This window comes from Paramisgurnus dabryanus, chromosome 4, assembly GCF_030506205.2.
Source record: "Paramisgurnus dabryanus chromosome 4, PD_genome_1.1, whole genome shotgun sequence".
In the NCBI taxonomy this organism is placed as follows: domain Eukaryota; kingdom Metazoa; phylum Chordata; class Actinopteri; order Cypriniformes; family Cobitidae; genus Paramisgurnus; species Paramisgurnus dabryanus.
The window spans coordinates 3,065,304-3,353,661 of record NC_133340.1 but is presented as its reverse complement, the minus strand read 5'-3'; the positions used below and the strand labels follow the sequence as shown (position 1 = coordinate 3,353,661).

Here is a 288,358-nt window from a genome sequence, read left to right as displayed (position 1 = left end):
TTCATTTTATAGCTCAAAATTTTTGATTTTGATTTATGCCAAAAAGCATTAGGATATTAATCCAGGACTAGGCATTTTTATTTTTCTCATTCTTACATTTACTTAAATTTCTTGAAATCTAGGGCTGGGCCGATACAACTTTTTCCATGTCTGATACCGATGTCGATACCATAACCTTGAGTATTTGTTGATACCTAAACCTAACCAGTTACAAACGTTAGAAAAATGTTCTTAAAACGTTAATATAATGACAAATTGAAGGTTTCAAGAACGGTTTTAAAAAAGTCCTTAGAACATTAATATCATGGTGAATGGAATGTTTTAATAACGTTTTGAAACACGTTTTTAGAACATTAATATAACAACAAACCGAACCATTCTAGAAACGTTTTTAAAAACGTTCTTGTAACCAAACAATAACAATAATACGTCTAAAAACAGGACGCTTTTACTGTCTAAGAACATAATGTTTTTATAACCTGTTACGAACGTTAGAAAAACGTTCTGAGAACATGAATGTAATGGTGAATGGAACGTTTTAATAACGTTTTTAAAAATGTTCTTAGAACATTAATATAACAACAGACTGAACCTTTCTAAAACGTTTTGAATAACGTTCTTATAACCAAACAGTAACGTTAATACTACGTCTAAAAAACTGGACGCTTGTAACGTTCTAAGAACGTTTAAAACATAATGTTTTTATAACCTGTCACAAACGTTAGAAAAACGTTTTGAGAACATTAATATAATGGTGAATAGAATGTTTTAAGAACGTTCTTAAAACGACCTTAGAACATTAATATCATGGTGAATGGAATGTTTTAATAACGTTTTTAAACTTGTTCCTAGAACATTAATATAACAACAAACCCAACCATTCTAGAAACGTTTTTAAAAACGTTCTTGTAACCAAACAATAACGTTAATACTACGTCTAAAAAACTGGACGCTTTTAACGTTCCTAGAACGTTTCAACCGAATGTTTTTGTAACCAGTTACAAACGTTAGAAAAACGTTCCTAGAACATTACTATAATGGCAAATGAGACGTTTCAAGAACAGTTTTAAAAACGTCCTTAGAACAGTAATATCATGGTGATTGGAATGTTTTAATAACGTTTTGAAACACGTTCTTAGAACATTAACATAACAACAAACCAAACCATTCTAGAAACGTTTTTAAAAACGTTCTTGAAACCAAACAATGACGTTAATACTACGTCTAAAAAACTGGACATTTGTACTGTGTAAGAACGTTTAAACAATGTTTTTATAACCTGTTACGAACGTTAGAAAAACGATCTGAGAACATGAATATAATGGTGAATGGAACGTTTCAATAACGTTTTTAAAAACGTTATTAGATTATTAATATAACAACAGACTGAACCTTTCTAAAAACGTTTTTAATAACGTTCTTATAACCACACATTAACGTTAATACCACGTCTAAAAAACTGGACGCTTTTAACGTTGTAAGAACGTAAAAAAAAACCTTTTCCAAACTTTCGTAAGACGTTCCGGGAACGTTTTTATAACGTAAAATTGTTAGCTGGGGTACTCCCTTCTACAATATTCGATCTGGCCATTTTTGGCAATATCGGACTAATATCGATACTGCATATCGGATCGGCTCACCCCAATTTAAATCCCCAGAAGATACATTTTTATGCTAACATTTTTAGAATATTCCACTATGCAATGGTAATGTTGTAATGCTTACAATACAAATATAACGTTTTCAATGCTACCATTGTAAGAAAGTTACATTGCATACACAATGGTAACGTTTTCAATGCTACAGTTTTAAAAACTTAACATTACATACACAACAGTAACGTTCCCTTTCAGTCGGTCACTACGACGTCACATCGTGACCGACGAATTGGGAACTCGCTTAGAGAGACCAATCTGCTTCGTATACTACTAAAACGCCAATGAACTTGGCATTGAGATATTTGCATAATGCTGGCGCCGCCCCGCCAGGTGCCTTTATAAGCAGCAGGTGCAAATAGGGAAATTAGCTTTTTCGCTTCGAAAGCCGGCTTTATCTGCTACTGAGAAGCTACTTTACTCTGTTGGGATTTGATTGCTGAAGTTGGTTGAACTAGCAGTATCACAGCGGACGCTTCACTTATTCCACGGCTCTACATCTGTTTATTGTTTTGAGTTTAGTGTGTGCGTTGCCTTCCTGTGCGCTCATCAACTAAGCATCTGAGTGAATTTCCCTAAAAGAGTGATACGAGAGAGCTTTGTGCCTTGTTAAAGGCAGCCATTCTCTCGTATATGCGGAGATCAGCGTCCTTTTCAGGATAGCTTTTCGCCCGTGCGATCTTGGATGCGAGAAGTATAAGGGTTCCAGTGACGGTCACGAGCGCTGTCTTCGTGCTCAGGCATCGAGCACTCCGGGGCTGCGTTCGTGGAGAGTTTCTGTTCTCTCTGTGAGAGCATAACCCTCTTGGATTGCGGAGACCACTGTCGTTTCTACGGGAACGCTGTCCGCGCCTTTGCAGTGCTGACGCCGCCATGGTGCGGCTGTCAAGCGCTCGCAGGGCGCCCTTCGCGTCACTACGCTGAGTAGGACGGAGGATGCGTCCTCCACCTACCGGCCTTCTCATCCTCAGCCGGTTGAGGCTCCGGTGGAGACTGCAGAGTCGTGTTCTACGATGTCTGCCGAATCCATTGGACCTCCTTCTGGTCCCGTCACTTCTGCAGCATCAGAGGGGTGTCCATTTTTCCTCCGAGGCAGAGTCGTTCCGGAGATGGCGGCCGTGCCCGCTCGAGCGGCGGAGACAGTAGAGTTGGAAAGGTTAACCCCTCTCCGCCCGAACCGTCCCGCCCACAGGATTGGTACTTCGGAGCTGCTCGGGCCTCTCGGTCCTCTCCTCCTGTGCCTTTCTTTCCCGACGGCACGAAGAGCTGACGTGATTTGTGGCCATCCGGCCGTTCAGCTTTCACCCCTCACCTCCCTCACCAACGGAGCCGCTAAAGGCGGGGACCCCTTCAGTGGAGCGGGATGTGTTCCTGGAGGGACCACCCAACCCTTCCCTCCCGTGTTTGTAGACAGTCGTCCGGTTACGGACGCTGCCCATCAGGCATGCCGGAGAGGCGGCTTCGGCCCTGCACGCAATAACGTTGCTGCAGGCTCACCAAGGATTTACGAGGGAGGCCGCGACCTTCAGTCGTGCAATGTCCACCACAGTGGTTCAAGATCGCCACCTTTGGCTGTGTCTGGCTGACATGACGGACGCAGACGAGAACAACTTGAATGCTCCTGTCTCACAGACCGGCCTCTTCGGCGAGCCAGGGGAGTCGTACAGCTCCGCTGCGCAGACTGAGGCGATCTCCTAGGTCATGCCCCAGCGGAAGAGAGCTGCCCTTGGTCCACCACGCCGGCCCCTCAGTCTGCCTCTCGCCGTCGGCGTCCTGCGGCGACCACCTCCGTTCCCCTCCTCGGACCCCATCTCGACAGCGCAGGGGAACCGGTCGTCAGCAGCTCGCCCCGCCCGCTTAGCCGCTTCCCGTGAAATTCGGGAGTTTAAGTGGCCAGTGAAGGGCGACCCGGATTGGCAGAGGATCACTCTTCAGGAGATGGAGCTCCTTCCCCCGATAGAGGGTCGGGTGGAAAATCCTTGGTTTGCATATGTTCCACCGGCTGTTCGGCCGGTACCCACTTAACCACACATAAGAGTGCATTCCTCTTCCCTCTCTAGGTCTCCGGAGGATCGAAAGAGCCGTGAGCGGGTACACACCAGCTCCCCTACCTCTCCTCTATCGCCAGCGGGTGACCTGAGGAGTCCGAGCTCTCCGCTGAGGAGACCGGACCACCAGCACCCTCATCGGAGTCTGCGCTCTCCGTAGAGGAGACCAGACGACCGTTACCCTCAGCGGGCTCAGGTCAGTGTCACACACACATACTGTAGATGTTTATGCTGTCACAGCAGACGCACCGGCAGTCCCACCTGTCTCGCTTCGCTGCCCCACCGCGGGTACTTCGGTAGTGTCGTTATTTCTCCTCGTACGGTGCCTGGGTGCTTGGCTTCAGTTCCCAGCCCGTTTCGTTGGGTTTTACGCACGATCCGCCTCGGTTACGAATCCGGCACTCCCCAAAATTCGGGCTTTCGTTTCACTGTGGTGAAAGCGTCCGATGCACATGTACTGCGTGCAAAAGTCGATATCCTGCTGGCGAAGGATGTTCGAGCCGGTCCCTCTTACCTAGATGATGATGATAGGGTTTTTCCAGCCTTTATCTCATAGTACCCAAAATACGCGGCGGGTTACGATCGATTTGATTTACGCACCGGCTCTACGAAGGTGTTCTTTTTGGATGATAACGCAGAGGCTCGTATTTCAATATTCAGATCAGTTTGCAGCCTTAGACCTGTAAGACGTGTACTTTATGTGTCCATCTCCCCTCGCTTTAGACCGTTTTTTCGCTCTGCGTCGTGGGGTGGGCATATTAATAACTGAGTACACCATTCGAGCTGTCTCTCTCTCTCTCCGTGTCTCCATGTGCTAGTCACGGCATTAAAATATCAGAGAGATAGCGTTGTTCGCATTCTGCTTTTATGTACGTCGACTTATAATAGCCCGTTCTTAGCAGACGTGCGCGAACACAGAGAGTTAATGCTTCGGCATCTCGCTCGTTTAAGTCTTCAGGTCGACTGGGAAAGAGCAACTTTGCCCCGGGCAGAGGATCCTTTTTCTCAGTATGGAAATAAGACTCGATCGACTAATTGGCGTGTTTAACAAGAGCGCGCAACCAGTCAGTTCTGACTTGCCTCGGTTTAATTCGAGGGAAGTACGCGGTCCCTCTGCAACAATTTCAGAAGCTCCTGGACATATGACAGCATGCTGCGGCTGTGACGCCGCCCGAGCTGCTTCATATGAGACCGCTTCAGCATTGGCTTACGATCGAGTCTCGAGGAGAGCGTGGCACACCGACATACACCGTGTAAACATTGCACCTGCGTGTCATTTAAATTTTTCTCTGTGGTAGACCCGGCATTTCCGATAGAAGATATGCCCCTGAGGGGTCTCCTGGCATTCTGTATATTGCAATGCCCTCAGCACGGGATGATCAGCCACGTATGACGGGCTTGCAGTCTCAGGGGTGTGCATAGCACCCCAACTGCCGCGAGCGGTGCGCTGTATATCTGGGACTTGTACGCTCCGCTATGGAGATGCGAGGGAAGGATGTATTAGCCGACACCAATAACATTGCGACTGTTGCGTTATTACCGTTAAGGCGGTTTTGCGCTCTCGTCACCTGTCGCATCTCGCTCGTCATCTCCTCCTTTGGAGTCAGAAGCATCTGAGGTCCCTTCGTGCCATTTACATCCCGGGTTCGCTCAATACAGCGGCAGACGCGCTCCCGAGCTGCGCCCCCGGCGAATGGCGACTCCACCTCCAGACGGTCCAGCTAATTTGGAAGAAGTTCGGTTGTGCGTAGATAGATCTGTTTGCGTCGCCGGACGATACCCACTGTCGCCTATTTTATTCACTAACCGAGGGCAGCCTCGGCGTGGATGCGTTGGCACACAGCTGGCCGCGGGGGGTGCATAAATACGCATTCCTTCCAGTGAGCTTTATTGCGCAGACACTGTGCAAAGTCAGGCAGGACGAGGAGAGCCTTTTATTAGTCGCCCAGTACTGGACTACCAGGAATTGGGTTTCAGAGTTAATGCTTCTCGCGACAGCCCCTCCCTGACGATTTCCCCTGAGGAAAGACTTTCTTTCTCAAGGAAGGGGCACATTATGGCACCCGCGCCCCGACCTGTGGGATTTCCATGTATGGTCGTTGAGCGCGCGCAAGGTTTAGGTGATTTATCGCAAGCGGTATCTAACACCATCGACGCGGTTCGAGCACCGTCCACAAGACGGGCTCACGCGCTTAAAGAAACCTTTTTCGTCACCCGGTGCTCTTCGCAACGCGAGGACCCCAGAGAATGCCCATTAACATTGTGCTTTTATATCTTTAACATAGGTTAGATGGTAGGCTGTCCCTCCGCCATTAAAGTTGATATCGCCGCTATTTCTGCTCATCACTCTCTTATCAACGGCAGATCAGTTGGCCAGCATGATTTAATTATTACATTTTAAGAGGCGCTCGCAGGCTAAACCCCTCGCGCCCTCCCTCTTTCCTCCTGAGACCTGTCCATGGTGCTGAAGCCTTCAGGTTTCCCTTTTGAGCCTTTGCAGTCTACGAGTCTGATGTTTTTATCAATGAAAACTCTGACCCTGATAGCATTGGCCTCCATGAAGAGAGTAGGGGATTTACATGCATTCTCTGTTGACGATTCGTGCTTTTAGTTTGGTCCTGCTGTCTCACTGAGACCCAGACCAGGCTACGTGCCCAAAGTTCCCACCACTCCCTTCAGAGATAAGGTGGTGAGCTTGCAAGCGCTGCCCCCGGAGGACGCAGACCCAACCATGGCTTTGTTGTGCCCCGTACGCGCACTGCGACTCTACGTGGATCGCACGCAAAGCCTCAGGACCTCAGACCAGCTCTTTGTTTGTTATGGTGGCCAGCAGAAAGGGAAAGCTGTCACTAAGCAGAGGATGTCTCATTGGATAGTTGATACTATCGCCCTGGCTTATAATCTTCAGGGTATTCCTTGCCCCTTTAATTTGAGAGCGCACTCCACACGGAGTGATGCCTCATCTTGGGCTTTAGCTCGTGGTTCCTCGCTAACAGACATCTGTAGAGCTGCTGGTTGGGCGACACCTAATACGTTCACTAGATTTTACAGTGTTCGTATCGAGCCTGTATCCTCTCGTGTTCTTTCCTCACCAGGGGGAGCACGGAGAGCAGTCTCGCAGGTCGGCTTGCAGCCTCCAACTGATGCTTCATAACTGTGTCAGTATGGAAGGCCTTCAGAACAAAAATGCGTAATGGTTTGAATTGTTCTTCCTCCGCTGCCTTGGCAGCCTTTGTTGCGGAGCATTGGCTGTCAGCCTTTCACTAGCTGTATCCTCGCGAACCTACGTGTCTGGCTCGGGCTCCACATTGTGTCCCACCGGGTTCCTTTGTGAGCATTTTTCCGTGGGGTTAATCCTACCAGCCCACGTTTCCCTTAGCAGAGCACTGCTTTGCTTACACAGCCACGGCTGTCTTTATTCCTCAACTACGGTTGACTTCGCCCACCATTAGCCCTTAAGACGGGCGGTGGCTTCCGCAGCGTTCCTATCCCGCTCAGGTAGGGCGCTTTCCAGTCGCTGGCACTTCTGTGGGGTTAAAGGAACATCTAGTGCCCGGCCTTCTGCCTTAAAACCTATCTCCTCCTCCTTAAGTGGAACCGGAGGGCTTTACGCAGACACTGGAAGAGGTCAGCCCCTAGTGGCGTTTTGGTAGGGATTCCCAATTCGTCGGTCACGACGTGACGTCGTAGTGACCGACTGAAAGGGAACGTCTCGGTTACGGATGTAACCCTCGTTCCCTGAAGGAGGGAACGGAGACGTCACGTCCCGTCGCCACAGGGCTGCTCCCTGCTGTTTATCGACCGGTCACTTTCTCCCGGCTTTCTCAGCGAAAAGAAGCTAATTTCCCTATTTGCACCTGCTGCTTATAAAGGCACCTGGCGGGGCGGCGCCAGCATTATGCAAATATCTCAATGCCAAGTTCATTGGCGTTTTAGTAGTATACGAAGCAGATTGGTCTCTCTAAGCGAGTTCCCAATTCGTCGGTCACGACGTGACGTCTCCGTTCCCTCCTTCAGGGAACGAGGGTTACATCCGTAACCGAGACGTTTTCAATGCTAGGGTATGAAGAACGTTCTGCTCACTATGCAATTAAAACGTTGTCAATGCTACCCTTTTAAGAATGTTACATTACATACACAATGGTAACGTTTTCAATGCTACAGTTTTAAGAACGTTACATTACATACACAATGGTAACGTTTTCAATGCTAGGGTGTGTAGAACGTTCTGCTAACAATGCAATTATAACGTTTTCAATGCTACAGTTTTAAGAACGTTACATTACATACACAATGGTAACGTTTTTAATGCTAGGGTGTGCAGAATGTTCTGATAACAAAGCAAATATAACGTTTGCAATGCTACCGTTTTAAGAATGTTACATTACATACACAATGGTAACGTTTTCAATCTTACTGTTTTAAGAACGTTACATTACATACACAATGGTAACGTTTTTAATGCTAGGGTGTGCAGAATGTTATGATAACAAAGCAAATATAACGTTTGCAATGCTACCGTTTTAAGAATGTTACATTACATACAAAATGGTAACGTTTTCAATGCTACCGTTTTAAGAACGTTACATTACATACACAATGGTAACGTTTTTAATGCTTAGGGTGTGCAGAATGTTCTGATAACAAAGCAAATATAAAGTTTGCAATGCTACCGTTTTAAGAATGTTACATTACATACAAAATGGTAACGTTTTCAATGTTACAGTTTTAAGAACGTTACATTACATATACAATGGTAACGTTTTTAAGGCTAGGGTGTGCAGAATGTTCTGCTAACAAAGCAATTTTAACGTTTGCAATGCTACCGTTTTAAGAACGTTACATTACATACACAATGGTAACGTTTTTAATGCTAGGGTGTGCAGAATGTTCTGATAACAAAGCAAATATAACGTTTGCAATGCTACCGTTTTAAGAATGTTACATTACATACACAATGGTAACGTTTTCAATCTTACTGTTTTAAGAACGTTACATTACATACACAATGGTAACGTTTTTAATGCTAGGGTGTGCAGAATGTTCTGATAACAAAGCAAATATAACGTTTGCAATGCTACCGTTTTAAGAATGTTACATTACATACACAATGGTAACGTTTTCAATCTTACAGTTTTAAGAACGTTACATTACATACACAATGGTACCGTTTTTAGTGCTAGGGTGTGCAGAATGTTCTGATAACAAAGCAAATATAACGTTTGCAATGCTACAGTTTTAAGAACGTTACATTACATACACAATGGTAACGTTTTGTAATGCTAGGGTGTGCAGAATGTTCTGATAACAAAGCAAATATAACGTTTGCAATGCTACCGTTTTAAGAATGTTACATTACATACACAATGGTAACGTTTTCAATCTTACTGTTTTAAGAATGTTACATTACATACACAATGTTAACGTTTTTAAGGCTAGGGTGTGCAGAATGTTGTGCTAACAAAGCAGTTTTAACGTTTGCAATGCTACCGTTTTAAGAACGTTACATTACATACACAATGGTAACGTTTTTAATGCTAGGGTATGTAAAACGTTCTGCTAACAATGCATTTATAACATTTGCAATGCTACCGTTTTAAGAACGTTATATTACATACAAAATGGTAATGTTTTCAATGTTGCCGTTTTAAGGACGTTAGATTACATACACAATGGTAACGTTTCCAATGCTAGGGTATGTAGAAGTTCCGCTAACAATGCAATTATAGCGTTTGCAATCCTACCGTTTTAAGAACGTTACATTACATACACAATGGTAACATTTGCAATGCTTGGGTGTGTAGAACGTTCCACTAACAATACAATAAAAACGTTTCTAATGCTAACGTTTTAAGGACGTTAATTAATTGCAGATAACGTTAGGGAAACGTTCTACTAATGTTATTGCAAGAACGTTTTTGGATAACTTTGGGAGAACCTTTACAGAACGTTAGCCAAAGTTATAAGAACGTTCCCTGTTAGCTGGGTAACCGCTCTGAAGCCAGTGAACAGAATGAACACGGCACACATTCTAAAGCACCGAGTGTTTGTAGTCACGCTTCAGAAACATCAACAGAATTGAGACATAGCAAAGAACATAAAAAGATGGAAGGGATGAAAAGAGAAGTTAAACAACTAAAGAAAATAGTGTTAGAGCATGACCGTAATAAGCACAGCCTAATACATTCAAAAGAACCCCTGAGAGTCTCAATGCAAGGTGAAATGTTCCTTGAGAGGTCAGGCACCAGATCAGGCATGAACTACCACCCACTTTCTGATCACGAGTCACAGGGCCAACTAAATGCAGAGAGACCAGACACAGGAAGCGAGCGGAAGCATCAAGTTTATCAGTGGGTAGCATCTCAATCACTGAAGAGCAAGTTATTAAACACAGAGCCCGCACCACTTCCAAAGGCCACCTCACAACTTTTCGGAGAACCAGACCAAGATAATGGAATGGCTGAGCCCCTCATGGACATAGTGGTAAACGATACACCACTAAAAGCTCTAGTGGATACTGGAGCTACATACTCCACTGTAATAAGAGGCACCATACAGTCAAAAGATCTGAGTAATAAAACAGTGAGTGTGATGGGTTTCTCTGGTGAAATTGAAAAATGGCCATTAACTAAACATTTACCAACAACAATTGCTAATCAATCTGTCTCGCATTCATTTCTGTACTCCTCCAATGCACCCATTCCTTTACTGGGCAGAGACTTGCTAATTAAATTAGGGGCCAGTATACTGTGTTCACCTGATGGTGTCATAGTTGGATTTCTGGATGGAAATACTACAAATTGTTCATTGGGGTCAAAAGAGACAGGTAAGTAATGGATGTTGGTGGGGGGAAGTATAAGGAGTTAGTTGACATTTATTGGGCAGAACTGGAGACAGATTGGGAAGATGAGATGTCCAGTAACAGGGTAGTGACCCTTTACAACACATATAAGCCATGGATACACGACATAGCCCTATTTCTACCACCTATAGATCCATTGCATTGTACTATGTTTTATGACAGATTTGATAACACAACCTATGAGGAACTTTTTCAGACCATTGAGGGAACCAAGTGGAGGTTGGTGGGTGATGGCATATTTGTGGGCCAACAGGGTGTGGCAGCCCCAATTGTCTTATCAGAAGAACAAAAATAATGGTACAGAATGTCTGATACAGCTGCACCTCACATTTCACTGGCATTACATCCTAATCATGAAGCTAGAGAGTTAGGCAGCATGGTTAAAAGACTACTCACTGTAACCGATTGGCAGAAAACAAATATAACTGGGGTGTTGCATTCACACAGTCATGATGTGTATTGGATCAAACAACAGACTGAGGATGTAGCCATCCTAAAACATGAGCAACTAGCCAGAAGTCATGGTAGGGAAAACACAGACGGTGAGGGAACGGAAAAAATGATTGAAAGCATGCCACATGACCTATGGTCTCAGGGCCCAACTGATGTAGGCTTTTGTAACATCACTCCAGTTTCATTTAAATTGTCTACCACAGAACCAGTGTGGGTACCCCAATACAGAAATAAACCAGACGCAGAGGAGGGAGTGAGGCCAACAGTAGAGGGTTTATTGAGCAAACAAGTTTTAACTCCAACCTATTCTGAATGGAACACACCAATTTTCCCTGTACCAAAACCCGGCTCAAACAAATATAGGTTAGTACATGATCTCAGAGCTATAAACACTTTGGTGGAGACAGGAACACTGAATGTACCAAACCCATATGTGGCCCTGTCCAATTTGTCGCCTGCACATCAATGGTTCACATGCATTGACTTGGCTAATGCCTTTTTCTGCATACCCATTGCTGATGAATGTAAACCATGTTTTGCTTTCACCTACAGGGGGCGCCAATACACCTATAACCGTTTACCTATGGGGTTCATTTTGTCACCAGGCATTTTCAATCAGGTGTTGCAACAAGAATTGACCAAATGTGAGCTACCTGAAGGATGTGTATTGATTATGTATGTTGATGACCTGCTATTGGCAACCACGTCCATGGAAACGTGCATGGAAGCTACCAAATTGGTTTTGAAACAGCTATACATATCGGGTTTCAAGGTGAGCAGGGACAAGCTGCAAGTTTGCAGACCATGTGTAACCTTTATGGGCAGAATGGTAACAGCGCAGGGTTCAACATTAACACTCTGGGGTCGGCTGCGGCGCGGGCGCCGCAAACTCTTTATTTTTCGATCACTCCCCAAAGAGACTTAGATAACTCTGCTGATTTTTGACATACAGATATGATTTATACATCATTTAAAACGTAAAATTGTCTAGTTTTTTTCTGTCCACTCCCAATAAAAACAGCATGTTGTGCTTTTCGCAAAATTAAGAAAATAAACATGATGCGCGTTTTGTTCTCTCTCCCTCAGTGAAGTCCTTTCAGAAACACGTCAGAAAAATGAACTGTAACTTAACGAATATTTGTCATATAAACAAAAGATAAATGTCTACATAATGCTTGGAATGTCTGCTTTTGGAAGATGTAAGTGAAATCGAAAACAAATATTGTAATTCGTTGTTAACTGTATTAGAAGAGCGAGATGTACCGTCTTTCTTCTGTTGCTTCATTATCTATAATGAGCCCCGCCCCGCTCCATTGAAGAAAAGAGCAGAGATCATCCATATTCATTAGTCAACCCCACAGTCAATGGACATTCCATTCCGTCTCTGCAGCCAGCCATTCACTGCTGTGTTGAGTTTTAATCCGAGTGCTGGAAACATGACATCTACTTGTTTACTCGTGACTGTAACTAAAGTTATCTCCAGACGCGAGTGTGACTCGATCGACGTCCAAACGCACACACAAACACACAATGCCTCATATTTGAAGCGCTTTGTGGTATCATTATAAAAGATGCGATTGCATACATCACATACTTGTTTACTCGCGCCTAAATCTCCAGACAGACGCGAGTGTGTGTGCTTCGTCAGTGTGACGGGATCGATGTCCGACATATAAATCCTTATTTACTTGCGGATGTGTGTCAGTTTCTCCAGACGCGAGTGTTTTCTTTGTCTTCCGTCAAACAGCTGAGGCGACGGGAACGCACATACACAAACACGCGAGTCAGGAAACTCGACGCGCTTTTTGGTATTCTTATAAAATACGCGATTGCAAACAGTACAATCCTTATTTATTTGCGTCATATCTCCGCACAGCAAGTTTATTAAACACAGGATCACTCGCATGTGCACACATTCACTGCTTTCATGATCAACACGTGAGGTAATGGCGGCGGCTGTAAACAAACATTGATAAGTTTATCACGCGTGTCCCTGGTTGTGTTTCTACTATAATGATTACAAAAACACAAATAGGAGTCCAGACAACGATAGGCAGTTGTTCTTTTGAGCTTTTTACTGCACAAAAGTAAACCTCTCGCTGGCCAACCAAACACTAACCCTGTGTTGAAGTGTGTTCATTTTACGATGGCCAAACAGTATCTTTACCAGGATTAGGCTACCATGGATTTTAAAAGGTAACTTATACTTGTGAAATGAATAGAAAATATTTCAATAGAAATATATATATATATATATATATATATATATATATATATATATATACATTATATATATACATTATATATATATATATATAATGTGTGTGTGTATTTACATTATATTGAAAAGTAAACCTTATCATGGTTTTACTACAGAGGTAGTTACATTCCTGTTGAACATCCCCACAAGGCTCATTATTCAACTCTTTTGTCTCTCAGCTGTCAATCACTGATTATTCAGGAGCTTTCCCGCCTCCACGCATACAGCCTCTCTCAAGCAAAAGTGTCTTAGAAATTGTAAATCAATATCTTGCTTTATGTGATTGAGTAGGCCATATGATTTTCACATCATTTTGAAGAAAAAACTCTAGACTACTAGATCCAGTTTGGAAAGTCTTGGGAAACATGTTAAGAATGAGTTTTGTGGAGTTATATCAGTGACTTAAAAATTTTGCTTTTTCAAAAACCACGCATAAACATTTTTCTCTCAAAAATACAAACATGTACATACATGTTGATTATATGATATTGTAGCCCAGTTTGTGATGAACACAGTGTTATGAGACTTTTGCCATTAATATGTTTTTAAGCAACTGAAAAAAGCACAAATGTCAGTGCATGTCAAAACTTCCCAAGGGCCCTAAAAACCCCTTAGACCCCAGAGGGTTAACCCCACAACAGAGACAGAGCATCATTTCTCACCCAAGGCCAGAAACTGTTAAAGATATGTTATCATTTCTAGGCCTCAACAGTTTCAGCAGACAGTATATACCAACGTATGTGTCAGCTACTGCACCTTTAAGGGAGTTAGTGAGAGAGCAGGGCATGAAAAACCGGAAAGCAGAGTTACTGTGGACCCCAGAGGCAGAGCTGGCCTTCATTTCATTGAAAGCACAACTGTCACAGGCAGCCCATCTGAATTGTGCAGACTACGCCAAGCCGTTCATCTTAGATGTATCTGAAACACAAAACAGTGCACATGTTGACGGACTGAATGGCTCTCAGGGATGAGCGGAGAACAGTTTGTTTTTTCTTTGTCTGTGTGTGTCTATCTTTGCCTGCAGGCTGAAACTGGGTGTGGTGAGGGAGTCAGATTCACGAGGAAAAGCAGCCTTTGTGGGTGGAGACTCTAAGAAGAAGAACGACGTCATATACTCTATAAATAAATGTTTTCCCAAATGCTGTGCATTCGTTGCTTGCCGATTGTGGCCTTGAAACGATCCAGCGCGCTGTAAAACGTTTTCATATCTGATCAATAAATATTTGAACTTAGATATTTGTATCTCGTACCTTTTCTCTAAATTATGAACATGCAATGGACGCCTTAAAGTCCAACACTCTTTAGAGCCACAGGAGAAAGACACACTCACTACTCACTCAGCCCCCACCTTTCCTCATCTCAGACTTGCTCTCACAGACTCATGCTAGCACAGACACATTGCATTCTCACACAAATAAAATAAAACAACTCTATCTAGACTACCTGGCCAAGTTCATCTTTCCATTACACTTCAGTCGACATGGAAAAGATTCACTTACACAATTTACCAATCCGACATGACAAATAAAACAAAAACAATATCTCTCATCAGCCCGGGCGTTTTAAAACAACAAGACAAATAACACATAGACCGTACCTACAGGACTTAATAACTCTTCTCTCCAAACCCCAACGTGTCTGCCCCGACACGGTAACACTCAGGTTCTTCACTGCTCTTTCCCGAAACTTCTTAGGCGTCTTCTCAACTTAACATTAAATCTTCATCAAAGCCACTCAATGACAAAACAAAAACTCATTCACACAATAAACCATCATCTGTCCTAGCACACATTCCTTTTGAAAATGAAACCCTTTATTCTTATCATTTAATCTAGTAATCTTTAATTTCCTTTTTATTCTTAAATTTGGAAGAGTATTTGTGATCTGACCACCACGAGCCATCTCAGGTGAACAATACAATCTTTAAACAAGCAAAATTGCTCATCTCTTAATAGGTGGCCACCTGATTGCATTGCCCATCGAGAAAGCCAGCTGTAGTCTCTGGTTCTGTGCTCTTTTTGATGTCCCATCTGGTGTCAATTGCCCAAACCTTAAATTTCAAATGTATGCTTGATAACCTATAAAACCAAATTGTTAACCAAGCCATTTTTCAGTAATATCCAATTAGCATTTATTTCAAACCCTTTATTTTTTTAGGGCTCATTATTCCACACTCTAACCCAGTAGTCATTCACCCTACACTCACAGGACACTAATTACACCCCCCTTAACAGCCTGCAGAGACTGCCCAAGGGAAAGTCTCTCCCTGCTTACCAGATGCAAGTTCATATTTCTCTCACTCACTCACACACTGCAGCTGCATACATACACACTCAAACACAAACATTAAATAATTGAACAATCGTTAATCCACTTCCCCGACATAACGACTTTTGCGTGTCCTTTTTTACATTAACCAATTAAACAATCATTACTGCACTTCCCCGACATATCGATTTAAACTTTTAACTTCAAATTAAACCAAATTAAACCTCTACGTTATTCACTTCGCCGACAAACGTAGACATATGCAACCTTGCATACAAACTCTTGCGCATTCTCTTAACTTAAAATCTGTTTCAATTCACCATGATCATCAAAGCCAAAGTAACTTAATACAGATTCATGCATGCATGCCTTAGTTAGATTGTACCCTTGAAATCAAAACCCAGTTCACATATATGGTTCTTAAATTTAGAAGAGCTGAAATTTCTCACCACCTGGAGCAAATTCTGGCAAACAACACAAACCTAATAAATAAGCAAAAAAGTGTTTACCTTAGTATATGGCCATACGTTGTTTGTGTTGTTCGTCAGGTTCGCCCAGGTGGTTCGTCTGTCCAGCTCTTTTCTATCCCGGGTTTCGGCACCAAATGTTGTGGTTTTCCTTTTCCTCAAATGAAACAATCTTCAGTCTTAGGTTTTGATTTCAAGAGATAGACTTTTATTTTCCGGACAAAATAAGAAGCCAAGGCCGCCCTGGTGAATCCTCCCAGAACCAGTCTGCAGTCCTGGGAGGATCCCCCAAATCAGACTGACCCTCTGAGCCCTGGCTTGGTAATATATAGGTTTTGGTTCCCTCCCCTCCTCCATGCTTAAAACAATATGTTTCTGTTCAGGCAGGAACCACATGACATTCCTCAGACCAGTGTCTTCTTCCCGTGACATATTTGACCCTGGGCTATTCATTAGACTAGGCCCACCTCAGGCTACTCATATTAAGACCTCAAACTATGCAGTAGGCTTACACAATGTATGCCAAACTTTCCCACACATGATTGCAATAAATATATATAATGAAAAATTAATTGATACAGATAATATATAATGGTAAAATGATTGATACACATAATATATAATGGTAAATTATTATTCATGTAGATTGGGATTAAAATAAACTTCTTCACCCTCTCCTCTCGTTCACTTCAACTCCCGAGAACTGGACAGGGGCGCACCTTTGTAGAGGCTCTGTGACAGGTGGTATCGATCTATGCCACCCTATACACAACAGTGCAACGTACACACAGCGTACTCCTTAAATGGTTACTTTACTCACAGTAGTCGGGCATCCCAAGATGTTTCACCACCGTTCCACCGAATCGACCACGTCCAAGGATAGCAGAGTCCGCTGAAGCTCCAACACAAGAGTCACACACACAGCATATACAGCAAGTAGATTTCCAGCCTCCACGGCCTCTCGTTGTCTCACGACGAGTTCAGTAAAGGGGGCTACTGAAAACACCACACAGCATCACTGCAATAATTTAAAGTGTATTCTCACAACAAAGTCTCAGACTCACCCACAGCACTTTTTACTCTTCTACGTGAATCAATAAAGTCGCAGCCCCACTTCACCCGACCGTCTTCGGGCTGATGGAAAAATGATGTTGCAGGCTGGCGGTATAAACGTTGCTGCTGTGGCCCTTTAATCCTCTCCAAATCGTCACGCCCCGGCTCGCCCACCGCCTTGCTCCGTGGTGGGGCCGTAGTCTCACTCACTAAAGGCTCACAATGCACGTTGAAACAGCATTCCACAATATCACACTGAATCCAATACTGAGTACTCACAAAGTTGACAATCCTTTCCTTTGTTTACCTCCGTAGGCCAGACAGTTTCCTCTTCGCCCCGATGTAAATCCACATCTGCCGCTTCCCTCAATACTCTCACGGTGGGTCGGCTGCTAACAACACACACACATCAATAACGTACACAAAGCAGCTCGTTTCCCAAAGAGCCTTCAATGTATCATATACTCAGCCTGTGTCTTTCTCTCCTTCTCATCCGTAATTCCAGTAACTGTAGAATCCTTCCGTTACCAGCGTGACTCAGCCCAAATCTTCACTCGATGACACCAGAATGAGCCAACAACGAACTCTCAGCCACTACCAAACACACAGCGAACTCCTGCGCTGACCGGACTGCAAAGCAGAGCAACAACAACAACGGACAACGGTCCACTGAACAACACTCTCTTTGTGTTTAAAGCTCCTTTATATGTACCTCTTCTTCTGTGTATCCTCCAATCACTGATCGCTACGTTCATTGCGCACACCTGTGTTAGATCATGCTTGATTTCGCCTCGCGACGCTAACCGGAAGTTCCGGTGTCTCCGCTTCACCATCCGGGTGGGAAACCTTCCGGGCGGAACTAATCTTCCCTATCATTAGTTCCGCCCCTCGAAATCGTCACCGTGTGACAAGTATATGGTGGACGGCCCATGTGAGTCAACCACAACGAAGCCCATTTGGTTGATCTATTCCCATTGGTCCAAAGGGTCTTTTTATTATTAATGTTGAGCTCAAAGTGGTTTTAGTAACTAATTGATAAATAAATTTGTAGTCTGTGATTTTTGTCTCTGCTAGTCCTTTTCAATTGGTTGAAAGCCTGGTATTGGGGAGGCTTGTAAATTTGGGGGGCCTGGAGTACGGGCCTTATTAGTATAAGTTGATTGTTAAACAGTCACATCAGGAAAAGCAATGTCTGGCAATATGCCAATGTTCACAGACTACTGGTTGTTTGGCAAGTTATTAGGGTCACCATTAAGGCCAACTAAATTCAATTTAAGCTGATAATCAGGGGTGTCGCTAGACCTCTTTTACTGAGGCACATGAAATTGAACGCTTTCTGGTTCTGCTGAGCGGCTAGAAATTATGCTCCACTTTTAATGTGACCATCACAGAGCCGTGGTTCGCTCTCTGTGTGAGAACGAGTACCTCTCCATTGGCTGTTTTCAATGCATTATTGTGTTTCTTTTTGTTTATTTTCCCTTATTGGTGTTGAACAACCCCTGTGTCTGTGAACCTGTCAACATTCGCTTATATGACCCAATGATGCTAGTATTTGGTATTGTTCCTTATAGCTGGTTCCTGAGAGCTGTGCTCTGCCTATAATTGTGACTGACTCCTTGTTAATTGTATACGTTTTATATACTGGCTTAATGTTTACATGTGGTTTGGACAGGTAGATTATTCTTTCTTTTATTGTCTGTGGTGGTCATCAGCCTTGTGAAATAACAAATTTCAAAATTGTGTGAACAAATTATTTATATCGTTTTGGTTTGTTGCAGGAGCTGGGGTCCCACGGGTGATGGAGCTTTCCGGTGGTGGTGCTTCCTCCTCAGTGCGTGCTGTGTAACACTTGAAGTGTGTGGTTGTGTAATCCAGGGGCATCAGTTTGTGTTGAAAAGTGGTGGGGACAAAAGATCAGATTAAAAACATTACAGCAGGAAGGGAAAAATATTGAATAACGGCGCATCAACATGGGCATAGCGTAGGCCAGTCAACAACACAAAAATACTCCGCATAAAACCCTTAACAATGTCGACTGCACACGTAACTGCAACACCAGCTTAACTGAACAGTGCCAAAGCACCATACTGTAGAAAACGGCAGCACATTAAGTCAATGATTACAATGAAATTCATTACATATGTAAAAGAAAACACACCATAAGCACACAACGCAACATACACTCTTAGTATTTTTTTCTTGTTTTCAGTAGAAATATCTAAAAATTCTTAAATTTAAGATGATTTGTCTTGATGAGCAAAATGACCTAAGAGAATAAGTCTAGTTTTTAGACCAAAAATATCAAATATAAGTGATTTTGTGCATTAAACAAACAAAAAAATCTGCCAATGAGGTAAGCAAAAAATCCTGAATTGTAATGTTTGTTTTATGCTCAAAATCACTTAAATTGGATATTTTTGGTCTAAAAACTAAACTTAATGTATCTTAATTTAAGAGTTTTTAGATATTAACAAAATACTAAGTATTTTTTTTCTTGAAAATCTGTACACTGCAAAAAAACTTTTGCAGTGACTTTCTTACTAATTATTTTTGTCTTGTTTTCAGTAGAAATATCTAAAAATTCTTAAATCAAGATGTATTTTCTTGATGAGCAAAATGACATAAGAAAATAAGTCTAGTTAAAACAAGCAAAATTATCTGCCAATGGGGTGTGACATTTTTGCTTAAATTAAGTGTTTAAGAAAAAAAAATCTTATTTTAAGATTTTTTTCTCACCCAGTTGGCAGATTTTTTTGCTTGTTTTAATCACAAATTCACTTAAATTGTATTTTTTTTTTTTTGTCTAAAAACTAGACTTATTTTCTTAGGTCATTTTGCTCATCAAAAAAAGCATCTTGATTTAAGAATTTTTTAGATATTTCTACTGAAAACAAGACAAAAATACTAAGTAAGACAGTCATTTTTGAAGTGTAAGTCGCACAGGTATTGCTTGATTTTCAGAACATTTTAACCAAATGCTTTCAAGAAGTGGTGGGGACAAAATCAGCCATTTCAAAAAGTGGTGGGGACATGTCCCCAGTGTAAATGACACCTTTGTTTGTATCTAAATAAAACTTGAATCTGTTTTTCTGTCTTTAATTTTGCAGTGTTACTGTGATACATGTATGAATTATCATGTTAGGCTTGGCTTGTAATGTAATAGCTGCATCTACTGGTATGTTAAACATCAGCACCCATCACTGGCTCTGTTGGTACAATTTACCACGCAACAACTCCTTGGCATTTTGGCTTACAGACACCGCTACTAGCCTACAACACAAGGCACGTCTCTTCTTTCTGCCTCTAGGTTGGGTGCGCAAGCAGTGATGATGTCGCCGAGAAATCCATGTATAGATCTTGCACATGCGCGGTCAACACAAAATGAACTAATCACTCTCCGAGATGACTTGTTACCCCGGAGTCATACTAAAGATTTGTTCAAAATGAATGGGATGTCTATTTGCATCTCTTATTTTACCTGACACTTTAAAACAACATTAGAAAGACATTAATACATTACTAACGTGATTAGCCTGCTGGACGAATCGTACAAAAACAGTACATTGTAAGCTCTGCTAGTACAGGCTAGCTGAACATATATGATTACAGAAATAAGATGACACATAAAACTTGCAACCTTTCTCGAGTTTGTACATCTGGACAATTCTTCACACATCACAGGTTGTAAATTCTGGTAAATCCAGCAAACAACTAGTACATTTTAGCGATTCTGCCATCATTTTGCTTTAAATCTCGGCCATTTACAGTTCCATGTTGCAGTCATGCACAGCCTGTTTGATAACCCGCACTGGCAGTGATTAACAAAACACCAGAACCGTTGTGACATCAGCATCAATTTTATTCCATACCCGGCCTGTTTCGCAAAAGACCATGACCTGGCCGCACCACAAAACGCGCAACCTTTAACAATCTTCAGACAGAGTGTGAACACAAATAAGCACAGGGCCATTTAAAAACTGCTGCCTATCAGAATCAAGTCAAAATGGTCTTGGATGTTATACCCGCAGTCCACTCTTGCCTATTGATTCCTGACCCGCATTTGCACTTCAAATGACACGTTCATATTATTATTCCACCAATTACATCAAATATTATGCGGTTCACCTGCTGGTTACCTGCGTGCAGGACTCGACCCTTCTGTTCCGTCTGAAAACAGATGAAACACAGTCTCACCGACCGTCTACCTCAAGTTTAATATTACCAACGTCCTTCTCTTCCCATAGGAATAATGTAGGTTTCCTCCCAAACATATTAATATAGACTATTAATGTATTGCAGTACCGTGTAAGTAGTATTCAGTATTTTGAATACCAAAATTACCTTTTGGTTTTGGACAAATATCTTATCATTTATTGTAAAACTTTGTGAGTGTCTATCTGAGGCGCAGCAGATTGACAGCTGAGTGGTCAACAGTGCGTTGCGCTTCTATTTAGCCTATAGAATAACTAATGGCATGATAACTTGATGAAATGACTATAAGTGATTACAAAAGAATGTCCAAAAACTCCAATAATATGTTATAATATGTTAAATAAAAAGTTTAAAGTCTTTCTCGGCCCTCTGCACTGCGCCCGTGTATACACGCCGGTGAACAGCATACGCGTGATGAGCTTGCACCTTAAACAGATCAAAGTAACATACAAAACTGTAAATGGTGTACTTTTATTTGTGTACTCTCACAATAAGGGGAAAACGTTGTATTTCTTTAAAAAAACATTTAAAAAAGCTTTCTGCTGCATCAGTTTTGGAGCACGTCACAAAAAGAACAGAAACTCACTAGGCTACTTTTTAATTGGTTTTGTCAATCTGCTTATCATTTAAGTGCAACATATTTCGTGCAGGCTTATTTTATTCTTTTTTTTCCAAACAGAGATGTATTATGCGGCTGAATGCATGTAGTGGAAAAAGGTTTATTTAGTTTTGTTTTACTGGTACATTAAAGGTCAAAGAGAGCTAAGAGGAAGTAAGAAAGACCACAAACAGAGTTGAAAATTTGCTCAATGTATGTCTGCAATAAACCACACTTTACCACATAAGAAAAGACTTTGCAAGTAGATGCAAAATTACCAAACATTCAGGTTAAAAATATTTTATAGATTAATCTATAAAATTCACAAAACAACATTACTTTACTGCTCAGTCACAAGCAGAATCAAATTAATCTGAAATTTGAAAACATATTTATATGATGGTATCCACATGTTAAAATGACTAATGTCAAAGGTGCGGATTGATGTTGATGACTTAACTGTATGGGAACTATTTTGAAAGCTTACTTGTACATTAATATTGAAAATATTCAGTGTGTTGTTTATAACATACAAGAACCTCTTTCTTCTAAAAAAATTGCCTGTGTTACGTATGGTCACATGGTTTTCTCACAGATGTTTAAGCACATTTTGGTTTCACTTGAAGCAGAAGCTTGAGGAAGTCTTAGAGACCTTGTGTGATTAGAGATAAGTGACTAAATTAGAGTAGTCAACTCATCATCACCATCAAAACATCACAGTAATAACAGAAAGAAAATGTATTCCAGACGTAAGTACATTTATAATCTACAGTGTACAGTGTGATGTAGAAACTACAAACAAATACATTTAGTTCAACATTTTTTTGTCTTCTTACAGTCCGTCTGATTCCAAATGAAGATCCAACTGGTAAGATCTATTTGTTATTTCACATGTGAACTATAAATACAATATAACATCACTATTACATATTTTGAGCAGTGTTTGCAGTTACATTTTTCTATTGAGAAAAAATTCCATTATTGTGGAATTAACTGAAATAAATTCACAATACTGACACTAAAAGGTTTTAAAAGACAATTGGTATCCAGTTTGTTAATAGCTCAGTAAAAGGAAATAGTGTCTTGTTTGTGTGATGGCATGAAACTGATGGATTTTTAAAACCACATTAAGTATACAAGTATGAGCAAGCAACAATTGAATCAGTGAAGATGCATCATTGTTAATTGTATTTAAATAACATATAAGTTACACTTGCAATTTTTTTTGGAAATTTAATCATAAATCAATGATAATGGCATTTATGTTATGATGTTATATGATGTTGCCGTCTCAGAAAAAGAAACATAACAAATGCGCAGCTGCAAAATGAGATATTGATAGTAGCCGTATTGCTCTCAGTACGCATTTCATGTTCTTCAAATAAATTTGCTTCAAATGCACTTAATTTTTCTCTGAAAGAAACATAATAACAATCAACAAAGAATTTTTTAATACTAAATTTTTCGTAACAGCAAGTTTGTTAATGCACTTAATCTCAGATTTAAACAATTTAGCTAGGATTAAGCAGATTTGAAGCCAAGGTATTAAATGAACATATAATATGTGTCAAGAGCGTTCGGTTAATATCATTATCTAATTTTTGATGGAGTTCGTGTTAAGTGGCCTTTGCATCTATGCTCTTTAATTTTTCTCTGAAAGAAACATAATAACGATCAACAAAGAATTTTTTAATACAAAATTTTTCGTGACAGCAAGTTTGTTCAACCTGCCAAAATGAACTAAAATAAGTAAAACCATTAAAACTAGAAACATAATTTTTGTTCAAATATCTTAGAAATAACAAAGAGATCACAGCATCAAGAACTCAAAAATTGCAGCCCAACATAAACACTAGGGACACTCCAACAAGAATTTTTGCAGCCAATACGGAGTACCGATTTCTTGTCGTCATGATCGGCCAATACCAATGCCTGATACTGATTCTTTAACTGATATCCAAGCTCTTTGATGACTATAACTATTAACCTTTTTTCTAGATAAAGTAATACCACAGATGTTGCCTTTGTTATATTACTTGAAGTAATTAGGAGCTCATATTATTGTTTTAATAGAAAATCAAATAAGCATAAGAAATAATTATTCTAAAAAAAAACATAAAAAAACTTGTTAAAAGTAATGAAAATAAAACACTTAACAGTATTCACTCTATGAATTAAATATACACTGATTTTCAGTGCTGGGCAGTAGCTTCACTACAAGTAGCGAAGCTAGCATTTTTCAGTAGCTTGGCGGTAGCTTAGCTGCTTTCTAAATCAAATAGCTTTTCAGTAGCTAAGCTCTTTTTTTGACCAAGTACTGAGGTAGCTTACACACAAGCTACAATTTTCCAAACATTTCTGAAGTCGTCCTGAATTTGAGAATAAGCGCGTCATTTGAATCGACACATGACGTCGTTTGTTCCGTATTTTCGAGTTATGCAGCCTTCATTCATACAAAGCATTACCACTCGCATTCTGTGAAGACTCGTGCTCTACCTCTGACTGGGTTATGTCATCAAGCCAAGCTAATATAAAAACATGTAATAAATATTACAATTGAAACTATTAATAGAATGTGCTTTGGCGGGCACCTCACAGACTCTGTGCAGGCTACCTGCTGCCTGCGGGCCCACGTTGGAGACCTTTGTGTTAAGATATGTCAGGGGCAGGTGTTTTTGAATAAAGGCAACTCAAACATGCATTTTATTCTGGGAGTAGGATAAGTCCAGCAAACAGCCCCAAAATGTTAAGTACCTAGGCCTACATTATGCTTGTATTGCCTATAATGACCAAAATGATAAATTGAAACTGAATAAATAATTACATAATACAACTGGTTAAAAATAAAAAAGTAGCTTGGATGTAGCAAGCTACTATTGACGTAGCTTAGCATGCTACATTTCCTAGCTAGCCTAGGGGGGTAGCTTCAGTGTAGTGAAGCTTCATTTAATGTGAAGGAACTGGTAGCTTAACTCACTACATTTTCCAAGTAGCTTGCCCAGCACTGCTGATTTTTATAAAGTACAACAATTCTTCTGTCTATAGCAGAGAGTGATTTTCTCTTATGTTATTGAGAAATGAATTAGGTAACTGTAGCTTTAAGAGCCGAGAGCGATGTTTGCTTTATGCCTGGTGCACACTGTGAGATTTCAGCCACCAATCATGCTATTTTACTCAATACTCATCGGGTGTATGCGGACAAGAGCAGCTGCAAGTAAAATGAAAGTTTAAAATGTCAAAGAAGATACCCATGCCATCTAATAAAGAAGTATTTACACTACACCACTGTATATTTGTATATTTGTCGTATACGCTGTTTGATGGGGATGTGAAGACGCTACATGCAAACTGAAGTGCCCCCTATACATATCTCTGTAAAGGCAGAGAGAGAAATCCAAATTTGGTTGCAGATGAACAACGGTTTTGTCTGATGTGTCTTTTTACTTTGAACCTGACAGGAAAACCACACTACAGAAAGTAAAAGTAGCACTAAGGCAGAAGATTAAACAACTCCACAAACAGCGTTACCAGTTTAACACATTACTACCAGGGGTGCGTTTTTCCAAAAGCATTGTTTCCAAACTATGGTCGCAAGTTTCATTGAACTCCATTAGCAACAAGAGAACTTGTGACAATAGTGGGCTCTGAGAAACGCACCCCCAGTTTGGCTCTAATTCTATCAAACGTCTACAGAAGCAGTGAGAAATAAAATATTTGTATGTTGATGTGTTATTAAAAATGTTTGGTTACAATTATAGTGTACAGTGTTTACTTTGTTTGGGATACAGACAAAGGGGTGTTTATAATAGACATTTGCTGTAGCAACAAAGAAAACAACAAAGAAAGCCAAGAAACAAACCTCATGTGGGGTGATTATTAATTGTGACTTACTCATCACATCAAGAGCCCAACAAAACACTGTTCCCGATAATGTAACTTCAAATTGATTCATTATTTTCAAAACATTGAACATGAAAACTTTACATAACACTCGATGTTAACTAGACATATGACAGAAATAAAGTCAAACTTAGTAATAAATGAAACTAGGTTTCTTACATCACAGTTTGCATTTACCAGAAAGTAGGAGAGTACCACAGTGCCTTCCATATTACATTGTTTACAGTATGACAATGTATGACATTAATATAGAAGAATACTGCTAGAATTTAAATCAGTTTTAGGGTGTACTTTTTTCCTTGTTGCTCATAGCCCAATTTACTTAATTTAAACATGTTAATTCAACCAGATTTTAAAAAAAGTTGACAGTTCGTGCTTTGCATGACACTTAATTTGGAGAGTACATTTTATGATATTTATTTTGATATTTTGTGTATTTTTCGGCAAAGAGAAACACTTGTTAGTGTTTCATGTTCATGTTGGAGTTATGATAGAAGTGTTTTAATATTTTTAAGTTTTGAGTGTCACCATTGTGCAGAAGTGTGATGCTTGTGCTTAGGCTTTAGTATGTTAGCACCATATTGCAAAAATATATTTACAAATATAATTTAAATATATTTTAAAATATTAAAAAATAGCTGAAAATATATTGTTAAAAAATGTTAAAATGTTTACAAAAGTCTATTCTTTTGTTTTTGAGGGTCACTCAAAAAAGATATATCTTTTGGCATTTTTTTTTGTTTCGTTTTAAGTAGGCTATATTTTAAAAACAAATATATTTTAGAGTGTTTATATTCATGTTGCATTAGAAGAAAAACCTGTTATAAGTTTATAAACAAAACAGATTTGACAAGGTTAAAATTAAATATATTTTCAACTGCAAATAAATATACATTCAAAAATGTTATATTTTAAGTATATTTTAACCAATAAACTTTTATATTTTTGCAAGGAAAAATATATTCTCAATTGACCATCCCATGTAGTCTCAACAATGCCTCAGGTAAGTATTAAGGGATATGAACAATTGACCGGTGTTGCTGGGTAATTGCGGCAGATAGTTTGCCACCGTTTGCCACTGAACCTGCATTAACGACGACAGTGGGGCATTTGGCCTTAGTCAAACAGGTTGGCGCGCAAGGTCGGGTTACAGTGAGATTTTGGCATTTTTTTGTGGTCTTGTGTATTGCAATAAATACACTAGTATACATTTGAGGTGGATCAAAACCTTTCCTAAAAGTTGTCTTAAAACCAATACCCTATACCCGTTCTTGTCTTAGGACAACTTTGATGAAGGTTTTTGATCCACTTAAAATCTTGACTAGTATACCATACAGACCGTTTGCCACTAAACCTGCATTACTGATGACAGTGGGGCTTCTGGCCTTAGTCAAACAGATTAGTGTGTATGGTTGAGTTGTGGTGAGATTGTGGCGTTAGAGATTGAGGTTAGGTCATTTCAAGGGTTTATGCATTGAGTTATGCGAAAGGTGTAACCTCAGTAGATGGAAGGACGGAGGAGAAGTGAAGGGGGTCACTCAATTGACAATCCCACGGAGTCTCATTGGTGCCTCAAGTATGTGGCGGGATCCAGCACAAGAGGTGTATGGGTCCCACCCACACATAGCTACGAAAAGTCCTAAGAAGAAAACACTCCCTGAGCCAGCGAGAGCGGAGGCTGAAGATGGCTCATTGGCCGATAACCCGATAATGAACACAGGAATGGAACAGACTACGAAATTGATGATCAGCATACCTGAGGCTCCGACAGCTACAGCAGAATGTAATCTCCAGAACTACGTTTGTGGTTGGACAAAGGTTACTTCCACCCAAGGCCTAAAAATCATAAAACATCATTCCACTTATCAGCCAATCAAAAAAAAAGAAAGAGGCTACACAATAGCCAATCAGAAAATAGCACTGTTTTATCTGGGTAAGATTTAATGCAACAACCAATAAAAAACCTTATCCTCGTTCACCCACAGAGGAATGGAGCTCTGAAGGCATCACTTTGAGCGCAGAGTAGAGTAAGTCTGATCTCCTGTTTTAATGTTACAACAAAATTATGTTTTATAAACAAGGTTTGGGAGGAGCTGATCAGTCAATGAACACGGCTGGCTCTCGATCATTAATCAATGAACACGGCTGGCTCTCAATCACTAATCAATGAACACGGATGGCTCTCAATCACTAATCAATGAACACGGCTGGCTCTCGATCATTGAGCGATGAACACGGCTGGTTATCAATCACTAATCAACACAACAACTTAGTACCAGCTCTATAAATAATCAAGACTCCTTACCCTCATTCTCCGGAATTATCGCAAGATGTCCAGACAAGAAAACTCCTCCAAGGAAATGCACCGTACACAGCAGAATCCTCCCGGTTCTCCAAAAGGCAGCAGTGATACTTCACTCGAGCATGAGGCCTCCACACAGGCCAGGCGATCTTCTCGCACCATGTCTAGAACCCCGAGGAGAAAAAGATCTTCTTCCCACATTCCGCAGAGGCGCTCCCCACCATCACCGACTTCCTCGTATGCTATGATTTTTCCAGGGATCCTCGACATCAAAAAATGGACCGTCCAAGGCCTAATATTAGCCCTCGAGTCAGCAGATGTTCCTTTTTCCAGGAGGTTAACGAAAGCGGAACTGTTCGGCCTCCTCTGCGCTAGCCAGACGGCGAGTTCAGACTCCTTATCCCCGCAAGCTCGTAAAACCCCGTATTCCAGAAAGACTCCGGCAAACACTCGGAGGTCTCAAAGACGTTGCAACAAACCATCGGCTAGTCTAGGGCGCCCAACGGTTTCTCAAGAGGTTAGTCCACAAACAAGGCAGCTAGCAAGCCAGCCAGACAGCATGAGCAAGCCTCCGCTCTCGGCAACGGCTTCGCTCCTCCCACCACTGCTTTCTTCTCCCGGCCAATGGCCTGCTGCCCCTCTGTCTCTCTATCATACGGAGTTGCGTTCAGCAGCAGCGCCGGTCCCACTCACATCTCTTCCTCACTTTTCTCCCTCTTTTGGCGCAGGAGCCGACACAAGCGTGAGAATGCCTCCGCCTTCGGGTCAGGCCCTGGCAACCTATACGACTTTTCCTCCTCAACTTTTCGCCCAAGGATCGACCCAAAGCATGAGGCTGCCTCCGCAAGTGGCTCCAGTGGCTTCTAGTTTACAAGAACCCTAGACGCCATGTTCGTGTTAGCTCCGCTGTTCAGAATTCACAGCTTCCGCCACCTTTGACCCAAACCTACACCCAGCCATCTCCGATCTAGCCATAATAGATGACGAAACCATCTCATTTTTTATCAAACACAGCAAGACGGATCAAATGAGAAAAGGACACCACATATACATTTTCAAAACTCAAACTCCCATCCAACCATACCAAGTTCTCAAAGCCTACACTTCCTACCGTTGCCACAAGATCAAATCCTCTTCCGACTTTTTGGGGACGAATTCAACCGCCCAGTAACCCGCTTTTGGTTTCAGAAGCACCTAAAACAAGTTCTGCAAACATCCGGTTTCCCCCTCCCCATGAATTTTCAAGTCATTCCTTCCGCATTGGAGCAGCCACAACAGCTGCCCAAAACGGACTCCCAGACTCCCAGATACAAACCCTAGGCCGCTGGTCTTCGGAAGCTTTCAAAAATTACATCAGGGCAGACCTTTCTTCCATCAAAAAAGCCCACCAAACACTCACAGCCCAGCGAACGGACACAAGATCACACCATTACACATAAACCCATCATCACCCTCAATCCACTTCCCTGTCTCCGCAGAAGCCAGTACCCCCACCAAATCTTACACAGCCCTACCGCAACAGATTCCTTCTCAATTACAACTACTGTCGCAGCGCGACCGCTCTTTCAGAAGCCCAAGCTTTTATTTCACTCTCTGCCACAGCAGATGCCTTTTTTCAAGCCAGTATCGCAGCCGCGACCGTCCCCGCAGGGCCCGTGCTTCTTTCACATGCTCTGCCAATAAAAACCTTCCCTTTCCAACTCAGGCCAGTATCGCAGCAGCGACGCCCCCGCAGGGGCCCGTGCCTTTTCCTCGATCTGCCGCAGCAGACTTCTTTCAACCTCGAAGCCCGTATCACAGCGCAACCGCCCCCGCAGGGGCCAGTGCTTCCTTCACATTTTCTGCCCAGCAGAATTTATGCATCTATCGCTGCCTAAGCAGTACTGCTCCCTCTGGAGTTTCTTCTTCCCCAACTACCTCATGTCTGGCTCCTCTAGAGCTCAGCCCCATCTCAGGGCACAAACTGCTTCCTTCGCTCCCCTGGAGTCCTACCTTGCTCCTTACAGCACTACCTCACCTACTACCTTAAAAACTCCCCGCTCTTCTTCAGAGCACAAATTTTCTCCTATCCCTAAATATTGGCAGCAGCAGAACTTGCTCCCCCGGAGCCCCCTATATTCTTCAAACTACAGCATTTGAGTCTAGGCTTCTGCCCCACCTCATACTGTCCTTCTCAACCTATCTCTTCACAGCACTTCTCACCAGTTCCCGCTCACCAGAGCTGCCTTTTCAATTCTACCCACTTCAGCATTTTCCCCAGTGAGGGCCAGCACCTTGCCTTCTCAAGCCAGCCTTCTTTGAGGAATTGTTGTTCAGGCGGCTGCCCTGCACCACCTTCTATTTTTTGGGATGACCCGGGTCAGGGCAGGCCCCAGGCCCGGGGCTCCTTCCCCGGTCAAGGGACGAACGTTCCAAACTCGGGGGGTATTTCCCAAGCTCGGAACCTTCGCCCCGGGACAGCACGCCACACATGCATATTAGCAGTCCAACTTTATTGTCAGTAAGGCGAACTTGTAAATCCACAACTTGTTTGACACAATGACAACTTGACTGCTGTTAGAGAATGTTTCCCAGATAATCAGCATCAGTTTTTCATGAGTGTCTGTAACTTAGCAAACCATTTTACAGCCTGTTCACTGATAACACCTGCTTAGAACATGTAGTCTAGGCCTTGTTATATTTTCGTTATCACACGATGACTAACATTTTGTCACATTAAACATCTCTCTCTCCAAAAAGGCTTAATAATTTTATAAGCAACTGCTTTGAAACCAAATTAAGGTGTTATTTACTGTTATTAAATGTTAACTGTTGTTGGCTGGGCAGAGTTTGGGACTGGAAGCTGTTGGCAGACTTGAACAAGAAACTCTGCTTCCCAGCTGAAATTGCAGCCACCAACCTGTGACCAGACCTTGTTTTGTGGTCAGCCTCGCTCAAGCTTGTCTACATCATTTAGCTCACCGTGCCCTGTTAAGGTGCAGTGGAGGAGGCCTATGAAGGAAAAAGGCTGAGGTAAGCTGAACTTGCAACCGATGTGCAACAACAAGGATGGAATGTGAAGGTACATCCAGTGGAAGTAGGTTGCAGAGGGTTTGTAGCCACCTCAACATCTAGGCTACTCAGGGAGATGGGAGTGTGAGGAAGGCCCACCAGCAGGCAGTCAAAGACCTCTCCGCGGCGGCAGAAAAGGGAAGCCAGTGGCTGTGGGTGAAGAGAAAATACTCCGCCTGGGTCTTCAAGTGAGTTGATTGATGGCACCTAGGGAATGAACCTGGGACACTGGGATTCACTGCTGAACCCTCTGGAGGTGTCGTGGGCCTATCAGTGAAACACCCAGGAAGGAGAGCACCCACTTGACAACCCGAAGGGTGCCATCACTTAATTGACCATCCCACGGAGTCTCAACGATCCCTCAGGTAAGTATTAAGGGATATCAACAATTGACCGGTGTTGCTGGGTAATTGTGGCAGATAGTTTGCCACTGTTTGCCACTGAACCTGCATTAACGACGACAGTGGGGCATCTGGCCTTAGTCAAACGGGTTGGCACACATGGTCGGGTTGCGGTGAGATTTTGGTGGCGTTTTTTGTGGTCTTGTGTATTGCGATAAATGGTATGCCATACAGAACCGTTTGGCATTGAATCTGCATTAACGATGACAGTGGGGCATCTGGTCTTAGTCAAACGAGTTGGCGCACATGGTCGTGTTGCGGTGAGATTTTGGCGTTTTTTGTGGTCTTGTGTATTGCGGTAAATAATATGCCATACAGAACCGTTTGCCACTGAATCTGCATTAACGACGACAGTGGGGCATCTGGCCTTAGTCAAACGGGTTGGCGCACATGGTCGTGTTGCGGTGAGATTTTGGCGTTTTTTTGTGGTCTTGTGTATTGCGGTAAATATTATGCATTACAGAACCATTTGCCACTGAACCTGCATTAACGACGACAGTGGGGCATCTGGCCTTAGTCAAACGGGTTGGCACACATGGTCGGGTTGCGGTGAGATTTTGGAATTTTTTTTTTGGTCCTGTGAATTGCGGTAAAATGTATGCCATGCATGTATGGTTGGGTTGTGGTGAGATTGTGGCGTTAGATTTACGCGAATGGAGCAACCTCAGTAGATGGAAGAGCTAAGGAGTAGTGTGGCAGAGGCAGGGGCGCCGCTAGCAATTTTGGGCCCCATGAAAAAATAGGGGGTCAGGCCCCCCCATACCCATTTCGTACCAAACAGACAATCCAACCTACTGTAGCTATTCAAAATCTTTGTCTGTAATTTAATAATACAGAACTATTTATTTTGCTATTGTTTTGACCACAGTTATCAGTATTTATAGATACCTTAAATGTCTGCAGCTAAGATAATTTATTGTGCAATGCAAATTTAATTGAAAAATACAGTACATTAAATCAAATATTCAGAGAAAATGCAACATTCTTAAAGATTAAAGATAAATGTGATCATGCCTGTGAAAACACAGCTGAAGTATTTCTTTGTGATTTACTGTTTTCCACATAAAATCATCCTATATAATCTAAAGAACATTTGTGAAAATATAAACTTGATATCTTTAATATTGACATGAGTAATGTCATGTCAGCGATTGAAATCATAGTGAAATTATTGCTTGAAATTAAACTGTGATGCTTTTTATCTCACAATAAGATTTGAGGCTTTAGTCTGATTTTCAGAGACAGTCTTAGTGACATACTGTATACTTGAGCTGTTACACACACGACATTGTAACATTTAAAAATGGCGAACAACAACAATGCATCTTTTCTATGTACATTCTGCCTGAAATAAGACTGGGTCAACAATGCTTGACCAAAGCGGCGTGGTGAGCTTGAACCTGCTTACATCACGAGGCATTTTTTGGACCCAACATTCAATGGGAAAATTCAACTGTAGTAGCCACCGTTCAACCTGAAGAGGGCAGCACTCAGACGTTTTTACACCATATATTGTAGTATTGAAACACTTTATATCCAAATGTCAAAAAACTTACTAAAATCAATGAACAGCACTAATAAAACCCCATTCTTACAGATCATTAACTAAAAAAAGTTGGTTTAGGGTTGAGTTACTCTTTAAGAAAACAGCTATACTGTTATTAAATGAATCTTCAGACTGTTTTTGTCACAGTGTCAAACTATGTTCTGTGTATGTAATTATGTATTTGTGTTGTTCCCCGAGTAGCCACCAGATGTCTCTTGTCCTCACTGTCACATGTGCCATTGAACTGCATCTCCCATAATCCTGTCTGTCATCATTAATCATTGTACTCAGCTGTTCCCACTCACCTTGTTAGTGTTTGTGTATTTAAGCCCTGTCTGTTCAGTCATTGTTGTGGATTCCTTGTTTTATGTCACATCGCCTTCTGTGTTGGAGATTATTGTGTTGGAGATTATTGTGTTGGAGATTATTGTGTTGGAGATTATTGTGTTGGAGATTATTGTGTTGGAGATTATTGTGTTGGAGATTATTGTGTTGGAGATTATTGTGTTGGAGATTATTGTGTTGGAGATTATTGTGTTGGAGATTATTGTGTTGGAGATTATTGTGTTGGACTGTGTTTATGGATATTGACCTTTTGCTTGTACGGATTATGATTTTGGATCACCCCTATTAAACTGCTTTTGGATCTTACTATTTGTGTGTGCGAGTCGTGACAGAAGGAATCCACCATGAAAAGATCCAGCGGATTGGGGATCCTGATCAGTCCACCCGCTACTGCTAGGGAGAGGGTCGAGCGGATAAGCAACGTAAGGGCCCTACGCCAGCAGGGTCAACCGGTGGGTTGTCTGGCCCAAAGGTTTTGGACCTTGTCTCGGGGCCTGGACTATAATGATGCAGCACTGAAGGACCTGTTTAATTCCTGCCTGGATGACCCTTTACCTAGGTGGGAGATGAATGGACTGGAAATTTTGGATTTCTGGGGGTTCACCCGTTACTTAGAGCATCGCAGCCAGTGGGATAGTCCAGCCACACCCGCGATGCCAGACAAGATGGCCGCCACCAAGCCAGCAGCGGTTCATAAGATGGCAGTCTACAGGGATGCACCTGTTTTGGAGACTGCCACTACTATACCCGCACCTGTTCATCAGAGGGTCACGGTGGTAGAGGGGACTGTTTTCAACAGGGCTGTGTCCATGCCGGCACCCGTTCTCAAGATGGCCGCCACTAAGCCAGCAGCTGTTCCCAAGATGGCCGTCACAATGCCTACACCTACGTTTGAGACCGCCACGGTTATACCGGCCTTTACTTTCCAGATGGCCACGGCCTCACAGTCACCTGCTCTCAGGAGAGCCATCATCACACCTGCACCGGTGCTCAAAGAGGCACCAGAGGTATGTGCTTTTAACTCAGTGCTTCCCGTGTTGGCCATGGCTCTGTGGTGTGGTGCGGGTGGTCGCTCTTTTGCTCTTTTGTTCAGCACGACGTGAGGCCGAGTGAGTCATCTGAGCCGAGTGAGTCATCTGAGCCGAGTGAGTCATCTGAGCCGAGTGAGTCATCTGAGCCGAGTGAGTCATCTGAGCCGAGTGCTGAACTCTCGGCCTGGCTCAAGATGGCGGTCCCCAAGCTCCCTGCCCTCACTGCCTGGTCCAAGAAGGCCAGGTTTGAACTCTCGGTCCTATTTAACCTGGTCCAGAGGGCATCTTTCTATTGTCTCCCTCTACCCAGGTTCCTGACACCACCAGCACCACCCTGGGTTCCTGCCCCGCCCTGGCCTCCAGCCCTGCCGGCCCCGCCCTGGCCTCCAGCCCTGCCGTTGTGCCATTGAACTGCATCTCCCATAATCCTGTCTGTCATCATTAATCATTGTACTCAGCTGTTCCCACTCACCTTGTTAGTGTTTGTGTATTTAAGCCCTGTCTGTTCAGTCATTGTTGTGGATTCCTTGTTTTATGTCACATCGCCTTCTGTGTTTTTGATTATTGTGTTGGACTGTGTTTATGGATATTGACCTTTTGCTTGTACGGATTATGATTTTGGATCACCCCTATTAAACTGCTTTTGGATCGTACTATTTGTGTGTGCGAGTCGTGACAGTTAGTCGTGACTATAGTGCAACTGAACGGTAGTGCAAATCAACATTTAGAAATAAGACATTTTCAAATCTATTTCTAAAATGTATAAACACTTAAAATATATAAGTAAAATGGTATATAATAAACATCAATTTGTGTGAACAAGAACTGGCAGAGCTGTAGAGCAAAAAAGTCACAATGATAGAAGTCTAAGTGAACTGTAGTGCAAATAAACATATGTATGAAATGTACATGTTCAACTGTATTTCTTGAATGGATAAACATAAAAGAAAAAACTAAATAAAATGATATATAATAAACATCTATAGGTGTGACCAAAAACTGGCAGAGTGCTCCTTCTGTGCTCCTCTTTCTTCTGTGCACTGCTTTCAATTTTTTCCCTTTAGCATCTTTTAATAAGAGGTACCTCTCCAGAGGTTTGTCTCGGACTGTTTTCTTTTGTTTAGATTGGACCTTGTCACGGCTGGTGCTGGATGATCCTGAAGACGTGCTTGCTGGGGCCTCCTCACTTTTGCTCACATCATTTTTAGCAGAAATATTGCTGTGAACACTGTAAAGATAAATGTAGTTTTCATCAGAATCAATCTTTCACACTGAGGGCCATGCCACGATATCCATGAGGTCAATATTTGATTACAAATGTAATTTAGATTCATGGTATTTCATCTGACTAAACAAACTAGGTTAGCTATACACAAAACACAAATTAACCTCCTAAAACCCCAGCTTAAGTTTGGCTTGCATTTTAGATATCTTCCAGCTATTTTGGGGTTAGGAAGAAGCAATGAATATAATAACCAAATATTTTTCTTTGAACATGAAGCAGTGTAATTGTCCACGTTTGTGTACAACAGGTTCCAGTTACACACAAAGTATTATGGTGCAAACAACAAAACGTGATATCACACGGTGTACAGGCAGGGGCGGACTGGCCATCTGGCAAACAGGGCAGTTCCCTTTCAGTCGGTCACTACGACGTCACGTCGTGACCGACGAATTGGGAACTCGCTTAGAGAGACCAATCTGCTTCGAATACTACTAAAACGCCAATGAACTTGGCATTGAGATATTTGCATAATGCTGGCGCCGCCCCGCCAGGTGCGTATATAAGCAGCAGGTGCAAATAAGGAAATTAGCTTTTTATCGCTTCGAAAGCCGGCAGTATCTGCTACTGAGAAGCTACTCTACTCTGGTGGGATTCGATTGCTGAAGTTGGTTGGACTAGCAGTACCACAGCGGACGCTTCGCTTAATTCCACGACTCTACATCTTTATTTTGTTTTGAGTTTAGTGTGTGCGTTGCCTTTCCCTGTGCGCATCATCAACTGAGCATCTGAGTGAATTTCCCTAAAAGAGTGATACGAGAGAGCTTTGTGCCTTGTTAAAGGCAGCCACTCTCTCGTATATCCGGACATCAGCGTCCTTTTCAGGATGGCTTTTCGTCCGTGCGATCTTGGGTGCGGCAAATACATGGGTCCGAAGGACGGTCACGAGCGTTGTCTTTCGTGTTTGGGCATCGAGCACGCAGAGGCAGCGTTCGCTGGGGGTAAGTGTTCTCACTGCGAGAACATGTCCCTTGTGGATTTGCGCAGACGGTTGTCTTTCCTCAGGGAAAAACGCAACCCTCGTCATGCGAGTGCTGAACGCCGCCACGGTGCGGCTGTGAAGCTCTCTAAAGACGACCTGCGCATCACTGTGCTGAGCCGAGCGGGGGATTCGTCCTCAGGCTCTCAGCCTCCTCATCCACAGCCGGTTGATGTGCCGATGGAGACTTCAGCGTCGTGTTCTACGATGTCTCTAGAATCCATCGTGCCGCCCTCCGGGTCCACCGACGCCGCAGCATCCGAGGGTGGGCCTCCTCCCCCTGACGTGGACCCCGACGCCCTTCCTCCCTCTGGTCGGGTTGGGACGCCGGAGTTCGATCCAGAGATGGTGGCCGTGCTCGCTCGAGCGGCGGAGACCGTAGGGTTAGAGTGGGTTCCCCCCCCTCAGCCCGAACCGTCCCGCCTGGATGATTGGTTCTTTGGAGCTGCCCGGGTTTCACAACCCTCTCCACCGGTGCCTTTCTTCCCCGAGGTGCACGAGGAGCTGACTAGAACCTGGAAGTCGCCGTTTTCCATGAGATTACGGCCGTTTCAGCCCTCCCCCCTCACCTCCCTCACCAGCGGAGCCGCTAAGGGTTATACGGGGATCCCTCCCGTGGAGCGTGCTGTCGCGATGCAGCTGTGTCCGGCACACGCTCCCTCTTGGAAGGACCGCCCAACCCTCCCCTCTCGTGCCTGCAGACAGTCCTCCGGTTTAACGGGCGCTGCCCACCAGGCATGTGGAGAGGCGGCCTCAGCCCTGCACGCAATGGCGTTGCTGCAGGTTCACCAAGCCAAAGCCTTGAGGGATCTGCACGAGGGAGGACACGACTCGCCTGTCCTTTCGGAGCTCCGGGCTGCCACTGACCTGGCTCTTCGCGCTACGAAGGTGACAGCGCAGGCGATTGGTCGTGCCATGTCCACGATGGTGGTCCAGGAACGCCACTTATGGCTATGTCTGGCTGACATGTCGGATGCGGAGAAGAACAAGTTCTTGGACGCTCCAGTGTCGCAGGCTGGCCTCTTCGGTGAGTCGGTGGAGTCTTTTGCCCAGCAGTTCTCCGCCGCCCAGAAGCAGACAGAGGCGATCGCCCAGATCATGCCCCGGCGCAAGCGACCTGCATCTCGCCCTCCAGCGCCGGCGGGCCCGTCTGCTCCTCGCCGAGGGCGCCCTGCGGCGGCTGCCTCCGCCCCCCCCACTAGAACATCTTCCAGGCCACGGAGGGGGAACAGCCGTCGGCAGCCCGCCCCGCCCGCCCCACCCGCTTCCCGTGGTAAACGGAAATCGAAGCGGCCCTGAGACGGGCGACCTGGAATCGGATGGGATCACTCTTCGGGAGACGGTGATGGCACCGCTCCCTCCACCGGTAGAGGGCCGGATGGAGAATCCTTGGTTTCGTTTTGTTTCTGTTCCGCCGGCTTCTCAGCCGGCACCCACAAAACCACAAAAAGAGTGCATTCCTATTCCTTCTCCAGGTCTTCAGAGGATCGAGAGAGATGTGAGCGGGCATTCACATGCTCTTCCTCCCTCTCCTCTATCGCCAGCGGGTGTTCTGAGGAGTTCCAGCTCTCCGCTGAGGAGACGGGACCACCAGCACCCTCTTCGGAGTCTGTGCTCTCCGCTGAGGAGACCAGACGACCGTCACCCTCAGCGGGCTCAGGTCAGTGTCACACACACACATACTGTAGATACTTATGCTGTCCCAGCAGACGTACCGGCAGTACCACCTGTCCCGCTCCGCCGCCCCCCCGCGGGTACCCCGGTAGTGCCGTTAATTCCCCTCGTACGGTCCCTGGGGGCTTGGCTTCAGCTTCCCAGCCCGTCTCGTTGGGTTTTACGCACTGTCCGCCTCGGTTACGAAATACAATTCAACCGGCACACACCCAAATTCTCGGGCATTCGTTTCACCACGGTGAAAGCGTCCGATGCACATGTACTGCGTGCAGAGGTCGAAGTCCTGCTGGCGAAGGACGCGATCGAGCCGGTCCCTCCAACCGAGATGAGATCGGGCTTCTACAGCCCGTATTTTATAGTACCCAAAAAGGGCGGGGGGTTACGACCGATCTTGGATTTGCGCGTTCTGAACAAATCTCTGCAGAGGAGGTCTTTCAGGATGATAACACCGAAGCAAATATTCAATTCAATTCGCCCCCAAGATTGGTTTGCGGCTATAGACCTGAAAGACGCGTACTTTCATGTGTCCATTCTCCCTCGTCACAGACCGTTTCTCCGGTTTGCATTCGAGGGACGGGCATACCAGTACAAAGTTTTACCGTTCGGGCTATCCCTCTCTCCCCGTGTGTTCACGAAAGTAGTGGAGGCGGCGTTAAAACCCCTCAGAGAGAGCGGCGTTCGCATATTGGCTTACCTCGACGATTGGCTTATAATAGCGCATTCTCGACGGACGCTTTGCGAACACAGAGATTTAACGCTTCGGCATCTCGCCCGTTTGGGTCTTCGGGTCAACTGGGAAAAGAGCAAACTCTGCCCCACGCAGAGGATCTCTTTTCTCGGGATGGAACTGGACTCGATCGATTTATCGGCGCGTTTGACAGAAGAGCGCGTCCAGTCAATTCTGACTTGCCTCGGTTCATTCCGAGGGAAGAATGCGGTCCCGCTGAAACAATTTCAAAAGCTCCTGGGGCATATGGCAGCAGCAGCGGCCGTGACACCGCTCGGGCTGCTCCATATGAGACCGCTTCAGCGTTGGCTTCACGATCGAGTCCCGAGGAGAGCGTGGCGCGCCGGCATCCATCGTGTAACCATTACACCTGCGTGTCGCCTAACATTCCCCCCGTGGTCGGACCCCGCGTTTCTCAGGTCCGGTGTGTCCATGAGACAGATCGCTCGGCATGCTGTTGTACACACAGATGCGTCCGACACGGGCTGGGGTGCCACGTACGACGAGCTTACAGCTTCAGGGGTGTGGACAGCACCCCAGTTGCACTGGCATATCAATTGCCGAGAGTTGTGGGCAGTATATCTGGGACTTGTACGCTTCGCTACGGAGCTGCGAGGGAAGGATGTACTAGTACGCACCGACAACACTGCGACCGTTGCGTATATCAACTGTCAAGGCGGTTTGCGCTCCCGTCACCTGTCGCATCTCGCTCGTCATCTCCTCCTTTGGAGTCAGAAGCATCTGAGGTCCCTTCGTGCCATTCACATTCCGGGCTCGCTCAATACAGCAGCGGACGCGCTTTCTCGAGCTGCGCGCCCCGGCGAATGGCGACTCCACCCCCAGACGGTCCAGCTAATTTGGAAGAAGTTCGGTCGTGCGCAGATAGATCTGTTTGCGTCGCCGGACGATACCCACTGTCGCCTATTTTATTCACTAACCGAGGGCAGCCTCGGCGTGGACGCATTGGCACACAGCTGGCCTCGGGGGATGCGCAAATACGCATTCCCCCCAGTGAGCTTAATCGCACAGACACTGTGCAAGGTCAGGCAGGACGAGGAGAACCTTTTACTGATCGCCCCATATTGGACGAGCAAGAATTGGTTTCCAGAGTTAATGCTCCTCGCGACAGCCCCTCCCTGGCGGATTCCCCTGAGGAAGGACCTTCTTTCTCAAGGAGGGGGCACATTATGGCACCCGCGCCCCGACCTGTGGGATCTCCATGTGTGGTCGTTGAGCGCGCGCAAGGTTTAGGTGATTTACCGCAAGCGGTATCTAACACAATCAACGCGGCACGAGCTCCGTCTACGAGACGGGCTTACGCGTTTAAATGGAACCTTTTCGTCACCTGGTGCTCTTCGCAACGCGAGGACCCCAGAGAATGCCCTATTAACACCGTGCTTTTATATCTTCAACATAGGTTAGACGGTAGGCTGTCACCCTCCACCATTAAAGTTGATATCGCTGCTATTTCTGCTCATCACTCACTTATTAACGGCAGAACAGTTGGCCAGCATGATTTGGTTGTTAGATTTCTAAGAGGCGCTCGCAGGCTAAACCCCTCGCGCCCTCCTTCTATTCCTCCCTGGGACCTGTCCATGGTGCTGAAAGCCCTTCAGGCCCCCCCGTTCGAGCCTTTGCAGTCTGTGAGTCTGAAGCTTTTATCAATGAAAGCTCTGACCCTGCTAGCATTGGCCTCAGTGAAGAGAGTAGGGGATTTACATGCATTCTCTGTTGACGACTCGTGCCTTCAGTTTGGTCCTGCTGCCTCAAGCGTAACATTGAGGCCCAGACCAGGCTACGTGCCCAAAGTTCCCACGACTCCTTTCAGAGACCAAGTGGTGAGCTTGCAAGCGCTGCCTCCGGAGGACGCAGACCCAACCGTGGCTTTGTTGTGCCCCGTACGCGCACTGCGACTCTACGTGGATCGCACGCAAAGCCTCAGGACCTCAGACCAGCTCTTTGTTTGTTATGGTGGCCAGCAGAAAGGGAAAGCTGTCACTAAGCAGAGGATGTCTCATTGGATAGTTGATACTATCGCCCTGGCTTATAATCTTCAGGGTATTCCTTGCCCCTTTAATTTGAGAGCGCACTCCACACGGAGTGTTGCCTCATCTTGGGCTCTAGCTCGTGGTTCCTCGCTAACAGGCATCTGTAGAGCTGCTGGTTGGGCGACACCTAATACGTTCATTAGATTTTACAGTGTTCGTATTGAGCCTGTATCCTCTCGTGTTCTTTCCTCACCAGGGGGAGCACGGAGAACAGTCTCACAGGTCGGCTTGCAGCCTCCAACTGATGCTTCATAACTGTGTCAGTATGGAAGGCCTTCAGAACAAAAATGCGTAATGGTTTGAATTGTTCTTCCTCCGCTGCCTTGGCAGCCTTTGTTGCGGAGCATTGGCTGTCAGCCTTTCACTAGCTGTATCCTCGCGAACCTACGTGTCTGGCTCGGGCTCCACATTGTGTCCCACCGGGTTCCTTTGTGAGTATTTTTCCGTGGGGTTAATCCTACCAGCCCACGTTTCCCTTAGCAGAGCACTGCTTTGCTTACACAGCCACGGCTGTCTTTATTCTCAACTACGGTTGACTTTCGCCCACCATTAACCCTTAAGACGGGTGGTGGCTTCCGCAGCGTTCCTATCCCGCTCAGGTAGGGCGCTTCCCAGTCGCTGGCACTTCTGTGGGGTTAAAGGAACATCTAGTGCCCGGCCTTCTGCCTTAAAACCTACCTCCTCCTCCTTAAGTGGAACCGGAGGGCTTTTACGCAGTCACTGGAAGAGGTCAGCCCCTAGTGGCGTTTTGATAGGGATTCCCAATTCGTCGGTCACGACGTGACGTCGTAGTGACCGACTGAAAGGGAACGTCTCGGTTACGGATGTAACCCTCGTTCCCTGAAGGAGGGAACGGAGACGTCACGTCCCGTCGCCACAGGTGCTGCCACCTGCTGTTACGGCCGGTCACACTTTCCGGCTTTCTCAGCGAAAAAGAAGCTAATTTCCTTATTTGCACCTGCTGCTTATATACGCACCTGGCGGGGCGGCGCCAGCATTATGCAAATATCTCAATGCCAAGTTCATTGGCGTTTTAGTAGTATTCGAAGCAGATTGGTCTCTCTAAGCGAGTTCCCAATTCGTCGGTCACGACGTGACGTCTCCGTTCCCTCCTTCAGGGAACGAGGGTTACATCCGTAACCGAGACGTTTCCCGGTGGGCCGACGCACTTTTTGGGCCGATACATCTCATACTATATTTGTCTGAGCAGACCAGTTAGCGTCTTTTTTTTCTAGACAGGCCGGCCCACTGACATTTAAGCAGCAGCCCATTGGTTATTTTTTTAACGACATTAAGCTGGCCCAATGACTGACCAGCACAGTCATCATCCTTTCTTTTCCTAGATAGACCGGCCCACTCACATTTAAGCAGAAGCCCATTGGTTATTTTTTTTGAATGACATTAAGCTGGCCCAATCCCCGCCCTCTGTGCAAGCGAGCGTGCATCGTCGGTCAGTTCACGTGTCAAAACAGAGAGAGAGAGAGAGAGAGAGAGAGAGAGAGAGAGAGAGAGAGAGAGAGAGAGAGAAAAACGCAAGGAAGGCGCAGAAAAACTGCGCGACAAAAAGAAGCAGGCTCTTCAGGCAGACGCTGCAAAATGTGTTAAAAAACACAAATGTTTTCTGCGGCAGCAAGACCTTCAACTCGCGTCGCTGGTGATGATGATGATGGTGGCGGCGGTGGCACTGTCAGCACCAGCACGCAAAGGGTCAGTGAGGAGAGGGAGAGAGACGAGGGAGAAGTGAGTGTATAGTGCCTGAGGTAAGCAGAACTGCTTTCAAAACACAAGTTTAGATGGATACCCCTTGATAAAGCTGACTCAAAAACACAAAATATGGTGATAAAGCTGCAATAAAATAATGCACTCTTTGCTCTGTCACTACGAGAGTGTATCTGATTCGTAGATTTTTCGTTGATTGTCTGTTTCAAAACGTATTATTTCTCTTCAAGCAAAATCAAACAATCGAGGAGATCTGCTTACAGAAAAATATTTTGTATATTTATTGTATAACAACACACTTGACAGATAATGTTAAAAATCTCTATTACTGTAATCACACTAGTTTAGTTCAGTGAATGTAGTGAATACTTTCCTGTAAGTACTGGAAGTAATAATCAGTTTTCAATATTACTGTAAGCAGCACTTGTATTTTGTAATAAGTCAGCAATCCAATGGCAAATTTTGCCAATTGCATGAAGCTTGTTTTAGGATTCATAAGTGTGGATTATACAGTTTTATTGCATTAATAAATAACACGTTCTAGCAGTGTTTGTTGTGTCAACTCTCACTCTTTTCTACCTGCTATTAATTGGGTTTAGTGCTTTTGTGGAATTGGAGTTGCTATACATATTTAAAGGCGTGCAAAGATGGGTGGTATTTGTAATTATACACTGCAAAATTATTTTCAAGAAAAAAAAATCTTAGTATTTTTGTCTTGTTTTCAGTAAAAATATCTAAACATTCTTAAAATAAGATGGTTTTTCTTGATTAGCAAAATGACCCAAGAAAATAAGTCTAGTTTTTAGACCAAAATTTTTAAATTTAAGTGATTTTGTGCATAAAACAAGCAAAAAAATCTGCCAATGGGGTAAGCTAATTTTTCTTGCATTTAGTGTTTAAGAAAAATGTTCAAGAAACTTTTGCTTACCCCATTGGCAGATTTTTTTGCTTGTTTTATGCACAAAATCACTTAAATTTGATATTTTTGGTCTAAAAACTAGACTTATTTTCTTGGGTCATTTTGTTCATCAAGAAAAAGCATCTTAATTTGGGAATTTTTTGATATTTTTACTGAAAACAAGACAAAAATACTAAGAAAATTTTTTCTTAAATCATTTTTTGCAGTGTATGTAGTGTGGGCCGGTTTGGGCCAAAATGCCAGGGCCGAATTTTTGTCCCAGTCCAGCCCTGTGTACAGGGAACATGCATGGTATGAAGTTAATCACTGTTCAATGTCAGTGCATTACATATCGTAATGTAATGCACCAATAATCTTTTTTTATTACTTGCACAGTTATAATGTAGATTTGCACTACTGGTCCGTTCAATACACTACTGGACTGTCTATTTCATACTCCCTGTTCATTTGCACTGCTGGACTACTTGAATTGCATCGTTTGCCCCCCTGTACTATGCACTGTAAAAAATAAATTGTTGGCTCAATGAATTATTTTTTAGTAACTAGTTCCACAGAAATTTTACATTCACTCAATTTCTGACTCCAAAGTGTTACCTGGATTGATGTTTTTTAGTTGGCCCAATTTTGACTCAAATAAAAAAAAGTATGTTTGCTCAACTAGCTTTATAGTTCATTCAACTAAAATGTTTTAATCAGTTGAATCTTTAAAAACTTACAGCAAAGACTCTGTCAATTAAATTTTAAGTATTTACTCAATGTTTTATGTGTTACTTCAATTAATATTTATTATTTGAGAATACTTAATAAACTTTTTAAAATTATTTATCAAATAATTTATGCTGGTGTTGTTAACAAATAATTAACTTCAGTCACATAAAAACAAAAGCTTTATTCACTTATCATACAGACTGAACATACAGAATTAAGTCTTCTCTTAATAGAAGGCATAAAACAGTCCAAAAGCACTCCAAAATCAGTCAGAACATCTCCAGGGCCATTTAGGAGAACTTCTTTCGCCATGTATCCCTCTCTGCCTCTCTCCACATCATCACCGCTCTGGTTTGATAAACAGAGGAATATAAATACATACATAAAAACATGTTTAATATAATAAAGCTTGACGGTGAAAGACTTTATACCCTAAAATTGCCAAATTTCCCTCAGACATCACACGTAATTGAATTAAACACTATTGGGCGGTTTTCTCGAACAGGACTTATCACTGACTAAAATACTGACATCTCTTAACATATGAGTGCTATTCTTTTGTCTCAAAATGCACGCCGGTGTTGTATTTTATAAGGTTTGTTTGTAAAAATGTCCCAATTATAATTAAGATGGAGTAATAAACCCTGTCCGGTAATCTTAACTAAAATAGCTCCACTTTAACTCGGACACATAACATAACACACCTTTATATAACTTATATCTTTACAAAAATGTCGAGTATTTGCGTCTTTGCCAATTAATATAGTCTAAAATTAACATTTATTTACAAACACTTACCTGACGTGAACTTGAGGAAACGGCTGATGACTTGTGTCATGTGAATCAGTAAGTGATTCCGGCTGTTAGGTGCGGATTGATCTCAGATGAAATGACCTGTGTTCCAGTCCAGATCCTTCCGAGTTAAGACATTTTAAATTAAAAACTCACGCACATACTGTACATACATACACACGCGCACGCGAGCGGGTCGCGCGTACGCGCGCGCACACACGGGTACACACACGGGTATATTTAGAAGTTTTATTTAAGATTGTTATGATATTGGGACTATTTCTCCACCCGCTCCTTCAGCTCTGAAGTTCAAATTCGCATGCAGTCCGGTTATAACGAATGTAAAAGATATGAAACATTACTCAACAGCCATATCAATTAAGTGCAATCCTAAAATATGATTTAAAACACAACCCTTTCATTGTTAAGTATGAGAAATTAAAATGAATTAAATCACGTTTAAACGCCACAGAGATATCAGAGCCAGCAGTCGATTTCTGATGCGCTTGCCGAGGCGAGGCTGCGCTGGGCGGGGTGTGAGCGCTTAAGCGTCGGTGATTTTCTGGAGCTCATATGGAGCTCCGTCCGAAAGTGTCCGAGCACATTTTTAAATAGACGCTATCTTTATTAACCGACCGCATATTTAAACTTTAAGCACATACATTCACGCCTGAACAACTCTTACAATTACATTTTGTGACCAAATAACAGTAATATTAGGAGCATTTTGTTGTCAGGAAACAAAGCTGTCATAAGTCCACATATTTACCTGATTTGTCTTAATTAGTTCAGTCAACACTAGCCATTCTGAATGTTGACTGGATTTGAAAATAACCATTCACTTAATGTTTTAAACACAGATTTATCTAGACTTAAAATAATATGTCTTCTCAACTAGCTCAAACAAAAAAATTGGTTTAACTTATATATTTTTGCCCGTCCAACATTTCATTAATTGGATTTTTTACAGTGTGTACTGAATATTAGAATAACTATTCACTGCAAAATAACTTATGCCATTGCACTCTTAACTGACTAGTTACAATCCAAATTCATTCATGCACTATTTACATATTAATTTCACTCCTGTTCTGTATAGTTTAATTTATTATGTACATATCCATTTGTAAATGTCTGTATATTATGTTCATAGTACCACCCGTAAATGTTTCCATCGTATTACATAATCCTGCACCTACGCAAATACTGATATCCTGCACTTTTTATAATGCTTTTGCACTTCTGACCTAAACTGCATTTCGTTGCCTTGTACTTGTGTAATGACAATAAAGTTGAATCTAATCTTATCATATAGCCCACACAGCTATGTATTGTTATGTTCTTATATATATCACGTTACCTTCGAAATTCAGTCAATGTTGTGAGGAACTCCAAAACCTTCATAAACCTCCACAGCCTCGATGCTTCTTTGTGTGTTTACCTGTTCCACGTGATCCGCAAGACCATTTTGTGCTTGAGCGCCACCAAGTCATGTTTTACTGGAACTTCAGCAGCGCCAGGCACGTGAACAAAAGCGCCAATCTCATTGGTCGGCCAACTTTTAACGCGCCGCGTCAAACCAAAAAAACGTGTCCCAGGCGTTTTTCAGAAAATGACGCATTTGCGCCTCGCGTTTTACGCGTGGGTGTGCGCACTCACATTGGCACTCGTTCTTGAGTCACGAGACGTTAAACGTCGACGATAAACGCGCACGAAAAACGTCTCGGTGTGTAAAGACCTTAACACCACTGTAACATTTTGAGAGCTGAGTATTGCCACTGCAAGCACCACTCACATTTCCTACAGTGTTCTGGTTGTCAGTGCTCCTCGAGAAGAGAAGGAGAGACTTCACTGAATGAGAACACAGCTTTTTTTGCTGATAACTGTTATAATATTTTGTCTGAAATCAAGAGATTTTCCTAGGTTCTTTAAACTGTTCATCCGAACTCAACTTTTTCTTCTGTGCCCTTTTTGGCTTGACCCCAGTAATTGCTGCTTGCAGCTATATTTTTAAATGTATATGAAGGTTATAACCAAATATATTTTTAAATTCAAAAACATATTTAATGAAGCTTTACTTTCTAAAAAATTTATTTAGCATATATTTAAACATATTTTTGGCCAGAGAAATGCATGGGGTTACAGTACATGGTGTGTTTTAAAATAAATGAATTATTAATTGTGTGAATGACAGTTTAAATATTAAATGTGCTCAGTTTATAACTTTGTAAATACACATGCAAGTTGGAAGTCTTGGGTGAGTTTTGCATATGTACCCAACAACATGCAGTATAACATGAATTGATTATCAACATTGTTGAGATTTATATTCTGATTCTTAATGTCTTTGTGTTTACATTTGTTCATTCATTTGAAACTCAAGTACATTTAGTTAATCATCTAAGAATATGTTAACATTAATTGTGGATGGAAAAGTAATGTTGATTCAATGCAATTAACATTGATGCTGCAGGATGCTGCAATTGTTCCTTGCTGTGTTTAATTAGTTTACTGAGATCTTAACAGGTTTAAAGTGTTCATCTGTTATTTATAGTTGGTTTTAGGCTGTGTGGTTGTAGTTGTTGTGTTTTATTTTCTGACAAAGCAAACATCAAAGGATCATCACATTAACACATTCAGTGCCTTTACTGTTGATGATTGATAAAAAAAATGTTTTCAGCATCAATTTCGGGGGCAAAAGGGATGCTGATTCAGTGCCATTACCATTAAGGCATCAACATTTTTTATGCTTAATTCAATGGTTGCTTGCAATCTGGATATACAAAGACCTATAGAGTAAAATCACTTAACCTAACCTCCTATCTAAAATCTGATTGATTTACAGATTCTGATCTGAGGATTATTCTGGTGGGTAAGACAGGAACAGGGAAGAGTGCAACAGGAAACACAATCCTGGGAGAAGAAGTGTTTAATTCAGAGCTCTCACCCAATGAAGTTACAACAAACTGCAGCAGACATTCTGTGGTACGCGAAGGAAAAAAAATGTCTGTTATTGACATGCCAGGATTTTGTTGCATTTCAACAACTGCCGATCAAGACATGAAGAGACACTTACAGAAATGTGTTGAATTGAGTATTCCTGGTCCTCATGTGTTTCTGTTGGTGATCAGTCTGAGTGAGAGATTCACAGCAGAGGATGTGACTACAATAAAACTGATCCAGAAAAACTTTGGTGAAGATGCTGTAAAATACACAATTGTTCTTTTTACTCATGCAGAACAGCTGGAAAATAAAAGTTTGCAAGGTTATGTAGGACAAAGCAAACATCTAAAAACACTTACTGACAAATGTGGAGGCAGATATCATGCATTTAACAATAAAAACTTGGCTGATCGGTCTCAGGTAGAGGATCTTCTGAAGATGATTGATAAAATGATAGAGGAGAATGGAGGAGGACATTACTCAAATGAAACATTTAAAGAAGCACAGAGAAAGGTTAAAAGAGAAGAGACGTTTAATCAGGGAGTAGATGTCGTATTAGGAGTTGCATCAGTAGTGGGAACAGGTGCAGCTGTAGCAGGAGGGGTTGTGCTGGGTGTTACTGAGGCTGTGGCTGTTGGTGGAATTTTAGTAGCAGGGGGAGCCGTTGCTGGAGTAGGGTTTGGTGTCAATCTTGCTGTGAAAAAGATCAAAGAGAAGAGAAAAAGAGAGAGAGTGGGAATAAACAATTAAGCTAAAAATGCTTAGATCTAGCTCCCATATTTCAGCTGGTATTATTAAACATGCTTGTTTTTGTTGTTTGAATTGTTTCAGTATATCTCATCTAATCTAGTGGAGTATTGAAAGCACAGAGGCTGTGGGTTTGACTCTCAGAAAATACAGGTTAATAAAATGTACTTTTACTGATGCTTTGAATAATGGCTCAGCAAATCTTTTAAATCAATAAATGCTATTTTATGTGCTTATCTGCTTTATTGATCATTGTAACTTCATTGTAAACATATAAAATAAATTGTATATACACAGATGTAGTGTGTATAAATTAAAGCTTGATATAGAAACTGGACTATTTTACAGACATATACCAGATCAGACAGATGCTGATACTGCACCAAGAGTATTCACTGTCCCCATATACTTAATAAATCAATAAATATTGAAATGTTGTAGTGTTTTACTCAAATGATATATTGAAAAGGGTATGAAAATGCTATATTGTGTTTGTTATTTCAAAACAGCTAGCATGCACAAAACCTGCAAATTTGTTATTGTAAGAGTTACATGCGTACAAATATTTTCACGATGATTTGCTAAGCAAATGTTTAGTTTCTGTTAAATGAGTAACTGATTTAGGGGCGGTTCACATTTTGCATATTGTACATGCAAAGACAGCATTTTAAATGTCGACATGCGGAAATCAAGTTCAAATATAGTGTGTTTTTTCAGGCACATCGGCACCACAGTCAGTTGAAAATAGGGTTGAGTTTTCCACGCAGTTTTTAGATGTGAAATGTGAACGGCCCCTTATGCTGCATTTGGGCAATGGAAAACACTGCGGGCCCTATTATACTGTACATTCAGTGCAATGTGAAACCAGGCGTGACGCAATGGTTTTGCAGTTATCATTTTGAAGTCCGGCGCCACGTTGTTAAAATACCAAAGCACGATTTATGTGAAAGGCTTTTCAAATTCAGCAGATTTAAAGATATCATTTTCTGTACTTGTGCAACTTGTTTTTGTAGAACATGTGTTCTGATTAGAGGTAGCCGATTAATCAGATTATATGTAAAGCGAGTAATCTGCGGAAGATCACTTTTTTTCAGATAAATCAGAAAATCGACCTGCAGATTAATCGGTTTTGTTAAATCTTAAATGCATTAAATTCAACAAAGCAGTTAGTGAAAAAATAATTTTTTTTATGTCTATAAAAGTTTTACATGGGAAAAAGAATTGTGTGTGCTTTTACTGGGACAATTTTTTTTTAATTGATCTTTGAATGCTTTGATCTATTGGTGGTGTTGAGCACTGAAAATGATAATTTTACATGTAATTAATAATCAGGTAACTGATAGTCCTTCGATCCAATGGCATATAGGCATCAGATTGACAATAGGCTACTCCAGCCTAATGGTGGATCACGTTTTAGGGTGGCTGTGCCCAGGTTGTACCCGTTGTACCAGGGGTAGGCAACTATTTTTGACTCAAGGGCCACATCAGATTATGAAATACATTTGAAGAATGTTGTGAATGGCAAATTTAGCTTTATTTATAAATATATATATATATATATATATATATATATATATGAATAGTTATAGCCTACATGGACATTAATCTTTACTTTTAGAACACAATTTCATATTTTGGGAAAAAAACGACTGCTCTTAAATATCAGTGGAGAATAGTATTATTCAATGTGTTCCTATTCCAAAACCTGGTTTATTGTTATTTCTTTTCTTTTGAGTGTTTGAATAATATGTCTGGATACTGACTATTGAGTTGCATTAAGATTTATAATTTAATTAATTTTCTCTCTGTTCACATTTAATGATTCACAGATATAAATTCAGTCAAATTAACACTATAAGGGAAAATTTAACAATGCATTGGTTCAAGATGTGGATTTTGTTTTAAATAAAGTTGGAACTAATCTGAATTCAGAGCTTGCAGAAAAAAAGACAGAGCTCTCGCGAGAGAGATGAGGAACAGGAAGGTGCTGCAACAAAAAGTGAATATGTTCGCTGGTTATTCTAAAAAAGACTTTTTAAGATAACCAGCGAACGTTTACATTTCGTTGCAGCAGCATCTTGTTCCTCATCTCTCTCGCGAGAGCTCTGTCTTTTTTCCCGCCTGTTTTTATTAAACTTTTTTGTTTGCTTTTATACACAAACAAAAACAGCATTTAACACATTTTAGGAAAGATTTGAAAGACTTAAGGAGCATCATCAACGTTTGATTATTACTGATTTCACATTGATGTTCATCTTTGACATGACCTTACTCAGCCAGCATTAAATATATCAAAGATGTTCTTTGCATTATGTAGAATGATTTTATATATATATATATATATATATATATATATATAAAAACAGTGAATTACAAAAAATAGCTGTGTCTGGGTTAACAAAGGCAGAGTCATAATTTTTAAAGTTCACTATAACTTTTCATCAATAGCTTGTGCTTGTGTACTTCAGGGGTTAAAAACTTGGACATGCTCTTTAACCATTGTAACAACTGGCCAATCACAGAGTTAATGATCAATGTTTCTACTATTGATTCCCTTTTCATGCAGGATCACGGATAATTCAGGCCAGAGATCTAAACATCTTAGATTTGTCATTTGGTCTCGGATGTACGAAGAACGGGCCCAAAATTAAAGTAGTCATGGCCAGAGCTCTAACACTAATCACCAATGGTGACTTTATATGAAATCTAAAACTGTTCATTCTCAACAAGAGCTTAATGGTAATGATGTTTGTGAGTTGTTTAACCCCATCTCCTGACATTTTGAAAGATTTAATCTGTTTTATTTGCACCTGATGTACATATAAGGTTGTGTGACTGTAAGTCAAATCTTCTATAATTGTGTTTTTGCTGGTCTTGGCTTTTTTGTTGCTCTTATTTATCTTTTCTTTGGTGATCCTGTTTGTTAAGAGCAGGTATCATCATTAAAGAGCACCTATTTCATTGCTAAAAACAGCGTTATTTTGTGTATTTGGTATAATACGCGTGGTTTATAGTTAAAAAAAAAACATACCCTACATTTTTGTATCTCCATATACAGTATCCCTGCCTTTCTCAAATGCTCGGATTTTGTACAAAGCTCATTAATCTGAAAAGCGCTGTGTCCCTGATTGGCCAGCTTACCAGTACAGTGTTTTCGCTCCTTACCATCTTTAGAAGATCAGCTCCCAATGCAATACTAACAGGAGTTAATATTGTATTTACTACCTTATCAAGAGGCTCTCCTGATTTTGCCAAGTGGTTGATGTCCTCAGGGCAACATTATGTTGACCCTGGGACAACATTTTAATCAACCAATCAGATTTCAGAAATATGTTTACAGTTTGTTTTAAGTTTAAGCTTATAACCAAGATTAGCTGTTTCTAGACCATTGTTTTCACTTATCATGTCCCTCTGATTTTAGGGTTTGGTTAGGGTTAGGGTTGGGATTATCAAGACGAGGTGAATCTGATCCAGAAAATGCAGATGACCAAGCTGATCGATCAACTTTGCTAGTACGTAACAGATTGGTAAGGTAAGGATACTAAAACATCAAAACCATGTCTGAATTTGTGATCGTAGAAACGACAAACAACAAGCGCTACTCTGCAAAGCACAAAACTTGTGTTTGAATCATGGTTTAGTCAGTAGTAAATTCTTTAAATATGAAAACATAGACTTCATACAGGCTGTGAGTCAAAAGCGGCAGGAATAATGATAATGTCTGTCTTGTCCACATCAACCGCCCCGGAAGTAAACTGTTGCCTACCATTCGTGTGTTTGTTGTAGTCCAAGAAAAGAGATTTACGTTGGAGACGATAACTCGCGTCATTGTTTACTTTGGGGTTTGTACCTTTTGCGTAGGGTTAATTGTAACACGGACTGTTTACATTTTTGCACAAGGTTGAGCGTTTTGGTTTTAGGTATTTTTTTCACCCTGCCAAAAGACAATGTCCCGCAAATTATTGGAAATGTATAATGTTTTTCCAGAGAGTTATTGATGAACATGTGTTTTGGTGGCATGTAAGTAAATTTTTTCATCATATGTTTTTTCAGGTTTCTAACCCAGTCAACACGTGAGATCACACGAGATCACAATGAATTCAAACCATTCTCATAACGTGATAATTCACAGTGTGAGCTATATGTGAGCTCATTGTGATTTCAAAATGTTGAGCAGGTTAAAAGGAAACAATACAACACAAGTAGGGCATTCTCCTTCCTATATCTCACTAGGAAAAGTTGGATACTGGAGGATCACAGCGACGTCACACCGTTCTCATACTTTGATAATCACAGTGTGAGCTATATTTGAGCTCATTGTGAATTCAGAATGTTCAGTTCATGGTATGAGTTCACAATGAGTGTGCCATGACTTCACATAGTGACCATGATATGAGCGGCGAGTGAGTGAGGTGTGACCTCACATTGTGACCACCGCTAAAACAGCCAGCCATTTTGTTGAATGTTTTTCTACTCAAAGTAAACCAGTAGCAGTAGCCATATGTCAGGTATGTAAAATGTATGGATAAAAAATACATAAAATACACATAAATTAATACTCTTATTCTGTGTAATTGTCACATAGCGACGATTGCACGGGGCAGAACCAAAAGTACGGAAGATTGGTTCCGCCCGGATGAGTTCCTACCCGAGAGGCAAATCAAGCCAGATTAGACACAGGTGAGGAAGATAAACGCGGCGATTGGGGATTGGACAATCCTAGGAGAGAAAGGAGTATAAAGAGGAGTCCAAAAACACAAGTGGAAGAGTTAGAAAGCGGCAGCTGTTGTTGTTGGCACACATCGACTCACTGTTTCGCTGCACAGAGGAACGCCTGGATAAAGTCACGTTTGGAAACGACAGAGGTTGTGCCTGTTGGATGAAGAGGGAGAGAGAAATAAATCGCTGGGCTGAGTATATTGATTGAGGTGATGTTCAAATGACGAAATCTACATGCACTCTTGATGTGTTTAAGCTACTGTGAGAGAACGGCCTACCGGAAGTGTGGGTGAAGGCGTCTTCTAGTCACGGATTGTAGACGAGCAGCGGTGCCATCATCGTCTGAGGAGGACAAAGGAGATATAACAATGGATCAGTATTGTTGTGAGTACATTGAAGATTATATTGAGCGATTTTGTGGAGGATATCTTGTCTAAACGTAGCTGTGAGTCGTCATTTCTAGGATAGCGGCCCTATCACGGAGCAGAGTGGTAGGCGAGCCGGGAAATACAGGGGGGACACAAGTGGTCGCAACAGCGACATTTTACTTTCTGGCCTTCTACTGTTGACAACGCCCAACGAGCCCGAGACAGGTCTAGGAGAGCGGGGTTCTGACCCTATCTTTTTCACGTGAAGTGTGAGGCGTGCTGTGGGTGAGTCTGTGTCTTGCTGTGAGTTTGCACTTTGAGTCATTGCTGTGAGATGCTGTGTTTAAACCGTCAGTAGCTGTGCCCTACTATAACAGTCAAAGGGAACGCAAAGGCCGTGGAAGAGCCGAAGGACTTATATTCAACTGTTGTTCGGAGACGCTTGGATGGAGACCCGGGTGTAGTACCTGTAGTAAACCCCCAGGAGTTGGTTTGGCTCGGTGGAGGCGGTGGTGAAGTACAGTGGTGAAAACAGACCAACCGTGAGTAGAACCAAATAAGTGCTGTATTCTACACGTAGAAATTGTGTTACTGTGTAGCGTGACCTACCTGTCGCGGAGCCTCTTCAAAAGGGCGCCCCTGTCTATATCTCTACGGCTGTGATCAGAGGAGAGAGAAGGGCAGCGTTCGGCTCGGCGCGACGATAGTGAGTCCCGAAGCACTGGAGTTAAACATCTTGCCACACGAAAGTCTGTGAGTACTAAAATTCAGTTCAGTTGAGTAAACGTTGTTGTAGTCCACCGCCCCGAGCAGTAGCAAATGGGAATGGCCCGTAGTCGGGTGAAGATCATGCCAAGTGTTTAGAATGCTGTTTGAAGCTGCTTACCTGTATATACTCACCTCTGTCCACTGCCACAGGCATCCGAGTGACTGGGGAGAGACACCAGTGCCTGTATCGTTAATCCTCTGTGTTACAGCTAAAGCCTGCAGAATGAGAGAAACCGAGCCCAGTTATCTGTGGAACACTTACCTTGTTCACCAGCTCAAGTGAGAGAAACATTAGAGCCTGTACGTTAATCCTCTGTGTTACAGCTAAAGCCTGCAGACGGAGAGAAACCGAGTTTAGTTACCTGTGGAACACTTACCTTGTTCGCCAGCTCAAGTGAGAGAAACATTAGTGTCTGTACGTAAATCCTCTGTGTTACAGCTAAAGCCTGCAGAAGGAGAGAAACCGAGTTCAGTTACCTGTGTGTACTTACCTTGTCCGTCGTCCGAGACACCCGAGGAAAGAAACACCAGTCCCTTGTGGGGTACCAACCTCGCCACCAGCCACCTAGGTGAGAGAAAGGGATTTTGGCCCCCGCATTGTAACACTTTGATTGCAAACATACGATCGTAGAAGGAGGAAGAGACGCTTGGAAACGCTGGAGATACTCACCCGGGTGCAGCATCTAGGACGGGAAGGTCCGCGACACCCTGCAAAGAGACAAACCAAGCATTGAACACTCAGAACAGAACACCCAACAGAATTTCAGCACAGGTAGCTGCCTTACCCAAACCTATACCTAACAGTGTCCTTTCTTTTAACTTGCCTTTCCCCTTCCCCCCTGGAATAGTCCACCTGTAGGACAAGACGAGTCATTTTTAACCCCCCTTTTTTCCCTTCCGCAAAAACCCAGTTTTAAATAATTTAAATAAAGTTTCATTTTTAATTATACTTTTGTGTGTCTGGTCATTGGGGTGGCTTTGGGACCTCCTCGAGGTGGAAACTAGGAAGGGGCGGGACTTGTTACACTTGTGGTCCGCCCCGACCTGTGACAAAATTGGAAAGTTTTGTCAGTGAGCCTTCATTAAAACATCCATTATGATGAGCCTTGTGTTCTACAAAGGTGGGATGGTTTAAGTGTTAGGCAAGTCAAATGTAACTGAGCGTTTAACATCGGTTTAAATTCAATCAACTCCAACTTACTGGTTAAGTCTGTTACACAAACATATATGTCAGTGTAGTGGGATTGCCCCTTTAATAATAGTCGGCATAGCCCTTTAAAAGACCTAATCCTAACCCTAATTGTGGGTGATTGGGGTTTTTTGTTTGGTTTGAGCAGGGCCGGCCCTGGGCATAGGCGGAATAGGCAAATGCTAAGGGCGCCGCCGACCCCTTGGGGCGTCCGTGCGCCAAAATTATATATTTTTTTAATATATGTATATAAACATTTAACTATAAATGTTTAATTTTGCACAAGAAAACAGCAGTAATTAATGAATTATTAGTAGCATAGTATCTCGGAAGATCATGCTGTTAAATAGCTCTGTGGCTATACTGCACTGAAGCGGCAGTTTAAAATATAAACCCAGAAATCAGCCAACGTCAAGAACAAGAAAACGGAAACAACAATCAGACAGAGACGCGGAATTTACATAATGTTACACAGACCATGTTTAAATTTCAATGTTTCTGCAAAGAAATACCAACTTGTTTACTTTGTTTGGTATTAATAGGCTGCGCATTGGAGTGCTGGCCGCGGTGCTGAAGACGCGCTCGGACGGAGTACTGGTGGCAGCACAGATATTTACGTGCAACCTATTGGAAACTATTATTCGTTATTATATAATTATTATTCGTTATTTTACTTTATTACTTCCACTTTAGAAGAGTTCAGCACTTTTTTATTTTAATATTTCTCTTTATATAAATACTATTTTGTACTTAAATCTATAATTTCATTATTTTACTAACCCAACTAACTCATCTGCGCTTTCCGATAGGTTGCACGTAAGGGGAAAAGTATAGCTTTCTTCCCATTGAGAAGAGTTCTGCACTTTTAAACTTTAAAAAAATATCTCTTTACAAAAAAACTTTTTTCTTCTATTTAAAAGCTGTAATTTCGTTATTTTACTAACCCAATTAATGACTCCTCCGCTTTCCAATAGATTGCACGTAAATATCTGTGTATATGTGCCATCACGCGTCTTCAGCACTGCGGGGAGCAGCCAGCACTCCAATGTGCAGCTTATTAATACCAGACAAAGTTGGTATTTTTGTCCAGAAACATTGAAATTTAAACCATGGTCCGTGTAACGTAATTTAAATCCCGCGTCTCGGCCTTATTGTTTTTTTTTTTTGTTCTTGACGTTGGCTGAATTCTGGGTTTATATTTTAAACTGCCGCTTCAATGCAGTATAGCCACAAAGCTATTTATCAATGAGCACAATCTCCCGCGACACTACAACATGCTACTAATAATTCATTTATAAGAGCTGTTTTCTTGTACAAACATTAAATATTTTAAGTTAAATGTACAGTGTAAAAAAGACAAGATTTTAACAATGTCAAGATCAAATGCCTGAGTAACAGGGTATTGTGTGTATGTGTGCATGTGTGTGTTTACAGAATATTTATTTAAGTTTATGAACAAAATTATTGGAACACAATTATGATTCTGTGATTCTAAAGGGCACCAGGTGAAATCTTGCCTAGGGCAGCAAATTGGCCAGGGCCGGCCCTGGGTTTGAGGTTTTTTGATGTGTTTATTATTTGAGCAGTAAAATGTTTTACGCAATCGGAGAAAAAAAAACAACTTGATTAGATAATTTTTTAGTTTACTTATTTTTTTGTATCTTTCTGTTTTTTGTGTGTGTTGGTCAGTGTATGGTGGACGGCCCATGTGAGTCAACCACAATGAAGCCCATTTGGTTGATCTATTCCCATTGGTCCAAAGGGTCTTTTTATTATTAATGTTGAGCTCATGTGCCCTCGTGTAAATCTTTTGTGCCCCGGTGTAAATCTCAAGTTTAAATTTTAGCAGTAAACTTGTATATTCCTTTACAAAGATAATAGCGGCAAAACAGATCTATATGCAATGTAGTTACCCAATTTACGCTTTTAAAAGCGTGGCAGCAGCACTGACGCGTACACACACATCCATGTCCGCGCGTGTCTTCGCGTTCATCCGCGCACAACCGCTTTCAAAAGTCCAGGTGACACCACGCGATTAGTTTCGTCATGTTTTCATAAGCTAACTCAAAGTAAGTTTCTAAATAATAATGCTAATCTTATTTTGATCCGATCATTATTGGCTTCTGTAGATGGACATCAGAAATGTTTTGTACAAAGCAGGGAAAGGGAAGCAGAAAGGAGAGATGAGTTTAAGGGAGGTAAGACAAACTACATTAAGTAACAGTAAGCAGAAACTATGACTGAGGTGTTTTTAGTATAGCAGTCATAAAATGACTGGTTTCTTATAATATTGTAAAAATATTCTTGTAAAAATAAGCTATTAATCATTGCTATCATTGTATAATGTAGAAAATAAATAGGGGGCCTGTGCCCCAGTAGAGCTTTATGTCTAGCAACGCCCCTGCTGATAATAGAGGGTATGCATGAGATGTCACCTTCGGCAAAAGTGACTGCTGTTACGCTCATTGAGTGGCAAAAGACAGAGCAGCAGAATTTGTGTACTGTGTGAAATCAGGGAAAACACGGAGAAAACACTTCTAAATGGGAAAAAGCTGTTGTGGGATAGATTGTACTAACAGATTAACAAGAATTCGGAGCTATCGTTTTACAGACTACTAATAAACACTAAAGGAAGTAAATGGATCGTCCATGCCAAGTCCACTGACCACAGGTGGGTTGACAAGTTGCTGGAGTCACTATCAAGTGCAACTAAATTAAATTTTTGCAGATAATTGTCAGTTATACTGACATTTTTTGCTGCCGCTAGAACAGCCAGCCATTTTGTTGAATGTTTTGCCACTCAAAGGAGAAGTAAATCAGTAGCAGTAGCCATGTCAGGTATGTAGTAGTAGTAGTTAAAGTTTATTTCGGTCAATAAAAAAGAGAAAAAATAAAAAGACAATTTACAAGCAAACATAAAGACAAACATTAAATTAAAGCTGCAAGCAGCGATGGAAGACAATTTATCATTGTGAATTTTAAACGTGAGTCAGAACAACTTCCTGTTTCATTGCGAAACAAAGAAATTTGGCAGGCTGCCAAGTACACACCCTCCATCGAAAGATCTCCGCAATTTAGCACCGCAAAGGCCTTTAGATGACACAGACCAAATGATGATGATGATCTGATTAAATTTCTAGGAGGAGTTTGTTAAAGTACGAAGCCCAGAAATGGTAAAATTTGCACTCAAATTACAGAGAAAATTAAAACTTCCTGTGGGCTTCCTGTGGGCTTTAGAGCTTGGTTCTAAGAGACTTTTTTGCAGGTCTTGGGGTGCAACATGATCCTACAACATTTCGTATCTGTATGTTTAACGTAGAGGGGGGCTGCTTATTGAAATTTTTGAAGGTGGCGCTGTAGAGGCATTTTTACAACCCCAGATCTGAAGCCTATATCAAATGAAAATTTAAGCCACATTTGACATGTGTGCAACGTCACACCCTTTAACAAAAAGTCAAGATCTTCACAATTTATCATTGCAAAGGGCTTAAGATCAGTCTGACCAAATATTATAAAGATCTGATTAAATCTCTACGAGCAGTAAATCCCAGCATAAAACATGGCATTTCCTGCTGCCACTAGGTGGCTCTATGACTATAATTGAGAATTGTCATGTTGATTTGTTCAGGCCAGGACTCTTATCAAACATGTGAAGCGTGGGTCAGATTGGATATTGTAAGCCTGAATTAGAACAATTTCCTGTTTCATTGTGAAAACGCTTACATTTTTCAGGCCGCTACGGACACACCCTCCAACGAAAAGTCAAGATCTCCAAAATGTAACATTGCAAAGGCCTTTAGATGAGACTGACCAAATATGATATTGATCTGATGAAATCTCTAGGATGAGTTTGTTAAAGTACGAAACCTGGAAATGCTAAAATTTGCACAGAAATCATAGCGAAAATTCAAAATAGCCAACTTCCTGTGGGGCTTAGAGCTCAGTTTCAAGGGACTTTTTGTAGGTCTTGGGGTGATAGATGATCCTACCAAATTTCATATCTGTACGTTTTTCATAGCTGGAGGGCTGTTCTCTTGAAATTTTACATGCCCACTTCTGACGCCTATACCACATGTAAATTTTCGTCACTTCTGACATGTGTGCAAAGTTTCATGAGTTTTCGAGTATGTTTAGGCCCTCAAAAATGTGATTCATTTCGGAGAAAAAAAAAAGAAGAAGAAACAATTCTGGCCTGCTCCTCTGTGCTCGGGCCCTAATTACAATGTAAACAATATTAAAAAGAAATGATCAACCAAAAAGGTATCGGCAAAGGTGGGATGGTTTAATAGTGTTAATAGTGTTTAATAGGCAAGACAAACATATATGTCAGGAAAAGCAATGTCTGGCCATATGCCAGTGTCCACAGACTGCTGGTTGTTTGGCAAGTTGTTAGGGTCACTGTTAGAGCCAACTAAATTTAATTTAAGCTAATAATAGTCGTTTTTACTGGCATTTTTTTGCAGCAGCCGCTATGAAAACCAGCCATTTAGTTTAACATTTTGCCACTCAACGGGCGAGCTCCGGTGTGGTCACGTGGAAAGTGACTCAATGCATGCCCTCTATACACTGGCTTCCTGTTTACAAACATTACAGGGTGCGCGCGCATCCTGGAGGCAGAAAGCCCGATTGGTGAGCTGGTCACCTACTGAAACAATCTTAAGTATTGAAGCTTTCTTTATTGTTTGTATATAAATAAAACTTGATTTTAGTTGGATCTGTTTTTCTGTCTTTAATTTTGCAGTGTTACTGTGATACATGTATGAATTATCATGTTAGGCTTGGCTTGTAATGTAATAGCTGCATCTACTGGTATGTTAAACATCAGCACCCATCACTGGCTCTGTTGGTACAATTTACAACGCAACAACTCCTTGGCATTTTGACTTACAGACACCGCTACTAGCCTACAACACAAGGCACGTCTCTTCACAGGTTGTAAATTCTGGTAAATCCAGCAAACAACTAGTACATTTTAGTGATTCTGCCGTCATTTTGCTTTAAATCTCTGCAATTTACAGTTCCATGTTGCAGTCATGCACAGTCCTGTTTGATAACCCGCACTGGCAGTGATTAACACAACATCCGAACCGTTGTGACACCAGCATCAATTTTATTCCATACCCAGCCTGTTTCACGAAAAACCATGACCTGGCCGCACCACAAATCGCACAACCTTTAACAATCTTCAGACAGAGCGTGAACACAAATATGCACAGGGCCATTTAAATCGGAATCGAGTCAAAATGGTCTTGGATGTTATACCGTCTACCTCAAGTTTAATATTACCAACGTCCTTCTCTTCCCATAGGAATAATGTAGGTTTCCTCCCAAACATATTAATGTAGACTATTAATTTCTTGCAGTACCGTAAGTAGTATTCAGTATTTAGCCTACCTTTTGGTTTTGGACAAATATCTTATCATTTAATGTAAAACTTTGTGAGGGTCTATCTGAGGCGCAGCAGATTGACAGCTGAGTGGTCAACAGTGCGTTGCGCTTCTATTTAGCCTATAGAATAACAAATGGCATGATAACTTGATGAAATGACTATAAGTGATTACAAAAGAATGTCCAAAGACTCCAATATGATGTTATAATATGTTAAATTAAAAGTTTAATGTCTTTCTCGGCCCTCTGCACTGCGCCGTGTATACACGCCGGTGAACAGCATATGTGTGATGAGCTTAAATTATCCGAAATTATGGTCATACAGATCAAAGTAACATACGAAACTCTAAATGGTGTACTTTTATTTGTGTACTCTCACAATAAGGGGAAACGTTGTATTTCTTTAAAAAAACATTTAAAAAAGCTTTCTGCTGCATCAGTTTTGGAGCACGTGACAAAAAGAACAGAAACTCACTAGGCTACTTTTTAATTTGTTTTGTCAATCTGCTTATCATTTAAGTGCAACATATTTCGTGCAGGCTTATTTTATTCTTTTTTTCCAAACAGAGATGTATTATGCGGCTGAATGCTTGTAGTGGGAAAAGGTTTATTTAGTTTTGTTTTACTGGTACATTAAAGGTCAAAGAGAGCTAAGAGGAAGTAAGAAAGATTACAAACAGAGTTGAAAATTTGCTCAATGTATTTCTGCAATAAACCACACTTTACCACATAAGAAAAGACTTTGCAAGTAGATGCTGAATTACCAAACATTTAGATGTGATTAAAAAAAATTCTAGATAATTTAAATGATTTAACAAAATCACAAAACAACATTACTTTACTGCTCAGTCACAAGCAGAATCAAATTAATCTCATTTTGAAAACATATTTTTATGATGGTATCCACATGTTAAAATGTCTATGTCAAAGGTGCGGATTGATGTTAATTACTGAACTGTATGGGAACTGTTTTAAAAGCTTCATTGTACATATGTTTAATATTGAAAATATTCACTGTGTTGTTATTAACATACAAGAACCTCTTTCTTCTGAAAAAATTGCCTGTGTTACGTATGGTCACATGGTTTTCTCACAGATGTTTAAGCACATTTTGGTTTCACTTGAAGCAGAAGCTTGAGGAAGTCTTAGAGACCTTGTGTGATTAGAGATAAGTGACTAAATTAGAGTAGTCAACTCATCATCACCATCAAAACATCACAGTAATAACAGAAAGAAAATGTATTCTAGACGTAAGTACATTTATAATCTACAGTGTACAGTGTGATGTATAAACTACAAACAAATACATTTAGTTCAAATAAATATTTGTCTTCTTACAGTCCGTCTGAATCCAAATGAAGATCCAACTGGTAAGATCTATTTGTTATTTCACATGTGCACTATAAATACAATATTACATCACTATTACATATTTCGAGCAGTGTTTGCAGTCTTTTTTCTATTGAGAATTTTTTTTTATTGTGGAATTAACTGAAATAAATTCCCAATACTGACACTAAAAGGTTTTAAAAGGCAATTGGTATCCAGTTTGTTAATAGCTCAGTAACAGAAAATAGTGTCTTGTTTGAGTGATGGCATGAAACTGATGGATTTTGAAAACCACATTAAAGGAATAGTTCACCCAAAAATGAAAATTCTGTCATCATTCACTCACTCTCATGTTGTTACAAACTTGTATAAATGTCTTTGTTCTGATGAACACAAAGGAAGATATTTTGAGAAAAGTTTGTAACCAAACTGGTTGTGGACCCCATTTACTTTCATAGTATTCTTTTTTCCTCCTTTGGTTACAAACATTTCTCAAAATATCTTCTTTCATGTTTATCAAAACAAAGACATTTATGTGGGTTTGTAACTACATGAGAGTGAGTAAATGATGACAGCATTTTAATTTTTGGGTAAACTATCCCTTTAAGTATACAAGTAAACACTAAACTGTCCACCTAGGTTATGAGCAAGCAACAATTGAATCAGTGAAGATGCATCTTTGTTAATTGTATTTAAATAACATATAATTTGCAATTTTTTTTGGAAATTTCATCATGAAATCAATGGTAATGGCATTTATGTTATGATGTTATATGATGTTGCTGTCTTGGAACAAGAAACATAACAAATGCGGAGCTGCAAAAGCCACTAAACACCACCTCCATCAAAAATGAGATATTGATAGTAGCCAAATGCTCTCGGTACGCATTTCATGTTCTTCAAATATATTAGCTTCAAATACACTTAATCTCGGATTTAGACCATTCAGAAATACCAGTTTGCTGGCAGTATCCTCTAAACTGCAAATCGATTTTTACAGCAAAATCCTTAAAGTTCACAAAAGATGAATTAGATGAACCACACAGAGTACGAAACAACCAAGGATCACATTTAAACTTGTGTCCCCTGAGTAAAACATGAATATGGTAGTGACATGGATCACAACGCCTTCTTATGTGTGCTCATTTGCAATGTTTATAGTTGCATTTTTAGTGATTTAGCAACACTTTGCAAATTTAGCAACACTTTGCAACTTTTTTGCAAATTGGTTTTTCTGAATGGCCACAAGCTAGGATTAAGTGGATTCGAAGCCAAGGTATTTAATGAACATATACTTTAATACGTGCCAAGAGCGTTCGCTTAATATCATTCTCATTTTTGATGAAGGTGGTGTTTAGCGGCCTTTCCATCTATGCTCTTAAATTTTTCTCTGAAAAAACAAAGATCAGCAAAGAATTTTTTATATGAAATTTTTCGTGCAAAATGTGTCAAAGATTGTTCAACTTGCCAAAATGAACTCAAGAAAAACCATTAAAACTAGAAACATAGTTTTAGTTCAAATCACTTAGCCAATACCAATGCCTGATACTGATTCTTTAACTAATATGCAAGCTCTTTGAGTATAACTATCAACATTTTTTCAAGATAGTAATACCACAGATGAAGAAAATCAAATAAGCACAAGAAATAAAAAGAGCAATTTAAAAAGCTTATGCCTCTTAAAAGTAACACAAATAAAACACGTCAGTCTCCACTCTATGAATTAAATATATACTGATTCTGTAACAGACTGCTCCGCGACTTGAAGGTTTGAGGATCCAAGTGCAGGTTTTATTAAGGGGTAAATCCACAAACACAAATCCACAAGACAGGTCATACATGTGGCCATCCAAGGATAAACAAACAAAACAGACAAAGGCAAAAAAAGAACAGGATAATCCAATGAACAGGCAGAAACCGAAACCAGAATGACCAGAGTAACCAGAGTGACATATAAATGCTCGGAACTGCAGTAAACAGCTAACAAGATTTGCAACAAGAGAGACAATGAACAAGGTTTAAATAGTGCAGATGATAATGAGACACAGGTGAGGCAGTAATGAGTAATGAACAGCAGGTGTGATAGTAATAAGTCTATAGCATGGGTTTGTGGGAAATGCAGTCCAGGACAAAGTAAGTGGTCTGGGAATGGCTCTCTCCGGTGGCAATTTGGAAGCAGAGCAGGAGTCCATTCATGACAGAGCCCGTAGGTGGGCAGTGGACCGGAGGCAGATCCAGGGGAGGGATGGTGGGCCAGGCCCATGATGTGGCAAAGGGCCTGGAGGGCAGGGCAGATCAGGAAACCAGGGAGGCGCCGGCAGAGCAAGAGGCCAGGGAGGTGCCGCAGGCGGAACTGAAAACCAGGGTGGATCCGAAAACCATGGTGGTGCTGGTGGTTTCAGGAACCCAGGTGAAACTGGAGACCAGGGCTGGGTTTCCCGATAACGATTAAACTTAGCACTTAAGAGTGCTTTCTACGAGCTACTTAACGAACATTCGTTGTTCATTTACGTGCGTTTCCAAAAGATGCACGTGAAACGATCGTTCGCAGCTGAGTTTAAAGTGCTACTTACGAGTCGCTATCCGTTTGTCAAGTGCTGAAATGTCACCAATAGAATGACTCGAATTTGTAGCAGAAGCTTGTTAAGGCTAATGATCTTTAGCCGATTTGCACTAATATTTTTTATAATATTTTTTATCTTTGTTCAATGACCTTTTAAATGTTTTAAAATTGTTCATAATTAAATATTCGGTAACGCTTTAGATTACAGCCCGGAAAGTACTGGGTAAGTACAGCGAATTTACAGCGTATGTTTCTGTTATTATAGTTTACTTATGAAGTACGTACGTGTAATTATTAGGGAACAATTTATAATATTTGGGGAATAAAGGGGTAACAACCAGGAAAAATACAAATAATATATGCAGTAAAGTACTGCGTAAGTACAGCGAATTTACAGCGTATATTTCTGTAATTATAGTGTACTTATAAAGTACATACATGCCATTTTAAGGGAACAATTTATAATATTTTTGGAACAAAGGGGTAACAAGTGCCACTTTAATTTACAGCCCGCAGATGTTGTACTTACTCTGTAACTACATGAAACAAGGGGGTAACAAGTGCCACTTTAATTTACAGCCCGTAGATGTTGTATTTACTCTGTAACTACATGAAACAAGGGGGTAACAAGTGCCACTTTAATTTACAGCCCACAGATTCTGTACTTACTCTGTAACTACGTGAAACAAGGGGGTACATTTTTTTGACTTAGACTGTAACAACACAAAACAGTAACTAGTTCTAGTTTTGCTTGCTTTGTTTTCACCAAAGTTGCCTTGCCTATTTTTAATTTTGCTTGATGACCCAACAAATTCCTCTACTCTTTTTCTTTCTTAAGGTAAGTAACCTTTATTGAAAATTCTAAATAAATTGTATCGTACTAATAAATAGCATAAACACATTAACTGAATTTTAAGTTTTGTTTAGTAATCTAAAATACTTACTGCATATATTATTTGTATTTTTCCTGGTTGTAACCCCTTTGTTCCCCAAATATTATAAATTATTCCCTTATAATTACACGTACGTACTTCATAAATTTACTATAATTACAGAAACATACACTGTAAATTCGCTGTACTTACGCAGTACTTTACTGCATATATTATTTGTATTTTTCCTGGTTGTTACCCCTTTATTCCCCAAATATTATAAATTGTTCCCTTATAATTACACGTACATACTTCATAAGTAAACTATAATTACAGAAACATACACTGTAAATTCGCTGTACTTACGTAGTACTTTCCGGGCTGTAATCTAAAGCGTTACCAAATATTCTTATATATCTTATAGTTTAGATTATTATTATTATCATTTGTTTTTATTATCTATGTTTATTTATTATTAGGGATTATTGCATTGTACCGTAAATATTTATTTGGTTTCTTTAATCAGATGCCATACCCTTCAAAACATTTTTTTTACTGTAGCCTAGATGAATTATAGCAGCAATTGGTAGGAACCATTTATCAATTTGCTAGTACCAACTTTTACCAGAATTGTACCAAATATGTTTTCCTTCTTTATTAATTTATGTTTAGTCATTTAAATGTTATTTCTCGTTTGAATTTTAAATATATTATATTAAAGTAATTTAAACAAATAAACAAAGAAAACCCCAATAAATAAATATAGCCTACACTTAAAACATTACATTATCGTTATTGCAGGAGTGCAATTTGCTGGTTGTCCTGCAGGTGACCTTGTAACACTGTTGTCTTACGATGCACTTATGAATGAACGATTACTCCTGTAGCGATTCAGCGGGAGGAGGGGAATAAAGTTATTTGAAACACTATAAACCTCCGACTGTAATACTACGGGGATTCCCAAGGGAATCTTAGATTTTAGCTCAAAAGGGAATATTATGTATAACTAACTGTAATTAATTATACAAGTTTATCAGGTTTTACCTGGCGTAGCAGAATTAATAATAACAATTAATTAATATGTTCGTCCACCGAAGACATATATCCATAATCGTATATTAACGTCTAAGAAATGTTAATTTCATGGCCTTTAAAATTAACCTTCTTACTGATATACAGTGCTACTCGCAGCGTGTAGCTGGATCAAAAGGCAGAAATAATGACTTTAATTTCGTGAGCATTGAACACAGAAACAATTCAATTGTGAAAATGCAAAACCGGTTTATTAACTACAAAACGAAGTACACACAACGACTAACTAAACATACACATATACAATAACATAAAACATAGATGAGAAAAAAAAGACTGAAAAGCTAGAGAGAGAGTAAAAGATTGGCAATAGCACTATTGCTTAACATCTGCACAAACCATCGGAAAATCTCTAAGGATCGCCTTAATTTTCATAAGGGGTAAAGCTTAAACATCAGCGAGTAGAACAAGGTTAATACTTGCATTTGGCTCTTAGTGATGTATGAAGTTTCTGGTGCGCGCGGGTGCGAGCAGAGAGAGAGAGAGAGAGATAATCCAGGTGTGCTCGTAAGTCCGTTTGGTTGTTCCGTATGGCGGAGTGTTCCGCGTAAATTGTCCGAACTCGAAGTGCAAAGTGCAAGCCAGGAAATTACTGTCCCGAAGAGTAGGACAGGGCTCAGAGAAAAGATGATGAATCCGAGGGACTCTGGGTGAGTCTCAGCGAGTTTCCAAACTGCGCTGGCGAATTGAGCGATTGAGCGCTGAGCGCTAAGCAACTGAGCAACTGAGCAACGATGGCTTGGACGATAGGCCGTTTTGACCTTTCACGCGCCCAGCCCATTTTAGGTGAAATGACCAATGTGCGAAGTGTTCGATCGCGCGGGAAACAAGCCTTTGTTCTTTCAGACATCACATTTGCGTAAATGCCAAATGATAAAAGTTTGTTTCCATAACTTTTCAAATCGATATTAAATGACATTGATGCGGCTTATGGTAATATGATACATAGAAATGATTAGGAAATAAAGAGTGGATTAATTTGATACTAGACAAGACATGGGTTTAAGATCACGTTGAATAATAATTTCATACCTAAGATATGAACCATGCTACAGTGAACAAAATCTAACTAAAGTGTTAACACACAGTTACATCACACATACACGATCATGCAGTAAAGGGATATAAAATATATATACATTTAAACAGCTCATTGTGATCTTTAAATGTGGTTTCATCACAGACATATAGTCTGTGCCCCCTGCTGTGTCTCTGGCGGTCGTCATTCCATCGGCTCTGATGGAACTCCTTTGAACCTCCTTTTACGACGGCATTTGTTTTAATTGTCGCCCACTTTACAGCCTTGATAGGTGATAGAGGAGACAGGGTTATCTAATTATCACAATTTTAGGGCTGTTGAAATCCAGATGCCAAATGGCCCCAATCTGACTCCGAGCCATTTGCTACATATCCCCCCTTCATGGCCACCAGGGTCTTGAGAGACTTTGGTGGGCGATGGTTCAATAGGCGATGGTTGGACAGGTCATTTGGTCTGGATGGCAGGTGTATCTTAATTTTCTGCAGCGCTTCTGCATGCCTGCAGAGGGGTGATTTCGATGAGGTTGGGCTCTTGCTCGGCTTGTGTGTCTTGCTTCCCACGGTTCCGCTTGAAGGCTCGAGGGAGGGCAGCTGTGCACTTGTTCACTGTTTCCTGCATCCTGCTGACTCTTCGGTACAGGATGAAAGCGAGGCCAAGAGTAAGGGCATATCCTACTCCTGTGGAGAGGCACAGTACCGTGTCAGCGGCGGTCCAGGCTCGGACAACAGGGAGGCTGTGCATAGCTGGCATCCGAGCAAGTGTCTGGAGGGCAGTGTCGATGGGCGTGACATCAATTAGTTGGGTCCCCCCTTCTGCAATCCTCATCTCCAGTTCAGGGTCTAAAGTGAAGTTGTGGTCCCTGAAGAAAGTTGAAATTTCCAGTTCGGTGTGGTACTCCTCACTGGGAAGGTGATAGAGTGCGAGTTCATCGATGTGAAGAATCGCATCCTTTGGAACTTGAATCCACATCGTCTGGTTTGGTAGACTGATGCAGGTGGCTGTGTCGTGTTGGTCGTAGGTCAAAATGGCTGTGCTGGCTGGGGTGTTGACCAGCCATCGGTCACCTACGATTTCTGCTTGGGTGTTAGTGACCTCGGCTCGTGGTTTAGCTGAGGCAGGACAACGAGAGTCAATCTTCATGGGCCGCAGCCCACAGATGCCGTCAGTGTTGTCCCGAAGGAAAGGTTTGCTGGGGCATAGATAATGAATGTCTTTAGTGAGGCTGCACATGCGCAGGTTTGGTGCAAGGTACAGCTGTTCATTGCTGTCATGGTAAGCCACAACGTCGGGGGTGCGTATTCTGATGTGGGTGTTTCCCTGCCAGAAGCCAACATTGACAATGTCTTTGAGTCTGTAGATGTTGTGTGACTCAATGATTGGCAGGTTTATCAGAAAAGCAAGTTCGCCTTGTTCAGGGGCTATGCTTAAGGGAATTGCGCTACCTAGGGAGTAGGCCAGATGTGCCTGCAGAGTGTTTGTTGGCCCTGCAGTGGCAGAAGATAAAATGGTCTGTACCAGGCTTAGGGGTACCAGGTAGGGTGGAATTCTACCCATGGCTAGACTGTCCACAGAGGAGCTAACCTCGCGCAGCATGTCTGACATCAGAGCTGTGACCAGTTGAGAATAGGCATGATCCACCTGCAGTACTGAGAAAATCTGTTTCAAAGAGTTCACTGTTTGTTTCAGTGCGACACTGTGTGTGTTGAGAATTACGACAGTATCTTTTAAGGATTTTCCCATGGTTTGCAGTGATTTGCTCTGAGCTGTCAGTTGTTCTCTCAGTTGAGGTATTTCCTCCTGGATCTCATTCACATGTCGTCTCACCGTGGCTATGCTGACTGCATTGACACTGGTGACTCCAATGTTGAACAAAGTTCCGACTGCTGCGGCGGCTCCGAGTAGGGCCCCCAGGAACCGCTTGGGGCGCTTAGTTTGTCCGCTGAGATCTGCTTGTGTGACAGTCATCTTCTGAAGTTGGTACAGCATGTGTTTGATGTCGGCCTCTGCGTGAAACATAGCGTTCTGCGCCCATCGTTCTCCTGCCCAACTGGTTTCTGGTGCTGATGCTGTGTAGTGTGCTCTGTAGACATCACGGGGGTTGAGTCGGACATAGACTTTTTGGCTATTTGTTCTGCAGTTCGTGATCAGGAGTCCGGGTTGCTCTTTTAGGACGATGCCTGAGGCTGGACCCGGCGACACGATTTCAGGTTGCGACCACCCCCCCTGTAGGCTGATGTACAGGACCGTGATCCACAGCAGCATCCTGGTGACAGAGAGAGAGAGAGAGAAAGAACAATAGGTGAGCGCTACAGGTTCTTGTTTGGTCAGGACAGCTCTCTTTCTTTTCATTAGCGGCTGTTCCCTAGGTGGCAGAGTTCTAGTGAGGAGGCAGTGTGGAGGGAGTTTGGCCTGGTTAGTGCTAGTCCCCCCTCTACTGTCATGCCAAAATGTTGAGTGTCTCTTGACTTGGTTCCGGTGGACCCATCTGAAAATTGGTTCCTTCTGACTCCTGCCCATCTTGATCCGGTATGCAACGGGAGAGAGTTTGTCCACAATCTCATGAGGTCCTGTCCAGTGTGGCAGAAATTTCTTTGACAGCTGCTGGTGAGCTGTCTGAATTGGCGGGGCGAAACTGTAGTACCAGATCTTGGTCGTTTGAAAAGCGAAGGTCGTTCCCAGATGAAGTTCATCCAGATACTGGTGAGTGGTGTATGCTGTGGTCTGGGTGGTGTCATTGGGTGCTGGAAAGCATTCTACCAACTTTGTGAATTGGCAGATGACTGTGAGAAAGTGTTCGTTGCCCCTCGTTGACCTGGGTAATGGTCCAACCCAGTCTATCTGGAGGGCTGATAATGGGAAGTTGACACCTCTTTTTTGCAGTGGTGCCCATTGGTTTGGGTTAGCCGGATGGAACTGGCAGCAAACCAGACATCCCTTGATGTATTGTGCTACATCCTGCTGCATTTCAGGCCAGTATGCCACCTGTTTCAGTGTTTCATACATGGCTTTTGTGCGGTGGTGTCCGGCACATGCTGTGTCATGCGCATACATCAGTATGACCCCCCTATGGGCCTGAGGAACCATAAGCGCAGGTGTCGTGCGGTCATCAGGGACATACCCGAGGATGTTATGTTTTATGCGCAGCAGGTGCCTGACATCGCCGAGGTGTTTGCGGGTTGGAGCAGCAGACAGGTCATAGTTTGTGATAGGGTAGGTGGAGGGGTCTGAGAGGTGGTTTAACATAGCTTGGGTAGCGATGTTAAAGGCTTGTAGTTTCTGATGATCTGCATCATCCTGCATGGCATCTGCATCTTTTAAATTCTGTTGAACTTGTGCGTCGAGTCCTGGGTATGGCTCTGAGTCTTTGGCTGGATGCAGAGTGCAGAGCAGTGAACTTTTGGATTTTAGGTCTGAGACGAAGTTCCCGCGGCTGGCTGGGGGGTCGTCCATGACCTGTGTGACCTGGCAGTTTACCTCAGATGATCTGGCTGATTGAAAGGGTAAAGGTTCTCGCACTTGAGCCCAAATTTTTAACTGTTTAAAGTCCATTAAGGGTTCAAAGCGGTCTAGCAGGTCTTTGCCAATGAGGAGTGGGTATGAGTCCATTGGTGAGATGTACACAGGGTGTATGATGCTCATAGGACCGATTGTCAGGTGGATGGGAATCACCTGTTGCAGTTGAACTTCAGTCTGGCTGTAAGACTGCACATTCAGCATACACCTTTGGGGTTTAAGGGTCAAATTTTGGGCCTTAGCTCTGTTCTGGAGTCTGGTGAAAAGCTGGGATGACATCAGCGTTAGGTCAGCTCCGGTGTCGACGAGGGCTTCTAGTTCGACCTCATTTTCCAAGGTGATGGATAGATATAGCTTTTTGGCTTCTCCTCTTTCGATCAGGTTTCCCAGGAGGCTTGGTACTGGGGCTGTTGTATTAATAGGCAGGCAGTTAAGGCTGGTTTCCTGTGACTCTGTAGGGAAGGAGACAGTTAACACAGCACTCTCTGGTACTTGCAGGCTTTGGTTGGTTGGTGTCTGAGATATTGTTTGTACGCCAAAGTCTTTGGTTTGTGAAATGAATAAGGAGTCGGGTTTGTCTTCGTGGTCCTGCTTGTGGGGCCTCTTTTGGATTAACTCCTTCAATATTCTCAGAATCTCTGCTGATTCAGACGTGTCTGTGTCACTCTGTTTCTGGGGTAGTTCAGGCTTAACCTTGCTCTGTGTGTATCGATGTTGACTGTTACCAGTTTTTGATCTGCCAGGTGCAGGACGGTTACCTCTAGGTCGTCGGCCAGGTTCCCACGAGCCGCCACCCTTCTGGTTGTCTGATGAGTTTGGCCGGCTCCATGACCTCTCGGCGCGTCCCATTTGGTGCTTGGGACGAGCCCCTTCATGGCCGTACCATTCCTGGCTGGCTGTAAAGTCTCTTGACCCTCTGTTGAAAGGTCTTTCACTGTGGCGCGGTCGTGCGCCCTCCAGTGGTAGTTCAGGGTACAGTTCAGAGACAGGGAGAATGACAGGGTTTTTAACAGTCTTTTCAGAGGCCGCTCTTTGTTTACCATAAGCTTTATGGGCCAAGTCCCGCAACTGCCTGGTTGTCATCGTGCGAGGGCAGGCCATAACCCCTAAGTGTTGGCTTACTGTGAAATGAAGATTTCGCAGGAAAAGGGTCCTGAAGTTAAAGTCCTCCTCCATTCCTGAGCCAAAGTAAGCTCGCCTGAGTCTGTTGTAGTAGGCCTGTGGAGTTTCGTTTCTGCTCTGTTTGAGGTCCATTGCTGTAACTAGTCCTTGTTCTGACTCTGGATCCGAAAACTCTTCTATTAAAGCCTTTTTCAGCTGCTCGTAATCCATCTTGACGTTTTCTGGCTGCCGGTCAAGGAAACTCCTCACCTCACGACTGGAAGTAACCCGTAGCAGATTCAGTTTGTCTCTTGTGGTTACATTTGGCAGTGTTTGCACATAAAAGTCAATGTCCTGCAGGTAAGAATGGATATCATGGCCACCTGCAGGCTCTGGGGTAAATGTTGGGATATTTCTAGCCAGCTTGTCGAGGTCTTTGGGTGCCACGCCGGGCATGTCTGCAGGTGACCTCGGGAAATTTGTTTGTTCCCACCCCTCTGTGGTAGTGAGAGGTTCTGGGATGCTGGCTGATGTCTTTAACAGTGGGCTCCCGCCCCCCTTTTCAACAGAAAAGCTTTGGTGGGGGGGTGCAGGCTCACTGGTTGAATGAAAGGGAAAGGTTGCTATTTCCCTTACTTGTTCAGCTTGCAGTTTATACGCATAAATGAGTTCTCTTTGGGCGAAGTCCAGGTCGTCCCTAGCCTGGTCTCGTTGCTGAGCCAGAGCTCGACCTTCATCTCGAGACGCTCGCAGGTGATTCTCACAGGCCTTCAGCTTGGCATCACGTTCCTTCAGTTCTGCCTTTGCTCTCACCAGAAGATGTTCAGCCTGCTGAAGCTTTCCAGACAGCTCTTCTCTGGCTGTCTTTTCCTGTTGCTCCTTGTGCTCTGTGTCTGTGCGGAGTTTTGACAAGGCCTCTTGGAGTTGTCCAATCTCGTCCTTTAGCCTCCAGTGTTCCTCCTCCGTCGATGGGTGTTGATCCTCTTATCCCTGTGTCAGCTGATCTAGACGATTCTGCGCGTCCTCCTGATTCCTCCGTGCCTCTGCCGCTTGGAGCTGTAGAGCTGTTGCATCCTGTTCCAGTTGGGCGATGTTCCTTTCGCCCAGTTTAAGCTGGATGATGAGGTTGTGAGCGATGGCACCTGTGATCTTGGCTATATCCTTGTGACTGTAGCTCCTCGTTGGGTCGAGGGCTATGAACTTGTCCAGGGTGTCGTCGAGTTGCTCTCTTTCCAAGTGTTGCAGTTCATTGGCGAGGTTGGGCAGGAGTTCAGATGTCACAGCGCTGAGCCAGGCCTCTAGCTGGTCCCAGTGGTTGACAGGGCTTGGTGATCTGGACATGTTGACACACTGATAGAAGAGAAAACACAAAGAGCCAATGCGAGTCCGCACAGTTCAACGAGCTACGGCAATAAAAAAAGGTATATATATATATATATATATATATATATATATATATATATATATATATATATATGTGTGTGGGCTATGAGCTTATTATCAGGGCCTTTCTCCAGCGGCACAGATAATCAGTGTGGGGGAAAAAAAAAGGGAAAAAGTTTAGTAATTTGTCGCTTTGTTAAAACCTATAGGTCGCCTTGGACATTTGGTTTATCGAGCGTATTACTAATGAATTCTCCTTATGTTTTGTGCAGTTTTGCTCTTTCAGCCCAAAATAAAGTGAATCAAAATAATTAAAATTAATTAATTATAATGATTAAAATAAAATAAAACAAAATAAAATAAAGAATGAGGAGGATAGGTTGCTGGAAATGAAATAGGAACGGAAAAGAGAGGAAAAATAAACAAATAAATAAAAAATAAAACAAATAAAATAATAATAATAAAAATAAAAATAAACTGAAAATGGGAATTGAGACAGCCAACAGACGAAGTCCTAAGGCTGGGAAAATGAAGAGGAAAGGAGGTGGAAAAAGGGGTTTCCTGTTTCAGCTTAGCAGGTTCTCTACCCTAGATTTGATGACAGGGCCTTACAGGGAGAGGGCACTATGGAGTCATGCGAGCTAGGGGAGTGGCTTAGCTAGAGTGGCTGGGCTAGACCCAACGTGAGAGGGATCTGGTGCCTCTAGTGGCTACAGAGGGGAGAAAAATGCATCTCTTTTACACTAACACCTGTTGACTATTTAAGACAACCCAGGGTGGAACACAGAGACAAGGCGCTTCCCTGAGCACGCAGCCAAGAGTGCCGGGCCTTCTGCCCTCCCCACCTCGACCGCTCAACAGTCACGCCCTTCACACCGCCAGGCCGCACTCAAAGGTGTCACCCACCAACTGGCACTGCCGCTAGGGCTTTGTGTGTCAGCTGGCACGGTTAGCGATTGGAGTGCCCGGTGGCAGAGGTCGCACTGTGTCTTGCTGCCTAAGGTGCTAAAGGAGGGAGCTACCGCAGCACCCCGACTGTACACACTCGAGTCAGTTCCGCGGGACCGGTCTCTTGTAGAACTCACCGCTGGCGAAGTCCTGATTCATCTATCAAGTGTTAGCTTTAAAGAGATGCACAGGGGCTTATCCTATTGCACCAGTTAAAACATAAATGAATTCACTGAGAATGGGACTTATGGGGCTGAATTCTATTCACAGTAAAGAATTGATTCAATTAAAATTTAAAATAAATCAAACTGCATTAAATTTAAATTTAAACTTAATTAAAATACAATCTCTACAATAGAAAAGAGAACAGGAAAGTAAGGAGCGAGAGAGAACAGCAAAAATGAAATAAAATAAAATAAATCAAAATAAAATAAAAATTAAATAAAGAAATAATAAATTAATAAAGCCACAGCAATATTAATTATTATTTATCATTTAAGACCATAACCTTCAATATGTAGGAAATGAAACTACAAAGTAGTAGAATAACCTAGTTATTGAAGTAAGGTCAAAATTCCAAGTTTGACTCCTGTCATACACTTCCCAAAAGAGTTTATGAGAGGGCCAAACGCACTTTCCCCACCAGATGGCGATATTTCGCCCAACAAACAAAGAAAGCGGAAGTCAGGCGTAAAGTAAAGGAGAAGGAGAAGTGTTAGACACTCAAGACTGACATCTAGTGTTAGAACTAGGTAGTACGCTTTAAACTGACAAAGATTCGCTTCTATTCAACAATTACATCGGCGGCCGCTGCGTTGCTAAGACGACGGATGTAATTTGCTCGTGTTCGGCCGGTGCCTCTGTGGCTTACCGGGACACACAATAAACAAGAGTCCAACGTGTTTTATCGTACGTTGTGACTATAAATATTTGATCAAGTTTTCATCTCCTTAAAAAAAAATTGAAGTCTTACCCTCGGTGCTTTCAATTTAAAAAAATCCACGTACGTGAATAAAATGGAAAAATACAATAGACAGCTTCTCTAATTGCAAATCATTTCCTGGAGATTTAACAAAAAGGCCTTATCAGATGGGAGTACTCACTCGACCACCGCTTCGCTCTACATAAAGGAATTCTACTCTTTATTAGGCGGAATCAGACAGTAATGCAGCGTATCAAAGTGTTTTTAATACAGTTACCTTAAAGACTGCAGTTAGCTATACATAACAGGGGCGCGAGTCTGTTACGTCCTGAAAATGATACAGGAAAATACATTTTCATCCATACAAATAAAGAACGAAATCAGTTATAGCTGATAGTTCTTTTTCATTCACACAATGCAAAACACATTTGACTTGTAACTGGTTTGCTCAGAAAATAATGTTTAAATCTGCCCGCATTCTCCACCATTATTATGTAGCGATTCAGCGGGAGGAGGGGAATAAAGTTATTTGAAACACTATAAACCTCCGACTGTAATACTACGGGGATTCCCAAGGGAATCTTAGATTTTAGCTCAAAAGGGAATATTATGTATAACTAACTGTAATTAATTATACAAGTTTATCAGGTTTTACCTGGCGTAGCAGAATTAATAATAACAATTAATTAATATGTTCGTCCACCGAAGACATATATCCATAATCGTATATTAACGTCTAAGAAATGTTAATTTCATGGCCTTTAAAATTAACCTTCTTACTGATATACAGTGCTACTCGCAGCGTGTAGCTGGATCAAAAGGCAGAAATAGTGACTTTAATTTCGTGAGCATTGAACACAGAAACAATTCAATTGTGAAAATGCAAAACCGGTTTATTAACTACAAAACGAAGTACACACAACGACTAACTAAACATACACATATACAATAACATAAAACATAGATGAGAAAGAAAAGACTGAAAAGCTAGAGAGAGAGTAAAAGATTGGCAATAGCACTATTGCTTAACATCTGCACAAACCATCGGAAAATCTCTAAGGATCGCCTTAATTTTCATAAGGGGTAAAGCTTAAACATCAGCGAGTAGAACAAGGTTAATACTTGCATTTGGCTCTTAGTGATGTATGAAGTTTCTGGTGCGCGCGGGTGCGAGCAGAGAGAGAGAGAGAGAGATAATCCAGGTGTGCTCGTAAGTCCGTTTGGTTGTTCCGTATGGCGGAGTGTTCCGCGTAAATTGTCCGAACTCGAAGTGCAAAGTGCAAGCAAGGAAATTACTGTCCCGAAGAGTAGGACAGGGCTCAGAGAAAAGATGATGAATCCGAGGGACTCTGGGTGAGTCTCAGCGAGTTTCCAAACTGCGCTGGCGAATTGAGCGATTGAGCGCTGAGCGCTAAGCAACTGAGCAACTGAGCAACGATGGCTTGGACGATAGGCCGTTTTGACCTTTCACGCGCCCAGCCCATTTTAGGTGAAATGACCAATGTGCGAAGTGTTCGATCGCGCGGGAAACAAGCCTTTGTTCTTTCAGACATCACATTTGCGTAAATGCCAAATGATAAAAGTTTGTTTCCATAACTTTTCAAATCGATATTAAATGACATTGATGCGGCTTATGGTAATATGATACATAGAAATGATTAGGAAATAAAGAGTGGATTAATTTGATACTAGACAAGACATGGGTTTAAGATCACGTTGAATAATAATTTCATACCTAAGATATGAACCAAGCTACAGTGAACAAAATCTAACTAAAGTGTTAACACACAGTTACATCACACATACACGATCATGCAGTAAAGAGATATAAAATATATATACATTTAAACAGCTCATTGTGATCTTTAAATGTGGTTTCATCACAGACATATAGTCTGTGCCCCCTGCTGTGTCTCTGGCGGTCGTCATTCCATCGGCTCTGATGGAACTCCTTTGAACCTCCTTTTACGACGGCATTTGTTTTAATTGTCGCCCACTTTACAGCCTTGATAGGTGATAGAGGAGACAGGGTTATCTAATTATAACAATTTTAGGGCTGTTGAAATCCAGATGCCAAATGGCCCCAATCTGACTCCGAGCCATTTGCTACACTCCAGAGCACTCGTAGATCTACGATGATTTTCAAGTACTACTTAATCTACGAAGCTTTTGGGAAACAGCCCGTAATTCTAAGATGATTTGTACAATCGTTTTTATGATCTACTTAGCCTTACGATGCTTTTGGGAAACCCGGCCCAGGGTGGTGCCGCAGGCGGAGCCAGAGACCAGGGTGAAACTGGAACCCATGGTGGTGATGGAGACAGCAGTAATCCAAATGGCACTAGAAACCACGGTGGCACTGGTGGTGCACTGGACCTGCAAACAGGGACAGGGAAGAGAGAGGCTGGCTTGCCCAGGTTAGCCAGAGACAGGTTAAACATGACAGAGACAGGCAAACTTGGGGATGGCCATCTTGGCTAAGGCAGAAAAGTCAGGATCAGCCATCTCAGATAGGTTAGAGTTCAGAATCGGCCATCTTGGGCAAGACAGAGGCTGAATCCGAAATCGCATACTTACTGTGTAGGTACTGAATTTCATTGGGTACCTACTTAACGTGCGCTAAGGCAGTGTGTACGTTCGCGTTAAGTATGTACAGCATTCGCCATGTTGACGTTATCATGTGACATATGACGTAGCAGACCCGTCGCCAGACCTCAGTCTTAAGGGGGGCATATGAAATGCATGGGAGGGCACACTTATTATTAGCCTACAGTACGTATACTTATAATAATATATACTCTATTCGCGCAGCACGTAATCATCACGTTAAACATAACCATCAGCAATATAATACCAGCCTATAGCCTACACCACAGTACATATAGAAGCAATTTTATGAATATCCATAAATCTAGATGCATCTCTGAAACATTGCATTTTAAAGCAGTCAACAGAGGGATATGCATTGCCATGAGACACGTGCGCGCGCACACGCACGCACGCACGCACGCACGCAGACTTTGAACCTACGGTAATTGAGTGGAGGCAGCGCTGTCGTCTCTCCCTTCCCTCCTGTCAGTACAGCGGCAGGCGGCGTTTATCCGAGCAGAACCTCCTCATTAATAAAGTGTCCACTCGGAATTAAACTTGTGAGTGAGGTCCTTTTCAAAAGCAAGCTGAATCACCACAGTGAACAAGTCCATATCTTCTGAATGTAGTAGTCTTTTAGTCCCGGGCTCAGGCTGTCGTCCAGGGTCTCCTTCTCCAACATCAGGCGTCGATGTCGTTTCAATTTTAGAGACTGCTGGTGGGCTTTTTAACCATTTGCGGATAATATCCATCTTAAAGCAGTATAGCTAAGCGAAAACTCATCTAGTTTGAAAAAAGTGCGCTAACTGTTGAGCGGCTACACTGACGTAGGCTACGTCACGTACTTGTCGTACGTAGCCTCGTGATAGGCTGTTGCAGTGTAGCTAGATTCCCATCAATCAAACAAAATCACACCATTGTTTTTTATATTTTTAATGTTTTAATCATAAAGAATACAACATTAATGCAACACAAAATTAGCAACTATGATCATTTAAAATTACAGTATTTTTTTAAATACTGGGGGGGCACAAGCGTCTTTGAGGGCGGGCCCGGCCCCCTATGGCCCGCCCATAGCGACGGGTGTGTGACGTAGTAGACTTGTTCGAGTTCATGCGGAACCACAAGAACCGACAGGAGATTGACATCACAATACCGCGAGAGCAACTCGAAATCAGAGTTCTTCGTGTGATTTCTGGAATCGCTCTCACGGTACTTTGATGTCATCCAGCTGTTGGTTCATACAGCGGTGCATAAACTCGAACAAACCTAATAACAGACATGAAAACGTATGCGTGTGTATGAGGGACAGGTGCACTAACACCTGATTGCATCAGTAACTCGATCTGTAACAGTGTAACAGATATATTACACATTATTTTGTAGGGGACAAAATAATTAAAACAAGCAGATTGTAATTTAATATCTATTGTCAGATGACAGCTGTGCTTCAATACAAACAATGCAGGCAATGTGATTATATACATTTTAGTGAAGCAATCTCTTGTATTTACTTAAAACGACAGGAAACATAAATAAAAAATGAATGAATAAAACCATCACAATAAATGAAAACGTATAGAAGTGAATTTGAAAAAAAACTTTATTCAAATGTATTTTCGAACAAACCATCACATATTTACTGTCAGCTCAACACAGCTGTGACAATTCTACAGCTTTATTTTCATGAATCAGCTGAGCACTTTAATTGTGGTATATCCTGGGTCTGTGCGTGAAGTCTGGGTGCTGAGGAACAGCCCTGTATGTGTATCGAAATCACCCGATTGGTTGGTCTCCGGTCGATTGCTTTGCTTTCCCGTGGCATCATGGGAAAGCTGGGATAGAAGTGTCCATCCGATGCACGCTTAAGAACCTGGGCGGACTCAGTAGGGCATCCGGGGATTTCTCACCTACTGATTTTATGGATACTGAGGATTCGGACGTACTACTCTGTTCACGTGCTGTTTCCCCTACTACATTTTCAGTAAGTAGGCGGTTTCGGACAATACTTAAGTACACGTGCCTCTGAATCTCGCGAGAAATAGTCCAAAATCCCGCTAATTCTCGCCTACCCTTTTACGTATACTGAGGTTTCGGACATACTATTCGTTCGCCTACTGCTTTTTGCCTACTATATAGTATGGCAGTATGCGGTTTCGGATTCAGCCAGAGAGTTCAGAATCTGCCATCTTGGGCAGGACAGAGAGTTCAGGGAGCTCAGAAGCAGCCATTTTGGACAGGACAGAAAGTTAATGGAGTTAAGGATCGGCCATCTTAGGCAGGACAGAGACACTGGGGAATTCAGTAACTGCCAGGACAGAGAGACTTTGGGAGTCATGCACGGCCATCTTGGCAAGGGCAAAGAGTCTATGGAGCTTGGGAGCGACCATGTTGGCTGATCTACAGGACACAGGAAACTCAGGGGTGACCACCTTGGCTGTGACAGGGAATTCAGGAAACATGGATACAGGCCTTATGGTCAGGACAGGAAATTCAGGAAACTTAGGCTCAGCTAACTTGGTGGAGACAGGAAGCTCAGGGGACTCGAAAATGAACCTTTCAGCCGAAACAGGAAGTGCAGAGGACTTAGGTTTGGACCTTTCAGCTGTGACAGGGAGTTTAGGAGACTCAGGTTTTTCCTCTGAGGGAAACGAAGAACAAAAGAAAGACCACACACACACCACAGAGCTGTAGCCATTACAGGAAAAACTGAAGAAAGAGGATATGCCATAGGGACCACGGAACTGGAAACAACTGGACTAGGGATCCCAGCCGCTTGTACAGATATTATCTGGGTATTCACCAGACTAGACATCAACCGCTGGGTCCTGACATTTATTGGAGAGGCTGGGGAGGCGGCCGTCTTGTGAGGTGGCTCGGTTGCGGCGGCCGTCTTGTGAGGTGGCTCGGTTGCGGCGGCCGTCTTGTGAGGTGGCTCGGTTGCGGCGGCCGTCTTGTGAGGTGGCTCGGTTGCGGCGGCCGTCTTGTGAGGTGGCTCGGTTGCGGCGGCCGTCTTGTGAGGTGGCTCGGTTGCGGCGGCCGTCTTGTGAGGTGGCTCGGTTGCGGCGGCCGTCTTGTGAGGTGGCTCGGTTGCGGCGGCCGTCTTGTGAGGTGGCTCGGTTGCGGCGGCCGTCTTGTGAGGTGGCCCGGTTGCGGCGGCCGTCTTGTGAGGTGGCCCGGTTGCGGCGGCCGTCTTGTGAGGTGGCTCGGTTGCGGCGGCCGTCTTGTGAGGTGGCTCGGTTGCGGCGGCCGTCTTGTGAGGTGGCTCGGTTGCGGCGGCCGTCTGGGGAATAGGTGCAGGCATGGCGAAGGCAATCTGGAGAACAGGTGTAGGTATAGAAGCAATCTTAAAAACTGGTGCAGGCATGTCAAAAGTCTATTAATGCCTTCTTACCAAATTGTACCTGGTGGCTCAACCCTAAAAACTCCTCCACATATTCCTCAATTGGACGGTTAGCTTGGCGGAGTTGGATGAGTGAGAACCCTGGGTCCATGGTTAGTGTGGGGAAACGGATGTAGAAAAAAAGCTGGATCCATTACTGGCAAAGTCTTCTGTAACAGACTGCTCCGAGACTTAAGGATCCAAGTGAAGGTTTTATTAAGGGGTAAATCCACAAACACAAATCCACGAGACAGGCAAAAGGTCATACACATGTAGGCAATCCAAAGATAAGCAAACAAAAGAGACAAGGGCAAAACAAGAACAGGATAATCCAGTGAACAGGCAGAGATCGAAACCAGATTAAACAGAGTGAACAGAGTGAAATATAAATGTTCGGAATTGCAGTAAACAGCTTACAAGACTTCGCAGTGAGAGAGACAATGATCAGGGTTTAAATAGTGCAGATAATAATGAGAAACAGGTGAGGCAGTAATGAGTAATGAACAGCAGGTGTGATAGTAATGAGTCTATAGCATGGGTTTGTGGGAAATGCAGTCTAGGGCAAAGTTAGTGTTCAGGGAATGGCTACCTCTTGTGGCAATTCAGAAGCAGAGCAGGAGTCCATTCATGACAGATTATTATAAAGTACAACAATTCTTCAGTCTAGAGCAGAGAGTAATTTTCTTTTATGTTATTGAGAAATGAATTGGGTTATTTTAGCTTTAAGGGGCGAGAGCTATGTTTGCTTTATTCGTGCTAAATGATAGGTTGTGTCTGTGTGCGTGCATCAGGTGTATGCGGACAAGACCAGCTGTAAAATGAAAAAAGTAAAAGGTAAAAAAATTAAAATTAAAGTTTAAAATGTCAAAGAAGATACCCATGCCATCTAATAAAGAAGTATTTATACTACACCACTGTATATATGTCGTATACGCTGTTTGATGGGGATGTGAAGAAGCTGCATGGAAACTGAAGTGCCCCCTTATTTACACATATCTCTGTGAAGGCAGAGAGAGAAATGCAAATTTGGTTGCACATGAGCAACATCAAGAGTCCAACAAAACACTGTTCCCGATAATGGTGACTTCAACTGAATCCATTATTTTCAATAAAACATTGAACATAACACCTTACTCGATGACCACTCCTGCCATGAAGAATGAAACGTCTTTACAGGGATTGAGGGTGCGTGGAGGGTGCCTCCCTGGAACGGGATCGTCAGGGCTGCTCAGGAACCAGTCACCTAACAGCCTGTCTTCCTGTGGGTAGATCATCTATGGGGCCGGCCAGCTCTGTAGATTTAAGGCAAGGCCAGAACCACAGGAAGCAGAGGCTGCCTGTGAGCAGACGACAGACAAGACTGTGACAGTGAGAACGGTTGAGTCACGCCGAGGTGAAACATGTTTAACAGTCTCCATCTGCTTCCTTAGTGCGTAGACCAAGAGCAGAATCCTGCGCAGTGTACCAAACAGCCTTATTCACAAGATGGTATGACAAGAAAGCAAACCTTCTCTGCATCTCCCATCTAAAGCCAGAGACATCTCTCTTGGCCCACAAGGGTGGACATCGCCGAAGGGCGAGGCCAATGACAGCACGCAGTTCCTGCAATATCACTGTGCCTGACCTACCCTCATGCAGATGTTTTAAATGCCTTGGTATGATGCAGGATGACCATGGCATGCAGGGCAGAGGCGGTTACCTATAGCAATACAAGCATTCAACACAGGTGCCGAAAAACTTACAGGCTTTGGAAGGGAGACTTGGTCAGTGTGGTCAGATGGCAGCCGTATGCAGGCACGTATGCCCTGCAACAGCATGCTCATCTGGGTACACCGACATATCTCTTAGCTGCCACGCCATCGAGGGAGGTGAGAGCAACCAAACTCACAACCCCGAATGGCACCAAATGGTACCTTCCGAGATAGTAAATACCCCGTGTAGTTCAGAAGGGAACGGTAGTAGGACGGGTGTGGCTAAATGCCAAGGCCGGCACCCAAAACCATTCATTAAGCTGAGGACACTAGGCAAAAACAGTGCATACACTGAAGGCTTATATTTACAGATGCCCAAACACACACGGCTGTTATCTGAGTGCTGGGTTCACCCAGGGCTTAACCGCTAAAAAACGGGAGCTCCACAGGCTCATCCAACACTTCAGACAGCAGAAAATTGCCCTCCGATGCTGCAATAGAAACCTCATCCTCCGCTGTGCTCAGAACAGTGGCAGTGAATTCACCCGAAGACGAAAACTCAGCCTTTTATTCTAAACCGACAGGTGAAAAGCGAGCTTAGCGGGGGGAGGAATGGGTTGCGGGTAACAACCGGCAACGAGTTGCTCGCACTCACCCCGTATCACTCGCGCAGCTCACCAGACTGACAGAGGCTGAATTAACAGCTGAACCGCCAGCGTGGGAAGCAGGTTACAAATTACCTCGAATGTGCCTGTCAGTGGGGGAGAGAAATCTATGCACTCTACGCACTCTACCTGTCCTTAAAATGACGTTCATTCTGTGCGAAATTGCTCTTTTAGATAATGCTCTGACAATCTGCTGAAGCGCCCAGGACACCAGCACACCAGTGAGCTCCGAAGAACAAGAGCGAATGAATGGATGCATTTCGTCTTCTTTATACACGTAAGTGTGGGCGGAGACTGGTATACCATTCACACAATTTCATTGGCGTTTTACAAACAAGTCAGACCAGATTGGCTCTCAAGAGCATACCCCATACTGTAGTCATCGACACAACGTCGAGTGAATGACAAAAAGGGAAACAGCACGCGCCTCCCGCCCAGCTGACCTCAATCAGAGCGCCACTGTGCGTGCAAAGCAGAACAGCGTCTGATAGAACTGGTGTTTCTCTGAACTGAGACTCATTTAAATTTCACAACAACTTATTTCAGTTGCTTAAGACTTATGAAAACAGCATTTAAACATAATTATTAAGTAATTATATCATCAGACAGTAAAAGCGTGTTTGGTGCACTGACAGGAATGTTCATCTGACAGGAAATTCCGTGTTATCAGGTAAGACACTACTTCATAACAAATAAATATTTTTTATGAAATTGTGTATGTTCTTTAACCTTTATTTATTTTATTGTCCTCATTTTTTCAAAGTTTTGTGGGACACATTTGGTGTTTTGGACTGGTGAATGTTGAGAGCGTTACCCTGGCAACTGGCACATGAAGCAGCTTTCTCCGTCTGACAAAACTACACCTAGACAATTCAGAAATTACATCCTTGTTTCCATTTAAAGGTTTATTTTAACATGTTTATTTAAATGTTTGTAATGTAATGTTCATGTTCAATAAAATGAAGTTACATTATTCCAACTCTGAGTATATCATTCTTATGGTAAGTCTTTTAGTTATGGGCAAATAAGGACAAGTTAAATTAGTTGTACTGCAGCTGTCCGCCCAAAGGATATTAAATAAAAGATTTTCTTACTGGTTACCAACATAAAACTTTAATCCATTAAGTTGTCATGACGTGACCTGATTTTTGTTTAAAAAAAATTCAGCATTAATTTCAGGTGCAAAAGTGATGTTGATTCAATAAGGCATCAACATTTTTCATGCTTAATTCAATGGTTTCTTGCAATCTATACAAAGACCCATAGAGTAAAATCACTTAACTTACCCTCCTATCTAAAATCTGATTGATTTACAGATTCTGATCTGAGGATTATTCTGGTGGGTAAGACAGGAACAGGGAAGAGTGCAACAGGAAACACAATCCTGGGAGAAGAAGTGTTTAATTCAGAGCTCTCACCCAATGAAGTTACAACAGAGTGCAGCAGACATTATGTGGTAAGAGAAGGAAGAAGAATGTCTATCATTGACATGCCAGGATTTTGTTGCATTTCAACAACTGCCGATCAAGACATGAAGAGACACTTAGAGAAATGTGTTGAATTGAGTATTCCTGGTCCTCATGTGTTTCTGTTGGTGATCAGTCTGAGTGAGAGATTCACAGCAGAGGATGTGACTACATGGAAACTGATCGAGAAAAACTTTGGTGAAGATGCTGTAAAATACACAATTGTTCTTTTTACTCATGCAGAACAGCTGGAAAATAAAAGTTTGCAAGGTTATGTAGGAAAAAGCAAACATCTAAAAACATTTACTGACAAATGTGGAGGCAGATATCATGGATTTAACAATAAAAACTTGGCTGATCGGTCTCAGGTAGAGGATCTTCTGAAGATGATTGATAAAATGATAGAGGAGAATGGAGGAGGACATTACTCAAATGAAACATTTAAAGAAGCACAGAGAAAGATTAAAAATAAACAGAGGTTGAATCAGGGAGTAGATGTCGCATTAGGAGTTGGATCAGCAGTGGGAACAGGTGCAGCTGTAGCAGGAGTTGTTGTGCTGGGTGTTACTGGGGCTGTGGCTATTGGTGGAATTTTAGTAGCAGGGGGAGCCGCTGCTGGAGTAGGGCTTGGTATCAATCTCGCCGTGAAAAAGATCAAAGAGAAGAAAAAAGAGAATAAACAATTAAGCTAAAAATGCTTAGATCTAGCTCCCATATTTCAGCTGGTATTATTAAACATGCTTGTTTTTGTTGTTTGAATTGTTTCAGTATATCTCATCTAATCTAGTGGAGTATTGAAAGCACAGAGGCTGTGGGTTTGACTCTCAGAAAATACAGGTTAATAAAATGTACTTTTACTGATGCTTTGAATAATGGCTCAGCAAATCTTTTAAATCAATAAATGCTATTGTATGTGCTTATCTGCTTTATTGATCATTGTAATTTCATTGTAAACATATAAAATAAATTGATCAACTGTATATACACAGATGAAGTGTGTAAGAACATTAAAAACTGATAAATTAAAGCTTGATTGTCAGAACTTTAATAGCTTGATTGACTATTTTACTGTTCATTTTTTATTGTGATCCGCACACATATGCCAGATCAGACAGATGCTGATACTGCACCAAGAGTATTCACTGTCCCCATATACTTAATAAATCAATAAATATTCAAATGTTGTAGTGTTTTACTCAAATGATATATTGAAAAGGGTATGAGTATGCTATATTGTGTTTGTTATTTCAAAACAGCTAGCATGCACAAGACCTGCAAATTTGTTATTGTAAGAGTTACATGCGTACAAATATTTTCACGATGATTTGCTAAGCAAATGTTTAGTTTCTGTTAAATGAGTAACTGATTTAGGGGCGGTTCACATTTTGCATATTGTACATGCAAAGACAGCATTTTAAATGTCGACATGCGGAAATCAAGTTCAAATATAGTGTGTTTTTTCAGGCACGTCGGCACCGCAGTCAGTTGAAAATAGGGTTGAGTTTTCCACGCAGTTTTTAGATGTGAAATGTGAACAGCCCCTTATGCTGCATTTGGGCAATGGAAAACACTGCGGGCCCTATTATACTGTACATTCAGTGCAATGTGAAACCAGGGTGACGCAATGGTTTTTGCAGTTATCATTTTGAAGTCCGGCGCCACGTTGTTAAAATACCAAAGCACGATTAATGTGAAAGGCTTTTCAAATTCAGCAGATTTAAAGATATCATTTTCTGTACTTGTGCAACTTGTTTTTGTAGAACATGTGTTTTGGTAGCCGATTAATCTGATTATAGGTTAAGCGAATAATCTGTGGAAGATCACTTTTTTCAGATCAATCGGCAAAATCGACCTGCAGATTAATCGGTTTTGTTAAATCTTAAATGCATTAAATTCAACAAAGCAGTTAGTGAAAAAGTAAATTTTTTAATGTCTATTAAAGTTTTACAAGGGAAAAAGAATTTTGTGTGCTTTTTACTGGGACAATTTTTAAATTGACCTTTGAATGCTTTGATCTATTGGTGGTTTTGAGCACTGAAAATGATAATTTTACATTTAATTAATAATCAGGTAACTGATAGTCCTTCGATCCAATGGCATATAGGCATCAGATTGACAATAGGCTACTCCAGCCTAATGGTGGATCACGTTTTAGGGTGGCTGTGCCCAGGTTGTACTACCCGTTGGACCAGGGGCAGGCAACTATTTTTGACTCAAGGGCCACATTAGATTATGAAATACATTTGAAGAATGTTGTGAATGGCAAATTTAGTTTTACTTATTGAAAAAAAAATATATATAAGGTTCTAAATTAACTTTTTTGATCACCATCCAATGTGGCTGGTAACTTTCTAAAGTTACCAGCCAATCAGCATTTCCACTAGCCATATTTTGTCCGGTGAAAAAGAGAAATTATGACTGCCACTGAATGCATTTGATAATTTTGTTAACATTGTTGGTATGAAAAACACACATAAAGTGAGGCTTCTTCCAGCTAGGCTCTCCTCAATACAACCTGCCTTTGCAGTTTTAATTAACGTTAGGCTCTCTGATGACTTCGGGCACTCTCATGGTCCTTTACTGCCTCAACTTTAAAATTACTTTTTCCCAGCATAAAATTGTTTGTTTCTTTTTCTATTTCACGTACATGCATATTTATCAACATTATACAATGATAGCAATGATTAATAACTTATTTTTACAATAATATTTTTACAATATTTTAAGAAACTATACTATACTAAAATAATCTCAGCCATAGTTACTGCTAACTGTTTATGTAGTATCCTAGAGTTAAACATTAATAAACTAAATATTAATTTCATATCTGAAAATACAGAACAGTATAACATACATGTGTTGATTTTCTCAGCAACAATGCAATTCTGTAGACTTGACATGAGGTTTTCCTGAGATTTTTTCTCTAATGTTTGAGACCTGACAGGGTGAGGATGTAGTTTGTCTTACTGTCACACCCAGGGGCTGGCTATGGTTTGGCTAAAGCCACGACCCTTTTCAACTTCCACCTCGAGGAGGTCCCCAAAGCCAACCCAATGACCAGACAACAACGAGGATAAGTAAGTATAAAAACAATCTTTATTTATTTAAATATTTAAAAGAAACTCGGGGGAAATGGGGAAAGGGCAATTAAAATTAGAGTCTCTGACTCTGCCCTCCAGGTGGGCTACGGCCAAGGCAATAACGGGAAGAGGGAGGGGCGTAGAAGTCAGGCTCCTGACGGGTCCCTTTTATCCGTGGCGCCCTCCTTTTTCCTTCCTGGAGGAAGAAAAAGCAAAATGAGTGTTGACGTATTTTTCCTGTCTGCGTACCTTTTCTCTCCTCACGGGGGCTTTCCACGTGCTTTTACTGTTCCCTGTCGTATAGTTCACCCTTCCTTTCCCTTTCTCCACAGGCAACGGCTGGGACACCAAGGCACAGTTAGTTCGACTTGGTTTGCGCGTACCTCTTCGCTGGTTACAGCTCACGGTAAGTACAGGTTTCTCACAGTTCGTTCTCTTGGTGCTCACTCTCTTTCTCTTTCTCCACAGGCAACGGCTGGGACACAAAGGCACAGTTAATTCGACTTGGTTTGCTCTCACCTCTTCGCTGGTTACAGCTCACGGTAAGTACAGGTTTCACACAGTTCGTTCTCTTGGTGCTCACTCTCTTTCTCTTTCTCCACAGGCAACGGCTGGGACACAAAGGCACAGTTAGTTCGACTTGGTTTGCTCTCACCTCTTCGCTGGTTACAGCTCACGGTAAGTACAGGTTTCACACAGTTTGTTCTCTTGGTGCTCACTCTCTTTCTCTTTCTCCACAGGCAAACGTCTGGGACACAAAGGCACAGTTAATTCGACTTGGTTTGCTCTCACCTCTTCGCTGACTACAGCTCACGGTAAGTACAGGTTTTACACAGTTCGTTCTCTTGGTGCTCACTCTCTTTCTCCACAGGCAAACGGCTGGGACACAAAGGCACAGTTAATTCAACTTGGTTTGCTCGCACCTCTTCGCTGACTACAGCTCACGATAAGTACAGGTTTCACACAGTTCGTTCTCTTGGTGCTCACTCTCTTTCTCTTTCTCCACAGGCAAACGGCTGGGACACAAAGGCACAGTTAGTTCGACTTGGTTTGCTCTCACCTTTTTGCTGGTTACAGCTCGCTGTAAGTACAGGTTTCACACAGCTCGTTCTCTTCTGGAATCCTCCTTGCGTTCCGTTTCGGTGCGGTGCGTTCTCCGTCCCTGTAATCAACAGACTTAGAAAGGGGTCCAATATAATACCCAGGTGGCGGACTTACAACAACTGGTTTCTCTCAATAGGTCAGATCGACAAGCAGTTTTTCCAGGTAACGTCGGGGACAGACCCTCACGACGAGCTCGATGGTCACAGAGGGGTGGATACGTCGCACCGTCACGCCAGGCCGAGCGCTGCCCTTTTCTGGTTGCCATTAGGCGATCGTATACCGAGCAGGGGCGCCCCTTTGTAGAGACCACGGGACGGCGGAATTCCTACACCTCACTCTCTGCAACAGTAAGTATTACGTAGGTAAAAACATCAACAGTAGTGACCCTTAGTCGTACTCACACGTACACCAATCGTCCAGTTCTTCACCGCCATTCTTTAGAAACACCCCAAACGTCTGGACGGGAAATCGTTCCGTGGCACCGCTTCGTTACATAGGCCTGAAGCGTGTTCACAACATATATTAAGATATACTTCACTAGGACCGGCAACCTCTTCGTCTTCCTTTGACAAAGTGTACGAAGGCGGGGGTTTGTCTGACAAGACACACAGCAATACACAGCAGTACACAGCACCACGTCAAAAGTGAAAGTTTCCACAGCACAAAAACTCACCCACCACGCTCAAGTGTACACAAAGGATGCCCGTCTCCTTCCACTTTGCCCAGGTCCGATTGGTGATGGAAAATATGGCCTAGCTGATGGTCTTGTCGCTGTGCTTAGCTTCCGTCGAATATTCCCTCGGCTCACCCACCACGCTATCTTAGGGGTAGGGCCGCCCTCCTTCTCCTGGAGGTATCCACTGGAAAGACAGGTTAGTATACAAAGCGTCTTCACAAAATATTATACTCACGAGTACTGTGAACTCGTTGTCTCACTGTCCTTTGCTTCTGGTCCACACAACAGGCAACATCAACCCTGCAAAACAGGGCGTCTCTTCCAGCGTTTCCACAATTCACTTGCAGGTTTGTACTCACATAAACTCCGTTCTTCTCCTTGTGTTGTGTCTTTGTTTACGATATCATCCGTTCGTCTTTCAACCTTTAAGGTTCACAATATCTCTCCAACTATACCGCTTCAGCCTGGGAAAGAGAGCCGGGCCGCTACCAGCAACGTACACGATGAGTAAACGCAGCACTTCAATACAACATCAACAACCAGCCACTAACTGTGATTTAAACTGTCCTTTTATACTGGCCTGCTCAGCGTGTCCTCCAATCATCGCCGCTCCCGTTAACTAGGCACAGCTGTGTCTAATTCGCCGATTTTCCCTCCCGCAGCGTTACTGGAAGTTCCGGTGTTCTTCCTTTCCGGCCCGGGTGGAAACACTTCCGGTCAGAACCAAACTTCCTTAACTTTGGTTCCGCCCCTAAAGATCGTCACCTTGTGACATTACCTCCCTTAAAGTCATCATCTCTCCTTTCTGCTTCCCTTTCCCTGCTTTGCACAAAACATGATGTCCAAGCCAATAGTGATCGAGTCAAAATAAGATTAACATTATAATTTAGAAACTTACTTTAGTTTAGTTATGTTTTCATAAGCTAACTCAATCGCGTGGCATCACTTGGACTTTTGAATGCGGTTGTGCGTGAATGAACGCAAAGACGCGCGGACATGGATTTGTGCGTGTATGCGTCAGTGCGCCTGCTGCGTCGCTTTTACAAGCGTAAGTTGGGTAACTACATGGCATATGGATCTGTTTTTGTCGCTATTGTCTTTGAAGGAATACACAACTGCTAAAATTTTAACTTGAGATTTACACCGGGGCACAAAAGATCTAGACTGGGGTACGTGCTTGCCGACTTCCTTGTGTTTTGGTGGACGCGCTCTGTTCGTTTCCACGGTTTTTCGCGCTGGCTTCACTGCAAACTGCGCGCAGCCAATGGGTGTATGAAACATCATCACATAGCATATCGGCACAATGTTCATGGGAAATGTAGGAAGTACTGCCAGAGGGATAAATGTCCGAGAACAGAGCTTTATCATGCATGCAATGCCTCACGCATCACCGGCCAAACTGGTTAGTAAGTTTTTATAAACAATCGCCAAATTGAATTTTAACCCGCATTTGCCTGGTTGGCGGATTAATATTTATATATTAATCTACTATAGTTATACATGGACATTAATCTTTACTAAGAACACAATTTCATATTTTGGAAAAACGACTGCTCTTCTACATGTAACGTCCTGATAAATATCAGTGAAGAATAGTATTAATCAATGTGTTCCTATTCCAAAACCTGGTTTATTGTTATTTCTTTTCTTTTGAGTGTTCGAATTATATGTCTGGATACTGACTGAGTTGCATTAAGATTTATAATTTAATTAATTTTCTCTATGTTCACATTTAATGATTCACAGATATAAATTCAGTAAAATGAACAGTAAGGGACAATTTAACAATGCATTGGTTCAAGATGTGGATTTTGTTTTAAATAAAGTTGGAACTAATCTGACATCAGAGCTTGCGGAAAAAAAGACCGAGCTCTTGCGAGAGAAATGAGGAACAGGATGGCAGCGAACGTTTGCATTTCGTTGCAGCGCCATCCTGTTCCTCATCTCTCTCACGAGAGCTCGTCTTTATTTCACCTGTTTTATTCAACTTTTTTGGTTGCTGTTACACAGTGGTGTAGTGGTGTCTGGAGAAGTGGGTATACTCTTAATGTATGTCCCCAGTAGAAGTGGGTATACCCCATGCCATCAAAAAAAGAGGTGGGTATACTCCGTATACCTGCGTATACCCTGCACTACACCACTGTTATACACAAACAAAAACAGCATTTAACAAATTTTAGGAAAGATTTGAAATACTTAAGGAGCATCATCAACGTTTGATTATTATTGATTTCACATTGATGTTCATCTTTGATATGACCTTACTCAGCCAGCATAAATGATGTCAAACATTAGGCTATATTTTTACAGACTGTTCTTTGCATTATGTAGAATGATTTTATGTTAAAACAAACAGTGAATAGCAAAAAATATCTGTGTCTGGTTTAACAAAGGCAGAGTCATAATTTTTAAAGTTCACTATAACTTTTCATCAATAGCTTGTGCTTGTGTACTTCAGGGGTTAAAAACTTGGGCATGTTCTTTAGCCATTGTAACAACTGGCCAATCACAGAGTTAATGATCAATGTTTCTACTATTGATTCCCTTTTCATGCAGGATCTCAGATAATTCAGGGCAGCCATATTAATCATCAACAGCTTTGTGTTCAACCGAATTACTGTAGCAAGATCATAAATAGAGAGATCTAAACATCTTGGATTTGAAAGTGGAATAAGATTACTTAACCTGTTGAAGGACTTTAAACTTTTAGAAGACCCTGATGTCTGAGCTTTTATTTATTTATTTATTTTTAGTATTTTTTGTATTTGTCTTTTAGTTATTTATTTTATATTATGTGCTTGGTTTGTTGAGAATGTTAATGTACAATATATGATTGCCTTATTGTAATTGTATGGTAATGCAGAATAAAAAATAAAAAATAAAAACATCTTGGATTTGTAATTTGGTCTCGGATGTACGAAGAACGGGGCCAAAATTAAAGTTGTCAAGGCCAGTGCCCGGTTGCATGAAACTCCTTAAGTGAGGGTTTCCCTGAGGGAGAAAAAATCCCTGAGGTAAGGGATTTATTTAAGAGCGTTGCAACAAAGGTCTTAACTGTCACCCTTACCTAAGTGTTGATACTAAGTATTTTACGATAGTCTCTGCCAAAACACGGCAGCGGAGAAGCAGTTGCTACGGTTACAAAATCTCACAGCGTAAACAAATCAACGCACGCAGCTCAACAGACGGCGAATTTGTGTACAATGAAACATCGCAAATAACAGACTGTAAAGTGCCGCATGCATGAATACTCAAAGTAATTCAAACTGGAAACACTTTATTTTGACGGACGATCAAACCGCCATTCTTCTGATAAATGCGCATCACTTTTCTCTAGGGATTATTTCGATTGTTAGAAATGCGCGTTTGTGCTTCATTTTCTTAAAAAAAACATAAAATCAGCCATCGCGTGTGACGTTAAGGGACCTGTTATAGTCCCTTAAGTTTTTAAGGGAAAATGGGACTTTAGGACTTTGTAGCAACGCATAGCAGAACTTAAGGTAATACTTTAGCATTCAAGGGTAAATACTTATTGACAGCCTTAAGGTTCACTTAAGGGTTTTTCTTGCAACCCATTTTTTATTAAGGGTACCCTTAACCTTATATTTAAGGGATTTCTTAGCTTAAGGACTTTCATGCAACCGGGCACAGAGCTCTAACACTAATCACCACACTGTTCATTCTCAACAAGAGCTTAACGGAATATTCCATTTTCTTAAAAGAAAAATCCAGATAATTTACTCACCACCATGTCATCCAAAATGTTGATGTCTTTCTTTCTTCAGTCGAGAAGAAATGATGTTTTTTGAGGAAAACATTGCAGGATTTTTCTCATTTTAATGGACTTTAATAGAGCCCAACATTTAATATTTATTTCAACACTTAACAGTTTTTTTCAACGGAGTTTCAAAGGACTCTAAATTATCCCAAACGGGGCATAAGGGTCTTATCTAGCAAAACGATTGTCATTTTTGACAAGAAAAATAAAAAATATGCACTTTTAAACCACAACTTCTCGTCTAGGTCCGGTCGTGATGCGCCAGCGTGTTCCGGCAATACGTCATGACATCAAGAGGTCACAAAGGACGAATGCAAAACTACGCCCCAGTGTTTACAAGTGTTGAGAAAGAGGACCGTTCCGACGTTGTTGTATGTGGACTGATACTAATTAATGTCTTTGTGTCAGTTTATTGTTTACAATGGTCCACAAATGTGCGTTTTATATATGTAACACGTGACCTCCCTACGTCACTACGCATTTACGTTAGGTCACGCAGGACCGGACCTAGACGAGAAGTTGTAGTTTAAAAGTGCATTATTTTTTATTTTTCTTGTCAAAAATGACAATTGTTTTGCTAGATAAGACCCTTATGTCTCGTTTGGGTTCCTTTATAGTCCTTTGAAACTCCGTTGAAAAAAACTGTTAAGTGTTGAGTTAAGTATTAAATGTTGGGCTCTATTAAAGTCCATTAAAATGAGAAAAATCCTGCAATGTTTTCCTCAAAAAACATACTTTCTTATTGACTGAACAAAGAAAGACATCAACATTTTGGATGACATGGTGGTGAGTAAATTATCTGGATTTTTTTTTAAGAAAATTGACTATTCCTTTAATAGTAATGATGTTTGTGAGTTGTTTAACCCCATCTCTTGACATTTTAAAAGATTTAATGTGTTTTATTTGCCACTGATGTACATATAAGGTTGTGTGACTGTAAGTCAATCTACTATAATTGTGTTTTTGCTGGTGTTGGCTTTTTTGTTGCTTATCTTTTCTTTGGTGATCCTGTTTCTTAAGAGCAGGTATCATCATTAAAGAGCACCTATTTTATTGGTAAAAACAGCGTTAATAGGCTATTGGTATAATACACTTGGTCCAGACCCCTCCCAAATACATTTGGATTGGATTTTGGTAGGTTAACATAAACAGGCGTCCAGTTCGATCCAGGGCCGGCGTCAAGGGGGGCATTCGCGGGCAGTGCCCCCCCCCCCCCCCCCGAACAGGTTGTTGTGCCCCCCCTACAAAGTTTTTTATTACTTTAATATATATCAAGAATAATTAAAATAAATTAAACATTGAATGTTTCATGACTTATAATGTAATCAAATGAGGAAAATATAGTTGATATATGTTTTCTTTAATTAAAATAGACCAGTTTCTCTGATTGGATGTATTGCCGTGTCTCACCCGTCTTACATCTTTAGCATATTTGTGACTTGATACTAGCAACGTGTTTTTTCGCGGCATTTTATGGATTGTGTAAAATATGGATTTTAGAACATTTAGAATGAACCAGCACCGCCTTCTTCATCTTCATGCAAACACAGACTGGCTCAAACTCAGAGATTAGAGGTCGAGGTGGAATTTACAAATCTACAGGACACTGTTTTAAGGAAGTTTAATGTTCGTACACACCGTCTTCAGCTACTTCAAAGGTAAGTTAGCGTTGTTTAAAATTACTTTAGCTTAAATGTGAAGTGTGGCTATAGACCGTTAACAGCATTACAACGTGATTATGGTAAAGCGGCTTTTTTAAAGCTAGGACGCGGTGTGCGCTGCGCTATGAAACCCATTCATTTCAATGGCTTGCGCCGCGCGAGGGCGGTTTGTTGTTGCGTCGAGAAAGCGCGAGCGCAGCGGAGCTCAGCTTGCGCTCACGCCGCGGTCGAAGTTCAATAGTTTTGCGCATAGTTTGTGGTCTTTTGCACTTTATATGGAAATTGAGCTGACAGTCTGTACCAGTTGTATGAGTGTGTGCTTGCTGTATTTGTTGTTTTAATGTCTTGTTTTTGCAAGTTATTGTCGCTATTGCGTGCCCCCCGTTGGAAGCCGAGTGCCCCCTGTTAGTTATGGTTTGGCGCCGGTGTTGTGTCGAACTCAGTTCCCCCTATGTTTCCCTTTAGTGTAGTGTTTTTATAGCGTTTTCATCACGTTACATTTAGAAAGATTAAAGATTTGAATTGGTTATACTAAAAGACAATTATATTATGTATTTTATAATACAATTTATTAAATATTTCATACATTTGACAGTTTTCTATTAGGGTATTTCTTTTAAAATATAGCCTGTCTTTTTCTTTTTTTCCTTTACTGGTTGTTTTAAAAATGTAATGTTTGCATACATAATAAATATATTATACATATAATATGATTCATACTGTAAAAATAATTGACTTACCATTAAGAAAATACATTACAGAAATGCACACATATACATCTCAGTAGCCATTAAAACTTTAAATATATAAATAATAAAACCTATAACGTGATAAAAACGCTATAAAAAACACAACACTGAAGGGAAAAATAGGGGGAACATAGGGGGAACAGACTTTGACACAACACCGGCTCTTCAATCAGATAAGACAACTGACCAACATCTTTTATGGCCGACCTCCATGCCAAAGTGGAGAAGAAGAGGACATTTGATTGGCTCACACCATCTCATATCATCCTTTCAAACCCCCCTTCGGCATCTCATGAAGGCAGGATGATTGTAAACATTCCTTAAGGAAAAGCATTTTTCAAAGTTTTGGCTTGCCAAAGAAAAAATCTTTACAATCCTTCCACCAACAAAATGTACTTAAACAATTACCTATTGACTTGAATTGTTTAAAGACACTATAGCAGTGTTCTTCACTCCCAACCCTGGAGAGCCGGTGTCCTGCAGAGTTTAGCTCCAACCTTAATCAAACACACCTGCAAGCTAATCAGTGTCTTCATGATCACTAGAAAATCACAGGTAGGTTTGTTTGATTAAGGTTGGAGCTAAACTCTGCAGGACACCGGCTCTCCAGGATTGGGAGTGAAGAACACTGCACTATAGCATTCTGAATTACATCTTTGTAATGAAACTGTTCAAATAATCACAGTTATTAACAAATGAATGAATAAATGCATGTTTTATATAGTAACCAGTGGCAGCAGGTGACTTCTTTTTTTGAGGGCGCTTGATGCAAAGTTGAACATAACATATATGTAGCCCATCATGTGTGTGCTTCCTTTTTTCAAAATGTGTGTTTTGGGCTTTCAGAGATTGTGTGTGCATCACGTGTCCTGTAAAAATAAGTGCCTGCTGCTGATGCGTCTAAAAGGTTTATGATAAAAAAGACACTCGAGTTTGCCAGATAATCGCATAATCTCATGCGTAATCAGAGTTTACTAAATTAATCAATAATTTAGTGAGATATGTTAGTACAGGGGTTTTCAAAATGGGGTTACAGGGACCCCCAGGGGCCCCAAGGAAGGTTCTATGGGGTCCCAAGAGAATTTCAGACCATTTAGTTTTTTATTTTACGTTTCAAAATTAGATATGTCTCTTATTTCTTACTACATACATTCCAAAATTGTTTATATGGCTTTGCTTTGTATCTCAGTGTGTTTCTTTCTAGTCCAACTAAAACAAACACTTTTCACCATAATAGTGACTTTAACTGAAACAAAACATCAACATCTAAACCTACTTAATATTTTTATCATTCAGAGATATGTAATATTTCTCTATCATGTACATAGCATGCAATATCAAAATATGGCATTGTCATAACATGACACGTAACATTTCTCTAACATTCACACAACCAAGAAACGTTCTTAAAACATAAAAAACACAGACACTTTATGTCGGCTTAACATTATTGGGAATGTTCTTAGACCTTTTTTCTGTTAGCACTACTCATTTGAAGCTGCTTATTTACTGTAAAGCTAGCTATTTTTAATACGCTACTTGGTAGTAACGTCACTTATTTTTGTAGGCAATAATGAAAAAAAACTGAAGTGGTTTAAAATGTTAGATTAATTACATCATATATTATTTTGTATTTTAACAATGACATAAGCTTATCGAACAACAGGGTGTTACCTTACCTTTTGTTCTCTGTTTTGTAATCTACACATTATACGTATGTTTATAATCTTTATTTCATTCATATGGTATATAAAACTTTTTTTTTTAAGTTGAGTTTTACACTGTCCTTGAGGTCTATACGGAAACGTCAACGTCAATCCATCCTGTAATTCTGCTTCATGTCCACAAGGCGTCACTCATGTTTAAGAAAGAAAAAGGGTATCTGGGCTTCTGTCTAGGTGGACACACACAGGTAACAAAGCATTACTTAACAAATCCTTCTGATGTGTCTTTTCAGTTGTTATTGCTATATCATCAAAGTAAAAAAGACGAAGACCCATTAAATGATCTTTACAAAATCTAAGAATCAAAGCTATATATTATATAACCTAAATGACCTTTCTTGACCTTGAAAAAGAATATAAAGGAACCTTGAGGATCTCTCTTAGATGTGTGCAGTGTCATTTCAGTGCATTTGGCCTATTTGTTCAGTGTCTGTCCTCATTCTTATAGAGAGAAGATCTAAATGGATATGACACACACACACACACACACACACACACACACACACACACACACACACACACACACACACACACACACACACACACACACACACACACACACATCCAGAGCTGCAGGCTCACTGTCCTTATCAGCCCAGAAGTTATACAGCCACATGCATATGAATGCATATGCATATGAGTACAAGCATGGTCTGCTTGTATTAATGCATGCATGCATTACTGTGTGTGTACTGTGAAGTGGGCATGTGTGGGTATGTTTTTGTGTTGATTTAGATGTGTGTTGCTGCACACAGAGGTGTGTTATATGTTAACATGGTGACATCATTTATATATATGGCTTCTAAATTTGTGTCAGTGTGTTGCTGTCTCATCCCTGCTGCTTTGCTAAGAAATCCTTTCATGTCTCTCTCTCTTTCTCTCTCTCTCTCTCTCTCTCTCTCTCTCTCTCTCTCTCTCTCCTGCATCATCTTTCTTTTGCAGCCGCAGCATTGGTTTGAGCAGCGAGACGGCTTCCTCTCGTCCCCCGTCAGAATATTCCTTTCCTGAGGAGCAGTGCAGCGGTTCTCTGCCGCTGCTGGTTATCTGCATCCTGCTCATGGTCCTGTGGATAAAAATGGTTGAAGACTCCTTGCTGGAGCTTTTCAGACGACTCACTGCTATCTTACAGAAAATCGGTAGGAGGAGCTGCGAGTGTTTGTGTGTGTGCACGTGTTTGTGCGAATCGATTATTGGGAGAAATGCATGGTTGTTTCAAGCTTCATTTTGTCTTTGCTTTGTAAATATTTGGTGAGAATGATTTTAGTTGATTTTGCTTCTGAGTAATTTAATCTTTTCAACCAGTACAACTAGTTATTTAGTACACAAACGGAAATACCTATGACAGAGTTTTTTTACCTGATGGGAGGGGTTCTGGTGGACCAATCACAGCGCTTGCTGTCTGCGTAGAACTGACGCACTGTTAAAAATTTTGCGAGGTGCACGTCAGGTTACGCAGAGCTACGCACAGGTTACGGATAACCTACGACTTAGCTACGGCTTAGAACTTACGCACGATTATAAATCGGGCTTTACATGGAAGTCACCTTCATGTTTCTACAGCAGCCCTTAACAGAAAAAAACCTGCTCTACAGAGCGCGTTTCGTCCCTTCGTTGTCTCAAGGGCGATTTATAGTCGTGTGTAGGTCCTACGGCGTAGCAGCGACGGCGTAGGTTCCGCGTCGGTTTTCATTTATACTTGTGCGTCGCCGTCCGCGTCGACGTGCAAACACACGCGAAACCGCTGGTTGGCAGTAATCACGCGTGTAACCACAATAGCAGCAGAAGTCGTCACAGAAGAAGAAGCTAAGCAAGTTAACCCACAAACGAAGAAGAAATAGCAACTTGTTGTGTATAATTTGAGAAGACCAGCAATGATGGAAGTAAATAAACAGCGACTTATGTTGCAGTTTGAGTTAAATCACTCCTCAACTTGGCTCATCTTTGTTTTCACCGTCTCAAACGGAAATACCTATGACGCAGTTTTTTTACCTGACGGGAGGGGTTCTGGTGGACCAATCACAGAGCTTGCGGTCCGCGTAGAGCCGACGCGCTGTTAGAAATTTTGGGAGGTGCGCGTCAGGCTACGCAGAGCTACGCACGACTATAAATCGCCCTTTAGGCGACAACATGTTTGTCCTGTGGCAGCTATTGTAGCTTCTCATTGGATTTCAAAATTGAGGTTGGTTGAAATTTGAAATCTTACCACTAGATGACGCTAAAAACCCCACATAACACCTTTAATGGGGATTAACATAGGGAAGGTAAAAAAGCACATACACCCATCTGTATGCAATCCAAATAGTTCAGTGTATTCATATGTGTCATCTAAAGTAATGTAGGTTTATGAGAGGAAATATTTTGAGCTTATTAAGCGATTGATACATCAGGTATGGAAATTTATAGATTAGCACAGTAAGGGGGCGTGCACACCAAAGCTTTTATGCCCGCGGCCGCGTATGTTTTTAATTGTTTCCAATGGAAGCTCTGCGTTTTTCAAATAAGCCAGCAGCTAGTGTTTTTGTTCCGCGCTGAAAGCCTGCGCTCAGCGGTTTTTCCGTGCTAAGTCCTGAGCGCCAAGAGTTGAAAGAGATTCAAATTTGGGTGAAAGGCTCCACTCGCCAATATCAGTTCTCACACGGCCATCCAATCACAGTGGAGGAGGGGCGGGACAAATATCACAACAACTAACCAGCTCACAGATAAAGTATCACAGCTACCAAAGCGCTCAACTGAAAAACAGCTGGAATTCGGCATCATCCAAGCGTTTTCAGCCGTGGTTAAAAGTTTTGGTGTGCATGCCCCCTAAGGTAGCAAAGCTTTTATGGCAGCAGCCGGCGTATCAATTTTAAATTGTTTCCTATGGAAGCGTGGCGCTTTTCCAAAAAGCTTTTTTCCCCACGCTGAAAACTGGTGCTCTGTGGTTTTTCCGTGATGAGCGCAGATAGTTGAAAAATATCAAACTTTGGGTAAAAAGTTCAGCTCGTCAATTTGAGTTCTCACACGTCCAATCACAGTTGAGGGGGGTAAACATCTCAATAACCAACCGGTGCATCGCTCAACTGATAAACAAAGCAGAAGTATCACAGCAACCAAAGCGCACAGCTAAAAAAGCTGTCAGTCGGCTGAAAAAAGCTGACAGTCAGCGTCCGCCTGACGTTTTCAGCCGCATTTAAAAGCTTTGGTGTGCACACCCCCTAAGTTCAAATATGTCAGCTTATTGTTGACATTGATTCTTATCGGTTCTTAGCTCTCAAACGCCAAACTTAAGCAAACACTGATCACCATAATGGTGGTTTGTTGAAATTTCAATTTTTTTATATTAACGTGATTCAATGTGGTTAATATTGGCAAATCAATGTTAAGCATTGTTTCAATGGTTACTTGCTATCTGGGATATGACATTTAGTCACAAGACTTGCAAGAACGGAGAAAATGTAAAAAAAAATTGTTTTTCATATTTGGGTGAATTATTCATTTGCAAATTGCTTCTACACTCTGTAAAACAAATAGGTTCAACTTAAAAAAGTAAGTTATGTGTTTGCATAAAATTTTTGATTTGAACTTAAAAATATCAGTTGACTCAAAAAAGTTATTAAGTAATTGTGATGAACTCAAAATTTTAAGGCAACGAGGTAACTTACTTTTTAAGTTAAACCAACTTTTTTATTGACAGAACTCATTTTGAAAGCTTTTTCTATTTTGTCCTGCCTCCCCCCATCTTTTACTTTCTCCCTAGTCTTTCATCCATCTTTACGTCTTTATAAAGGTAACCCTAGTTATGTTATCATAACCTATGGTCATTCACTTTTTCTTTAAAGCATTTCTAAGCTGTTTGCCAGTGACCCCGAGCTAAAACCACACCAGCACAATGAAACTGCGAACATGCACAGCATAAAAGCATCTTTTCTTAGACTTGTGGTCTTAAAAAAGTATTTTGTGTCTAGAATTGGGTCATCTTTATTAAAGATGTTTTGGCCTTCAGGGTTCTGCAGTATAATACAGATACACGCCACTGTTTACACTGTGGGGTGCTGTTTGTTCAACCTGCTCGACTGCTGAATTCCCCACACACACACTTTTTACCTCAGCTGTGCTAAATTACTAAATTAAGTATTATTTAGTTTATTTCCAGAAGAATACCCTTCATATAATATTAAAACCCCTAGAGTAGAAAGTTGTAATATAATTCCAGTAATACTGATGTTACAAATGCAATATATGGTCAGGTGACCCTGAATTCATGGGTTTTAAGATTGATGTATAGATGATGTAAATTGTGATCAAAATATTGACGCAGTGTAGACAGTGTGAAACCATTTCTGTAGTGTTTATTGGGTGTTTAATACACAGTCTAGCCAAAGAGCTAATGCTGTCTCACAGCTGTCTTCTTTACCATGTTCACCATCCTATCCACACACTCACAATCTCTCCTATACTTTACATGCACATATGCCCACACATGACAGTCACTATAAATGCCATACAATGTGCATATCTATAGCTTATCACATCCGCCAGTGTTACATTTTAAAGTAATCACATGTCTCAATGCGAGGTGATATCAAACAGTCTCTGATACCAAATAAATAAGCCACAAAATCACAAAGCACCCTTAATTTTGACATTATCCACACAAAAAATTGTGTATATGGGGCCGAGCCTTGCACAGTGCCGATAAAAACACTTATAATACAAATAATCTTTGTTTTCATCTATTTTGAATACATATAGGACAGTCGTTGTGGGTTGCTGTGGTAACAGATTTTTGGGTCTTTCCTATTTTAAGAGAGCTCTGAGAGGGCTTACTGTTTTCGGCTGTGGGATAACATCCACCGTGGTAAGAGAACTGGAGTAAATTACATGGTGTGAAGGCTTTAGCCCAAACCTTGGCAAGCAGTTTCCCCTTCTCTCCACTATTCTCTGTATTCTCTTTAGAGAGTGCCAGGGGTGAATAAATGACAGAAAGTTCCTGTTTGTTGATCATAAATTGCCATGCATGTGTCGTATGGTAGGTTTAATGTTTGAATGTGAGATGTTCTTGCAAAAGGACTCCCAGGATACTACGTACGGTGCAACAGTAGTATGGTTGCCAGGGTGTTGCTAGGGTGTTCAGGGTGAGTAGAGCTACTGTAATTGGGTACTAGCTCAAGTTAATGTAACTCAACATAATACACACATCACGCAACGCTAAGGTTACTTAGCAACGGCAGATGCTACGGGAGCGCCAAATCGCTTTGAGAAAAAGAAGAAAAGTGGCGCAGTGTCGTTTTCCGCATGGTTTTAGATTCGAAATGTGATGCTCCCCTGAGCTTATTCATCAAAGAGATATGACAACTCGCGAGATCCACCAATCACAGAGGCTTCTTGATTCAGATTAGCATACACTCTAAAAATGGCTTGGTTGTTTTTAACCCATTCTGGATGCATATCGGACAGAACACATGGTGGGTTAAAATTACCCAATGTTGGGTTGTTGTTATGCAAACATGGGTTATAATAACCAAGCGGTTGGGTTATTAAAACAACCCAGTATTGGGCAATTTTAACCCAGCGGTGTGTTCTGTGTATCTGGCATTTTTACATGGGTACTCGGCCATTTCAGTGGGTGCTTAAGCCCCGGAAACACTACGGGATAGGCCCTATGCCTAAGTATGCTATCAAGGTGGGAATTGTTTATTGACTTTTAGTTTTGAGCTATTGCTATGATCATCATACTATCATAAATCAAGCATTTACCAAATATGTAAAAATGCTCTTCCCCTTAACCCATTGTTTCCCAAACTGGAGTTTGAAAAGGAATAGGCTTTATGCCCAGCTGCACTACATCTTGAACTTCAGCCAGCTCCTTGTTTCCTGTCTTCCATTATTGGACAAACTGATTAATCCAGGTGTGTCTGATTATTGTTGTTGTGACTACTGAGGTCAGGCACACCTGGATTAATCAGTTTGTCCAATAATGGAAGACAGGAAACAAGGAGCTGGCTGAAGTTCAAGATGTAGTGCAGCTGGGCATAAAGCCTATTGCACAAGGTTCATGAGTTGATCAAAAACTATTAATAACAAATAATTAAATCATAAAATGTTAATAAATCATTTTAAAATTAAAACATTAAATTTTTAAAACAGATAAAAAATAAATGTTTTTGAAGTTACACATGCAAATGTGCTATTAAATTATTGAAATATTTACTTAAAATCTCAGGGGGGACTTCAAAGTAAATAATTTAAGTCAAGGGGGTTTGGGTGTTTTTATATAAAGCTTATTTTATTAAAGACAAACCTTACCCCAAATATTTTTTTCTGAATTTATAGTTTTTGTACATGACAGTACTAAGTGTGTTTTTAGGGTGCATATGTAGACCACATGCGTTTCACTTTAAGGCCCCCCTGTTACCCAAAACAATATTTGAGACCCCTCCCCAACACATTCTATTATTCTCCCAATATAATGTTCTAGAGCTTGGCATGACTAGACGGATGTATATTCATTAAAAATTTGGTTATCAATACAAAATATGTAGATTTTTGGGTTGTTTTATCTTATTTTAATGCTTTTCTTTTTCTTTTAAATAATTTTAAGTCATCATATGGCCCCCTTAAAAATGTGTTAAGCCCCCCCCCCCCCGTGGGCCCCATGTTGAGATGTTGCAGAAAGATGACAATATTTTTTAAAGACCACTTGTTTTGTTAGTCAGTTTGACCTCTATGTGGCGCACAAGAATGCTTAAGATTAGTGTGTGTGTGACTGTGGGTGTGTAATTAGCACAGCAGAAGGGGATTTGCGCTAAAACTCGCCCTCCCCTCTCCTCCACTCTTCCTCTCTCCTCTGCAAGAATATGCATGTGTTTGTTGCGCCAGCATGCGTGAACGCCGGGACTGCTTCTCTGTGCGGGTGAGAAGAGATGTTTCTGCATGCAGCATTGCGTATGGAGCATCTTTACAGGTGCTGCATCTGACACTGGAAGCCTTTTGAGATCAGAGTCGAACCGCTGTTAGCATTCCCAGCGTTTTTTTGGATCAGATATTACTGGCTTGGGATTTCATCCGTTTTACTTAGTTCATATAGCCTTGGTGCGGTCAGGATTGGTTTGGAACGAATGAAGGTCTATCCAGACCAGTTTTGGGCTGGTTCCAAGAGGTCAAGCCGAGCTGGGACCGGTTGGGACCGGTTCGGATGTGCGAAGAGTTCATCTTAGGGTTCCATGTCTCTGCACGAGTTCCTTCAGGAGGGTCAAGATGTCCCACAGCGGATCTTGTCTCGACTGACCCAGCTCCTCTACAACCTATCGGCTACTGTCTTACAGGGGGTCCCTTTTTCTCCTTTCACAAGCTTCAGCCGCAAGAGCTCGTGGAGGGATTGGAACGGTGAGAGAATACAGATCTGTCTGTGTATTTAGGACTTTCGAGAGGGTGGGTGGGTGTTAGTTGGCTAAAGTTTTACAGATGAAATAGGATAGAAATTGGTCACTATTTTTGTTAGGTTGTGAATCATTTCAAACATTAACTTTTTAAGTCATACAGTACCTAAAAATGTATGACTGTTACTGAATAAAATAGTAAAATATAAAATTATTTCGTTTTATAGACACCTTTGGTTATTCTGCACAGAACCTTAACCTTGTTTAAAATTTTGTACATTATACATTTGTACGTATTTGCACGGTAATGGTTAAAGCGAAATTTTAACCCCTGCCATTGCAGATTTCAGTATAAAGCTAACACACTATAATGAGATTTATCCTTAAATGAAGAAAGCAACATCTAAATGAACAATTACAATGTCTAGAGATGTTATATTTTACCGGATAAAACAATGCATGAGGTTCAGAGGTGGTTTCCTCATGGGATCTCTCCCATCATTGAGATGCATGTGGATGGCACAACGCCTAAATCACAGCGACATACATCCTCTTTCTCTCTCTCTCTCTCAGACACTTTATGCTAAAAGTTTTGCTTTTGGTTCAGTTAACCAGTGCGTGTCAGACTGGTATATTTATGGGAACACACAAGGCACAAGATAATCATACGCACACTGGTAACAAGCTGAGCAAGTTCATAGTGTTAGTACAGCATAGTGTTAGTACACAGTGAAGAGACACACAGAAGATAAGCACAACTTGTGGCCACAGGAGAGAGGATGTCTGAAATCCTTAGAAGTAAGTAAATGTCGGATCTGTTTCTTAACGGATTGTTGCTTAAGTGTGTGTGTTTGTCTGTTTGGTCTTTGATGTTTGACCTGCTGCGTGTTTAATATGAAACCACGCTTAGCCAGGGCCGGCGTCAAGGGGGGGCATTCGCGGGCAGTGCCCCCCCTACAAAGTTTTTTATTACTTTAATATATATCAAGAATAATTAAAATAAATTAAACATTGAATGTTTCATGACTTGTAATGTAATCAAATGAGGAAAATATAGTTGATATATGTTTTCTTTAATTAAAATAGACCAGTTTCTCTGATTGGATGTATTGCCGCGTCTCACCCGTCTTACGTCTTTAGCATATTTGTGACTTGATACTAGCAACGTGTTTTTTCGCGGCATTATATGGATCGTGTAAATATGGATATTAGAACATTTAGAACGAACCAGCACCGCCTGCTTCATCTTCATGCAAACACAGACTGGCTCAAACTCAGAGATTAGAGGTCGAGGTGGAATTTACAAATCTACAGGACACTGTTTTAAGGATGTTTAATGTTCTTACACGTCGCCGTCTTCAGCTATTTCAAAGGTAAGTTAGCGTTGTTTTAAATTACGTAGTTTAAATGTGAAGTGTGGCTATAGACCGTTAACAGCATTACGACGTGATTATGGTAAAGCGGCTTTTTTAAAGCTATGAGTGTGTGGTTGCTGTATTTGTTTTTTTAATGTCTTGTTTTTGCAAATTATTGTTGCTATTGCGTGCCCCTTGTTAGAAGCCGAGTGCCCCTCTGTTTTAGTTATGGTCTGGCGCCGGCTCTGCGCTTAGCATCCCAATGACTTTGTGTTGTTGCCATCTTGTTCACATCGACACTATGCCAAACCGTTTCTTTTGGACTTGTCATCTGGCATATTCAGGTTTGTGGCTCCACATATTTTGTGACTGATTTCAGACCAGATTCAGGGCTCACAAAATTTCCAAAATCCTTAGTAGCCCTTTGGGCAGGCACTCTTCAGTTTTTGGTAGCCCGAAATGGCTGCAAGTAGCCCAGATAAAAAGACATTACTTTAATGTAGAATATTGAGACAAAACATCTATCAAAACACAAATAACACAATCATCAGTACAAATATTTCCTTCTAATTGAACTGAAAAAATATCTGAAACATGAACTAAAGTCACATAAGAAAATAACACCCTACTTTAAGGGGATAGCCAAGGGATTCTCAATTAGTTTTCACCACCAGACAAATTTTGCAAATACAAAGCCTACACTGTAAATTGTTTTTGCTGACCTATTTTTTTTGTTAAATCAATTCAGATGTCAAGTCTTGTAAACTTTTTTCCAGTTATAGATCAGATTTTTTTCTGATCAGAAAAAAAGGGGCTACTGTCGCTTTAAGAGCTGGTTCTGCACAGAGTCACATACTGTAGCCTTTTTCGCAATTCTCTTCACTGCACATGCAGTCTATATCACATTTAGGTTGCTGCGGCAGATTTCATTTTTTTCGTTAGGATATTAATGACTGACGGGACGACGTTTGAGGAAATTAGTAGTACTGCTTGCGAGCGCACGTTCAAACGCAATTTAAATACCAGATGCGTAAATTACATACACCATATTTACCGATCCTAATCTGTGAGAGAATCCAAAAGTATTTAAGTATATTCCTCCCTATAAGTCAAGATAGCTTGACAGGCAGGGCGGAGATGCATTTTGGTAGCATGGCTACAAGGCACGACAGCCTTGGGACATCTGGCTAGTGCTTTTGCGAGCCCTGAGCTTTAGCATGATTTGATTTCGTTGAGTCCTTATAGTGATTGCAAGGGTATTTCAGGGCATTTTAGGGATGGTTCCATTAAATTCACATTTTGTCTAAGTATACCTTTTCATCAGATATGGCGATGTTGCATTGTCAGATCTTTCTGTTATATGATATATTTTACTTTATACCGCGGGCCTGTTGAATGCTTTATTCTGATTGGCTGAGAAATGTTCCGCTTCGCGTTGTGCCGTATTACCACCTTGGGTGTGCATTATTTTCTTATAATTCAACGGCCCTTCGTCAATTATTCCTTATGTATTTTGCATTATAAACATGGAGGTACCCAGTTCATTATGCAGCACGAAGTTTTGCCTGTAAGGTCAACCTACTATTTTCAGTTTTGACTTGTGTAAGTTGAGGTAACTTGTTGAAATTGTTTAACTTAATTTGTTACATAAAATATATGTTGATTGTGACATTTTTTTTTTTAAAGTGTGTGTTGTTGTATTGTAATGGAGTCTGATAATGGTTAACTACATCTTTAGACTTGAGTGGTTCGCATGAGGTCAAAGTATAAGAGACTGCGGCTTAGAGACGGTGAAGCTGTGCTGGATGTATTTTTGTGTGTTAGTCTGCTGTGCGAAGACAAACCTGAAAGCTAGTAATGGAAATGCGGTGGTGTTTTCTTTCTAAACCTAAGAGGAACCAAACCACATACACACCGACCCCTCGATCAGGTAAATTAACTCTGAGACCTCGAAATGACCTCTGCGACTTTGACTTTGTAGAACTAGACTGAGTAACTTTGGTTATGTGTTCTGGTACTAGTAATGATATATATGAAATATGAACATGATTCATTTTTTTATTTATTTGTTTCTACTAAATAACAACAAGATTAAATGGAGAACAAATGAGAAGTCTCATGGCTTTCAGGTTGCGACTGGAACCGTGGTGCCCTTGGGCAAGGCGTATTTGCCCCAATTGTTTCGTGGGTGGTACAGTGGTATACTCTCAGAAATAAAGGTACAAAAGTTGTCACTGGGACAGTACCCTTTCAAAAAGGTACACCTTTGTATCCAAAAAGTGCATATTAGTACTTCAAAGGTACATATTGGCAGTTCAAAGATACATATTTGTTCCTAAATGGTACATATTAGGACCTTTTTTAAAGGGTACTGCCCCAGAGACAGCTTTGCACCTTTCGTTTTGACAGTGTAGCTGCTTATTGCTTTGTGCGTGTGTCCATATATTTTGAGAATGGGCTACCATATACTCTTAGAAAAAGGGTACAAGAAGGTACAAAAGTTGTTACTAGGGTAGTACCCTTTTTATCCTAAAAGGTGCACATTGGTACCTCAAAGGTACACATTGTTACCTTAGAGGTAACATACTGGGCCCTCAAAGATACATATCTGTTCCAAAAGAGTTCATGGGTCAATGACGTTAATTATTTTGTTTCCGTATGGTTCAATTAAAAGTAAAAGGGTTAAAATTTCAAAATACATTTGCAGATTACTTGCATACATTCTCTTTTTTGAGGAACAAGTCTAAAATTTCTGGTTTTATTTCATTTTAAAAGAATATTTGGGGGATAATTGCAAAAATGTCAATGTGGTGTAAACGGTCTGTGTTAATTGGTGTAACTAGAATTTTTTTAAATGAAAATATAAATATATTTGTAAAAACAAATATTACAAAAAAGCATTAAAATTTAAATTTAGAAATAACTAATAAAATTATATTTAATTTTTTTATGATTACGCTTACATGCTAACAAGGTGGAAAAAATATTTAATATTTTTCATTCATTGGCGCAATTGCCGGTTACACCATTTGACATTTTCTGGTCCATACTGTCTTAACCATACTGCAAATGTAATTTAATAAAATCAACATAAAATCAACATAAATACACTATATGCATTGAAATAAACCTGATGCGTGCTTTTAAAACAAGTTTTTTTTAAAGATTTTTGAATTTCTCATCTTGACAAACCAATTTTGTCACTGTCCCACATATTAGGACCTTTTTAAACGTACCGTCCCAGTGACAACTTTTGTACCTTTTGTTTCTGAGAGTGTACTTAAAAATATGTCACTTTTACTTTTCGATTTCCAAAACATTTCTTTAAACACATCCAAGCCTAAATTGTCCAAGCTGTATTCTTAATGTATATGTTTCTTTAAAACAAATGATCTATGCAAGAGCAACCTCACATTTTTGGGTAGACTCTGGTCATTATAAATCTGAATGTATACGTGATGAGACATCTGGCGGTCCTGATGAGATGGCGGAGACAGATGAGCACATTTTGCGACTGCATGTTTGCATATGAGTCAACTGAATGCGCACAGAGCTGCTACAGGGCGTCACCTGTGTCAGAGATGGGAGTGACTGAAAATAACAACGGCACGTTCCACCTGCAGCACACACATAGAGAGAGATAAGTGAGAGTGTGTAAAGAACGAGCAAGTGAATGTTTGCAATATAAGTGAAGAGAGGATGTGACATTTATGAAACATTTGGGCCATTTGAGACGTTTTGGTGAAGGAAGTACCTGCGAGTCAGGGAAGATGCTGATGGAGAGACAGGGAACCCTGGAGGATTGCAGGGACTTGGTGAAGATCTCTTTAGAGGAAGTGGAAAGTTTCTACAGGTTCACTTTATCCTGCGACGGGCTGAACTGTAAGTTCTTCACCGCAAACAAATGAGTATTTGTATCTTGTTTGCTAGTAACATTTTGGGATAAATGTTGGGTGAATTGAGGAAAATAGTCCAAAAACTGCCCCTGTTTCATCTTATTTTAGAAGCAAACTTTAATTATTTAGATAAATAGACTTAAGATATATTCTCTGAAAACTGTGAAAAATGTTCACACTGTTGTTTATTGTCCTAAACGTGCACATACAAGACTGTAACACCTTGCACCCTTCAGAGTGAATGAAGCACAGGGATGCTTACTTTCAAGTGCAAACCTAATTAGAAACACCTGCCTATATGTTCCTCTGTGGGTGTGGTTTTTCTAGCATGTGCTTCTCAACATCTCTGAGTATTTTGCTGTGGAATATCACATAGAAAATCAAACAAGGAACAATCGAGCTTTTCCATAACACCCATGCATCAATGAAGCGGTAAGAGGATACGAGAGCGTCTTTATTTGCCTATGGAGTTGGAGGTTTGCTTATAATGTTATGAGGACACAGTTCATAAGGAAGGGTTGATCTTAAACTAATCTCTACTTGCTTATGTTTGTTTATTTAGGATCAACTTTTCTGGTTTTATGAAGACACCTTATGTTGGTTAACAAATGTTAAACAATGTCGGCCATTTTTGCTCTTAGCTTGCAGCGTGTGCATGTTTTGCTTCTTGGATGTGTTGTGTGCACGTGTGTATATTTGCATTTCTGGTTGTAAGAGACTGGTCTCATCTCTCAGCGGGACAGCAGAAGTGGCCTTGTTGTTAAATGTTACATTTTGACCATATACAGTAGGAGCTGCAGTAAATGTTGAATGTGAATTGTCATGAATTTACTTTTTAACAGTATATTGTGCTGGCCATTTTTTGAATGCATAGTAACTTTTATTAAAGAAGCAATCTGAAGTCATTCAATGACATACAGTATAAATGATTTACTAACAATTTTTTTATAAACTTGCAGATGACTTTTTGTATAGGGTTGTTGTGAAAAATGTGTAAAAATGACCTAAATTCCATTTGTACCTTAGCTTTCGAATATATAAAATATCAGAATATCTCACTTACATGGACCACATTTATGATATTTTGTATTCATATTAAAGGTTGGAAGACCTAAAAATAAAATTTTATGCATGAAAAGGGGCCACTACAGTAGTACAGTTCAATTCAGTTGCGTGTGAGTCTTTGGAACAAGAAGAAAAATCTTGCCTTATAGGCTGCTTCAGGTGCACTTCATATGAGCTTGTGGTTTTACAGATTTACAATGGCTGCCGTGTGCATGTGTCTGCTAAGTCCTTAATTAAGTGTGAAGGGTGTACCATTTGGCATATTAGCTTTAAAAACGGTGCTCATGTGCGCCCCCTTTTCGATCAGTGTGCGCACTTTTGGCACACTTCGGACTTGTGGACCTCCTCACAGTACACACTTTGATGACATCATGTAGTGCAGACCTTAGGGACCCTTGACGCAAGTCCAAGGCGCACCAGAGTCGTATTTGCACATCAGTGTGAACTCCTCCCCTCCCTTTCGCAAGGACTTCTGGGTTGGTAAAGTGCGCAAAGCCTGCTGCAGTGCGGGCTTCGCCGGAGATCGCATCAAGGGTGCAAGGGGGGTGCTGATGAGCACACTTCGGAGCATAAAAATGACAGATGGGACACCACACAGACTTGTTCACTAAGCGAGCATTAACTTAAATAAACCAGGCTTGGTGACGTATGCAGCCTGCATATGCGACCTCAGGAGGCTGAAGCCTTCCGACTGAAAAATGGCCTTCATGTGACAAGACCTTAGGCAGTGGTCACCAACTAGGGTGGCCATTCGTGCCAGTTTCGCCAGACATATCCCAAACAGGATTTCGGGTGCGTTCATCGGAAGTCGCTTTGGTCGACCGCATACGTCATCAAGGTTTAATATTTCGGGTTCAATTTCAGAAAAGCAAACATTAAATTTCAAGGTAAGAATGAAACTACAATGATTAAAAGAAATAAATCTTATGTATTTTAACTGAAATGTGAGAACCTCAATGACGTATGTGGTCGAGCAAAGCGACTTCATGTTCGGGACGTGTCCGGCAGAACTGGCACGAATGGCCACCCTATCAACAACCCTGTTTCTAGAGATCTACCCTTTTGCCTACTTTAGATCCAACCCTGCTTCAGCACACCTGCCTCCAATTTTTGGGTAGCCGTGAAAAGCTTGATTGGCAGGTTCAGGTGTATTCGATTGGGGTTGAATGTGAACTTTGCAGGAAAGTAGATCTCCAGGAACAGGGTTGGTGACCACTGCCGTAGGAGGTCCATTTGTCGTTTTAGATTTGGTAAGGATGCTTATGGGTGACCCCCTTTTTGGTCGATATGTACCCTTGATGTGCCCTTTTCCTGAGCCTGCACTTCTTCCCGATAGTCAAAGCGGGGTTACATCGGACTTGTAGAAAGACCTTAGGGTAGGTACAGGGCCTTCTTCCCGCCAGTCAAAGTGATGTTACGTTTTGAAAGTGCAGACTACCAAAGTGTTTAGGGTACACTTTGGGTGAGGGCCATAGTCTCCCCTGTGATAGTGTTCAGCATCTATTCAATTTGTTTGCCCTTAGTAAGCACCCACTCTTGCTGAGTTAATATATACACTCAGCAAAACTTTTTATATGCTAAAAACAGTGTGTATAAGCAAATCTTATTGCAGGGTTTTACTTTGCTCACATACCTATAGCAGCATTGACAGACCAAATCGAAACGCTGCGTTCAGACACTGGAGTGTTCACCAGAGATTCTGTGTTCAGTTTTAAACTGATCTGAGTCAGATTTGACACTGTCCATTTAAAGTGATTTACCTCAGAGGTGAAGAGAAAAACAGCAGAATGAGTCAGAATTGCTCATTGTTCTCTTTTCAGGGGAATGAAAAATTAGCAAATGATATAACATACTTCTACATTCTTCTTACTGTCAATCATACTTTTACTAAGTATCAAACACTATCATTTTAATTACCAGCATAAGAGTCCCATCTCATCCCCATCTGAACCTTCCTTAAATTTGCCTTCTTCATTGCCCTATAATTGTTTTTCCAATGTATTCACTAATATCAGTATGTACTTGAGCTTGTAGTTTCTCATCAGTGTTATTTGCTCTGAGTAAATATCTTTTCTTCAAACACACTTAGCATACTCAGTTCTGTTGAAACACAGCATGCTGTATAGCGTATAGTACGTGTATTCAGGCAAATATTGCTGTACGGCTGTTGGTTTTACTGACACTATCATTCACACTAAAAATGTTTAAAGTTATTTTCAACACGATGTTGGGTTGAAAAGGGACAAACCCAGCCGTTGTATTAAATTAACCCAGATTATGTATAGCATTTGGTTTGTCCCTTTTTCTTAAAATTATACATGCATGTGTGCATATATACATAATTATTATACACAGTTCACACACACACATATATGTAAATAAAAACTTTTATTCTGCTATATTAAACGCGATTAATTGTTATGCATCCATATCTTGTGGACTTTTACATCTGTATTTAGAGTCTTCAACAGACTGTATTTGAATATGGTTTTATTAAGATATTTCTATTGGTTTTTAAAATGCATTATCTCTGTTTGAAGAGCTGTTTGTGTTTGATGTCAAGAATTTGTCAGAATCAGCTGACAGTCATTATTTCTGCATCTGCTGGTTGTTCCTCTTGTGTGTTGACTATGGTGTGCATGAAGTTTTGTGGTTCCTTTAATCAAGAGCTTTATTAGGTTTAAAACTGTGAAGTTGATTTTCTAAACTACTTCTACATGGAAATGCAAAGGAATGTCCCAAAAACACTCTTGTGGGAAATTGCTTCTTTAGATAAGAATTAATTACTTCCTTATCTATTTATTTCTGTTTTTATGATTACTGAGGTGACATGCGCGCACACACACACAGTAGCTGGGTTTCCGATCACACTGATTTTATGCACATGTTGAAGTATCGCATAAGAAACAAATGATGGAAGCGCCAAATTTCAAATAAAACGTTTTTATGCTCGCTTGAAGTTAGGGATCCGCGAAATTCACATGTGATTATCATTGCGAATCTCAACAGTGAAGCCGGCTTTGTGATTAGAAGTAAATTGCCATCACCTGCTATTCAGATGGAGAGGCATTTACAACACAAAGCCGTAGTTCTCTGACAATCGGGGCAATTTTGCATTAATTACCACGTACGTGTTGCCTGCGATATGTATGCGATATGGCCCAGCTTGTCAGTGAACTACGGCTTTGTGTAGTAAATGCTGCTCCATGTGAATAGCAGGTGATGGCGACTTGCTACTAATCAAGGGACCGGCTTTACTGTCTAGATGTGCATGATATTGCATGCAAATTACCGCGCAGTCGCGCACCCCCTACTTGAGGTCAGGATTTTATCGGGAAAAGAGTAATTGCAAAAAATGGGAGTTGGAAACCCATTTGCTGGATAAATTCTGATGTAGCGAACATTAAACCCACGTCACGGACCGTATAGCTATCAACTGATGTTGTCTTTCTCATATGGGGCTCGACGACGTCATTATGACCTTGATGCTAGTGCCTGCATCAAAATTCGCACCTAATTCGCATTTGTTTGTTTTTCTTTTTTACCGAATTTAGAAAAAAATTGCTTCACGTTTTAAAGGGGCCATGTCACTAGACTAAGGAGCCCCTAAGGGGACATGGAGCAAAAATTAAATAAAGTTTGTGCTCACGCGAAACTTTCATGTGCTCAGGCGAAACTTTCATGTGCTCACGCGAAACTTTCATGTGCTCAGGCGAAACTTTCATGTGCTCAGGCGAAACTTTCATGTGCTCAGGCGAAACTTTCATGTGCTCACGCGAAACTTTCATGTGCTCACGCGAAACTTTCATGTGCTCACGCGAAACCTTCATGTGCAGAATTTTTTTTAAAGTTTAGTTTTGCGTGCTCACCTGAAACTAACGCGCGCCCACGTGAAAGCGAAAGTTTGACATGCGCGCGCAATAGTTTCGCGCAAGCACGTGATAGTTTTATGCGAGCGCAAGAAACTACACATTTAAAAAAAATTCTGCACATGAAGGTTTCGCGTGAGCACATGAACGTTTTGCGTGAGCACATGAAGGTTTTGCGTGAGCACATGAAAGTTTTGCGTGAGCACATGAAAGTTTTGCGTGAGCACATGAAAGTTTTGCGTGAGCACATGAAAGTTTTGCGTGAGCACATGAAAGTTTCGCGTGAGCACATGAAAGTTTCGCGTGAGCACATGAAAGTTTCGCGTGAGCACATGAAAGTTTCGCGTGAGCACATGAAAGTTTCGCGTGAGCACATGAAAGTTTCGCGTGAGCACATGAAACTAAACTTTAGCTTTTTTTTACTCCAATGTCACCTTAGGGGCTCGGTACAAGACTTTTTAAGATGTAAAATAAATCTTTAGTGTCCCTAGAGTACACATGTGAAGTTTTAGCTAAAATACCATATAGATAATTTATTATAACATGTTAAAATTGCCACTTTGTAGGTGAGAGCAAAAATTTGTCGTTTTGGGTGTGTTCTTTAAAATGCAGATTAAGGGGCGGTATTATTATAATAAGATCTTCTTATGACATCATAAGGAGAAGCAAATTTCAGTGACCTATTTTTTCACATGTTTGCGGAGAATGGTTTACCAAAACTAAGTTACTGGGTTGATCTTTTTCACATTTTCTAGGTTGATAGAAGTAGGCCTGTCGCGATAAACGATAAATCGATTAATCGCACGGTAAATAAAATGAGCTTGATCATTTTTTTCGGCCGCAATAATTCACATTTGCATGCTTGTTTGTTTTTCTTGTCTCTCTCTCTCTCTACCAAAGAGACTGGATGACCGCTCCGTGCAACGAGTGACAAGGAGTGAACCCTCGTCAGTCATTTGTCAGTCGCATGATCTGTGTGGGGAGGGGGGACTCCTGGTGTAGCCTATCACAGTAGGAGTACTGAGGAGGATGAGCGCCGCGTGAGAAGTGTAGCAGGAGAAAACACTAGTTGAGACGAGAGTTGGAGAAAAATATGGATTTACTAGAGGCTGTTTACACTTGTCATTAACATGCGTTTTTATCGATCGGATCACAATGTTTTACGTCTTTTCTGACTTTTCTGACACAAGGTGAACAGTGCTATTTTTAGCCTTTCATTGAAAAACTAAAGCGGGTGATCTCCGCAGTTTCATTTTGCAAGCGTGTGAAAGTTGCGCGATCTTATTTCATCAATTGCGCTGAAAATTCAGAGAAAGCTCTAACATACATGTAGAAAATACTGTGCAGCATGTTTACTTGCTAAACAAGCAGTTGACATAATATTAGTTTGCGTCCATATAAACTCATAATTACTCCCGCTGGCGTTCAAATGACAGCGGAGAGACTCGCCCACCGTCTCGACAGACCACCCCCTCACAGTATTCAGCACAGAAGCGGTCGAAAGTGGACAAAAGAGACGGATTTAAATACCAGGTGTAAACGTGATAGGTCTCTCTCGTCCACTTGTGATCTGATCAAAAACACATCTTAATACCAAGTGTAAACAGCCAAGTTTCAAAACCAAACGCTACAGCTGCAGTGTGGGAGTACTTTGGATTTAAACCTAATGACCGAGGTGAACCACTAAACCTGAACGAGCCGTTATGTCGCATTTGTGGTAAAAACGTAGCAGTTTGTAGTGGCAACACGACAAACATGCATATGCACCTAAAACGCAATCATCCTGTTATTTTGTTCATTTCTTGTGGATATTTAAAATGTCTTCCAGTTCCAGTATTACTTATTGTTTAGAAATAAAAGTTTATAAATCTTTGAAAAGGTGTATCTGCATTATTATAATGGCCCCGGAGCATCAATGTTACCGTCTATCGCGATAAATTCTGAGGCAATTTATCGTCTAGCAAAATTTGTTATCGCGACAGGCCTAGATAGAAGCACTGGGAACCCAATTATAGCACTTAAACATGGAAAAAGTCTGCCATGGCCCCTTTAATGGAAACCCAGCTACTGAGGTCTTACTGTTTGGTAACATTGCAGTTTTAATCTGCATTAGCTGTCAGTATGTGCGGACAACTGAGACATGGAATTGGATGATGAATTTGTTTAGCCGCCTGTGCTGATTAAATCTGAGTGATAAAGGGGGTGTGGTGTGTTGGCTGTCCCCAGAGCACAGCTGACCGTTTCGCCTGACTGCAGTCCACATGAGATCTCCATGCACAGAAACAGATGAGAGACGTGACAGTTTGGACACGATTTAGGTTAATGACAGATGATTGTCCAACTGGCGTTACAGAATGTCTGGCGAAAATGCGAGAGAAGGGGTAAAACTAAAACAAAAATCCCAGGAAATCTTATGACTGGTGATTTTTTGCTTGTCTGTTCATCTTTGGAATTTAATTTAATTTTAAAGATGAACCCCCCCTCACCATAGCCTACAGGGATTGTAGCTTTATTGTTGTTTATTGTTTGTTTTGCAATAAACCAGACATGTTGTCATAATAATATCCTGTGGGCCCTAGATGGGATTGTATTCCTGTCTCTCACTATTCCTGGGACATAGGACGCTGCCTGTCCGAAACTACCTTTTGTCTTTCGGACCTTATTGAAGGCGGTATCCTGTTTTATTTAGGCATAATGTAATGTAAACAAAAGCATTTCAGCTGGTCTTTGCGGCTGTTTTAGCACGAAAAGTCGAAAGCATGCATTTTTTATCATTGTGCAAACGTTATGTAAATTAAAAAGGAGGGTCCTTATTTATCTTCTGCCCACTTTATTGATAAATCCCTAAAAAGACGCGCCTGCCAGCATGCACATGAACACTGTGGTGGTATTCAAAACGTTTTTATCGGCTGAAACAGATCTTTGTTGTTTTCTCAGCGGGTTTGATTCGTTGGTGTATATATTTAGATGCCATGCTCTGACAAAACCCATGCAAATACTCACTGAGTTAATGATGCTGATCACATGAACAGCGTTTGTGTATGTAACGTTTGCCTCCAGAATCTCCTGACTGAAGATTTTGACATTTCCCAATAATTCTCAAGTGATTTCAGCAACGTGGTACAATGACAGTCATATGTTTTTTTTTTTACCTCTGTATTGGTTCAGACCATGCTGTGATAGCTGAATGTACATCAATGAAAAGCAAATATACAACAATTCAAGAGTTACAAGAAAATGACTATTATGAAAGACGATTTCCGCCTAAGATGCAAAAAAACATGTGATTTGCTTAAAGAGGATCCATGTGACTCAAATGAGTGACACAAACATGCTTGCATGAAATACCAACAATTAACTAACTAAACCAAAAATATATTCAGACAAAGTCTGTGTGTTTTAACATCAGTAGCACTCTCAGAAAATATTGCAAAGATAGCCCCGCCCACAAACTCGTGCCATTGGTTGAGTCAGTGTTTCTTTATAAGTCTACTGTAGTTGAGATGCTTGAACAAATATGTTTATTGAAAGGGCTTGTCACTATTACAAGCGCAAATAGTTTCTTACCTCACCCTCTTTTGAGATCTGTTAGATAAATGCGTTACATAATTTACACACAGTCTATTTGCAGTTGCGCTCGGAGCATCGGTTTCATGTTCTCCTGAATGAGGAAGTCTGACCCAAGTTAAAAAAAACAGACGCGCGTGTTTATCCCATTACAACTGCTGCAGTCCTGCTAAATTACTGTACAGTATGTGGGATGGCCATATGTATCCTGTCAAACAGGACACCACATTTATCTGAATGAATAAGCCTTGAGTCTATTTTTACTCGAGTCCAGCTGTACACACTGGAGATACTGATGTGAGATCAGTTTTATGCTTTTATTGGTCATTGTTGTATGAACTGGTTGTTTGTTAAGCTTTCTTTACACTTTGATAAATAAAAGATGGTTCGAACAGAATTTGTTGTAATATGAGAGACAGTTATTGTATTGTAATGGGTTAGAAAAGTGTTTGAGTGACAGGCAGTAAATTGAACGACAGAGAACAAACACTGAGTCTTTCTTCCTGCCTTCAGCATATTTAGATTCTTCCCTATTTAGACTTCCTCAGAAAACATGAAAAATGTCATGTTCAGTCACAAGTTAAAACAAATGTAGGATGCATAGCTGCACAGTGATTGGACAGCATCCATCTCAACCAATCACACGCTGCCATTTATTAGCTGCTAAAGCAAACCATCTGAAACAAACCATCTGACCAAGTTCTGTTGATGTATTGAAAATTAAAACGGAGATTTATTGTGTTATTTAGCAGTGTTCAAGTGGTTTTTAGCCTAGTGGTAATGAAAATGTCTGTCAGTGTGACATGCATACTTATTTACTAATTTTAGTTTTATAACCTCATATTAATTGAGACTTCACACTTTAGAATAAATTGAATGGGATAAAGCAAAAAAATAAATAAAGTAAAAGACTCCTTTGAAATTTCAGCCATGTGAAAATGGAAATACCTAAAGTTTCAGGAATATTAAAAATTAAATTTTTTTTTTTTAATTATATAGACATTTTATTTTACCTTGTTGCATCTGCATTTTAAACTATATTCCTGATTCAAGTTTATTTCTGTTATGTTATAACTTTATAACAAGAAAAAAGCTATTATAATCTTAACTAGACTTTGAAATCATGTAAAACTTTATCATTTCATACACCTAACTTAGAAGCTTTAAATTAGGGCTGGGACGATAAATCGTGTGATTTGCTTGCTATGCTTCTCAATGAAAGTTGAGTGTAATGCAGGGTTCACACCAGACACGGTAGAGGTGGCAAGCGCGAGTGATTTACATGTTAAGTCAATGCAAAGACGCGATTAGTCATCCTGCACCGCGATACACGCGGTAGGCGCGGTGCGAATGCCGCCGTGTGTTCCGCGCAAATTGAGCGTTGCCGCGGGAAGGGCGCGAGTTGAAACATCTGAACTTCGGCCTTGCTGTAGTAGTGACGTGATTACAGGAAGCGAGCAGAGTCTCAGCAGTGTCGCAGAAGCCCGTCCCATGACACGAATTTCCTCGTAAATGTCTCAAATGATTAGAATTTCACACGCGAATGAAGCAAGTAAACTCAAATGTTCAAGCGTTCAACTATGCGCAAAAAGCGTTTTTGCCGCCTCAACCACGGCTGGTGTGAATGCAACATAATAGTTGGGTGAAATACCGCTACATCCAAAAGCCAGAGGGCGCTCCCGAACAGAAACTCAATATGCACAGATGAAGAAGTAGCATGTCGCTGTTCTTTAAACCTTTTCAGGTATTTTGTGATGATAAACAATATTTATTATCTGTTGCTTTTTCAAATGCATGTTTTAAATGACTCCAACTCGCAGTAATTTGAGATTGATACTGATTATCCTGCTGAAAAAACAGCATAGACCAGCATCATTTCCATGCTGGTTCAGTGCTGGTTTAGCTGGTGGTCACCACCATGCCAGCACCAAAACACAACATATGCTGGTCTTGCTGGTATGCTGGTTTTTCCAGCAGGGTAAAGAGCCATAATACATGTAAGAGCTGTGCATAATATCGCCTTTGCGATTCAGAATCAATATAGGATTATCTGTAACCTCCCACAATGTAAAAAAGTATCTGCGTAAAGTTATCTGGTTGCCTTAAATGTTTAATTTAGTAATTTAACTTATAGGTGCAGTGTGTAAATTTTAGGGGCATCCAGTGGTGAGGTTGCGAATTGCAACCAACCCCTCAGTCCACTGCTCACCCCCTTTGAAACGTATAGAGAAGCTATGGTAACCTCCATTGGAAAAACATGTAATTGACGGAGCAAACTTAGTAAAAAAGTTTGCCCGTTAAGGGCGTCTATAGAAACATGGCGGCACAAAATGGCGACTTCCACGTAAAGGGACCCTCTGTGTATGTAGATGAAATGTCTCATTCTAAGGTAATTAAAACATAACAGTTCATTATAAAAAGGTCATTTTTGGCATTAACCAATATTTTTTAAGTTGACTTAACTACAAATTTTAAGAACCGTGTAACTTACTTTTTTAAAGTTGTGCTCTAACTTCATAATACATAAATAGTAGTGCTGTGACGGATCGCAGTTGATCCGTGATCCATACGGATCACAACCCACGGTTCGGCTCGCATGCGATTCGCGGATAAATATGCAAATTTAAATAGGGAAAGTTTATCATTTGCACGTGTTTCTAAGGCATGCAAATGTTAACATTCAAGTGATTTAAAAGAATGTAACCGCAAAAAGGCGTTACCTTTCACACAGACCTTTTTGTCCCAGAAAATACCCGTAAAATTGCCAGACAAGCGTCTGTGTGAACACAAACTCGTCCCGTTAATCTTCTGGGATCGTTGCCGGAAAGACGACCTAGTCAGATATACGGAAAACGCTCTGTGTGAACAAGAAGCCGAAAGAATGCCCTAATGGGCGTGTCGTAGTGAGGACGCGAGCGTCATCAAAAGTAATGGTTCAGCTCCTTACAACGAGAGATAACATGCATATAAACATTCAGAGAAATGTTGCAAAGTATATTGAAGCAGTTATCAGGAAATAATAAATGAGACGTATATACGTGCCGTAGTGAGGACGCGCGTGACATGGCAACATGAAGTTGGTTCAACTCTTTAAAATGAGGGATTTACAACATTCACAACGAGAAATGTTAGCAAACTGGACTGAAGCAGATATCAGGTAAGTTAGCTCGTTACTTACTGCGTTGAAACAGAGATCATTCAGCAGCATAAAAGAATATCGCGTCATGTGCTCATTTGAGCTATAATAAACGAAAATACCCGCCTGTCATCCCAACAAGATATATCGTTCAGCTCCTCAAAATGCGGGTTTTAAATGCATATAAACAATCACGATGAGAAATGTCTGAAAACTGTATTAAAGCAGAGATCAGGGAGCTCGTCAAATATCCACTCAGAAGCTGAGATCATTCACCAGCATAGAACTGTGCGTTCACGCGCTCCTTTATAGTCTTATCATAAATAAAAATGCACACAAGTGCTTTCTGGAGAGATAAATAATAAATAATTAGCAAACTTCATATGCTGTAGAATAGAGGGCGGGACTTTCAACAGGTCACGTGTCTTTCCCGGACATCAGATGCCGGGTAATCATGGCAGTGTGAATGAACAAAAAATCGGAAAAATCCAGGATGCCTTTCCCGTGTATTTTATGGAATGTCTGTGTGAAAAGGGCTATACTGTAGTCCATTAACGTTTTTATGTGAAGCGAAGCGACAGTTTATGCTGCATCTTCTTCCTGAAGCGCAGTTTGGAATTCACCTGTGTGTGTGCACGCGTTTAAGTGCCCTAAGTAGTGCGTATACATATACTTCAAGAAAGTAAGCCAACATAAAATCTTTCTGTTCTTGACAGGGCACATACAAACAAAATGATCTCACAGTATTCTTTTTCTAATAAAAACGTTTGTTTATATCTTAAAGCAGGGATTCCCAAAGTGTGGTGCGCGCACCCCCAGGGGTACGCAAGCTGCCACCAGGGGGTGCGCGAGAGGAAAACTGTAATGGCGGTCTGTTTCTTTAAGTGGGATTTTTCCATACAATAAATAAATAAAAAAATGAACAGTAAACATTTCCTTTGTAATCACTTTTAATTTAAATAAAAAAACTATAATTAATTAGTTTTTGATAGAAACGTAGAAGACAGCTGCTGTCTTTTTCTACGCACTGCTCTTCTGTTATGCACTGCAGCCTAAATGCGTGCCAACTCGTTTCATTCATTCCATATATATTATAAATATGCTTAAATGGCTGAAATCAGAGAAACTGTCAAGTGTGAGACGTCTTATGATAAAGTTGTTAGTCACGAAGGAGGAGAAGGACCAAGAGAGAGAAACTTTTTTATGGCAAAAATAGAAATAATAAAATATGACGAGACATGGGCACGTCTAATGCACAGGATATGCGACCAATGTGTTTTCATGCATGGTAAAGAGACCGCCAATGAATAATATAATAAAATACATAAATACTTACAAAGACAATGTAGAGAACTTAATAAAAGCTCTCATTTAATTTTGTTTTAAACTTGAGCTGTTAAAATGAATATGATTCAATATGATTATAATGAATCATATTTCGTGAATGATGGGTCTGCACGTTACGCACGCATCTAGAAGGAGAGCGCACTGGTAAACATGAGGAAACTCTCATTTATCATCTATTAGCTGACGGCAGTAAGTGTATGTTTTTTTACCATAGTAAACTCGAATGGCATCTAAATACCACAGTGGTTAAACGCATACACGTGGGGCGCGCATCATCTACGCTGAGCGTAGCTGCGTCTGGTCGTAGTTTCAGATGGTGCAACACGCGTAAATATTTTTCACAATGTCAGACGTAGGACTTACACCCAACTTCTTAACGTCCGGCTGTTGCAACCGGCCCCTGGTTATTTGCGCATGATTAAACATGAGTCTTTAAAAACAAATCTTTTTAGCATGTTTTTTTTTTAAGCAGGGATTGGGGGTGCGCCAACCCGGTTGGAACATAGAAGGGGGTGCGCAGGAAAAAAAGTTTGGGAACCCCTGTCTTAAAGGATAATTCCGGTATTTAACACTTTTTAGTCTCATTTCTGGTTTGTTTTGGATGAACTACAGTGATGGACACAGAAATTTTGACAATGGGTCGTGTCTTGACTTTTTGACTCGTTTAGAAGCGTCTCTTGACTGCTTCAGAATGGAAGTCAATGGCCAAGCACAAACATGTCATTAAAACAACACTTAACCTTCATTTCCAAAACGGTCCTACTCACCGAGTGGTTCGTGGTGTTCGTTGATGATTAAAAACAAATATATTGGCGCAATGTATGATTTCAATCCATGTTATTTGCTATAGTGGAACTATTTTTTCAGATACCTCACAACCGTGTATATACTTCCGCTCTATATTTGAGTCTGAAGAGTTAGCACACTCCCGACCACTTGATGGCGACAACCACTTTGCCATACAAGTACCCTCGGTGTCTAGCGTATAGACAGTCACAATCGAGCTCAACTTCAAACCTAAAGCTGGTCACTGAGCCATCAAATATGGGAAACATTTCTTCTGAGAGAAACCGAGCGAAAAAACTAGAACCACATGTAAACAGACCCTTTTCTGTTTCCCGGCGGCGGAGTGATATATCAGCGAGCAATGAGTCTTCCAAGAGAAGTCAATGGAATTTTACAAAATGCCAAATAAAACACGACAGAAACTGTATTTCGCTACACAACTTGTTTTTAATCATCAACGAACACCACAAACCACTCGGTGAGTAGCACAGTTTTGAAAATGAACATTAAAGGTTGTTTTAATGACATGTTTGTGGATGGTCATTGACTTCCATTCTGAAGCAGTCAAGAGACGCTTCTAAACGAGTCAAAAAGTCAAGACACGACCCATTGTCAAAATTTCTGTGTCCATCACTGTAGTTCATCCAAAACAAACCAGAAATGAGACTCAAAGTGTTAAATACCGGAATTATCCTTTAAGTGAATTATAGAGTCAAAAACCATTCTGCTTATTTGGTCTTAAAGAGACAGTAACCTCAATTAACCTCCTTAAGTCTGTGTCATTAATGATAATCAACCCAAGACAAAGAGAAAATCACTTCTGTGGCTCTAAAATAATAATAATAATAATTAATTTGTACAATAAAGAGAGTGTTGTTATTCATTTAATTCAATTTCTGTACCTAATGCTAATTTTAGACCTTACTTAATGTGCAACGTTGTCCTTTTTTTATAAATGTTTGTAATTTATTTGTTATTAGATTTTTCCCACCCTTTTCTTTGCTGATCCGAAAAACGATCCGATCCGTGCCTCAAAAACCGTAATGTGATCCGATCAGTGAGTTTTGTGATCCGTTACAGCCCTAATAAATAGATTTATTTGCTGTACTCACTATTCGCTGTAGCCCAGAGGAGCTCTCACACAGGCCTAATGTTACTAATGGGCACAGAAAGGGTCCATTGTGTTTGTCTTTAATAAATGTGAAGCCCAGCCTCTCTTAAAAAATCTCTAGCGTGTGAAGCGGGGAGTGGGTATATATAGGCAGACACGAGATCTAAGAGGACAGTGCCAGGGGATTTCCAGCAAGTGTTCGTGGGACTTGACCTGCATTTTAAAGTCCTCCTGTTGTGTAGGGCCAATGACCTTCTGGCTACGAGAGAGCCTCAGGGTGAAGATTGCATATCGCAAACGTCACAGCCAAAGATTCCCAGACGGACGGCAAATCTATATGTGATATTATTCTAAAATAGCATAAAGCACATTGGGATGTATGACACGCTGTCGATGTGCAATATTAGAAAGAAATGGACATGCTTAACTCTTTCACCGCCAGCGTTTTTAAAAAAAGTTGCCAGCCAGCGCCAGCATTTTTCATGATTTTCACCAAAGTTTAATGCCTTCCAGAAAATGTTCTTCTTTAAATATATAAACATACAATATACCAAATGAAAGAACAGACCCTCTGCTTTCAAAAAAAAACAAAAACATTTCATCCTACCTTCAGTGGTTCTTTTGCAATCAGCTTTTGAATATGGGTAGGTTTCTGCAAAAACACCACATTTTGAGCAAAAAGCAGAGATAATTCCATTTTTGTGACGGACCTTTTATAGAGATCCCATTCAGAGCGATCTTTAAAACAGACACGGACATGCAGCCGCTTGACATAGGGCAATACTTCCGGGTTTAAAAAGTTGCGGACCTGGTGGATAATAGCGGTATTGCGGAAAGACGGAAAATCTCGTCATTGGCGGGGAAGCGTTTTCTCTTAATTGACGAGATATCTCGTCAATGGCGGGGAAAGCGTTAAAAAAGAATCACTCAGGATGTATTTAAAAAAGCTTTAGTTTTCAAACTATTTTTAAAATTTTTTATAAAACTGAATCTCTAATTTCTCTCTTTGTTTCTCTGCTGAAGGGTTTTGAGTCCCATTGAATGCTTACAAAACGTAATTCATTGCAGCAGAATTTCTCAGCACAAACTCCAGCCACAAACAGGTGGTCCTGTATGTATGTGTGTGTGTGCGCGTGTGTGCGTGTGTGCCTGTGTGTGTTTCCCAGGCTCTTTGTGAATGCAGAATACAGGCGTAAAGCCCCATTCACTCCTATGGAATGCCTGCAGATCTCCCTGACACTAAAAAACATGTCTCTGTTATAAAAGTGTGTTTATCTATGATCTCTCTCTCTCTCTCTCTCTTACTCTCTCTCGCTCTTACTCTCTCTCTCTCTCTCTCTCTCTCTCTCTCTCTCTCTCTCTCTCTCTCTCTCTCTCTCTCTCTCTCTCTAATAGACTGAGTATCAAGATAGATGTTCATAGAATAATGTAGACAATTGTGTTTCTTGTGCCCCGCCTCTCAGTCCAGCCTTGTATTTTGATTGGCTGTCTATTATTAATCCAGAAAGAAAAACTGGTCTCTCTCTCTCTCTCTCTCTCTCTCTCTCTCTCTCTCTCTCTCTCTCTCTCTCCCTCCCCTCAAACCTGTTCAAAGCAGGACGATTAAACAGTGTGTGTGCGTATGCAGGAGCTTATCCTTTCCCCCCATACATACACACACACACTGCAACAAAATTGCATTCTGGTTTAAGCGTCGCCCCAGGGCTTTACCTCTCTCCAGCTGCACCGTCTGTTACCTGCACGTGTGTGTGTTAAAGCTGCGAGGGGTGTAACCTGACACCGGGAGACTTTGTGTGTCCGCCTGCTTGCCCGTATGTGTTGCGAGATGTGGACATGTGGAGCGCGTTGACGGACGGTTTAGCCTCTGTAATGAGTCCTGCGGGGGGATGAAGCCCCAGAGATAAGGACACCTGAGACTGGAGAGTGGCCAGGGAAGGTGAACTTTGAACGGGATGGAGCTCAACCGAATGTCCCTGCTATGCCACGACATCACCAGACTATGGCTACAACTTAAACTGATGACAGGTAAAGGGACTTGACTTGATATACAGAGGTAAATTTGTTGAAGCAGGTCAACTGTGCTTTCTAAATAAGGTGTTTATTTAATAGTTGGTGTTGGGCTTTGCATTTTGTCTGTGGAAAATTGCCACCTTTTGGTTAAAAACAAATAGTTTTTTTTGCATATTTCAAATTTGCTGTGTTTATATCAGTGTTTGTGGAGTAGTTTAAATCGTATTACTATCTAAATTCATAATGGGATCAATGATTATAAAGCTCAGTTTACTGTTGTAGTTTTCATTATCGCTTATCGTTTCATACTATATGATGATGATGATCTTGGATTATATGTCAAACTTAAAGGAAAACACCACAGTTTTTCAATATTTTACTATGTTCTTACCTCAACTCAGATGAATTATTACACACCTATTTTTTTCAATGCGTGCACTTAATCTTTGTACAGGGCTTTGTGATTGTGTTGGCATTTAGCTTCGCCTCATTCATTCCTATGGCTCCAAACAAAAGTTTTATTTTGTGCCACCATACTTACTCGTGTAACTACTCATGTAACAGTCTTTAAATAGGGAAAACATGGAAGTGTTTGGTGGCTTCTAAATTTATCCCTGTTTGGAGCCATAGGAATGAATGGGGCTAGGCTAAATGCTAACACATTCACGACGCACTGTACAAAGATTAAAAGTGCAAGCTTTGAAAAAAGATAGGTGTGTATTAATTCATCTAAGTTAAGGTAAGAACATAGTAAAATATTGAAAAACTGTGATGTTTTCCTTTAAAAGCAAGAGTTAAAGCAAACGCAAAGCTAAATTTGAACGTAAATAGCCTTGCGCTTCATTATCATTCATTATCAGAACGTGAGAGGCATATCAGTTGCTGGGTCAACGGCTGGTAACTCTTTTATTCATGTTCATCGGTTGGCATCGGTCTGGGTCTGAGCCAAGTTCCAGGACCCACTTGGACCGGCCCCAAAAGTGTAGTTTTACATTCAAGCTTTGTTTCAGAAAGCTTGTCAGTCTACTCAGCGGCGATCGTGGTGTGAGGTTTGGTTCAGTCTTAACGTTCACTATGGGTCCAAAAGATTGACAGCACATATATTTGCTCTCAATGCAACCCCGGGCTGTGTTTAAAACACTGTCAATTGAGTCAACTGAAAATGTTTTGACACGCAGTCATGTTGAATGCAGTCGAATGCTGTCACAACTCATGGTGTTGAGCACTGTGTCAGATTCATGGACAGTTTTGTTTGAGTTTCTGTTTGATGTTTGTTTTGGATCACTTTTGGCTATAAGAAATGAGATCAGCTCTAATGAAAGCAAAGTCAGATACCTGATCTCTACAGGTTGTATTTTTCACCGTTTGTAGGGTGGCACCCAGGAACACGCTGCCTGTCGCTTTATGTGTTGTGTCTACTGCTGTGTAATTTGCACATTTCTGAACTGTATGCCATGAGTGTTGTGAAGGAGATCATGGTGATAATTTTGCCAAAATTTTGATGTTCGGGTGTTGTGGGGGTTGCCAGGGCATTGCTGTTCGGTTGCAAAGGTATTCTAGATGGTTTTAAATGTGTTTGTAGATGGTTGCTTATTGCTTCAGTCAGAAAAGCCCACCTACGTCTCCATGATGATGTAATGACTTCTAGAAATCGTTCATAATGCTTATACAAATTTATTATAAATGTATTTGTCAAATATATAAACGACGTCATACTATCAATACAATAAAGGTAAAACACAACATGTTCTGCAGTATCAGTGTTTTCAGCACAAATGTTACAGGATCAGTTTATATTTTTTAGGTTACATGTTTTGTAGTGTTTTTTGCTTGACTACAGGAAAATTTCCCTTACTGTGACTTTTTCGTTACTACAGTAGCTGTATTATATAACCGTCCTGTGATCTCGCCTCACTTTTGATCGTGTAGGTTCATGTAGCCAACAGCTGTGGTTTTACTGGACATCAAGACCAGAAACATTTTACTCGCAGATATCATTGGGGAGAGAGAAAAAAAGAAAATGACTGTAAAATTATACCTGGTATTTATACTGTAAAAAGACCTCTTTCGTCTTTACCATTAATGTGAGTTCACTTTGAACTATTTGATAATGACATTATTCAAGGGGCAATGGCATTAAAATCTGACTCTTTCCATCTTTAAGTGCTATAATTGGGTTCCCAGGGCTTCTATCAACCTACAAAATGTGAAAAAGATCAAACCAGTAACTTAGTTTTGTAAACCATTCTCTACAAGGACATGAAAAAAGGTCATTGAAATTTGCCTCTCCTTATGATGTCATAAGGAGCTCTTATTATAATAATACCGCCCCTTAATTTGCACTATCCAACCACTGCACAGCCATTTAGTGCAGAGAGAAAACGAGAGAGAGAAAATAATCCACAGCACAATTGAGTTTCAATTACAACAAACCATCATCATTGTAATCAGTGTTTGCATTTCATCAGCTCATTTGCATTTTAAAGGACACACCCAAAACGGCACATCATTGCACACACCTACAAAGTGTCAATTTTAACATGTTGTTATAAATTATCTATATGGTATTTTGAGCTAAAACTTCACATACGTGCCCTGGGGACACCAAAGATTTATTTGACATCTTAAAAAATGATTGCTTTATTGTAAAGCACTGGAATGTCAGGAATCTGACTTGTTTGTTACTGGTTCAGAGGTCTGTGAGTATGCAGTGTATGTTTTCTGGTTATTTTTACAGTTTGGCAGATGGAGATTCTGTAAACTGCTGATATAATACCAAATGGTATTATACCCCTCCGCACACACATACAGGCATAGGTCACAGTCTGATAGCACATGCACAGCTGCCAGTTGGTGTGATTGTATATTTGGTATGGAGCTGTGAAGACACCACATTTTTGGATACATTTATTACACGCATACAAAGACACATGTGCGCGCACGCACACACATCCATACACATCATAGCATCCTCATGACATTCAACCATGTGCACTGTTTATGAACCATTTGGGACAAAACCTATTAAGTTGTTTTTGTGTGCTCTGAATCTAGGAATAATGACCTATTTGTTTGGTGTGCTTCGTGTGAGAGCCCTGGTGTCGCTGGTACTGGTATATGTGGTTTATGTGTATATTTTTACATGTGTATGACAACATACAGTAAATCTTGTTTTTCAAGGACACTTACAAACTAAATGGCTTAAAAACATACTAAACGCAATCTTTATAAATTATGGAAAAGAAAATGTGAGGGTTCGGTTTTGGAGAAAGGGAATAGAATATACAGTATAAAAGTCATTGTCTAATGTAAATCATGTATACGTGTGTGTATTGTACTGTATATCTGGTAATTCCATGGTATAGGGTTATATGTCCCCAGAAAAAATAGTGATGCCAGTATAATAATAGTAATAGTAATTATTATTATTTTTAACCTTGTTGGGACATCTTTTGATGTATTTTTTCTGTGATTGTTAGGTTTAGGTTAAAGGGGAAGGGGACGGTGTATACAAGTCCCCACAAAAAAGGAAACGTGTGTGTTTGCGTGTGATGGTACTGCAGTTGCCTGGTAATTCAGGACCAGGGCTGTTGTTTGATCTTACAGTAATGGTGTTTTAACAACTATTGCTCCCTTGAGTTGAGCACTTAACCTTGTTTTGCAGGTGAACTATGTAGTTAATGTTGTGAGTCAACTTGGGTCATTAAAGTTTATCAAAGGAGTAGTTCACATAAAGAATGAAACATAGGCCATTATTCACCATCATGTTGTTCCAAACCTCTTTATCTTACTTTCATCTACTGTAAGACAACATATGATACTTAGGAGAGTGTTCACATTGCTCTGTCCATAAATAGTGACCACAGACCATAGTGTTTGTATGGGCTGTTTGAAAATGAGCAATTCATGGAAGGATGTTTTTTAATAATGAATCTCCTTTTGTGTTCCATTAAAAAGAAAATGAAACAAATGTGACCCTGCCTGTGAAATCCAGCTAATAATATGATTAGGAACATCAATATTTGATTTTACTTTCATTTTAATATTTGATCTTACTCAGTCAATATTAAAGATATCAAGGTTACTTTTTTACATAATGTTTCTTACATTGTGAACGTTAGGATGCTTTTAAGTTGAAAACAGTAAATCATAAAAAATTTAGCTGGGTTTTAACAGGCAGTCACACATTTTAAACAAGGATACAGTGTATTTGTGTAGTTTGTAATTGTACCTTAACTGTACTAATGTCTTATTACTGACTAATAGGGACATTCCACTTTTTTGAAAATATGCTAATTTTCCAGCTTCCCTAGAGTTAAGCATTTGATTTTTACCGTTTTGGAATCCATTCAGCTGATCTCCGGGTCTGGCACTAGCACTTTTAGCATAGCTTAGCATAATCCATTGAACCTGATCAGTCCATTAGCATTGCACCTAAAAAAGTAACCAAAGAGTTTCAATATGTTTCCTATTTAAAACTTGACTCTTTTGTAGTTACATTATAATGACATTACGCACTGCCCGTAAATAGTCCCCTGCCATTGAAACTTACTAAGGGGACTATTTTCGAGCACTGTGTTATATCATTGCGCCTCCTGCAACCATGTTACGGCAGCAAAATCCTTGATTATTACGCCAGTTTGAGAGTATAGTTCCTAGCCATGTCTGCTTAGCAAATCGCAACTTTTAAATTTCCGTCGATGTAACTACAGAAGAGTCAAGTTTTAAATAGGAAAAATTTGGAAACTCTTTGGTTATTTTTTTACGCGCAATGCTAATGGTCTAATCAGATTCAATGGATTATGCTAAGCTATGCTAAAAGTGGTACCGCCAGACCCGGAGATCAGCTGAATGGATTCCAAAACTGTAAAAATCAAATGTTTAACTCTAGGGAAGCTGGAAAATGAGCATATTTTCAAAAAAAGTGGAGTGTACCTTTAATGTGTTGTGCTTTATGGAGCCACTACTGTATATAGAGCTTGAATATAAAGTATTTAGTTATTATGGGAATCACAATTGCGTCCCACTGTCCAGCATATATCGCCTCTATCCCTCTGCCGTACTTTATAGTTCAGACAGGCTTGGACAAGACATAACCAAAGAGGTCTTTAACAAAAACTTCAGCCTGTGTTTAACCTGAGCTGCTTGCACAGACATGAAGTATGCAGGGGATGTTTTCCTTGCATGTTAACATAAGTGTGTGTGTGTGTGTGTGTGTGTGCGTGCCGCGTGCGTGTGCGTGTGTGTGCGCTCTTGTTTTTCCATCTGAGCTCTTAGTTTAATATACTGAGGTTTTTAAGACATTATACCCAACACTCTCTTGTAAATAATGCAAACAGTGGGCATGCGCACAGAGACAGAGAAAAAATGCTGTCCTTGTTCTCCTGCACCAGGGAACAGAGATCCAAGAAAGGTGAGATCATGTCAAGGCTCACAAATGTAGATATCATACAGCTGAAACTTTTAATGAAATGTGTAGTAAAGATTTTTGATACTGCTTATAGGAAACTACTGTACAGTTTTGTAACAACAGGGTGTTACTTTATTAAACAGTTGGCACACATTTAGTCTTTAGATGTATAATTTCTCATGTCTCAAGACAGAACAATAAACATGGGACTTTAAAGGATAACACCACTGTTTTTCAATATTTTACTATGTTCTTACCTCAACCTAGATGAATGAATACATACCTATCTTTTTTCAATGCGCGTGCACTTAATCTTTGTACAGCGTGTTGTGAATGTGTTAGCATTTAGCCTAGCCCCATTCATTCCTTAGGATCCAAACAGGGATGAATTTAGAAGCCACCAAACACTTCCATGTTTCCCTTTTTAAAGACGGTTACATGAGTAGTTACACGAGTAAGTATGGTGGCACAAAATAAAACGTGGAGATTTTTTTAAGCGGATAAAAAATAAGAACTATATTGTATGGCGGAAGCTATTTTTATCCGCATATTTTTATTTTGTTCCACCATACTTACTCGTGTAACTACTCGTGTAACTTTTTTTAAATAGGGAAAATGGAAGTGTTTTGTGGCTCTTAAATTCATCCCTGTTTGGATCTTAAGGAATGAATGGGGCTAAGCTAAATGCTAATAGAGTCACAACGTGCTGTACAATGATTAAGTGCATACATTGAAAAAAGATTAAGGTAAGAACATAGTAAAATATTGAAAAACGGTGGTGTTTTCTTTTAATGGTTTAAAAAAAGTTGCGCTAAAAGTGCACTAAAACTTGTTTTTGTTAGTGGGAAAACAAGGCAATTTGTGTTCTGCGAAACAACATTTGCAAGTTTCCTAAAGGACTCATCTTAGTCTTCTGTTGCTGGCAACAGTCCAAGCCAAGAGCTTGAATCGCATTTGCATCTCAGTCACGGCTCAGCCCATCCAAGGGGCATTAAAAATGGAAAGCCCTGTAAAGAAGGCTCATCTACCCATGGAACGGCATTAAAATGAGAGCGTTTCCTTCTCCTATGTTCTTTCTAAATACCAGCACCCTGATGCCGAACCGCTTTATCATTGCCCGGTTGGCGTTCTTGGCGACCATACGGGGCCCAGGGCACTTTCTATAGCTGTTCTATTGGTGCTTTGGTTTTGAGGATGTTTTGGATTGAATGGAGGCTCTGTGCTGGAGCTTTGTTGCCTAAACATCAAGAGATGGGATGGTGAATGAAATGTTGGAAAGCTCGAGCTTTTGTTTCTCACGAGCCCAGCTGAGGTGACAGTGACAGGACTGAACGCGTCCTACATCAACACTCTTTTATTGTTTAGCAGAAGCGTTGGGATAAATGTAAATAGGAAACCGCATCCGGTGATCGGGTACAATAAAATCACTTCGTTATCATAGTGGTTTGTTCTAGTAAGCGCTGTTTGGGCTTGTTTGACTGATGGCCAAAAGTTTATCTTTCTGTGCGAATGTTTTTAATGTTATGTTTTTTTGGCCTTTATAGTGGACCGTACTTTCTATTAAATCAGCTTATTCTGGACCTGGATTGCTTGTCCAGCTGTGCTAAAATGCACACTATAGCACAGAAACTAGGCTATATTAGTGGATGTATTGAATCATAGCTGTGTATATAATTGCACAGCAGCCATGGAATAACATTTTTGATTTTATGAATGAATTGTGAATTTATTGGAGACTAGATCTTATAGCAAAATAGTAGCGTAATATTTCACTGTTTACAGTCTGTGATGCTATCAAAACATTGCACTTTTAGTTTGAATATCTTGAAGGAGGTGCCTCCGGGGCGGGACTATTTGTTTGACATTACCATTTAGTCATTGGGTTTGGGGCCGGACTGTCTGTTGACGTTTACATTTAGTCATCTCCATTTATTTTAGTCATTAAACATTTATTTAAAGGGACTTACAAATGAGGAACATAATTATGTATTACAAAGGTCAACAATTCCAAGTTTCTAAATGGGTTTGACATGCTTTCTTGTTAATGAGCGCTTTTTAGCAGGCTTTTATGTTTAGGTTCAGTAATTTCACTTTAATGACCATGAAAATGTTATTAGTCAGTAATTCAAATGCCATATTTTCATGAATGTCACACAAATTTGACTGAAATTTGAGTGCATGCGAGCTTTGTTGGCAAAAAGCTCCACTTTTACAAATAATCCACTTCTTTGCACAAGACATAGTAAACAGTTGCGCAACCACAAAAGATGCAACTAGAAACACTGCACATGATTAAGAAACTGAGCCACACATTAGGGGGCGCTGTGGTTCATGTGACTGTCACATTCGTGTTGTATTCAGGTCCAAGTACTCATAAGGGACCCAAGTTTGAATGTGATCCACAGGCATTTGGCACACTGTCGTTGATCCAATTCTTTTACGTGCACTTAAAGGAATAGTTCGCACAAAAATGACATTAAACCCATGATTTATTCACCCTCAAGCCGTCCGAGATGCATATGCCGATAATTTTTCAGACTAAAACATTTTCAATTATTTTAGAAAATATCCTAGATCTTTCAGTTTATAAAATATAAGGATATGAGATCCACCTCCGTCAAGTCCAAAAAATGTGCATCCATCATTCACAAAAGTAATACAAATGGCTCAAGGGGGATAAACAAAAGGTTAAATATGGATATTTTTTATGACAAAACATCAGCGCTTAAAGGGTTAGTTCACCCCAAAATGACAATTTTAACCTAAATCACTTTCCCCTGTGTTGTTCTAAACCACCAAGTCCTCCGATTGTGTCCAGAACACATTTTTAGATATTTTGATGAAAACCGTGAGGCTTAGACTATAGTTTGACTTTCATTCTTTTATGGGAAAAGAATTGTGAAAGACATCGCCAAAAAGGTCCATGTGGCATTAGTAGTTAAATAATAATATTATATAGCGACAAGAACACTTTTGTGCGCAATGAAAACAAACAAATGATTTTATTCAACAATTTGTTCTTCTCCTTGGTTGTTAAATGCACGATCACGTGCAGACTACGTCGCATGCTGCTGATGTGACCCGTTGACATAGTTGCTGCCAGCGTAAAGACACAGAATACGCTGGTAAGTAATTTGTGCATTTATACGGGCCGTTTAAGTATTGTTTACACCTTTTGCATAATGGCTTAAAAAAAGGGAAAAAAACACACAAACGTTGACAAAAAATGTTGGAGGACTTGGTGGCAAGTAATTTATGATACAATTTTAATTTTGGGATGAAATAACCCTTTAAAGATTGTAAGACACGTATGCATTGTGTGAAACCGAACTTAGCAGTTATGTGTCTGAATCTGCCGAATGTAGCATCTACACTCACCTAAAGGATTATTAGGAACACAATACTTGTACTGTGTTTGACCCCCTTTCACCTTCAGAACTGCCTTAATTCTATGTGGCATTTATTCAACAAGGTGCTGAAAGCATTCTTTAGAAATCTTGGCTCATATTGATAGGATAGCATCTTGCAGTTGATGGAGATTTGTGGGATGCACATCCAGGGCACGAAGCTCCCGTTCCACCACATCCCAAAGATATTCTATTGGGTTGAGATCTGGTGACTGTGGGGGCCATTTTAGTACAGTGAACTCATTGTCATGTTCAAGAAACCAATTTGAAATGATTCGAGCTTTTTGACATGGTGCATTATCCTGCTGGAAGTAGCCATCAGAGAAGGGGTACACGGTGGTCATAAAGGGATGAACATGGTCGGAAACAATGCTCAGGTAGCCCGTGGCATTTAAACGATGCCCAATTGGCACTAAGGGCGCACTCACATTATCCCAACCAAACCAAACCATGCCTGGGCGCGATTGCCACCCCTCCCTACTCCCCCAGGTGCACGCACTCACACTGTACTTCTTATTGATCCGAGTCCGGGCGCGCTTTCGTCATTAAGATGCGATTGTTTTGAAAAAGCAGGAAGTAAAGCGCTCTCTTAACACTGGAACCCACCGTAATGATAAGTCTGTGTTTTTTTATTCGGAGTCGTTTGGTACGCGATTACAGACAGCCCTCTCACATGTCATCATATTGCTTAGTTCATCTGTCACGTGCGCAGCTCGGACATTCACGTAACCCCGCTGCGCGCATCAAAAGGTTTTTACGGAGGCAGATGAAGGTGAGTGGTCGCGCAACTGACGTCTTCACCTTTTGAATCGCGCTCAGGCGCGATTGCGCTCACACCACAGCCTTCCGCGCCTGAGCCCAAGTGAACCGCGCTCCGGCCCACCTCTGCAACCCGGCCGCGGCGCGATTAAACAATCCGCGCCCGGGCGCGGAACGAAGCGATCACACTAGTCAAACAAACCAGGCTTTGGGGGTCAAACGCGCCCGAGCGCGGTTTGGTTTGGATAATGTGAGTGCGCCCTAAGGGGCCTAAAGTGTGTCAAGAAAACATCCCCCACACCATTACACCACCACCAGCAGCCTGCACAGTGGTAACAAAGCATGATGGATCCATGTTCTCATTCTGTTTACGCCATATTCTGACTCTACCATCTGAATGTCTCAACAGAAATCGAGACTCATCAGACCAGGCAACATTTTTCCAGTCTTTAACTGTCCAATTTTGGTGAGCTCATGCAAATGGAGTGGTGGAGATTGAGTGGTCCCCGGTGGGGTCTTCTGCCTCAAGGTTGTGTGTGTTGTGGCTTCACAAATGCTTTGCTGCATACCTCGGATGTAACCAGTGGTTATTTGAGTCAAAGTTTCTCCTCTATCAGCTTGAATCAGTCGGCCCATTCTCCTCTGACCTCTAGCGTCAACAAGGCATTTTTGCCCACAGGACTGCCGCATACTGGGTGTTTTTTCCCTTTTCACACCATTCTTTGTAAACCCTAGAAATGGTTGTGCGTGGAAATCCCAGTAACTGAGCAGATTGTGAAATACTCAGACCGGCCCGTCTGGCACCAACAACCATGTCACGCTCAATAATGCTTAAATCACCTTTCTTTCCCATTCTGACATTCAGTTTGGGGTTCAGGAGATTGTCTTGACTAGGACCACACCCCTAAATGCATTGAAGCAACTGCCCTGTGATTGGTTGGTTAGATAATTGCATTAATGAGAAATTGAACAGGTGTTCCTAATAATCCTTTAGGTGAGTATATTTACATATATTGTATATCTATGGTTAAAGGTGGTGCGCAAGAGTGGAGATGGGGACTTATTTGCATATTCATATTTGTGGTCAGAGCTGTGTGGTTGAGTACAAACACTAGAAAATTTATAAGAAAAGCTAAATTTTGCTATCTTTGTTGGTAATAATGTCTCTTGTGCACAAGCATGCCAAAATCTTCCATTAACCTCACAGGCTCAGTGTTAACCTACGTTCTTGCATCTGTCTCTGGTCACATGTTTCAGCTGGGAACAGCGATCCGGACCTCATGTTGATTTTAAACCTGATAGGTGACAATAAGTACTGCTCTGGGAACAGTGCAGCACAAGCACTTTTACGAACAGTATGCACAACAACATACAAGCGTGAGCCAACGTCTGTGTTTAAATTAGGGATTAAAAGATTTCTTTTTTCGCATACCATTAAACACCTGGCTTACCTTCATCACAACCTGCCACAAGGTGTTAAAACAGATGCTGTCTTCCTGTTTCTGACGTCCAGGTGAATGACGGTGGTTGTTATTTGAGGCTTGCAGTCTGTCGCTCATATGAGAAAAGCTTGCTTTTGTTCATGCTGTTGTCCTTTAGGGAGTTGAACTCTGACTGTACTTATTAGTCTAAATTTGAAAATGTAGAGGAATGTTGAACCTTTATTAACTGAGCACAGACAATGTCATTGAACTTAACATGAATTCAACTCAATGACAGGCTGAGAAGCCGGAGTAATACTGCAACACACGTCACCATACACCATACATCTTCTTTTGATGGGATCTCTGTGGCTTTTAAACAATGGCTTCCTGTGTGACTTTTCCTGTGTCTAGAGATTAGATTAGTATGCCGGTTTATCAGATGATATAAAAGTTGTGCTGTTTTATGATGATGATATTAGTATTTACATCAAGGGGTGCAATATTACATAGTTTAGGGAAATTGTAGGAATGTCACTGAAGTAAGTGAATCAAATAAAAATCAGGCTCATACAGACCATCTGCTTATGCAATAACATCTCTAGCTGAATTTACTCCAATTGAATATCAATAGAGGTTTGTCATATGTTTTATGTGCTGCTGGTGGTTTTTGCAAGTTTTAGGCCTATGCCAACACAGTTCTGAGCTGTTTTTAATGAAATATAATATAGTATAATATAAGCCCACTTATATTTGTGTGTATGTGTGTTGAATGTTTATCTGTGACCTAGTTTTATTTCCATATGCTGAGTGCAAAATTATTAAAGTTCACATAACATACACAGTTTCTGACCCCTCATGTTAATCTTGGGTACCTTTAGGGGCGGTTTCCCGGACATTGCTTTTCCTAGTCCCAGCCTAAAATGCAAGTTTGAGCTGCTGTAATTTAAAAACATCTTGTCCTGACTAATTTTAACATATCTGTGACATTTTTTGTCTCAAGATGCATACCTGTAGTGTATGTTTGTAAATTACCTAATATAAATAAGGCCTAGTCCTGGATTAGCCTAATCCCTGTCCAGGAAACCGAGCCATAGAGTAGTATTTTATCCTTCATATGTCTAAAAAGTCTTTCATGTTGTCAGATTTATAAAAGACAGATCTTTCTGTTTTTTTTCCAACAAGTTTAACTCTTGGAAGCGTACTGTGGGAGGTCACGAGTATAGCACAGCTGTATGTCCGTGTTGTTTACGTTATATGTGCTTATGTGCTGATTGCAAACATAACAGTTGAGATTAAATTTTGATTTACTTATGCCTCTGGTTCCAAATCCTGAACGGGGTACTTTAACGTTGGGACCGCACCATCACGATTAGTTGTTCCAACAATTGGCAAATCAAATCCGGCGTTGAACTGGGCCTTGTTTGTAAGCGATCATCCCCGAAATGCATATAACAAACCCATTCGAAATTATCTTGCTTTTCGGGAAAAAACAAACTGCATCCACTGTTGTCTTATTATGTGTGAACTTTGTGTCATGCTAATTTTTTGGAAGAACCTTGGTAGAACGAACTCAGAAGGTTGCGAGAACACAGAACGCACTTGTGAGAATTGAGATGTGTGATCTTCCTGTTGGTCACCTGACCTCCCCAGATTTCAGCCCTCAATGCGTCCTCGATATCAAGAACACATCCGGGTATTTTTATGCTTCCTCTGTACTTGTGTTCTTGAGAATAGGAATTAAACTTTGACAATTGATGAAGACGTAGAGCGAGAACACAAGGACGCAAGATTGCCGAAGAACGCATATTGAGAAACAGCCTATGACTCCTGCAAGAGGGGCACACAGTGGCAGTGGGCGTTAAGCAATCACATATCTTACAATTTAAATCAGTTAAGTCCCGCAATTTATTTTCTCTCGGACGTTCCTACACGCTTTACTTACGATGGACATCGGATTATTAATATAGTTTAATGTAAACACGGACATCGGATATGAGGCGTGTCTAAAGTATGTGTAAACAACAGGCAGGACAAAAAATCGGATTTGGTCAAAAGATTGGATCTGTGCATTAAGACTTGAATGTAAATGCAGTCAAAAAGACGGGGCGGGCCAAAGCCTACTGCTTGGCAGGATGGGGAGGCCTGAGACCATCCGCCCAAGCCCCCCCTTGACGCCGGGCCTGTACTCTCACTCTGATTGATGTGTGGTAAGCTTTTCCGATGGAAGTGCCCATATAAGGAATATGGGGTCCATGATATGTAACAGTTAACCAAAACTTTTCGAAACTTGTAGGAAAGAAGAGTGAGTTTGGCCCAGAAATACTCTTTGCCTTTATTTGGCATAAGGAATACAACTCTTTAACTGTGTTAATAATGCATGAAGTACCCCCCACTTTAAAAGATTTCCAAATGTTTCAGTAACAGCAGGAAAAATGCATGAATCGAATTGTGTGTGTGTTTTCAACTTTGTCTAGTAAGTGTTTTTCTTTGCTGATAGGCAGCTTGCCAGTTGCAAGGGTGGATGACATTGAACAGATAAATCCTAAACACATCCATCAAAATGTCTCATTTGTAACTTTAACACTAGCATCTGGTGCACAGTATCAGGGCAAACACAATACAAACACTTATATATAGATATATGGTCTGATCCTGAGAAAGATGAATCTTACCAGTAAATCTAAAGCTGCTTACAGTAATCCATCAACTCCTGATGCACAGAGGAAATCGCTGTTTACTGCTCTCTCTTTCACTCCATCTTCCATCTTTTCGTCATAAAACGCTCAAACACACACCAGGTTTAAAGATAGCTATTGTATAAATATCACTATTAATGTATCAATGTTGTATAATGTATCAAAGATCTATAATACATTTTTAAAACGATAACGCATTACATATGTTTTGGTTATGTGGTTATTTTTAATAAGCAATATTTGAAATCACCCTACAGTATATTACTGTGTAAATAAAATCACTGCATATGAGTGCCATGCACCCGCTGCGTGCCAGGCCTAACACACCCTGGATCAAACCATCTGTACTGTAATCCAGAAACATAACCGGATTAAGAATGTGAAGTGAGATTCGTTCTCCTTTCTGTCTTTGTGTATGAAATGAAACTATGCAATGTGACTTTTGAAGATATATCAATGGCCTTTTATTGCTATGTGGTAACCAAATCTCTTGGGGTTTTTTTTGTGCAGATGAGATTATGCAGCAGGAAAACAGTCCTCTGTGTGCTGCAGACATCAGCCCTGACCTCAGGAAACAGTTCGCCTTCCTGTCAGGTGAGTCTGCTGTTCAGTCAATCCCACAATCCTTTGCCTCTTAAGACCCTCATGAGGATAGGTTCAAGTGATCTTTGTCATTCCTCTATACGGTGTATGTGGTGATACTGTATACAAAAGGAACGAAATGCCAAGCATCACAGAGCACGAGGCGTCATATTTAACAGTACTGAATATACGTACAGTTAGATTTCTTTTTCAGGTTATCTATGACCCAGTCTGTGACAACCCAGTTTAAGGCATATTTCTGATTTACCGTTCTACATACAATTATCCTACACTATAAACCCAGACAAAGGCATGTACATATACATTAAACTAAAAGTATAAATAAATCACTTCCACACAGCAAAGGATTCATTTAAATAAATATTAGCCACATTGTTTACACATCTTCTTTACAGTCTAGTCAGCTTTGTTATGGATGAACTTAGATGTTTAGACTGTAGATGTTCCTGCTGTATGTGCTACAGGATGTAAGTGCATCTCTTGAATTGATCTTTTGCAATATTTATAGCTCTTGACAGTATCATGAGTATGATGTGCTGGAAAGCAGAAGGAGATTATTTATAAGTATCCGCTTTCATTGTGTCCTCGACCCTTACCATAAGCATCTGTCTTTTTCCACAAAAAGTGAAAGAAAACGCAAAAGCAAAACTTTTTGAAATGTGTCCTGCTTTAGAAATGGCCACTGTTGTAGGCTAGATGAAAAAGAGACAATCTAACCTCTTTGGATATTAATCCTCGGACTGATCGCGTGCTCTTTATGTTGCGTGAAAATTTAATAATGTATGAAACCTGATTCTGTTGTTGATCTGTTGCGGCTGTTTGCACGTTTAAATTAGATAAAATGTTTGTATTACTTTAAACGAGTGACAGACAACGTCACCTGTATTTCTACTCAATGACAATTTAATATTAAAACCATATCAGTTAATGTTTAGTTACCAAGTTGCGGTTGTTAACAAGCTGCGTGTATAACATCCCCACATATACTGTACACACAAGTGCAGACCAATGTTTCAAGGTTTTTTTTTTTTGCGATTATGACGGTGAGGAGCTTAGACCCGCGGCATGGGTCACGTGACCGCGGTATGGCGGTAATCCGGTTACCGCCCCAGGCCTATTACAGATACTGTATATAAATTAAATAAATGTGATAGACAGTAATTTTTATTTTTAATATAATAAGCTCTGTAAGAACATGCCTTGAAATGTGATGCAAGTTGTACCCCTGGGGCGCAAATGCTGCCTGAAATCGGCCCATACACTGTAAAAAATTCCTTGTTGTACTTACATTTTTAAGTTTAATATATTTGAAATTACAATGAATTTCAACTTTCTGGACTAGTAAGGAGTTTCTATAAATTATAAAAATTAATTGAATTAGCTTAAGTTATTTCAATTAAATTTTAATAATTTATTGCAGCTCCTCACTAGTCAAGAAAGTTTCAATAAATTGTAATTTTAAGTTGATTAAACTTAAAAATGTAAGTGCAACAAGGAATTTGACAGTGTAGAGATAATATGGTGAAGGGAACGCTCCTGAAACATTGCGTTTATCCTAATGTGGTAAATATTTTAGGGTTTTTATATTGAACGTTACCCGACACAATGTCATGGAAACAAGGTGGGTGAACTTATTTTATATTAGGCCCAAGTGAATATCTTTGCAGAATGCGACACACACATCAAAAATCCTGTGTTCAACCAGTCAGAGGACAGCTTTCAAAGCGGCTAAAGTGTTTCCAGAAGCATCAGATGTTCAACCAACGGTCCGAGGGCGTGACGTCCGAGGCTGGGACTTCTTGCTAGCTTCATGCTAAACCATGCTAGCTCAGGCCATGCTTTGGTCAAGCCAACAAAGTTTGTCCACAAACTTTACCATCTAGTTGATTATTATTATTATTATTATTATTAAATATAATAAATAAACATAAGTAAGGAATAATCGACGATGGGTCTCTGAATTATTGGAAAATAATGCACACCCAAGGTGGTAGATGCGAAGCGTCGTGTCGTTACAACACGGGTGTGCATTATTTTTAATTACCTGTATACCACGGGCCTGTTGAATGCCTGCTGACAACTTTCAAAGCTACTGAAGTGTTTCCAGAAAAGTGTACGATATGCATCAGATGTTCAGCCAATGGTCCTTGGGTGTGACGTCCGAGACTGAGACTAGCCTCATGCTAAATCATGCTAGCTCAACCCAGGCTTTGTCAAGGCAACAAAAAGTTTGTTCACAAACTTAACTATTTTGTTTATAATTATTAAATATAATAAATAAACATAAGTAAGGAATAATTGACGATGGGCCGTTGAATTATTCTAAAATAATGCACACCCAAGGTGGTAGACGCGAAGTAGTACACACATCTGTTGGTTTAGAAAGACGAGAAAGAGACGCAACGGTAAAGGTGCAAGTCAAGTAAAGAGCGACAAGACCATCTCAAATGATCATCCCCTGATAGCATCATTCACATTTATAATCTCTTTATCTAAAGATATATACAGGTATGTTCCCTGTCTGTTTTGTGCATATTCATACTTGTTCGTTTTACATGCTTATGTATGCAAAAATACTAAATACAATGCATACTATATCTTCAATAACTGATTAAAAAACAAGATTCTGTCTATAAAGACTTATCTTTTGTTATCATTAATGCATTTTCACTTTAAAACTAAATTTAACTTATTATATTTTTAAAACTGTGCTGAGCATTTAGCAAATTTGTATATTCCAAAAACTATATAAACATAAAGCTTATAAACATATAAACTTTCACACATTTTGTTTTTATTATCACCACAAGTTGCTGTGTGTGGTTGTTAAATTAAGTGTCTATAAATCCGAGGGGATGGGGGGCCTACAAAACCTCTTAGCCCCCGGGGCCTCACAATAGGTTAAGGCGGCCCTGACCACGGGCCTGTTGAATGCTTTACTCTGATTGGTTGAGAAATGTTCAATGGATGTTGATTCATTGCTAAAAAAACAACGTTATTTTGTGTATTTGTTATAATACAGTGTGTTCGCGGGGTTAATGGTTAAAAAAAGATTATTTCCCACAAACTGTACATTTTTATAGCTCCAGATTTCACTATCTTCCCTGAAACGCATGGATTTGAAAAGCTCTGTGTCACTGATTGTCCAGCTAATCTATACGTTGTGATTCAACCAATCAGAATAAAGCATTAAACAACCCTGTGGTATAATGGTAATTAAACATGACAAGCAGTTGTTTTTGTTCTCTTTATTATCAACAAATACAGTGAACATGACAAATGTGACACACAGTAAGAACTTTAGCTTTTCACAATACAATCCATACAGCCACATGTGTATATGATGAAGCTCCGCGACGGTACTCTCTAAAGCAGGATATTTAGGTCAGTGTCCAAAATTGGTCACTCATTTTTGTTCACTTCTTCCCCATATAGTGGACACAAAATGTCATATAGGGAATAGTGAAAGAGTGAACGCTTTCGGACACAGCAATAGACACAACACAAACTCTCCAGTCTCTGTAAGTAAACCAGTCAGGACCCGGCTCAGGTTCCTCTCGATAATGCCAAACTGGAGGAAGCCTCTTAATTATTCAGTGTTGCCATGGCTGCTGCGCTTGATGACAGTTCCCTGATGTGCTTTGCATGGATGTTTGATGGACATTTAGGCTGTTAAATGGAGGCTTAAAGGATTATGTGGATTTTTTTGCAAAAATCTCTCACGCTTTCCTGCTTCAGGTCTATGAGAGAGAGAAAGTCTATGAATATTCACAAACTTGACTCTTAAACTCATACATTATACATGCAATAAAACATTCACAATGTTTTCTTTTGAATCGCCTAACTGGATAATTTTGTGTTCTGTTTCACTTAGTCATTAAAGAGAATGAGTGCGGTTCATTCTGTGATTCAGTGGTAGTTCAGTGCTATTTTATTTTTAATGTACTGTTAATGACAGTACTGTATTTAAAGACTGTGGTCACTTTGGTTACTATAGTCACCAGCATCACCACGTACTTCAGTTTCTGCTGACTGGTGCCGTGGTGACTTCTTAAAATCTCTGTCCGCCTGTGTGTATACACGTTCTCATGGTAAAAATATTCCTCTGGTCTTCGGCCTCGGTTCTCCACCTAGATTTAATGACAGACCTCTATAGTTAAGACGCTCTGTCTGTTTATTTCCTCCTCATTTCCTCTTTGCTCCTTTTTTCCCATGCCAGGCCATTTCAGAGGAATATGCCTGATGTTATCATTATCATATAGGGTGTGTATGTGTATCTGATGTAATCACACAAAACTGAGGTCACCAGTGTTTTGAAGTTCTGTATTTTCTTACTGTTTATGGAAAAATTGTATTGTACATTTATTTGTTCTTAGGGGTAATTTTATGTGACAATGATTCTATTAAACATGGCTCCCAAATATCTGGACACTCACCTCAGCTGTTGGCTAAAGTTTATGGTGGGATTATTAGTTTGGTTCATCTATAATGGCTGATAAAAAAATTTTTTTAAACACAATGCGTTACTATATTTGTAAGTGTAACTTTTTGTAAGCCCTTTTCTGTTTTATTGTACAGTATTCAATCGACACTAATCTTGTTTCTTGTACTCTGTGTTATTAAAGGGATAGTTCACCCAAAAATGAAAATAATGTCATAAATGACATGTCGTTTCAAACTTGTAGGACCTCAATCCATCTTCAGAACACAGTTTAAGATGTTTTATATTTAGTCCGAGAGCTTTCTGACCCTCCATTGAAAATCTATGTACGGTATACTGTCCATGTCCAGAAAGGTAATAAAAACATCATCAAAGTAGTCCATGTGACATCAGTGAGTCAGTTAGAATGTGTTGAAGCATCGAAAAAACATTTTGGTCCAAAAATAACAAAAGTGACAACTTTATTCAGCATTGTCTTCTTGTTGTGCCTAAAGTCACGTGACTGCATTCACGTGGATGACGTGTAATCCTATCCTTTTTTTTTTCAAAATTACAGCGTGTGTCTCCCTCAGACTGTAAACGAAGCTTGGGCGCACAAAAAAAACAGCTGGGGCGCACCAGATAACACGTCAGCCACGTCACACCACTCACGTAACTTTAGTCTTGTGCATGCGCTTCACAACAGAACCGGAAGACAAGACGATGCTGAAATAAAGTCGTTATTTTTTTTATTTTTGGAACAAAATATATTTTCGATGCTTCAACACATTCTTACTGACCCACTGATGTCACATGGACTACTTTAGTGATGTTTTTGTTACCTTTCTGGACATGGACAGTATACCGTACATAGATTTTCAATGAAGGGTCAACAAGCTCTCGGATTAAATATAAAACATCTTAAACTGTGTTCTGAAGATGAACGGAGGTCTTACAAGTTTGGAAAGACATTTTTGGGTGAACTATCCATTTCATTTACAGTACACTCTTTTATACTGTTGTACTGTGTACTTTATTTTTCTAGTTTTTCCCAGTGTGTCTGGGTCCAGGAAGCCGGGATCTTCTTGGAGAGCATATCTTAATATTTGCGAGTTACAGTGTCTCCTTTCTCATGGTCCAGATGGAAATGAGCACTTTGGTTTTGCACCGCTTATAATAACAAATGCGACAGAGGTGTCCTTTTCACCTTGTGTGTGTGCGTGCGTGCGTGCGTGCGTGCGTGCGTGCGTGCGTGTGTGTGTGTGTGTGTGTGTGAAGGAGGTGTTAAAATAATTGAGCTCTGCAGTTGATCCATTCTGCTCTATTAATCACAACTAAAAGCACACAGATGATCACATGACCTCTGGCTAAACCACACACTGCGCCAAACACACACTTAGCACTTAAACCAACACACTTAGACCAGTAATGAGGCTTTTATTTGTCACTGTAATAATTAAAAGGTACTGTTTGGAAAAGCTCTGTGATGGGATAGATTTAGAGGCTTGGCACCTTGATGTGTCTTTATATAATTCTCTATGTGAGTCTCTGCTTTAATCTTCATGCCTTGCATAGGACGATGTGAAAGTGCCCTCTTGTGGGTATCAGATACATTATAAGTACAGAAGCATTGTGTTCATGTTGAAGTACATAGCTTATTATATAGTGCATTAAAATGTCAATAATTGTGCATGCATGTTAGAAGGCACAATGGAGTGAAAAGGCATTGCTTACAACAGTCGTCTTTTAAACCTGTATGTGTCCAGGTGGTCGAGGAAAGAATGGCAGTCCCATCATAATTTTTCCGGAGTACCCGGCGTTTGGTGAGCTGGAGGAAGAGGAGTTTCACAACGTGCTGACGTATCTTACCAGTGTTCCCAGGTGAGAAACAGAGACCTGCATGGATTGATCCTGTGTTGCACTTAAAGGCATAGTTCACCCCAAAAAAATTATATTATTGTCATTTTTTACTTTCTCTTATGTTGTTACAAACCTGTATACATTTCTTTGTTCTGATGAATACGAAGGAAGATAATTTGGGCAATGTTAATAACCAAACCGATCATGAGCCCCATTCATTTCTAAAGTAGGAAAAAATACTATGGAAGTCAATGGGGTCTCTGATCAGTTTGGTTGCAAACATTCCTCAAAATCTCTTTCTTCGTGTTTGTCAGAACAATTTATACAGGTTTGTAACAACATGAGATGATTTTTTTAGGTGAACAATCCCTTTAACACACAAATTACCAGCAGAGGGCGATCTAACACCAGCCAGTAGCAGCTTGCATTTTGCATTTTAATGAGGTGACTGCATGCTTTTGTGTGTGTGACCTTATTAATATTCATCATGCATATTAAATTAGAATGTGTAATTATTTCTTGTACGAGGTTAACGAGGTAATCTGGTCATCTTAATACCCGGTGCTTTACATATGCATTCTTGGATGGTGTTAATTTAAATACACAACATTCTGTGAGAAGGTACTATTAGTGTTGATTTGGAGAACCCTTCCTATCAGTGATTTACATAATGTTGAATAAATGATTTTTTTTATTTTAATCCCCCCAAATATTCACTGGTCCATGTGCCATTTCAATTTTCCAGTGAAATTGAATTTTATTTAACCTCCACTTTTTTTGTTTTAATAAGACGTTTCTGATTCCAAAATCAGATCTCTTTTTTTCTCTCACTTTCTCTTCTGTATTTCCATTATCCCAATCGGGAACAAAGATGTGATTGTGTAATTGGATTGAGTTCTGTATATGATAAAAAAAAGTTCAGGAGTCAATACGGCAGCTAAATGTCACCCAAGTGTAAAACATAATAAATTCATATCTAGCTGAAAAGAACAATAATTATTGCATTAAGTATAATTACATCATAATAATATTTGTTGTACTGTACACATATTTAAATAAAAAAGCATAATATTAAAGATGCACTGAAATGTCTGCAAATAATTGGTATGGGTTAATAAAAGCAATTTGTAACACTACTGGCCGATAGTTTATACATATACATATTTTTTTAGCATGAGATGCACAAACCTCACAAAAGCAGATGGTCAAGGTCATTTTTCTTTTGATTTTGCCTGAAATGTTAAACATATAAAATATTTAATCCATGAATTCATTTACCCTGGTTATATTATTTTTATTCATGAAAATGCTAATTCATTATATGAATAATATATCTCATTGTTCCCAGATCATACTATGTATAGAATTAAATATAATGTGAAAAGACAAAATAGTCCACAACACTACTAATACAACAGAAAGGTAATTAAAAACAGTAATAACCAACGAGAACATAAATCATTTGCATCGAACCAAAGGTGCAAGAATCTCCCAGCAGCCTTTGAATGGAGAGTTGTAATTACAGTGATGGTTTTAATCGCATTTATGATCTTTATTACTGACAGACACACTCAAGGTCATTACTCATTGTGTCAGTACAGAACTGCACTGAGCCTTTCAGCAGATAAGACCCCCGACATCTCTCCCCTTCCTTTTTTCTCCATCCTTTCGTCCTGAAAGGAGCAAAGAACAAATGCTCCAGAAAAAACAGCCTTGGGCGGAGAGCTGAGAGGTGCCGTCGAGGGGAGAGATGTGTGAAATTTAGTGGGGAGAACAGACTGAGCCAAAGAAAGAGATGCACAATCTGTGTGTCACGGTAATGGCGCCACATTTGCTACACTGGTATCTGCAGTGCCAGTTTTTGGTGGGCGGAGCTTTCCATATCAATCAGCATCTTTCTCCCGCCCACATCCCACAATCAGGCTACATTTTGAGCTTGGCTGTCTGTCAGCGCTCGACTGTGCTCTGATTGGCTGAGGGGAAGCAGCTGATGCCCCGTGATTGGTCGCTTGGAAGAGGGAGGCAGACTGTAGCTGCTTTCATGGTCTGTGCTCACGGTGTGGCACTCATTCAAATGGAACCATAAACAGAGCGCTTGGAGGCGAAGGTACGCCGAAAACGGGGAAACCATCTGTGTGTACACTGAAATCGACAGCAATCCTCCTTTTCTGAAAGACATTTGGATTTTAAGGATTAGAGGGGGATTTTAAAGGTTTTACATTCCGACTTGGATTTCCAGCTGCCGTGGTAACCAGAAAGGAGCCTCTTGATATCGCTGGTGTGGCAAGAAGTCATTCTCCATGGTGATGGACGTAGCAACCAGCTCAGCATCTCTGCGCTACGTTGCCACAGTTGCGTCTTGGATTTATGCTCTTCAACGTTCATGTATGTGTTTAGCATTTAAAACTCAATCGCTCTAGGGGTGCAGATGTCTTTCTAGGAATGACATCATGATTTGCGTGTACATTTTATAGACTGCAGTGTGTTAGAATGATGCAGATGGTTGATACTGATGATGATGCAATGGAGCTCGCGAGCATCTACAGGATTTTAGTGTTTATCATTTTTGGAGGTGTGTGTGCTTGCTACCATGGTGATGTTTGTCTCTCTGATTTTCAGTCTCAGCTCGACGGGGGTCGGCTTCATTCTCGTCATTGACCGGCGGCAAGACAGATGGGCGTCAGTGAAGGGAACGCTGCTGCGGATTGCGGTGAGTCTCGGAGTGTGCGTGTTGGGAGGGGGTAAATAAATAAAGACATGATCTGTGCAAGATGTGCATGCATACAGTGTAGAAATGCAGTTCCTTTGAAATATATCACATTGTTTGAGCACTGCAAGATTAAATCTACAGTATATATGTGTTTGGGTGTTAATGGACAACTGTTGTGCATGTTTTCTGTGGAGGTGTTTAGCCATGCGTGTTATGAGAACAGGATATGACAGAGAGGTGCCGTAGGCTAAAATAGAAGATAGAATCTCTTTGTTGGTCAGAATTTTTGTCTGAACATCTTTAAAATAATATAAATCACTTAAGAAGTGAAGTTGATATTAAATTTACGCAGTGTATTTTGGTGTTTGTTTACAGAATATGGTATGGTAAGAACAATTCGCGTAATTCAAGATTTTTTCAGAAAACAAGTCTTTATTAGGAAAGTTTATTGAGCATACAATGAATTGTAACTTTGAAGGTTTTTGAAAGATTTTGGGTTTTTTGTTTTAAGGATTAAGATAGGTTTTTAGAGATTATTTAGAAAATAATACTGATTACAAAAGTGTCTTTTTTTGTTGTGTGTGTTATTTCAAGTCTGAGGTCATCTACACAAGTCTCTCGCTTCTTTTGATAGAAGCCCTAAATATTTAAATCTACCACAGAGATGTCCTGCAGGCCACGTGATGTGCTGTAGACATCTGGACCAGCATAAACACAGCAAATCATCTGCAAGGTTTTTGGTTAAGTGACGTTTGCTGATAAATAACAGAACGAGTAGATGTTATCAGTTTCAGCTCTTGTTATTATGACGTCATAAAAAAACACACTACTACATCAAAACAACCACACTACAACGTCATAACGACCAATCTACGGCGTTCATAACGACCACACTACGATGGCATCATAACGACCACACTACGATGGCATCATAACGACCACACTATGATGACGTCATAACGACCACACTACGACGACGTCATAACGACCACACTACGACGGCGTCATAGCGACCACACTACGACTACGTCATAGCGACCACACTAGGACGTAAAAACGTCCACACTACGACATCATAACGACCACACTACGACATCATAACGTCCACACTACGACGTCATAAAGACCACACTATGACCTTATAACGATCGATAACGATAATAAATCCGTCTTGTCACGCTATGACTACGTCAATAGCGACCACACTACGACTATGTCATAGTGACCACACTACGACTATGTCATAGTGACCACACTACGACGTCATAGCGACCACACTACGACGTCATAGCGACCACAATACGACATCATAACGTCCACACTATGACGTCATAACGACCACACTATGACCTCATAACGATCGATAACGATAATAAATGTGTCTTGTTAATACGGATATCTATCCGATCTACTACTCTTGCGCAAAATGCAAATACACTATTCATTAAAAACTCAAGACAACGTTTATGCAACAAATGGCAGCACTTACTGTATGTTGTACTGTATTTTGGGCAGGGGACGCGGTCTCCTTGCTTGACATGAACTGGAGCACGTATTACAGAACAGCAGGAGAGGGATGGCGCAATGATTTAGTGTGCTGGTCCATGACTGGGAAAAGCGTTCACAAAACTCTCTCTCAAAGTTTTAGTTCTTTGTTTAATATCATTCGAGTTTTTCTTGGACTCTTTTATTGGTTCTAGGAAGCTTTTTTACCTGCTGCTGTCGCTCCGTAAAGCAAAACGTGTGTCGTCTTCGTTTCCCTCTGAGCTATGAAGGAGCACGAATTAGCCATAGATGCTGGAATGGTTTGTGATAATCAGTGTGATTATGATTCTATCAAAGTTTTATGTGCCATTGTAACGCATCACTATGATGTCACATTTGTTGCTATGATGTCATCATTCAATTACAATTATGCCACTATTGTTATTTTGACGACATCTGTGTTATTGTGATGTTATACGTGTTGTTATAAGACACTACCAGACTTTCAAAAAGTGTGTTCGGCATAAGAGGTGTGTTGAGGTATGGTGGTCAGTAGGGGAGAGGTCACTGGGCTAATCAGATTAACAGTCTTTAACTTGGTTCAAGATGTTTTCCTTGTCCCAGCAGAAGGCAGTAATTTTAATTACATTCTCCAATATATTCATAATATAAGTCTAACCAAGTCCATCTTCAAATGCAAGGTCAATTATTTTTTTATCAATTCATACCTTGATTCCCAAGAAAAGTGCTATCAGAGCTGTAAAAGATCTGTTTATCCCAACCATCCCGAAACGACAACATTGGCTCAACCTACAAAATGTCAGGGCAACACATTCTCACTGTTTCTCTGCCAAGTGAAGTAATGAGGGGCGGGTGATCATCAGCATACTAATATATTTGTTTTATTATTTACAATCCCTAGAGTAATGTAATGGCGCTATAGAGATATAAAATATTATAGTAAAAAAAAGATTTATTAACTTCAATTAGGTATTCACAGGTCACACTTAACATTAGTGTCCATGTCATCATGGGTGTAATTGAAGTGCATGTTTGGAGTTATTGTAATGAGCAGCATGCACTTAATATTTAATTATGTTATTGAACAGCCTGTAGCATGAACAGTGCATCTTACACAATCCATTACGTACTCATTTAAGCTCTTCAGTGTTTCAGAGTGTTTAGTGATTTTTGTACGGTGCTTCTCTTTTCATTTACTGTTTGTTTCGATGAGGGAGCATTTTTTCAATGTAGCCTACAAACCTACTTCAGCTTTGAAAAAAGGTTCACACTGTTTCTCTCTCTCTGTCTGTGTAAATGTGTGTGTGTGTGTGTGTGTGTGTGTGTGTGTGTCTCTCTCTCTCTCTCACACACACACACACACACACACACACATAAGTGTGTAATTCATTCTTTTCATTCATTCTTCTCCATCACACTACATATGGTTGTATTGGATATGGTTATCAGCAATGCAGCTGGTGTGCTACGGCCTGAGGAGATTTTCCAACACGTGCCTAAAATCTATACAAAACAAAAACAAAGTCCTCTTATGAATTTAATACATTTCCCATATAGCAACCTTCGTTACCAAAATAATTTATTATAGTAATAACAATAACTGTTAATGACATTTTTAGTACATTTATGTGTTAATGAAGAGTTCATGGATCTGTCATCCAATAAAACCAGTCATAAGGGTCAATTCTTGAAATTGTTGAATAAATAAGCTTTCCATTAATGGTTTGTTAGGATAGGATAATATTTGGCTGAGATACAACTATTTGAAAATCTGGGATCTGAGGGTGCAAAAAAATAATTGAAGAAAAAAAATAATTGAAAACAAATTGAGAAAATCACCTTTAAAAGGTGTCCAAATTAAGTCCTTAGCAATGCATTTTATTAATGATTAATAAATTGATAATATTTTTACAGTTTGAATAAAAACAACAAAGTGTTGTTGTCTATTGCTATAAATTTACCTGTGCAACTTGTGACTGGTTTTGTGAGACACATTTATTACCTATAAAAGATTGTATGTCATGAAGATAAATGAGATTTTAGTTTTTCTTCTGCAGAGCATTAAGATGTTTAATGATGTCCTTAATGTATTTCATTTATATTCCTAATTGCATTTCTTCTTTATTTCCTCTGACATGACAGAATCCCGGGTGCCTTCCTCTCATTTTGTTATTAGAAATGGCACTATTAATTGTTTTGCATTTTAGATTGAACTGATTTCGTGTTTTCGACACCATGCACCAACGAACAAAGAAACCCTTTAAGAAAGTCTGGTGGAAACCTTCTCTGAACGGCCCAATGTAATTCAATTTAGGAAATTGAAATGCGTGTTAAAAATGCTAATGTATGCTAATTAGACACAGCTAAACATCTCGCTAAAATGCACTGTTCCTGTTTTTATTTGTAATGGATGACCAATGATCATTCTCAATACCCCAATACACACAAATTGTATACATTTGTGTGTTTTTTTTTTAATGCAAAGTACATACATTATTAATATCGCATGATCATTGTTAGTCGTATACTTTTTATTGCGCATTTATATTGCATTCGATGGTCTGGTTTTACCTAATGGTTCAAGTGCAACATAAACCGCCAGATTGTTTCACAGTGACACATAAATAAATTCTGAAGAGCCGAAACGTTGGACAGCTGACAGCCGACACAGTGCAGACTATTAAAACACCTCTCTTACATTTCGTCCAGTCTGTAGGCCGGCCAGCTGTGGTTGTAGGTCCTTCGTCATTGAAATTATGCCTCTGACTGGTTTTGTTTTTACCGGCACTAAACATATTATTTCTTTGTTACTTGAAAGAGCGGGTGGCCATCTTTCGTTAAGGCTCTTCTGTGTCTCAGGGGAGGTTGTTAAGAGAGTCCTGTGTTGAAAGAAAGGAAAGCGTCCCCTCAATGACATTCGCATCAATGTCCATTTTCAGCATTATATTTGAAATTGTGTTGAATCAGGCAATGTTTTGGGGCATGGTGCCATTCAAGAGAAAGATACCAGGCCAATAGGTGCCTTTGAAATGCTTTCTTGTACACAAGTGGCCAAACTGCATTGTCCTCCTTATAGTTATAATAACAATAAAGTCATCAAAATGTATATCCTCTCTTTTAACTACAGTACCTTCATGAGATGCATTCTGAATTTTTTTAGTCATTATTGCATCTACATTTTTGTATTTGGCAGACGCTTTTATATTTTAAGCGATTTACTGTGCATTACAAGGCATATTTTTTTGTATGTGTGTCCCTGGGTTGAAACCCATGACCTATACAGAAACACACTCTCACACTCTAAAAATTGCTGGGTTGTTTTTAACCCAGGGCTGGGTCACTATTGGACAGAACACACTGCCGGGTTAAAATGACCCAACTGCTGGGTTGTTTTAACCCAATTGCTGGGTTATTGTCAATCAACCATCTTGAAACAACCCAGCAGTTGGGTTAAAATAACCCAGCAGTTGGGTCATTTTAACCCGGCAGTGTGTTCTGTCCAATAGTGACCCAGCCCTGGGTTAAAACAACCCAGCATTTTTTAGAGTGCAAAAATAAAGGTACAAGTGTACAAAAGTTGTCACTGGGGCTGTGGTTTTTCAAAAAGTACACTTTTAAAGATGCATATTGGTACCTCAAAGGTTCATTATATGTCGGAGCTGATGTTGTAGTGGACAGTGCACTGACATATAGTGCAGACGCTCGGCTTAAGGTCCTTTGCTGATCCCGCACCCCTCTCTCCAACTTGGCCAACTTTAAATGGTATATATCACATATTAGGACCTTTTTAAACGGTACCGTCCCCGTGGCAAATTTTGTACCATTTTTCTGAGAGTACACTTATTGAAGAAGTGTATATTTATGGTTGTCTTTCCTTCTGTATGTAAAACTATATAAATAATAATAATCTTAATAATAAAAGACTAAAAACATGATTTTAACAGTGACCCTAATTTTGACTTGTAGTGTCAGGATACACCTCACTGGCTCCCTTACATCCATTCAGCAGAGGCACTGATGTGAGGACATTTCACTTGTGATGCTGAGCTGCACATTACTGTGATGTTTGCACAGGGCTTGAGGCTAGTCTGGGGTGAGAGGTGACTTATCACGTGGAGACATTTATGAAAATATGTCAAGTTTCCTTAAATTATAAGCCGTTGTATTTCAGTCAGAAAAACGGTACAAAAAGTGCAGTCGCTACCCTCAAAGATTCATTTTTGTGCTTTTATGCATGGGCGTCGGAAGCAAATGAATAGTGGGTGGGTCCCCACATAAACCCCCACCCCGAAAAATACATTTACTGCAATAGATGACATTTTCACGTTTCCTTTTAATTAGCCTGAACATTTGCGTTTATTAAATTAAAGACAGTAGCCTATTACGGTCGAAATTCTGGTAATAGCCCTTTAAATATTTTGCAAATAATGACAGATGTCCTGTTTCATTTATCTTTCTCTGTGTCATTTTTTTTCTCTACTCTGCTGACAGTAGGCTACAATGTTTATTTTTTATTTTGAGGAAATAAAAGGTAAGAAAAACTTGAACTTGGGGCTCGAGTCCGACCTAAGGTTCGAGCTGCCTTTAAGAACAGCAAGCTAAGTTCGTTTACCGTTAATTATTAAGACTAAATGGGCAGGCAAACTCGTGAAACAATGAAAATAAAAAAATACGCTATAATATGGTTTTACACGTCTATAGAAAATATACTATAAATAAAGCAGTTATTAATTTCCCTAATGCATGGTTGTTTGACGTTTACTTCTGTTTAAAACGTTATACATTTGGCAAATGAGGTTTTTCAGCACTATGTTCGAACAGCAACTCGGCGTCCACTCACCCCCGCGAATTATGTTTAAAGCTGAAACGGGTCCGCGGTGTAAAAAAAGCAAAGGTAAGGGATCCCTGCTCTAGTGGAATGGATTTGGACTAACAGCGCTTTGATAAGTGAACAGACAAATGCGCTAAATTAGAGAAAAAGTGGATGGGTCCATTATCATTGGTCTTAAAAAGTGGGTGGGTCCTGTCCCACCCACGTATAATGGTTCCAACGCCCATGCTTTTATGGTTATACAACACATTGAAATGTAGTAAATTTTGGGGTACAATATTATACCCATAAGGACCTTTTGTGTACCTTAAAGGGGACAGAGAATAAAAAACATTTTTACCTTGTCATTGTTGAATAATGGTAGTCTACCCGCATTCACAAACATACAAAAAGTGCTAGACATGCTAAACATCTCAGTCTCATAGAAATTCCTCTTTTAGAAATGTCAGCCAGAAAACGGCCCAATCTGAAAAACATCACAGGCATCTCACTGCCCCTCCACTTTAAAATAATTGGCTACATTTTTTGAGGGGCAGCAAAGTCAGCCAATCAGTAATGAGATTGCAAGTTAAGCCAGTAGGGGGAGCCAAATAGGTGCAAAACCACTTGTTTAAAATCCCCCACCCTAATAGAGCTATCTGAGAGAGGTTTTTAGGAAGCTTCATTACAGACCCAAACAAAAACATTTTTGTCTACATGTCACATCACAGAACAAGGATAAATACCCCGTTCAATCATTCTATGTCACCTTTAAAGTAGTTAAATTGAAAGGGACAGTAAGTAGGATTTTCCCCCATCTAGTGGTGAAATAGTATTTTGCATTCAAACGAACAGTGCTCTCTAGCGCCTCGCTTTTCCAAATGCGTGTTGCAACTACAGTAGCCGTTATGTACTCACTGATCTCCTTGTCCGTTTCAGCTGGTTCACATGTTCTGAATGAAAACGCATTGTGGAAACCCGTTGCAGTAGGCTAGTGCTTTTTGTCCCTCTCTGCTATTATAGTTTTTCAATATGGCGGAACGACATGGAAGCTTTCTTGGACTTACCCGTTCAATGTAAATAAAGAGAAGAAATTCTAAGCGTACAAAGAAAAGCCAGAACATTGCCAGAGGTCATTTGACACCAATAAGGACATATTTATGAATAAAGATATTGATTTTGAATAATAAAATACTTGAAAAACTACACATTGTCACTTTAAAGGGGTGCAAAACAGTTAACTGTACCTTTAAAAGTACACAATAGGTACAGTAATGTACCCAAACGGGTACCAAATTTTTTTCTGACTGTGTGTTGCTCATTTTACCATCCAATTTGGCAAAAAAAAATGTTTATTGATATAAAATTGTATGTATTAAATTTAAAAAAATCAGTACGTGGAGGCATGCGTGTTAATTGAATTCCACATGGCGTGTTTGTGATTAGTGTGTAGTTTATCCATATGGTGGCGGCTGATCCCGGGAGATGCTGTTTATCCACCTCATACACACACACACACACACATATATATGGATTTCCCAGGAGACCTCTACATCTAGCTACAACCCCCATAAACACGCACAGTAACTCCATCTAACACTTTTCCTTTAATTGTTGCTTTTCTGAAATGTAGCATGTTTTTCTATTAGTGATAGTCCAATGTAGCAGCCATGCTAATGAATATGCAAATAAATATTTTCTCGGCATTGGCTCATAACTACGCCTGATTGGCCAAAAAGGTCATCAACAATCAACAAGAGATTTGTCGAACGATAGCTCATTGAATTTATTTGTTTATTTTCTTTTCTAATTTAGTGTTGTAGTAAATAGAGTTTAAAATAACATATTCCTGTCATTTTTATTAAATCAGCCATTAAAGACTCTATATCTTTCAATGTCACTATCAGCATTGCCAAATAATAAAATACTGTATTTCTAAGCCAACCAGTTAGCACCTCTGTTAAGTCCCAGGGCCACCTCACAAAATTTACATTTTCCCCCTCTACCCCCAACACACACACACTCCAATAATAATGAAGTGAATGGGGGAAGGGTGAATGAAATTTTTTACCTCATCATGGAGAAACCTTGATCATATTAATCAATAATAGACAGCTTGTGTGTGTGTCCATGGTGTGTTTATGTCTGTGTGTTACAAAGTGTGTGTGTGTGTGTGTGTGTGAATTATCTACATCACAATGGTCCTATTTTTTTAAATCGTTTTTATATGAAACAAGGCTGCTGGTATGTGATCCAATAATTGCAGTTTCTGCGAGAGGCCCATAGCCTTCTTTTACTAAAGCTATTTAAAAAAGGAGTTGTGTTGGTTAGATCTGCTTGAATGAGCTTTAATAGAGGAGTCAATAATGGGGTGGGTTTCTCTGGCTTCACGACATGCTTGCACCCGACCCCTGTGACTCGGCATTTATTGCTGGCTTGTTGAGGACAAATACGCATAGATGAATTGGATATTGTCATAGTAATATAAAGGCGGGGTTCAATTTAAACTCCTCTCTTTATTAATAATCAAACTTGTTTTTAATAGAATTGAGTGGCGTTCTGAATGATAAATAATTTTCTAATGTGACTGGACAATTGTATTGGTTTAGTCATTGCGTATAAAGAATACAACAGAAGTAATTTTTGTAAATTCCAAGGAAAATGTGGGTGGTGCCAAACTCGCACTACAAAACTGTTAAGGCCGAAGTATAGTTTTCCAGTTTTTATGCATACGTGAGGTGGTCTTGACTACAACCCTATCTTGTACACTACGCGTAGATCAGCCATGCGCCTACAGGAGAATGTAGTATGTAGCCTAGGAGGTGAATTACATTTTGTTGCAATGCGTATACGTCAAAATGTATGTGTACACTTACGAGTCAAATGAAGTATACTTTGCAAGGCAATTTTTTCGACCGTGCGCGTACATTCACGAAAAAGCTGACTACACTCTGGGCTTTAAGCTGTTGTGAGTTGTTGCTTAAAGCAACACCAAAGAGTTTTGGCTCTTTGCTCCCCCTACAGGTTAGAAGCGTAATTGTCCATTACCCACTGTCATAAATACTGAGGCATAGCTGGCTCTGATTGGATTGTAGGTCTGCCGTAAAGCAAGTTTTTGTAGTATTCACTCGGACTACAGGACCACTACCCGACGTTTGGAAACTTCTTTAGTGCGGTTTTGGCCGATAGAGGGCTGCAAAGCGAATGTGAAAGTGCTGTTCACCCTGTTTGGAGTGGATGAACGACTGAAACTGTTTTGGAAGCGTTATTTTAAGGTAAAAAAAACTCTTTGGTGATGCTTTAAGGCTGAAGTATGGTCCATTTTTATGCGTCTACAGCGCTCCGAGTACAGTGCGCATGTTGCAATTTTCGTCATCAGTAGAGTGTGCACAATTTTTCAAACCCCTGTGTACAATGTAACCATAGCACTCGCATGCGCGTACAGGAGAATGTAGTATGTAGGCCAGGAGATGCATTGCATTTTGTCGTAATGCACATGCGTCAAATGCAGTGTTGGGGGTGACGCATTACAAGTAACGCACATTACGTAATAATATTACTTTTCTGAAGTAACGAGTAAAGTAACGCAATACTTTATAAATTGTACACATTCAACTTTTAAGTTACTTTTTAAAGTAATTCGAGTTACTTTTCAGTTTAATAAATTCAATTTAAAATTTAAATAATGTATGAATTAAACCTGAACATATTAACGTAGAATTACGCACTCTGTGCGCCTGAGCGGAAACAGTTCGAGTCAGAAACGGGGATGGCAGGCCAGAGCTTGACATTTTTGCGATCATAAAAAACACCTGCAAGGCCTGAAGGAGATCAAGCCTCAGCCAAGTAAGAAAAAGTAAAGCAAAAGTAACTTAAAAGTAACATTAGCATAAATTTCCACAATTAGTATCTTTTTTGGGAAGTAACTTAATATTGTAATGCATTACTTTTAAAAGTAACTTTCCTCAACACTGGTCAAATGTCTGCGTACACGTAGAAGTCAAATAAAGTATGCTTCCAAGGCTGTGCGTTCGACTGCGCATGTACATTCGTGTACACAGAAAAACCGGAATATACTCCGGACATAAGGGTAAAGGCCGGAGTATAGTCGGTTTTTAAACGTGTACTCGAACGTTACAAAAATCCGGCATTGCACATACAGTGCACACATACTATTCTGAAATTTGCATACTGTATGTGGACCCTCGCGTATGATTAAAAATGGGAATATACTTAGAGTTATTATATTCTGTTTTAACGCCCACAATGTAAGCAGTTATTTCACATTATTTATATGTCTGCCAGGTAAAAATCCTAAGTCTGAAAACTTGACAAGGTACTAGCAGACCTCTTTCAACAAGCTGTATTATTTGAGATGTTCCTGTGGCTCAATTGGTAGAGCATTGCATTAGGAGTGCAAAAGTTCAGGGATTCACTTTCAAGCAAACACACATAATGAAAAAATATATAGCTTGTGAGTTCCTCGGATAAAAGTGTCTCCCAATGCATAAAAATGTAAAATGTAGATATCAGTTAATCCACTCTGAAACCAGTCCATCTATTTGCCACACCAATTGGTCCTGTTAGCCCTTGAATCACACGCGTCCCTAATTGTTAAGCGAGAGTCAAAACAAACAGCGACACTGTCCAAGGAGAAAAAGGGGGGCAGGGAAAATAAATTTCCCTTGAAAGACAGAGCTGGAGGAATTTCAGCATGACAGACTGTAGGATTATCTCATGTTGGCAGACTCACGCAGACCTGTAAGCATGCAATCGTGATTCTTGGGACGGCCCAAGTGTTATATCAAATGTGATAAATGCAACTTGCCATCTTCTGGTCTGCAGTCAGAGTGATTTGGATACTGTACATCGTGCAAGGGAAATACAATACAAAAACTTGACCTAATTTAAGGTGATTGCCATGGTAACCATCACTATTACTATTGCTTACTCAGAGTTATGGTGCGTACACATAAAACACGCATTCTACGATTTGCGCTAGTAGATTACTTACAAAGTCAAAGCAAAGACGCAATCCCGCGTGGGGCCATGTGAATGACACGAATTGGGAGGTGCGATTGCTGCAAAACACACGCTATTCATCACGCAAGTCGAAAATATTCAACTCAAGCAAAAAATTTGCATGACACAAAGTTAAAACCTGAGAGTAATCTAGAGCGAGGAACGCAGTGCTTCACATTTAGTTTGTACGCAACATGCTGTTATTTTTCTGACACTTTTTTTTCCAGTAATTATTGTATTAAATGTTCTTTTAAAAAGGTTTTATATTTGTTTTACATACATTTTCTTAAATCTATATTAACTTTGTAAAGGGGCGGTCACACATGCAAAAAAATTCCAGTAAACGCAAATCTATATTTAGCATTTTGCTGCATACCAAAGTTCAAGTCAGCTGAACTATGACATGCGAATTTGTATTACGTGAATGTCTGACTTGTAGAAAACCAATACGTCACTACGTGACCTTTCTCTCTACTAAACAGTTAAAATGGACAAAACCAAAGAACTTGTATTTACGAAGCGTTTCCCGCCCATACTAGCAGTAATGTCCAAAAATATTTGCATGCTTAAATTCTAGTGTGACTGCCCCTTAACATATTTAAGTAAGGGGTAATATACATCCATCCAGCTGTTATCACAAATCAAGGGTAATCAGGATCTTACTGTGGGTTCACACCAGCCGCATTTGAGGCGTCAAATTCGCGTCTACCGTGTCTTATTTGCCGCTTGAACATTTGTGCATGAAAGCGGTGCGTAAAATTCTAGTCATCGAGACATTCATGCAGAAATTTTGTGACTCCGCTCGCTTCCTGTTATCACGTCACTACTTGAGCAAGTCCTGATTGGTTAAGGTGGTGCGTTTTTCCGCCAAAGTTCAAAGACCTCCAGACGATGCGTCTTTCCATTGACTTAACATTGAAATTAGTCGCGCTTGACGCCTCTTCCGCGGCTGGTGTGAATGCAGCATTAGAGTATATTACCATGTTGGGGTTTATTTTGGGATTACATTTTCCAGTTATTACAAAGGTACTTAATATATATCTTGTGACAAAATAAAAAAAATTTAACAAAAAGAGAAAAGAGACAGCGTAGTGATACTTTAAATGTAAAAGTAATACCGGTCAAGATCACATGCAGTAGCTAGATGACAGGTGTGTTTTTAATCTTAGCAGACTAATCGTAATATCGCACCAGACCAATCAGAATGAAGTAGTATACCGATACGTGTAATAAATAGATTTATTTAAAGTGTCCGTGAACCGGAAGTCGCGATTGACTTTACGTCCGTGTTGTGGCGTATTTCCAAGTAAGACTGAAGATCTTGCAAATAGTGGGTGTGGCCTATGTTTTCCACTGTGCTATGATTGGATATAGAAAAGTAGGCGTTTCATTCAGAAATGGGACCTATACATGGATATCAGCTGACGTCACTCACTTGTCTTCCGCCATTTTGAGGACCTGAAGTGGTCGCAAAAGAACTAGAAGCTATGCCTTCAATATGCTGTGAGCATCAAAATCGCTATTTTAACAACACTAAGAAGGCTCAACACAACATGATATTTTGCTCGAAGTATCGCCTGTGTCTCTACACGTGAATTCGAGCATTGAGAACATTGTTTGTGAACACAGAGTTAACTAAAAAGAAGGTTTTGAACAACTGACTTTGGATGATTTGGCGTCCCCTTGCCGCCACCTTCCCAGTCAAGATGTATCGATCTCCAATTGCGACGTAAGGAGGGAGGAGGGTAAAGATTGATATCTCCTAAAGCATAGTTCCATAAAAATGCACGGATAATTCGTTGTTTTGTCGCAAGTGAAAAACAAAATTTTCCTTCTAGTTGAAAAAGGAGCCTCATATGAGATTCATTCATTCGCATTCGGAAATCGATTATTTACGTCTGGCAGAGATGACGAGCGGACACCATAACAGCCAAAGTCGGTTGTACAAAACCTTTATTTTTAGTAAACTCCGTGTACACAAACAATGTTCTCAATGCTCGCGTTCATGTGTAGAGATCCAGGTGATACTTTGAGCAAAGTTTCATGTTGTGTCGCGCCTTCTTATGTTGTAAAATAGTGGTAGTTCGGTAGCAGCGGACAGCGGCTGGAAGAACGCATCAGGGATCGAGAAGGCATCACACCCTAACCAAAGTAGCGTTTATTTTCATGACAGTCGAGATGTGACATGTTGTCTTTCGTAGCCCTTTACTATATCCGTAAGAATCATAGACAGTAAAAGATAAGAGATCCGTAAATCGTAGCAAGGTAGCCAATGCTTGTCAATAGCCTACTGGTACTCGGTAGGTCCTCAAGATGGCGGCATGACGTAAAAGGTCACATGACTGAAATCCATCTATAGCGGACTGACACTTAGAGGGGGCGGAGTTAACGGATGCTCCCGCCAACGCCATCTAGCTGATGTCATCAGAGAATGATCGCCACAAGAAGGAGGAAGTTCTTTTTAGATTTTGATTAGTTTATGAAGGAACATTTTTTTTATAATGTCTTACATAATATTACATAAAAAAAGAGAATTTTCAGTTTTGGTTTTATTCGGACTTCAAAAATATTTAATACCATGTGACTTTTTTAAGAGTCAGATCTGACAAATCTGATATTACTGCAGTAAAAACAGTTAGCATCAAACCCAAAAACCCCTCTATATGTTACACTGAGAGACAGGAGACCCACCCTACAGATCGACATCATCCCCCTGTATCAATCTGTTTAATATTTTGATATGACATGATGCCCAGTGGGAGGGATTTTAATGGAGAGTCTATAAACATTGGTGCTCCTCCAGGGGATTGTGTGTATTCATACATACATTCATTCATTCAGAGAGGATGAGAGGCATAGTGAGACCATTGTTAGCCTTTCTAGTCTCTCAAGAAATGGAGTTGTCATGGCAACAGGATGTAGGTATGTGTATGTGTGGCTACTAGAAACGCTAAGGGAGAGGGTTTGAATCTGGCACTGGCTCACATACATGGACCAGGGGATTAATATTTATTTTGCTATAGTTGCTTTATCTATGTTTTCGTGTGTGTGTGTGATCCGCAGGGCTCTTTCCCAGGCAACCTGCAGCTGGTGCTGGTACTGAGACCCACAACACTCTTCCAGCGAACAATCTCAGACATTTTATTTAAATTAAACAAGGATGAGTTTAAAATGAAAGTGCCGGTAAGTGTGTATATAAAATAATGAAATAAAATGAAGTACATGCTGACAGTTCATCATAAAGTATGTGTGTATGTGTGTGTTTGTAGGTTATAATGCTCAGCTCTGTGACTGAGCTTCACAGCTACATCGACCGCACACAGCTCACTCAGGAATTGGGCGGTTCGCAGGAGTACTGCCACGAGAAATGGATTTCACACCGTACTGTGAGTACCGACACTCTCTTCTGTGCTGTTCGGATGGACAGACGAAAGAAACAATGAACAGACATGGGTTGGTTAAGACGTATAAACGGCACAACAGACAGATGAAACAATAATATAATGAAGAGCTCAGATGCAAAGGCCGCTAAATTTGTCAAAAATGAAATCATGATATTAACCGAATTAGGGATGCTAAACAATTAATCGCGATTAATCGTTAGCAGAATAAAAGTTTTTGTTTACATTACATATGTGTGTAAACTGTGTATAATAAATATGTATATATATATATATATATAAATATGAACACATTCATGTATAATTTTAAGAAAAAAAAAAAAAAAAAGTATATATATATATATATATATATATATATATATATATATATTTATTTATTTATTAAGTATTTATATTTATATATAATATAAATTATACATAAATATACAAATGTATATACACATGTAAACATTTCTAAAACATATACATGCATGTGTGTACATTTATTTATACAAAGTTATTATACACAGTTCACACACATATATGATGTGAACAAAAACTTTTATTCTGCTAACGATTAATCGCGATTAATCGTTAAGCATCCCTAAACCAAATGCTTAAATACTTAATTAAGTAGGCCATCCCAACCATCAATTGAATACTATGCCCTAAAACGCTAAAATAGTGCAATAATACACTCCCTTATCTTTAAACAAATGAATTGCTTCTCTTCCCTTATCATTTGTGGACTTGCTTTTAAGTAATCAGTAATTGATTTTCTTCACTTTTGTATTGATCTGCATTGTGTTTAAGTACCACACACTTGTTTATAATGTATGCTTTTGTTCTGATTCATTCAGTGATGGGTTGCTGTATAATTTATGATTTTTGCTTCACAACGTACTTTCAGGCCATTGAAGGTTTCGCTCTGATGGTGAAGAAAACGGCACAGACTCTCCAGGCGTTCGGGACGGAGCTGGCGGAGACAGAACTGCCCAATGATGTAGAGGCCACGTCTAACCTTCTGACCATCCACATTGAGAAGAAAGACAGGATGAAGGTCAGAAAAGAAAATTACTTGGGTTATTTTTCATAATAACTGGCTGAATGTAGAGTGTATTATAAAACACTAAAATGCAGTTTTAAATTAACTAAGAGTTTTTTTTATCCTTTTTTCCAAGGAACTTTAGCGTTCCATGGAATTCTCCCAATCTGAACGGCCAACCTTAAATAAGATTAGATATACTACAGTGTAATAAACAATTTAATATGAATGGATCACATGACCATAAGCCATAAAGAAATTATAAAAGGGTTGGATTTAATAATTCATGCTTTGCATTCGATGGGGTCGGACTGAATAGCGGGTCACTTTGTATGCAGGAGGACTTGAGGATTGCTCTCTGTCAAGGAGGACGTTTGTTGGAGAGCATCAATGAGCCGCTGGTGAAAGATCCAGATTATACCATGAACCAGGATGAACTGGAAAACTTGTCTACGGTTCAGAGGTGTGTGTCCATGTGATAGTAGTTAGTGCTCTTCAATGCAAAAAAAAGAAAAACAAGATGCTTTAAATGTAACAATGAACCTCTACGTGTCCTTGTTAAGTTGTTTTAGCAAGATTTAAGATCTGGTCAGGTGTGTTTATACACACAGCCACCTGGTGTATATTATCCAGCAAACGACAGGCATATGTGCGGACCAGCGTCAACTGACAGTAATATACTGAGGTTGTGACCCTTTGAATAATGGAGCGTTCTGGGGTGCAGATGCTTGTCTGTGTTTAATATCCACAGGCTTTTCCTGTCACACTTTATTATTTATATGTGGATATGTTTTATATTTAAGGATGAAATCTCAAACTTAAAGGATAAAAAAATCGGTCTGTGTTATCGTTTTCATGTCATTTTAAAGAGTGACTTCAATGTTGCAAAGTATGCATGAGGCATTTGTGGTGCTTTTATGCCTGTAGTTGATTTCTGTAGCTGAAAGGAGTCAAAAAAATGACATGATTGAATAAAAAAAACATTTTGCAAGATGTTACAATGAACATGTTTTTCTATAGGCTGCTTGGTCAGTTAGATGAGACGGAAACGGCGTTTGATGATTTTTGGGACAAACATCAAACCAAGCTGGAGCAGTGTTTGCAACTGAGGCATTTTGAACAGGACTTCAGGGAGGTGAGATACAGGAGTTTAAAATTTGTGTGTGTCGTGTGTGTCTGAGCAGTCATTGGTAATGCAATTGTTTTTCTTTGTTGTAGGTCAGACCTCAGTTAGATCTGGTGTATGACAGACTGACAGGCTTCTCTGATGTAGGAATAAGCCCCGCCCACGCTGAACATATCCTGAAAGAGCTGACCAATCATGAAGAGCGAACATGTGTAAGTATTAAACTGCTGCTGTGTGATGACAGGTTTGCGCACAGCATTGTATTAATCATTGGCTAATCCTAAAGGGACACTCCCCTTTTTTTGAAAATAGGCTCATTTTCCAGCTCCCCTAGAGTTAAATATTTGATTTTTACAGTTTTGGAATCCATCACTTTTAGCATAGCTTAGCGTAATCCATTAAATCTGATTAGACCATTAGCATCGCGCTAAAAAAGCGTTTTGATATTATTCCTATTTAAACTTGACTCTTCTGTAGTTACATCGTGTACTAAGACCGAGTAGCAGGGGACTATTTTCAGGCACTGCGTAATATCATTGCGCCTTGCTGCAGCCATGTTACGGCAGTTAAGTCCTTGATTATTCCGCCAGAATGAGAGTATAGTTCCTAGTTATATCTGCCTAGAAAATCACAACTTTTAATTTTCTGTCAGTCTTACGATGCAACTACAGAAGAGTCACGTTTTAAATGGGGAAAAATATCAAAACTCTTTGATTATTTTTGAGCGCGATGTTAATGGTCTAATCAGATTCAATGGATTATGCTAAGCTATGCTAAAAGCGGTACCGCCAGACCCGAAGATCGGCTGAATGGATTCCAAAATGGTAAAAATCAAATTTTTAACTCTAGGGGACTAAAAAAATTTCCCAGAGTGTCCCTTTATGCGCACGTGTATAGTGCAAGTTATAGTCTTGCGTAAGGTCTACACATAGCCTACTATGGCACAGAACATACGTACGACTATAAATCTCACTTTAGGCTGTGCGTTTGAAAATAAAAACAGAGTACACCCAGGGTTTAACCCCAGAATTTGCTGTTTCAGAGGATCCCAAAGGGGATGTTGGGGATGTTGGTAATTTGGGCCAAGGGGAAAGTGGAGTGTCCCCTTAAAGTCCCAATGAAATCAAAACTGACTTATTTTTTAATGTAATATTGCAGTGTTTCTATATAAAAACACTATATCTGTGTAAAACATTATTTATTGAAATTCATGTGCCCTGAATTTAAACTTCTTAATTTAAAAAAAATCCGAAATTGACTTGGGTGGGAGCATTCGTTAACTCCGCCCCCTCTGCTGCGAGTTCCTTTTCTGAATGAAACGCCTACTTTTCTAAAGCCAAAGCACAGTGGAAAACACAAACCACGCCCACTTTTTCCCTCTTTCGTTTTATCTGTTTATCAAGGGGGTTTACGGGAAATTTAATATTGGTATTAGCATCAGCTAATAAACATCCCATAAACTTATAATGTATATGCAAGCGAAATTTTGATTCATCTGAGAGCCACTCGTTTTGGTACTGTCTTTTTAAATGCACGTCATACCCTGCCCCCTCTCCAGGTTGCAGAGGTGACACTCGGTTAAACTCCACCCCGTTCGGCCATTTTTGTAGTTTTATAGCAGAGATACGGTTATCTAGCGGCACAGAAACTTTTTATTCACTCGTTATTCACAAAATGTCAACAACGGAAGACTTGTCCATCCAGCCTTATATGTTCGCGCCAATGAAAATGAAGACGACGAACCTGCAGAACAACGTCTTCATATGGAGGTATCGCAATGGTGTGTTAATGCCGGCTGTCTTATTTCAGAATATTAACAATTATATAGTTGACTATCATTCTTAGTTAATTGTAAGTTGTTGTAATATGCTATAACTTAATCCCGGGTTGATGACCACATGCGACATCCGCAGGCTGCAGCCTTCGGATTGAGAAACAGCACTGCTAAACCATGACAACCGTGTACTTTACTGTTTTTAAAGTTATTTACAGCTTACCGAAGTGCTCTGCTTGTCGTCTCCAAAGGTAGAAGTAATTGACCCCTCAATCAGACGAAGTCTATCGGCAAATCCTACTTTATACTGGTGGAGGTTGGTGAAATAGTTTTCCTTGAAGTGCTTCGCGCACTAAAAAATGACATTTCCGTGAAAAATAAAACTCAACCAGGCACAGGTTCAACAACCGAACTGTTTGATTTACTCTCTCGTAACTTCTGCATCCTTGAGCTTGGACTACAATATCGCAGCGAGAAATTGAAAATGGCGGATTGCTCGTAGTGTTGGGCTGGGAGTCGATGTCCTTATTTGGCAGTTCCGCTGCAAATACTGTGACGTAATTGTTCAAAAAACGTAATAGATAATAGAAAAATCAGAACAGGTTGGAAAATATGATTAAAACAGAATATAAAGATATCAACAAAGCACCTGAAGAGACTAATTTCAACTTGTATGTACTTATAAACACTACAAATATACAACAAAATGCATTTAAGAGCTAAGAAAGTGGATTTAGCATGATATGTCTCCTTTAATAATATATTTTTCAAAATCCAAAGCACTAATAATCATTTTGCCGTTTACAAACATTAACAAAGATCCCTAAATGCTAAAAAAATATATATTGCTCATTGTTAGCTGATGCATTAACTAATGCTTGTACATACATATTCTTTATATATGTAAGTCAAACTGTGTGTTTTTAAATTGCTGAGTGCAGCAGTTTCTGAAATTACCCGCATGTCCTTAACTGGGCCGGGGGAGAAGGGAGGGGCGAAATGATAAATCACCCCACTGAAACAAGGAGACTGTGGAGCATGTATGCACAGTAAAAAGCATATATATATTAAATTATTTGTGTTTATGTGTAGGCGGTGTTGGACCTGGCGCTGTCTCTAGTGAGTGATGCGGACCGGCTCATTGAAGCATCTCATTACGCTGTGGACTCCATCCTTCCCAAATGCTCTGACCTGCGAGCTGTGTGTGAAGAAATCAGTGTTGTCCTGAAGGCCAAGAAAGCACATCTGCTCAAAGCCATGGAGCTACATCAGTGTTTAGAGAAGGTAGACATGCACATTTTACATATAAAAATGTATAAGTGGTCTCAAACTTAATAGACATGGATTTAAAAAACACTTTATCTCTCCGTCACCATCAGGCCACTAAATGGTGCGACGATGGCATTTACCTGCTGGCATCTCAGCCTGTGGATAAGTGTCAGTCGCAGGATGGGGCGGAGTCAGCGCTGCAAGAAATTGAGCGCTACTTGGATACAGCCAATCAGCACAAGCTGACCGATTTAAATGGAATCTGGAGGGATTACGAATCAGTGCTCACACAAGACTTCAAGGTAAACCGATGAATCAGATAATCTGTTAATACATTAAAAGAAAACACAATGGTTTTGTTATCAAATGATTCAATTGTATCAATTTGAGAACATTTAATAATACGTACAATGATAATTTAACCATGTATTTCAGTATTATGTAGTGCTATAGAGAAAATATGCATATATAAGTACATGGGTTTTCAAAATGGGGTCTGTCCCCAGAACATTTCAAATTATATACAAAATATGGATATGAATTTTAGGAAAGCGGTCCCTCGCTGAAGGTTTTTCATATGTGGGGGTCCTTGCTGAAGTTTGAACACCCCTGTATAAGTATAAAGCTTCAGTATTTCTAATGCTATTGTATACTAAATATTTTAAACAGGATCAGGTGGACCGAGTGTTTCAGAAGCAGACGTCCATGCAGGAGATGTTTGAGAAGAGGAGGGTCAGCCTGAAGAAGTTAGCAGCCAAACAAACGCGGCCCGTGCAGCCGGTCGCCCCGCGTCCGGAGGCCATCATTAAATCGCCCCTCCCCTCTCCAAGTAAATGAAATGCTTTGAATTCAGTGTGGGGGTTAAAGCTTAAGCCAAGTGAACAAATAATACAAACTTTCCCGATCCAGAATTATTGGTCCTTAGTTACAGTACAAAACAAACATCTAAAGGAATTAACTAAATAATTGAATAGATTTGAACTCTATTATATCAGTATATTGTACATGACTATAGCAGCTTCTCTCGACCGCAGTGCGGTTGTCTATATGTCCTTTTAATGTCCCCGTCCACCTCCCCACACACACACAAAGTCGTGCTTGGCTTCTTTGGGTCACTTATGCACAATAGCTGTGGCTTTGTTGATTCTGCTGCCATCTAGTGTCCATAATGGAGAATTGCATACGTTCATTATTTCTTTACATCGTTTTACTGAGCATCATAAAGACAAGGTCACAATAAAACCATTGTATACATAACATTAAATGTTATTTATTTACGCAGTTCATAGGGAGAAGTCTATAGAGGGTGACATCATCAACGGAAACTGCAGAAAAGTAGGTTCTCCTCTCTGGGAAAATGCTTTTTGTAATTTCTTCTTATGTGCAGGGATTAAAGTGTTTTGCGTGTGCATTTACAGGGGGATTCACACTTGCTGAATGACAGCAGTAGACAACCATCTGTCTCTGACGAAGAGGAGAACTTTGCTGTGCTCAGACGGTCAGTGACGTGTCCCGGATATTTAAATAGTCGATTTTACATTTCAAAGCAGCTTTACAGAAGATCCTCACTGCCCAGTTTATGCCTTTTAATATATATGATTGTAGGTCAGTTGTGCTCTGGCTATACATTAAGAATGTAGCTGCATCAATGCCTTGCTATGTCTGTAGACAAATGCTTGAATGTTACATAAACAGTGCTGATTGTGTCCTGTGTGATATTTGCAGGCACGTGATGAATGAATTGTTGGAGACAGAGAGAGCTTACGTGGAGGAATTGCTGTGCGTGTTGGAGGTGAGCTGCACTTATAGCTTTGCCATCACTCTTTGACAGGGGTCTAACTTTTAGGATAAAGTCTACTCAAACCTTTTTTGTTTTACTTGTTGATATGTTTTATTATTGTTTAAAATGATAACATATATAAAAGAAGCCAAGCTAATATAAAAAATATGTAGGGGAGAGCGGGGCACAACCTAACGCTTTTTGGTTTTGGCTTAGTCGTTAAAAAAATATTTGAGTTTTAAGTGAATTTTATTTTTACACAAGCAACACACAGATCTCTGCTACAAATGAACATTTGAAGTGTGTTTCTATTACTTACCATTCTTGGACAATTACACCAAATGTGACAGAAGTGCAAACGTTACAACTTACCCCATAGGTGGGGTTAATTGTAACAGGCAGGGGGTTAGTTGTAACACTTGCTAAAAATTAAGTTTGCAGGCAAATACTTCAATACTATTTTGTCTATATACTTGAAGTGGATATTGTTTATATATCTGTCTATAATAGACAGGTATCCACACTGTATTCATTCATCCAGCCCTTTTCTAACAATAGTTCAATTATAAATGGATACAAATGTCTAAATATGTGAGAAAAAGCAGCACAATTATGACAAAACATTTTTTTATATGTGACCCAGTCTGTAATAACCATACTACAGTTTCAAAATCAAATTCTGAGATAATAAGCATCAAAATCTGATTTTAGCCATTCATGTCATTATAATTTCAATCTTAGACGTGACCTTATTCAATCAATATTAAAGAAATGAACAAAAATAAATTTGACACATGATTTTTAATAAGACAGGCACATTTATTTTGTTGGCAGCCAGCAATCATTTGTGTGTAGCCTATTTAAAACAACGGCAAGAATTACGCTAACGTTAGCGGTTTTCATATCGTAAGTGTTGAGAGGTTAGTTGTAACGCAGCGTTAAAATTAACCCCGCTGGGTCAAAATATTTTCAAGCCCACCAAAAAAGTTGCTAAGAGCTGCAGACATATTTCAAAACGATGCTATGTTTTAGTCAACAAGACACTGATGAAAATGACATAGCATTGGATTTGGGATCGTACACACCCAACTTAGAAACCAGAAAAAAAACATATGATGAAAAATTTACTTACATGCCTCCAAAACACTCGTTCATCAATAACTCTCTGGAAAAACATGATACATTTCCAATAATTTGCAGGATATCGTATTTTTGGCAGCGTGAAAAAATACCAGAAAAAAACAAATCGCTCAACCCTGTCCAACAACTATGTTACAACTAATCCCGCGTTAGTTTTTGCCCCGCGCACCCCTAATAAATAACTACTGTATTAAAATTGAGGCTATTAATAGAATGTGCTTTGGCGGGCTTGTTGGAAACCACTTCTCTATTTTCATATGATGCTAACAATCAAATTATTTAACAATTGTATTGTTTTTCAGGGCTATGCAGCAGAAATGGATAACCCATCCATGGCTCATCTCATCCCCAACACGTTGCTTCATAAGAAGGACATCCTCTTTGGCAACATGCCTGAGATATACCAGTTCCACAAGAAGTGAGTGAGCCTTGTCGCACGATCTGTGTAATGTGGCTTACAGTATGTAGTACATGACGGTAACACATTTTGCAGATATTATTTATTACACTCATTCTCTAGGATTCAAACCCATTAACTTTGTACTGCTTGTGTTGTGCACCACAGTTTTGTATTTAATGTTTGTCCATCTCATTTGTTGCAGAACTTTTCTTCGCGAGTTGGAGGCGTACACAGACTACCCTGAGCTGGTGGGCCGGTGTTTTCTAGAGAGGGTAAGTCTGATGTCACTTCCTGTGTTTCTATGGTTCATTATTAGGTGATTGAGCGGATTACTCATGTTGTTTTTTTACTACTTTCTTTCAGATGACGGATCTGCAGATCTATGAGAAGTACTGTCAGAACAAGCCTCGCTCCGAGTCTTTATGGAGACAGTGCTCTGACTGCGCTTTCTTTCAGGTCATCTTACTTTCGGGATGCTATAAAAGACACTGTTAAAAGACTGACACCACAGATGCAAATAAATCAAGCCTCTATAACTTAAAAGAAAAGCAGTGTGACACATAGTACTAAACTCTATGCAGAAGAACTATTTTTATATCATAGTTCGTTTTATTTCAAATTTAAAGGACACATATTATGCCAATTTTTAAAAGATGCAATATAAGTATTAGCTTGATGAGCAAAATGACCTAAGAAAGTAAGTCTAGTTTTTAGACAAAAGAAACATACAATTTATGTGAATTTGTGGCTTAAAAGCAAAAAAATCTGCCAATGGGGTAAGTTTCTTCAACACTTAATTCAAGATAAATGTTGCTTTTCAGTAAAAATTCACTTAAAATTTATTTATTTTTTTGTCTAAAAACTAGACTTTTTTTAGGTAATTTTGCTCATCAAGAAAATGCATCTAAACTCTTTCCCCGCTTTTGACAAGTTAACACTCGTCAATTAAGAGAAAACGCTTCCCTGCAAATGACCCTCTTACCCAACTTATAAAACCCGGAAACAACCCCTTATGTCAAATGTTTAGTATGTATGTTTTAATTATCGATAAAGTCCTATCCGAAGTCCTTTTTTCAAAAATGCAATCATCTCACCTTTTAGCTCAAAAAACTTTCTTTTTGAGGAAACCTACCCATATATAAAAATAAAATAAGAGGTTATAAAAAATAAAAAAAGAGTTTTTTGTAAACAGGGATGTTTATATATTTTAAGAAGAACATTTTCTGAAAGGCATTAAACTTTTGTGAAAATCATAAAAAATGCTGTCGCTGACTGGCATCTTTTAAAAAAAAAAAAAGGCTGGCGTGGAAAGAGTTAATATAAGACTTTTTAGATATTTGTACTGAAAACAAGACAATAAAAGTCATTTGCTTTCAGTAATTTAGTACATTATTTCGATTGTACGTATATAACATGTCTCACTTCACTCTCATGATCAAATAACATAAACTGTATGCATGGATTAGCCATATGGTGTATTAAAAGTAAAACTATGAAGAATGTATGATGTCTATTACAGGAGTGTCAAAAGAAACTAGAACATAAACTTGGCTTGGACTCGTACCTGCTCAAACCTGTTCAGAGAATAACCAAATATCAGCTTTTACTGAAGGTAAGACCTGAGAGTTCAAATGTAAATGTGATATTTGCCCAGAGAGTTGTTATAGCATTTGTGTTGATGCGTATCAGGAACTTCTGAAGTACAGTAAAGGCTGTGAAGCTGAAGATGACCTGCAGGAGGCGCTCTCCTCTATATTAGGAATCCTAAAGGCTGTTAATGACTCTATGCATCTTATCGCCATCACTGGATATGAAGTAAGCACGCCCTGCAGATTGATTACCATTTAATTTAACAGTCGAATAATAAAATAGTTTTGTGAAATGTAAAGAGGTGTTAAATTACAGTTTTTTACCCCTGACCTGTGCTTCCAGGGTAACCTGAGTGATCTGGGCCGTCTGATGATGCAGGGATCTTTCAGCGTTTGGACGGAGCATAAGAAGGGTCACGTAAAGGTAAAAGACTTTGCGCGGTTCAAGCCCATGCAGAGACACCTGTTCCTTCACGAGAAAGCTCTGCTGTTTTGCAAGAAACGAGAGGAGAATGGAGAGGGTTATGAGAAAGCCCCTTCATACAGCTTCAAACACTCGCTCAACGTAAGTGATTACACACAATATTACATTAGTTCATATTCATTTATGACCAAATTCTTTAATCTTGAATAAAAATCATGATTTGCAAGTCACAATAAAGTCACAATAAAAACAGACCCTGCCTGTGAAAACACAGTTAACTCTTTCCCCGCCTTTGACGAGATATTTCGTCATTAATGAGAAAACATTTGCATAAAAAACGTGTTACTTTGGGTTCACACCAGACGCGTTTGAGGCATCAAATTCGCGTCTACTGCTTCATTCTTACGTGAAAGCCACGCGTGAAACTCTAGTCACGCGCGGAAATTCACATCATGGGAGGGGCTTCAGCGACTCCGCTTGCTTCCTGTAATCACGTCACTACTTGCTCCTGATTGGTTAACGTGGTGCGTTTTTCTCCCAAAGTTCAGATTTTTCAACTCGCACGTTTCCCGCTGCAACGCTTAATTCGCGTCATTGAACTAGACACGCGAATGAGGCATAATTGCGTCTAGCGCGCCACGCTAAACGCCTTATTCGCGCCGCGAGACCTCCAGATGCACATCAATGTGTCTTTACATTGACTTAACATTGAAATCACTTACGCTTGACGCCTCTACCTCGACTGGTGTGAACGCAGCATTACCGATGAGGTTTTAGGGTTATTTGTAATACCGCGATAATGCACCAGATGGCGCACTTCCCTGATTTACAAAAAAATGGAAGCAAAATGTTTTTTTCTTTTACACTGCGTTTATGTTTTGATAATCGTTCTGAATCTGATAATAATCTGATCATCAATCTGAACATAATTCGTTTCCAAAAATGCAATTATTTCAGCTTTTTTGCTAACAAATTTTTATATTTGAAGAAAAATAAACATATTTAAGAATTTATAAGCAGAGAAAAGATATAGATAGAATAAAACGGTTTTTCTAGTTTAGTTTGTTTAATTATTGTTTGTTTGAAAGCAGAGGGTCTGTTCTTACATTTGATATACTTGTATTTTTATATGTTTTTAGAAGAATATTTTCCTCGAAGTTTTTTGGAAACTTTGTGAAAATCACAAAAAATGCTGGCGGGCAACTTAAAAAAAAAAGACTGGCGGCAAATGAGTTAAAGTAATTTTTTGTGATTTGCTGTTTTCTACTTAAAGTCATCCTATATAATGTAAAGGTCACGCTGTGAAAATATAACCTTGATATCTTTAATATTGACTGAGTAAGGTCATGCCAAAGGTAGAAATCAATGTGAATGTTTTGATCAGTATGATCTTCCAAAATGTACATAAAAACACGTGGATGTAAACTCGATTAGCTTGAGCCATTCATATTGTTTAAAATAATGTATACGTGGTTAACAGTAAAGTATATCTCAAGATAAATAGTCTGATTATGTTTGTCTTTTCATCTGATAGATGAGCGCTGTAGGTATTACTGAAAACGCAAAAAGTGACAACAAAAAATTTGAGATCTGGTGCAACTCTCGGGAGGAGGTCTATATTGTACAGGTAAACTATTTTAATTGTCAAAAGCAAAACGTCTGTTAATGTAATCGAATGTAAAGATCCACTATAACAGGCTCTTTGCCCTTTCATTTTATTATTTATTTTCAGGCACCGACACCAGAGATCAAAACAGCTTGGGTAAATGAGATCCGAAAGGTTTTAACTGGCCAGCTAAAAGCCTGCAGAGGTGAAAAACCCTGTGCCTTACTAATCATTTGTCAAAACGTATGGTATTTATGAGCACAAACTATTTTAGGATTTTGTATAGCTGAACCAAATAATAAAATAAGACAATTTTATACAGTAGCACATTTGTGACTCTGTACTACAAGACCAGGCATAAGGGTCAATTTAGATTTTTGATTGATGTATGGTTTGTTGGGATAGGACGATGGTTGGGCGAGATACAGCTATTTGAAAATCTGGAAACTAAGGGTGCCAAAAAATTAAAATATTGAGAAAATTGCCTTTAAAGTTGTCCAAATGAAGTCCTTAGCAATACATATTACTAATGATAAATACATTTTTATATATGTATGATAGGGAATTTCCAAAATATCTTCATGTAACATGATCTTTACTTCATAATGATTTTGGAATAAAAATGTATCATTTTGACTAATACAGTGTATTGTTGGCTATTCCTACAAATACACCGTGTGACTTATGACTGGTATTGTGGTCTAGGATCACATTTCATGCTTGCTTCTATAAAAAAGTTACTTTACAGCCTTATTACTGGATGGTTACTTGAAAAAATGAGAGATGTGTAGTTTGTCATTTATGTTTCTAATGATTTTGATGTGTGACAGAAGCGAGTCAACAGAAGACTTCAGAGCAGTTAACTCCCACCAGCACTACCCTTATCATGAGCCCCTTTAAGAGCAACCCAAAGAGCCTCAAGAAGGGAGATGAGAAGAAAACCGACCCAACAGTAGTGGATTCCAGCATGACATCATTACCCAAAAACACTGATAAGATCAAAGGTCAGTCAGTTGTCCTGAGTTTATGGATATATTGCTTCACAAACACAATAAGGTGCTATTAACTACATTGTCAGACTCTATGCTCAGAATTATCAACGAATGTTTCTCAACAAGTCACTGAGTCACGTGATCAGTTTTTCAACCAATTAGATGTTGATTATCTTATGTTACACAGGATGTTGTTTGGAATCAGTTGACGTTATGGCTATGTCCAAAATACCCTCCATAGGCCTACTTTCATACACTATTCCCTACATTAGTTCACTAATATAGTTCACACGAATAAGTGAATGAAAACAGTATGTAAACTCAAGTTTTATCAATTGAATAAGAGTGCCACCTAGTGGATAATAGCAGAAATATGGATTGTCGTAAAAACGTTTTCTGTTAATTGACGAGAAAACTCCTCATTAATGGATTTCATTTCGGACACAGCATATTTTTGATTCAGATAACCTATCAATAAAAACAATCCCATAGTGTTTCAGAAGTCCGCTGCTGTCCTTCTGCATTTCTGTGATGTTCTTTTCAGCCCTCTGTTATTTTCTTATACCTGTCTATTACTCTTATTCTTCTGGCTAATCCTGTAATCTTTCTTTCCTTTGTCGTCTTTTCTTCTGTGGAGAATAGACGAGACTGTCACCAGTCCCAACACTGAGAGAGCTGCAGTGGCAAAAAAACGTTTTACACTGCAGGGCTTCAGTAACCTCAAGAGCCAAAAAGGTACAGCTGTAGGAAACGGCTTTAATTGGCAAATACAGTACTGTTACTGAATTATGCCAAAACATTTATCAAATAATTTGTTAATTATACATTTTTAAAATGAACATTTCAAATTTGACTTAATTTATCCAACAGCAGAGCTCGTATCGCCCTCTGGTGGTAAAAGTCAAACATTACCGATGGTCACTCTCTGTCCTCCAGGTATATTGCCATCTCAGATACTTTAAACTAGCTTGTGGATGAGTCTAGATTAGCATCAGTAGTTGCTAACTGTACACTGTAAGAAAATGTTGGTTCAACCTAAAAGTCACCTGGTTGCCTTAAAACTTTTTAAACAATTTTAACACAACATTTTTGATTCAACTCATATTTTTAAAGGAAAAATATTTTACTATGTTCTTACCTCAACTTAGACTAATTCATCTTTTTTCAATGCTTGCACTTTTAATCTTTGTACAGGGCGTCATGAATGTGTTACCATTTAGCCTAGCCCCATTCATTCCTTAGGATCCAAACAAAAGTTTTATTTTGTGCCACCATACTTACTCGTGTAACGTCTCATGTAACAGTCTTTAAATAGGGAAAACATCGAAGTATTCGGTGGCTTATAAATTCATCCCAGTTTGGATCCTAAGGAATGAATGGAGCTAGGCTAAATGCTAACACATTAACAAGGTGCTGTAAAAAGATTTAAAGTGCACGCATTGAAAAAAGATAAATTTGTCTAAGTTGAGGTAAGAACATAAAATATTGAAAAACGGTGGTAACTTACTTTTTTAAGTTGAACCAACACATTTTTTAACACTATAGAATATTTACCGAGCCCCTAAGGTGACATTTGAGTAAAAAAAACTAAAGTTTAGTTTTATGTGCTCACGTGAAACTTTCATGTGCTCACGTGAAACATTCACGTGCAGATTTTGTTTTAAAGTTTAGTGAAAGCAAAAGTTTCAACTAAACGAGATCGTTTCACTTGCGCACGCTATAGTGTGCGCACGCAAAACTAAACGCGATAGTTTCACGTGCGCACGCAAAAGTATCACGTGCGCACGCAAAACTAAACGAGAGAGTTTCACATGCGCACGCAAAAGTTTCACGTGCGCACCCAAAACTAAACGCGATAGTTTCACGTGCGCACGCAAAAGTATCACGTGCGCACCCAAAACTAAAAGAGATAGTTTCACATGCGCACGCAAAAGTTTCACGTGCGCACCCAAAACTAAACGAGAGAGTTTCACATGCGCACGCAAACGTTTCACGTGCACACCCAAAACTAAACGCGATAGTTTCACGTGCGCACGCAAAAGTTTCACGTGCGCACCCAAAAGTATCACGTGCGCACGCAAAACTAAACGGGATAGTTTCACGTGCGCACGCAAAAGTATCACGTGCGCACGCAAAACTAAACGAGATAGTTTCACATGCGCACGCAAAAGTTTCACGTGCGCACCCAAAACTAAACGCGATAGTTTCACGTGCGCACGCAAAAGTATCACGTGCACACCCAAAACTAAACGCGATAGTTTCACGTGCGCACGCAAAAGTATCACGTGCGCACCCAAAATTAAACGAGATAGTTTCACATGCGCACGAAAAATTTTCTTGTGCGCACCCAAAACTAAACGCGATAGGTTCACGCGCGCACGCAAAAGTTTCACTTAGGCTCGCAAAACTAAACAAAATAGTTTCACATGCGCACGCAACAGTTTCAAATGCGCATGCAACAGTTTCACATTCGCAAACAAAAGTTTCAACTTTATTTACTTTTCTTAGGTGTTCCGTAAATATAACATTGGTCCATCCACACAAAATGACAAAATCCAACTCATTTAGAGGCGATTAAATATTTGGAATATTTGTGGAGCAGGATGTTAGAACCAATGAGATATCAACTGTAGGTCGAATTACCCAGCATAACATAGCTGTAATAGAAACCGAGTATCTGTCTTCTTGCTTGACGTAGTCGTGACTTTACTTTACGTCAAAGACCTTGTCACCGGTTACAGTATTAAGGCGCGGTCACACAGCAGGCAATTAAATTCCTGGAGGTCATCACAGTACAGTGGACTCTATCTGCTATTTGCTGATAGCAGTCGTTCCTACGTCACCTTAGGTTTCAACTCTATCAGGAAGCGGATTAGCGTCTCCTCTCCCATTGGTAGTTGCCACATTACATCACCGGCGTAATTCAACTTTACCGCATTGCTATCTGTTGTTGTTACTTAAATAACTTCCGATTGCTCCAGATCACTGTTAGTGTAAACGTCTTTTACAACTTTAAAAGATGAGTCAAAAATGTCTCATATGTGTGTGTACCTTCCTACCAACCCTGTCTTTTTCTTGTTTCCTGGTTTTTTCCTTTCTTATGCTTTCTCCCTTTTTCCTTCTTGCTTTGGCTGCCAGGATCTCCCCCTAGTCCCGATCACAAAACTAAAAGACATGAGATTAAGAGCGATCCCACGCCATTTGGCTTCAAAGGTACAGCCAGCATTCCTTCGTGTAAAATCACTCATGGCCAGCCTAAGCATTTATTTGTACATAATACATAGACTTTCATTACATTTTACTTTTATGTATTGTTTCACCTGTGTGGCATCTGATTCATACATCAAATCCAAATGTACAGCTCTTCTACAGGATATTATGTGTTATGTGCTCACAATCCATGCAAATCTATATTTAGTTGTATATCATGCTATAACTGATCTATGGGGGTGGATACTAAAGCGGTGAAAGGTTCTTATTGGCTGCCTCTCCCGCAGACGCAGGTCCTCACATCACTCTTACCCGAGTGAAGTGGCTGAGCACATCTAGTCTGTTACAGGCTAAAAGGAGAGGTAACTAGATGACTGGTGTGGGAATGAACTTTAACTACTCCGTCGTCTTTATTGCTCACTCGTGGCAAACTCCCAAACGCAGACAGGAAGCACTAACTACGAAGCATTGTATTATTTTACTGCGAGTGGTTGTTTATGCCAGATAGCATCTGCTTTAGACATAACTGCTCAATTGTTTATTATTAAAAATGCCTTTTAGGTATATGTGAAACCAATGCTGAGCTTTCATATAATTGCTTGTACAGTAAGTGATGGATGATATCAACATTCCCAATTTAAGCCTTTTTTGAAACACGGTAATTTTACTGTAATTTGCAATGATTGTGCAAGAGAATCCACTTTAGAAAATACAATCCTTCGGGTGGAAACATTCGAGTTTAATGATGCACGAGTGTCTGGTTTGGGTTTCTGTCAGCTGGTTTGCGGTGCTGGATTCACTTTTACTGAAACCACAAATCTATCTCTGCCAAGCACTTATATGCACTGTTATTCGTAATTATCCACTACTAAAGATGCATTTAAAGATGTTTATTTATCTCTCATGAACATGTTTTTGTGTTGGTTTGTGGTTGTGTCACATACCCCTTTCACAATCTATCATCAAAATCATTGTCATCTGAACATGAAACACAGACAGCTCTTCCTGTTAGCTCAATGCCTGAAGCGGTTGTTTATTTCTCTTTTCAAATGTACACAAGCAAGAGATACTTCATTCCTAAAACTAGTAAGCTGCCTACATAGATGACATGATTAAGGAGCCTTTTACGGGAACGTACGTGCGTGATCGAATGCACAGCCTTGCAAAGCACAGTTTAAGCAGGTTTTATACTTCTGCATCAATTGTGCGGCGTAGCCTGACATGCACCGCTCCCAAATTGAAATGGCGTTTCATTGCACCGCAAGCTCTGTGATTGGTCTGCTAAAACCCCTACCATCAGGTCAAAAATTAAAAACAAAGATGGGCTAAGTTGAGAGGTGATATTTAACTCAAACTAAAACAATATTCACTATATATTTACCTCCATCAATGCTTGACTTCTCACATAACATAAACAAGCTTCTTCTTCATTTAATGGGTTTACTAGGCAAGTTGCTGCTTCTTCGGTTGTTGCTCTGCTAATGTGCGTTACACACCTGGATACTGCCTACGAGTGGTCTGCATGTGTAATTGCACGTCACCGCGAACAACGATGCAGAAGTATGAATGAAAACCGACTTTTAGTCTAATGCTGCGTTCAGACCAGCTGCGGTAGAGCTGTCAAGCGCGAGTGATTTTAATGTTAAGTCAATGTGAAGACGTGTTGACGCGTGTCTAGAGGTCTCGTGGCGCAAATGTGGCGTTTAGTGTGGCGCATTAGACGCGATTCCGCCTCATTCGCGCATCTAGTTCGCGCGAATGGCGCGAATTCAGCATTGCCGCAGCAAACGCGCGAGTTGAAAAGTTTGAACTTAGGCGGAAAAACGTGCCGCGTTAACCAATCAGGAGCTTGCTCTAGTAGTGACGTGATTAAATAAAGCGAGCGGAGTCGCAAAAGCTTCCGCGTGAATGTCTTGATGACTAGAATTTCACGCGCGGCTTTCACACGCGAATCGGGCAAGTAAACTCAAGCTGTTCAAGCTGCAAACTAGGTGTGGTTGATGCGATTTTGATGCCTCAAACGCAGCTGGTGTGAACCCACGGTAAGGCTTCAAGGCTACAGCGTAGACCCTACGCAGAAGTATAATGAACGCTTTATTTGACTTGTACGTCTATGCGGAGTTTGTCAAAATGCAATGCATCTCCTGGGCTACATACTACATTCTCCTGTACATGCACGTACGCGTGACCTATGTGTACAACAGGCACAAGGCTTAAAAAAAATCTGGTGGTGCGTGTACAGTACGCACACACTCTTCTGATGACAAAAATTGCATCACACACACTGTACACGGACCCTTGTTTACGCGTAAAAAATTGAGCATACTTCGGCCCTGCGATACCTTAATTTAGCTAAAATTAAATTAAAACATTAACACAAGCCCAGAATGCATTGCTACATACTAGATGAAATTATTAGAAAATAATTTGTGCAGTATTTACTGCACTAATAAAATTAAGTACAGTCAAATATTAGTAGTCTATTAAAGTCGTGCCACTCGGTGGCTACGTTTGCAATGCCTCCAGGCAGCTATTTCAGTCGTGCAGGATTAAATTCCTAACTTTTTGAATGAGGAAAGACAGATATCTCTAAAACCATGTGTTAAAACCACAATTAACCCTTAAACTCTCTAGACCCACTGGCGGGTCCAAAACTGCACTGCAAAAAATTATTTTCAAGAAAAATCATTCTTAGTATTTTTGTCTTGTTTTCAGTAAAAATAGCTAAAATTTCTTAAATTAAGATGCTTTTACTTAATGAGAAAAACGACCCAAGAAAGTAAGTCTAGTTTTTAGACCAAAATATCACATTTAAGTGATTTTGTGCATAAAACAAGCAAAAAAATCTGCTTATGGGGTAAGCTAATTTTTCTTGAATTTAGTGTTTAAGAAAAATGTTCAAGATTTTTTGCTTACACCAATGGCAGATTTTTTTTTGCAAGCGTCTCACGTGATCCCCCAGAGAATTGACAGTGTTAATCGATTTTTGATTGGTTCATTATACTGGAAGGCGGGACTTCCATCTCCAGATCGGCCATATTAAGTGTTGCATTAACCCATGTTTATAGTAATACAAGTGCTCAATCTTGATTATATCTATAATCATTGGTGCAATTTAGTATAAACTATACTGAAACCAGTTTGTTGTGTTTCACCTGCCTGTGTTTGTGCCACATGGAGATACTGAGTGTTTCAAATCAACTGCATGAATATCGGTGTGCAGCTTACTAGTTCCTTGCACCATCTTCCCGGTTTGCCACTCTCTTGTCCCACATCACCATAACCCAACCATCACCAAGTTGTTCACCTGTGTTCTCGTCTTCAAGGGTTCACCAAGGCATCTCTGTCTATGGATGCGTCAGAGGAGAACGACGATTATTCGAGCGCTGAGGATCCCATGAACTCTGATCCCGAGGAAGATGGAGGAAAGAAACTGGTGAGTTATTGTAGCTGCAATTACCCAAAATCCCTTGTCCAATTTTTTTGACTTTCACCCACAACAGCCTCATATTTGATTGTTTGTTTATGTTTGTAGTCTCCAGGCAGGTATGTGGTAGTTGCTGACTATGACAAAAGTGGACCGCAGGAGCTGGTGGTAAAGAGTGGAGACACAGTGGAGCTGGTGAAGGAGGGAGATGATGGACGTTGGTAAGTATCCTACATTCAGTGTTATGCAAGTTCGACAACACTCGCCTTTGAAAGCGAACGCAGATCACTACAGTACAGGTCACTACAGTATTTCCAGATGAACCCATAATTAGATTTGTTTTAAATATCAAATGTTACGTAACAGAAGAGCGACATAAATTTGTGACCCTGTTGTACTTTGATCTCGATTAATACAATTAGACGGCATTTGTATGCGTTTGTTGTCTTGGTCTCATGTTAATGCTCTGTTTTGTGGTCATTCAGGTTTGTGCGTAATCTGAGGTCCAGTAAAGAGGGCTGGGTCGCTGCCGCAAACCTGCTCACGCTTATCGGAGAATCTAAATCGTCTCAGTCTCTCTCCAGCTCGGGTAACACATCGCCCACCAAATAAAATTGCTTTGAGTCAGTGTGCTGCTACATCACATCGTAACTAACGTAACTGTACGTGATTTTCAACAGATGGCAGTGGATCTGGAAACCTCAGCACATCCTCCAGTTGTAGCGAGACCTACACGAGTTTCTCAGACATCAAAGCCTGATGCCAGTGGCTCGAACCCGCTGCAGCGCCGCCTTGTGGCAGCTCCCTCACAGTGCACTTTTTACTGACGCTACTCAAGTCTTGTACTGTATTGAATCACTTCTGCTGAGAAAAAATACAGACTTCTGGAGTCAGTGTCCTCCATTCAGGATATTTAAATAGAGGTCCAGTCCTTCTCAGCATTTACTTCTTTATATGTGGAGCGATACATTTTGATCCCTTTGAAATAGTCTTTTCGTCCATTTTTTTTTAAATTATGCTGTTACCTGCATGATGGTTTTTGTAAATGATGACAAAACAAAAACAATTCTTGTGATTCGGAGGAGTCATACATCCGAGTAGCCCATAGTTACAAATTACTTTTATTTAAATAGGGTCTTTAAGTAGACATCACGGGTCTCCATCAGTTGTATTGATCTTACATCCAGTGTCTTTTGGCAACGTCTGATTTTCTTACCGTCATAAGCTCCTGTCTGATTTGCTGTAGCAGCAAGACAATGAAATTGTGTTTTTTTACGATAGATATTCTTGATATGCCTGAATCCAGCAATTGAAATGACTGTGAAAAGTCCTGTCATTCACTGTATGTATTAATCAAAATCTGTATAGTTTAAATTATTTCCTGTAAAAGAAGATTTGTACAGATATTAACTTTTATCTCATGTTTTTCATTAAAACAGTATATAAATATATACATATTGTATATGATGACCACTATTGTTGTGTGTCAATGAATTGTATTTTATTGTATTTTGTTGTATGTGTCACTTTATTGAGCTGCACCTTACATGTACATGGTATTACAGTTTTCCAGTAACAGCATACCAGTTGTATTCACATTGTATGTAATTTAGTTAATGTAATTTATTGTGTCATGATAATATATCATTTCATTGGTATAAAAGAAGGAAATTGACAATAAGTAAAGTATTTTCTAAAATCTGTCAACAAGTTGGTCTACATTAATTTATCAGAAACGGTTGATTTTGGCGATTAACTAAATATTATACTGGATTTCTTTATATTCAAAATTGCATAATTGTAAATGTGTTTAATCATGTTTTGCAATACAACATCACTGTCAATTTTTACATTTTATGTGGCACATTGCTGCATGTTATTGTTTTAGCTCTACTTGTTTTTATTTGGCATTAAATCATTGTTCTGTATTAGACTCTGTAAATGTGTAAATATGTATTTAAGAGGTTGTATGAGATGAATACATTTAAAGTGTTTAGGCATAAATAAACTTCACTGAAACATTTAGTCCTCTTATTCTTGTTCCATTATTATTTCATCTTTATTTACACTGTAAAAATAATATGTAGAAATTACAGTATTACTGCCAGTAATTTACTGTAGATTTAAATTTGTTATTTATTTGCAACAGCTTGTTAACGTTTAATGTTAATTTAACTTTGAACAAGTTTTTATCTTTACAGAATCGAACTAAAATAACAGCTTCATGCAAAGCATTCAAAATCTGAAGGAAAAAAACAGAAAAAGGTTGATGAGGATTTCTTGTTCCCAGACTGCTTTGCATGGTGGCGTTATTTTAGTTTTATTCTGACAAAAACTGTTCATTTAACTTTGAACAAACTGTTGGCAGTAAATAACATACATTTAAATCTACAGTAAATTACTGGCAAACAGCTGCATAACTACAGGTATTTTTACAGTGGTGTTTTTTTTAGATATCTCTTAAAATGAAATCCTGTAGATACGGAAACATCCAACTAAGCATACCTATTTTTCCAATTAATTTTCAGCATAAAATAATAGTTAAAAATGCTGCTGAATTAAAGACACGCCCACTGTCTGTTTCCAGATGACTGACAGCGACTCGGTGGCCCCGCGCCCATGTAGTCTTTGACCGTGACAGTCTTTGTGCGTCTTGTCCTATAGTTGGCATATGACGCGACATTTTATAGCGTCGTGATTCACACGATTCATGAGTCATGCGCCCTTTACAACCACAGTTTCTGTATAATAAAAGGCGTGTTCGACTGTATGCCGCACTGCGCAGATCAATCGGCGTATGGTATCAATATATCGCGAGAGCGAATCAAACGACGGGCTTTCGCATCACTCTCGCGATATTTGATGTCATATGCCGCCAGGTTTGCGCAGAGTCGCATGAAGTCTCCACAAATCCACATCCGGGTAACTCGAAGCCTCGCCTCAGCGAGGGATGAAGCGCCAATACGCTCGCTGCGGCGTGGGGCATCTGACCTGAGATCAGTCTCCGCATTTTAACCGTATCAGACAAACGCGAAACCTACCCGGATTATTTCACACTGTCCAACGGGGAACTGCGAGAAAGTTTACGTTTACGAACCACCATGTCTTTTGCAGATAAACGCGTTTGAGTCAGTCACCGTTGAATTCGTTCGTGCGCACATTCCGCTGACGTTTTGCCCAGCACGCGCACACTCGCGCCCGCACTGCTGGCGTGATCAGAAAGGCTGCTCGCGAACACACAGCAGAAGACAAAATTACATTGCAGCATAGTAAGTATTCAACATTTTCTTAACATTTTAGTCGTGGGATACTCGACATCGACACGATATGAGTCTCGTTGATGTTAATAAAAAACAACATTTTGACGTAAATCCCAGCGTGACGCTCACATACTCTGTGTGTGTCTTTTATTTTGGTGTCGCAAGAGAATAAGCTGTACGCCCATTTCTCTGCCTGTCGGGTTTGGTATTGGTAACAAGGTTGACAAATAGAGAGTTAAATGTCCGGACGAAGCCCGATTATCTGAGTCTTTGTTACATTGTTTGGCTGTGACGCTGTGGTCGCTTATTACATTGTAACCGCTCGCACAGTGTCACGCTGCTGGTGTTTATGAATTGAGTGAACAGGCCTCAGATCAGATCACACTGCTGCAAGGCCTATTAGGTTTTTGTTTTGATAAACTAGCATGTGGCAGAGTTTAGCAAAGTTGGTAGTTTTTTTTCAGCAAATTGTGATTTTTTTTTTGCACTTGCTCTGGAGCTTCCCTGCTGACATGTTTTGTAAGTGCAATAAACATATAACATAATAAACAAAAAACATTTGTATAATTTGTATTAAAAATAATTTTAATGTAAAGCTGTGTTGCCTCACACATTAAAAAATTGTAAGCCATGAAGACCTTAACTACATTTACTTACTATTTAACCCTGTTACCAAAGCTATTGTAAAATCAATACAAATGTTTTTCTATTTAATTTATGGTCCCAGACTATAAACTATAGCAACCCTGTTATGTACGTATATTTTATTTGTTTACATTTTTCATCAGTTAATTTGTTTGATACATTCATTTTTTCTATTAATTTATGTTTTTTTTTATACATTTTGTGTATTATTGGAAAACAACATCACTGGATTTAAATGTCCAGCAATTTGGTAACACAGTATAAAATAGTTAAATTAAACCACTTATATAATATTTATTAAACCTTCTGAGGTTGCCAATCAACATTTTCTGAAGGCTGAGTATCTCCTCATGCCTATTTGTGAAAGTTACATAATAAATGTCATTTTAGTTACCAGTAAGAAATGTTTGCGTTGCATAGTAATCATAATAAGAAATGCATTGTTAAATGTGCATACATGTAACTCTGGTTCCTCAAGTTCTCTCTCTCTCTCACTCTCTCTCACTCTCTCACTCTCTCTCTCTCTCTCTCTCTCTCTCTCTCTCTCTCTCTCTCTCTCTCTCTCTCTCGAGTTAGTTTCACTGTTGTATGAATTGTTTATGTATGTCCAGTGCTTCCATTTCATCATCACTATTATATTATCTTCTGCTTTGATGTAGTATTTTAGGAATTATAAACGGGTGGAGTTTTCTATTTTGTAAGACTATTTGAAATTCCTAACCCTGGAATACACGTAGACCGGAATACCTAGGGATGGGATGATAAATGCAGATAAACACTGATAATACCTGTCCGATAACGATTCTAAATCGCACAGCTGATATTATGGACAGCTTTTTCATGTACTTCAGTCCTTATCAATCTGAAATCACTGTTAGTTTGAGTCGTTTATAACATGCATTTGAAAAAGCAACACTCGTCAAACAATCATTTTACATATTCTTTATTATCATGAAAATACCTGAAAGTTTTTGAAGAAGAACAACAATATAAATGCTTAAAGGGACAATAAGTAGGATTGACCCCCATCTAGTGGTGAAATTGTATTTTGCATTCAAACGAATAGTGCTCTCTAGCACCTCGCTTTTCCAAATGCATGTTGCAACTACGGTAGCCGTTATGTCCTCACTGATCTCCTTTGTCCGTTTCAGCTGGTTCATGTGTTCTGAACGAAAACGTGTTGTTGAAACCCTTTGGTAGGCTAGTGCTTTTTGTCCCTCTCTGCAATTATAGTTTATCAATATGGCGGAATGACATGGAAGCCTCCTTGGACTTACCCGTTCAATGTAAGTAAAGAGAAGAAATTCTAAGCTCACAATGAAAAGTCAGAGGTTATTTGACACAAACGAGGACATATTTATGAATAAAGACATTGATTTTGATTAATAAAACACTTAAAACCCTACTTACTGTCCCTTTAAGCCATTTCCTGGAGATGCGTGTGTAAATAGTTTTTCTTCTGCGGCCCATATTGAGTTTCTGCACGAGAGCGCCCTGTGGATGTAGCGGCGTTTCACCACAATTCATTGAGAAGCATAGCAAGCATCATCAGCCGATTTATCGGCCCATCCCTACTCTGTAAAAAGAAATTATGCCATGTGACATGACTCTCTGGTCCTTTCGATAGTTGAAGCTGTAGTGTGTAATTCCTGTACAATTGGTATCACCAGATGCATTTGCAAAAATAAGGATTTTTTTAAAGGTTTCCCGAACACTCCCCCATCTTTCACAGATGATACCACACTAAACTCGTGTCAATAGTTGAGACACTGTCACTGTGTTGGAATGCTTGAACATACAGGGGATGTTTTCATAGTGGTGCACTGTGTACACTTTTGGGAGAAATTATGTTACAAATAGCTTACTTATAGGAGAATGCTTTATTATTCAAAATGGTGTTGTGCTGGTGGAATCTGTTGCATAAGTTATGACTTCATTCTGTCATCTTTGCTGTGACGTGGCATTGGTGATGTCATCAGTGTCTCTCACCAATAATACAAGGGCAACATGATGGACACACACACGCGCACACACACACACACACACCCCTTTGTTGGGTTCTTAGTTCACAGGATTACCTGAGTCACAAGGTAAACTTTGTCCTCTTTTAAAACTAGTTAATAGTTTCCTCATTAACAGTTGTGGGTGGTTTAGGTTGCTGTTAAAAAGTGCCTTAATATTTCACTCTAATTCTAGTGGGAACCCTTTCAAAATTGATTGTTTTTATGATAAATGTGTTAATTGAATTGAGATTTATTATTTAATTTAATCACTGTGTTGGATTAAGTTTACAACACAAAGGGGCGGTTTCATGGACAGGCTTTAGATCAATCCAGCCTTAGGGCTGGGACGATTAATTGCGATTCTTACTAGTAATGCCTCTCTGATATCGATTCTGAATCGCAAAGGTGAAATTACCTACATCCCTTTTACTTTCATTTATTACGACTCTTTGATCAATCGGAAGTCCTAATCAATCTGAAATCACTGTTAGTTTAAGTCGTTTATAACATGCATTTGGAAAAGCAACACTCGTCAAACATAATCATATACATATTGTTTATTATCATGAAAATAACAGAAAAGGCTTGATGAACAGCGATATAAATATGCTTAAAGGCACTTCCAGGTAGGGATGCACCGATACCGATACTGGTTAGGGCTGTCACTTCTTATTCGATATTCGAATATGCATTCGAACATGACGTGAAATATCCGTATTCGAACTATAAATAAAGCATCCGGTTTTAAAAATGCCATATTTGGCGCATTTTTTAACAGTAACACCTCGTAATAGGAAGGAGGCTGAGAATGAGACCGACGGCAACTGTGCGCAAGAGAGGGAATCAAATTGAAACCTAATGTGCATGTCAAGATACAATTTGTATAGTTTTACATATTATTGTTTATCATGTTAAATATTATAGCAGAATAAAAAGCTTGTGTTAATACGTTCGTATTATGAAATTAGCATGTATGAAGATAATTTCATCATGTTTACAACGCAATGTAAACTTTATATTAAACAACAACAGAATTTGTCTTGTAAACGGATTTGAAATGATCATGTGCTGACTTTTGCGCGTCACATAGACGACAGAGTCAAGTGAGCTCTGCTTAACTCAGCGGTTAGTTTTATTTCATCTCAAATATCAAATGGTTTGCGCTCACTATCATTAAAAACGGTCAAGCAAGCAGCACGCGCAGAGATAATGCACTTGTCAATGACGGCTCACAAACACGCGAGATAGTATTTGTATGTGTGCTTGTTGTCAATGAGATTTTTTTTCTCACAAACAGGCTCAAGCGCGGGATATGTGTGCTTGTCAATGAAGGGCATTATATCCGCGGAATTCAGCGGAGTTTTCCGCCGAAATCTGCGGGCGCGGATTTCGTTTGGGCTTTGCTATATGCCTTACTCCTGCTGCTGTTTAAGTTGTCACCTGTTTTGAGTCGTTGTTATTCATAAGTTAATAACCTGCTGTTTAAAACATTAAGTAAGAAAAAGTAATGCAGACAGCCCCGTTTATGACTGTCACTGTTAATAAATTGAATCTCCATTACGTTTTTTTTTTTTTTTTGATGCGCGCGGAGGCACCTAGATATTCGAATATATTCGGATACATTGCATGATATTCGATATCCGTTCGAATTTGATTTTTCTCAAAAGTGACAGCCCTAATACAGGTATCAGGTATCGGCCTCGATACCACAATTTCTAAAGTACTCGTTTAAAGTCCCCTGGTACATGGGATCGATACCACGGTCTGAGAAATGTCTATGTTTGAGCGGCGTGTAAGGGGTTAATGCCTCTTGTGTTGTCCAAAGAGGCAGAGTTTACAACAAACTGGAAAACTAGTCCCTTGTTTTTTTTTGGTAAATTAAATGACTAAAGTTGTAACCTGTAAATTTAGATCATGTTTTTTATTAAGTACTCGGTATCGATATCGGCAAGTACTGAAATGCAAGTACTCGTACTTGTACTCATATTCCAAAAAAGTGGTATCGGTGCATCCCTACTTCCAGGAGATGCGTGTGAAAATTGTACTTCTGTGGCGCATGTTGAGTTTCTGCTCGAGAGCGCCCTCTGGTTTTTGGATGTAGCGGCATTTCACTGTAATTCATTGAGAGGCTTATTGCAGGATCTGGACATGACCATGAGGGGGGGGGGTTTAGAGAGAGAGAGAGAGACGATATATTGCCTTCGTGTTTGCGTGGGCGGAATGATAACCTTAAGCGGAAATTTCGCGGTGTTGCGGTATTGCCATTGCAACACTAAAATTTGTTATTTTAAGTTTAAATGTATTAATATGAATAATATTAAATGTAAACATCAAATCAATTACAAGACTTAATTATTTAACTTAATTTTGTCAAAACACAGCTTATACCTTGAAAACGGTATTACATAAATTGTAGTGGTTTGAAACCTTGACTCTTTAAAACCTCGGTGTACCTTGAAACCGGTAACCGGCCCATGCCTAGTTTACGTTTGTGTTTGTTTGTGATTGTCATTTTGTGATTACCTCTGTCATTTCTGTTTACTGTCTGTCTCAGTTAAGTGGCATGCGCAGCTCAGGGTCCACATGTGCGTGGCAATACAAATAAAAAGTCATCTGAAACATAACATCTAGTGTTTAGATCTAAAGGGTAGCTATTATAAATGTGATATGCGCGTAATGGCGCATACTCACAGCTGCGATCAGAGTAACACTCGACTAAAGCAATAAATCCTGTAAAGCTGGGATTTATGCATAACAATGACTATTAGCTGTTTAAAATTGAAATGCATATTTTATGATATTTATTTATGTTTTAAGTATGTATAATATATATTTTTTCTTACATTCGATTTCATATTAACATTCATAATTTTCATCGTAATATTCTTTTAAATCTAAGTTGTGTTCTTTGAAAGGATGTACTTGCATTATTTTGCTATTGTCAAAACACAATGTTTCCATTATTTCTGGGTTAATTAACCAACTTATGAAAAGTAGATAACGTGCCCTGCTAGGCCTTAGTTATATTAGGACATTTAAAGGGGGGGTCAACGGTATTTCATGCATTCTGACTTATGAACACAGTTTAAGAGTTGCTTCCTCATGCTAAACATAGGCAAAGTGTCAAATAAGCAGTTGGATGTGTTAAAGTATTTCTGTGCCGAATGCACTTCACCAGGGTTCGTACAAGTTTCGGAAAAACATTTTTTTAAATACAGGAACTGCTGATCAGCTTTTGTTATGGACGCTTCAAGTAGTTTTTACAAGCAAACCTTACAAAACAATACTGGTGCGTGTCTTGAGACAAAACAATGGCCCTGACTCTCAATATTTACTCTTAATAACCACATTTTATATTTCAGCATGAGACTGTACATCAAAAGGTTGTTAAGATTATAAGAAACATAAAATGAACACCACTAACCCAAGTATTTTTTGTTCTACCTTCTCTAACTCCAGGTTCTGAGGTGAGAATCTACAACCGCCATCATGCCATTATTTGGTAAATCTCACAAGAATCCCACAGAAATTGTGAAAACCTTGAAGGACAATCTGTCCATTCTGGTCAAGCAGGATAAGAAGACAGAAAAGGTTAGAAAATTCAAGTCATTTTTATTTTGCATTGTTTGAAAGGTGCATTATGTAACTTTTAGAAGGATCTCTTGACAGAAATGCAGTATAATATACATAACTATATTATTAGTGGTGTATAAAACCCTTAAATGATGAACTATATATTGATTTTATTACCTTAGAATGAACCGTTTATATCTACATACACCATGGGTCTCCTTACATGGAAATCGTTATTTTGTGCCGCCATATTTCTATAGTAGGACAAACTTTTCTATAGGGTGCGTTTGGTCACTACGTTGTCTCAGACAATGACAAATTTGTCCTGTGCTGGCTACCGTAGCATGTCTCTGCGTTTTGAAAGAGAGGGATGAGTTGTGCAATTCACAGTCTCACCACTAGATGCCACAAAAATCTACACAGTGGACCTTTAAAGCAGCATAACACGAAATCATAAGATGTTATAACCTTAATGTCTAAAATATTTTTGTATATAAAAAATTACAAATGCTGTCTGTTAAAAGTACATTTTTATTTTGTGTTTGTTGCATAATAGCATTCTTAAAATATGTATTACTTTAACATATATCGTGCTTTTAAATACAGTAAGTCTTACTTACACAAACTTTACAAATGTAATTAATAAGTATGGGATAATGTACAGACATTCTATTGTTATTGCAGAATAAATCCTGACATGGTGATCAGGACCTCAACGATTTGATATATTTTATTGCCTCATTTGTAAGAAATGCAAACCTTCAACAAAGAAAAAGTTTCCTAGCAGCTTTAAGCCAAGAGGTGAAGTTCAAACAAAGATATAAGAATCTGTAAATATAATCTCACCTGTGTCATTTAATATACATATTTATATTTATTTGCAAGTTTTAAACACTCAAGATGACTTGCAGGTCCTGTATGAGGCTGGGTTAGTAGTTTTAATGGGTGGTTGGGAATAACAAACCACAATGTTGCCACTGACCAATGAGAATTAAGTATTTCAGATCGCCATGTAATAATAGGTGATGATTATTATTTTCTTCCTATTGTAAAAGCCGAATGTATTTACCTGTTAAGGTCCTGATTAACTTTCAAGCATTGACTAATTTGACGAATTTAGTAAGTCAGTTCACAGGATTGACACAGTGGTGTACACTTTATAGTACAATATAGCAGTGATTCTTAAACTGGAGGCCCTGAGATGGTCCCAGTTTAATGACATTTTATAAAATACATTAATTTATCATCAATTCTGTATAATTAAACCCTTATAAAAATAAGACTACTAACCAACAGCACTACATTGTATAATTAAATATTTTTGTTTAATTAAAATTTTAAGCTTTGGAATATTTTACTTCATAAATTTTCTTTGGGGGGCCATGAAGGGATGCACCATACACAAAGGGGGCCGCACGCTGAAAATTTTGAGAACCACTGCAATATAGGTTAACCACCATTAATGAATGGCAATATATTTTTCCATAGTTTTTCTATCAAAGATTGTTAATTGGATGCTTTCCTTGTTTAACATCTTTATGATCCCAGCAAAACATTTTCTGCATTCATTTTACTCAAAGTTCATTGAAGTGTTTTATTTGATCTAATATGATGATATATTTAGTATTATTGTTGGCCAGGAATGTTTTTAGGCTTCCTCTCTTCAAAATATCAATCTTGATTTCCACTTAATCTGGGATTTTCCATAGCTTTTTTCCATTATGTGTTTCTTATTTTGGTTTTTGCATCTTGCATTTGCTTCTTCGGAGCGTCGTGGGCCGGCCCAGGCAAATATTTTGAAGCTAATAATGGAGGAGTGCAGTAGATGAGCTTGTAGGTTTTTGCTTTAGCAGTGAGGAACAATGCTTGCAGACCAAATTGAGCGAAACAACATTTAAAGGGATAGTTCACCAAAAAATGAAATGATTCATCGTTTACTCATCCTCATGTTGTTTTCAACCTGTATGAGTTTCTTCTTTATTCTGTTGAACACACAAGTAGATATTTTGATACATTTTGGTAAGCACACACTGACATGTATACAGTGACTTCTTCCATAGGAAAAAACAAATACTGTGGAAGTCAGCGGGTACCGTCAACTGTGTGCTTACCATCATTTGGTAAGCAAAGAAACTCATACAGTTTACATTGTATACAGTGCCGCTTGTTTATATTGTTACTGCTGAAACTGTCTTTACCATATATTTACTTTGAAATGATTAGAGATGCATTGATACCGATACTGGTATCGGGTATCCGCCTCGATACCACATTTTCTAAAGTACTCGTACTCGTTAAAAGTCCCCCGATACCAGGTATCAATACCACAGTCTGAGAAATGTCTATGTTTGAGCGGCGTGTAAGAGGTTAATGCCTCTTGTGTTGTCCAAAGAGGCAGAGTTTACAACAAACTGGAAAACTAGTCCCTTGTTTTTTCGTTAAATTATATGACTAAAGCTGTTACCTGTAAATTTAAATCATGTTTTTTTATTAAGTACTCCGTATCGGTATCGCCAAGTACTCGTACTCGTATTCGTATTCCAAAAAAGTGGTATCGGTGCATCCCCAGAAATGATTAAATGAGAGTCATTCATCATCAAGAACATAACAATAGTATTAGGAGTCTCTTCTTTAGAAAGCCACTGGTTTGTGAAAGAAGTGCTTTATGTTTGTACTGCGAGAAGAAAGATCTCAGAGAGGTGGGAATATCACTCTGCTGGACGACCTCTCGCTCATTTTCACCTGCCTGCTAAGGCCCTTTTCAGCAGCCCCATGCTAAAGTCAAAGCGTTTGAAGTGTTGGGAACCTGCTGTTGTTATTCTGAGAGCCTGGGGCTTCGTCAGCCGGAGGAAATCTATATGCACCTCCCATACAGTCAAGTCAAACGGTTTTTAAACAGCTAAAGGATAAAACCAGACATGATTGTCTGCGGCCTCTGTATGCATAGATTTGAGAGTGTGCGTACCCATAAATGTACATATTTGATGTAGAAAAGTGCTTGGGGTCACGTAGTGTTGGGTGATATGCCCCATTGTGAGATCATCCTATCGTCAGTCTGTAAGATCGCAGATACATGATAGTATTGGGGAGCAGGGCAATAGTTTACTCATTTATTTTTGTTCATTTTCCTCCCAGCACCTGAACTTGTAATACGCGTGGCTCTGACATTTCCTTGCACTAGAGAGGTTGTAAGGGGTGCAAAGGGTTAAAACAAGCAAGTTTGTTTAGAGCACCTGGACTTTATGACAGCGAGCGATCTTACAGGCTGACGATAGGACAATCTCAAAATGTGGCATATCGCCCCAACACTATCGCTGGTTTTAAGCCACCGCGCACCTAACAACCTCTCTAGTGCACGTATTACAAGTTCAGGTGCGAGGAAGAGTTGGAGTCATGCACATTACAAGTTCAGGTGCATGAAGTCCATGCTGCATTCGTTCAAGTCCAAGAAAGAGTACAAGATGTGTGCATTACAAGTCCAGGTGCATGCGAGAAGGAATCTGCGCACATTACAAGCTTTCTCGTGGAAAGTGAAGCCCACAAACCCTCTCATGCGAGGAATAGTATGCAATGCGCATGTCAATGTGAAACTATGATGATGATAAAACTATCGGCAATATGTCTGACGATCGTCGATACACAATACTGTTGTCTATCGACACAAGCCTAGTGCCACGTCAGGGTCCAAGCAGAGGTATTTTGCTGCAGGTTTTTGTAAATATAAGCTATACTATTTTCTAGTTGGTTACATTTTGTCGGTTTGACGTTGTCAGGCTTCAGAAGAGGTGTCCAAATGTCTGGTGGCAATGAAAGAGATCCTGTATGGCACCAACGATAAGGAGCCACACACAGAAACCGTTGCCCAGTTGGCCCAGGAGTTGTACAACAGCGGACTGCTCATCTCACTGGTGGAAAACCTACAGGTCATCGACTTTGAGGTGAATCAAAACGTCACTTTTATTTTGTAACCTTTCTAAATAAATGTGTAAGTGGGATGCAAACTTTCGCTCCGTATGTGTGTGCAGGGTAAAAAGGATGTGTGTCAGATCTTCAATAACATCCTGCGCCGGCAGATCGGGACCCGCAGCCCAACGGTGGAATATTTCTGCTCTCATCAGGAAGTTCTGTTCATCTTGCTGAAAGGGTGAGAGACCGCCCCACCAATCAGTTCATTGGCATTTCCTTAATTTGCATAAATAAACAGCACCATCTCTTAACAGTCTGTTGTTATGCCACAAAATCATTAAGCAATGTTTACATAAGTGCGAGACATTTCTTCTTTGGTGCCACGGCAGGTATGAGACGCCTCAGGTGGCTTTGAATTGTGGGATTATGCTGCGCGAGTGCATCCGGCACGAGCCTCTCGCCAAAATCGTCCTTCACTCCGAACAGTTCAAAGATTTCTTCAGCTACGTGGAGATGTCCACGTTTGACATCGCCTCTGATGCGTTCGCCACCTTTAAGGTTAGACATACGTTGGGGTTTGTAGGGATTGCTGTTGAAAGAATACATGTTTTTTTTTTTTTTTTACATTTTGTGTATTTATCTTTTACAGGATCTGCTCACGAGACACAAGGTTCTGGTGGCAGAATTTTTAGAACAGAACTACGATGCGGTAAACCATTTTTTATTGTTTATCCGTAGAAATCCATGATTAATTCCTGTGAAATGAATTTGTTGAATTTTCCCTGATCTTCCAGGTTTTTGATAACTATGAGAAACTGCTTCATTCTGAGAACTACGTGACCAAGAGACAGTCATTGAAGGTGCGTTTTTAACAAGCTCTGGAAGGAAATGAATTATCACCACCTCGATCTCGTTTTGACGTTCATAATTGCGTTTGTGTTTTGTTTTGACAGCTGCTGGGCGAACTGCTTCTGGACAGACACAACTTCACAGTCATGACGCGGTACATCAGTAAACCAGAGAACCTGAAGCTCATGATGAACCTCCTGAGAGATAAAAGTCCAAACATTCAGTTTGAGGCTTTTCATGTTTTTAAGGTAACCCATCATCTCTAAAAACTTACTAGGAAAAGGCCAATAAGTAAATTTCTCTTTTTGCCAACTTGCACAATTTGGGTGTGCATCTATTCTTGATGTATTTCAGGATATGTAGCATGTAACACAGTTAACTTATCAATTAAGAGAAAACGCTTCCCTGCCAATGATGAGATTTTCCGGCAATCCGTATTTCCGCTATTATCCACCAGGTGGTGCTCTTACACAACTTATGAGTAAGCAACCCCTTAGGGCAAACAGTAAGAACAGCTCTGAATCTGATCTCTATCAAAATTTCTTCACAAAAATGCAATTATCTCAGACTTTTTGATTACCTATACGTATTTGAGAGGTGATAAAAAGAGAACAGATATATGTTTGCCGTAACCAGCTATGACGTCACCAAGATCCGAACCACTTTAAATCTTTAATATCCTCTCTGAATTATTAATAATTAGTTCATAATATAGTAGTTTATAATTCACTTTAGACAATTATTTAGTGTCTGTGTTGTACTTTGAGATTACTGCAATTTGAGAGAGAGTTGTGATAAGGGCATGGGTACAGGCTCTGCATCTATCTATACTTTATATTGGCAGATACTATTTGCACTTCAGTATTTCTGTACATTAATGCAATAATAACAAAGTGTAAATTATATTTATTAAAATTATTAAATGGCTGCTGCATTATTTGGGGAATGAAAGCCCTGCACCGACCCCTAACCATACCCAATAAATACTTTAATTTTTAATAAACACTCTTTGCACACATCCACTTTTTTAAAATTTTCTTCATTTTGATTGAAAATAAATGCCTTTTTGGTGTGATGTGAAAAAAAAGAAGAAGAGCGCGACCGACAAAAGGCAGATTCTAACCATGGAGATTGCGTCAAAAGCCAGATCGACGAGCCTTTACGCGCTTCTGCCTGCGCCACTGAAGCCGTTGAGAGTGTTTTTTTGGGACGCTATTTGCACTTATTACACGGCTCTCTGGAATGCTTGATTCTGATTGGTCAGTTGAGACATTTGCAGGTTCGTTCTTTACAAATAATAACCGCTCCAAAATAATAACGCATAGCCGGACTACTTGCACGAGTAAAATCGCTCCGCGCCAATAAAGATCAATAAAGATTACTGTCTGTTTGGCGCCATCTTGTGACAAACACTCGACAACCACGACAAGACACAGACAGCTTACTGAGACTGAACTTGACAAAATAGAGCATGACAGCTACGAAGCCAACACACAAAAAAATACAGAATGGGCATTAAAACTTCTCAAAGACTGGCTAAAAGAGAAAAAAATGGAGACAGACAAGTATGAAGCAGAGGATCTTAATAAGGTATTACGATCATTTTATGCATCTGTGCAAAGTTTCGCGGAAGGATAAAAATGTTAATTTAAAACAAAAATGCCAATAAAATGTTTCAAATTCATATTCATGTCCAGTTTTTTTCTTATGTGGCAAGTAGCCGTGTAATAAGCGGGATAATGTAGAGGCAGCCGGTAGTTATTGGGAAATAAGCCCCTTCAGTGTGATACAAGGCCCTCCGCTTCGCGTCGGGTCCTGATCACACTGTCGGGGCTTATTTCCCAATAACTACCGGCTGCCTCTACATTATCCCTTACTTAGTGTATAGACACTTCACAAGAATGTAGTTAGGACACGTGGTTAATGCTAATTTAAACATTTGATAATACATGTTAATATCTAAAGTTATATCTGATAACAATAATTCAAAATAATGCATTAACTTTAACGTATATTAACTTACTGTAAGCTTTAAGTTAACGTATATTTAAAGCTGCAATCCGTAACTTTTCTTGGTGCAAAGTAACCAAAAAAGCAAAAATAAGGAGCATTTACATTAGGGTGATCTTTATAATGGGTCAATTTTTTTATGTTCAACTCTCACCCCCTAAATGTGTTAGGATATGCACTGCAAAAAAGGATTTTTAAGAAAAAAAATTCTTAGTATTTTTGTCTTGTTTTCAGTAAAAATATCAAAAAATTCTTAAATGAAGATGCTTTTTCTTGATGAGCAAAACGACCCAAGAAAATAAGTCTAGTTTTTAGACCAAAAATATCAAATTTAAGCGATTTTGTGCATAAAACAAGCAAATAAATCTGCCAATGGGGTAAGAAAATGTTTCTTGAATTTTTCTTGAATTTTGTGTTTAAGAAAAATTTTCACAATTTTTTTTGCTTACCCCATTGGCAGTTTTTTTTTGCTTGTTTTATGCACAAAATCACTTAAATTTAATATTTTTGGTCTAAAGACTGGACTAGGATTTTCTTGGGTTGTTTTGCTCATCAAGAAAAAGCATCTTCATTTAAGAATTTTTAGATATTTTTACTGAAAACAAAACAAGACATTTTTTCTTGAAAATCATTTTTTGCACTGTGCTCAAAGCCTTTGAATATTTTCAAAATCACATGTTTTTTGTTCCAGTTGTTTCAGTCTCTTCTTATCCGAGTAACCATGTAGTTCGTGTTGCTTCAGCCATTGTCTCATTGTATAATGTCTATAGTGCTTCATTCACATTGAAGCTTTCTTGCTATGAAAGACGTATCACAACTAAAACAGGAGTTTTAATTGCATGGAGCATCGTCAAATAAGTCAATTGCTGCCATAAGTATATATTATTAAACAATTATACATGCTAGCACAAAGTATCACATAATATGCGATTGTGTTAAAGTTCAAAGGTCTTGAGCAACCTCTAAATATTAATATTGATTTTTTTTTATTTAAACATATTGGTGGGGTGAGAGCATGAACTTTTAAAAGTTGAAAAATAAGGACCACCCTAATGTACATAAAAAGTTAGTTTTCAAAATCATCTCCTTAACTTTTTAAAACGATGACTTTATAATAATGATTAACCAGTTGAGCTTTTTTGGTCAATTGACGTGAAGATGTGTGCATAGAGTAACCTGCAATTTCCTGTTCTGAATAGAGATGGCAGAAGAGCCGTAAAAGTTACGAAATGCAACTTTAATGAATGAATGGTATTGTGAGGTGTTGCCATAATGTTTAACAGTTCAGGAGTTCATGTACTACATCATACAGGGCTCGATTCTTAAGCGTAACTCCCGAGCATTTTATAGTGCTTGTAAATGACTTGTAAAAAGCTAATAAAAAGTTGTCGAAACATTCAAGCTTATTTTGCTTCTCGTGTTTTCTCAGGTGTTCGTGGCCAACCCGAATAAAACGCAGCCCATCGTAGACATTCTTTTGAAGAACCAGACGAAACTCATCGACTTCCTTAGCAACTTTCAGAAGGATCGCACAGACGACGAGCAGTTTAACGACGAGAAGACTTACCTCGTCAAACAAATACGAGACCTAAAGAAGCCAGCCTCCTAAACTTTAGCTATTGCAGTATTAGGAAAAAACGACAAAAACACAAAAAAAAAATTAACAATAATAATTCTATTTAAAATCTTGGAAATTTTCTTTTCTTAGTTGCGAGGCTTACAAAAGATGGTTCCCGATCGTCATTGATGTTCTCTGTTCATATTTCCTTCTTCTAGATTTTCTTTCATATGTTTGTTTGTTTTTTAACGCAAACGTTTGTGCCAGAATAGGATGTTTTAAAAGTAGGAATCAGCCAGTTTCTATTACACGGCCTCTTGACAGCAAGACACGTTGCGGAGTAGGAAGTAAAGAAAACTTTCATTTCATTCTGGAGGCTTTTCTCGACCCCAGACACTCCACGTTCTCTGTTGTATCTACTTCGCCACAACGCAGGTTTCGTTACGCTGACGGAAGACGGATATTGCTGGAAGAGGGGGAATTCCCAAACTATTCCCAAATTATTTATGAGCTGTTGAGGACTTTAAACTGCACTAACATTCGTACTTGCATTCCTTTTGTCAATGCTTCTTTTTTTTTTTAGGAATCGATAGGTTTCATTTCTCTGTGCTGTAATGAAAACACTACACATCTGATTGCTTCCTTGTTATTATCCCAGACAGCAAACGACTGCGGGCTGGGTCCGGCTCAAAGTCGTTTGCTGTCTGGGAATCCTATTCTATTGTTTGTTTTGTGTTAAAGAAGAATTCATTTATCAGTATTTTTATTATTGTTTATCAAAGCTCAAACAGGAGGAACATGTTTGTGCTTTAAAAAAAAAGTTAGACTTTACATACTTTTTGAGTCGCCATGATTAGCATCATTTAGTTTAATCTTTTCAAGATGGTTGCCATTTTAGAAGAGACTAAACTTCTTTAGGTTAACCAGATGTATATTCCAACTCATTGATTCCATTAGGCTGTAAAACATATCAATACTATAGTACTATGGTGGTATTACCGTAGTGCTCTGGTGTTTTACTTTTTACTATTAGCATTTTGTCCTATAACCCATAATTCAACTGTACGTGATGATTTTGACAGAAATAGATTGTGGCGTAGCTGAAACACGAAATGAAATAAGGGCGCATATGTACAAAACAGGTGCCTTTTGTTCTTGAGTTATTATTTTACTCTTGCTCATTTTTATTTGAGTACATTTCGGAAGGGGGAGCTTAATTTCTTTGTATTATTTCTAATATGTTCTTATTGAGCATATTTAGCTTGATTAAGCAATGAACCTCTTTAACTCGCTATATTTGAGTTATGCTGTTGAAGAAAATTCATTAAATCGCATTGTTTCTCTTTGATTGATTGATTGATTTAGTTTTTTAAAAGCATCTTTTAATTTTATGGGATGAGATCTCTGTATTCATGGCTTCAAGTTTGTTTTGGTTTTACAATTTGTTTGATGAATTCCACATGGAATATTCTGGGACGGAAATAGGGAATCAAACTTTGTAAAAAGGTTCTCACGGTTGTTATTCGCGGCCCAAAATACCCCACATCATATCTTTCATAAACAGCTTGGTATTGCTGTGTAAGGCAAATTTGTTTGTATTGCAAAGAAAATGTTTTCAAATTTGAAATGTATACATCTCAGCCAAACTTGCTGATATTTGTAAGAAGGTATAATATAAGTCAACCGAAGACGTTTATTCATTTTAGCATAAAATTTTTATTTTACATATTACACATACAGTTGCAGTTTTCCTCTAACTGCTAATAGTACCATGTCATCAATAAAGAGAAACTGAAGCATTGGTATTGTGTCTTTTGTAAATAAAAAAAATAGCAATTTTGCAATACAATATTTCTAATTTCTAACATTTTAAAACCGCTAGAACGCAACTTTTAAAGAGAGAGTTCACCCAAAAATGAAAATTCTGTCATCATTTACTCTCATATTGTTACAAACCTGCATACATTTCTTTTATTCACAAAGGAAGATATTTCTTGGAATGTTTATAACCAAACCAATCAAAGGCCCCATTGACTCCCATAGTAGGACAAAAATTATACTATGGCAGTCAATGGGGCCTCTGATTGGTTTTGTTAGAATTATTTCTCAAAATATCTTCTTTTGTGTTCATCAGAACAAAGAAATTTATGCAGGGGTGTAACAACATGAGAGCAAGTAAATGATGACAAAATTTTTATTTTTGGGTGAACTATCCATCAACAATAAAAATAACAGCACAGACACAAAAGCGCATTTTTGAGGAACTTAACATTTTTACACATTTTTTGGGATAATATTTTATGTGATTCTTTACAAACTAAAACATTTTGTCCCTGTGCAATTTAAAATTAAACTAAAATGTCACTTTTCAATAACTTAATTTAAAGCGATGGTCCTGTTTAAAACCATTTCGCTTGCCCCCTTTACCTTTATAAACCAAAAACAGTTTGCATAATGTGGCATGATGTATTGTAGCATACAACATATTCCTGTAGCTCAACTTGAGCAAGCAACACCCAGGGATGCATTAAAAGAAAAGATTTGGGAATAAAATGTAATGAAACTGTGGCCTGTCCATGTGTGGCCTGATGGTGATGTGTTTCTCGCATTTGTAGTTTTTCGCTGTCAAACAGGCAGGAAAGCAGTTTTGTAAATATATAGATTATGATCGCAGTCTTTTGTTGCACTGAAATTCAATGTCTTCATCTCTTCGTTTCAAGAAGCCATCTGTAATTCAAGCAACCATAAATTAAACCACAGCCATTAAACATTACAAAGGTGGACAGACACAACACAAACCTTTGTTTATATAGAATCAACTGGTTTAAATAAACTGAATATACCAACATTAGATAAGTAGTTGTCATAGTTAGTTTAGCCCATCCAGTTTAGTGAGATGTTTTGGTGATAGTGAGCATCACTGTTGCCAGATCTTGCTGAGAATGTGCCTTGGGTTCGTTCGCTCTTTTTTTCTCAGCAAGGTCTGGCAACCCTGATGCCCAACTAAGCAACCCCAATTTGTATAATTTTTATGGACGAATTGTTTAATTATAGCGTAAACGCATAAAAGAAAACATACATTAAAGGGACACTCCACTTTGGCAGATATGGCTGGGAACTATACTCTCAATCTGGTGTAATAATGAAGGACTTTGCTGATGTAACATGGCTGCAGGAAGCGCAATGATATCACGCAATGCCTGAAAATAGCCCCCTGCTATTGAAAGTTACTAAGGGGACTATTTTCAGGCGCTGCGTAATATCATTGCACCTCCTGCAGCCATGTTACGGCAGCAAAGTCCTTGATTATTACGCCAGAATGAGAGTATAGTTCCTAGCCATAGCTGCCTAGAAAATCACAAATTTTAATTTTTAGTCAGTCTTAGTACACGATGTAACTACAGAAGAGTCAAGTTTTAAATAGGAAAAATATTAAAACTCTTTGGTTATTTTTTAGTGCGATGCTAATGGTCTAATCAGATTCAATGGATTATGCTAAGCTATGCTAAAAGTGCTAGCGCCAGACCCGGAGATCAGCTGAATAGATTACAAAAACGGTAAAAATCAAATGTTTAACTCTAGGGGAGCTGGAAAATGAGCCTATTTTCAAAAAAGTGTAGTGTCCCTTTAAGTAAGTATATACTCTATTTTGTTGAAAATTAAATAATTACTTCAATAAATATTAACAATGTTTCAAACACAACTATGCTGGCCATCTAAATCAATACATAAAAATGTTTCGTTCAGAACACGTGAACCAGCTGCAACGGACAAAGGAGATCAGTGAGTACATAACAGCTACTGTAGTTGCAACACGCATTTGGAAAGGCGAGGGGCTACAGAGCACTATTTGTTTGAATGCAAAATTCAATTTCACCACTAGATGGGGGTAAATCCTACTTATTGTCCCTTTAATTGTGTTATAAGGACCAATCATTCAGCTGTATTCTGAAACTTGACAGCCGAAAATAAGAGCACATTTATGACCAACAGAAAAACAGTTAAATGCAGATTAATATAAGCAGGACGTGGCAACACTGGGGAGTGCATTATTTATAATTATTGACAGCGTCTGCATAGTAATAACAAAGAAGTCTCTTACTTGACTGTGATGGAGCCGTTTGCTCTGTAGTTTGGTTATCACAACATTTCTGTTGCCACTGAGGAAAAAAATTTGATAAATGTACATTATTGTTACATGAGACAATATAACACTGTACTTAAAACAAAAAAAAATGCTTAAAGGGATAGTTCACCAAAAAATGAAAATTCTGTCATCATTTACTCGCTCTCATGTTGTTACAAACCTGTATACATTTCTTTGTTCTGATGAACACGGAGGAGGATATTTTGAGAAATGTTCGTAATCAAACAGTTCGTGGGCCCCATTCACTTCCATAGTATTTTTTCCTACTATAGACGTGAATGGGGCTCACGAACGGTTCCTCAAAATATCTTCCTTTGTGTTCATCAGAACAAAGAAATGTATATAGGTTTGTAACAACATGAGAGCGAGTAAATAATGACAGAATTCTCGTTTTGGGGTGAACTATCCCTTTAATAAAAAGTTTTCTGTGTATATGAAGTGATGTCCCACACTTACAACAAACTTCTGAACCCCTGCGAGTTTGTTAAACCTGAGGTAGGAGATATCATGCTTCACTTTGCCACTGTCTAGATCAGTGGTGTAGATTTGTTTTATTCCAGCGCAGCCAATCAAAGGAACACATTCGTCACATGGACATTTGGTTACAAACATCATGGTGTTGTCCTCATCTTTAATCTCTGCGCTCCTGCAGTACAGAGAAAGAATGGAAAACCTGAGATTGCTCTTTTTTTACAATTTTCTATCACGTCACTCATAATTTTGTGGGCACAACCATTTTTTAACAGTGCTGAATTTTATTTAAAAGGAAAACAACACCGTTGTAAATATTTTACTATGTTCTTACCTTAACTTAGACAGAAAAATCGCCATGTTTATTTTGTGCCACCATACTTACTCGTGTAACTACTCATGTAACAGTCTCTAAATAGGGAAAACATGGAAGTGTTCGCTGACTTCTAAATCCATCCCTGTTTGGATCCTAAGGAATGAATGGGGCTAGGCTAAATGCTAACACATTCACGACGCGCTGTACAAAGATTAAGTGCACGCATTGAAAAAATATAGGTATGTATTCATTCATCTAAGTTGAGGTAAGAACATAGTAAAATATTGAAAAACTGTGGTGTTTTCCTTTAAAGGCTCTAGGTGCAGAAACAACTCAGCTCTATGCAGAATCTCCAGTAACACTCTTGGGTATTTGGCAACGTCTGTGATAGCTCTGTGATCTCAGGATTCTCACCTGAATGTGAGCGCATTCTGTTCTGCATGCAGGATGTATCTGTACTTTGTGTTCTGTCTCTCCTCCTGCCTATGATCCATGCGCGGGTAGTCTGCGTACCCCGAGCCTACCGGGTAGGCGTTGTAGCCACAGCTAACTAAGTAGAAACGACCCGTGCCATCACATTTTGACTGCCAAAAGTACAGAAAAAGAAATACAGATATACAGGGTTTTATTTCTCTAATGCATAAAGTCAGAATGCAGTTTTTGTTTAATAACTTATAATTTACCTGTTTCCCCTCGGCCCAAATTACCGCGCCAACACCCACTTTGGGATCCTCTGAAACAGCATAGAAAATTCTGGGGTTAACCTTGGGTATAGTCTGTTTGTTTTTGTTTTCAAACGCACAGCCTAAAGTGCGATTTATAGTGCGCAGTAGGCTATGTGTAGACCTTACGCATGACTATAACTTGCACTATACACACGCTTAAAGGGACACTCCACTTTTTTTTAAAATATGCTCATTTTAAACATTTGATTTTTACCGTTGTGGAATCCATTCAGCCGATCTCCGGGTCTGGCGCTAGCATTTTTAGCATAGCTTAGCATAATCCATTGAATCTGATTAGACCATTAGCATCGCGCTCAAAAATAACAAAAAAAATAATTCGTTTTTTCCTATTTAAAACTTGACTCTTCTGTAGTTGCATCGTGTACTAAGACAAACAGAAAATTAAAAGTTGGGATTTTCTAGGTAGATATAGTTAGGAACTATACTCTCATTCTGGCGTAATAATCAAAGTCTTTGCTGCCGTATCATGGCTGAAGCAGGCGCAATGATATTACGCAGTGCCCGAAAATAGTACCCTGCTATTGAAAGTTACCAAGGGGACTATTTTCATGCGCTGCGTAATATCATTGCATTGCTTTGCCTTTTAGTTTCACTATGTTTATTGTATCTGTCCCTATACAAATAAACTTAAATAAATATAAATATTGATATCCACATGATAAAGGTGTCTTCGCTAAAGACAAAAATGTTAAAATATTACATTTTTTATTAACTGTATTATGAGAAAAAAAACATTGATGTGACTAAACACTTACAGATGTGACACATCTGGTGCACACCTTGTGTATGATATAGAAACATTTGTCAAAAGTGGTTACACAAAAAAGTATAGAACGAAGTGAACTGTTGTTTGTGTGTTCCCAACTTATTTTGCATGAAATTTCACTATGTCAGGCCATTTTCCCAAGAACTGGTAAACACTAATTGTGAAAAATTTATTCTGTTTTGGCGATATTATTGGATTCTTGTTTTATATATGCTAAACATTAAAATATATATAAATACAGTGAGCAGGCATATGTCTACAACGAATCGACACTGTACGCATTACCTGTTCTGCAGGCCAGTAATCGGGCTTGTATGATACAATGTCGTGCAACATCCTGAGGCAACGCTGGAAAGCCCGACGCTGGGAGATCTCTCGTAAAGAACCCATATTCACTCTGTAGAACCGGAACGCCGGCGGCCACCGAGGCTAAAATCTTAATCAGATCCTTCATGTGTTGCCTCAGGTTATGGAAATTTTGCTCCACTACAAAGTTTTCAAGTCCCATCTTGTTCAGAACGTACTTGTGCTGTTCCTCATCATTTATAAAGAACCTTTTCAACAAATCATCCAAGTTGTTCCACCGTTCCCTCCTGAAGATATCAGGAACGTCTAGAGCCGGATTATCAGCTGCAATCTTTCCAAGGAAGTCACACTTCTGAGAAGTTTCGTCGACGAATTGCAGCATGTTACAGCCTAGAGATTGCAGGAGGACGCAGATGTGCGGTCTGCTGTTGGACTTCAGTCTCTCTGCAGCTGTGGCGTCCAAGATGGCCTCTTGGTGGGCGGAATCCGCAGTATCGTGCCCACCTGACAGCAAGCTGATCTCAGTATCACTGGGCCAATAGGAGATCCTGTTCACGCCAACTGAGTCATGATAAATATAGCAACAAAAAACAACACTATATGATTTGAAATTTTATTCTGTAAAGCTAAAAAAATATGGGCACTTTGTTTTACACAGTGAGCCTTATTTTAGGTGACTTAAATTGAAAAGACTTTAACTTCCTAGAATCATGATTCAACTACAATCCTACCGTTGATAAGCATCTTGAGGCAGGTTGAACAGGGTTTTCTGGAAAAGTAAAGATCGCATCCTTTAAGTCTGGGGCCGTGTTTGATGACAGCCACCTGGCCTGCATGCAACTCCACACCGGAGCAATGAAGATCCAGAACTCTGCACTCCTTGACCACCACGAGGCCACTGTCTGCAGTCTGGATACAAAAAATAATAAATCATATTAGATGTGAAGATATAAACTGATAAAACTAATATAAACAGATAGACCTACGGCATCATTTTCTCTGCACCCTTCTTCTTTTTTGGGGAAAAGTTCCATCCATAGACTTAACAACGTGAAGAGGTTGTCCTTGGACAATCTAGGAAATTGATCTGAAACAATAAATATGATTGAAAACCGACTGACAATTCCCACAGCTTAAAGAAATGTTATATGTGTATTAACTTTTAATGTAGGAAGACCATTTAGAAATAAAATTGTTTAAATGTCCTACATTCATTTTTAATGTTAGTCAGGTAAGCTTGCTCTTACAAGGAATTTAATCGTATAGTTTTTGACATAACACTAAACTTAATTAATATAGTAAATAAGAACCTATAATATTATAAGAATAAAACTGGTCCTAGGCTTCATGCGGCGCTGCGCAGCCAATTTGTCATCAAAGTACCGCGAGAACAATTCGAAACCTCATCTCATCGTAACGCTCTCGCGGTACTTTGATGTTAAACACCGATCGCTCTACGCAGCGCTGAATGCTGTCATCAGATCAGGCTGTCACGGGCTCATCTAACCTTGTACTTTGGCCTCCGTCTGTACGCCAACGTCCTTCACATATCGCAACTCCTCGCCGTTTGGGACACATTTGTTTTCCTCGAAATCCGGGCGAGACCGCCGACTATGAGATGCTGCCATTCACTAACACTGAGCTGTCATCTGTCTAGGAACGGCTAGGAACAACGACTCTTTCGTCTTTACGTTGTCCTGTTCCTATTTGCGCTGACGTCATATGTGGGCGGAGTAACCTTTCTTAAAGGCGCCGCAGGCTTATTACTGACAAATAGAAAGAACGTTGGTATATATCGAAGTCATCTTTTAGTTTCGTTTTTTTATATTAGAAACCGAGAAATATTACCCACTATTTACTAATATACTTTTTATATTTTTAATATTAAGTATTACAAAGACATTAATGAGTTGTGTAAAGTCCTCTAACTATAAAATTATCTTAATCTTAATTTTTTTTATAAAATTTACAATTGCATAACCAAGAAACATTACAGAATGCTTCACATATCTTAAATTTTCATATAACATCTACTATAATGTCTAATATCATTTCTATGTGTACTTTAAAACTGTATTTGAAGGCGAGTTTTCATTTGCCTTATATAATATTTTATAACAAATTCAACATAAGTTGATTCTAAAAAATTTTCTAAATAAAAACTACATTTAAGATACACTTTAAATAACATTAAATATACTGCTAAAAGTGATAATACATATTTATAAATAATTCAGTAGCATATGTTTAAACAAATACTAATAAGTATCGATGCAACAAAATATGGGAACAATTTTATTTACCTTTTAAGTCTTTATTAACTTACAAGAGAAACTGTGGCACACTTTATGTGCGGGTTATCTTACAAAACTAATGCAAAAACTGTACAGTATGTACATATGACAAACAGAGTTATTGTTGTTTAATATCTAACAAAAAAGCAAACCATGTGTGTTAATAGTATGAAACCTAAACGTTTCACAACCATCAATAAGGTGCTATGTAGGTATGTATACATCAGCAAACTTCTATATGAACAGCACAAAAAAACCTATTTAATAGTGCAACTAAAAATAATACTTTAATTTATTAATTAAACATCAGACTGCTTATCTGTAATATTTTATATAGTTATAATACTCCACAGCTAAACCAGCTGTGATCCTAAACTAAACATAACTAAACTGCTGTTGAAAGTGGTCTGAAACTACAGTGCCAACATTAAGCAAACAAAATAACATTTGAGGGGCAATGCCAATTAAGTCTATTTTAATATATGCATGCTTACCAGCCCCAGCCAACAACAAAATATGAAATAAAAAAATCTATTTGTGATGCACCGCATCACATCACTGCAACAGAACAATATCATTTTGTATTACCCATGAAATGAGATAAAAGACAAACGAAAAGTCTGATTTTTAGTGGTGTATGTCTGAGTAATACAGTAACAAACTCCCTAAAATGTTATTATGCAAACACTACACCTGTTTACAACACTATAAAGTCTTTGGATAACATTACCTTTCCAAAGTTCCTTACTTTTCTTAAAAAGGTAGCACATTAAGATTAAACCCATTGGAGGAAGGTGCCCTGTATTGTGCCTGACAAGAACGCTACCCTTACTGACCCTTGTAAAGCTAATCAGTCTGTGAGGCACAAAGTGTTGCACTTTCCTCCATTGTACTAAGATTACCATGCACGTTTATCCGTCATTAAAGCCTTTAACTGTGGCAACAGAACTTGCGAGTAAATCTGGTGTAACAGCGCCCTCTAGCCGTAAAGGTGACTCCGATGGGTCACTTGGCTAATACGATGGCCATGTATGGCGTCTTAGTCAGTTCTTGAAGGCTCCGCAGCGGCTGGCTCTGCAGATGAAGGCCTTCAGCATGTTGCCGTCGACTTGCGAGAAGGCCGTTGTCTGCGTGACCGCAGTCAAGTGGTTGACACAGAATTTAAAACAGAACTCCTCTAGATCCTTCAGATAATGGGGGTGGAACATGTAAATGTGAATGAAAAATCAACAATAAAACATTCAATAGGCATTTGCTACACATTCTAGTAAGCCACGCCCCGAAAGTGATTTTGAGTTACCTCAGCATCATATTTGATGGCTGCAGACAGAAGCGAGAAAGCGTTCTCCACAGTGATGCCTCTTTTAATGATATGCTGACACAACTTCTTCAGCCTGTTTTCGCAGTACGACGTTGCCAAGTCAAGTAAACCTGTTAAAGATATCCAAATCTATCTATATTAGTATATGAAACATTAAAATATCTAACATGGTTCAGCCTTGTAACATTAGTGTTACCAAAAACAAAATGCAAAGAGTACTCGGCTCCCACTTAATTCACATTTTTTATGAGGTCCTATTTTAAAGGAAAACACCACCGTTTTTTAATATTTGACTATGTTCTTACCTCAACTTAGATGAATTAATACAACCCTATCTTTATTTAATGCGCGCACTTAATCTTTGTACAGCGCTTCTTGACTGAGTTAGCATTTAGCCTAGCCCCATTCATTCCTAAGGATCCAAACAAAAGTTTTATTTGTGCCACCATACTTACTCGTGTAACTTCTCATGTTACAGTCTTTAAATAAGGAAAATATGAAAGTGTTTGATGGCTACTAAATTCATCCCTGTTTGGAGCCACAGGAATGAATGGGGCTAAGCTAAATGCTAACATATTCACGACGCGCTGTACATACAGTAGATTAAAAGTGCACACGTTGAAAAAAAGGTATGTATTAATTCGTCTGAGTTAAAGTAAGGTGTTTTACTTTTAGGACTGTAAATTTTTATATTACTCTGATGTGTTTGTTGAAATATTTTGCAAATGTACCACTGTAAACTGAACCCACCAATGGCATCCTCGGGAGGAAGATCCACACTGTCAGTGTAGAGGAACTCAAGGAAAGCGCGGTAAACTGGGAACGAAAACTGCTCAATCTCAATTACTTCTTTCATATCTTCATTCCAGTGAGACTGGAACATGGATCTAAAGTGCTCGCACCTGCGATACAGAAGAAGTCATTTGATTGGGTGAGATCTCTGAACATGTCACTCTGAAAGAGCTAGACTCACCTGATTTTGAGGACAGCTTTGTGGACGTGGATGTACTTCCCGTCGATGCTGAATTTAAGGTCAGAGGTCTCTGGGTTGTCAAACTCTTTTTTAAGTGACTGGGCCACCGTGAGGAAATCATCATGCTCTGGTTATAACAAACACAGTGCGGTTACATAACAGCAGCGAGGTGTGTGCCGCGTTCTAGTTATTAGTTTACATGCATAAATTAGCAATCACATTTTGATTTATTACATAGTCAACATCAGCTAAAAAAAAACATTTATAGATGACAACATTGACTCACCCATGGTGAGCAGCCGCCAAGTCACAGAGGGTGTGGCAAAGCATGCAAACACGTCATCCGTGCTGGTGAAGTGCGTGAGGTGTGGCAGTACGATAGGCTGTCCACGGCACTGCCCCCACATGTACACTTGACCGCTTTGGGTTTTCGCGGCAGAGGTGTGCGTGGAATGGCAGGCGGCGATTTCCACGATCCTGGTGGGGCAACACATAGGTGGAGCAGTTACATCAGGAAGGCGGCATGGATTGGAAAAAAAGGGACGGAAGTGTCGAAAGGAGAGGGTCAGAACGAAAGCCAAGATCTTATACGAGTCTTATTGTAAGAATTGTTGTAGGTCATCATTTGCACATTTAACCACAAACCAAAACCAAAAATAAAGTAACTGAAGGGAGGGGGAATGGTCAAGAAAACACTCAAAACAGGATGGCTTACAGGAAGCTCCCGCTACACCATCAGGAAATCTCTCTAGGATGCAACAATGGCACTGACAAATGCGCACGTCAACGTTGTGCATCTTTTGCAAACAAAAGCTCTTCGTGAGCATTTCTTCTCACAGGAAGAGCCACTGATTTTTTTAGTGACAACATTTTAAGGCATCATGTTGTGTTTGATGCAAAGGCCATTCCAAACAATAGGTAGTTAAATGTTGCATATTTCTAAGCTAACTCAGTTAGGTCAGCATTGAATGTACTGTCAAGAACATTTTAGATTACAAATATGTCTTTTTTAGGATGGGATGTTCTCAGTGTAAATGTAAAGGCAGAAGAAAGCTTTTATTAACAAACCTCCTTACCTTTCTTTCTCAGTCATGACCTGAACAGGGCTGAGCTGGTTGCTCTTGTTTCCAGTGCCCAGCTGACCATATGCGTTTGCCCCCCACGCAAACAGCAGACCCTCATCTGTCAGTGCTAGAGAATGGGCGTAACCTGAGGCAATCTGAAGCAGAGAACACAGATCCATTTACTTAGCATCAATTTGTTCAGTGACATAATGCTAGCATGACAGTTAGTTCATAAACTCTTTCGCCGCCATTGACAAGTTAACTCATCAGTTATGAGAAAACGATTCCCTGCCAATGACGAGTATTTCCGGCTCTCCGCAATACAACTATTATCTTCCGCAACTTATGCAACCCGGAAGTAACGCCTCACGTGCAAGAGTAAGAACTCATTTTACCACGTTTTGAGGATCACTCTGAATCTGATCTTTAACAAAAATTATCTCAGCTTTTTGCTAAACATTTTGTGTTTTTTTGAAGAAACCTATCCATATTTGAAAGGGGATTACCAGAGAACTAAGGTTTGTTTGAAAACAAAGCTTCAGTTTTTTCATTTGATATATTGTATGTTTATATATTTAAAGAAAATGCATTCCAGAAAATGTTCATACTTTTGTGAAAATCATAAAAATTCTGGTGCTGGCTGGAAACTTAAAAAAAAAAAATATTGGTGGCGAAAGAGTTAATTGTTCACCCAAAAAATGAAAATTCTGTCATCATTTCCCACTCTCTTGCGGTTACAAACCTGTATAAATGTCTTTGTTCTGATGAACACAAAAGGAAGATATTTTTCTAAACAAACCTATCAGAGACCCCATTGACTTCCATAGTATTTTTCCTTTCTACTACAGACGTCAATGGTGCTTCTGTTTCCTGCTTGATTACAAATATCATTCTTTTCGGGTGAACTATCCCTTTAACATCTTTATATATAATCTGTATTGTACTGAATTACACTGTATTGTATTTTGCTTTAAAGGAAAACACCACCGTTTTTCAATATTTTACTCTGTTCTTACCTCAACTTAGCGGATTATTACATGCCTATCTTTATTAAATGCGTGCACTTTTAAACTTTGTACAGTGAGTCGTGAATGTGTTAGCATTAAGCCTAGCCCCATTCCTTCATTAGGATCCAAACAGGGATGAATTTAGAAGCCACAAAACATTTTCATCTTTTCTCGATTTAAAGACTGTTACGTGAGTAGTTACAAGAGTAAGTATGGTGGCACAAAATAATACGTGACAATTTTTTTAATTGGATAAAAAATGAAAACTATATTGCATGGCAGAAGAACACTTAGTTTGTAAGTGTTTGGTGGCTTTTAAATTAATCTCTGTTTGGATCCTAAGGAATGAATGGGGCTAGGCTAAATGCTAACACATTCACAACGCACTGTACAAAGATTAAATGCAAGCATTGAAAAAAGATTGGCATGTATTAATTTGTCTAAGTTGAGATAAAAACAGTCAAAAAGTTGAAAGCGGTGGTGTTTTCCTTTAAAGTTTCACTTTCATTCAGTTATTAAATACTATTTTTACCTAATGTAATGCCCCATTACACTCTGCATGAATACATTTTCATATACATGAATACCAAAATTTGTGCTTGTTTACCGATAAGTATTGGCCTTTACTTCTGATTTCCTATTACAATTTGCTTTTGCTGTCTATATTTGTGTCCCTGCCTGTGAAAACCCAAATTCTTGTTAAATTCATTTTTGTCATTTACAGTTTTCCTAAAATCATCCTTCGAAATGTAAAGAACATTCTTTAAAAAGTAAGCACGTGTCAAAGACTGAAATAAGTCAAATCAAACTTTGATGCTCCAAATCTCACAATTAAATTATAACACTTTAGCCTGGGTTTTCACAGCCTGGGGGTCACATTTTATCCCAGATTCTCCCGCTCATACCTGCAGCACACAGTGGTTTTGCAGAGCGGCTAAGCGACATGGTGTCAGCTGGTTCCCATTGTTGCCCAATCCCAGCTGGCCGTTTCCATTGTAACCCCACCCATAAACCTGAAACACATTTCACAAATAACATAATGCAACACAGCAAAGTTTGAGGAAAAAAGTATGATGCCAAAAAATACAGCACAAATTTCACACCTGCCCCAACCATCATACAATACACAATAAATACTCCGTCCCATGCCAAAGTGCCATTAGGATCGGTGCAATTACAAAAGACAATGAAGATATTAATTTTTTTTCCATTTCTTACCTCACCATTATCTGCCACGGCTATAGAAGAGGTCTGTCCACAGGCTATACTGACCATCACTTTGTTCTGAAGACAGCTGGACACTTTGCGGGGCGTCGGCTGGTTGGCGGTGGATCCTGAACCCACCTGACCGCAATTGTTGTACCCCCATGCAAACACCTACAATGACCCATACTCTGTATCAACGTTTAAGTAAGCCTACAGAATACTGAAAATGTAAAGGATGCTGAATTTACTACTAGCACATGGAGCGTCACGCAGTATTAGGCCCGAGCTGATTTCGGTCACAGTGAGAACAAAAGCCCTCACAGCTTAGCAAACAAGGTCACATGCTATTCGATTAAAGATGCAAGGCAAGGCTAAGCGGTTAACTCCACTTGCAAAAGACAGACTGTGGTGGTGTTCGAACCTAAATCCATCTAATACTCTTTAATATGTAACTTGCTGAAATGCATTTGAAAGATTCCTGTAGCTCACATGGTCCTGGTAACGCCAAGGCAGTGGGGCTAAATCCTATGAAAGGCATGTCAAATGCATACATGTAAAGGTGTGTTAAACAAACAAAAACAGCTTCCATGTCTCACCTCACCGTCATGGGTCAAAGCTAAAGAGTGGTGAGAGCCACAGGAAATCTCTGTCACCCTCTTGTTCTGCAGGTTAGTTGACACCAGGACAGGTGACACACCTTGATTGGTTGTCCCATTGCCCAGCTGGCTGTACCCATTATGCCCCCATGCATACAACTCACCCTCTGCAAGGACAGGAAGTGACTTAAGTGAATAAAACATTAGTATAGCATACATTCTAATAATCCTATTCCTAATAAACACGCTTATACCTTCGGTTATCAGCAGAACATGCGGTCCACTGCCGTAGCTCAGATTGACCACCTTCTTTCCGCTCAGAGAGTCCAGCTTTTTAGGGACAATTGAACTTTGACTGTCTCCAGTACCGAGACAATTACTGCAGTTCACACCCAAAACATACACCTGTGCGAGAGGATGCAACTTATTAGCACACATATATATGCTGTTTTAAAAAAACACTGATGCTGTTGGCTGCTTACTTCATCATCATGGGTGATGTAGATGGCCTCATTTGCAGATGCCCCAAAGATGCAAGCCTGACGGATGGAGGCGAGCTCCTGCGCATCTAACAGGGTGAAGAGAGGCCACTTACTGATATCCACCATGGCAACAGATCTGCTGTTATTAGGCGAGTATTGAAAATGTGCTTCCAGAGGTTCTGCCTATGAAACACATACAAAAGTCAGAGATGCTTGCCTATTAAGTTTTAAGCATACAAGAGATGCCACAGTGCCAGTCTTTAGAGGATTTAAAATAATTGGTAGTGAGGGACACACAATAGGATTGCTTTTGGCAATTTTAAAGAGCACCAATTTTCCGATTCACGATTTTACATTTCCGTTGGTGTGTAGGTGTGTATTAGTTAACTAGAGCCCGACCGATAAAGGATTTTGAAGGCCGATACCGATACAAATGTTTGTTCGTTTTAAAATCCAATATTCCGATATATTGGCCGATATAATTTTTATTTCAGAAACGCACAACAAAACATTAACAGATTTCCCTAACATTGGTTATTTGTAGTTATTTATGAGTTTTAACTAAAATAATATGATAATGCATTTTAAAAAGAAACTTTCTTTTATTTCTTTATTTTCTCATGACCAACTCACCATGAACTTACTTAACCGTTGTTCTCTCTGCCCGACTCGCTGGATCAGCAGGTTGCAGGATGTGCGACCCGTTATACACGAGTGTTGCAAACAGGGAGGTTGTAGAGTGCCCTCTGGTGGACAAACTATACAACGGCAACACTCATGACATGGTTGAAGGCTGTTTTGTCCGTTTTTTTTAAAATATTCATTTATCGGCCATTATGAAGGCCGATACCGATAGTTTAGAAAATGCCTAATATCGCACGATAATACAGGCCTGCCGGCTCTACTGTTAACAATATTCAAAAGGTACAAACCCCAAAGTAAACGATGATACCGTTATCGTTTCCAACGTAAATTTTTTTTTTTTTACTAAAACAAACACATGGATTGTAGGCATCAGTTTACTTCCTGGGATTGGTGATGTAGACAAGACCGACATGATCATATTTCCTTCCATTATCATAACTCACAGCCTGTAGGTTACCTCCTGTTAGCATTGCATTGTGAGCGAATCTTTCAAACATGGTAAGGAGCGCAACACTTCCGGCTAATGTCAGAGGTATTCAAGCCAATCACAATGCACAGATTAGCTGGCCAATCAGGAAAATCAGGAGTTTCAGCTTTTCAAATCAGTGCGTTTCAGGAAAATAGGGAAATCTGGAGCGACAAAAATGTACGGTATGTGGAAAATGATGTTTTTAAACCATACCACGTGAACACCTCGTATTATACAAATAACGTTGTTTTTTCAGCAAAGAAAAAGGTGCTCAAAATAGTTCAAAACAGTTCAAGTTTACTTGTCATTTGGCCACGAACCTAAAGATTAGAAATGAAGTGCATTTGGTAAGTTAGATAATATTCAACAGTTTCAGTTTCAAGTAGCAGACCTCCAGGCTTAAACCAAAACACCAACATCTTAGTTTAAGTAACTCATATTAACTTCAACACAATTTAAAGCAACACAGTAAGGCTTTTGTGTTTAACCGTTACCGTAATGAATTAGTGAATGACAACCAGAAGACACAACAGCTGTCCCCAAACAACCTCACTTCTGTCTTTCACTTTCGTTGTAACTTATTTATGTACGTTAGTCTATCGCTGTCAGTTAAAAAGCTGACCATGAATCAGTAAAAACTGCGTAAGCTTAGACATTAAACGAAAGAAAGCAACTGATAGCTGTATCATGTGCACGTACGACTGTGTTTAAACGCATTTTCTGTTTACCTCACGTTACTGTATGCACACGCGCATAGCTCGGTTAGCGTGACAGCTACAGCATCACTGCAGTAGGGCAGAAGAAGTAGTTAAACCACATCGAGGTAACACCTACCTAGTGACTAGAGGAGTGTAAGATCATGTACTCAGCATTAGATAAGCACTGATGTTTGGTATCCAGGGTTATTCTCAAGGAAGCGCGTTCACGTCTGCGAGGAAACTACGGCACTTGTTTCCTGATCGCTGTGGTTGCTACGGCTACATGAACGATTTCGCGAATGTCCAATCGCAGGCTCATAATTTCTAGTTTGGCCAATAGATAACCAGCGGGGCGGGACTTAATATGAAAGATATAAAATGACGAAAAACACTTATTACTTAGTATAAGAGATAAGAATTAATATTAAACAATTTAATAATACTATTCATAATACATACATTGTTTTTTTATTTTGTGTACTTTAGAAGTAGCAAACAATATAGAGGAACAATAACAAATTCATTAAAAATAATGATTGTGCAAAATGGTCAGTTACGATCCTACAAATGCACAACAATACACATCTCTTTCCACCAATTTCATTCTCACGCAAATATATATATATATATAAATAATAAAATGAATAAAATATACAAAAAAATAGTTTTCTTCCTCCTATATTGTTATAAAATTATATAAACATACGTTTTTCTTAAAACCGAGACCTTCCTTCTTTCATACACAGTTATATTTCTTATGGTAATATGCCAAACATTCTGTTTATTTATTTATCATTGCAAAAATGTATTACTTATATATTTGATTCGAATTAAATCCAATTTACCATAGTGACATAATTATGTACAATTCTAGAAAAGTCGGCCCCTAAGATGACGTAGATACACCTGTCATAAGAATGTGAACAAACTCGTCTGTCCCACGGTCATTCTTAAGTTAATAGTTTCAGCTACGCCTAGTTAGATAGTTCGGTAGGTAACCTTGGTACTCCTGCTTTGCATACGATTCCCCACGAAAACAATCCCCCATACATCCTGGTGCCAGTCCAACCTCGACGAGATACAGTCAAGCATCGGTAACCTCTCGCAAATACAAAAGGATTTATCAAACCAAGATGGGCATCGGTAGATCAAAACAGTTCCGTAAACTTCCCCAGGTTCTCCTGATGGGTCTGGACTCGGCTGGGAAATCCACTTTGTTGTTCAAACAGCAACGAGGAGTAGTGATGGAAACTTCGCCAACTCTGGGCTTCAATGTTGTAACAGTGGAACTGAACAAGAAAACGTCACTGACCGTATGGGACGTGGGCGGACAACGGTCCATGAGGCCCAATTGGAAATACTACCTTGAGGGATGCAAACTTCTTGTTTTCGTGGTGGACAGCAGTGACAGATCTAGGATGGATGAAGCTCAGAAAGCCCTTAAGAAGATTCTCAGTGATGAGCACTTGAAAGGAGTCCCTCTGTTAGTGCTTGCCAACAAAAAGGATCTCCCGAACTCCATGACTATCAGAGAGGTGTCTACATTGTTGGATCTGGACAGTTACACAGACCGGGTGTGGGAGATCCAAGCTTGTAGCGCCCTGCAGGGACTGGGTCTCCAACAAGCTTTTCTCTCTATAGCTAAACTATTAAAAAAGTCATGATAAGCTGTCAGATGAACTAGCTGGTATTGTCTAGCAAGGACACATGGCTAAAACATACCTGAATACATGACTTTGATTGCAAAGTCAACATGCTTGATCATGGCACGGTCATATTAAAACTAAGATGCAAAAGGTAAGATGATGGAAAAATAGGTGACACTAGGCCAGTTTGCTTTGACTGTAAACATGTGATAGGATTGAAGTATTGACACTGCAGTTTTGTTTATGCTTTACATATTGTAACTATTTATATGACTTGGTGTTCTTTACTGTAAACGTACTGTACTGTAACCTTCACTTTATGCCTTTGTGTGACGTCATGCAAACTCTAATGGCAGTGACACTGTGGCAAGCAAAAGTGATTGTGATATTGCTATATTGCATAAAATTGTTTATATGTTACTGTAGTGGAATTAAAATGCCAAAATTGCACAATAAATGTATTTTTAAAATCAAAATAATGCATAGGTTTCTGAGTTTGAACTGTGATCATGACCCAAGCAAAGTGGTTGAATCCATTACACTGCTAACTTCAAAAGTAGCTAAATTGATAGAAACGTTGCTGAAATAGCACAGTATCACATTATGTGGAAGAAACAATATTTGATCTAATAATAAAAAGCAGTAAAAAAAATGATAAATGAATTGACATAGCCATTTATAAAAGAACAAGGTGTGGTTTCTATTATATTGGATTACTGAAAAAGCTATTCTGACAGACATCATTCACATGTTTAGTATAATAAGCCTTGAATGTACATAGTACAAGAAAGAGTATCCTGCTATGAGTTAGCAGTTCCATTAGGGATGGGCATGATTAATCGACGATCGATAATTGATCGTCAAGAATTTAGTCGATGACGTTACTTTGTTATTGATTAATCGAATACTTTTTTTTATCTAATATAGATTGCGTTGCCTAGCGTAGCGTGTGTCTTGAAGCAATTAAATGAATTTCACTGTGTGGCAGCAATTCAACATTTTACCACCAGGGTGCAATATTTGACACCATACTCCGTTATCTGTGACCTTCCGTTTTGATTTCAAAAGAATAATTATGAAGAGGTCATGATTTTTTTGAACAAATGAAGTCTCTGTTTAAGAATGCGGCTCGCAGCTGCAGGTTCTGCTGCTTTAGAGCACCGCATATTCAAGCGCATATATGTTCCGTTTGTCTAACTAAATGTAGTTTAACTGTTTGCCACAAGTTGATCTTGTAATAAAGGTCTCATGGAGGAAAACACGCTGTATTTTTGTATTCAACATTTTTTAATTATAAAAGTTAAATAATTATTTTTTATGATAAAAATATTAATGATTAATCGATAGTTGATCGTTAATTCTCCCCGACAATCGACTAAAAAAATTTAATCGAATGCCCATCCCTAAGTTCCATTGTTTCAAGTGTCTTGCCACCCCAATTATGGAAAAAGTACAACTAAACAACCATCTACTGGATACGCAATAAATGCATATACAACGGTCCAACTCCCTTGACTTTGAAAATTGAATTATAACAACAATTATATAGGTAAAAATTTTTGCGGATCTTATTTTTTCTTGTTTGGATGGATTCTTTTTAAATCCGATAAAGTGCTCCATGACTGCCAGAGGAGGAGTCCGGGCACCACCACCCAGATGCCGTTGAAGAACACCAGGTAGACCCACAGGTACAGCCAATTGCTGGTGTTCAGGTTAGGGCTGCCGATTAGCCAATCTGGACAGAAGGTCATCCAACCCCCATACAACTCGCACACACACACAGTGATCTGAAGGAAGTGCCTGGTTAAGAAAGAAAATAAGTTAACACGGTCAGTGACACTACCCTAATGGATATTCCACAATGCCATATGATGATTCTAGATATTTTATTGAAAAATGCTGAAAATGAGTTTTAAAATGGAAGATTGTAGAGTAGTGAATAGAAATATTTATTACATTAAAAATTAAACAGCTCAATTGTAATCATATCTTTGTAGACTGTTGTTAAATCCTGTGGAAAACAGTTGAACACTCTCTTGTAAGTCACTTTGAATAAAAACTTCTGCTAAATGAATACATGTAAATGTAAGTAATAAATTCAAATAACTGGAAATTTGCTTGTTCAGAAATTCTCTGAATTCATTTCCAGTTTTACCTGTAGTGTTTGTCTTTAATAATGGCGTAGATTAGAAGCAGGGCCAAGGACCCATCCAAAACCACAGTCAGAAGCTCTAGAGATACTATTGTTGGGTCCGAGTACAACCAGCGTTCATCTGCCTTTCCGTATTCTTTCCCTGTTGAGTATTTAACCCCCCAAAAGAATACAGATCAATGTGGGGCTAACTCAACTCTGCCCCACCTTCCATCAAGGCATTGCTAATGGGTCTGCAAATGGATATGACCCATGGTGATGTGCGGATATGCGTAACACAACATTGCAGTTTTTTTATAGCTATTTAAAATTATGATTTTATGAATGTCTCTTTCATCTACATTGGACTTTGTGACTTTTTTTTTTAGAAAATACTGATGTGATATAAAAAAAATAAAAAATAAGAACATTACATAATTCTGTTGTTTTTCTACAACCAGTTAAGACTTAATAGTTTTGGAAAAATGAATGTTGCATGGAGACGATACCAATAAATACCACTTGGTGTCGTCTTATCATGGCCTCAGTCTCTCTTTCCAGCTAAGCATTACGTCTTAAAATCTTACTCACATAGCTCTGCAAACATATTGTCAGAAGTTGCCACATTTCCAACCAGTGACATGTACACAAAGGGTCCTTCCTACAGGAAAAAAGGTAATTAAATGTAAGCATGTTGTAAGTAGCAAGAACATAAAAGAATCATCAGAATCGCTGCATTCGACATCATGCGTCTCGCGAGACTTTGATGTCATATGATAACCGATCTGCGCAGCGCCTCGTGAAGTCGAACACCTATAATCTTTGCACTTACCAGAGTGAAGTGAACTATTGCATCGTAAAACAACCATACAATGACCCATCTATCAGCAGTCGAACATTTCTTTCCCCATTTCTGCGACAGAACATATCCGACAGCAAACTGACCCACGCACGCGAGGAGAGAATATACGGTTACTTTTGTGAAAAGTTCAGGTTCACGCAACTCGCCGGATTCTGCCATTATATTCACCTTATTTTTCACGACAACAAGGGCGGCGCCATTTCGCTCATTTTGTCAACGTTCTTCCGGCCGCATAGACGATGAGCAGCTGAGGCAGTGACTGAAGGCGACATGTTAAGCTTAAAAAGCTCACTCGAGCGCCTTTATGTTTCTTTCTTACCAATTTTAAGCCAACCGAGGAACACCCTTATCCCAAGTATTGGTTCGACTACGATGTTCCGGTAACTTTAAACCACGCCTGGTGTTGAAAAGGTGGCCAGTTTCAGGTAAGCTATCTTAGCTAACTTTGTGCTCGTTCGCCTAAAGTTAGATTTGTGATGTCCGTTCTACAAATAAACTTAAGATCAGTAACGTTAGTTTATAAAATGCAACTATTTGAATGGTTTTAATTGTCCACCTATATTTTTATATTTACGATATACAACGAGATATTATAGTACATTGCATTCTTACAGTAGCCCACGTGATTCCTACAAGTTACTGAGATTTCAGATGCTAGTAGGTCAGTTCATTTCTCATTCAGATATTGATGATAATGACCTATTAAACAACGTATTATTTAACACTGAAGTTAAAGGTTGTGTGTATAATGTTTTTGTCTCTTTTTAATGCATCTTTCTTACACACTGTTCTGTTTAAGTATGGGTGCCATTTATATATTAATTCTCATGATGCAAGTTTCTTTTAAATACTAACATAAAACTGTTTATGGTTATATTGTTTTCACAGATGCATTGATGTTTAGTGATGCAGTGGACAACTGTGAGGATGAATCAACATGTTCCTAAACTGTGATGCAGAAACACAATGGGAGCATCTATCCGTCTCTGAACACAACTACATTTTAAAATCACAACTCAACCTGAAGCAACCTACATCTGATATGGGAAAACAATGGTGCAGTTTCCCTGACAGGGCTTATGCTGGTCCCAGGCTAAAATGCATATTTGAGCTACAATAATTTAAAAACACCTTTTACTGACATACCTCAACATATATTAGTGCCATTGTTTTGTCACAAGATGCGCACCAGTCTTGTTTTTTTGTAGGATTTGTTTGTAAAAACTAAAATGTCCTAATATAATTAAATCCTAGTCCTGTAAACCCTGTCCGAGAAACCGCTTCAATGCTTCTGCTTCAATGTGTTGAGCTGGCACAAATGTACATAACTCTACTGAGAAACAACCATCTTTGGTTCAGCTTTACACAGGGTTGATATTGCATCCATTACACAGTCGCCAAGCACTTTACCAGTACATACACCAACAGCTTCCAGATATACGCTTGGGATCAGCTCCTGATGACTCCGATAAAGCTGTGTCTTAATTTATTGCAGGGTGGTCTTGCTTTACCTGTTGTAAAGTTACATTAAACCTTCATATGTGATCAGATGTCATGCAGTGATATTAAACATTTACAGTGTGATCAGATGTTATGCATTTAACCTTTACAATGTGATCAGATGTTGTGCAGTTATATTAAACATTTACTATGTGATCAGATGTAACCTGCCATGCAGTTATATAAACCTTTACAATGTGATCAGATGTTGTGCATTTATATTAAATCTTTACAATGTGATCAGATGTTGTGCATTTATATTAAATCTTTACAATGTGATCAGATGTTACCTGTCATGCAGTTATATTAAACATTTACTATGTGATCAGATGTAACCTGCCATGCAGTTATATAAACCTTTACAGTGTGATCAGTTATTATCTGTAAGGAATTTCTTAAACCATATGTGAGCTTTAGAGATTCCACTTAAAAGGATTTTAGTCTCATGATTTGAAGGAATAAGTGTTGGCAAGTTTGCAAATGAATTCTATCATGGTACCACATAAAAACGAAATAGTTATTGGACTGGCTAAGGTGCACATTTGCTATAAAAAAGACGAAATCACTGTGTAAATATTGGTAGACATACTTTTAATAATTTTTAATGCTGCTCCATCAACTCCTGACAGGACGAGGTAATTAAATATGCCAGGTTACTTGCAGCGGCCGCTTCATATCGTCTAACCACGAGACGATTGATGGGACAATATAAGACTATCCAATCGTCGTATGAAGTTTTAACCGTGCTCCTAATTTAAAACATTTATAGCAGTAGCGATATTTGTCATTTCACTAAAGTTATAGTGAACTACAAACAATCTTCTAACCACCAAACTAACCACCGAATGCACTGTGCCATATTAGCAGCGGAAGTCGGTTGACAAAATGCGGAAGAGCGAAGAATTAAAAAGGGGCGTGGCGGAATAAGGTGAATACAATTTTACCCGTGTGTATGCATTCAGCAGTCGTTTATCTCAATGGTGAATGAGTGACAGCTTCAGGGTCCGCCCATCGTAACGGTGGAGCTTCGCACCCATTGGCTCGCGCGGCCCTCTCTCCACTTTTGACCGGTCCACGTCATAAATCAGCAAGTACAGTTTGGCGCCAGTTTGTTTTAATACGTTGCATTTTCAACGCTTCAAAATTTGCTAGCAATATTTAACGTCATTTTAATGTGTAAACTGTGTGTAAATTTACCCTACTAAAAAGCTGTTTTTTTAAGGGGTTTTGGACATTTTTTAGCTGATCAATTGGTCTGGAAGATCAGCTGACTCACCAGCTAAAATGAGCATGATCATGGCTGGAAGGTTGGCCTGCTAGTCTAAGCTGGTTGACTGGTCTTAACTGGTTTAAGATGAAAGTCGTTGGTTTAAGCTGGTCCCCTAGCCTGGCAAAGCTGGTCAAAGGAGTCTTCCAGCCTGGTAGGTCAGCTGGCCTTCCCCCACTCACTTAGGCTGGTTTTATCAGTTTATTTCAGCAGGGAATGTTTCACAAGGGAAAGGAATAGTTCACCCAAAATGAAAAATTATTTTTTTCACCCTCATGCTATCCCAGATATGTATGATTTCCTCAGCCAAACAAAACTTTGTTTTTACAAAATATCTATGTACTTAGCCAATTTAAAATCTGCTACGGGGTAATATAGGACAACTGTTTTGTTATACAAAAACAGATTTTTCTATTAAATATCAAATAAAGATCACCCTAACATCTGTCAAAAATTTTGCCTGTCTGTTGGATGGAATACTGGAACTAAAAACATTAAAATTACACACTTATGAACTTCAGTAACTTTACCAAGTACTTGCTATCTAAGAAATATTTATTATCCAAGGATAATAATGTTTTCAAATCCACATCATTTGAATAATCACAACATTTTTGTCCATCAAAAACTGGATGTTTTGACTATCAGTTATAACATTTTACTTACTTTATTATGACTCAACTTGTATACTTAAATGCTTATATTTGGCTTGATGGCTACATCTGGTGGAAATTTTGTGTCAATAGCCCAAAATCCCCTGGCCCTTACTGACAAAAATGCTGAGGTGTCAAATACTTATTTTCCCCACTGTACATCCATTATAAAAGTAATCCAAATTACTCTGGTTAAATGTTTTCTGAAGCGAAATGATAGGATTGTGAGAAAATAGTTAATATTTTTAACATATTTTACCAAAAAAGCAAAAAAGCATATCCTGGGATGTCATGAAAAGGAGTAAATTACTGGAGAATTTATCTAGCACCAACTATTCCATTAAAGGGCACATACTATGCAATATCCACTTTTACAAGGTGTTTAGCCATAAATTTGTGTTGGCAGAGTGTGAACAAAACAACCCTACAATGAAAAAAAACTTTCTCCTTTATTTATCCCCATTAAACCAAAGCAGTCCCATTAGATATCGTGTTTTGATTCTCGTTAATGTGACATCACACTGATAAATCCCCACCCATAACCATTGACTAACTGGTTAATTTTACACAAAAGCTTTTCTTAATGTGTTTTTTAGCATATTGTAGCACTAATGAGGCCAAATATACTATTGTCCAAGACTGTATTGAAAGGAATCAGATCTATTTTAATCAAAAGCGCTTACTGTGTGTTGATAAGGGAGTGAGCGCAGTAACATTTTGGACATGTTATAACAAATGATCTGTGGGGTATTTTGGGCTGAAACTTGAGACACTATAGGCAAACCTTGTAATAATGGGCATAATGTGGCCTTTAAGAGGCTGGCAAAACAAGCAAATTTGAAAAAATATGTATATGAACATCGCCAGTGTAAACTGACATGATGACCATTATCACCTAATGTATGAATACGTTTTAAGTTAATTTAGGCACCTGTTCCTCTCTCTAAAAGACAGCACAATAAAACACACAGAGAGACAGGAATTTAAGAATAGAAAGAGACTAGTTAGATGGCAACAACAAGGAAGAGAAGGAAAGGATAGAACAGAGACAAAAGTATTAGGTCAATCATAAAAGAGCAATAAAAGGATGGCTAACAGTAAGTTTATTTTGGTTAGGTTCATCGATACAGAAAGCACGTCCTGAGGGAGTGATGAGTGAAACATGTGTTGCCATAGAAAGGTGAGGAGAGAGATTGTATAAGTTGAGAATTGTGATCCATATGATAAGAATGTGAAGGAGGCAGAATGAAAGTTAAGGGATCAATAACAAGTCAGCCAGCAGACTAGATGAGAATTATAATCTACTGCAGAAGGTCTCATCGTAAAGTGTCCAGAGTTAGGCAGACCCAAGAGACCCCATATTATAAGCAGCTCCAATGCAACGTGGTAGGTATTACGAACCTTTCTTTAAGTTGCTTTGAAATGAAAAACAAAAGGCACAATGAATTTCAACTCATTCTTTATCTTTAATATGCACAAGAGTTGAAAAAAATACTGATGAGCCACCTTAAAGAAAAATTCAGTTCTAAAATTTATAAAAACTTACAAACAATCAGAGGCCAAAAATGCGATCCGTCGCAGTTTTTTTTTTAGATTAATTGTTTCTTTAGCAAGTAAAAATCTTGCAACAAGCAATAAGCTTGTATCCATTTCCGATACAAGACGAAACTTCTTTAAAGTGGCTCGTTTTCTAGTCATCTAGATAAGTTTATGAAGTTCAAACCAGTTTTTTCTCTTTTTGTTCAACAATAAACGGCTAATTCATCAGGGCTGCCATAAGCTTCCTTACTGTCTTTTCAGCAGTCTGCGGCCCAAACACAACTACTTTAGTCCAAATGCAATTTTTCCCATACATCCCTTTACAAGTTAATGCACAGGAAAAAAGGAACCAAAAAAAAAATAGTCCAGTCACAACAGTAAGAAAGCCCATTTTCCAAATAATGGCAATCGCATGCCATTACAAAGCAAAGGTTAAAACAAAACGAAATGAAAATTACCCCTATTGGCTGTAAATCGATAATCACAATGTTATTATTGTTCTGTAGCGTCCCAACAACGTCTAGTGGACCTAAGTGTGGTAGCTTTTCATTATATACCTACACAAGAAATACACTTTTTTTAGTTGGTACAATTAAGTTTTGTAGCAAATGAAAAGATTAAAATCCAACAAAACAAAAAAGGAACCGCATTGTCGTGGTTCTCCTTTTCCCATTGCTTGTATTGTCAAAATTAAGCGAACATCGCTCTCCACATACATTAAGCAATAAAACGGGAAAACCCAAAAAAGTGTGCGAAAAACTGCAAAAGCGGAAGCTCCACCGATCAAAACAAAGAAAAAAGATTTCACAATCCAATCACTGTTGCAGAGTTTCTCATTTTGACTACCGAGTGCTGAAATGTACTGATTTAGTGAAATTATTTTCCAACCGTTTACCAGTTGGGGTTAACCCGATGAACTTATTACTACGATTACAGACAGGAAGCAGAGATGATGAATCCAAAATACGGAGCGCTGCCAGAGCACCCTTCTCGAGTAGAAAGACCCGTTAGATTATCTCCGTGAACTTCCAAAGGTTGGGGCGGCCCTTTAAAAGTCCTGGCCAAATTGACGAAATCTTCCACTGATCACATAGGTTCCTCATTTAAAATGTCCGATAATCGCAAACCCAAAAGATCGGCACGACGAATGTCCAACTACACTTTTGCTGCAGAACTTTAAAGTAAACAAAGGTGCTTGACGGTCTCTGATGAATTTTCTCTAGAGTTTGTGATTTGATTTCTTCAATATCTTCAGTGGTTTGTAAATAGTAATCCACTTTGAGGATTTAATGAGAAGCAAAAGCAAGAATCGGTGGCTGTAATTGAAGTCCTGTAAGCACACCACATACGTTGATACGTCCCCTTCCCCCATTAGAATAATATTCCATGGAATAACCCACTATGGGCTAATTCATAGACTTCAGATGAATAGGGGAGGGGGTTCAAAATGGCTTAACACAGTAAAGGCTGGACATCGAGTTGGGAAACTCTACGATCACACCAGAAACACAAGGAATTTCCTGGAAAGCAAACAAAAATCCCTGCCCTTTAAATTGTAAGATTATCTCTTTCTTTCATCTTCCTTGGCTGATATGATGGCTGGTACGACAACATAAGTTCCTATTATTTTCATGCTCACCTATGTGGGTGTGTGAGTGAGTGAAAGAAAGAGCAATTTTTTTTTCTTTTTTTTAGGTTTTGGCAACTGCAGTATAATGAACAAGTCTTGTTCTTCTCTTCCATGTTTCGAAATTGCTGAGATCCATTCACTTTTGAGTGGCGTTTGCGACGGGATCCTTCAGTGCTATTTATCTTCTTTGAGAGTGTAGTTTCCGAGCATGGTGATTGGTTGGATTTTCTGGTTAGTGAGTGGTTGGTAGATGATGGGTCAGTAGGTAACAGGGATTGAGGAGCAGCTGGGAAACCCACCATATTCTTAAGCTCAACGTTCCTAGAACTTGAACTCCTTGGTTTGAAGGTTGGAGGCTGGATCAAAGTTAAATGTACCTCCCTGGTTGGGCTCAGGAATCAGGCTGGGGTCCTCATCAATCTATAAGAAGAGCCACACAATATATTTACAAAAGAACCTGTCGACTTGTAAAGAAAAAATCTAAACATAAGACACATTCGTGTGGAAAGCACTACCGTATTTTCCGGACTATAAGTTGCTCCGAAGTATAAGTTGCATCAGTCAAAAATGCATTTTGAAGAGGGAAAAACATATATAAGACTATACATTGCGTTTATTTAGAAATTTATTTCACAAAATCCAAGCCCAAGAACAGACATTTAATCTGAATAGGCAAGTTATTCAAATAAACTAGGGTTGCAACTAACGATTATTTTATAATCAATTAATCGGGCGATTATTTTTTCGATTAATCGACTAATCGTTTAAAATATAAATATTTACTTAATTAGATGTTTTCACATATTATAGATAAATAAGGCACTAAATTTGGGTATATTTACGTGTAGAAGTGTACTTTTAAAAGTGCAAAAGCCACACACTACTAGTTTTACTAATATATTATTTTTGATTTAGATACTAGAGCTTTAAATAAAAAAAAGTTTGTGCAGCTTTTATATAGTAAAACCTCTTTAAATGTCAAAATATCAATTAAAGGCGTTCTAAGCGAATCTGCGAGACGTTAGTTTTTGGTTGACGTTTGAATTGTTTTCAAACAGACGGAGCGTAGCTAACTCCTCCCCCTTTCTTCCATGCTTTCATGAACGCGCCCAACCCCCACCCCCACCCCCAAATCCTTCTTGTCGTTTATTGGCTGGAACACTTTGTTATGGTTTCTGTTTGTAGGTTTGGCCACTGTGTTGTTATTGCCGTTTGTGAAGCCTGGGCTGTCTACAGAGATCGCGTTTTTTTACAGTTTGATCAGCGGACAGGCAGCAAGCAGATAGTGAGGAGATGTTTGCTGTATGTAACAAAAAATTTTTTATGATCTAAAACGTGTCAATTCGCTTAGAGCACCTTTAACAAAATGAATTAAGTCTTTAGTGATGTGCTGAGAATTTTGCTACAGATTAATAAACTAATTTTAATCTTCAGCTTTAGACCTTGATGAATATTAAGATTATTTGTTATTAACAAAATAAATAAGCCATTATGATATGAAAGTGGTGATAAACATGCGTTGTTAAGGTAATAAAAACCTGGATTTCCCCCTTACTTTAAAACAGATGCTTGTGGTTAATAATTATTTTTCCGAAAACTCAACAACAATTAAACAAATAAAAACCCACTTATATTAAAGGAAATTAAACCTTTATTAACCAGCGTTCGTTTGCGTTTTTGCTTCCGTGCTTTTAACCAAGCTGGTCGGCTGATCAGAAGACCTGAATAAAGGCCTGAACAAACGTGCAGCTCGCGTTGTATGAAGTAAAAGTAAGCTTGCGCTTTATTAAGAAACAGCACCTGACTTTGAGCGAACAGCTTGCATAGCATGAATAAAACGTGACTGACTTTGAGCAGAAACAGCACCTGGTGCGTGTGCATGTTGGCCAACGGTGGTGCGAGAGCATGTGACGTCACAACGAATGTCATAATCGATTTTATCGATTAGTCGTTGCAGCTCAAACTAAACAATGGCACACACAACAGTAGGCTGAATAGGTGTCCGTATATGTTAACGTAACATTACCATTTATTCACCGAACGCAATAGCATATGGAACATACCTGGGAAGCTAAATTAACACGACAAGCCAAATCAAGTTCAAAAAGGTCCCGAACTCATTCCGCATCACTGAATTCACTGAATTACATAAAAACAGGAGCAGCATAGAGCAGACTCTCACGGCTGTAGACGGTAATGGTTTCTCTTGGTTCATATAAATTAATTTTGACATATAAGTCGCAGGACCAAACTATGAAAAAAGTGCGACTTATAGTCCGGAAAATACAGTTTATAAATAACGGGATTAAACTTACATCATCTCCAGAAAAGTACTGATCGATGATTTCAAATGCAAGTTTATAGATGTCCTCATTTTCATGCTGCTGTAGGTTCTCAATTTTTTCCAATCCTGAAACACAAAAGCAACATTATTGTAATAATTCTATCGTTGTTCTGTATTCTACCAAAAGTGTGTTTATTTTTATTTTCATCTACGCAAAATCTGTGTCTGATTTCTCAAGAACCAGACCAGAACCGAGCAATAAGACATTTATGACAACTAACTTCTCTCTAGTAAAGTTCAAGGTTCATTACCTCCACACTCTTCAATGATCTCCGCAATTGTGCTAGCTTCCTCCCCAGCCATGATGAGGATGTTTTTCAGCCCATCAAGAACCACCTGGACCACCTGAGAGTCTTTCACTGACAGCAGGTTGCAGAAAGGAGGGATCACGTTTTGTTGCACCAAGTACTCCACCTTTCAATCACAACAAAGAGGTAAGCAATGAAAAGCAGGGAAAGGAAGTGACTCGGAATAGGCCAATCATCTATAACAGTACATACCTGTTCCTTTCTTCCACTTATTGTCAAATTACTGATGGCCCATGCAGCCTCCTTCTGTGTTCCAAAATCACCCTGTTTGAAAAAGCAAGACTTATCAGACATTCTGGTTTATAGGTATGACTCAGGTCCCCCATTCAATCTAAATCTGTGATATTTTTACGTAGAAGAGCACAGCTAATAATACATAGTTATAATAATTCAAATTTAAAATCATTAGAAAGTAAATCCTATGATAAAATGTCCTATTCTAAATAAAAATTAAACATCAGTGAATTACCCTCCATAATTACCAGCTCTAAATATCCATCTACAGTGCAGGTCTATAATTTCAACCATTTTTATTTGATGTGCATGCATATTCAAGGCACAGCTTCTCACCTTGGCGAGCTGGTGTATGATCATGGGTATGAGTCCAGCATCTATTACTGCCTGCACCTGCTGTTGGTTACCCGCTGTTATATTGGACAGGAACCACACTGCCTCCTACAGGGAAAAACAAACATGTTACAGATGTAGCCTAAACATGATCCTTTTGTTAATGCCAGTACGTTAGCTAATACATTAACTAATGTTACCAAATACAACCTTATTGTAAACCCAAATAAATGTTTGACCTTCACCGTCCTGTATTTACACAAATACAAAATGGGACATGTATATTTCTCTTACCTTATTGATTTTCTCTTTGGGGTGTGTGAGCAGGTTGGGAAAGTGAGAGAGGACATCACAGTTGAGCACCACCTGAGTCTGCTCATCCGTCCCCGTGACAATGTTGCCCACCGCTCTCAGTGCTGCAGTCTGGGTGGATGATATGCACATGTTATCGCAAACTATTTGGTTAAAAAAAAATCCAGATAATTTACTCACCACCATGTCATCCAAAATGTTGATGTCTTTCTTTGTTCAGTCGAAAAGAAATTATGTTTTTTGAGGAAAACATTCCAGGATTTTTCTCAATTTAATGGACTTTAATAGACCCCAACACTAAACACTTAAAAATTTGTTTAAACTGAGTTTCAAGGGACTCTAAACGATCCCAAACGAGCCATGAGGGTCTTATCTAGCGAAACGATTGTCATTTTGACAAGAAAATTTAAAATATGCACTTTTAAATCACAACTTCTCATCTATCTCCGATCCTGTGAAGCGCCAGCGCGACCCCAAGTAATTGCATAGTGACGTAGAGAGGTCATGTGTTACATATATGAAATGCACATTTGCGAACCATTTTAAACAATAAACTGACACAAAGACATTAATTAGTAACATTCGACATACAACAACGTCGGAACGGTCCTCTTTCAACACACTTGTAAACACTGGGGCGGAGTTTCGCATTCGTCATCCGTGACCTCTTGACGTAATGACATAATGAGGTCGCGCTGGCGCATCACAGGACCGAGATAGACGAGAAGTTGTGCTTTAAAAATTTTTTTTATAATTTTTTGTCAAAAATGACAATCGTTTCGCTAGATAAGACCCTTATGCGTCGTTTGGGATCATTTAGAGACTAATTTTTAAACTCCGTTTCAAAAAACGTTAAGTGATGAGTTAAGTGTTGGGGACCATTAAAGTCCATTAAAATGAGAAAAATCCTGGAATGTTTTCCTCAAAAAACATAATTTCTTCTCAACTGAACATAGAAAGACATCAACATTTTGGATGACATGGTGGTGAGTAAATTATCTGGATTTACTTTTAAGAAAATGGACTAATACTTTAAACAAATAGGTATAAATGTAATCTTTTATTCCTGTGCTACATGCAAATGTATTGAATTCTCATTGTTGTTGCTACATCTATTCACGCATCTTATATACATAGCATACCAAAGTGTTTGACTTTTACTTGTTACAAATTAACAACCATTTATATTTGCTTTACATTTACCTGAACTTTGACCTCTTGGTGGCTGAGCAGTGGGACAAGGAAGGGGACGACACCTGAGTCTATAACCATCTGAATCTGCTCATTACCTCCGTCTGTCAAATATGACAAAGCCCACACTGTGTCTACCAGAATCTAGAGCGAGAAAGAGAGAACAAAAAATGAAATATAATGGAAATTAAAAGTGCTGTGTGTAAACTTTAGCCACACACTAAAAATATTTTATAGAATGTTACATTTGCAACTTTGTAGGTGTGAGCTTGTCCCTTTAAGTGCAAATGAGCTGATATCTGCACTAAATGGCAGTGCTGTGGTTGGATAGTGCAGATTAAGGGGCGGTATTATCCCCTTCTGACATCACAGGGGGAGTTAAATTTAAATGACACATTTTTCACATGCTTTCCCAAACTAAGTTACTGGGTTGATCTTTTCACGTCTGCTAGGTTAATATAGAAGCACTGGGGATGCAATTATAGCACTTGAATGGATGGAAAAAATTTGATTTTCATTATATGTCCCCTTTAAATGTAGTATGCAGTGTACTTACATTTATATCTGTATGATATATGAGTACACAAAGGGCAGGAAGAATCTGTGAGAGATAGAAAAAATATGTTGATAAACGTGAACGTTAAATGAGCAGATTGCAAGAAAACAAACCTACACCACTGTCAACACCAAATTTGCTGTAAAACAACAGAATATTCATTAAACCTGTCATCGATGAAAAGTGGTTTGCACAGATGCCATCTAATAAATTTCTTATCAGCAGGAGGTGCAATATGTTCCTCTCAGCTCAAAGCTAAACCTCCAAATCACAGCCAAGAACAGAGACAAAAACAAGCAAAGGAAAAAAAATACTGGCATGGAGATTACACGGCACAATATCAGCAGCTCAAAGACTGAAAAATGGTTTAAAGCCACTTCAGCTTTTAAGTAAGGGAAGATAAACCAAAAGGCGATATATTTTCTCTGAATTTGTGTTTGTATGGATATATTATGCTATGTGAGATTTAAAAATGTTTATACAATATCAATCAATCATTTTCATGTCCCTCTGCAGTTGTCTGGACCATGATTTGGCACATAAACAGTGTTATACACTCACCTAAAGGATTATTAGGAACACCATGCTAATATTGTGTTTGACCCCCTTTCGGCTTTAGAACTGCCTTAATTCTACATGGCATTGATTCAACGAGGAACTGAAATCATTCTTTAGAAATGTTGGCCCATATTGATAGGATAGCATCTTGCAGTTGATGGAGATTTGTGGGATGCACATCCAGGGCACGAAGCTCCACCACATCCCAAAGATGCTCTATTGGGTTGAGATCTGGTGACTGTGGGGGGCCATTTTAGTACAGTGAACTCATTGTCATGTTCAAGAAACCAATTAGAAATAATTCAAGCTTTGTGACATGGTACATTATCCTGCTGGAAGTAGCCATCAGAGGATGGATACATGGTGATCATAAAGGGATGGACATGGTCAGAAACAATGCTCAGGTAGGCCGTGGCATTTAAATGATGACCAATTGGCACTAAGGGGCCTAAAGTGTGCCAAAAAAACATCCCCCACACCATTACACCACACATCACCAGCAGCCTGCACAGGGGTAACAAGGCATGATGGATCCATGTTCTCATTCTGACTCTACCATCTGAATGTCTCAACAGAAATCAAGACTGATCAGACCAGGCAACATTTTTCCAGTCTTCAACTGTCCAATGTTCGCGAGCTCGTGCAAATTGTAGCCTCTTTAACCTATTTGTAGTGGAGATGAGTGGTACCAGGTGGGGTCTTCTGCTGTTGAAGCCCATCCACCTCAAGGTTGTGTGTGTTGTGGCTTCACAAATGCTTTGCTGCATACATCGGTTGTAACGAGTGGTTATTTCAGTCAAAGTTGCTCTTCTATCAGCTTGAATCAGTCGGCCCATTCTCCTCTGACCTCTACCATCAACAAGGCATTTTCGCCCACAGGACTGCCGCATACTGGATGTTTTTCCCTTTTCACATCATTCTTTGTAAACCCTTGAAATGGTTGTGCGTGAAAATCACAGTAACTGAGCAGATTGTGAAATACTCAGACTGGCCCGTCTGGCACCAACAACCATGCCACGCTCAAAATTGCTGAAATCACCTTTCTTTCCCATTCTGACATTCAGTTTGGAGTTCAGGAGATTGTCTTGACCAGAACCACACCCCTAAATGCATTGAAGCAACTGCCCTGTGACTGGTTGATTAGATAATTGCAATAATGAGAAATAGAACAGGTGTTCCTAATAATCCTTTAGGTGAGTGTATAATACAAGCTTTATTAACCCCTAAAAAATTTTCTATGTGTTATTTTAATCTCTCAATATTATAACGCACTGGGATTTTTAGTGCTATAGTGCTTTTTAGTAATAAGATTTTTTTCCAGAAAGCAACCAATTTTTACCTCATCACATCACATGCGCTCCTTACCTCTTGTACAGTTTCCATAGGTGGAGGTGGGTCCTTGTTTCGGCACAGGTTGACAATGACCCAGGTAACGTTTCTCAGGAAGGTTATGGGGATAGAGGGATTAATAAATGACAAGAGGGGTTTGACCACGCCAAGAGAGATGACGTAATCTCGACACTGGGGCCCATCACCTGCACAAGGTTCATAAAACATGAAGTTAAAGTTTCAGCTATCAAAAAGCTTAACTCGACAATGCCACACAGGATATTAAGAAGCTGTAACAGTAAACGTTACAGTTACTCACCGATGATGTTGCCCAGTGCCCACACGGCCTGCTCGCACACATTCTGATGAGGAGAGTGAAGAAGTCTCAAAAACAACGGGACAGCATCTACGCCGTTAAAGAGAACACAACACAGAATGTTTAATTCAACACACAACGGCTCAAATCTGAAACAACATATCCCATACAGGAGTTCACTAAACTTACTGGATTTGACAACCGCTTGCGTCTGCGCAGACGTCCCTGACGCAATGTTGGTCAGAGCCCAGGCAGCTTCAAACTGTAATGACGGACTGACAAAGAAAGAGAGACACATGCGAGATCAGTAAACAACACTTATGCCCATTCTTAACTCTCAACAGGGTTCAGCTACGTGTCCCATAAACAAAACCCTTTATACAATTGCGTATTGATTATAGTAATGGTTCTAGGCTCATTTCAAGCAAAACATGACCAAAATAAAGACTTGTGGTTGAAAAAATGACTTGTCACACACAGGGTGCCCACACCTTTTCATGGGTAATTCAGTCATTTGTAAATAACATTTGCATCTAGCAGAGATAGCAAGAGCGTTTTAGGTACCAATCCTAATAAAGATGTTACACACTGCAAAAAAAGCTGTCAGTGGTTTATTGTTCATCACTTGTTCATAAAATAGCCTCAACAATTTATTGTTATAGTTGTGTTGTGAACTTCACTAATCTCTTTAATATAGAAAGCTTTTTTTAAACTATATGTTTATAGTTATAATCCATAGTGTGAATGGCCCTTTAGCCTTTATTTACAATACTTGGGTGGTCTGGAAGCACAGATGAACCCACTCTAAATCACTACTGTGCCTATTGCAGTCTTAACAGTTCCCAGCTGACAGGACAGATCAATTGCTTTGTCGGCTTCTTGACAGGCGCGTGCCATCAGCTCAAAACAGCTGGAAATATATATGTGTCAAAAGGAAGAGAGATCCTGCCTTCACCCAGTCTGCTCATCTCTCCTCCTTGATTCACTTCCATTAAGACGACTTCATTAGCGGTGATGTGCGCTCATACACCCAAACTCATATTTAAAAATAATTGAGTACGCTTCATTTAACAAAGCTATTAGCACTTGACTCTTTCTCGCTCATTGTAGTATCCAAGCACTCACTTGTCATCCCTCTCCAGGCATTTGACTAAGATTGGAAGGATTCCACATTTTATCAAGTCATCTATGGGGGGATTTCTATCACTCGAGAGCAGTTTTCTGTAAGAAAGAACAACAATCTGTCATTCCAGCACAATTCAAACACAACCGTAAACTAACAGCTGCTAATCTCAAAATAAATGGAGCAAGACGAGCGTGATTGAACTTTTTAACATTTTTATTTGTTCTGCTTTTCAGATTTGGTTCTGATACAAGGTCTAATGTAATTTCAGTTCTATATAAAATGATACAGTCAATAAGAGACTTGGCAACCCATTGTACCTCCAAAATGTGACATTTCTAAATGAAACAATATTCAATAATAAAAAATAAAAAAAAACCATTTAGGAATTACAGAATCATCATGAATGGAGGAAGTACTGAATATTCGCAATAGATTGTTGACAACTACGTCGTAAAACAAACACTTTTGAGAGCATGATTGGAATAGAACCTATGGTAACCTTATTAAGCTTTATTCGCAATTTTTCAATGGTATTGTTAAAGGAAAACAGCACAGTTTTTCAAAATTTTACTATGTTCTTACCTAAGCTGAAACAAATTAATACAAACCTATATTTTTTCAATGTGTGCACTCTTAATTTTTGTACAGTGCGTTGTGAATGTGTTAGCATTTAGCCTAGCCCTATTCATTCCTTAGGATCCAAACATGGATGGATTTAAAAGCCAAACACTTCCATGTTTTCCCTATTTAAAGACTGTTACATGAGTAGTTATACGAGTAAGTATAGTGGAACAAAATACTTAAAAAGCAGATAAAAAATGGCAACTATATTGTATGGTGGAAGAGCACTTAGTTTGCAGCAGTAAAATATTAAATAATTGTGCTGTTTTCTTTTAATAATAACCAAAAGTTATTACCCCCCACATACATGTTCGACAATCCGAGCCCCCAACCCGCTTGATCAATCTTTCCTTTTGATTTTGATGTTACATTGACAAGCATGTTAAGACGAAAATTATTTTACATAAGAGAATATTTTAACTACAATCATGAGCAACACGTGCATATTACACCATTACAGGAATGTATCGTAAACACTTTACCTGGCTGCTTGCACGGCACTGAGCTGCACCACGGCATTGTCACTTGTTGCGTTCTATAGACAATAAAAGTAGAGATTTGGAGTATTGCATTTTATTTATCAGAGATTAATCCTCTCTGGATACAAGTGTCCAACATAAACACACATTAAAAGCATAAACACACGTTTATACACGTTAACAGCTTACCTGTAAGATGGCATCTAGCGTTACATTTTGCTAAAAAGAAAACAGAAAGAAAACAATTGAGAAAACACAAAAAAAGGATACATAAAAAAACAATTAATCTAAAAAAGCATCTTACCCCTTTGAAGTCCGAGTCCACGTCCGAGTCTTCCAGACTTTCTTCCTGTGGAACGTTCCGTTTCTTAAGGAGATGTTCATCTCTTTTGTTCTGTATGGATTGACAAAGCAATGAGATATTGTGGAATCGCGCTAATATGGATTTCACAGATCTATCATTTAAAAGAAATATGGAAATTAGGGCTGGGACAATACAGCGCGACACATACTAAAATGCCTGGATGATATTGATTCTAAATCGCAAAGGCGATTTTTTATGTACTTCAACTCTTTGATCAATAGTAAGTCAGTCTTAAATCACTGTTAGTTTGAGTCATTTATAACATGCATTTGAAAAAGCAACACTAGTCAAACATAATCATTATAAATATTCTTTATTATCATATAAATACCTGAAAAGGTTTGAAGAACCACAATATAAATATGCATTTATAATTTATAGTAATGGTACTACTTCTGCGGCGCATATCGAGTTTCTGCATAAGAGCGCCCTCTGGCTTTAGAGGTAGCGCATTTCAAGCGCTGTGATCGGTATCTTATTGCATTTCAATTCATGTTTTTAACAGTATGCTGAACCCTTATTTCAACAGATCAAAGGAAACTGATTTCCCATGACCCAGCCATTTAAAAACAATACATATGCTGATGTTTATCGATATAAAAACTCACATAATCTCCCAACACCAAACAGGAAAAAACTTGTAAGACCACATACATAAATAAGAAAGATTTTGAACTGAGGGTAAGCAATACGCGCCCCAAATGTTAGCACATACAGGAATGCAAGTGGAATGTCTCACAAACACAGCAACAGTCTGATTTTATTGGTCTGATATTGTAACAGCCTAATATGGACTGGATTGTGTCACCCAATCCAGCACTGAACGAATAAACAACATCAGTGCTGCAGTACTAAACTCTTACTCCAAATCAAATCTGGACCAACAGATTAAACAACAGAAGCAGATTTCTGCCCACTCACACTGTGAAACAAAGCATGCTGCCATCCATTTGTCCTGATTGTCAGAGACTTTGTAGTGGCTGTGGGTAGCTTTGCTTCTGGTGATGACATGGTGCTTTATCAAGAAGGGATTTGTAGCGTTTTATAGATTTGAGACCCATAAAATAGCCAGCAAATAGTTCAAGACGATGTTTATAGCAAGTAGGAAAGAAAGAAGGGAATGATTCACGATGAGGGAAGCCCCTGATGATAAACCCACTTGCTGGGGTGCAGCCAGCCAGCGGCCCCGTGACCATTAATGGTGTGACCTAAATACTGCGAGTGCAAATCAGATCTCCAACAGTAACGGCTCACCAGATGAGAGGAGACCAACTCACAAGAAGGCTTCAATAACAGGCCATAGCAATTATTTTTATGGTCTTTGAAGTTCTCTACTCATGTACGCATTCTTAGACCAAACATTTTTACCGTCTGTCTGTTTATTTTCAAAGACTGTGTCTGAAACCGCCTACTTCCATACTATATAGTAGGCAAAAAGCAGTAGACGAGGGGAGTAGCATGTCTGAATTCATCGTAGTGATAGGCTGATATATCGGCCGATAATTGGATTTTTTCTATCGGCCGATAAATCTTTTCAATCAGCCAGAAATGTTTTTCTTCTGGCTGATTGTGGTATGTGTGGTCTAAGTTGTTATTACGTTTTTGCATACATTTTAGTGATGCACCGATGTATCGGCCGCCGATATTTATCGGCCGATTTTTTATTAATTTGAGACCATCTGCATATCGGCAATAGCACGAGAAAGGCCGATACCGATTGTTTATTAATTAACTGCATAAAGAAATCCATTATATGTAAAAAAAAAATGGGTTAATGTTGTTAATAAAATAAATGCTGAATAGCAAAAACCACCTTTGAAGGTTGTCATGCTGTCTTATGTTTAATGTTAATTAGATCCAATCCATGTTCAGTAAAAATAATTTGATGCAGAAATAAACTAGCTAATAGACCAACTGTATAGTATTGTATACAAGTGTTTAATATCGGTACCGGCATCGGTATCGGCCAGAAGTTGTCTGTTTAAATCTGTATCGGCCCAAAAAAATCCTATCGGTGCATCCCTAATACATTTAAAATAAATTTTAGTATGAAAGTTTTTGTTGAATCATGATTTGTTAGTTAAAACGTCTGTACACACATTTTACGAACAAATTTGTGCATACGCATGCTTTGTGAATGAGACCCAATATGTTTGTTATATCGACCACACTGCTTTCGTAATATCGGTATCGGCCATCCCCCCCACAAAAAAACATATCGGTCAACCACTAATTCACAGTATTCGAAAAACAGTAGGGCGAAATGTACCCAGATGACCTACTACTTCCAGCAAGATCCCAAAGTGTTCATTTCATGGACACTTGCTATCCTATACAGGGAACTACACTAACCTTTTCCACTGGTGGCACTTGCGCTACCAACTTTTTCAGTTACTGGCGCAAAATATGATTTGGTCGCACATATTTTTTTCAAGTTATATTAAGGCGCTCTGGATAATAATGAACAATAATGAAACTGTATTGCATACATATATGCTTTTTATTTTACTTGCCATCTTTTAAACCACATGCCGCCTTGTTTTCTTAAACATTGCAGTGTTTCCCACAGATCTGAAATGTACTTGGTGGTGGTAGCCGGTGAAAAGGGCAATTATTACCCCCTGACAAATAATGGTCTACATGTGACGTAGAACTAATAATGTGTGACACAACACAATACTTTGATTCATTGAAAATTAATATTAATTTCACATTATATTTCATTAATCTAACCACCCCAAACTTTCTTTGCCATTAACAAAGCTGACACTGTTTGTCAAAGCACCACGAAAACACTTACTGTTTTTGCACTGATATATGAAGCAATTAGACCCCTTTTATCAAACTCAATATAATACAATACTATGTATAGTATATTAATAGACAGTGCAGGTCTATAGATTATAAATGTGACTGATGTTATGACTGATGTTATAATGGTAATAATTTCTATTAGATAGAGCAAAAGCAGTAAAAGTGCCTATCTTTCTATTTCTCTCTTGCCGATTTAAAAAGCTTAATCCACTCATTATTTCTGATTTAAAAGTCTACTTGCTGTCCCGGTGACAGACTTTACATTGCTTTGCTCGTTCAGTGCAATTGGCTTGACATTAGCATTGCTTTTTGCTACAATCTCTGTCCAAACTTAATATGGATATGGTTTTAGAAAAGATATGGTTTATTAATAATAAGATCATTAAAAAAATGTGAGAAAGCAAATGCAGCGCGTGGTCGTAACAAGAACCATCGCCATAGAAACCGGAGGCACGCTGAGCATGCACTCGAGCTTTAGCGCGGTAGCGCTCATGGCCGTTTTCCGATCGACTCGGGTTATAAACACAACATTAATCAGACTTGGGACCCAAAGTAATTAAACTAGGACCTAACCGGACCCGACAGACGATTTAAAATATAAACCCGGAACCATACGGGTCCCGCGTCCTCAGTGAAGAAAGACCTCTGCTCAAGTTCAGAAACATGGAAGACACTGCGCTTGAGTCGCGTCGCACCTAATTCATTGAGAAACAGCTGAGCACGCAAACGCACACTGATAGGGAGAGACACGACGTGCTTTCACGCAAAATGAAGCCAACGTGTTGATGGCTCAGAGCACGTTATAAAACGTATTCTTAAAATCCAAATTTCTGTTTTAATAAATGCTCATAGTAAATCATAGCATATTGTCTAAAACATTAGGTAGCACATTTGCGACCCATTAAAAATTAGGGTCGCAACGGCAGTTCAAAAGGTCGCATATGCGACCATTTTGGTCACAGTGTAGCTCCCTGCTATATTCCCCAGGAGAGGAGTTATCCAACATAGACAACAGAGGAGCGTTGTTTTATTAAAAAAAGCGTGAAAGCAGTTACGTAGCTCTATTCTAATGCATCTGTTAAATTGCACTTTTTAAAATCAATCCAGTTAACAACTAACTTGTTGTTATGATGACGTATGTCACGTCCAAATTTATTCATACTATCCATATTCATAATATATAGTACCTACTATTTTAATGGTTGATGAGTAGGTAGGTACTTCAAATGATTCAGTACCTACTGTCAAAGTACGCGATTTCGGACGCAGCCTGGGTCACAATTGGTCTTGAGCATCAGTAGCATCAGTAACGTGTAGCCATTTTCTGATATTAAAGGAATATTTCACTTTCGTCCTTTACTAACCAACCCCAATGTCATCCAAAATGTTTATGTCTTTCTTTGTTCAGTCAAGAAGAAACAGTTTTTTTCAGGATTTTTCACAATTTAATAGACTTTATTGGACCCCAACGGTTTACCGTTTCAATGCAGTTTAAAATTGCAGTTTCAACGCAGATTCAAAGGGCTCTATACAAGAAAATCAGCAGACGTCACTGACTTGTCTTCAGCCATTTTGAGGACCTGAAGTGGTCGCAAAAGAACTAGAAGCTATGCCTTCAATATGCTGTGAGCTATTTTAACAACACTAAGAAGGCTCAACACAACATGATATTTTGCTCGAAGTATCGCCTGTGTCTCTACACGTGAACTCGAGCATTGAGAACATTGTTTGTGAACACAGAGTTAACTAAAAAGAAGGTTTTGAACAACTGACTTTGGATGATTTGGCGTCCGCTTGCCGCCTTCTTCCCAGTCAAGATGTATCGATCTCCAATTGCGACGTAAGGAGTGAGGAAAGTAAAGATTGATATCTCCTAAAGCATAGTGCAATATAAATGCATGGAAAATTCGTTGTTTTTCGCAAGTGAAAAACAATATTGACCTTCTAGTTGAAAAAGGAGCCTCATATAAGATTAATTCATTCGCATTCGGAAATCGATTATTTACGTCTGGCAGAGATGACAAGCGGACACCATAACAGCCAAAGTCAGTTGTACAAAACCTTTATTTTTAGTAAACTCCGTGTACACAAACAATGTTCTCAATGCTCGCGTTCATGTGTAGAGATCCAGGTGATACTTCAACCAACGTTTTATGTTGTGTCGCGCCTTCTTATGTTGTAAAATAGTGGTTGTTCGGTAGCAGCGGACAGCGGCTGGAAGAACGCATCAGGGGTCGAGTAGGCATCACAGCCTAACCAAGATATATTTTTTAAAGTAGCGTTTCTTTTCATGACAGTCGAGATGCGACATGTTGTCTTTTGTAGCCCTTTACTGTATCCGTAAGAATCATAGACAGTAAAAGTTAAGAAATCCGTAAATCGTTGCAAGCTAGCTAGCCAATGCTTGTCAGTGGTTTGGTGGTACTCGGTAGGTCCTCAAGATGGCGGCATGACGTAAAAGGTCACATGACAGATTTCCATCTATACGATCCCAACCGAAGCATAATGCCGAGTAGTGTTGTGCCGATAGACGATAGTATCGTGTATCGACGATCGTCCGACATATCGCCAATGGCAGGCTTTCATGGCGATAGTCATGACGATAGTTGGCGAATAGTTGTTATTATTATCATCATCATAGTTTTGCATGAGGGTTTGTGCTTCACTTTACGCTAAGAGCTTGTAGAGAGAGAGTTCCTTCTTGCACGCAGATGGACTTAATGCGCGCGTCTCGGACTCGTTCTAGCACCTAAATCCAGCGCGTGGATGAGCAGCTACGCTTCCCTCTGTCTCACATGCACGCGCTCTCGCATCTGTCCGAAGTCTAAACATAAACTAAAGTAGTAATCCTTATGTATTTGTGCGGTTTAATGCGTTTCATGAGAGCTGAGGCAAACTATTCCTTTTGTTTAAAATATAACCTGCTGCATATTGGCGCCACTCTCGCGTACGTGCAGAGAGCTGCGCTCTGTCTGAACTTGAAGTCCGATAGTAATCCTGTTTATGATATGCTTTTCAAGGAGTTTTAGCAATACATCCCTCGTGTTTAAAATATGATCGTGTTCCGCTGGACCAGTGTGTTTAAAAAGGCACCTCTGAGAGCACCACTGCTTGACACGTGTAACCTTCTGCAACAGCACTTAACAAATGCATTTAATAATTTTTATGTGCGCTGCGTGTGTCTGCGCAGGTGCATGTTTTTACAGTCATTAAATAATCGTGTTAAAAAATCAGGATTATGATTTTTCCCATAATTGAGCAGCCCTATCTCTGACATTTCCTTGCACTAGAGAGGTTGTTAGCGCGCAGAGGGTTAAAACCAGCGCGTGTCCTGTTCTCGCTCTCTGGCACGCAAAGAGCGTCTGGCTTTAATGACGTGCTCAGATTAATGCCATTAGTTTTAAGAAAGATGCATTCATGACGGTGTTGCTCTGGATCTTTTTTCCACCAATCAAGTCTTGTCATAAAAGAACAAATAAATAAATGAGTAAACTACTGCCCCGCCCCCCGATACTATCGTGTATCGCCGATCTCACTTACCATCTTACTATAGGGGGAAAATAAACGGTGCGGGTCGATAAACGTCACATGACTCAAAAGTGAAGTACAATTACCAGGTTACCCAATGTCCGCACTGACACTCTTCCAAGCGAGGTCCTTTTTATTCCTGTCTCCTCTATAGAAATAAGAACTTGTGTCGTATAGCTCCGGGTGACTGCTTATGGACAATATCAAGCGTTGGTTGAATGAGTGACTCCGGGCGGGCCTGCCACAACAGCAGCAAGCAGGCTCCTGATTGGTTAAACACGGCGCAAAATTCCACCAAAGTTCAAATTTTTCAACTCGGGCGGAACAAAGAGGCGGAAACACGTCTTCCGCGCCGCGCCGAAAGCCTCTTCCGCGCCGCGGGACCATCTGACGCGCGTCAACGCGTCTTCACATTGACTTAACATTGAAATCACTCGCAGCATAAGAGTTTTATCTAGCAAAACAATCATAATTTTCGCCAAGAAAAATGTGTACTATTAAACCACAAATTCTAGTTTTGCACTAGCAGTGTGACATGCCAGTGTGACCTTACGTATTACAATCGAAAGTTCATGCATGATGTATGCGAAACTAACGCTCCAGTGTTTCCAAGTGTGGAGAAAGAGTCGTATGTGAAATGATACTAAATCATGTTTTTATGTCAGTTTATTGTTTAAAATGGTCTGCAATTGTGTGTTTTACATATGTTAACTGCGTTAAAACTGTAAACTGTTGATGTGCAATAAACTATATACAATTGAGAAAAATCCTGGAATGTTTTCCCCAAAAAACTGCATTTCTTCTCGACTGAAAGAAAGACATAAACACCTTGATGACATGGTGTGAGCAAATTATCAAGATTTCTTTTCATGCAAGTGGAATATTCCTTTAAACGTTCTATCGCATTCCCTGAGGATTTTCAAAATTGGTTATGTTTTCACTACATTCAGAGTAAAACGCCTTGTTTTACAATGCACTCAGGCAGCATAGCGTACAGACTCTGTACGTGCGTGCATCTTACTCAAAATTTAAATGATAACTTTAAATCCTAAGGCGAGAGCAAAGCAACCATGCAAGCTGGCATGCCATCTTTCACCACCTGCTTAAGTCTACAGTAATGCACGGAGTGACTCCAGAGAGCTCGGCACTGAGGCCATATTTAAACTACAGATGCTCCTTTATTTCTTACAGCGATGCCCCCCACACAATCTCTGCATCTCATAGACAACATTTGACCGTGAACCTTTTTGAAATATGAGTATCATCAAAATGGGTCATAAATGGGAATTGGACTGACTATGAAATTTAACATCTTTTAGTACTTATAACAAAATATTTGTCTGTTGTGAGAATATGAAACAGATGCAATAATTTATTGGTCTATTTATTAAGTAACTTGTAAAACTTACTATAACAATACATACGTGTATTTTTTTACTACACGCTGTTATGCTTTGCACATATTTGGCCCATCTTTTTGCATTGGATCCATGTTATTATTAACTATTATGTTAAATAGCAGCACTGCTATGTTGTGTCTCTTAAATAAGACTGAGTGACTAATAGGAGCTAGGGCTGCACGATTAATCGAAAAAGAATCACGATCTCGATTCATACATATAGGCGATCTTCATTTTAAATGACGGCGATTCACTTGCATTTACAGTATTTCCCTGTATTTAGTTTCTGCGTTCAAGTGTTCACGTATTTACATTACAACAACCCAAGAACATCAGTCAAACTTGCTAACACACACTCATACAGGGTAAAACCAAACCCTATTCATTCACCAATCAGACCCGATCGTTTCTTTCCTCTCTCTCATCTCATTTGCGGCGTTCCGCTGTCACTCGCGTGACGTATAACAAGGCGGCAGACCTAAACACAGTCGTTTACTTGGTGGATCTGGAGCGGCAATTTTCACAAAAAAGAGAGGATAAACGAGTGTCACTGTGGAAAATCCTGGTGGCGACGGAGAAAGTGAAGATGCAACAACATTGGTTTCGAAAAAAGGCAAGGAAATTATTTACCTCAGGCTCCGGACGTTTCTAAATCGGAAGGCTGCAACCTCAGGAGGTCGCATGCAGGCTGTATACGTCATCAAGCCTGGTTCATTTGAGTTAACGGAGCATTACATTCGCAAGTCATTAACATACTTCAACAATTTATTATTAACTAAAAATATTAGTCATCTTTATAACGTTAATTGTTAATATTCTGAAATTAGACAGTCTTTATGATGCGCAGTTTAGAAATGCGACCTCCAGAGAGGCTGCAGCCTTCACATTGAGAAACGGCCTCTTTGCTTTCCCATTAGAAAGGGTTTTTCGCACGAGGGGAACATTGTTACATGTCTGCGTTTCTCTCTGATGCCTCAAAATGTTGATCTTTTAGTCTTTTAAAGGTTTAACGTTAGTGTTTTTAAAGTTTTAAGGTTGGCCAGTTTGATAGTACAAAAAGCACAGGTGCAATTTAACAGCTAACAAATTTTAAATTATTCTAAATTTTAAGGGGTCTAAAATAAGAAAAAGAGACTTTTAAGAAAAGTTATTATAACTGAAAGTCCTGTAGCACATTTTTTAGTTAAGTGCATAATAAATGTTTTTGTTAAAATAAAAAGAATCGGGTGAGAGAATCGGGATCTCAATTCCCATGGAAAAAAATCGGGATTCACATTTTAGCTTGAATCGTGCAGCCCTAATAGGAGCCCTGTAATGCAGTAATAAATACAAGCGTATTGATCCTCAACCTTTTAAACCCCCAGTGATGATTCTCCTCATGTAAGTAGTGTCCCCACACTGTCTTTTAGGAATGTAAAACATTAAGATGTGAATCCTCAAGCGTGTTTCATTTCCTGTCTCAGACGAGTCGTGTATATTGCTTTATAGTGGAATGTTATGAAGCTCTCTGCGGCTTTATGAAGCGAACAATTCCCAAATAAAATCATTCACAGCCTGCACATTAAGTAAACTCACTTACCTTTCTCAGTTCTACCGTCACTTCATTACGATGTCTTCGCATCGTCTGAAACAAGAGAAAAAGAAATTGTTTGGTTAGTGCTTTCCTCATATGAACAGTGCAACACATTTGACATAACTCAGAGCCACAATAAGGCAAAGGAGGTGTAAGTGGTCGCTATTTGGTATTTGATTATTTTATGGCATCAGTTTGTGCAAGACAAGTTCATGGTTAAGCAGAATAGCTCAACAAATGCTTATAACATTGCATAATTCAAACTTTTTTGGAAGACACAGAACAAGCTTTGATTTGTTCTGACAATGTAACGGTGACACGCTTAAACAACAAATGGGTTGGGTGGCAACCAAAATCTAGTTACTCCAACCTAAAGAGGCAACCAATCTTGGTAACCATGGTGATGGTCAATCCCTGCTCATTCCTGCATTCCAAGATTCCTTCAGACTATCCCAATTTCAGGCTATCCTAGTAGGTCTCCTCTGGATGGTACAACAGGAACATGTTCAGCACAAAGCTAATGTCAAATAAATCTTTAGTGTCCCCGGAGTGTGTATGTGAAGTTTTCGCTCAAAATATCATATAGATAATTTATTATAGCATGTTAAAATTGCCACTTTGCAGGTGTGAGCAAAAATGTGCCGTTTTTGGGCGAGGAGTGGGCGGGGCAACTGATATAATAGGCAATCTAGTGTAGCAAATATTAAGATTTACTAGGAATAGCAGTATTGCAAAAATAATTAAACTGAATATAATAATTCAAAGTAATAATTAATAATTCAATAATTCAAATTAAAACAAAGGTTAAGTAAAACTGTTACAGTCAAAAATCTTTAAATGCAAACAAGCTGATCCTGCACTAAATGGCAGTGCCGTAGTTGAGATTGCAGATTAAGGGGCGGCATTATCCCCCTCTGACATCACAAGAGGAGACGTCACAAAACGAAGCCCCGCCCACGGCCATTGACTCCCACCAAAATAGGGGCATTTTTGACATGCTATAACAAATTATCTGCGGGGTATTTTAAGCTGAACTTCACAGACACATTCTAGGCACAATAGGCATGGGCTGGTATGAGATTTTGGCGGTATGATAACATTAAGCAAAAATACCACGTTTTCACAGTATTGGGGTTTTGCCATTGCAACACTAAAATGTGTTTTTCACACACATAATTGGGCAAAATACATTTTATTTTTAAACAACATACAACATCTATTCTGGGTTAAAATAAAGCCTTTAAATGATAATTTTCTTTCAAAAAATATTTTGTAATATATTTAATGTAAATTACATCACTTAATGACTGCATTAATTTTGTGTAAACCCAGCTCATACCTTGCAAACTAGTGTTGGGCGATATGCCCCATTTTGAGATCGTCCTATCGTCAGCCTGTGAGATCGGCGATACACGATAGTATCGGGGGGCGGGGCAGTAGTTTACTCATTTATTTATTTGTTCATTTATGACAAGACTTGATTGGTGGAAAAAAGAACAAGAGCAACACCGTCATGAATGCATCTTTCTTAAAACTAATGCCATTAATCTGAGTGCGTCATTAAAGCCCAGACGCTCTTTGCGTGCCAGAGAGCGAGAACAGGACACGCGCTGGTTTTAACCCTCTGCGCGCTAACAACCTCTCTAGTGCAAGGAAATGTCAGAGATAGGGCTGCTCAATTATGGGAAAAATCATAATCCTGATTTTTAACACGATTACTTAATGACTGTAAAAACATGCACCTGCGCAGACACACGCAGCGCACATAAAAATAATTAAATGCATTTGTTTAGTGCTGTTGCAGAAGGTTAAGTTACACGTGTCAAGCAGTGGTGCTCTCAGAGGTGCCTTTTTAAACACACTGGTCCAGCGGAACACAATCATATTTTAAACACGAGGGATGTATTGCTAAAACTCCTTGAAAAGCATATCATAAACAGGATTACTATCTGACTTCAAGTTCAGACAGAGCGCAGCTCTGCATGTACGCGAGAGTGGCGCCAATATGCAGCGGGTTATATTTTAAACAAAAGGAATAGTTTGCCTCAGCTCACATGAAACGCATTAATCCGCACAAATACATAAGGATTACTACTTCAGTTTATGTTTAGACTTCGGACAGATGCGAGAGCGCGTGCATGTGAGACAGAGGGAAGCGTAGCTCCTCATCCACGCGCTGGATTTAGGTGCTAGAACGAGTCCGAGACGCGCGCATTAAGTGCATCTGCGTGCAAGAAGGAACTCTCTCTCTACAAGCTCTCCGCGTAAAGTGAAGCACAAACCCTCATGCGAGGAAAAGCATGCAAAACTATGATGATGATGATAACAACCATTCGCCAACTATCGTCATGACTATCGCCATGAAAGCCTGCCATTGGCGATATGTCGGACGATCGTCGATACACGATACTATCGTCTATCGGCACAACACTATTGCAAACGGTATTAAAGAAAATGAAACCTTGACTGTTTAAAACCTTGCTAAACCTTGAAACCGGTAACCGGCCCATGACTAGGCACACATAAAGCCGAAAGTATACTAGGGACGTCCGCGTATGCGCGCCGTCCGCATGACGTAATTTTCGTCATCAAGAGGGTCCGCGGCCGGCCGCGCGGACCGTCCGCGTACAGCCCAAAATTTGAGACCGCGCGGACAGTGCGCGTACAGTCCGTGTACAACAGTGCATGCGCGTGAAAATATTTAGTGCACTCCACTATAAACAATTATACAAAGGAAATATACAGCATTTGCACACACACTATCGTTTTTCTTCTTTAACTTTTACTTCTTCCAAGAACAGAAAGCTCTGGAGCATGTTTGTTTGATTCCTGTTCTTTGTTGTCTTGTTGTTTGTTCTAAACTGTGTTTGCAATGGTGGATGAGTTACTTTTCTTCTCCTATCCTAATGTTTTAATGTACTGTAAATGTAGCCAAATCAGTGCTGCCCTGACAGCCTGTTAGACTAATAATTTGAATAAGAAATCATTTGTATTGCGTATAGTGTCGAACGCGGCCATCCGCGTGTAGCCGCGGGGAGTATACTCGAAAAGCTGTGCGGACGCGCGCGAGCCGGACGCGGACGCGGAAAAAAGTATACCGCGGCCTTCAGATTTACATTGCATCGTAAAAATGGGCATAATATGTGCCCTTTAAAGGTGACATAGAATGATTGAACGGGGTATTTATTCTTGTTCTGTGATGTGACATGTAGACAAATTTTTTTTTGGGGGGGTCTGTAATGCCTTAGAAGCTTCCTAAAAACCTCTCTCAGATAGCTCTATTAGGGTGGGGGATTTCAAACAAGTGGTTTTGCACCTATTTGGCTCCCCCTACTGGCTTAACTTGCAATCTCATTACTGATTGGCTGACTTTGCTGCCACTCTAAAAATGTAGCCAATTATTTTAAAGTGGAGGGGCAGTGAGATGCCTGTTATGTCATAAGCATCAGTTTTTCAGATTGGGCCGTTTTCTGGCTGACATTTCTAAAAGAGGAATTTCTATGAGACTGAGATCTTTAGCATGTCTAGCACTTTTTGAATGTTCGTGAATGCGGGTAGACTACCATTATTCAACAAAGACAAGGTAAAAATGGTTTTTCATTCTCTGTCCCCTTTAAAGAAAACCTCAACCTCAAGAGCAGATGGGGAAAGATGCCCCATAAAAATATTAACAGCCAGTGATATGGAGATTCCAAAAGCCGTGTGGTGGGGACGTTGGGACGGATCAGATTTGATCTTGTGACTGGGCATCCTAGTTCATGTTACAGCAAGTGCACACAGTGCCTTATGTAACCCAAACGCCATGGAGGGCAGCAAAATAGAGGATGTTCTTGGGTTATCCAATAGACATTATACAATTCAGTGCCTTGATGCAAATAAAACCTGTTGTGTTATATTTTCATGCCACAGTCGATATATTGATGCTTTTTATTTTAGCGGTGCACGATATATCGTTATTTCTTCTCAAATGTGTTTTTATAATTCTTATGCCTGCCCGCCAGAGCATGGGAGCGGTGTGGTAATATTTCCATCAGAGCGCATAGCGCATTTCCGAAATGTCCGCTCCGCTCGCTCAATACGCTCAGCACTGCTCGCTCATCCCAGAATGCCCTTTGGTAATTTGCCATTTCGAGAATCTGTAAAAATGGCTAGCAATAAGTTATGGAGTTCAAATATTGTTTTAATGAAGTCGCCAGCCTTACATAGAAATGAAAGAAATGAAACTAAGATGACAGAATAACTGTAGTGTCGTCTGCATCTAGATGCAGTTTTAAAGATTAAAATTAGGCTACTTTAATCTAACTGATCAACACAAATACAAAGCGCCATAATATAAGCTAACTGATTGCTTACCAGCATTAAAACCACTTAACTCTTTCACCGCCAGCGTTTTTAAAAAATGTTGCCAGCCAGCGCCAGCGTTTTTCATGATTTTCACCAAAGTTTAATGCCTTCCAGAAAATGTTCTTCTTTAAATAAATAAACATACAATATACCAAATGAAAGAACAGACCCTCTGCTTTCAAACAAAAAAAAACGTTTCATCCTACCTTTAGTGGTTCTTTTGCAATCAGCTTTTGAATATGGGTAGGTTTTTGCAAAAACACCATATTTTGAGCAAAAAGCAAAAATAATTCCATATTTGTGACGGACTTTTCATAGAGATCCCATTCAGAGCGATCTTTAAAACAGACACGGACATGCAGCCGCTTGCCATAGGGCAATACTTCCGGTTTTAAAAAGTTGCGGAAGGGCGCCACCTGGTGGATAATAGCGGTATTGCGGAAAGACGGAAAATCTCGTCATTGGCGGGGAAGCGTTTTCTCTTAATTGACGAGATATCTCGTCAATGGCGGGGAAAGAGTTAAAATAAGAACCTTTATAGTTCTCCGCTCCGTGGATGAGAAAGCTTCAGCCAAAAATGCCTTTAATATTAACTGACTGAACATTTATAATGTTCCACGCATGCTGTTGATGAAAAAAATAATATCTAAATGTCCAGGGAAGAGTCATGATAATCTGCCGACTCGACTGATTCAGCACGTCCTCTATTTTACAGAGAGTCCGCTTAATTAACGGCTTTTCGTTCGGTCCGCGCGTAGGCTATATTTCTAAATATTTTTGACCAAGTAACACTCGGGATAAAATGTAAGTTGTTTTAGATAGCATTTAAGCTTCTGAAATTATGACAAATCAGTCTGACTAAAATGATATATCCAGATGAATTTAGCCAAAATAATGATTTATTCGTTTTCATACTATATAGATACACGTTAATTTATCTACCAATATACTATTGAAAATGCCATAAATAAATACTCATGGCCTTCTGTATTGCATTCGTTTTGTACATTTACAGGTTCATAAATACTGTCTAATTTTAATTTCTTTAAGACAGAGCTGTGTTCTGTATTTACTGATGCACTGTAAATTTGCACTTAAAAAACCTTCTTGTTAAGAAATTGTTTTTAGTTTTTTCAAATAATATATTTATATAACAGTATAGTTTGTTAATCTTTCTCATAAGGGGAACGAATTATTATAATATTTCGTAATTACTTATTACATTTATTATTACTTAAAATTAGTAAAACATGTGGATGTCGTGGAAACAATTTGTTAATTTTAATTATATCCGGAGCTCCGTATCAGTTAAACTATAATAGCCAACACACAACTGTACATAACTGCGATTTATCAGCTAATACTTTAATTAAATGCAATTATCCAAGAAAACAAGTAGGCTTACTAAAAAATTTTTTTATATCTGAGCGGGAATTGGTTTATTTGCGAGCGTGAGCGGAAAGTTAACGGAGCGCTTGCTTGGGCGGTGGGCGACTGAGTGGAGCGCCTGAACAGTAGAGCGGAATATATAGCGGAGCGTCACACCGCTCTGCTTCACTCACATGCTCTGATGGTGACAGCCCTAAATCCAATGTAGAGATATATGCAGTATAGTCCACGCATTTAAAGTGTTTTTAGCATGTAGAACTTGTCGGCTAAAAGTCTGGACACCACTGTCTTAGAGTAATTGTGAAACACATAAGTCTTTTTGAGTTGCTGTGCTTTTCTTCTCAAATTTGTTTTTATAAATCTTATGCCTGCCTGCTGCAGCTTAGTCGTGTAAACTTCCGAAATTTACCAGGATCCAATCGCATTCTTGCCTTCATGCAGCTGATGCACGAGGGAGGAAGAGAGAGAGAGAGCTGCAGCATTGTGCTGATTTATATGCTTCTGATACTATTGTCATTTTCTTTCTAGTTTGTTTTACTAAACCGTATCTCCGCTATTTTAAACAGTACTCGACATGAACTCCAGGATTTTTTTAACTTCTCAAAAAAATAGAGTAATGGTGACAGCCCTAAATCTAATGTAGAGATATATGCAGTGTAGTCCACGCATTTAAAGTGTTTTTTAGCATGTAGATCTTGTCGGCTTTATCATTTTAAAAGTAGATCACCACACAAAAAAGTCTGGACACCCCTGCTTCTGTGTGCAATGAGAGTGAGGGCCGGGTGATACGAGGGGGAGTTCGGGACAAATTGTTCAACGCACAACCAATTTGATCACCCACTTAAAAAAATAAGCATCCCGAAGCTTACAAAGAATAAGCTTACATATCAATCAGCTAATTGATGACATTTTGCACATGGGTAAAGGTGCCCAATCAGTCATTTCTGGTAATAAATTACAAAAGTAAAAAAAATGTTTTGGAAAATAGCTCTTTATTTGATTATCATTAAAATGTGTTTTCTATATAGGGATGCATCGATACCGATACTGGTATCGGGTATCGGCCTCGATACCACATTTTCTAAAGTACTCGTACTCGTTAAAAGTCCCCCGATACCCGGGATCGATACCACGGTCTGAGAAATGTCTATGTTTGAGTGGCGTGTAAGGGGTTAATGCCTCTTGTGTTGTCCAAAGAGGCAGAGTTTACAACAAACTGGAAAACTATTCACTTGTTTTTTTGTTAAATTATATGACTAAAGCTGTTACCTGTAAATTTGAATCATGTTTTTTATTAAGTACTCAGTATCGGTATCGGCAAGTACTGAAATGCAAGTACTCGTACTCGTACTCGTATTCCAAAAAAGTGGTATCGGCGCATCCCTATTTCTATACAGAGATATCGGCATCGGCAAATATCGGTATCGGCCATAACAGACAAGGGTCATATCGGTTATCGGTATCGGCCAAAATTTTCACATCGGTGCATCACTATTTTATTTGATCATAAATTGGCTGAAAACTATTGATTAACAATATATTGGGGCATCACTATTCCAAACTTAATAAGGCATTTTCTTATTAACATGAATTTTACAATTCATTAGCAGCCAAGTATATGAAAACAAGCCATGTGTATAAAACCTGGAAAGACAGGAAAACGGGGCTCAGAGGAAGAACTCCAACAGTCAGTGGGCCGATGCTTCGCCACTGACATGACAGCTTGGCACTCTTAAGACCAACATAATGACACAGTTTGTGTGCATGTGCTTGTCTTGTTGCCAGCATGGTCTTATTCCCGTTATGTCCTCGACGTGCTAATAAATAGGCTGACCACAATTAACAGCCACAAATATCCAGAAGCACCAGACACCAGGCCTGACTCGTTCGATGTCTCTTTTCATAGACCGATCACTATATTAAGCATCAATAAAGAAATAGAGACTACAAATAATACAGAAAGTCCCTGTATCTCAACTGGTGAGATGAGCATGGCACCAGCAACGTAACATTGTGGGTTTAGATCCCAAAGAACACACAACACTAACATGTACACCTTGAACAAACTTAAGGATCTTAAGTCTGCCAAATATATAAAAGTAAAACAAGATACTCACATGTGCTTTAGTCAAAACTTTCAGCTAGAAACTAGCGATATGGGGGGTTAGGATGCAATGTGTTGCATTAAAGCCCGATTTATAGTCGTGCGCAAGTTCTACGACGTAGGTTATCCGTAGCCTGTGCGTAGCTCTGCGGTGCCTGACGTGCAACTCGCAAAATGTTTAACAGCGCGTCAGTTCTACGCGGACCACAAGCGCTGTGATTGGTCCACCAGAACCCCTCCCGTCCGGTAAAAAAACTGTGTCATAGGTATTTCTGTTTGCGACGGTGAAAACAAAGATGAGCCAAGTTAAGGAGTGATTTAACTCAAATTGCAACAAAAGTCGCTGTTTATTTACTTCCATCATTGCTGGTCTTCTCAAATCATACACAACAAGTTGCTGTTTCTTCTTCATCTGTGGGTTAACTTGCCAAGCTGCTGCTTCTTTGACGGTCGCGCTGCTACTGTGGTTACACGCATGGATACTGCCTACCAGCGGTTTGCGCGTGTGTTTGCACATTGACGCAAAAGTATAAATGAAAATCGGCGCGGAACCGACGCAGTCGCGGCTACGCCATAGGACCAACACACAACTATAACGAGCCCTTTACTGTAAAGCAAGGCGATATTTTGCAATATTTCCTATTTTAGGGATATAATTTTAGGAAAGCTGTCATGAAGAGCACACCACCATATTTAAACATTAGCAAAAAAATTGTGGCGCACCCGTATGCACCTGGTACTTCCTGTCACCGTTTAACTCCTTAACTGGCACAGTCCTTTTTGATTGGGGGGTGAAAAGGTGATGTAAACCTTCAAATTTATATAACTCTAGCATTTTTTGGTCTAGACGCCTAATCTTGGTCTTGTTAAAAAATAAACTTTAAAGTTTTTCAAGCTTTTCAGTGACTGGAGGTGAAATATTAAATTGTTATTTTTGTAATGAATAAAAATTATGCAATAAAGTCTATATATTTTACACATAAAATTATCAAAAAAATAAGGTTTGTATTACACTTTTAGTGGTTTTACCAACAACGACCACTAGGTGTCAACGGTTTGCTGCATACTCTTGTCACAAATCAATAAATTACTGTCACTGCATTATTATTACTGCTAAAAAAATTGAAATATAACTAAATATAGTTTTTTCATGATGGATTAAAATTTGCAAAGTAAACTCAGGTTTCCCACTCACGGGACAGGGCCTGTAAATATCTATATTTTCTTGCACCCCTATTCGAAAAACATCTGGCACATGCACAAACAGCAGGAAGTATTTTATGTGATCCAATCAAAAAAGTCTTTGCAATCCTAATCTGCATATGCAAATATTTTTACATTGCAAACTCTGAAAATTTCAGGTTGATCATAAACAGTTATCAATGCAAAACACTGATACATGGGTCACTCCCCATGTATGAGCTACAATACATGACAAGAACTAAATCTACCAGCTAATGAGCCAACACAAGTCAGCTGAGCCACCAAGCACAAGCCCCTTGCTCTTAGGAATGCGACATGGGAAATCCGATTCGGCTTTGCAAATTCTTGGAATAGCTGCATAACGACGACTGCTTTGCTCCCTGCATCCAGTGTCATGTGTGTATGAAGGCTGAGTCACACTAGCACCCTGCAGTCTCAGTCACTTCACACCATTAATCTTAGGGTAGGTCTTGGGGGCTACGTGGACGAGACCACGGCAAATGATGATAATGATGTCTAGCAGCAACAGGATATGCAAACAATGGTTGATCATAAATGTGATTTTAGCACCTTAGGTGTGCACTACTATATAAGCATCAGTGCGATTTGAAAGGCACTTTAAAGGCATGAACACTCATTATGCTAGTCGCCTGGGTTAAACATAACATACGAATCCCCGTTATAGACAACTGCTATGGTTCTGCTTGTATTTGGTTACAGATGTTCAACCTTGTGGCATGGTTATGTAATCCATCTTCTTACTCCTTTCTTAGTGTTTCTACGTCCTATTGACGCAACACACCGACATTTGGTGATTCTCATTCGAGATTTAGAGTATTTGGTTTATTTCAACTTTGGTGTATCTAGTTAAGATGTTAACTAACCAACCAGTGGACAATACATGTATGGTAACGTTTCATTCCAGAGCTAAACGGTTATAAGCAGCTGACATTTTCACATAACATCTTATCAACTTAAACATACACTACAAAGTGTTCTGATCAGTGAACAGGTTAGTTAAATTCAGATATTGCAGGCTGTGTTAAACGGGTGTAACTGATCAAGCGATAAAGAGGTCAGATTTGATTTGACTGGTGGTCACTAGCTTGCTAACGCCGGTGTTAATACACCTGTCCCTGTCACATATGTCCAACATCACACCTTATGTGTCACACTGTTTACATGTAGTTGATCTTTAAAGCATAAACATTTAAGATGAACTTGAAAAGAAATACGTATGAACTGAAAGGTAGACGAGGAATATGTCGCCTGCTAACCTGTTAGCATACAGGCTAGCACGATATATAGCTACATGTTCTTGGCCCAGCGTGAAATTAATAGAAAATAAACCCTAACCGAGCTAATAATCAAACCCTTCTTCACCCAAATTATCAAATAATGCCTTTAAACACCTCCGAGTAGTGTTTAAGAGGCGATAAGTTGGTGAACATTGAGGGGAAATTTGTTTAAGGAGGCCTTCGCGTAGGCCGCGCCCGCCCCGCATGATGCTTACTTCTGCTGGATTCACAAGCACCCGCTTCGATCCGACCCTACAAACCGTTCAAAACCGGCTAGACAAGAGAACGAACCCGTCTGAATGAAAACAGAACGTCAAAAGTCTCTGAAACACCTACCTCCACATCTCGCCCCTTGTTTTTGAAGCTCTTAATACGATGGTTTTCCAAGCCGGCGTTTTCGGCCATGGCTGTGTGTGTGTGTCTGTAGTCCCGACCGACGTGCGGAGCTCGGCTCAGGGAGGAGAAGGGGGTGGGGGCTAGACGGTGTGTGTACTGAGAACCGGGGCGGTACGGGACAGACGAGACAGGAGACGAGAGGGAGGAGTTACGCTCAGTATCTTTATTACACAGGTATCTATAGTTACAAAATAAAAACTATTTTGGGTACTGTATAAATAACTGGTCTTATTTCGGTTTTACGTTACTTCTTGAATAGTTTCTGTGTGCATGTTTTAATTGAAGGTGCTTTCACACTCCTATGAGATTGTAAATTTGGCTTGATTTTTTATTGGGCATGTACAGTAAATCAATCTGGGTTCTGGCTAGAGGGATACATCTACGGCCAAATCTCGCGAGAGGTTGTGTATGTGGTTGGGATTAGGATGAAAACAGCGGTTCTTGATAGATAGGATACAGCTACAACCTAAATCCCATCAAATGTTGGGTTTAGGGTTAGGTTTGGTGGTCGGATTAAGATGAAAACAGCGCCCATCCGGCGAGATTCCACGAGATTATCGGCGTAGCTGTATCCCTTCTAGCTACAACCGTAAATCTGCAGCCGTTCCCATTGAAGGCTGCAGCCTACGTCGCATTTGTAGGCTGCATACGTCATCAAGACTGTCTTATTTTAGAATATGAACAATAATAAAGTTGACTATTGTTCTTAGTTAATCGTAAATTGATGTAATATGCTTATGTCTTGCGAATGTAATGCCCAGTTAACTTAAATAAACCAGGCTTGATGACGTATGCAGCGTGCATATGCGACCTCCGCAGGCTGCAGCCTTCGGATTGAGAAACTGCCCATGTGACGTACGGGAATGTACGTCACCACGCAGCTCATAAAGTCACTTATGTGTTAAAATAAGGTAAATACAATGAGTAAAAATGACGCAGTTTTGCACAAAAAAATAAAAGCAAATTATTTATTGACTAAAGGGACATAGAATGCCAAATTTGACCATACAAAAATAACAATGAATATTATTGTAACCATTTACTTTATAGCATTGATTTACATATTGAAAAACAAGGGTACAATTTATGAATTAAGCTAAAATGTTATTTGACCAATTCCCTTTAAATATTACATATTAAGTAAATAACCCTTAAATTTCCATTAAAATTTCTGTTGTAGGTCTCAAATTTTCATTAAATAAATGCTCTGCACGCTGTTACTTTGGTAAAACTTAAGGTACAACACAAAAAAGTGACTACATAAAAAAAACTCACATGTTTTTATGTAAAACAAACACTTTATGATAAATATGTGTGGGCAGTAGGGCAGGTAGTGTGGTACTTTGAGTACTTTGTCACATTAAGTGTATCAACATCATCATACAAATAATTAAAATGAAAAGCTTTAACAGTTTAGACTATTTTGAGTCAGTATCAGCATCACTTGTTAAGTTGAAATGCATGAAACATCGTCCTGGTTGACAGCTGGTTTTCGTTACGCCATTATAACTTGTTTTAAATCCACATCTGTTCACAACAGTAACACCGTTAATACGTCAGTAAATGTACAGTGTAAGATTAAATCCAAACAACTCAAGTATATTCTGTTATGATATTGTACACTTGGAGTTCACCTGGAAAATCAGAGACGATGTTTTATTTAACCGAACAGTGGTGGTCTGCGTCAGTTTTACTGAAGATAAAATGACTTTAAACATGCCAGGTTGTCTGAGCCACACAATAGTTAGATGTCAGTGAAAGCATAGCACTTCAAATCCCGACCATGGAGTACACATATTTGGTGTATCAACAGCATGTCATGAACTTTAGAAGATCTGTTGCTCAAAAAGAATCTTTTGGAAGCCTTGTGGAGCAGGATGGTAGAAATCACTGAACTGACAATCCAAAATTGCACTATCATCCACTGTGAGGAAGAAGACAAATGCAGACATAAGTTTAAATGTGCACAGGGTTTAGAATAATCTATATAAATTATATAAGGACATTTACAGTGCTGTGAAATAGTGTGGGCCCCCTTTCTGATTTTTTATTTTTTGCATGTTTGTCACACTTTAATGTTTCAGATCATGAAATAAATTGAAATATTAATCAAAGATAACAGAAGTAAACACAACATGCACTTTTAAAATGAAGGTTTTTATTATGAAGGAAAAACCAAATCCAAACCTAATTTTTTTTAACTTTTTTATTAACATACCTTACAAAAAATAAGCTAAGATAAGCCCTGTCCAAGAAACCTATTCTGTTTGATCTCAATTTACTTAATAAAAATTAGTCTAAAGACATAAAAACAGTTGATTCTAACATCTTATTTATGTCGAATACCAGGTGCATCTTAGTCAGTCCCTTCAGAAAAACGTGATGTGCGATCGCATGATTCAATGCATAATCAGCCAAAGTTTGCATATTTATATGGGGGCCGAAATTTTTCAAATACGCCGCACTTTCGATGCATAAATTGCAGATTTCCATGTGCAAAATATGCAGAGCTTGCATGATTTCATAACCCCAGCACTTTCTGTAGTATGCTTGCTTTTCATAGGAAGTAAAAATGACTCTTTACATTAAGGTAGTAGCCTAGTGAGAACAAGGTTTTGGGGGAATCACTTTTTTCCTCTTTTTCATCCAAACGCTGTTTTTGCAAGTTCCCGCAATTTCATTACATAAAATTGCATAAATATCCTGCATTCCATCACATTTTTAAGAAAATGTGCTGCAAGATCAAACATTTTTGCTTGCAACAATCACAAAAAACTTCCCATTTTTCTGGAAGGACTGCTTAGTAAAATGTGGACATTTTAAGATACTTGCACATAACTGTGAAATATATAGGATGAGATTTAGTGCTGGGACTATTAATATTGTTTTTGTCTGTGGTTCTACTACTGTGGTTGGTAATACATTTAAGGTAACACCCCACAACACTTACCATAAACTACAGGATAAACAGTTCCTCTTATGCCTGATGCTGGACAGTTCATATTCTTCCCATTTAAGTACAAATTCAGTTCCACATGGTCATACGTAACACCCTATGCACACACAAAACACGGCAGAAAATTAGATACATGTGTTACACTCAAAATTAATTACCAGTAAGAAATTGTGTGTTATTTACATGGCATCTCTTTCATAACGAAAACCCACATAGCCCTAAATATCAATGCTCATTTTAACATGGGTTTACTGTTAACAGGCAGTAGACAAGATATACAATTATATATATATATATATATATATATATATATATATATATTTTTTTTTGGGGGGGGGGGTGAACTATCCCTTTAAGTACATTTGGTACAGTAGTCAGCAGCAAACCCCAAATTGTATCACAGTCCATATCTCACATTGTTAAGACACTGAAAGACTACTGCTGTAAGACTCACCACAATGTCTCCTTCCTGTGGTAAGCTGTTAGCAGGTAATCGGTTCTTTTCTTCATTGTTGTGGTACACAGTGCCATCCTGCCTAAGCACAAGGCTATGCATGTCTCTCCCCAAGGGAATCTGGTTTAGATTTGCTTTCTGTGTCGCCACTCCAACACCCCAGACACCTACATGGGACAAAGTGCACTGCAGTCGCAACTAATATTATTATTAACTAAGAAATGATCAATTCCATTAAGTCAAGTTCTTACCAGTGGACTGAATCTTAAACTCAAAGTAGCTTTTGTTTTGATGGAGAGGAGCATTCGCGATGCAACCACCAGTTCCACATATGCGTCTACCACTCTTTACAATCACAACATCAGTACCTGAAATAGGCAAAAGTTGATGATTATGGGTCTCAAAGCTCAGATTACATTTACCAACTATTACTATTAGTCTACTCATCTATGGACCGTGTCGGCAGCAACAACATTAACAGCTTTTGTGAACTAAACGCAACTTCCGGTAGACTTCCACATATAATTCATAACAAGTCCTGGCTGCCAAACCCCTTCACAGTTGTGATCTATTCCCGCCGTTTCCCCTTGTCTTTAGCAAACCGAAATATTTTATTTTTAACAAGATATTTGTTTCAGAGATCGGTTTAGCCACTAGCCAGTTCGGTGAATAAATACAGACCGGAAGTTCAGTTCGGTTCAGGCTCACTGGTCTGGTATTGAGTTCGTGTATTGTCAAATCAGTCCTTCGTCGTTAAGTCAACGACGCGTAAGGGTACATTTTTAGTTAAAATCTACAATTCTCAATAAGGGCAGACTCTTTTATTATAAATATCACTTTCTTCACATGTAATGTGTTTGTGATATACAGTAATATCAGTTCCCAACACTTACCCATGCAATGAGTGTCCAGCTGAACCGTGGGCATTTCCTTTAGTGTTACGTGGCCGCTGTTGCTGTCTCCACAGCAGTCAAAGCAGCACGAAAACAAAGACGACATAATGGTCTTCTTCTAACAATGATAACCTTAGTGTGAAATTATGTGAATGCGCTAGTTTACGTTGTTATTTGTACTCGTAATCCACGGAGGTCATGATTACTCCTTTCAGACATTTGGAAAGCGGATATGACGTAGCAGGACTAAACCAATGGTGTTTCCTACGATCAACGGTGACCTCTAGTGGCCAATATAAGGAGCGCTATTAATATACAAACTTTTAATACAAGCAATTATTACTACGCGAGTTATTATGATGTAACTTAATAATGAAGTAATTTTAGCTTTGTTGATGGTGTAAGTCATCATGTTAGCACTCATTTTCATTTGTCAAAGGGCAGATCATAAAGGCAGTTGGAATGAGGTAACGGGGCTGACATGATAAACTTGATGGCGTTTACAATTATCGGTGTGCTTGCGCAAATCTGAGATCAGATCAGAACTGATGTGACCTTAAAAGCTTTTAACCTGAGGTCAGTCACAGCTTTGAAGTTTTGCATAGCAACAACCTCGCCGCTCAGAAAGCAAGGGACCTTCTATATCTGACCGACTGCTTACAAAAACGAAAATACAACTCTAACGTCGTTTATTTATATGGCACCACAGCGAAATCTTAATTCATTTAAACTTTTGTACAACTCGTGTTTGTCACGTTCATTATTGCTTGACATGGTTATTAACTTTTGTTCGTTGTTTTCTAAAGTTCGACTGTAATGAAATCTGCACAGCAACAAGCGCCATGACTGCGTTTGCGGAGCGCCCTAGTAACTGGCGCGCGCGGTTTCTGTCCAATAAAAGAGCGCGTGATGCGTTCGCAGCTATGCGATGGAACTGCTTTTCCAAACATCCTACTTTTATGGGATTATTGCATTAATTCCGAAACTGTTTATTTTGAATAACATCACGTCTATGTCCTTTGGGATGACTGGTAAGCAGCTGTCGAGCTAAATGGAGCGAAAGAAGGTAAAGTAGGCAGACTATTTCATCATAATATCCCTGTCGACCTTTCAATTCTTTCTCATTAGTTACACTTGTTTATAAAATAGTTTCTTGGCATAGTTAATCAGAAAACATTAAGATGCATTGGTAGTGAGAGTAACTACACTTAAAAACTTTAAATAACGGATTTCCCACAGAGTACTTCTAAGGTGCAGGTGATGCCACATATGTTATGTTGTTAAATCGTGTAATTTCGTTTGACGTAAAAATGTTTAAAATGAGCTTAATTGCACGATGTGCGTGTGTGATGTTTTGAAGAATAACAAAACCGTTATTTTCAGTACCATCCAATCAAATTTCCCCAGAAACCTGCGCGTAGCTCAGCTGTCACGCTCCACTCAAGGAAGGATGTCGGTTTACCTGCCAAGAATAGCTCATTCACAAAGCAAAATGTTATTCAGGTTTTTGTGCGCAGTACAAATTTTTAGTCCAGAAAGTGTTGAGTGGTATCTTAAAAAGTACATTTAAGCTTCAGCCTAAGAAAAAGTTGCCTTCGGCTGAGAAACAGTGACGTTCGAAGTGAGTGACGTAAGAGCAATAGAAAGTGACGTCGCTCCATTTTCTCTCATTTTGATTGCTGCGTGGTTTGACAGCAGATATAATGTCGACAATTTCATTGATTTAGGATGTTTCTGCCTTTGTAATATATTTTACAAGATATATAAGAGATATCAAAGATTACCTGTCAAAATAGGACATCTTGTTTCGACTACAGTTTTAAGTCACTTTGAATTCATTTTTATAGTAGTTAGTTAATGTAAAAAATCTATTACAATAAATAAACAAACTAAAACATAAAGTGACCAAATTACAGGCAAACAATTATTCATTAATGTTGAAAAACTGAACTTAATGAAAGTTGTGCCAATGTCTTCAATCCGTGCGCAGCTTCACTCCAATCACTTTTTTTGCCACCTTTTTGCTGGATTTTCGCTGGAACTTACACTTCTGATGAATTTTATGATCAAAACAGGATATTTACCTGCAGTTGAGGAAAATTAAAAAAAGATTCATGCCCTTCTGTTGTTTTTTAATCAACAATCCATGCAACTTCGTCATAAAGTTATTATGACGCATGTTTTGTATGCAGATTATATAGTAAACATACCGGCAGACTAAAGAAAGTTTAGAGTATAAATAAAGCAAATTGAGTATTAAGCACCTCTTGTATTATTACCTCCTTATGACAAATCGCTTGATGGTTTCCTTATTTTTATAAGTCGCTTTGGATAAAAGCATCTGCTAAATGTAATGCAAATAAATGCATAAAATTATACTAGGTGTCTGTGTTTAAACCATGTAATGCAAATATTTCTCACTTAATTGTTAACCTTATAAAAATATACCTTGTCATGAATTGTGTACGCTAAAATAGTTGATGGGAAGATCGGCATTGAGGTTTTTTTTTCTTCAATTTAGGGGTACCTGAGAGGTAGACAGTACTTTGTTAGCGTAATAGGATTCTTGCGTAAGGCGAAATTCAGCTACATGTAGTCAATTTTTATTTTCTAGCAGGAACAACTACAATCAGCAGTTAGGTTCCCGGATCTGCACCAAGATAATCATGGTTTCTTTAATGTCATCCAGTTTAACCAAAGGAGGATTTGAAGCACAATATGTTTACCATAAGAGCCAAAATACAATTAATTATCTTCAAGTGTGCGACAATCGCCCTCCGAAAGACTTTCTATTTAAGTTTTCAGTGGCATTTAAGAAATGTTCTGAAGTCAAACCAGAAAACTAGACTAAAATATTAAACTAAATTATAATTTTTAGGGAACATGTCTGATATTTCCATGGATGTGTCTCTTGATGAAATCAGTATTGCTGTAATGCCCTCCAAAAAGCATTTCCCCCAACACATTGGCCTTTTTATTTGACAGATAAGTGTACCACACATATGTGACAGATGTGAATCCAGATGAACGAAAACGTCTCTAAATGTTGTTGGTTTGATGTAAGCATGATTTTGGATGGTTTCCATAGAGTAGAGAAATAGAAGTGTGATTGGTTTACCGGAAAGGGAGTACATGTACTTATATGATCTTTACTGAGGAGAAGAATGACAAAGAATCAAAATAAACAGCTAAAAGCACCAAATGTTAAAAAAGATTTTGTCATGAGCATCCTTCCTCCTAACATATTCTCCCACTTAAAAGATGTGATGGGGCTATGTGATAACCCGAGTCATGTGCACATTCCCAGAAGATGGCGATGCTGGGTTATTCAAATGCAAAGGAAGGTTTTATTATTATTGATGTCAAAGTAGTGATAGCAAACACTTGACTATGAACCATTTTATAATTGTTTTTCTCTAATGATAGTCAAATGTGAATTCTTAATACTGAGGTTTAAGCACAAAAAGCTAGTTATTTAAATCGCATGAACAATTCAGATCTAACCCCACTGACTTTGCTAATGATTATCTGTTAACACGCATTTGACAAGATCTACAAATTGTGCGCACAACGTACAATTAATCAGGCTTGATAAGGTGGTTTTAATTTTATTTTCCTCTTATTACATTTTTTGCACATCAAATCATCAACAATATCAAATATATTCTTACATGCAAGCATATTATACAAGGGGACCTAGGCCAAAACAGATTAATAACTGTATATCTTATATCAAGTATCATATAATCGGTTTTAATCGAGCTAGAAAATGAAAGCATTAAAACACACACACATCGACATTTGCACAGTACATGTAGTTACTTTTGTACTTTTTATGGAGAGGTAAAGGATCCCGTAGGACATAGACCCCTGCGGACGGTAAACGGCCCGCCTAACTCCAGCAGCACGGTCAATACTGGAGGATTCGCTAGTGCTTTGACTCCAATATTTACGTGCTGCTACAGCCAGGCAGCCACACGGCCAAGTTCAGGAGACTTGCAGTCACACATATATGCTGTTGTTTTTGCCTACATTGCCCTAAGTTCCTCTCTCTCTTTCTCACCCGTCTGATGTGAAGTGCACGCCTGTCCTGTCGTTGTTGCCGCAGCACAGTACGGCCTGCACCCCCGTTATAACTCACAAACCATTCTGTGCTGCTACAGTACCGACAGGCCCCGCGCAGGACGCGCGCACACGCACTCACTCACGCGAGGCAGGCACGCTCTCGACCTGGCAACACAAGATAACAAAAATTAAGAATGTCTGTCTGCTTAGATGTTGCAGCTGAAGGATGGCAGAATGACACTGAGAATGAAAATAAATGTTTTGAATATAAGAGATACATAATCGAATAAAACACCAAACTAAAGGTTATAAATTGTTGAGCTGTTATTTCTTTAACAAGTTAGTTTGGGTATTGCAAGTGGAATATGACAGTAAACTTCTTTTGTATAAGAATTTACTGATTTTTCTTTTATAGGACCCCAATAGATGACAGCTAAGCCTTTCCAAATATAAGGTCTGTTGTTTTGCCTTGTTTGACATTAATGCTCAGTTTGAACAATGTAACATTTAGCTTTTAATGTATTGCGCCATTACATTTTTTAAGAAATGCAAAATGTTATACATGTCCTCATTATCTGACAATAAACTATTTTGAACCTTGTAATTTTCGGTACTACCACAAAACCTTCCCATTACGGTAAGGTACTTGTACATTATCTACCTACATACTTTTAGCTATCTGGTTTAATGTGATAATAGGGTACCAGTTCTGAGTAAAGGTGAGTAACAACTGATATTCACACCAGTCATACATAACCTGACTTTCTCTGATTAAACACATTTTAATTAAAAAGTCCAAACTTTTATTGAACCTGACTGTGTGAATTTAAACAGCAATGTGACAACTTAGTTTAGTATCTGACTATATGTTAGTCATTTCCAATATTATTCAATATATGGCCTTCAAGTGAATTCATATTGGTAATTCAAATTAGTCATGGCATCAATGACAAAAGAAAAAAAAACAATTATGAGTACGTTCAATATGAGTTTCATTTTGTTTTTAAATTTTTTTGAAATGACTTTTTGTACAGGGTGTAAGTAATATTTGACAAAGTACAAAATAACTAGGATTATAATAACAACACAACAATCAAATTTAAAGCATGACAAACTTGCAATATTTATCATCCACTTCACCCAGGTTTCTGTTTTATTCAGTACACTTATATGCTTTTGTTACAGGTGAGACAATAAACTTTTGGTGTAACACAAGCAACAGGGGAGCATCTGATGTCTATAAGGGTAAAATTTCAGGTAATGAAAAGAGCCCCACGGACTTTTGGGAAAAAAGTGTTCTCTGAAACCAGCCATTTTATAATATTTACTTATCTCTGTATGTCTCTCACTTTCTTATGTTTTATTTCTTATGTGTATACTGGACAATAAAAAATAAGAAAATCTTGTATTGTTATGAATGAAACTTGCACTTTAAAAATAATAAATAAATAAAATTAATTAAATAGTTAAGAGTGATGTACTTACAGTAGCTTGACTTTATCTTGTGTCCACTATAAGGTTCTTGTCCTGTAAGAAAAGATAAAGCACATGTATGAATCAAATTTAGCTCTTAGGTTATTCAGTGTATTGACTAGTTGTTTAATTATATTGTGCTTGTATATTATGTGAAATATTAAAGTGAATGTGGTATACTCTCTATTGAAACTACATCAAAGTTTGTGACGTGTGTGTGTGTGTGTGTGTGTGTCAGTGTGGAAATTCATAACCATCAAGTTACAGCTGAAATGTGCAAAGTTATGCATGATTTTCTTTTTATTTGTGACAAATACATTTTTTTTATTATATAATAAACTACACTTTGAGCATTAAAGGTACAAAGGTTAAAAAAGACAAACTAAAGCACACATAGCTTTAACATTTTAATATTGCAAACATGACTAAAAAAACATTTATAAGTCCTATTTTTAATAAACTCTTACCCAAGTTTTACTAGGTGTGCTTGAAGTTAATAAAGTTAAAGCAGTCTAAAAAAATTTAAGTGATCATTTTAGTCTGGCTAGAGAACAAAATTAAACTAGAATTAATTTATATATTCATCAACAAATAATTTTGACCTTATTATTTATTTTTTAGATGTTATTACAGTAGACATATAGTTTAAAATATCATTTTGATGAAATATCTCATCTCTGATTGTAGTAACTCACAAAACTGAACAAAAGAAAAATATGTAATGTATAACTTGTACCAAGATTGAACAGAACAGTGCACACTTGAACAATAAATAAAATAGGTTACTTACTAAAACTACACCCTGATGACATGTATGGGTTTACCCTGTTTAGAGCAGTTTCACGAGGCTACAGCTAAATGTGTTGTTCTCTATGACTTACGCCAGAAGTTAGCAGAGAAACATTCATTTCCTACCACAGAAAGGGGAAGCTGCTTCCATAATTTCACTTACTTTTACAAGACTACCAAGCAAAGGGAGCACAGCAGCACACGGGTGTATGTGAAAGCACACAGGAACAACAATGGACCAGAATTAAACAACCACAAATATGGTTTGTTTTAATCCAACTCTTCACACCACTGAAAAGTTTGTCTTTGCACACAACCAGTGTACTGCTGAAAATATATATTTTTTTTTTTGCTCACTTTAATGCAAAACATACGAGATTTCATAAATAAAATTAATTTAAGATGAATCGGAAATGGTTCATTACAAATGTATTGTAAATATAAAAAAAAATGAAGATGCAACATATAGTAATAATTAAGTTAATAATTTTTTTTTTAATTCTGGTAAAATGTACAATATTAAAAATTTACATATCACAATTATACCCACATATAGCAATAGTAATAAATTTTATTAAATTAAATTTGCTTTTTTATTATTTGGTGAGTCAGCAATTTTCTGTGTGTGTGTGCATTTGCAAGTGTATATTTATATCTATATATATGTGTGTGTGTGTGTGTGTGTATGGACACACACACAGAAAGAGAAAGATAGAGGAGGTTTTTATTTCTTTAAAAGTGTGCATCAATGGAACACAATGTAAGAACATTATGTTGCATTTGTACATGTCGTGAACACACACCAGGTACTTTAAATGGGGAAAAAAAAGATTTGCTGACCTAATATCTAGACAACAGCGTCAGTCCTCACAACAAGTGCTTTTGCCTTGGTAACGTCAGATAGGGGCAGCCCTGGCAGCACATGTAGTACTGAGAGGAGCTCACAATAAAGAGCTCTGCTGTTTGCCATCAGACAGCTTGGCTGATGCCGTGTTCCCCTTAGCAGATAGCTTTGTAATTGACACTCGGATCGAGATTTTCATTTCTGTGTTTCGCATCTCAATTATCGTTTAAAAAAAAGACACACAGCAATACACACCCACGAAGAGTCGAGACTCCCATGCACACTGCCTCAGTTCTAGGCCTGTAGGCCTTAAAATCATGTTTCATACTAACAAGTTAAGCTCACACCCCTGAAATGTCACTGACCTTCAAGTATCATGATAATAAATGCAAAGGGAACTTCTTGTATTTGCTTTAAGCTTCTGTGAACATCAAGCAACTTCAATTTGAATCTTGAAGAGTCCTTGTAAAGAGGCACGATGAAATGAGCTTACACAAAAGGGAAAAAACAGCTCGACAGAAACCTCAAACTCATTTTGAGACCAGTTTTGCTATTGCATGTACTTCAAAGAGTCCTTCAACAATGTTTACTGACATGTTTAGAGCAACGAGACAACAATATAACAGAAAAGTGTCGCCCTGTTGCATTTTCTGCGAGGGCTGCTACCAAAATAATGAAAATGTAATCTCGCTTTCAAGTCAATATGGCACTCGAAAACAAGCACAGCCTCGCATCACAAACCATCGCATTACACAATGTGAAACTCCACAAATACTTATCAAAAACAACACGGATAATATCACCAGTCGTGCCGCCTGAGAAACACAAATGTATTTATATGCAGCGCAAAACCACAGATATGTATAGAGTTTTTTTCTCACCATAAAGTAGACTGAATGTTATTTGGTATTTAAGGGTTTCTTGTTGCCGAGTTATAGCAGCACTATTAAATTAAGGCTAAACTCAATTTGCAAAAGTTGGGGAAATATTAATCTCCATTTTAGGAGAAAGTAAAGCTTTTCTCACATGTAAGGGGCATCCAAATAAAAAAAACACACAAATAATGGGACCACTCACAGGATCTGCACCTACATAGTTTTTCATATAGTGTGGGATGGGTCTGAGTCAAATGAAATATTACATAACCATTAACATGAGGCAGAAACAGGCATTAAAAGCTTTGGGCATATAACAGGGACCAAAAAGATCAGTGGTCTTTACTGTATGTGACATGCACTGCTTCTGTCAAATACGTGAAGGTTTTTTATTTGGTCCCGAGCCAAGAGGTTATAAATTTACAAGCATGCCATATTTGAGAGAGCATGCAGTTTACTTCTGATTCTTATAGTCATAGTGAACCAGTGCAAGTCATAATGAACTTTCACTATTTGACTAATACATCTGGTCACAGAGACACGACGAGAGGCTAACGCTGACTTAGATCAAAAGTTATCACAGGGAATTTCTAAACCTAAAGTTTAAAACCTAGCAACTGGACCTTGAGAAGGCAGCTGAGCGTTTTACAAAATAATACAATGTTAATAAACCGAAACAACCTTCCTCCTAATAAAAATTACTTCTAGGCCTGGATGATAATATCATTCTCTTTGGTCTTGAGGAAATGTGAAGTGAATGCCAAGTTCAAAATAAATAGCAGATTTTAAGGTACTATGGAAATTAAGTTGAGTCTCACATTTTTGGAGAGGTCACACTGAATTAATAAATAAATACTATATAACAACGTATCCGCTGTAACTACGGTATAACAATAAATTGAATGTTTTATTAGTATTATTAAATAAAAAATAAAATATGCACAAGCTTTGGTATGCCTTTGTCATCATTATCCTTCCTGCGTATGCATGCATCAGCAAACGTCTTTAGTGCACAGCAGGCTGGATAATATCAAAGATGTGCCCTTTAACCTTTCGCCCACCCTGAAAACAAACTCACATAAAATGGTCTAAGTGGGTCATCATTGTAATGCCCAGCCAATACTCAGTCCACCCCATGACTGCAATTTTACATTGACATGCAGTAATACAGACACGCATACACCAACTGTAATAACCAGTGTGACCTTGAAATATCTGGGAAATTGACATGGTTTGTTTGTTTTTTATTAAAATAAGTTTGGTCGTATTTATTTGATGTGAATAAATGGATGATTTATATTACCTCGGCATTCAGTTGTGAAAAGAATAGTTGTAGTTCTTGTTTTGGCTGGTCAAGGGTAACTGAGGAAGAATCGGTTTTATACATATCTGATATTAAAGTTTGCATGATGCCATATTACAAATATTATCAACACTACTACAGGACAAATTTTTCAAATGATATTTCAATTATTTTATGTTCATCTGTGACACCTTATTTCATCTGTGCCACTTTTGTTATTACATTAAAGTTATAAGTGATGTGTGGACAGTGTGTGTTTAATAATTAGGTAACTTAAATAAAATACATTTAAATATATATATATATTTTATAACTTTCCAATTGTGATGTATGAAATCATGTCATAACAATTACATAATTAGGAGCAGATGTTGACAGATATAAGAAATTCCCATGAAATGTGAGTAATTCTCTAAATCTCTGCCCACGTCTTTTTTTTTTTTTTTTGGAAAAACTATGCTTCACAATGGTCAGTGAGCTCTTTCAGTTATGTGAAACATTAAAACAATGGCTAATTTGGTTTTAACCACTGAAGCTATTACTAGATGCAATAGTAAAGAAAGTTTCTCATTAAAACTATTTGTAAATATTAATTCTGATCAGTGATCCTCAATACAATCCAATGCCAATAAAAGGAAGAATATTGTCACTATGTTAAAAATTATGATTTTGATTTTATGATTTTTGATTAAATGACACTTAGCCTCACACATAACACGAGTAGACCGAAAAAAAAAAATCATTTTTAAATGGAGATAGAGATATAGAGACTTACACAATCAGAACAAATAGCTCCTATTAATAAACTTTATACATGTTTGGCAAACATGATTTAAAACATGTTTAAACTAAGATTTTAAATGTAAAGTATGTATTTCGCAAGCAAAAGGATACTATGTGACTACGTTGTGTAAAAAATATACAAAAATAATTTACTGCTGTATACCTTAGGCTATATTTGATAGTCTACTGGCATGTTTACCTATGGTGTGGTTGTATCAAGAATTACTATACTATGAACCACACAGCAAAAGTTTGAGCACAATTCTGGCTCATTTGAATCTCCAGGTGCGGCACGCCCTTGATTAGACACCCAATACACACACAGTTTGAATGTGAGGACAGGAACACACCACAGCAAAACTGACTTTTTCTCAACAGGCCTACGTTTGCAAATCCACCCCCACGGTAGTTTAAGGCTTACTTTCCCACCCAGTCCTGCAGTAAAAAATGCATTAAAAAGTTGCTTATTGTTTCAAAGAAAACACTGCATCTGACATTCATCAAATGCTTTGAAAAAACATTACGAGGTCTTGCTTAAGCCACTAATTTAAAAAGTATAAAAAATAGACATGTTGTAGGTCACTAGGGGACAACGTTTTACTTATTTTGTGTGCGTGTAAGTCCACCAACTTACATAACAAGGTGAAATGGCCGTGTTCACGACCACAGTGCTCAACTCCAACTCAAATTTTTTAAGGAAAGCTAAAAAGCAAGAATCTCTTTCTCCTACAAACATCTGCTTTCCTTACTGCTCAGTAAATTGACTTATTTTTTCACTTATTTTTCTCCCTAACACAACTACACTAAAAGTTTACTGATATATATACGTAGTAACTCAAAGGCAGCAAACGACCTTATCTCCTCATCGTCTGATAAATTAACACGTCAGCCATGTAACGTTCTCCGGTTTTATAAGTTACATAAACACCGTATTTGCACATTCAGTCCGGATGTAAACAAATTACATTGTGACGTCTCAGTGAAGCGTGTTACATTGTGTCAGCACCGGGTCACGATGTAACAAAGTCACTTTAGGAAAAAAAAAACGTTTTTTTCAGCGTCAGTCTTTTGTGGCTCGTTATGAAACTTAATTACGGTTCTGCAATAGCATATTCATTACAATTTGTATTACCATAGTTTAATCACAAATGTAATGGTTAAACTACCGTTCCTGTAGCAGACAATGAACTTAATATGGTTTTACTACAAACAACATAGTTTAAACTGCACTGTGGTTACTGTTGTAAAACCATGGTTAATTTTCGTAAGTGCTGTGCGTATGAAATGGCGCAAAGTATTTTCCTCAAAAAACTATCTGCTTTGAGACAATGTCACAACAATATGGTTCGCTAAAAAGCATAAACAAACAAAAATATAACACTTAAATTCATCCTCATGTGAAGCCACCAAAGAAAAACTGAGTTTTTTTAGACATCTTACCGGCTATAATATGAGTAGTGTCTGAGGCATCAGCTTCTCTCTCTCTCTCTGTATGAACTGCGTGTATCTGCGCAAGCAGCGCGTCCGTTACTCCCGCTCAAAAACACGCACGAAAAACACCAAAACGGCACATTCTTCATCATTTCCGATCTAAATCCCCATCCAGAGACCCTGTGGCATTTTTCAGAATTTTTCCATATTTTTCCGAGCACCCGGTGCTATTTTTATTCATTATTTTTTCAAATATCAGCGCTTTTCCATATATGCGCAGCTGACAACGATAGCCCCCTTTTCTCCTTCGGCTCCACAATCGGCTCGCATTGTTCACTCCTGCGGTCCTCGATACCAGATCTCAGGCGAAATCGTCCTCTGATACGGTCGGATTGTGCTGTTTTTGCACGTTGAGATAACAACTCTGATATTTTAAGCCGTAGCTTCGCGCGCTGTCCCTCTGTGCGCGCGCTCTGTGTTGATGTTATCGCCTCTACTCGGAGTCGGAAATGGCGCCGAAAGTCTCATTCAAATCGCTAAGAGCCGCCCCCAGCGCGCATGTGCATGCCGGGAACATGGACTTGAACAACTGTTTTAAAAGTGGAGGATAGATTAATTTTACTGGAATAGACATTTTTATTGTTACAAACAACCGTGCATGCCCCGTGACTGCACTTGAAGGTGTTTAGAAAAGAAACCTCTCAAAATTGTATTAAAGCAACCAAATGACCACAAGCTGAAGGCTTAAGAGATAGAAAGTAGCCCATGGCTGTCATTTAAGCAATTTCATCTACTTCCTTACTGCCAGCTCCCTATAGAGAAACTTATGCAAGGTGTTCCTCTGTATACGCCCTATGCAAACTGATAGTTCTGTGCTGTAAAATATCCATTCGGCACAAAGCGAGAGAGATATGGCCTGGTTTTGCTCAGCAACTTCTTTGTGACACAGACACATTTGAATGCCTAAATCTTCTGCCCACTGATATAAACACAGATTTTCAGTTTTATGTCAGGAAACTATTTGCATGGCATCTTGCACCAACTTATTTGTCACGTACATAATAAGTGTTTTATATCTATCTATCTATCTATCTATCTATCTATCTATCTATCTATCTATCTATCTATCTATCCATCCATCCATCCATCCATCCATCCATCCATCCATCCATCCATCCATCCATCCATCCATCTATCTATCTATAGGATATATATATATATATATATATATATATATATATATATATATATATATATATATATATTAATCTGTTATATTTTATTGCAACACTTGCATTATTAATTTACATTATATACTGTGCAAAAGTCTTAGGCCACCATGCCACAATTATATTTGTTGTTTTTGCAATATTACAGTGATCATATATAATTGTTTCTCATTCTTTTTAATAACATACATCCAGAAAACACAGGAAATGTGTATGTAGTATTAAAAATTGTATGAAAATGTAAACTGTTTTTAGGGTTAACTCCCCTTCCACTTGAGCAATAGCAGGAAACTGCTCTTAAACCTACATAAAATCTAATCGTAATTTCTCATTTTAAAGAATTTGTCTTTAATGTCATTCTGCTTAAAAGCGCTCAAGATGTGTTTAGTGCCAAGAGAGGTCACACTAACAACCGACGATGCTTAAATAATAAATTTAGTCCTGAAAATTAAAAAAAATAAATTCCTGTATTTTCTGTTTGTATCTTAATAAAATAAATTGAAAAATAAATATTGATGGACATTTAAACTTCTAAAACAACAAGTCTGGTGGTGGTGGCCTAAGACTTTTGCACAGTAGGCCTATATATATATATATATATATATATATATATATATATATATATATATATATATATATAATGTATATAATCACAATGTGATTTGCGTTTATATGTGTTCAGTGGTCAAATACAATGCAGCACAGAGCATTTTGCAGCATACAGTCACTTGAAATGTGACCAAACACACACTTTCAGAGTCCTTTCAAAAATTCAGAGTGTCATTTCTATTGGAAATGGACATTTACAGTAACAACAAATACAGTGCCACGGATCAGGCCCTGTCCCAGAGCCTATTAAGACATCACTATCTTTTATTACACATTACTAATACATATTCTCATGATGTAAATAGTTTGACACTAAAACGTTAAACTGAACCTTCTTAACCTCACTAAAACTCTCAGCCTTTACTGCAAACAACCTTTAAAACACATAAGGGTGCAAATTGCATTCAATATAAAGAGACAGAAACTTGATTTCATAGCCTAAGTTTGCCACTACGAGGAACATGTATATCATGGTCTTAACAAAATTAGATACAATTTGGCATTTTGAGAATTAATATTACAATTTGAAGAGAAAAATGCCACCCGTTCATAAAAATGTGCTGAGTCAGCAAAATATGTTAGCCCCCATTTGTTGGATTATTAAAAGTAGACATGTTGTCTGACAGTGCATTTATGAAGTGTATTTTATGCAATGTCTAATTCTATAGTGTGTAGTGTACACAAAGAAGACAATACAAATATTTGCAGTCAAGACCTGGTGACATATTCCTGCATATTAGCCTATCTGATATGACCTCCAAGAAATGCATTAAAAGCCATATTGTACAATAAGCAGATAAAAAGCATTTTTAACAACATACATTTCAGTGTTGTTCCTAATCCTAAAATTTGAGTTATTAGCTGCGTACAAGTCAGGACAAATGGGTCTGCCGTGTGGTCAGCACACTTCTTCACCCTCCACTTGTCAAACATGTTTTTTGTGAGGGTGTGAAAATAGGGGCAGTTGTAAGAGGTGAACTTGAGTGTGTGTGTTTATAAAAGGGTTTTGTTCTTTCAATTCAAGGGTCTCGGACACCCCCCACCCACCCAAACCAAAAGCCGTCTGAAGCAGCTGCACCCCTGTGATCTCTTTAGTGTGAGGGAAGGGGCGGGGGCATACGAGGGGACTGCCCCCCTTTTACAGAGGCCAGAAGCTACACACTTAAGTAACAACATCCATCAAAAGCCAATAGATGCCTGCAAGTCAGGTCTGAGAACACAACAGCAACCTTCGACCCCTGTTAAGTGGGCCGTCCTAACAAGACACAGCCACTGACTCATGCTGGTTTGTTTGGTTTAACTTCATTTATTAGAGACCCATAGAGGGATATGTCGGACTAAAGTGAATGTTCCCTGATTGCATAGCTTAACACACACAAACATTATTTTTAAGGGACACGAAAAATGTGCATTTATTCACATATTCAGATACGCTTTCAGCACTAATAACCTCAAAAACATTTGACTGCATTTGTACATACGTCATGGACGACACAATCTCAGTAAATTTCACATTTGTTTTTTTTTTTCAAGTGTAAAGGAATAAGATCTCTTTTAAGAAGTCATGTATTACCAATTAGTAAAAAAATATGTGTTTTGCTGGCATAACTCTATAAATTAAGTAAATGAACTGTCTTTACTACAAGTCTTTACATGGTATTTCATCAACCCTATAAAACGCCATGATGGCCTTATATGAAAAGTCACCTTTGCTTTGAGCACCAGCACAAAACCTTATATTTTGAATAAGCACTGCAGATACTACTACTTGAAATTGACTGCTGGGGCAATGCCTAAATTTTTGCAAGTCAGTTTGAATAGTTTAATGTGAATAGTTTAATACACCTACGACATTATTTATATCCGCCCTGTAACATTTTTAACCAAGCTGCAACGATCGTGCAGCGACTGTTTGATACAAAGACACAAGGCAACGGGCAGCAGCCGCTTCAGCGGCACGAACTCAAATCCAACCGGAAGTCCCGCCCACCACCAGCTTTAAGTTCGATGATGTAACCTCTGTCCAAATTTAGAATGTTGTTGATGCCTCCAAAGTTTTTCCTCTGGCTGGGAGCGCTGTCTGTCACTCGACGTCACGACTATCCTGTTATTATTGTAAACAGTCTACCCGTTCTTTTACTGTCGTCCTCCACCTCACGAAATTCTCCCCGGTCCTTTGTTCGGAAAGTAAACGGGTCGGCATTAAAACCAATGAGACGGACATCGTTCGGTTGCGCGACTGTTAATACTCAACCGTAAGAACGAGCAACACGTGAGAATATATAGAATTTAAAACACATAACACATCCTCGTATTATTTCGGAATGCATTTATGCTTCAGTGTAGTTCAATATCACAAACACCGGCTTGTCTTTCACTACAGCTTTTTATTGTCTGCTCGATGCCGAATTTCTAAGCGAACGAACCGCTCTTTAAATATGCAATTCTACATATAATCGCGGAAAAGTATCATTGACATTAGGTGACTACTACTTTAATTTTACCCTTGTAAACGAACCCATCGCCTTTTGTTGAAACCCTCTCGCGAAACACAAATAAGCGTTCATTCAAAAAACTAGCGCCCTTCTTTTCAGACCTAATAAAAACAACAGCGCGATCCGCGCTTCTTGTTTACCGCCTCCGCTCATACACACAGGAATATCAAATAAGCTCGATAACGCATCGTAAACAACGCGGAAACTTTCGTCCTCAAATGTTTTAAATCTTACAGCCGATACGAGAGAGACAAAAAAGCACAGTGCATCGCAACTCAACAACAAAGCTTTTGCTCCGTCGTATTTCCTCCTGTGAGCCGGGAGAGCGCGAGCGGCGCTGGATAGATTGAATAGGCAAAAGAAAAGGCACAAATACTACGGGGGGTTATGATACTCACTTCAGAGCTGTAATAACCTGGCAAAGTGCAAATCCGTTTGAACGCGTACATCGAGCCAATGAAGCCGCGGGAAAGATATTCCGGTAAAATGCCGGACTCCCATCAGCAAGTGTCACCGAAGCCCCTCTTTGTATCTAGCTATTATTGCAATTACGCCAAGCGTCAAGGAAGTTGTCCTTTTGTTCCAGCATTTATACATTGCGTCAATGTTGCGAAAAGAGGAGGCGGAGCGGTGGCACTTGGAGTAAGAGAGAGAGAGAGAGAGAGAGAGAGAGAGAGAGAGAGAGCGCGCGCGCGAGAGAGAAAAGCGAGGAGCACACGACCTTATGTACACAAAACCCAGACCCTCCACCCTATAACAAAATCGACGGGATCAGATGAGATCACGTGTTCCCCCTTACTGTACCGCTCAACTCATACGGGGCAAGCAAATTACTCGCTCGTTGGGGTAGGCTACAAACTGCGAAGTGTTCATCAAGTCTTCATCAACGCGCTACGACGAGATCCTCAAAGCAGCTTATACAGTGAAACCTGCTACCTTCATTATGTGTGTATAACCTATGCCTATGTGTATTTATATATAATGTTTAGCAACGCTCTTGTACAATGCACATAAAGCTTCTTGAACCAGAGATTTGTGTATGAGCGTCTGTCCTGACTCCTGTCAGTATCGGTGATGATCCAGATCTCCAAAGTTAAGGTGCATCGATTTCATCTTGTCACGGTCTATTCACAAATATATTAAAGTTTTGTTCTGTGTTATTAGCTATAATATAAATACATGAATCTAATAGATCGCAGTGAATTTAATTACTTTATATACTGAGTGTCGTATTGAGTCAACCGGACCATTGCCCCAGTTACAGCAGAGTTGCATCACGAAGATTGCTTGTCGCTTATGTGCTTTACTTCGAGTCCAATAAAGAGTCCGATCTGTATTGTGTGTATGTAAATACACGGTATAAAGGCCTGTTCATGCGTTAATTGAAAGATATTTTTAAAAATCAGAATTTTTATATGTTGTTGGTTCCTTTGCGCATAGACATAAACAGTCTTTATGACTTAATTTCAAAAGTTGCCTACAAAACACATTTGGATAATGTGACAAATACACTTTAAAGCCTTCAGTCGTGTGATGCTTTATGCCAGTGATTTAAAGCAAAATGCTGAGAGGTCATGATGAGGTGTATTCAGGCCTGCTGAATTGACATTGTCGCAAAAACGCATCACATATGCCTGGTCTTTTTCAAGTTGTTAAAACAAATTGTTTAAACTAATTAAGTAAATTTATTTGTTTACAAGGGCAAATCAGATAATAAATTACAACGGCGCTGTTTTTAATCAAAGGTCAGCGTTTTAAGTGGCCATCATGAGACAAATGATAGCCTACCACTAAGGTACTTTTTTTTTTACAAAAAGTTTATAAAGTTAGTGTAATATTTTAGATAATAATATGAATGTCTGACATTTAATATCTGACTATAATACATTCCCATTTTAATAGCAATAACAAAGTGTGATTCAAAGCATTCGAATGCTACTTTTAAAGAAGGCTACACATTAAGTATAAGCCTAAAGAGCTAATTACTTTTAACTTACTTATACACAGTAGCAAAACTTTATGCAAAGTTTGAGAGTTTGAATCATGGAGTGCAGGATGTTTTTAATAACGAGTGTTCTTTAATAAATTACCGGAACTCAGTTTGTCTCTGTAAAATAGGCCCATAAGCGAAAGTTTCTCCGTGAACAACCGAGAAAGAAAAAGTGTATATGTAATTCATGATGGTGTTTTTTTTTCAGAATTAAGTGTTAAAGACATAAGGACAATGAATTGACGACCTCTCTGTCTATAAGAAAACCGATGCGTAGACTACACTAATATAGGCTTTTCAACACAATCGTAATTTCTGTACATAAGACAGTTTATAATATTATAGACAGTAATTTCATTTTTAACGCAACAGTTTTAAAATCAGACAAAAATAAAATAAACAATAATACAATAAAATATCAGAGTATAGATAAAAATCTAATTTGTTATTTATAAGAACCCGTATTTTTAATATTTACTAGTTATGGCCATAGTATATTTTTAAATATGACATTTTCTCTATCTTTTAAAATAAGCGAATTGTTGCTCTTATTTTGAATAAGTGATTTCATGGGCGAAAACTGAGACACAATACAGAAAAGCGAATCAATGTAGTAATCAAATCTTTAAAATAAGGACAATATTATTGGTAGATCATTCAGAATTACCCTTGAAGTGACCAAAACGAATAATGAAAACTTATTTGTTATTTAATTATAAAACTTTCCGTCTGTTTTGATGACAAATCTACGTTAGCAAAATACTCACATTAGTCTCTTCTGAAACATTATTTCTTCATGTCATAATTTAACGAACTGATGTGAATTCGTTTTGCGGAATGGTGTTATGACGTCAAAATGCGTTGTCTGTGTGTATAGTTCTTTGAAATTAAAACATTAGTAACTTCCGCTAAAAGAAAATAACACATTATAGGATAACAATTGGAAGTGTTGGGAATTATTAGGAAATTAAAACAATAACATGTTTTTAAAATATTTTTTTAGAATAAAGTTTTTGGCTTCCTCTGTAATCTATTTGAAAGATGATAATTCTGACCATTAGTTTTAATCGGACGATAAATAATGATTGAGCTGTGCATGCAAAAATAAATGTACGTGTATTATTGGCGATACAAGAAATTACGCAACGAAAACCATATGTATCTGGGTCTGTGCCATTGCAGTGGACGTGGATTTATAAAGGAAATGCAACCTTTGAGGCTAAATACTCCGCAAAGTTTAATAAGATTTATAGGACGTTTATGGGACGTCTATATTTATTTTTCGGCGATTTTCAGCAAATTATAAAGGAAAAGAAAAATGCATCTCGAAAACTGGTTTTATTGTATAATTTCTCCCTTTGTTGTAAATGTCATTTGATGATATGTGCATTTTTGTGTTGTGATATTCGTTATGAATACGGTAATTACTTCTCTTTAAAGCTTTAAATAACATTTCCGTACTAATTCATTAAATCGTTTATATGTTTTTGTGCTGATAAGTTACTTAGATCGACTTATGGTTGGTTAATAGGCTAAATAATAAACCCCAAACGTATACAGATCTGAAATTAAAAGTAGAGTTAATAATCAAGAATAATTTCTTAAATGGAAGATATGGAAATTAAAAAAAATCTTAAAATGTATTTTCTTTTGTGTCTAATGTGCAACATTTAAAGTATAAAGGAATAAAACAAACTATTAAAATCACGAAAAAATTATTGAATCGTCACGATTGCGCATTGGACATCTTATGGAAACAAGTATCTTGAAGTTTATTTTTTATTTTTATAAAACTGCACTATATTTTCTATATATTCATTAAGCCTTTGAATTTAAACTATTCTATCCATGCAAGATTGACTAGCTTTTAAATGTGGTTACCTTATCCATCAAGTTTTGCACCCCCCCCTTTTCAGTATGACACACCTGTCACAGCAGAACATTTAAAAGACTGTACCTCACCCAAAGATTGTCTATCTTTATCCTCATATCCATCACTCATACTGTCTCTCCCTTACCATCAAGCAACGGTTGTCTGCACCTCTCCGTATTCACCCTGGGTGTGCCCATTTTTATGAAAGTCTGGGCAAACTGATCTGGGATCAGATTCCTCCTGACTTTATAATGATAGCGACCCAAGCCTATTTATAAAGAGTTGCTGCCCTCTTCGATTACATACCCCTCTGCCTCTTCTCCCAGATCCCCTGCTGTATCCATGCAGGCTCTCCGGACTGCTCGGTCAAACCAAACAAGAAGATGGCCACAGAGGGGAATTCAGAAGGGCGTGTGAGTGTATGGGCACTGAATACCAAAAATATGTTCTGAGTCAAATACTCATCACTTTTATTTTTACACTCCGAGTACAAGTCAAAAGTAATTAACCGACTACGGATGTACTGATAAATCCTGTATTTATTAACTTCAGGTCCAGACAATTCTAATAGATAGACGAGAATGTTATCTTAATGAATCTAGCTGCCTGGTTTGCTGATAAGTGTCATGACAGAGATGGGTCAGTGTGTATTCAGCTCTTTTGTAATATGACAGGGCCTTAAAATGTGCAGACTCACTATTGTATAAATTGTTGAAGTAATTTAAAGGGATAGTTTACCCAAATATGAAAATTCTGTCATCATTTATTCATTCTCTCTTTTCTGATGAACACAAAGGAAGATATTTTGAGAAATGTTTGTAACCAAACTGTTTGTGGACCCCATTTTCTTCCATAGTATTCTTTCATCCTACTATGGAAGTAAATGGTGTCCATGTTTGGTTACAAACATATCTCAAAATATCTTTCTTCGTGTTCATCAGAACAAAGATAATTATACAGGTTTGTAACAACATGAGAGTGAGTAAATGATGACAAAATTTTCATTTTTGGGTGAACTATCCTTTTAACGAGTATAACAACAGCTTAAAGTTGTCTGAGCCTGAAATACACCCATACGGAAATGGGCAACAGCGAACGAGTTGCAACCTCATTCAACTACAGTAAAAATGTATCTTATATGTCTTTGGAGCTTAAAATTTTTTTTTATGAATTTATTTCTCTAACTCATCTTATCTGGAGTAGCAAGCATTTCATGCTAAGCTGAGTTTTAAGTTTATTAAGAAAGATGCCAATTGTGAGTCGGTGACCTAATGACTAAGTGGTACGTAACGTCCTCTCACAAAAATTTCACAGTGATGTGAACAATATTTTGAACAATTTAAACCTAGAGATCATCTACTGGATCTCCTGTCCTTAATATAACATGTTCCCGCATCAGCATTCATATTGGCCAGTCGACCAATCAGATATTGGGCTGATCCAGACTGCTTGGAGTTTTTTCAGTAATGTCTGCTATTTTAGTAAATAATATTACCTGATGATCCGCTGTGATTTATGAGCTACTCCACGGCCGCAGTCAAGGGTGAACACTTGGAGTTCTGCCTACCGAACAGCTCAAATTAAAATCGAACAGACAAC

General features: G+C 39.4%; 10 protein-coding genes and 1 long non-coding RNA gene across 29 annotated transcripts; 6 read left to right on the top strand and 5 right to left on the bottom strand.

Moving 5' to 3' along the window:
- Positions 1–22,518: 22,518 nt before the first annotated feature.
- On the top strand, positions 22,519–49,327 carry LOC135746724 (GTPase IMAP family member 9-like). Its single transcript, XM_065265390.2, has 3 exons — positions 22,519–22,625; positions 22,715–22,744; positions 48,146–49,327. The coding sequence occupies exons 1-3, from the start codon at positions 22,613–22,615 to the stop codon at positions 48,991–48,993; spliced, it is 891 nt and encodes a 296-aa protein (XP_065121462.1). The 5' UTR covers positions 22,519–22,612; the 3' UTR covers positions 48,994–49,327.
- A 33,965-nt stretch (positions 49,328–83,292) lies between these two features.
- On the top strand, positions 83,293–86,924 carry LOC135746709 (GTPase IMAP family member 9-like). The gene is made up of 4 exons (XM_065265367.1): positions 83,293–83,340; positions 83,425–83,523; positions 83,586–83,643; positions 85,828–86,924. The coding sequence occupies exons 1-4, from the start codon at positions 83,293–83,295 to the stop codon at positions 86,667–86,669; spliced, it is 1,047 nt and encodes a 348-aa protein (XP_065121439.1). The 3' UTR covers positions 86,670–86,924.
- Positions 86,925–99,704: 12,780 nt separating this feature from the next.
- Positions 99,705–188,063, top strand: LOC135746584 (guanine nucleotide exchange factor DBS-like). Of its 15 annotated transcripts, none has more exons than XM_073814212.1 (33): positions 99,705–99,885; positions 142,456–142,539; positions 148,735–148,849; positions 151,448–151,538; positions 165,940–166,059; positions 166,146–166,262; positions 167,167–167,316; positions 167,640–167,764; positions 168,322–168,436; positions 168,520–168,639; positions 171,294–171,485; positions 171,581–171,772; positions 172,140–172,299; positions 172,753–172,805; positions 172,889–172,968; positions 173,196–173,262; positions 174,693–174,808; positions 174,993–175,062; positions 175,154–175,246; positions 176,310–176,402; positions 176,480–176,605; positions 176,723–176,944; positions 178,338–178,430; positions 178,536–178,614; positions 179,240–179,413; positions 180,044–180,136; positions 180,275–180,337; positions 182,540–182,614; positions 182,899–182,973; positions 185,938–186,047; positions 186,147–186,259; positions 186,524–186,627; positions 186,719–188,063. In XM_073814212.1, exons 1-33 carry the CDS (start codon positions 99,807–99,809, stop codon positions 186,796–186,798), a joined length of 3,639 nt encoding a protein of 1,212 aa, XP_073670313.1. In that variant the 5' UTR covers positions 99,705–99,806; the 3' UTR covers positions 186,799–188,063. The 15 variants fall into 15 exon arrangements, with proteins under 15 accessions (XP_073670313.1, XP_073670311.1, XP_065121266.1 ...); XM_073814210.1 differs by lacking the exon at positions 99,705–99,885 and adding an exon at positions 105,602–106,114; XM_073814214.1 differs by lacking the exon at positions 99,705–99,885 and adding an exon at positions 106,782–106,905.
- Positions 188,064–188,988: 925 nt separating this feature from the next.
- Positions 188,989–205,190, top strand: LOC135746817 (calcium-binding protein 39-like). The gene is made up of 9 exons (XM_065265531.1): positions 188,989–189,307; positions 195,406–195,537; positions 199,293–199,457; positions 199,545–199,663; positions 199,815–199,983; positions 200,075–200,134; positions 200,220–200,285; positions 200,379–200,522; positions 203,714–205,190. The coding sequence occupies exons 2-9, from the start codon at positions 195,436–195,438 to the stop codon at positions 203,891–203,893; spliced, it is 1,005 nt and encodes a 334-aa protein (XP_065121603.1). The 5' UTR covers positions 188,989–189,307; positions 195,406–195,435; the 3' UTR covers positions 203,894–205,190.
- LOC135746816 (cytidine and dCMP deaminase domain-containing protein 1-like) lies at positions 204,076–212,311 on the bottom strand. The gene is made up of 9 exons (XM_065265530.2): positions 212,102–212,311; positions 211,581–211,681; positions 211,326–211,503; positions 210,574–211,155; positions 209,460–209,509; positions 209,191–209,360; positions 208,446–208,635; positions 207,945–208,002; positions 204,076–206,569 (listed from the first exon to the last, which is right to left on the bottom strand). Exons 1-9 carry the CDS (start codon positions 212,220–212,222, stop codon positions 206,505–206,507), a joined length of 1,515 nt encoding a protein of 504 aa, XP_065121602.1. The 5' UTR covers positions 212,223–212,311; the 3' UTR covers positions 204,076–206,504.
- Positions 212,312–212,876: 565 nt separating this feature from the next.
- On the bottom strand, positions 212,877–221,644 carry LOC135746633 (RCC1 and BTB domain-containing protein 1-like). 4 transcript variants are annotated; one of them, XM_065265274.2, is made up of 13 exons: positions 221,486–221,636; positions 220,171–220,295; positions 219,538–219,720; positions 219,310–219,460; positions 219,056–219,222; positions 218,472–218,630; positions 218,159–218,266; positions 216,259–216,401; positions 215,469–215,659; positions 215,183–215,309; positions 214,960–215,111; positions 214,189–214,319; positions 212,877–214,072 (listed from the first exon to the last, which is right to left on the bottom strand). In XM_065265274.2, exons 2-13 carry the CDS (start codon positions 220,171–220,173, stop codon positions 213,932–213,934), a joined length of 1,656 nt encoding a protein of 551 aa, XP_065121346.1. In that variant the 5' UTR covers positions 220,174–220,295; positions 221,486–221,636; the 3' UTR covers positions 212,877–213,931. The 4 variants fall into 4 exon arrangements, with proteins under 4 accessions (XP_065121346.1, XP_065121350.1, XP_065121347.1 ...); XM_065265278.2 differs by having other exon boundaries at positions 219,538–219,716; positions 221,486–221,635; XM_065265275.2 differs by lacking the exon at positions 220,171–220,295 and having other exon boundaries at positions 221,486–221,644.
- Positions 221,645–222,004: 360 nt separating this feature from the next.
- arl11 (ADP-ribosylation factor-like 11) lies at positions 222,005–223,785 on the top strand. Its single transcript, XM_073814207.1, has one exon. The coding sequence runs from the start codon at positions 222,483–222,485 to the stop codon at positions 223,011–223,013; it is 531 nt and encodes a 176-aa protein (XP_073670308.1). The 5' UTR covers positions 222,005–222,482; the 3' UTR covers positions 223,014–223,785.
- A 160-nt stretch (positions 223,786–223,945) lies between these two features.
- On the bottom strand, positions 223,946–228,506 carry LOC135746635 (emopamil-binding protein-like). Its single transcript, XM_073814206.1, has 5 exons — positions 228,423–228,506; positions 225,959–226,152; positions 225,718–225,787; positions 225,151–225,289; positions 223,946–224,795 (listed from the first exon to the last, which is right to left on the bottom strand). Exons 2-5 carry the CDS (start codon positions 226,145–226,147, stop codon positions 224,564–224,566), a joined length of 630 nt encoding a protein of 209 aa, XP_073670307.1. The 5' UTR covers positions 226,148–226,152; positions 228,423–228,506; the 3' UTR covers positions 223,946–224,563.
- Positions 226,159–227,572, top strand: LOC135746637 (uncharacterized). The gene is made up of 2 exons (XR_010531611.1): positions 226,159–226,413; positions 226,877–227,572. It is a non-coding gene; the product is annotated as an uncharacterized lncRNA (long non-coding RNA).
- Positions 228,507–230,488: 1,982 nt separating the features above from the next.
- LOC135746634 (importin subunit alpha-4) lies at positions 230,489–262,775 on the bottom strand. Of its 2 annotated transcripts, none has more exons than XM_073814205.1 (17): positions 262,638–262,775; positions 251,970–252,014; positions 242,589–242,678; positions 242,474–242,503; positions 242,288–242,340; positions 241,184–241,279; positions 240,248–240,333; positions 240,062–240,154; positions 239,779–239,948; positions 237,856–237,900; positions 237,312–237,443; positions 236,091–236,219; positions 235,800–235,904; positions 235,422–235,493; positions 235,173–235,335; positions 234,893–234,987; positions 230,489–232,997 (listed from the first exon to the last, which is right to left on the bottom strand). In XM_073814205.1, exons 1-17 carry the CDS (start codon positions 262,704–262,706, stop codon positions 232,899–232,901), a joined length of 1,572 nt encoding a protein of 523 aa, XP_073670306.1. In that variant the 5' UTR covers positions 262,707–262,775; the 3' UTR covers positions 230,489–232,898. The 2 variants fall into 2 exon arrangements, with proteins under 2 accessions (XP_073670306.1, XP_065121352.1); XM_065265280.1 differs by having other exon boundaries at positions 240,062–240,148.
- Positions 262,776–263,651: 876 nt separating this feature from the next.
- On the bottom strand, positions 263,652–267,249 carry LOC135746598 (SPRY domain-containing protein 7-like). The gene is made up of 5 exons (XM_065265216.1): positions 267,001–267,249; positions 266,359–266,475; positions 266,108–266,274; positions 265,648–265,750; positions 263,652–264,621 (listed from the first exon to the last, which is right to left on the bottom strand). Exons 1-5 carry the CDS (start codon positions 267,104–267,106, stop codon positions 264,524–264,526), a joined length of 591 nt encoding a protein of 196 aa, XP_065121288.1. The 5' UTR covers positions 267,107–267,249; the 3' UTR covers positions 263,652–264,523.
- Positions 267,250–288,358: the final 21,109 nt, after the last annotated feature.

Coding starts and splice junctions, on each gene's coding strand:
- LOC135746724 (XM_065265390.2), top strand. Junction 22,745..48,145: donor TCCAAATGAAGATCCAACTG/GTAAGATCTATT, acceptor ATTGATTTACAG/ATTCTGATCTGAGGATTATT.
- LOC135746709 (XM_065265367.1), top strand. CDS start 83,293: ATGACCACTCCTGCCATGAAGAATGAAACGTCTTTACAGGGATTGAGG. Junction 83,341..83,424: donor CGTCTTTACAGGGATTGAGG/GTGCGTGGAGGG, acceptor TCCTGTGGGTAG/ATCATCTATGGGGCCGGCCA. Junction 83,524..83,585: donor CGACAGACAAGACTGTGACA/GTGAGAACGGTT, acceptor CTGCTTCCTTAG/TGCGTAGACCAAGAGCAGAA.
- LOC135746584 (XM_065265191.2), top strand. CDS start 111,173: ATGAAACATTTGGGCCATTTGAGACGTTTTGGTGAAGGAAGTACCTGC. Junction 168,437..168,519: donor TTGAACAGGACTTCAGGGAG/GTGAGATACAGG, acceptor TCTTTGTTGTAG/GTCAGACCTCAGTTAGATCT. Junction 176,945..178,337: donor GCTTCAAACACTCGCTCAAC/GTAAGTGATTAC, acceptor TTCATCTGATAG/ATGAGCGCTGTAGGTATTAC.
- LOC135746817 (XM_065265531.1), top strand. CDS start 195,436: ATGCCATTATTTGGTAAATCTCACAAGAATCCCACAGAAATTGTGAAA. Junction 195,538..199,292: donor AGGATAAGAAGACAGAAAAG/GTTAGAAAATTC, acceptor TGACGTTGTCAG/GCTTCAGAAGAGGTGTCCAA. Junction 200,286..200,378: donor CCAAGAGACAGTCATTGAAG/GTGCGTTTTTAA, acceptor TTGTTTTGACAG/CTGCTGGGCGAACTGCTTCT.
- LOC135746816 (XM_065265530.2), bottom strand. CDS start 212,222: ATGGCAGCATCTCATAGTCGGCGGTCTCGCCCGGATTTCGAGGAAAAC. Junction 209,361..209,459: donor TTTGGGCCGAGGGGAAACAG/GTAAATTATAAG, acceptor TACTTTTGGCAG/TCAAAATGTGATGGCACGGG. Junction 206,570..207,944: donor AACGGCTCCATCACAGTCAA/GTAAGAGACTTC, acceptor CTTGAATTACAG/ATGGCTTCTTGAAACGAAGA.
- LOC135746633 (XM_065265274.2), bottom strand. Junction 216,402..218,158: donor AAAACCACTGTGTGCTGCAG/GTATGAGCGGGA, acceptor TCTCTGCTTCAG/ATTGCCTCAGGTTACGCCCA. Junction 215,112..215,182: donor AAAGCTGTCCTCAAAATCAG/GTGAGTCTAGCT, acceptor TCTGTATCGCAG/GTGCGAGCACTTTAGATCCA.
- arl11 (XM_073814207.1), top strand. CDS start 222,483: ATGGGCATCGGTAGATCAAAACAGTTCCGTAAACTTCCCCAGGTTCTC.
- LOC135746635 (XM_073814206.1), bottom strand. CDS start 226,147: ATGGCAGAATCCGGCGAGTTGCGTGAACCTGAACTTTTCACAAAAGTA. Junction 225,788..225,958: donor CAATAGTTCACTTCACTCTG/GTAAGTGCAAAG, acceptor TTTTTCCTGTAG/GAAGGACCCTTTGTGTACAT. Junction 224,796..225,150: donor ATTAAAGACAAACACTACAG/GTAAAACTGGAA, acceptor TTTCTTAACCAG/GCACTTCCTTCAGATCACTG.
- LOC135746634 (XM_073814205.1), bottom strand. CDS start 262,706: ATGGCCGAAAACGCCGGCTTGGAAAACCATCGTATTAAGAGCTTCAAA. Junction 242,679..251,969: donor TGACGGTAGAACTGAGAAAG/GTAAGTGAGTTT, acceptor CAATCCATACAG/AACAAAAGAGATGAACATCT. Junction 241,280..242,287: donor AGTGCCGTGCAAGCAGCCAG/GTAAAGTGTTTA, acceptor TCTTTCTTACAG/AAAACTGCTCTCGAGTGATA.
- LOC135746598 (XM_065265216.1), bottom strand. CDS start 267,106: ATGTCGTCTTTGTTTTCGTGCTGCTTTGACTGCTGTGGAGACAGCAAC. Junction 266,476..267,000: donor GCTGGACACTCATTGCATGG/GTAAGTGTTGGG, acceptor TGCCTATTTCAG/GTACTGATGTTGTGATTGTA. Junction 264,622..265,647: donor TGTTTATCCTGTAGTTTATG/GTAAGTGTTGTG, acceptor TCTTCCTCACAG/TGGATGATAGTGCAATTTTG.